This window comes from Microtus pennsylvanicus, chromosome 13 (genome assembly GCF_037038515.1).
Source record: "Microtus pennsylvanicus isolate mMicPen1 chromosome 13, mMicPen1.hap1, whole genome shotgun sequence".
Lineage (NCBI taxonomy): Eukaryota > Metazoa > Chordata > Mammalia > Rodentia > Cricetidae > Microtus > Microtus pennsylvanicus.
The window spans coordinates 12,596,244-12,840,688 of record NC_134591.1 but is presented as its reverse complement, the minus strand read 5'-3'; the positions used below and the strand labels follow the sequence as shown (position 1 = coordinate 12,840,688).

Genomic DNA, 244,445 nt, shown 5'->3' with positions numbered 1-244,445 from the left:
TTGTGAGTCACAGACTGTTCTGAAACTGGATCTGACCACCTGCTCTCAATAAACAAACTAAAAGGGCAAAATTAAAAATGGAAAACAGAGAAAATAGATTTATTTGATTTATTGGGAAGAGGGACAAAGAGATTCAGTGAATCCCCAAAGATCTCTAGAATCCTGAACTGAGATTAAAATTTAAATAGTGAGCCAAAGATATGCACATCTAAGCAGTCCCAGTCAAGACATGGCCCCACCCACCATTGTCTGAGCTTCACTCTTAACCAGTAAGGCAGGCTGGCAAGTGGCTAAAACTATAACATTTCTTTCCAAGAGGTAAGACACCCACCTCCCCTACCACTACCCACCCCTACTCCCGGTCTGGTGTCTTTTCCTGATCCTAGCACGAGATTCCCATTTCTTTAAGGTCCATTGTTTCAATAATTTGAAACTTAGATTGAGAGACAGTCTCCTTTCTGTCTGGCCTATTCCTCTCCCTTGAAACACTACTTCCCTTCCTAAGGTCACCAAAATAAATAAATAAATCTGCAAGAAATGTCCCTAACTGCTGCCTTAGGTGTCTCCAATGTGGCTAGGACCTGAAGAGACACAAGAAGCTATGCGTTTCTATTTCCCTTCCCTCCCGTACTGTCCAATCCCATCCACTGATATCCACCAGGTAATGGTAATAATGGTCCAAATTGCTCTATAATTGCCCCAGAAGTTCCCTGTCTTTTTTCATGGCCCCTCTGACAAAGTACCATCCTCATCCAAGGTTCCAAACATTTCCCTGAGTGCTTCCTCATGAACAATAGAGATAACCTTTTTAAAAGGGAGAAGAGGGAAAGATTTGTTTTTGGAAGGCTGTAAACCAGGAAATTGTTTTCTATTGTGAACATTTCTTCATGAACTGTATTCCAAATGCACGTGTGGAGAGTTGGCATCCTTAGCCAGTCTCTGCAAGCCTTGCATCCTCCTTATAAAATTACATTCTGAAGGTCAAAGTTTAAAAAACCAAACCCAAGCCGGGCGATGGTGGCGCACGCCTTTAATCCCAGCACTCGGGAGGCAGAGGCAGGCGGATCTCTGAATTAGAGACCAGCCTGGTCTACAGAGCTAGTTCCAGGACAGGCTCCAAAGCCACAGAGAAACCCTGTCTCGAAAAACCAAAAAAAAAAAAAAAAAAAAAAAACAAAAAACCAAACCCACATCAACATTTCATTAACATCTAGAATAGTGGTTCCCCATCTTCCTAATCTTTGACTCTTTAATCCAGTTCCTCATGTTATGGTGACCCCAACCATTAAGTTATTTTGTTGCTACTTTATAACTGTAATTTTGTTACTATTATGAATTTTAGTATCTGAATGCAGGATATTTTATATTCTGCCACTGTGGGGTCGCAACCCACAAATTGAAAACCATAGATCTAGAGCAATTTTCCTTATTTTCATGTGTTACACAATTTTCAACAATTTCAACATGTTGGGACAATGTAGTGTTGGTTGTTAGCAATCCCTAAGCCAGGTATTTTAGCTAAAGGGGAGATTTCTATAGAATTCTCAACTTTTCTTTAATATCTTCTGACATTACTAAGGCTTTTGTTTGATTCTATTTTGGCTTTGATTTATTGTTGTATTGAGCATTTTATGTAGTTCAGGTTAGTCTAAAACTCTAAATCGTGTAGGCTAATCTTGAACTCCTGATCCTCTTGCCTTTGCTTCCCAAATGCTGGGATTACAAGTGTGGCCCACCACAACTGGTTTGTTTTTTATTCAGTTGCTTCCAAATGCTAATATGCTGTGGAATGTCCAACATTGTTATGCTAGCATAGGCCTCTTTATTCTTTAGTTCATTAGCTATCTATTTAGTTAATATCTATTTAGTATATTTATTTTATACTAAAAAAATAAACAACTAGCTTCAGGGAAGACACTGTGGGACTGATTCCTGATTGACAGACTAACAGCTCACTTTCAATACTTCTTCAAGGAAACCACATGTGAATTGGGTCTAAGTTTGTTAATATAATTCCTTTGGTTTATTTGTGACAGAGCCTACTCTAGTTTAGGTGATCTTGAACTTGCTATGTAGCTAATAACATTCTTTTTTTTTTTTTTTTTTTGGTTTTGGTTTTTCGAGACAGGGTTTCTCTGTGGCTTTGGAGCCTGTCCTGGAACTAGCTCTGTAGACCAGGCTGGTCTAGAACTCACAGAGATCCGCCTGCCTCTGCCTCCCGAGTGCTGGGATTAAAGGCTTGCGCCACCATCGCCCGGCTGCTAATAACATTCTTGAAAGTCTGTGCCTACCTCTCAAATTCCTGGGGCTACAAGTATGTTCTGCCACTTCCAGCTCAATGTATAGAAATGCCTTGTTCCAAAATTTGCTACTAATAAGATTCCGCTCCCTACAAAGTGGCATGATGTTGACTGAGCACTGACAACTTTTTCTTACATCGACAAACTTGGAGATGAGGTTATGGTTGCAAGTCACTCGGGTACCCACTAGACAAGTGAACTTGACTCTGGAAACTGACATGGTATAAAAATATCTTCTGCTGTCCTTTGTTCTAGTTTCTTGTTATTTAATAACCACAAATAATTGTTTTGCTGGGATAGTCAATGTCTGGAGTGAATGTTTTGAGGTTCTTGGTCTCTTTTTCAAAGAGCTGAAACAAGGGCACAAAGAGACTGCAAAACCGAAAAGAAACTTTATCCAAAAGTAAAGCAATAGAATGGATCAAAGTAACTGTCAAGAGTGACAGTGGGGCACAAAAGTGAGAGAATGCTCCGGGGTCCCAGCTACTAACTGGGGCTTCTTTTTATGGGGTCCAAAGAAAGGAGGGGCTGGTTACTAAGAGGTATAACATAGGCAGGTCTCCATTTTGATTGACACATTTGAAGTATGTGTCACTCTACTCTCTATTGTTCATGTTTTTCACTCTTAGGACATTTTGTATTATTACACACTCATCTAAAATTAGTTCACGTCACATCAGCCTCTTTACCATCATATCCTACCCAGTTATAGCTAGGAATACATTTAAACAGAAACTATCTCAATTTGATGAAGGTTTCTTTTTTTAATATTTATTTATTTATTATGTATACAATAGTCTATCTGTATGTATGTCTGCAGGCCAGAAGAGGGCACCAGACCTCATTACAGGTGGTTGTGAGCCACCATGTGGTTGCTGGGAACTGAACTCAGAACCTTTGGAAGAGCAGGCAATGCTCTTAACCACTGAGCCATCTCTCCAGCCCTGATGAATGTTTCTTAACTTATTAAACTTATTACATTATTTGCAGTTGTGTATGTATGTGGCTGGATTGCATGTGGGAGTTTTAGGCTATTGCCTGCATTGTTAGGAGAGGGGTTTGAATACATAGTACGTGCAAGTCAGGATCTTAGGCTGAAAAGTACATTATAAAAAAGGAATGAAGACATATCTCAAACACTCCCTATGCATGTCTGCCTCAGTTGATCATGGTATGTTTGTAATCTTAGCATTTTGGAGACAGAGGCAGAGGGATTAGGAGTTCAAGGCATCTTTAGCTAAATAATGAATGAGTCTGAGATCATATCCTGAGTTCTATGAGACCCAGTATCAAATAAATGAAGTAATAAAATTAAAAATGCACATTCTTGATAATCCTTGCTTCTCATTAACTAAGTAAATTAAGATTCATTTTTCATTTATTGTCTGCCTCATGTCCTCAATTATTCAGACTGGTGGTGATAGAGTAAGGTAGACCTTGCCATAAAGTACCTCAGTGATGCCACTGCATTCCACCAGCACTGACAAAATCATTCCTATTGACCTAATTCCATTAGCTATATTTAACATAAAAGGATTATCTGGTGAGCAGCTGTATTGTTTTAAACTGCTGATCCCTTGTTATTCTCACTTTGGAAATTGCATTTTATTATTGTTTCTTTGTCTTTTAGACAGGGTCTCGAGACTGTCAAGCTGGCCTCGGATTCACTAAGTGGCCAAGAGCAATATTGGGTACAGGGGTATTGGTAGGAGATCCTACTCCTTTTAATCTTCCATAATCCATAGGCATTTTTTTTGAACTCTTCAACCATACGACATTGTTGCCATGAGGTCATCATGAATCTCTTAAATCCTGATATTCTCAGTGGATCTGGCTTTGTTCGTTGGCACAAGGGATTTACTCCAGCCAGCCATTGGGGTTAGTTTCCTTGTTCTGGACAGCTCCAGGACAACATTAACACCCTTTCCTTTCCATCAGCCACACCTTGCTGTTGAAAAGCTTCAAGTTGGGTGAACAGTCTCTACCCTCAGAAAGCTTTGCACCAAATAGTCTTGGGTGGATAATTGCCTATCCTACCAACTCTTAGCATAGGCATTAAATCCTTCCTGGAGTTTTGTATCTTCATAGTTTGCCTTCTATTGATTTTCTTCTCTAGGAACTCCAGTTTGACACAAATCTTACAGGCTTCTTGGTCAGTTTTTCCATTCTTTCATTTCATCTTGATTGATTTTGTATTTATATATTATATATTGGGTTTATAAATGACAGTTGGCCTCTATCATTCAGATTTGCCAGAGCTTCTTCTGAGTAATAATTATGTCCTACCATCAGGTTCAGTAAAGCTACAAAACCCCCGTGCAATTAATGAGGTCCCTGTTCAATCAATCTCTTTTCTTAACTCTCCTGCAAACTAAGCTCTATCAGACCAGAAGAAATGGACACCAAACACTGACTGATTCTCTCCATCCTTTATGGGCTCCTAGTCAGTGATACTCATGCAGATCTCAACTATTGATAACCAAGTGTCTCTGATGGATCCTAGAAGTCAGTTCATCAGAGATCTGATTTTACTTATATTTCTTCAGGTGATGTAACCACCTCACAGATGGACAAATAGTTATATTACACAGTTTCTGCCCTTCTGCAGCAGAAATTAATCCCATTTCCCCCATATTTTACAGATTCATGAGTCAGGCTGTGACAAAATGTTTTGTTGTTGTTTAAAGGTGTTTCTAAATTCAACCAGTTGAGAAACAGAGCAGTCACTAGCATGGCCTGTTGCATTGGCCCATTATTAAGATTTCATTTCTATCTGCTTGCTGGGTTACAGACATTTTCCTTTGTGGGTATTAAAGGTTGGATCTTGTGGGTATTTTCCGTCACTTTCATTTTTATTACCTTATTCTTCCAATTTCTCTGATCTCAGAAAGGCCTTCTTTCAGCAAATATCTGAGTTGTGTTCTCTGGTTTCTTTTTTAAAAAAATGATTAATAGTATGAATATTGGTGTTCTGCGTGAATGTATGTATGTATACTATATGTATGAGTATGCTGCCTTTGGAGGTCAGAAGTGCTGAATCCCCGGGGAACTGGAGTTGTGAATGTCTGTAAGCCAGCATGTGAGTGCTAGGAAAAGAACCTGTGCCTTCTGTAAGGGCAGTATGTGCTTTTAACTAATTAGTCATCTCTCTAGTTCCAGTGCGCTGTGATTTCTTTGCCATTAGGCTTTTCAACTAGAAGAAGCAGCAAGTCAACAGCTTTATCATTCTCCCTTTTTATACTTTCTGAATGTAGAAGTTTGCAATAACATGTCTCTTTTCCATTGTAATCCAATTTTTAGACAAGCAAGTTCTCGCTTTAAAGATAGTGTGAGAGGACTGGAGAGATGGCTCAGTGGTTAAGAGCATTGCCTGCTCTTCCATAGGTCCTGAGTTCAATTTCTGGCAATCACATGGTGGCTCAAAACCATCTGTAATGAAGTCTGGTGCCCTCTTCTGACCTGCAGACATACACACAGACAGAATATTGTATACATAACAAATAAATAAATATTGAAAAAGAAGGGGGTTAGGGTTAGTTTTTTTTTTTTAGATTTATTTATTAAGTATACAACATTCCTTGTGGTTGCTGGGAATTGAACTCAGAACCTCTGGAAGAGCAGCCAGTGCTCTTAACCGCTGAGCCATCTCTCCAGCCCCTGGCGGCTCTTGTTATTCTAAAAACAAATAGTCATGCACAGGTGTATACACATGCTCATTTCCTAGGTCTGTGATAGGTAGACCTATATGTGACTGTTCAGAGAAATGGATCCTCTAGCTGTTCTCTGGCTACACACGTGTAAGTTCACACACATATATATTCCGTAGCCATGCCATAGGTGTATAGGCTCAGGTTCACAAACATGAATTAGCTAGCTCTGTCACAGGGATGCCTATAGGTGCAAGTTTACAAATACATGGTTTCCTAGCTTTTACAGGAGTAAGCCTTTGTTTGTAGGTTCATACACATGTGCTTCCTACTTCTGTCACAGATACATCCGCATGTACAGAAACATAAATATTTATTTCTCACTTCCATAATAGGTAGGTAATACATGTTCCTCCTAGCTCCATCATTGGTAGGATTTTATATGCCACATTTACACACATAGGTATTTCCAAGCACTGTCATAGGTAAGTATTTATGTATAGATATGGATACAGACAATTTCTTAGCTCTGTCATAGGGAGGTCTATAGGTACATGTTTTCAAATACATGTTTTTTCCTAGTTCTTTCACAGGTAAGTCTATATGTTCAAGTTCATACACATGTATTTCCTACCTCTGTTATAAGTAGGCCTATATATGCAAGAACACAGACATGCATTTCTTAGCTTTGTAATAGAAAGGTGTACAATTGGGGGCTAAAGAGATGGCTCAGTGGTTAAGAGCATTGCCTGTTCTTCCAAAGGTACTGAGTTCAATTCCCAGCAACCACAAGCATCTGTAATGAGGTCTGGTGCCCTCTTCTGGCCTGCAGGCATACATGTAGACAGACTATTGTATACATAATAAATAAGTATTTTAAAAAAGAAAGGTGTACATTTGCATAGAAACAAACATGTATTTCTTATATGTCCATTGTAAGTAGACCTAAATGTGCAATGTCACAGTCATGTATGTCCTAACTTTATCATATGTAGGACTATGTGTGCACGTTCACACACATGTATTTTCTAGCTCTTTCATGTGTCTATATGTACATATTCATAGACATATACTTCCTGGATGTGCCATTGGCAGATGTGTGTGTGCAGGTACACACAAACAGCTTTTCCTAAAGCTTCCAGGTAAGTGTATACATGCAGGTCCACACATGTGTTTCCTAGTTCTATCATACATTAAGTGCATATGTACAGGTTTAGGCACACACATGTTCTTGATACCTCTCTCATAGGTAGGCCTATATGTGCAGGTACATATCCACATGTAATCCCTAGGTCTGTCATTGGAAGGCCTATATGTACACATTGACACACAAATCTATTCCTTAGATATTTAGTAGGTAAGCCTAACTGTTCAGGTTTGCACACATATATTTCCTAACCCAGTCTTACATAGGCTTATACGTGAAGGCTCACATACATTTTCTAGCTCTGGAATAGGTATATTTGAATGTTAACACAAATGTATTGCCTCGCACTGTGACATTTACACACATGTATTTCCTAGATTGTTTTTCTTGGTTTCTCAAGACAGAGTTTCTCTGTGTAGTCCTGGCTGTGCTGGAACTCACTCCATAGACCAGGCTGACCTCAAACTCACAGAGATCCCTCTACCTCTGTCTCCAGAGTGCTGGGGTTAAAGGTGTGCAACATCACTGCCTGGCTTTGTAGGTCTTTTAAAGGCAGGCATATATGTACAGCTTCACACACACATACATGTACTTGCTAGCTATGTTATAGGTTGGCCTATTTGTACAGATTCATGATCATGTATTTCCTAGCTCTTTCATAGGTATGTCTATATGTGAACATACATTTTCACACATATTCTAGCTCTGTATTCTCTAGCTCTGTCATACATATGTAGATAAGTGCAGGTCCAAAAACATTTATTTTATCATTCAGTAATAAGTGGTCCTCTATGTGAATGTTTACACATATGGATTTAATAGATTCTCATAGGTAGGCTTTTATGTGCAAGTTAACACACGCATGTATGCATTTCCTTGTTTAGTCAGAGTTAGATATGTGCTTTCAGGTTCACGTATATTGGTTTCTTAGTTTTGTCCTAATAAGCAAGTATGCATAGTTTCACATATATGGATTTCATAACTCCATGAAAGAAATGCCTATATGTGCAGATTGACACATATAGATTTCTTAGCTATAATAAGTATACCTTTTATAGGTACACCTGTAAGTGTGACTGCACACAAATGAATTTCATAGTTCTATCATAAATAGCTATAAATGCAGGGATGTACATACACATTACACATGCACACATATTGCAGCTCTGTTGTATTCCTTGTTTTCATAGAGAGGCATATATGTACAGGTTTACCACAAATGTTTTCTAGTTCTGTCTTAGGTAAGTCTGTATGTGCAGCTACGCATACATATATTTGCCAGCTCTGTTATAGGTACGTGTTTAAGTGCAGGTTCAAAACCCATTTCCTAGCTCTATTACAGATAAACGTGTTTGTGTGAGAGCACTTATGAAGGTTCACACATACATGTGTCTTTTAGTTCTGTCATAGGTACACTTATATGTGCATCTTCACATGCATGCATTTTTAACTCTCTTATAGGTAAGCCTATAAGTGTACATTTACACAAATGTGTTAACAGGCTATTTAATAATAGGTAGGCCTCTATGTACAGGTTCAAATACCTATATGTCCTAACTCTGGCATGTAGGCCTATATACACAAGGTCACATATGTGTTTTCTAGCTCTATCACAGGTAAGTTGATAATATGTGAGATCATACACATGTACTTCCAAGACATTTTATAAGTATATATGTGCCAGTTAACACACACAGTTTGTACATACATATGTGCAAACATAGATCCTAGCTCACTAATTGGTACTTTCATATGTGCTGATTGTACATATCCTATGTCTGTCATATTTAGACATATATGCAAAGGTTCCTGTATTTCTTTGCTCAATCATAGGTGGACTTATATACTCACATTCACATACTTTCATATCCAAACATTGATATAAGTAAGCTGATATGTATAAATATATACAATTTCACACACCTGAATTTCCTAGCTCAGTCATAAGGAATATGTATACAGAGAGAAAGACAGACAGCTAGACACTAGGCCTGGCATGAATTTTGAAACATCAAAGCCCACTCCCAGTGACACACCTCTTCCGACAAGGTCATGCCTTCTAATTTTCCCAAAAAGTTCCACCAACTGCAGACCAGGAATAATTTAAACATATGAGCCTATTGGGTCCATTCTCATTCAACTAACCACAGCATGGAAACAGCACACATGGTCTCACACATGTACATGCACTGATATTTGGCATTGCTCATGGCACCTGTGTAAATATACTAATACATGCTGTCATATGATCATGCTCAGAAACATAGCATGTGACCACATATGTACCCATATCAGCATATGACCATAATTGAAAGCTACACGTAGGTGAATACACATGCCCATGATATGAATGGCACTTGGAAATGGCATGCATGTGACCATACATTCATTCTCAGAAATGGTACATATGTACATACAAATGCATACAATGGCATAACTGAACTTGGAAATGCCCCACATGTGAACATAAATGCTCAAGTGGACATATGATGGTACTAAAACATTCTGCATACAAATATACCCACACTGAGTATAATGATGCTCAAAATTGTTCATGTATGAATACACATGCCCATGCCTACATGTTATTTTTGGGACATGGAAATGCCTGTGTATGCACTCATTGATATGTGATTGTGCTCAGAAACTCCATATTTGAACACTCAGGCTTATGATGACATGTGATAGTGCTTAAAATGTCATGTGTATGTTAAAAAAGAAATGTCACATGTATGAATATATGTGAACTTGTGACAGTGCTCAGAAATGACATGCTGACATGTGACTATGGTTGGAAACATCATGTGTGTGAACAAATGTGACCAAACATACAAGTAATGGCACTCATCAACATCACATGTATGAATACACATTCCCATAGTGAAATGAGTTGACAATTGGAAACATTCATTGTATAAGCACACATGCTCATGCCAAAATGGGATGGCACTCAGAAACATCATATCAATATGTGACAGTTCTCAGAAACTCCATGGGTATGAACATATGTGTTCAATCACATATGTGACAGTTCAATCACTTATCAGTATCACTTGTTGGAAGATTCTGCTTGGCAATGGCACATGTGTGAGGATGCTTCTTGTACATGCTGACATATGACTATGCTAGGAAAGGTCACCCATATAACCAAGTGTGTAAATACCAGCATATGCCAGTGTTTAGAAGCAGCACATGTGTAAACATTCCTGCACATGAAAACATGTGAATGTAAGCATTCAACAATGTCCCATGTGTAAACACATGTTCTCATACTTAGATATGTCATATGTGTGTACATTCATGCCCACAGCAATATGTAAGTTAGCAAGTGTCATACATGGGAACCTGTGTATAAACATGTGTTCAGAAACATCACACTGAAATATGATGATTTACAGAAATATATCATGTTTGACCAAATGCTCTCAGACAGACATGCATTAGTTCTCGCCAGTGTAATGCATTTAAATACATAAGCCAATGTTGACATGTAACAGTGCATAGAAATGTCCCATGTATGAACACACATGTCAACATACACATTGACATTCAGAAACTTCATTCTGACATTTGATGACTTTCAAGAATGTCACATGTGTGAAATTGCATGCTCACACCAACATGTGATGCCACTCAGATCACATATGTAACATATGTGCCAATGCTGATAAATGTGACAGTGATTAGAAACATCCATGTGCAAACATGTATCCCCATGCCAACATAATGGAGCTCAGAAAGGTTCTGCTTGAGAACATACATGCACATGCTAATACGATTTTGCTCAGAAATGGAATGTGTGTGAACACATATGCACATGTTAACATGTGATAGTGCTCTGAAGTGGTAAATATATGAACACATATGTCCACGCTGACATATGACAGCACTAAAAATGTCTATGTATGAATACATGTGTTCACAACAACCTGTGACCATGCTCATAAACATCAGACCTACATGTGATAATACAGAAAAATGTCACTTGTTTGAACACTTTTGCCTACAGTAATGTGTGCCAGCACACAGAACCATCGTGAATGTGAAAATGTGTGCTTATGCCAACATATGACGGTACTCAACAATGTCCCACATGTGTTCCCAAGCTGATGTGACAGTTGCCATGCCATGTTGTGGTCTGATTGCACAGCTGCTGTGTCATAGGGCCACCATTTGGTGACATGGGCATACCTGTTTGCATACCTGTTGTGTTCCAGTGCTGCCATGTGGGAGCCTGGCATACCTGTTTGCATGTTTTCCATGTCCAAATGCCACCATATTTCAGCCTGTTCACCATCTACTATGTTCCAGTACCAATAATTGGAGGGCTGGGCATAACTTTGCATGCCTGCTGAGTACCAGCTCTGGCATGCGGTAACATAGGCATGCCTGTTCACATGCCTGCTAGTTCCTAGTGTTGTCGTATGGTGATCTGAACATACCTGTTTGCATGCTAGCCCTGCTCCAGTGCCACCAAGTTGCAGTCTGGACATACCAGCTCTCATACTTTCAGTTTCATAGGGCCACCATGTGCTGGACTGGACCTGCCTGTAGCATAGATACCATGTACTAACGCCACCACACATCGGCCTGATTTTACCTGCTTGCAAACTTGCCCTGTCCGCGTGCTTCTACATGGCTGCCTGGACATTCTGTTTCTAAGACTCCTTTGTCACAAGCCTGCCATGTGACAGGCTGAGCTCACCTGCTGCAGTCATGTCACGAATCAACACCATGAGAAGGAAGCAACCTGCTGTGTATGTCTTAGTGCTACCACACAGCTGCCTGGGCATGGCTGTTTTCATCCCTGCTCTGGCCTAGCGCCACCAAGTGGTGGCCTGGGCATGCCTATTTGCAGCCTTGCTGAATCCAAGCATCACTATGTAGTGGCCTGATTCATGCCTGTTCGCACACCTGCAGTGTACAAGAATGATCACGTTGTAATTTGGCCATACCTCTTTGCTTAATTGCTATTATCTGGTGCCACCAAGTGGCAACTTGTGCACACCTGTTCATATTAATGCTCGGTCCCAGCACTGCCATGTGGCAGTGTCCCAGGGCCATGATATGGCAGCCTATGCTCACCTGTTTGCATGCATGCAATGTACCAATATTGACATATAGCAGCCAGGTGGCACCCATTTGCATACCATTCATCTCCAAGGGCCAGCATGTGAAGGCATGGGCATGCCTGTTTGCACACCTGCTCTATCCCAAAGCTGTCACTTGGGATTGCTTTGGGATACGTTCCTGTTTGCACACTTGCTGTTTATCAGAATCTCCAAATGGTAACCAGGACATTACTGTTTGCAGGCTCCCTGTGCACCAGGGACAAACATGGCAGCCTGAACATAACAGTTTGAAAATCTACAGTGTCCCAGCACCACTGTATGGCTACCTGTTTACATGCCTGCCATGTTCCAGAATTTACCATGCACCAATTTGACATGCCTGTTTCCATACTTGCCGTATCACAGTGCTACAATATGTTGACTTAGGCATGCCATCTTGCAAGTCTGCTGTATTCCAGGACCACCACTTGGTGGATTATAAATGTATATTCCCCTGCCTTCCCTATCTCAGTAAACCACAAAAGAACTGGGCACATTTGCTCACATGCATGCTTGCCATGTCCCAAGGTCACCATATGGCAGCTTGGGCATGACTGTTCATATGCCTCCATATTAAATCATTACCAGGCAGTGGCCAGGTCATGCTTGTTTGTACATGCCATGTCTCAGTGAAACCAAGTTGTAGCCTAGGCACGTTATTAGTTCACATGCATGTATGTCCCAATGCCACCAAGTGATAGCCTGGGAATGTCAATCTTCATGACTTCCATTTCCCAATGCCAACGTGTGGTTGCATAGGGACACCTGCTTTTATGCCCTCTGTATCCCACTACCACCTGGGGTAGCCCGGGCACACCTGTTTCCACTCATGCCATGTCCTAACTGCCAAGGTGCAGTGTGGCGCAACATACATGTTGTGTCCCAGTGACACTATGTGGAGGCCTGATCATGTTTGCTTTCATGTCTGTTAAGACCCAAGACGGCTAAGAGGCAGTCTTCGAATGCCTGTTCATGTACCTGCTATGCCTTAGTGTCACCCCATGGTAGCATGTGCATACCTGTTTGAATACCACTATCTTGCTGTGGCATGGGCACACCTGTTGGCATGCAAGCTGTGTCCCAGAACCACCATTATGTGGTAGCATTGGCTCATCTGTTTGCAGGGGAGCCATGCCCCAAGACAGCCACATGGCATTGTATGCACACCTGCTCACAACTGTGCCATGTACCAGGGCTGCCAAGAGAAGGCTTATGTGTTTGCATGCTTGCCATGTACCAGTGCTGACTCATGGTAGTGTGAACATGGCTATTTGTACATTTGCCCTGTCCCAGCCTAACCACGTGGAAGGGGTGGGCACACCTGTTTACATGTGCACTGTGCTTCAGTAACACCATTTAACAGCACAGAAACGACTTCACAATTGTGCCATGTACCAGGGTCACCAATTGGCGGCAAGGGCTTGACTGTTGATACACCTGCCATATGCCAGCACAGCCACAAGGAGGTGCAGTAATGCCTGTTCACATGCCTGCTCTGTCACAGTGTTATGATTTTGGTGTCCCAGTGCCACCATTTTGGTGGCATGGACATAACTGTTTGCATACCTGCCATGTACCACATGGAATGGGCTCACTTGTTTTCATGTAAGCCATGTCCCAACATTACCATGTGAAAATGCAGAAAAGTCTCTTTGTAACCATGTTATGCCAATTCACACACCTATCATATTCCAACACTGCCACATGGAGCTGCAACCATACCTGCTCACATACACAGAAATATATCATCACTTTGGTCTTAATCATTATTGTATTGCTGTGAAGAGGCACCATGACAAAGGCAACTCTTATAAAAGAAAGCATTTAGTTGGGGGCTTGCTAAAGTTTCATAAGGTTAGTTCATGTTTATCTGTAGGGATTCCTCTTTGTTTTTGAGATCAGTTGGCCATCAGTCCATGAGGTCAAAGGGCAGAAGCAATGACAAAATCCCTTTATGACCTGCGAACATGAAGGAGACAGCCATCCTGGAGATAGACTTCAGTAAATCAGCTCATCTTTATTCCAGAGTATAAGGAATATGTAGGATTGGGGAGCCTCGGTACAAACCCTAATTTGCATTAAGTGGCTGTGAAGCAGGGGAGGCTTCTAGCAGTGATCTATGCCAAGGGTCATGTTAAAGATAAATTAGGCATCTGGTTTAGAGCAACTTTCAGATAAGATCAATCTTCCAGGCTCAGGAACATTCTTCAGGTAAGGACAGGAAGTTTTGCTTCCATGTTACCCAGCTTTGGAAAAAGCTTCCAGGCTATGGCAGACATCTGTCCAGCCAGAAAGGCCTCTCAACAATCATCATAGCAGAAAGAATGTTGCCCGAAATGCAGGAATAGTACTAGAGAAGTAGCTGAGAGCTACATCCTGAAACACAGTCAGAGAGACATTGGGCTAGGCATGGACTTTTGAGACCTCAATGCTCATCCGTAGGAACAAAATTTTCTCCAAGGTCACACTTCCCAATTCTTCTAATTCTTCTACTCCCTGGTGACAAAGCGTTCAAATATTTCAGCCTAAGGGGGCAGTTTTCATTCAAACCACTACAGCTACCATGTGGTAACCTGGGTTCATTTCTTTGGATTCCTTCTATGTCTGAGAGCTACCACATGGCAGCTCTCTTTGCACCTTTGCTGTGTCCCAGAGCCTCAGCTTAGCAGTGGTGGCACACCTGTTTGCATGCCTGCCACGTACCAGTGCCACCACATGGAGACACGGGCAAAGCTGTTTGCAGCTGTACCAAGTCCAAGTACCACCAGGTGGCAGCATGGATTCAACTATTTGCACACCTGCCACTCCCCAGTGCTATTGCACGGTAGAGCTGGGCATGCCTATTTGCACACCTGCTGTGTCCCAGGGCTTTCCACTTAAGGACTGTGAACATTTGTTTACAAGTGTGCCATATTTGAAAGGCACAACATGATTATGCTGGCTCACCTGTTCACATACAATTTGTGCTCCCTCACTGCCACACAGTGGTGTGTACATGTCTGTTTGCATGTCTGCCTAGTCCTAACAGCACAATGTGGTGGTCTAAATATGTTTGTTGGCACACTTACCGTGTCCCAGCACTGTGTCTTGGTAGCGCTGGCACACATATTCACATGCCTGCTATGTCTTAACACTATCACAAGCTGTCACAGGAACATCTGTTTGGATGCCAGTCATGTACTAGCACTACTACATGGCATGTCTTCACCTGTTTCCATGTGAGCCATGTCTCAGCACCACCACATCACCATATGGAAAAATTCGTTTATAATCATGCCATGTCCCAAAGCCACTGAGTGGTGGCATGGACTCATTTGTTTTCATTGCTGCAGAGTCCCAGCACTGCCATGTAGCATTTCTGGGCATGCCTATCAGCAGTGGAACAATCCTATTGTACACTATAAATATGTATTATTCTCATTTGCTAATAAAACATTGATTGACTGATAGGTGGGCAGGAAGAGATTGAGCTAGAGAGTCAGACTAGGAGAATTCTGGGAACACAAAAGGCAGAGACAGAGAATCACTGGCAAATGCAGAGAAGCAAGATGGGAATGCCATACTGAGAAAAGGTGCCAAGCCATGTGGCTAAACATACGTAGAATCATGCATTAATTTAAGTATAAGAGTTAGATAGTAAGAAGCCTGAGCAATAGGTTGAACATTTATAATTAATATAAACCTCTGTGTGGTCATTTGGGAAGGGTCTGCCAGGTACATGGGAACAGGCAGTATGGACAGGGAATGTCCATTTACACCTGCTTGCTCATCTGTTATGTCTCAGAGCCACCAAGTGGTAGCCTGGGCACACCTTTTTGTACTTACGTTGTGTCCCAGAGCCACAACTTGGCGTGTAATCATGCCTGTGTGCATCCCAGCACAGATACTTGGCAGCACCGTCATGCCTATCTGCATACCTATCTTGCCTTCTGTGTGGCAGCACTGGGACATGGCACTGTCATGTAGTACTGTAACTGTACTGCTTGTAACTGTACTGTACCCAGTGCTGCCAAATCAAGGTCTGAGAATGCTTGTGCATGTTCTTGCCATGTCCCAGGGTCACTATGTAAGAGCATGGACTAGCTTGTTCACACGCTATCCCTTTCCTATGCTGCCATATGGCAACTTAGGTACATCTGTATGCATAGCTGATGTGCCCCAGCATCATGGCTAAGCAGTGTAAGAACATATGTTTGCATACCTACCACGTCCCAGGACTATCACATGGCACCCTGGGCTCAATTATTTGCACATCTGCTCTGCCAGTCCTGTGATGTAACGGTCTCCACGTGCCTGTTCCTGCCACATGGAGGCTCAGGCATACCTATTCACCCTACTGCAATGTTGGAGCAATAAGACCAGGAAGTGTAGGAGCACAGGTTTACACACCTTCCATGTCCCTGGGCCATCATGAGATGCCAAGAGCTCACATATTTGTACCTATGCTATGTGCTTAGTGCTGCCATGTAGCAGCATGGGCATGTTTGTGAACCAGCCATTGGCAGTCAGGGAATGTATGTTTCACAACTGTACCATGTCTCAGTGCTACCACATGAGTACACAGGCAGTCTCTTCATATATTTGCTGTATCTGAGAGCCACCACATGGTGCCAATAGGCACATCTTTTTGCACCCATGCCATTTCCCAGCAGAGCCATATGGCAGTGTAGGCATGCTTGTTTGCATGCCTTCCTTGCCACAGCACCATTACGTGGTAATCTGGACACACCTGTTTGCACGGCTGACCTGTCCAAGTGCTGTCTGGTGCTGACCTGGGCACTCCTGTTCACATACAAGCTGTGTCACAGAACTGCAATATGGTACCGTAGAGATGACTTTTTTACATGCCTGTCATGTTCTAGTGTCATCATGTAGTACTTTGGTCATGGATGCTTGCAAGTATGCTGAGTAGATGGAATTTCTGTACACTCGGTTCTGCAGTTGTTCAGTCCTAAATAAACACACAGAGGCTTATATTAATTATAAACTGTTTGGCCTGTTGCTCCAGCTTACTGCTAACTAGCTCTTACAACTATAATTAACCCATATTGCTTATCTATGTTTAGCCACATGGCTTGGTACCTTTTCTCAGTAAGGTATTCTCACATTGCTTCCTCCACATCTTTCTGGCTACTGCTTCTCTGCATTTCCTCTTCCCAGAATTCTCCTAGTTTTGTCATCCCATCTATACTTCCTGCCTGGCTACTGGCCATTCAGCATCTTATTAAACCAAAACAAGTGACAGAAATCTTTACGGTGTACAAGAGCATTATTCCATAGCAATGCTGTGTCTTAGAATCACTACGTGATATGCACATACTTTTACATGCCGGCAGAGTTTGTGCTGCTAGGTGGTGGCCTGAGCATGTCTATTAGCACACTTGCTGTGTCTCAGGCTGTCACATGGCAGTCTTGACTCACCTTTCTTATGCTATATCCCAGCACCACTTGTGATGGCATGGGCTTGCCGGGTCACTTATAAGACATGTCCCACAATTGTCATGTGACAATGGAGGCTTATCTGTTTATATGTTGTAAAAAGCCCAAAAATGTGAGCCTATTTCCATCCTGACAGACGGTCAGGATATGCAAGTGTCCTTCTGCTCCTTCTTTTATAATTGGAGGTTACCTGCAGAAGGGCTGTTTTCATGATGCTTGGTCTAGGGTGTCTTCACTGTGTAAACAACAGAATGCTAATGACTTGATGCCTGAAAGTGTTAAAGCAGTTAACTGTTTGAGTCGTCCTTTGTATCATGTTTAAGTAGTCTTTTTTGCCTTCCTCCTTTTGTATTGAGTAAAAAAACAAATGGAAAAATTAAACACCAATGATTACAGTATTCACTGAAATGCCCTCCCAGTACTATTCTATGGTTTTTGTTTTATTATTTTTCATGCATCCTTTATTTATATTTCAAAATCCCCACACCCCTACCTTGGCAAGAAATGTTTTTCTTGAGGCTGATCCCCAAAATTTGGCAGACCAACGTGGCATGGTCACCGACAATATTCCTGCCATGTTTTAGCAATATCACATGGGTATAACTGCAACTGTACCAAGTTACTCTTTGCAAATGGGTCACATCCCAGAACCAGCACTTGGTGCTGCACACAATCCTATTTGCAAGCTTGTTACGTCCCATTGTTGACTTGTGGTGACGTGGCTATGACTCTTCACATCTTAGTCAAGTTCCAGTGCTGCCATTGGTAATAAGGGCAAGCAAGCCTGTTTACACACTTGCTGTGTTCCAGTGCCACAACTGCTATCTTGGCATGCTTGTTCACACACCTGTCATGTCCCAGAATCAAACCAACACATGACAGTGAGGGTATGCCTGTTAGCAGCCATGCCGCGTGTTAGTGCTGCCACGTGGTGGCCTGAGTTCATGTTTGTCCACATGCCATGCTCCAGTGTTGCCACATGTGGCCTGGGCATGCCTATTTACATGACTGCCATGTCTCATAGTAGCCACAAGGCAGCCTAGATAAGCCTATTTGCATACCTGCTTTATGTTAGTACCAGGGAATGGGGGCAGTGCTTGCCTGCTTGGTTGCATTTGATGTCCCAGTACCAACGTGTGGCAGCCTGTGAATTCCTGTTCTCATGCTTGCTGTGTCCCAACACCACCCTGTGACAGCACAGGCTTGCCTTTTTATGTGTGAGCTATGTCCCAGCTTTGCTATGAGGCAGTGTGGACACATTTGTTCACAACTGTGACATGGGTCAGTGCTGCCAAGTTGAGGGACCAGCTTGCCTATTCACATGCTCACCATGTCCCAGTGTAGTCACAGGTGAAACAAGCTTATCTGTGTGCACAACTGCTGTGTCCCACCACACAGATGTTCAAGGTTTGGGCTGCCACCTCTAGTTATGTTGGTGTCTGAGGGCTGTTACACTGTGGGGACCAGGCCATGATGATCTGAGTGGCCAGTGCTGCTTCCTGGGGTCATGGTGACTTCAGGACCCAAGCTGCTAAGGGTCATGTCTGGGCTCATGGCCCTACACCTATAGGAAGAGATTATCATTGGAAATGCTACTAAGCTCTGTCCTGCCATCCGGCTCCCAAAGAGACTTACTATTAATTATAAATGCTCAGCCAATGGCTTAGGCTTGTTCTTAGATAACTCATAGGATCCCCCCAGAGCTAGAGTTGCAGACAGTTATGAATTGCCATGTAGTTGATGGAACTTGAACCTGGGAACCCTGGAAGAGTAGCCAGAAATCTTAACCTTTGAGCCATTTCTCCAGCCCCTATATTTACATATTTTTAAAAATTTGTTTTTATTGTTTTTGTTTATAGCAAACACACACACACACACACAGAGAGAGAGAGAAAGAGAGAGAGAGAGAGAGAGAGAGAGAGAGAGAGAGAGAGAGAGAGAGAGAGAGAGAGGAGAGTTGCCTTTAGAGGCTAGAGGGAAGTGCCAGTTCCTTGGAGTTACAGGAAACCTCATTTCCAAGTCAGCACTGTAATTCATACTCTGCTTAGCCTCTCTATTCCCAAAATTAAGGAAATTGCTCCAGTGCCAGTGGCTTCTTGCTGTTAGGAATGCCCATCAGAGTAATCTCAACATTTCGGAGCTTCATGTAGGAAGGTCATCTAAAACTCAGTGCAGGCCAGGGTGACTTAGACAGTGAGTTTGAGGATGTTCTGAAATCCAGTAAAAAGCTGCCTCAAAAACAAACAAAAACACGACAAAGAAGGGAATATCTTTATTAAAGTCAGGTAGATTATACTTATTAGTCTCCCTCTTATCCTTCTGTAGGTAACACTTATCCTTCTGTAGGTAGCTCAAAAGGAGCTAACAGCCCTCATTGTCAGTGGATCTCACATATCCTCTACCAGTGAAAGAGTTGTGGTGCAAATTTGAATAATGGTACCATCAGAAATGACACGTGGCTGATTACCAAGACCTGAGGCTGCCCCCAGGTCAGCCTTTGGAATTGACTTCTGATGGCTATCACTTTTCCATGAGGCTAATCAAGAGTCTTCTGTTACATTTCCATATCCCAGCCCTGACCACTGCAAATCCACATAGTGTTAGGTTGCCTTTTCTAAGTGAAGTATGCTTAGCTTAGATACAGTTGCTCAAAACATCCAGGTGGGGTGTGTGGAAGAAACTCTTGTAAATAGCCTTGTTGGTGCTGTTGTGTACAGTCTTTCTTATAAACTGGGTACTTTGATTTAAAAGAAGTAACTAAGCCTACCTCACTGACCAGCTCGTGGATTCACCTGTTTGTTTGTTTGTTTTTTTTTTTTTTATAAATTTCTATGAAATCATCAGCACTGGGTCTTACCCATCAGCTTTGAGTGATTTCCTAGCCAGGACAAAATGTAAAGGATCTTTTTGACAGGGGGAGTCACATTCTTTGTTCTAACTGAAGTAAAATACATTGTTACTAGTTTTTCCACATGGTAAAGCTTGCTTGTAATTTTACATTTAGAAACTATTGGGGGAATTTATCTTTTAGTAAACTAGGAAACAATGGGCAGTGCCAGGGGATCAGGGGCATTTGAAACAAGCCTGCAATTATTTATTTGCTTCTTATTTATTTTTTTGTCATTAAAAAATTGAGCAGCTGATAAAATTCAATTCCTACTTCTGGGTTCATTGATCACAGAATGGAGATGGTGAAGGAAGTGGAGACATGCTTTCAAGGAGGAGAAGGAGAAACCCATTTCTTAAGCACCTGCCATGATGTCTGTTTACACTTCACAGATATTCCAGTTATTTTTCTTTTTGAGTTGATGTGGAATTACCCTCTGTACCATTAATGAATAAAGAAACTGTTTTGAACCTATAGTAGGACAGAACTTAGGTAGTCAGGGAAAACTAAACTAAATGCTGAAAGAAAGAAGGGGGAGTTAGAAAAAAGCCACGTAGCCCCACTGGAGCCAGATGGAACTTTACCCGGTAAACCACTGCCACGTGGTGATACACAGATTAATGGAAATGGGTTAAACTAAGATGTAAGAGTTAGCCAATAAGTATCTAGAGCAAATGGGCCAAGCAGTGATTTACATAATATAGTTTCTGTGTGATTATTTTGGGTCTGAATTGCCAAGCAGCTGGGCACAACCAAGTAGCCTCCTCCATGTTGACATGGTCAATGTGGCCAACTAAAAGCCACTTAAAACCTGAGAGAGCTTTAAAAGAAATTCTAGACACAGAAATACAGAGTTTAACACAGATTCTTGCTGTTTGTTGGCAGCATGCTGCGGTTTTTTTAAGACAGGTTTTCCTGACTCAGCAGTATCAGAAAAAGAGTCACGCAGCTTTGAAATGCCAGCTCTCTCAGCTGTGCTGGAGCATGACTTCTGTCTCTTTCAGGAGGCCAAGCATTTAAATGGGGTTTTCATCTTTAATCTCTAGCTTATTTTCTTTCTTGGCTTTCCACCTTTCTGCTATGGATCTTATAAAGCAAGTTCAAGAATGAAAGGTATACTCATTTATTTCTCTTTTACTACAAGTATACATCTCAGGGCTTGTTGGATTGCTACCTATGAAGACTTTTCACACATGTGCCAGAGTCCATCATTTGGTTTGTCACGCCCATAGCAATTGTGACACTATTTGTACAGTGGGCATGTGCTTCCAGGCAAGTAATTATTGCAACTTGCAGAACTCACATCTGGGTGAGAATAATGAATACTTTCCTCCTCTAGTAGTGGGCATAGCAGTTTTCATCACTACGAGAGTTAGCCAGTAGGAATAAAGCTTCCAGGTCAGCACCAGCTTGATTGTTCCATGTACTGAGCATATAGTGTCTTGCCATCAAGTTCTGTAGGGTAAACAAAAGCATTGGAAATATCCTCTTATCAATTGTGTATCTATGGGCCTCATTTGTAAACAACTCTCAAGCAGAGGTTCTGACACTGCATTTTTATTTGTTGGCTTGTAGTTGAGGAATTACTTCTCCCTTTATAGGATAATTACCTTTAACTCTTTTTCATATATGCATATATATATGTATAAATTTTAGTAAGCTTCAAAAGTCATAAATTTCTATATAACTTTTAAAAAAGTTCTTTAATATTATTTATCAGTACCTTTATTAACATCTCTGTCCTTATCATCAATCCTGTACCTCATTTAGTTCTTCCTGTTCTGTTACCCCCATTTATTACTACACTATCACTACATTATATCTCCCTTCCTTTGAAAGCCCCTCCACCATGGTGTCTTATAGCTTCTAGCCTGATTTCTTTGTTATGTCACTCAAAATAAATGTTTCTAGCTCCATCCATTTACCTGTGAATTACATAATCTTGTTTTTCTTAATAGCTGAATAAAATGCAATTGTGTGACTATACTAAGTTTTATTAACCATTCATCAGTTGATGAATATTCTAGACTGTTTCCATCTCCTAACTACTGTGAATAAAGCAGCAAAGATTATGTTTAAGCAGTTATGTTTTTGTTTTGTTTTTTTTTACTAGAATATAGAATGCTTTGGGTATATATCCAATTGTGCTATTGATGAATCATGTGATAGATCTATTTCTAGTTTTCTTTTCTTTTTTTGATAAACATTATATGGATTTCTATAGTGAACACACCAGTTTGCACCACTAATCCCCAACAAGAGAGGGTAAATGATCACCTTGGCCCTCATATATGCCAATATTTGTCATCTTTTTTTTTTGTGTGTGTGTGTGACTTTAGACATTCTAGCTTGGGTAAGATAAAATTTCAAAGTACATTAGGTTGCATTTCCATGATGGTTAATCATGCTGAACACTAAAAATGTGTTTTAGCCTTTGTATTTCATCTCCTGTACTTTGTTAGTTCTGTGGTCAGTTCTTAAATTAGGTTGTTTGTTTTCTTGATGTTGAGATTTTTTTTTTCATATTCTAGATACTCACCCTGTGTCAAATGTACATTTGGTAAAGATTCCTTTCCCATTCTGTAGTCTACCTCTTCACTCATATAATGGTGCTCTTGGCTGTACAGAAGTTCTGTTTCGTGACATCCCACTGATTAATTGCTAGAGTCCAGTTAAGAAAGTCCTTTCCAGGACTCATGATTTCAAGTATCTTCTCTACTTTAACACTTCTATAATTCTGTTATATTCATGCTATTGGGTCTAATGCTGAGGTCCTCGTGAGTTAATTATTCTATATGTAGCTCCTGATATTGATTGGCATCATTTACTGAGTATGCTATTTTTGTCCAATTTGTATTGAGGATTGTTGTAGGAATGTGGACTTATATTTGGCTCCCAACAATTTTCAAACATGATTGAATGCATTCGAGTTTGTGTCAGTGTGATAACTGTACATGTGAGTTTGGCTGAAAGAATGTATAAATATGTGCAGGAGTACATACGTGAGACACTGTGTATGAGAGCTTGTGTCTGGATATTTGGGAGTGTTTGAGTGTATCTTTGAATGAGAAGTAGGGCTCCCATCAGAATTAAGAATAGTGTAGTGTCGGTTGGGTTTATAGTTAGCTGTATGCTTAGAAGAAGGTTTAGGTTTAACTTTAGAGTTATGGCTAGGGTTAGGAAAAGGGATATTTTTAGGGTTAGAGAAAACATTAGGATAATGCTGAGAGTCATTGTTAGGGCTAGGGTTAGGGTAAGGATAAGGATCAGATTTAGGTATCAGCTTTTTTAAAGGTTCGGGCTAGGCCTAGTGATATTGTTAGGCCTGGGTTAGGGTTAGGTTAAATGTTAAGGTTAGAGTTAGAGATAGTTATTGTGAGGATTGTGATTTGTGTTGCCAGGAAGTGTGTGTGTGTGGGGAGATTGATTGACTGTATATCAGTATGTATGATTCTTTGTTACTGGGTATGTCTTGGTGTGTGTGTATAGGATTAGTTTTAAGAATCAGTTTAGAGAATGGATCCAAAAGGATTAGGGTTTAGATTATTTCTATAATTCATCTTATGGTTAGTTTTAGAGTTAATATTAAATTTAAAATTATGTTTAGAGTTAGGATCAGGGTTGAAGTAGAGATTAAAGTTAGGGTTAATGCTATGAAATAGTTTTAATGTTTAGAGTTAGGAATAAGAATAGGGTTAGGTTACGGTTAGAGTCTAGTGTTAGTGCTAAGGATTGGATTAAGTTTAGGATTAGAATTAGGGCTATGATATTTGAATGATCAGGGATAAGTTAAGGTTAGTGTTCTTATAAACTTTAGCATTAGGGTTAGGTTTGGGGTTGAGGTTAGAGTTAGGGCTAGAATATTGCTGTAGTTAAGATGGGTTATGGATTGTGGTTATTATTTGCACTAGCATGAGGTTTAGACGTTGGGTTATAATTAGGCTCATTTTAAGATTAGTATTAAAGTTTTGGATAGAGAAAACGTAGGGTTATCATTAAAGTTAGGAATAAATGTTATGTTTATGATTTTAATATTGTTAGAGGTTGGTTTAGTGTTATGGATATGTTATGTTATAGTTAGGGCTAGTGCTAGGTCTAACTATAGTGCTTGAAGTAAGGGTTCATGTAACAGATAGGAGTACGGTTAATATTAATTTTTTTGCTAGTATTAGGATTATGGTTAGAGTTAGCAATACTGTTAGAATTATGATTAACAGTAGGGATAGGAATAAGTTTAGTCTTAGGAATAGTAATGGGCTTATGTTTAGGGTTAGTGTTAAGTTTAAGCCTAGGTTAGTATTAGAGTTAGATTTAGAGTTAGCATTAAGGATATATTCAAATTTAAATATAGGGTTATGCTTACTGTTGTTAATGGCTATGGTTAGGAAAGAGCTTACTATTTACTATTCTGTTGTAAAATTTAACATTTTCTTCTTTGCAATTTATAATTTTGGGTGAAAAACATGATACAAGTAATTGTAATGGATTTCTATTTGATTCTCATTTTGTTTTCTTTTTAGTGCTGAATCTAGGAAAGCCTTCCATCATTGAACAGACTATACCATGATCCTGTGATTGTTGATAAATGTGAGAGCTATGATTGTAAAGCAGAAATTCTACTCCATTTTAGTTTGTCATACATACAAAGTAACAACCCTGAAAAGCAGTTGAATGAGAGTATCTAGGGAATACAGAGTGCCTAGAAAGGTATTAGGTGATTTCTGTTACTTTGGCATGCTCTTTCAAAATATTCTGTTTAATTGTGTATTTTTAAAAATATGGATGAAGCATATGGTAATCACTTAACCAGGAAGCACTGTGAGTCCATGACCACCACTGTAAGCCACAGCCTGAATTTCTGCCTGTAGAACTGTAACCTCAAACCATATTATCAAATTTAGGTTGACTGAACAGATTGAGTTTATTCACACGGACAAAAATTACAGTAGACCAAAACAAGAACATTGAATTTTTAACTACTTCTGAACAATGCAGCTGTCACACTTCATGCAAACTAAAATTACTTTCTTAACATGTTCTCTATCTCGAAGAATATTCTCAGAAATTCAATTATCAGAATAATAGTTTTGTGATTTAGTATTATCAAGGTGATGGATACTAGCTGGAATTTGCAAGATACGTTTCAATATGTAGTGCCCATAGAAAATAGCTCTTTATTCTATTAAGAGTATTCTGTTGTAACCAGGAAAATGACCTTAGTGCTCTTTCTAAAGAGATATGTGCAGTAACTAAGGGTGTAGAGGAGGAAAATATGGTTCTAACCAACTCTCTATGAGTTACGAACTGATTTCTAGTTCCTTCTATAATTAGTGAAGGCTGTATAGACCCATATTGGTGACAAATAACCTCTGATGCCTGATGCTTAGTGAAGAGAAATGCTGTGTATACTTTCTTTTGTTTTTGTGGCATTGGAAGTTAAAAGTCCTAAGCACTACCCACTACTATGCTAATATTCCAGTTCCCAGTAAATAAAAGACACAATCGCCAAGATGGTTCAAATCAGTTTTACTAACGGATGGATCAATGCAGCTGCAGTCTGAGGTTAAGTGATGTTTCTTTCTTCCTCTTTGAAGTGATGACAGCTGAGCCCTTTTTGGCTGGCTCACAAATTTATCCACCCAGTCAGAGATAGAGGTTGGAATGTGGAGAACCGATATTGGATGGGTCCACCATGTGCAGGTCCTGCTGAGTCTGTTTATGGCATAGAGACTGGAAGTCCAAAAGCAGGTCCAAGACAGACAGGAAAAGAAAGAGAAGTAGGAGGATAAGTAAGCAGGGACATTCAGCACATTAACTTCCTCAAATAGAGAACGTCAGCCCAAAGATGCTCAAGTCCCATCAACCACACCATTCCTGAAGTCACCCCATAGGTAAAAGCATCTCACTAGTACTTGCTCTTTAGGGACCACTGTGAGGGAGTCTTCCTCTATTTGACCTTGCTGAAAATATGGGTAAAATAAAAAGTAAATGTGACCTTTGGTCAGAAACTCCATGTACTACTACACAGTATGCTATATTCTGGAGTCCTTCTTCTCAATAGACAGTTAATAAAGCTGCATCCAAGAAAATATTCCCCATCCACACAATTTCCCCACATATACTGCTAGATTTGAAACTCTAGACAGAGCACACACATTTTATTACAAATGTCCTACTTTTGTAGATTTCTTAGGGTTTATTCAAGGTTGAGAGCTGATTATCAAAAACAATTTCTTCTTCATTTTGGAACAGAAGAAGAATATTTCCCTGTCCTCATGAGGCCACATCACTGAGTGATGCTCAAGGTAATTTTAAAAAAGGAAAGGCATGCATTGTTTCTAAGCCCTGGGATAGGTATGAATCTCTAAATGTCAGTGGGTGTCAATACCTTCACCAACACGGAAAAGAGCACCAGAACTGCCAGAAACAGGACTGTAAGTTCCTAAGTCATGCAGACATTGAGCATTAAGCTCTGAGTTCTTTTCTGTCCTGGACTTTGGACTCTGTCCTAAGGGTAGCTCAGTAAGCAAACTCAGCATATTCAGGAAACAACCACAACAAGGTGTTGGTGCTGCCTCACATATACAGAATTACTTTTTCAGCTGTGTGAAGAGTGGTGTTGAACTCCTGGCAAAATTCATCTGAACATTTGTTACGGCAGTGGAGTACACACTGGAGTAGCAGCAGAAGTACAATAATAATAAATTTTTTTCAAGCTTATAACAGATAGAGGAGTTCCATTGGCAAGCATAACAGAGTCAAGCAAGTCTGATGCAACTTCTCTGGAACAGGAACTCTCTTTTCTAGACTGTGGTAAAAGTTCCTAACTTCTAGCACTTTGAAAACATCTTTCCTCCTTTTCCTGCTTATTTTCTATGTCTCTGTTTTTTTAATTTATTTTTATTTTTTAATATTTATTTATTATGTATACAATATTCTGTCTGCATGTATTCCTGCACGCCAGAAGAGGGCACCAGACCTCATTACAGATGGTTGTGAGCCACCATGTGGTTGCTGCTAATTGAACTCAGGACCTTTGGAAGAGCAGGCAATGCTCTTAACCGCTGAGCCATCTTTCCAGCCCTGCTTTTTTTTATTTTTAATACAATATATGTTGATCTTATTCTTTCTCTTCTTTGAGCTTCTCCCAAATCTTCCTTATCTCTCTACCCACCACCTATGTTCATTCATTCATTAATTCATTCATTCTCTCTCCCTCTTTTTCTCTCTCTCTTCCTCTCTCTTTCTCTCTCTCTCTCTCTCTCTCTCTCTCTCTCTCTCTGTCTCTCTCTCAAACACACACACACACAACACAACACAACACATACACACACACAAAACAAAAATAAAGGTCACAACAAGCAAGTAAACAAGACAAAGAAAAGAAAAACCAAAAATAAACCAAACAAACAAAAATCCAAAAAACAAAAACCATGAGTCCACTTTGTGTTGATCAACTACTACTTCTGAGCGTGTGTCCTTTCTTGCAGTATTGTTCATTTATCTAGTGACACTCGACTGTAGAAAACTGATTTTCCCTTTCCCAGCAAGTATCAGTGGCAAATAGCTTCTGGTTAGGGGTGGAACTTTGTGTCCACTTCTTAGTTTTAAGTTCTTGTTTGGTTTGAATCTGTTCAGGTCTTGTGCATGTCTGGCAGTCTCTGTGAGTCTAAGTGTGTATTGATCCTGTTACATTTTGAACATGCTATTTTCTTGGAGTCACATACCTTACAGTCTAAGCACCTGCTCCTCTGCATATATCCTTGAGCCATGAGGGCAGGACCTTAATAATGACATTCCATTTAACTAAATCTATGCTCCAATTACTCTCTGCACATTGTTCTGTTGTGGGTATCTGTGTAGCACAGATTCTAACTGGTCTTAATAATAGAAACTTGGAGACAGCTATCAGGGTATGAAAGCTGAAGGACCAGAGCAGAAGAGTGGCCAGCCACTAGAGTTCTTACCTCGACTAATGCTCATACCAAACGGGCAACCCTGTTCACAAACTACCTCCTCAGACTGACAGTCTCAAACTGCTGCCTCAAACTGATTGCTTCAGACAGCAGCCTCAGACTTTGCTGAGCTCCTGTCTCCTCTTGCCCAGACATATCTCTCTTGTCTCCACTCCCCTAGTCCTGGGATTAAAGGCATATGATACCAAGTGCTAGGATCTCCTTTGTATGAGCTGTTTCTTTTTGTGACTATATTAATTTTGTGCAGCCCAGGGTGGCCTTGAACTAACAGAGATCCATCTGCCTCTGTTTTCTGAGTCCAGGGAGTAAAGGTATGTGCCACCACTGCCTGGCCTCTAGTAGTTTTGCTCTGCACTTTTATCTTCAGGCAAGCATTATTTATTAAAATGCAGACAAAATAGGACTACATTTCCCCTTTTATATTTAAAATAAAAAGAAAGCAATAACTAATATAAGAAAAACAACATACTATATATATAGGCAAAACGTATATCAACAATATCTAGTCTGTGTGCATTTGACAAATTCAGAGAAAATACTCCATTAACTATTGTTTCTTGGTAAGTCCAAAGTCCTGTACCTAGTTTACTTTCTATCACAATTTGCCTACCACCCAAGACTATCCTTTCATGTCTCTCAGCCTTATACATCTTACACCTCTTTAATGAGTTTCTTTTCTGAGTATGGTAAATAAGGAAAACTATAACTATCTAGTCTCCAACTCCCTTGGAGACCCAAGAGGAAAATAATGTTAACTGAGTAAGCAGGAGCTGAGAGCAAACGACTTCCAAAAAATGCAAGAAAGGACAGAGACAGCTGGCTGACTGCGTGGATAGTCATCCAAGGTTGCTCTGCAATGTTGGTACATCCATCTTCACCCTAAAGGTCTAGAATATTCAACAGACTTCTCTGTGAAGCAAGATTTTTGAAAGGCTGCCATGCCTTGTCTTGACAAGTTTGGAAGTCACTCTTTTTTGGGTCCTGCTTCTCCAATTAGGACAGCATACTGTCAGCAGTCAAGGAAGGGGCATTTTTATTACCCAGTGGCTTACTTTTGCCACAAAGAAAGTAAATTCCATGTTAAGTTTCTTCAATGCCCGTCATCTTCTCCGAAGTAAATTGGTGTTGCCAAGGAACACATCTCATTAGCTCTGTGCTCTGTTCTTCTGGCAAGCTTTATTTGTTAAAACATAATTAAAATATCACTACATCTCTGAGTTAATTACTATGTATACTAGAAGAAATGTCTCTGATGAAGACTAATCAATGTATTGACCTAAGGGTATATTACTGTACCATTAGGAGTCATTTCAGTGCTATGTTCCTTTAGCAAAATACTACTAGTAGGTATTCTCTTAGGGCCTATGGCCTATCTAATTTCAGGATGTTGGCCACTGTCAGTGTCAAGTATGGGTTCTGTTTCCTGGAGTGGGCCTTAAACCCAATAAGAAAGTGGATGGTTTCTCCCATAGCATTTGTGCCACTGTCCCACCATTATACTTTGCAGGAAGACCACCGATGTAGGTTATGGGTTTGTAGCTGGCCAATATTGATAATTAACTTTCTCTTCTAGTTGTGCACAGAGTATCTTCTTGCACTATGAGTGCTAGTCAGTAACGGTGAAGCTTCTAGTTGGATACCAGCTCAATTTCTTCATGTTCAATGACATAAGTAAGTGGTTGTGGAAGGTAATAAATAGCTTTGGCAATAGCTTGTGATGTTTTGTGGGGGTGTCTATGGGATCCTGTTGTCCAATGACTCTAAAAGATATAACCACTTCCCAACACTGGGGCTTTAACTTTCTTGCATAATATGTTTAGTTATGGGTATATTCTCCCTAATTATATGGTGATCCCATTGAAATTAATTTCGTGTATGTATTTTTATAAGGAGGCTTCTATAGTGTAGGTTTCTATATGACTGTTCAAAAAGTCTCTTTAGTATTAGTTATTCCCCTTTTTCATATTCTCCCCTTTATCCTGACATCCCATTCTCCTTCCCATTTAGTCTTTGTTTTCCAGTTTCTCCTTAATCTCTTTATAACACTATATTCTATTTTTCTTTCCTTGGGAGATCTTCTCCCCAGCTGGTCTCTAACTAGTTACCTAGCCTCTGTGGTTATTTGGATCAAACATGAATATCTAAAGATTGAAAGCCAAAAGAGAGTAAAACAAAAACAAAAACAAAAAAGAATATACACAGCATATGTCTTTTTGGGTTCTGATTACCTCATGGATGATATTTTCTATTTCCATCTATTTACCTGAAAATTTCATAATTTCTTTTTGCTTACCGCTGAAAAATATTATGCTCTTTTATTATACTCTGCTTTCATTATCCATTCATCAGTTGATGGATATAGAGGTTGTCTCAATTTTCTGGCTATTATGAATAGACCAGTAGTATAAATTTGGATAAGTAAGTATCTCTGAAGTATGAGGTAGCATCCTTTAGGTATATGCCCAAGAGTAGTAAAGCTGGATCTTGTGGTAGATCAAATTTTCTTTTTTTGAAAGAACTTTCACACTGATGTTCATAGTAACTATCGGTTTCAACTCTTACCAGAAATGAACGTGTTCCCTTTCCCCACACTCCTGTCAGCACATGCTGTAAACTGTTTATTGATGTGGTCCATTCTGACTGGGGTATTAAGAAACCTCAAAGTAATCAATTTGCATTTTTCTGCTGGCTAAGAATGTTGAACATGTATTTAATTGCTTCTCAGCTATTTGTCATTCATCTTTTGAGAACTGTCTGTTTAACTTTATACCTCACTTTAATTAGGATATCTCCCTTACTTCCTTCCTTCATTTCTTCCTTCATTTCTTCCTTCATTTCTTCCTTCATTTCTTCCTTCATTTCTTCCTTCATTTCTTCCTTCCTTCCTTCCTTCCTTCCTTCCTTCCTTCCTTCCTTCCTTCCTTCCTTCCTTCCTTCCTTTCTTCCTTCCTTTCTAGGATGGGGTTTCTCTGTGTAGCCTTGGCTGTCCTGGAACTCACCGTATAGACCAAGAAGGCCTCAAACTCATAGAGATCCACTTGCTTCTGTCTCCTGAGTACTGACATTAAAGGGGTGTGCCACCATTGCCTGGCTCTGTTAATTTTCTTAATGTTCAAGTTTTTTAATATTATAGATATTAATCTTCTATCAGATGCATAATTGGTAAACATTTTTCAACACATATGCTGGCATTTTGCACACTCAATGGTATCCTTTGCTGCATAGAAGTTTGTTGTTGTTATTGTCACTGCTGATTTACTTCATGTGGTCCTATTTATTAACTGTTGGTCTAAGTTCCTATGTTATCATTGTTCTGCTCAGAAAGCTCTTTCTTGTGCCTGTGAGTTCAATCCTTTACTTTATCTTCTATCAGATTCAGGGAATCTGGTCTTTTATTTAGGTATTTTATCCACCAGGAGACGAGTTTTGTGTAAGAAGATAGACATGAACCTGTTTTAATTCTTCTACATGCAGCCATCCATGTTAACCAAAGTCATGTGTTGTAGATGCTGTCATTTTTCCAGTGTATATTTTTGGCTTCCTTGTCAAAAATCAGTTGTCCATTGTGTATGAAATTGTTCAATGTGTCTGTTTGCATGCCGATACTCTGTAATACAATTTGAAATCTGTGATGATAATAGCTCCAGGAGTTCTTTTATTTTTCTGGATTTTTTAAAGCTATCCTGAGCTTTATTTCTTTTTTTTGGGGGGGGGCTTCAATATGAAGTTGAAGACTGATCTTTTAGTTTCTGTGCCGATTTTGTTGGTTGTTTTATTTTTAGAAACTGTTTTCCTGATGTCTTTCTCAGTATGTCAGTTATTTGTATATAGAAACTCTACTGATTTATATGTTAATTTTGTATCCCACCACTCTCTGAAAGTGTTGATCAGCTATAGGGATTTTCTGGTGAAATCTTATATATATATATATATATATATATATATATATATATATATATATATATATACACATATTCAGCAAAAAAGTGTACTTTGACACCTTCCCTTCCTATTTGTATGCCCTTGATTTCCTTCAGTAGTTTCAGTGTTCTAGATAAAACTTCATGTACTATATTATAGGTATGGAGAGAGTGGACTTGTCTTCTTTCTGATTTTAGTGGAAATGCTTTGAGTTTCTCTCTGTGTAAGATGACATTGGCTGGAAAATTGCTGTAAATTACATTTACTATGCAGTGTATTTCCCTTGTATGCCCAATCTCCCAAGACTTCTATCATGAAGGGATTTTGGATTGTATCAAAGGGTTTATTTTGCATCTAGAGAGATTATTATGTGCTTTACTGTCATTCAGTCTATTTAAGTGATGGATTATACATTTATTGATTTACATATGTTGATTTACATACATGCATCTCTGAATGAATCCAACTTGATTATGGCTGTATAATCTTTTTTATGTGTTCTGTAATTTAGTTTGCAAGTATTTTATAGAGCAGTTTTGTATCTATGTTGCAGCAGTTTGAATAAAAATGTTCCCCATAGACTCATATATTTAAATGATTGATCCCTAATTGATGGAACTGTTTTGGGAAATTTTTTGTTCTATTATTTTAAAGAGATACGACAATCATGGCAACTGTTATAAATGACAGCATTTAGTTGGGAGCTTGCTTATAGTTTTAGAGGTTTGTCCATTATCATCATTGTGGGGAGCATGATTGCATGTAGGCAGACATGGTGCTGGAGAAGTAACTGAGGGTACCACATTCTGATCTGTAGGCAGAGAGAGAGAGAGAGAACAAGAACTGAGCTTGTTCATGGGTTTTGGAAACATCAAAGCCCACCCCCAATGACACATTCTTCTAACAAGGCCACAACTTCTAATTATTTTAATCTTTTCAAACAGTTGTACCCCATTATGACTAAATATTCAAATATATGAGTCATTTTTGTTAAAAAAAAACCATAGGAAATCTTTTAAGATTTAGTTTTGTTTTAGGAGGTATTTGGGGTTGACCTTTGAGGTTTCAAATTTAGTGTCAGGTCCACTTTCTCTCTCTGTCTCTCTCCTCCGTCTCCCTCCCCACGTGTGTCTGTATGTCCCAACTCATAGATAAAACATAAGCTCTCACCTACTGCTCTAGTACCATGCCTTCCTGTCTAATGACATACTCCCCACTATGATAATGGTCAAGAACCGACCCTTTGAAATAGTTATCAAGCCACCAATAAAATGCTTTCTTTTATGGGTTGCCTTGGTCATAGTGTCTCTTCATAGAAATAAAAAAGTAACTAAGACATACATTCATAAAAATATTATTCTATAATTTTCCTTTTCTGTTGGAAATTTGTATTTAAGTATCAGAGATTTGAATGGCTCAATAAAAAGAGCTAGGAAATATTCCTTCAGTTCTTATTTTGTGGAATTATTTGAAAACCACTGCCATTAGGTCTTTGAATGTCTAGTGTAGATTCTGTACTGACTGCATCTGATCTTGAGCTTTTCTAGTTGGGAGACTTTTAATCACCACTTCAATTTTCCTAGGGGATTCCTGTTTATTTAAATCACTCATTTCACGTTGATCTAACTTTTGTAGGTCAAATATACCACAAAATTTAAAATGTCTTTGACTTTTTGAATTTTACTGGTAAATGTTGCAATGTCTCATTTTCATCTCTAAATTTATTAATTTGGATCTTTTCTCTCTATCTTTTGATTGATTGGGTAAAGGGTTTAATCTTGCTGATTTCTTTTTTTCAATGAAGCACCTCTTTGTTTCATTGGTTTTTTGGTATTGTTTTTGTTTGCTTATTTGTTTCTATTTTTATTGGTTTTAGCCCTGAATTTGATTATTTCTTCCCATGTTCTCTTTTTGGGTTTTATTTCTTTTTATTCTTATAGAGATTTTAGGTATGTGTTTGAATTACTAATATGAAATCTATCTATCATTATACGTTAGGGACATAGTGCTAAAAGCTTGTCTCTTAAAATTGTCTTCTTTGTGTCCCATATGTTTGGATTAATATGGTTTCATTTCCACTTAATTCTATAACATTTTTGATTTCCTTTTAGATTTCTATTTAGACATATTTTTCATTCAGTAGTGAGTTGCTCACTTGTTATAAGTTTGTATACTTTCTACTTTTTTGTTGTTTTTGATAGCTAGCATTTATCCATTGTATCAGATAGGATGCAGGGTGTTATTTCATTTTCATATTTACTTAAATTTGATTTGTATCCTTACATGTGCTCAATTTTGGAGAAAGTTGTATGAGCTTCTGAGAAGCATGTATTTTATTCAGATTTTGAGTGGCATGTTCTATAGCTGTATGCTACACCCATTTGCTTTATAATGTTATTTAACTCTTACATTTCTCTATTTATTTAATTTTTTCTGGACAAACAGTTGGTCACAGTGGGGCATTGAAGTTACCCACTTTCACTGTGTGAGAGTTAATATGTGATTTTTTTATCTGCAGTAGTGCTTCTTTATAAAAATAGGTGCCTTTGTGTTTGATGCAGAAATGTTTAGAATTGCAATATCTTCTTGGTGAATTTTTTTCTTAAATTTAGTAACCTTCCCTATCTCTTTTTTTTAAATAAAAAATAAGCTCATGTTTATTTTGTATTCCGAACACCCCTATCTCTAACATTTGCACAGATACCACAGAAAATAATATTAATGTTCAACAATTGCAAGACTGGCTTAAAAGTACGATGGTTGGTCCATCCATGATTTCTCAGGCTTATTTCCACAGTATGGGAGGCCCATCTGCTTCCTTTGATTTCAAGGGAAGAAAGCACCACAGGACAGGTCTCCTAATATTGTCCTGTGTACAACCTGCAGCTGATCGTTGCTCCAGGGGTGGAGAGATAGACTAGGTTACTGAGGATATCTGGGTGGCAGGGAACCAGGGACTGGGAGGTTGGCTTCTCCCATCTTGGCACAGGCTCTTGTTTTTTTTTGGGGGGGGATAGAATTTATATTTTCTTTTTTCCCCTATTTATTTTAATTAGTTATAGTTTAAATTCTATTTTGTCAGATATTCCAAAAGCTTTACCTGTTTGTTTCCTAGTTCCATGTGCTTGGAATATCCTTTTTCCATCCTTTATACCTAAGGTGATGTCTGTCCTTGATGGTTAGGTGTGTTTCTTGCATGCAATAGAAAGATGAATACTGTCATCTAATCCACCTCTTAATCTGTATCTTTTAATTGGGTACTTGAGACCATACTGAGAGTTATTAATAAACAATTTTTATTAATTCTTATTATTTTGTTGTTATGGTATGGACTTTGCCCCTTTCTTTTAATGTTCTGGGATTATTTTTCACTTGTGCCATCTTGAATGCAGTCAGCTTTAAGACTGAAGCTTTTCTTCTTTCCTTCTTTAGAGCTGTGATGGTATACTGCTTAAATATGCTTTCACCAGGGAATGTTTTTCTTTGTCAGTTCAATTTTATAGTGTTTCTGGGGTTAGTAGTTTGGACTGTGGTGATCTGCTGTCTTTCGAAGTGTGCATAACATACATCTTGCCCTTCTGATGTTCAGGGTATTCACTAAAAAAAAAAAATCAGATGTTATTCTAATGAGACTTCCTTTATATGTTACATGGTCTTTTCCTCTTGCAGTGTTCAATACCCATTGATCTGTACATTTAATGTTTTGAAGAATATGTATAATAGGGAATTTACTTTCTATTCTTGTCTATTAGTTGTTGTCTATGCTTCTGTACTTCCATCACTTTCTTTAGATTGGAAAATTTTCTTTTATTATTCTGTTTAAAGTATTATTTATGACTTTTACTTGGGTTTTTTCTCCTTTCTCCATATCTATTATTTATAATTTTATTCTTTTCATAGTGTCATAGATTTTCTGGATGTTTTATACTTGGATTTTTAAAAGAATTAAAATTTTCACCAGGTGGTGGTGATGTGCATCTTTAATCCCTGTACTCAGGAGGCAGAGGCATTCTTATCTCTGTGAGTTTGGGGCCTCCTGGTCTACAGAGAGAGCTGTAGGACACCCAGATCTACCCAGAAAAATCCGGTCTAGAAAACAACCAAACCAAAATATCAACATTTTTTTTGACTGAACTGTTCAATTCTTCTATCCTTTTTTCAATTCCTAAAATGTTGTCTTCCAAGTTCTTTACTCTGTTGGTTAGGACTACGCCCCCCCCCCCCCTGAGTTTCCCCTCCAGCTTTATTTCAGTTTGTGCTTTCTTCAGTGATTTTTTTCATTCTTTCCCATTTCTGAAATAGTTCTAATTTTTTATTAAGCTATTTGTGTTCCATGGTTTTCTTTATGAAGAAGACCTATGTAAAATTGCTATTTTGAAGTCTCTGTCTTGCATTTTTAGTTAAATTTCTTTCTCCAGGACATATTACAAATAAGGTTTCTGGCTTCTGGAGGATGCATATTGTCTTGATTGTTCATATTTTTTTTTCCTGGAACTCAGGCATCTGGAGTTATGACATTTGAAGTTATTTTGGTGTCTTGTTTTTGTTGTGTGGATGTTCTTTTCTTTGGTTGCTGTTGTCCAATCTAGATCTTATCACATTGTGGTGGTATGATGTCCTTGATTCCTACCCTAGTGTGGTGGTTGTGGGGTTTTTGTTAGAGTCATACTGAGTTTCCATGGGGAATTCACAAAAGAATTCGTTGATTTGGACGGCATGGCTGAAGAGTGCAGCAGGAAGAACTAAGGCTAATTTGGACCTGGGTTTGCACCAAGTCCTAAAGGGACCGAAGTAGACTGGGTGGGGGGGGGGGGAGGGCTGAGGTAGGAAGGAAGTACAGAGAGATCTGAATGGAGAACAGAAAAGAGAAAAAGTGTAATAGGAAGGAGAAAAAGTGTGGTCTTTAATCTGTTTGAGTTTAAAGATTTTTTCAGACATCTATGGTGGTTCCGTGTCTCTGGTATAAACAAATTCTGTGTATCAGCAGGCAGTCACAAAGGAACGAAGACGGGTTAGAAGAAATGGCTGAAAAGGGCAGTGGAAAAGACTTAAGTGTTCTGTATAGCACAGTTCTGCACAAAACGACAGTCCCAAGCATACACCTCTATTTAATACCATTAATTTGACCAATTATTTCTTTTAAAATGGAGTGCAGTTTTTGTGCTTATTTTTCTAGTTGGGCCTTAGTAACTTCAGTAGAATATTAGAAACTTTCCTTCATCACCTAGCACACATCCTCCTATAGTTTCTATCCATTACTTTACATAAAATAAAACTGATTGAAAAAATATTTTACCCCAGAGTATTTTATTAGAGATTCCTGCCACCATATTAACAGACAAACAATCTGGATGTTGACATAAAATGCTAATTCCAGTATACAAAGATACAGCTCAATAACAGTAATATGCCCCCCATATCTTTTGTTACTTCAATGAAATTAACTCATGGTAAATTCTTCCCAGAACTATGTTCATAAATATTAGACAAACTACAAAATATACTGTAAATACTTAACATACATTATGCTTCAAGCTCAGAAATATATGATCCTTTTCCTACATCATTCTCATTATAGAGCTCATATTAGCACTAAAAACAACTGTGTATATATATTTACTTGCTCTCTCTCTCTCTCTCTTTCTGTGTATGTACACAAACCCACAAATGTACATAAGTACTTTCATGAAATAATCAAGTACTTAAGACTCTACGTGTCTTGATATCACAGTATCTGAGAAAGAAAAGAACAAAATTATTACTCAAATTCCTCACCTGGGGCAAAAGTAGCACAAGTCAGTATGTATGAAAGGCATGTGGATTATATCTATACAAACACATAAATACATATTTTTATAAATACACATATATCAATGATACAGAATATTCAAATTCTCATGTACTTGCTTTGAACTCTCAATCTCATTATTCTATATACTGACTATTTTTTGAAGAATGTCTTCTTCATTTATCTAAAAAAACTGATTAAATATTTCTACAATAAATGGATGTTTCTTAAAGGCTTTAATTCTGTACCAAATGAATGGCATTATGGGATTCCAGTGGTAGGCTTTATTATTATTGTTTTAATTTAGAAGTTCCTATTTTGTCTTTCCTTAAAAGAATTTCTACTCCACAATGAACTGTTCCTCAAGAAAGGGTGATGCAAGCTGTAAATGCTAAAACTTCCTGCAGCTTGCTCCTTATTAATCTGCATGCATGTATTACATTTTATATCTGTCTCATTTTCTTTTTATATTTTATAATATAAACATGCTATCTCCATATTTTAAAAATATTATTTAACTTAAATATTATTTTTAAAAGAAGAAGGTCAGATGAGTTATCTTGGCCAGCACTTCAAAGACAATATGAAGCACAATTAAACAGGTGAGTAATTTTTTTTATCAAGTGCACTGGAGTTTTCCCATTCTAGAGTGTATGATTTCAAAGTCATATAAAAGAAAAAGAAAAAAATTAAAATTCAGTCAAAATGCTGATCAGTAGCAAACTTTCAAAAAATGTCTTAATGTCCAAGTCATAGAAAATATATTTCTATACCTGTATAAACCATGGATGAATAGCAAGTATATATTATAATGTATTCGACTCAAAGTCCCAAGGCTGACTTTCAAGTTTACTTTCAAAATAATCATCTAATAAAGCACTCAGAGCTGCACTAAGTAAGCATGACTATAGTGTAGTATGTAGAGATTGTGTGTTCAATCCCTTTATAATCAAAGTAATGTGATATTTTTAACATAGGTAAAAATTATGTTGTAATCTCTATACTTCCTTGATTCTTACTCCTTATACAGTGTTGGTAAGTGACCAGCAATGGAAAGCACCAGATGTTTTCTATCTTGGGTCAACTGATATGAAGGTATTTATCATTTCTTTTGTCTGCTGTTCTCTTCCACTGTCTACTTTATCCAAACAGAACTGGTGTATCATCTGATGGTTCACTGATGGAGGAAGGTCATTGGTTAAGTAATAAAGAAACTGCTTGGCCTCATAGGTTAAAACATAGGTGGGAGGAGTAAACAGAACAAAATGCTGGGAGGAAGAGGAAGTGAGCTCAGAGACACCATGCTCCCCTCTCCCGGGCAGACATAATAGCTCTGCTCTCTGAGGCAGATGCATGAAGCTCAGACCCAGGATGGACGTAGGCTAGAATCTTTCCCGGTAAGACTGATGCTACACAGATTATTAGAGATGGGTTGAACGGGATATGAGAATTAGCCTGTAAGAGCAAGAGTTAATGGGCCAAGCAGTGCTTAAAAGAATACAGTGTCCGTGTAATTATTTCGAGGCATAAGCTAGCAGGCCGCCGGGGTGCTGGGGACGCAGCCCCACCGCTCCTAATACTACAGTTCACGTCATTGTTTCAATGGAAGCCTCAACTATAAGAGTTTAGAACGTAAAAAAATCCATAAAGGAGATCTCTCTCTCTGTCTCTCACTGTCTGTCTCTTACACACACACACACACACACACACACACACACACACACACACACACACACACCTTGAAATTTCATCCAGACAATGAAAGCATGAGGGATCCCAAAAATTCACCTTCAATTTTCTCCACTTTTATTAACTAAACATGATTTTGTGAACCCAGAAACCAAATGCGCAGCTCTTTACATTGAGTACCATATATCACCATCACTTCTATAAAAGAAACCATAAGCTTATCACCTCTGGCCTAGCCGTCTCACCAGAACTCTTCTTTGCTACTTTCTATTTGTCAAACTCCTGCCTGCTTTCACATAGATTAGTAAACAATAAAGAATTAACTAGTGGATCTTTTACAATTTCACTATTGCAAGTAGCATCAATTTCTTTTAAAAAGACTCTGCTTTCCCAGCTCAAACATATGGGCAAAATGCAAATGAAACTAGAAGATTATCTTGTCTAAAACTTTGAAAACTGGACCCCACAATGTCAACTCAGGGTTCTCCTTGCTCACATCTTCTAGTTCAATCATCTTTTTTGAATACTTACTATAGTTTTTTACTATCTTTTTACAAAGACATATGCAGGTAATAAATTATGGGATTAGTTAGCCAAAAAATATCTTTAAAAAAATCAGGTGCGAAAACACTAAAAAATTCCATGTGCATTAGTTTTACAATATGTATACTTAAATAACTCCAGAAAGCTTTTTTTGCTAAAAATTTACCAAAATAGTTAGAACACATAAAAATATTTTTTTAAAAAAACTGAAAAAACCCCAGCATCAACTTATTTGTATAGGCATCAGTAAGAGGACATTATTTTCACCAAAGGTTGTATTAAAAAGATTGTATTTTTACTAAAATTCTGATTGTGAACATTATAGCTCACAATAAACAGGAATACCTAACTCCAATGTACTATATATTATGGCATGATAAGGAGATTTTTCTTTTTTTTGCTTACTTCAAGGCTGCCTTTCTGAAGGATAACTAAAAGAGTTATATTTGATTTAAATTTACTTAAGTTTAATTTCAAGGTTTGAGCATTTAGTTAAGAGAAAAAGCTAACCAAAACCTGCTGAAAATGATACAACTAGTATTGAAGATAGCCCTTAGTCTCATCAGATATGAACCTATGAAAAACCGAGCATACAGAGAAAGATGTTGACCTTCTCAGCCACCCACTCTTTCAGGGGACAGTAATATTCATAGTGAAACTGCTCAAACTCTGGTGTCTGACGGATTTCGCATAAGAAGGAGAGATCAATACCTGACTCCAAAAGGAGGAGGAGCAGGGGAAATACAAACAGCAGCAGTCCCAGGCCCACCACAAGGAGCCTGGAGAAACTCTTGACCAGGGGGTTGACCCAGATATGGCCAGTCAGGATGGAATAGCTCCATGACAAAGCTTGGCGAGCTTCCTTCAGCTCCTCTTCTTCAGCCATCAAAAAGGCATTCTCATCTGCTTCCAGTTCCTCAAATGAATCTGTGTCTTCTCTTTCTAACTCGAGCCTAGACGGACAGTCAAAGAGCATGTTGATTTCATCGTCATCCACTGGGGTAGGGAGCAGGCTGGCGCTGGGATTGTACGCTAGTTCGGAGATGGTCAAGGAGTCTTCCACTTTATCGTCCTCTTCACTCAGAGGATCTGCACACCGAGCTCCCTTCACTGGTGAGCTGACAGTCAGTGGCTCAGAAATATCTTCTTTTGGCAATGGGGCACCTAGTAAAAAACATTATTTTATAAAGGTTAAATTTCAGATTTGCTAGGTTACAAACATCTGTAGGTAGAAACATGGAGAGTTCAAGGAATATGTTAGACTACTCAGTGGCATATTGATATTAGGCAAAATCATATTAGTAAATTCTTAGCTCAACATGATAACCTAAAATAAACAATGATAATTAACATTTTGAAGTAATACAACAGTTAAGTATATTATTTGGTCTGAAAACCTTAAACTGAGTCAAGTCTTTAAGAAAAATAAGAAAACAATGTAGGAGTATGTGAAAATTACAAATGACGTCTTCCAGAGTTTGATACTATAATATAATACAGGATTATATGAATTTACCTTACAGGAATATATAATAATTGAGTGATTATTTTGAAGTATTGATTTCTATTCTTTATTCCAAGCACACTTTTGATATGTCTGTTATTATTATTATACAAGGTGAATATGTAATTCACATGTCCAAAATATGAAAAGCCTGAATATCCAGAAAATTTAAAGCAAATCAATGTTAAAGATTTCAGTTTATTTTTATAGATATCATTGAGATTAGCAACACTCAAGCATTAAAGTGTTCTCAAATGTCCCAAAATCAGAAGGAAAAAAAAACTATGAAATCTGATATATTTTAGGTCCTTAAACAGTTGGCGTATAATAATCATCAATCTGTAATTGCAATCATGTGGTATCTACAAACCTACACTTTCTTTTTTATTCGGAAGAACAACTTTCCATATCATTTTTTTAGTTAAAATAATAAATACACAGAGCAAAGAAATAGCATTGAAAGCTGCAAGAGAAGATTGTTCTATATAAGGAGAGGCTCATCAGAATACCTGTGCGTTCTCAATAGAAACTAATATTTACAAGGTTGTGGAGGACTCTCTGTATTGAGTTATCCCATGGGCATATTTGTGGGTGGGATTGTCTTAATTAAGTTAACATATCTAGGAAGACCTAGCCCACTGTGGGTGGTACCATTCCCCAGGCAAGGGATCAGTGAACAGACATGAAGTTGAGCAAAAGTAAGCAAGTAGAGAGTTTGTATACATTTCATTTACTTCTCTTGACTGTGGATATGATGTAATTTTCTGCTTTAGGCTTGTGACTTCCCCACAATGATAGACTATAACCTGAAACTATAAGATGAGATAAACCCTGTCTCCCCTAAATTTTCCCTTTCAGGATGATGTATCATAGTAGAAATGACAATAGAAAAATCTACGACTGAGAAAAATTTTAAGCGGTTAATAAATATGCTCAAGATTTATATGTCTTTCACCTATATTTATTTTATTTTGTTGGCTTATTTATTTATTTAATTATTTATTTATTTAGGTTTTTCGAGACAGGGTTTCTCTGTAGCTTTGAAGCCAATCCTGGAACTAGCTCCTGTAGACCAGGCTGGTCTTGAACTCATAGAGATCTGCTTGCCTCTGCCTCCCAAGTGCTGGGATTAAAGGCGTGCGCCACCACTGCCCAGCTGGCATATTTCTAAAATACTGATTGCAGAAGAAAAATTTTCCTTCGCAACATGAATGCATGAATTTTTCTACTTTACCTGGTAAATTACTGACAAACGATAATATTGTAATTAAAATATTATTTTTTTCTTTGCTGATGACACAAGAAATTGCATTCAAAACCACCATCTGAAATTCTGCATTGTTACACTTCATTGGAAGAATAAAAATGGCCAGTATTTCAAGAAAGAAATGCAGCAGATCCTATGGATTATTTATGGATGTGGTATGCCTTAATCCTGAAATTGCAGGTTTTCTTTCTGGTTTTTATTTGAGAAAGAAATTTGTCACTGTTTGGGCTTTTTCATTATAAATTTATCTAGCCAGTTTCTATCTCTTGTTCTCATACATGCCAGAAGGGAGGTCTGCTTTCTCATCATCTCTCATCCCCTCAATGTATCTGTGCCAGTAAACTCTGTAAAGATGTGAACAAAACTGAGAGATGCCTGGACATGATGGGCAGAGCAGCTGAACTAACTCAGTCACTTTCTCTGTGCCTTCATGTAGCAGGGCCTGATGAGGATAATCTATGGTACCACATTTCCCGGAATTCATTCCACTCCTGCTATACAGGCACACTGCCGTCTTTCTCTTAAGCTCTATGTATAACACACTTCGTTAGAAACCTAGTCCCCCATTGGTCTGTTAATTTCATTTTGTGTAAATTTATAAGCCAAGTATTTAGAGACACGGGCCTGAGATGGCTTTGATAGTCACTGATTTTCAGGGACCCAAACCTTCCCTTCCATAAGCTACAGCCAACCAGACGTGAAAAAGCCCCAGTCACTCTCGAGGAGAGTGACCAGAAGTGAAAAAGCACCCAGTTTTCCCCACATCATTGATGTGTTAGGCCAGGAACTTTAGTTTCTGAATTCAGAGGGTGAGTTCAGAAGCCAATGCCCTATGTGCTCTCTGCTTTAAGTTCACCATTACCCCAGACACACATGTATGCATGCATGCACATACAATGCCCTCCACACTCATTTTCATACTTACATACAGTTCTGTTTCTCTTTACATTTTCTTTTTATTTAAACCTCATTCTTCTTTTTCCCTTTCCACCTTTTGTGAGTCTAGGATGAACACCCTTCCTGCACCACTAACAATGGATTTGTTCCTAAAAAGAGAAGCATCAAGAAACAGCTGACAAAGGGAGCTAGCACCTTGAGATGGCTGGACTATGTGACTCCACGGCAACCCAGCATTGCATCTGGAGCCATTTCATATATCCATCTGGAGCCAAACAATAAATTGATGTGGGCTGGACAACCCACCACCAGAAATGGGAAGGAGGCTTCTGAAGCTGTATTGAAACTACCTTACTATAGTGGAGAGCTGCAATGCACTAAGTGCTAGCCCGGCACTCTGGTTCCACAGGGTTCTAGTGTCTGCTCTTTGTTGAACACATTCAGGTTGGTTTTATTATTTGGCTGGGACACTATTATTTCCGCTCTCAGAACTGCTCCACAGTTTTGTTTACTTTTCTTTTGCCACAAGGTGCTCTCTTTCTTCTTTGCTTTTGTTTTTACTTTTCAGTTGCTGTGACATGGATAGGGTCAAGGAAAAGAGCATCTGGATACCATCTCTTTCTGAGTTCATTCAGATATTTTTCCACCTATGTTCTGTATTTTCTAGATTATGGGCACTTAAATACAAGTTTTGTGTAAACCAAAGTGTGTCTCTTTTAAATTAAGGGACTTTCCTTAAGTGAGGAATTAATTCTTAATACTATAATGTTTGCCTCTTACCTAGCCTGAAGAAAATAAAATGGACTAGCTGATTAAAATGTTCAAGACAGAGAGGTCCACAGGAAATGTCAGAAGAGAATATTAGAGGTGCAACAGAGAAGATTCCCCACACCTTATATAATCATTAGAGATTGGCTTCTTTCCTAGCCATTCAAAGTTCATTGTTTACTCAAGACATTTAATTTATGGTGGTTCCAGTATAAGAGTCAGAGTACTGGTGGTGAGAATGGTTAGATGTTGGTTAGAATGATGTGTTTGAGTCTGATGTGCCGCTTTTTCTCACAATGGTACTTGAAAGAAGTCTTATCAGTGACAGCAGCTGGTGTGCTTGGGCCTCTTCTCATGCTTAAGAGGCAAGGAGAGAAAAATAATGGAAACTCGCCAGATGGTGCTCCAGAAAAGAAGGCAGCTACAGAGATAAGAACTGCGTCCAATATATCTGCTCTTGTCTTACAGATAGGTAGCTGTTTATCTTTAACAAAGATTGCTGCAGACTGAATCCTTATGTACTGGTAGCTCTTCAATTCACATATCTTATAAAAGAAATGCCTGCTATTGTTTTGTACTTGAGCCTGGCCTAGATATAAATCAGACAATAGAGAAAAATGGCCTTCATATGGAAGTTTTACTTTTAATATCATTTTATAAGTATATATGTTTTGCAAGGCAAAAAAGTAAATGGTTTGAGATTCTTTATTTATTCTTTGCTTAACTTAAACATACACCTGGAGTCAAATGCGGACCCAGCACTTCAGTGTGTCCTCATACCAGGGGATTCCCAAGCTGTTAATGGCCTCTTATATGTTCAGTCACTCTTATGACAAGAAAAAGTTCATTTCCCTCCTTACCTTCATCCAAATAAACTAGTGGTTCTTAATCTTCCTAATGCTGTGACACTTTAATACAGTTTCTTATGCTGTGGTGATTCCCAACCATAAAATTATATTGTTGTTACTTCATAACTGTAATTTTACTACTATTATGATTGGTAATGTAAATATCTGATATTCAGGATATCTGATGTGACCCCCACAGTGGTTGTGACCCACAGGTTGAGAACTGCTGTAATAAATCCTTACTAGCTTTGAGTTGGCAATACTCCAGGATATCCTTCTATGCTCTGCTTTTTTTTGACCCAATTTAAGAATCTATAATAAATAAAACTTCCTTATGAATTTATCCTTTCATTGTCCCTCATTTTCACTGGGTGGCTTTGGTGACCAGTGATTTTCCAGGACCCTAGTCCTCCTTGCTTTCTTGAGGCTAGCCAACTTCTTCTTTTTTTTTTTAATAAATTTATTTATTTATTAAAGATTTCTGTCTCTTCCCCGCCACCACCTCCCATTTCCCTCCCCCTCCCCCAGTTAAGTCCCCCCCCCAGCCCGAAAAGCAATCAGGGTTCCCTGTCCTGTGGGAGGTCCAAGGAACCCCCACCTCCATCCAGGTCTAGTAAGTTGAGCATCCAAACTGCCTAGGCTCCCACAAAGCCAGTGCATGCAGTAGGATCAGAAACCCATTGCCATTGTTCTTGAGTTCTCATTAGTCCTCATTGTCCGCTATGTTCAGAGAGTCCGGTTTTATCCCAGGCTTTTCCAGACCCAGGCCAGCTGGCCTTGGTGAGTTCCCAGTAGAACATCCCCATTGTCTCAGTGAATGGGTGCACCCCTTGCGGTCCTGAGTTCCTTGCTCATGCTCTCTCTCCTTCTGCTCCTGATTTGGACCTTGAGATTTCAGTCCGGTGCTCCAATCAAAAACACCAATGATAGCCTTTGCTGGAGAGGTTGTGGAGAAAGGGGTACACTCATCCATTGCTGGTGGGAATGCAAACTTGTGCAACCACTTAGGAAAGCAGTGTTTCGGTTTCTCAGGAAATTCGGAATCAACCTACCCCTGGACCCAGCAATACCACTCTTGGGAATATACCCAAGAGAGGCCCTATCATACAACAAAAGTATATGCTCTACGATGTTCATAGCAGCATTGTTTGTGATAGCCAGAACCTGGAAACAACCTAGATGCCCTTCAATGGAAGAATGGATGAAGAGGCTAGCCAACTTCTATCTCTCTAAATTATACTCCACTTTTTCTCTATCATCTTTTCCCCACTTCCCCATCTTTTTCACATCCTTTCTTAAAAATACAATGCCACGCAGAAATCATACAGTCTGACTACAAGCCAATACTATGTACTATTCATCAACCACAGAGCAGTTCCCTTCTGAGATCCTTTATGAGGAACACACATTTGCTTAGACTATCCTATAAGGACCTTAACCTGTTCAAAATCTTCTTGAGTCAAAGTTTTAATTTTTTTAAACTCTGACATCATTTAAAAGTGGTTGAGTGTTGCTCATATCTTACTTTATTTTATAGACTATAAAAATCAATTTTGGAAAAGTGATATTCTTATCTATGGCACTAAGCATCTTGGTGAGGAACCAAGACAGACCAGTGCTTTTGTCGCAAGTAGAAAGAGAGCAACAATTTGAATCTCCATTGTATTTCCAATGAAAAGTACTGTACTTCATAAAATGAGCTAAATTTGGAACATTAGTCAATGGCAGGACTGAGGTATGCTCTTGTCACCACTGAAATGTTTACATGGAAGAACATTGCACTTCACAATGAGCTGTGCTGAGAATTAGTTAATACAGAATATACAGAATGCACAGTGTTAGATTCTTGTGATGCTAACATAATATATGGAAAATAAAATTCCCATGAATTTTGTTGGAAGTAAAGCATTTACCCTTCCTTACATGCAATATAAGAAATAACATAAAGTTTCAGTGATTTGTTTGTACTGATGTAAACTTCTGGCTAGCACATCAGAGAATCCTGGAATTCCAAAGACAAGAATGGCTCCAAGGAATAGCATACACAGGGAATAAAAAAGAGTCTTTGAAGATACTATACAATTTTGCCTGCAGATCTTGCTTGGGTTTTTGTTGTATCAACTGAGCTGCTCTAGGCATCTCTTTCCTGGAGGTGTTGCCAAACCAAACAGAAGCAATTCCTTCTAGTAATCAGTTGGTATGACAAGGGGCTTTGGAGTTTTGCTTAGTTCCTCCAATACTATATTTATAAGTAAAAGCAGAGGTTATCTCAGCTTTTCAGCAGTCCTACAGTTCAGCAGCAGCAGGCTGTTACTGGCTTAAATGGGAAAGTTGATGACGAACAAAGAATAATTAGCAATGCTACAATGATGCTTTTATGAATTATTTCTAATTTAGGATAGTAAACTATCTTCTGCATTATGCTAAATGTGTTTCTTATTCATTTTTTGAAATATGTTCTAATTTATGGTGATTAATCAAAGTCTATTTGTGATGATCACAACTACATTAATGCTCACAGGGAAGGAAGCTAATGCCACTGATTACATTCAGGAAGTTCACCATCAGGAAGATGATGTTTTTGTACTTTTTATTTTTTCTTTATTATGTTTTATAAGATGATGTATTTTTATATGAGATAGTAAAATAGCAAGCATAAAATCCTGTGGCAGGAAGGAATATAATTAAAATTGGTGTTGATGGGTCCACCATCCCTAGATGAAGAGTAATTATAAGGAAGAAGAGGGTGACTCTACAGGATTCATAAGATATTCCTACTATATATGGACCATAGAATAAGCTTGAAGCTGAGAAGTGGTGGTACATTCCTTTAATCCCAGGACTCAGAGGTAGAGATAGGTGGATATCTGTGTGTTTGAGGCCATCTTGATATATAGATATAGTTCCAGTACAACTAAGGCGACATAAAGAAGCCCTGTCTTAAAAAAAAAAACAAAAAAAGATTTGGACTAATGCTTTGGAATTAACTAATAATATATATGAAAAAGTGAAAGAACTGACTTACCACATAGAAATAGACGTGTAGGGAAAAAGACCCTCAACCTATGCAAGTGATAGAGGTAAAAGTGTTTGAATCATGGCCATTAAACTCCAGAAATGGAAGTAGAAGGAGTATGTTCACAGTAGACAGCCAAAGACAATGAACGGACAATGAGAAGAACCTATTAGGCTATAGTAGAACACTGTTTTATCAGAGACTTTACCAGCAGTAATGCTGCATAAGAAAATATCAAGTCTCATATAAGGTCAAAAGTATTGAATAATCCTTTCTTTTAGGTGTATGAGATGCTTCTATTACCATTCCCAAATCATATATAGATTAAAATCTTTTTTTTTTATGTTCACCACTCTGTTAACGTAACTTAAAATAGTTTAATAGCCTCTATGTACATGATGGAGATAATGTCCTGGCTAAAAGAACTTATGTTTATGATTCTTATCTTCCAACTTCTTTTAAGAAGTTATTTTTCTCTCATACAAAAATCCAGAATGTTCCTTACCCTCCCCCACTCCTCCCAATCTCCCCTGACCTCCCTTCTCCTCCAGATCCACTCCTCTTGTCCTCTACACCCCCTGAAAATGACAGTTGCATTCTGAGATGTGTTTTTGAGTAAAACTGTGCCTTTCTAGAAACGCAAAAAAATAGAAATACTCTGTCTCTCTCTAATACACACACACACAAACACACACACACACCCTTTCCATTTGGGGTTATGATGTGGGATTCCCCTCTGTATGCTGTAAATACCATTGGTGAATAAAAAAATTGCCTTGGCCTGTTGATAGGGCAGATTATAGCTAGGTAGGAAAAACTAAACTGAATGCTGGGAGAAAAAAGGTTGAGTCAGTGTCAAGCTATATAGTCCCACTGGAGACAGATACTGGAACATTACCCAGTAAATCACAGCCTTGTGGCGATACACAGATTAATGGAGATTGGTTAAATTAAGATATGAGTTGGCTTCTTGAGTTTTAGTTATTCTTCTCATCCATTTCTGGGGATGGATGGATATAGAGACAGAGACCCACACTGGAGCACTGGACTGAGCTCCCAAGGTCCCAATGAGGAGCAGAAGGAGGGAGAACATGAGCAAGGAAGTCAGGACCACGAGGGGTGCACCCACCCACTGAGACAGCGGAGCTGATCTATTGGGAGCTCACCAAGGCCAGCTGGACTGTGACTGAAAAAGCATGGGATAAAACCGGACTCTCTGAACATGGCGAACAATGAGGGCTGATGAGAAGCCAAGGACAATGGCACGGGATTTTGATCCTACTTCATGTTCTGGCTTTGTGGGAGCCTAGCCAGTTTGGATGTTCACCTTTCTAGACATGGACGGAGGGGGGAGGACCTTGGACTTTCCATAGGGCAGGGAACCCTGACTGCTCTTTGGACTGGAGAGGGAGGGGGAGAAGGGTGGGAGGAAGGGGAGGGAAATGGGAGGCTGGGAGGAAGCGGAAACTCTTTTTTTCTTTTTCTCAATAAAAAATTAAAAAAAAAGATATGAGTTGGCTAAAAATATACTTAAGCTATTGGCTAAAGAGTATTGCAAATAATGCGGTTTCTGTGTGATCATTTCGAGGCTGGGAACAAACAAGCAGCCTCATACAACAGGGGTACCTGTATCTTAAGCGAAAATTATTACTGCCAAAAGAAATAAAATTTTCCTATTAAAAAAAAAGAAAACATTAACTTTGTTTAAGGAATTAGACTGCCATGTTTTTACTGTTGTTAAAATGTTAAGATTAGCAAAGAAAGAGGTAGGCTAATGGCAGATCTTCACTTCTATAACAAACCATCTGTTGCAGATTCCCCTCTTTCTCTGCTCCCATCTCCAGCAGATCACATAGATCTAGTTCTACAACCTCCCTCCCCCAACTTATGCTCTTATCCCAGTCTGCATATCCAGCAGACATTTCCTGGGAACCCACACGTCACACAGGCCAGGGAAGCAGGTAGGCTAACTGCAGATATTCACTTCATAGCAAAACACCTGCTGCAGCCTCTCCTTTCTCTCTGTCCCCATCTCCAGCAGATAAGGCAGGTTTTTCCAAACTTCATTTCCTCTACTCATCCTCTTAGACCAAGACCAATAAAACAAATGACAGCTCATATTGGAGAGGCTATGGGGTAAATGGAACACTTATTCATTGCTGGTGTGACTGAAAACTTATATAGCCACTATGGAAATCTATTTGGCAGTTCATCACGAAGATGAGAATCAATCTCCTTCAAGATTCAGCTACACTACTCTTGATCATATACCCAAAGGATATTTCATCTTATCTCAGAAACAATTGCTTAGCCATGTTCATTGTTGCTCTATTCATAATGGCCAGAAATTAGAAATAACTTAGATGTCCCTCAACAGAAGAAATGAATGGAGAAAAATACATTGTACATTTACACAATGGGACATTAAACAACTGTTAAAAATGATAAAAGTTTTGGAGAGATTAGGGATACAAGGGTCATACCTAAATATAATAAAAGCTATATACAGCAAGCCGACAGCTAACATCAAATTAAATGGAGAGAAACTCAAAGCCATCCCACTAAACTCAGGAACACGACAAGGCTGTCCACTCTCGCCATACCTCTTCAATATAGTGCTTGAAGTTCTAGCAATAGCAATAAGACAACATAAGGGGATCAAGGGGATTCAAATTGGAAAGGAAGAAGTTAAACTTTCATTATTTGCAGATGATATGATAGTGTACATAAGCGACCCCCAAAACTCCACCAAAGAACTTTTACAGCTGATAAACAGCTTTAGTAATGTGGCAGGATACAAGATCAACTCCAAAAAATCAGTTGCCTTCCTTTACCCTAAGGATAAGGAAGCAGAGAGGGAAATCAGAGAAGCTTCACCTTTCACGATAGCCACAAACAGCATAAAATATCTTGGGGTAACTCTAACCAAGGAAGTGAAAGATCTATTTGACAAGAACTTTAAGGCATTGAAGAAAGAAACTGAGGAGTATACCAGAAAATGGAAGGACCTCCCTTGCTCTTGGATTGGGAGGATCAACATAGTAAAAATGGCAATTCTACCAAAGGCAATTTATAGATTCAATGCAATCCCCATCAAGGTCCCATCAAAATTCTTCACAGATCTTGAGAGGACAATAATCAACTTTATATGGAAAAACAAAAAACCCAGGATAGCCAAAACAATCCTATACAATAAAGGATTGTCTGGAGGCATTACCATCCCTGACTTCAAACTCTGTTACAGAGCTACAGTGATGAAAACAGTGTGGTACTGGCATAAAAATAGAGAAGTCGACCAATGGAATCGTATAGAAGACCCGAATTTTAACCCACAAACCTATGAACACCTCATTTTTGATAAAGGAGGCAAAAGTATACAATGGAAGAAAGAAAACATCTTCAACAAATGGTGCTGGCATAACTGGACGTCAACCTGTAGAAGAATGAAAATAGACCCATATCTATCACCATGCACAAAACTCAAGTCCAAAAGGATTAAAGACCTCACTATCAGTCAGAACACATTGAACCTGATAGAAGAGAAAGTGGGAAGTACCCTACATCAGATGGGCACAGGAGATCGCTTCCTATGTGTAACCCCAACAGCTCAGACATTAAGGGCAACATTGAATAAATGGGACCTACTAAAACTGAGAAGCTTCTGTAAAGCAAAGGACACTGTCACCAAGACAAAAAGGCAACCTACTGACTGGGAGAAGATCTTCACCAACCCCACAACAGACAAAGGTCTGATCTCCAAAATATATAGAGAACTCAGGAAACTAGACTTTAAAATGCTAATTAACCCAATTAAAAAATGGGGCACTGATCTGAACAGAGAATTCTCAGCAGAGGAAGTTCAAATGGCCAAAAGACACTTAAGGTCATGTTCAACCTCCTTAGCGATCAGGGAAATGCAAATCAAAACAACTTTGAGATATCATCTTACACCTGTCAGAATGGCTAAAATAAAAAACTCCAATGATAGCCTTTGCTGGAGAGGCTGTGGAGGACGGGGTACCCTCATCCATTGCTGGTGGGAATGCAATCTTGTGCAACCACTTTGGAAATCAGTGTTTCGGTTTATCAGGAAATTTGGGATCAACCTACCCCTGGACCCAGCAATACCACTCCTGGGAATATACCCAAGAGATGCCCTATCATATGACAAGAGCATTTGTCCAACTATGTTCATAGCAGTATTATTTGTAATAGCCAGAACCTGGAAACAACCTAGATGCCCTTCAATGGAAGAATGGATGAAGAAAGTGTGGAATATCTACACATTAGAGTACTATGCTGCGGTAAAAAACAATGACTTCTCGAATTTTGCATGCAAATGGATGGAAATAGAAAACACTATCCTGAGTGAGGTAACCCAGACCCAAAAAGATGAACATGGGATGTACTCACTCATAATTGGTTTCTAGCCATAAATAAGGGACACGGAGCCTACAATTGGTGATCCTATAGAAGCTAAGTAAGAAGGTGAACCAAAGGAAAAACATATAGTTATCCTCTTGGCTATGGGAAGTAGACAAAGTTGCCGGGGAGAAAATTGAGATCTTGGGGGTGGGGTGGGATGGGGGTAAGGGGAGATGGGGAGAGAAAAGGGAGAAGGGGAGGAAGGGGGGAACTTGGAGAAAAAGGAGGATTGGGATAAAGGAAGGTTGGATAGGGGAGCACGGAAACACAATTCTTAGTTAAGGGAGCCACCTTAGGGTTGGCAAGAGATTTGAACCTAGAATGGCTCCCAGGTGCCCAAGCCGAGGTCCCCAGTTAATTCCTTGGGCAGCTGGGGATAAGGAACCTGAAATGACCGTATCCTAGAGCAATACTGACGAATATCTTGCATATCATCATAGAACCTTCATCTGGTGATGGATGGAGATAGAGACAGAGACCCACACTGGAGCACTGGACTGAGCTCCCAAGGTCCCAATGAGGAGCAGAAGGAGGGAGAACAAGAGCAAAGAAGTCGGGACCACGAGGGGTGCACCCACCCACTGAGACAGCGGAGCTGATCTATTGGGAGCTCACCAAGGCCAGCTGGACTGTGACTGAAAAAGCCTGGGATAAAACCGGACTCTCTGAATATGGCGGACAATGAGAGCTGATGGGACATTGCTGAAGTCGCTAACACCCTGAGACTAGATAGGTCATGAAACTAGGGGAAAGCTACTACTTTTATTCTGCTAAAGGTACACAGTAATAAAATGACTCCTAATGACATACTGCTATACTCATAGATCAGTGCATTGATTAGCCCTTATCAGAGAATCTTCTTTTCAAAGTAGATGGTAATTGGTACAACTGGACAATGTATGAGAATGAAGGACTTCGGAGCATTCAGTCCTAAAAACTGGATGCTTTCATCAAATCCCTCACCATAAGGATTCAAAATGAGGTACTTTGGAGTATTCAGTCCTAAATGGGATGCCTTCCTCAACCCTCGCCTTAAGGCTTAGGTGCTCTGGCACAATGGTTTGTAGCCTGTCAATTGTATTTTAATAAAATGCTGATTGGTCAGTATCTAGGCAGATAGTATAGGTGGGACAAGCAGATAGGAAGTAGAGGCGGGAAATGAGAACAGGAGAATTCTGGAAAGAGGAAAGCTTTGTCTTCAGTCCTGACCTGGCCACAGAGCAAGCAAGATGTAACTGCTTTACCGGAAAAGGCACCAAGCCATGTGGCTGACATAGACAAGAATAATGGGCTAATATAAGTCATAAGAGTTAATAAGAAGCCTGAGCTAATGGGTCAATCAGTTTATAGTTAATGTAGACCTCTGTGTGATTTCTTTGGGACTTAACAACTGTAGGAGCTGGGCAGGACAGAAAACTCAGTCAACACTCGGGGTTCTATATGAAAGAAGAGGTATATTATTATGAGTCAGGGATTATGGGTGACTCTAAAGAAATAGTATTCTGCAGGCACAATAGGACTGATGTGCATATGGACCCATAGGATTATGATAGCATGCATAGGACCTAAGCAGGATCAAGCCAGATGGAGTCCCAGCACTGAGAAGGGGAAGTGGACACATGATCTCACCCCTAACCAAGAAGGTATTTACAAATGATACCCACTGACAAAGTAAAATCAATTTTCTTCAACTCCAGTGGAAGGTTTATTAGCCACTTCAGAGCAGGTTCCATTCCCAGGAGTAGTTGGTTATCACAAAACAAATCCCAAGGATCACCAGTACTTTCATCAGCTTGACTTCATGCTCCTGGTATATTTCTTTGAGTGAAATTAACTTTGTGTTATGGTCATGGGATCCCAAAGTTGACTGAAGAAGGATGATAAAGATAAGACTGACTTGTGGGGAAAAGACAAATTACACGTGGAATTGTGACTATACAGATGTGACTGTAGATGGAAAAAGAAACTTAAGATCCAGATGGGTTGAACAGTTTGCATGAAAAATTCAGTCACAAGTTGTTATTGCTTTGGGACATCCTTACACCATGTGGTGATTTGAATAGATATGGTCCCCCATAGACTTATGTGTTTGAATGAGTGGCCTATAGGGAGTGGCACTATTAGGAGAATTGGTCTGTTGGAGTAGGGGTGGCCTTGATGGAGGAAGTATGTCACTGTGGAGGTGGGCTGTGAGGTCTGATATATGTTCAGTTGTGCCCAGTTACACAGTTCCTTCCTGCCCGCAGATCAAGGCCTTTAATCCCAGCACTCGGGAGGCAGAGGCAGGCGCAGGCGGATTTCTGTGAGTTCGAGACCAGCCTGGTCTACAAGAGCTAGTTCCAGGACAGGCTCCAAAACCACAGAGAAACCCTGTCTCGAAAAACCAAAAAAAAAAAAAAAAAAAAAAAAAAAAGATGTATAACTCTCAGTTTTTTCTCTAGCATCATGTCTGCTTGGATATCACCATGTCCTGTCATGATGATAATGGACTAAACTTCTGACACTGTAAGCCAGACCCAATTAAATGTTCTCCTTTATAAAAGTTGCTGCAGTCATGGTGTCCCTTCATGCAATAGAAATCCTAACTAAGATATACCAGGAAATTAAAGAGACCCTATGAGTAGAGTTTTTAGTGTCAGAGTCTGGGACTTCGAAGCTCTTAACAAGCTAGGCTCAGCAATTTATCCTTAATAGGCCAATTAAACAAACAAAAAATAGCAAAACTCATGAAGGGAATTTATTCAGTGATACCACATTGGGAAGAGAAACAAGGAGATCCAGTTCGCAGCCCCACAGGTCCATCTTTATGTTCCTAACATGAATTTGGGGTTTATAGCAGATCACAAATTGAAGATTGAAGATGAGATTCCTGGAAACTTTCAACAGCATGTTGTCTATTCCTTTAATAGTCTGATAGCCAAAAGAAAGTGAAAATGCCCTTTCTATGGAAGGAATTACCAGCTTGAGGTTGATGTTAAAGTGACTGGGAAATGTGCTGTCTTTACAGTGCCTGATATCTAGAGTTTTTATGAAAAATCATATCTCAAATAAAAATGTTAAGGGGAAGCCAGACAGTGGTTGTGCTTGCTTTTAATCTCAGCACTCTTGAGGCAGATGCAGGCAGATCTCTATGAGTTCAAGGCTAGCCTGGTTCACAAAGAGAATTCTAGGACAGCCAGGGAAGAGAAATCCTGTGTTGAAAACAAAACAAACAACAAAACAAAACAAAACAAAAAATGTTAAGGGAATGCTAGTTTGATTTTAGGGTTTTAATAACTTTATTTGGCATGCATTAAGGAATTACTTTAGCATTTGTTGGGTGTGAGTTTGCCTCACTTTGTGTCTCAAAACAGCATGTGGTGAGATTCTTTCTTAAGTAAGTCTTTCTAAAGTGAGAGATATTATATAAAGAAGAGGAAAGAAGAATAAATCAGAAGTAAAAAAGAAAGGAGTATGAGAATGAAGCAGATGAAAAAGGGCAACAGTAACAATAACAGCAGTGGTGATGAACAAAAATTTATTATTACTTAATGATACAAGTCTTTTGAGTTGAAGTAGAAACTAAATATTTAGTTTTCATTAAAACTATCAGGCAACTAAGATGTAGCTTAGTTGGTAGACTACTTGCCTATCATGCATAATGCCCTTTTTTACATTGCTATCACTGCTTAGTACTATAGTGTCATGATCATGGTATTATGGTGCATGCCAGTCATTTCAGTGTTCGGAAACTAGAGGCAGGAAGGAGCCAGAGGCAGTAAGAAAGGACAGTCAAAGCCATTCTTGAGTATATATGAGATCTGAGGGCAACCTGGGATACATGGCAGTGTATCTCAAAATTAAACCAAGCCAAACTAAACTGGTAAAAAGTTAGCAAAAAACAGGAGTGGAAATAAAAAGGTCAAAAATGGAGAATCAGTACAGATGTACTTGTGGAGAATTGCTTATAATCATAGCTTTACTTTTGAGTAGTATATAAAACCATTCATTTCATTAGGACTCTCTGCATAATTATAACCCTTAGTCTCACATGGATGTAGTAGCCATCAGACATAGGTGGCTACTGAGTACTTACTAGAAATGTAGCTATGGTGATTGAGGGATTGAATTTTCATTTTAATGAATTATAACCAAATTTCAAATAGTCACTAAAATAATTTGCCTTACTTAACAGTGCGTGTATTGCAGCATTATGTCTTTCACAAGTAATTTTAGAAATACTGGTTTCGAGACAAGGTTTCTCTGTGTAGCCTTGACTGTTCTGCAGCTCACTCTGTGGAGCAGAATGGCCTCAAACTCACAGAGATCTACTCACTTCTGACTCCCAAGTGCTGGGATTAAAGGAGTGCACCACCACTGCCTGGCTTTGAAATATTTTGAATACACAAAATTTTATTATTTCTCAGAAAGGAGGCTTCTAAAATGAAGTGCCCGACTTACCCTCAGTCACAGGATCTTCCTCTTCCTGTTCAGTAGGGGAGGGAAGTAGGGGCTGCAGGGGCTCCATGTTAATGATGAGCTGTTTGTTCAAGGAGTGAGAACTGCGACTCTGAGTAATGTTGATTCTAAAAACAGATACAAGCCAAATAAATTAGTGTCTACTGCAAATGCTGGCCCTACTCTCTGGACACATAAAGAGATTAATGCTAATAGTAAAAACGTCCTAACATTTAAGACACGTGGTTCTTCTAGTCATTAGATTCCTGACAAATGTTAACAAATTCTATTCAGCTTGTGAAAGAAAATAAAGTTCCCAAGATGTCATAAGACAAAGATATGCTCGGTAACAACACAAGAAAATCTTAAATAGACACAGGAAACACAGCAGGGCTTCTCCTAGCCCTGAATTAGACATGTAGAAATGTAAATGACAGTAGCTCAGACCCACTGACCCACCACCACATAGCTTGCTCGGACAGAGGACACAGAGAATCTGCAACTGTGAGTTATCTTCATGTTGTCAGATTTCCAGTGCTTAAGATTTTCATTCATGTCCTCCTTAGCAGACAGCCATGAACCTTAGTTCTGGTTCTCCTTTGGAAAGACATGTGTACAACAAAGGCTACGACAAGTCACAAATGGCAAGGAAATGGTTGGTATCTCATTAAAACTATTGATAGGCAGCTAGAAGTCCACTTGTATTGCCTATTGTAGGGAGAACAGCTGGGGACCCCTCGTAGAGGGAAGTGGAAACCTGAAGTTATACATTAAGTACTTAATTTTCTCCAGTTTCCTGTCAAAACCAAACCAACCAGTCTTTTGAAAATGGTGTCAAATGTTTCCTCTTCGAAGCCTTCCTGGTTGGTTCCTCACAACAGGGCCTTGTGCTTTTATTCCCTCCTTTTTCTCATACTTCCCCCTCTCTGTCACAGTTCATCATGTCTGTTACTTCTGTTAATTTACAATTATTATTGCACTAATCAGCCCCATTCTGAAAAGACTTCTGGCCATTCTTAAGTGTTTTACAGTGTCTCAACTGATACCTTCTTATAAAGTTTTCTACTCTTAATCTGAATTAAACTGAGTACAATCTTAGCTTGACATAACCTGGAATTTCAGAAAAAAGGATCTTTTCAGGCTTGACATTTCTGTTAGGACTTTCATGGGAAGCCATGTAGTAGGATGCCTATCGTGAGTTGGAAACTTTTACAGCTGCCATTGACTGCACAGGGAGTTGTTTTCAGAGTCATTTCTTCTTTTATTTCGTTCTAGAAACTGATCCTAGAACTGATGACTATGTATTAGATGATCTGTTTCTTTTGATGATTGATAGCTCTCCCATTAAGGAAGTCACTGTTTAGAAGTAACATTTTTATTTTTTAAAAAATATGAGGCACATATTATGAAATACATTTTGCATCATCTATCCTCCTCCCAACATTCTTCATCTGGAGATGCTGGATATTTTGATATTATTTATAATTGCATTGTCCAACAACTGATTGGTTCTAGGACAGGCTGGGATAACTAGGGTTGACATCCCAAGTATAAGTCCATCTTGGTACTGGATGAAAGGTGGGGATAACTTGGCCCCTATATATAGGTTCATATTGCTTCATTGTGGTAGAGGTCTATGGCTGATGGTTATGTCTAGGGTTAGGGCAGATGACTCTTGCAGGCCATTACAAATTTCAGATTTTAAAAAATATGAAAGAGAAGGACACAGATTTTCCATTAAGTAAAAGACTCAGATAAACCAGAAAGCATTTCCCACAGCACAAAATTCTAGAGCTCCAAGCCATAGGATAGCTTGATGACTTGAGGAAAAGATTAAAGGAAGTTAATGAAATAATTGGATCTCTCCCATCCCCTTCTTATTTCTATGGTCTGAAATTATCATTTTGTCCTTTAAAATCCATTTGTTGAAAAAAATTCCATAAAAAAGAGGACAAAATTTCCATTGTAATGGTACTAAGAGTCAGGGCATTTGGATATAATCCCATCATGAGAGCCTTCATGAATTGTCTAGATTCCTTACAAAAGCACTCTGAAGGCCAGTGACTGTCTTAGTAGATACGGACATTTGCCATCATAACTGATGGACTGGTCAGTGGGGTGGCTCACTAGGTAAGGATATTTGCCACCATAACTGATGGACAGATATTTTTTAATTCCATGACCCCATAAAATAAGGAAATAACCACTCTTTTAAGCTGTCCTCTGTCACCTATATACATGCCATAATGAGTTCACATGTTGTTGTGTGCAAAATATCCAGTATGTTGTATTTTGCTATAGAAACTCAAATAGCCAGCGTCTCCTATTTCCTTTAGACTAGAAATCATGCCTATCTATCTATTTGGAATGGTTGTAAAGAGGGTAGCTGACATGGGGTTGACTGAGAGCAAAGGCTCACTGGCATGGTGGCTAAGGACAAATACTTAAAAGACAAAAATCTGAATGGCCACTTCATTTTACATACTGGTTTGTATACACTCTGCTCATCTTTTACATCTCTTAGTGTGCTTATAAGTAACATATAATAAGTATATTTGTATTTATGAGAGAAATTCATTAGTGCCCACCCACCAACAAAGGTCCTAGGCTAACTGACAAAGCCCAAGTGCCAGGCAAAGAAAATGTCCCTTCTAGTTGTTGGTCAGAGATGCATGTGTGGTGGTCCAAGATACTCTCAAAAAATATAGGTTAGAGCATTGCTCCTGGCTGTCTCCTAAACCTTGAAGGCAAGATCTCATTGCAGAAGACACAACATTTTTTAGACGCTTGATTTGGAGGAATTGAGTTATAATTGTCGTGGAAGTCTCCTCTCTGAGGACTAGCTGTCACAGTATCAGAAGGTGCTATAAAAACTGCCAAGGGGGCGGGGGAGATCAATTATCCTACTCTGCTTTAAAGCCTGTAAACCAGGAGAAGAAACTGGTGAAATAATCCTAATTGGGCAACAGTGGCACTTTTATGATTGAGCTAAACAGCATCTGTCTAATTGTATTAAAAGAGTAATTAATGGGACATCATGTGTGGTACTGTCAATCTAGCCATCTACCCATGGCTGAAAATGTGTTAAATCCTAGGAGAACCTACTATTGGATTTTCCTAAATCAGTATAACTTGCAGCAGTTTTCTAAATAATTTTGCCTACAGATAACTTAGTTTTCACCCCTCATCAAAGAAGCTTCATTTACTATCAGATATTTACTATCAGTCTATATAAAAATCCACAACTGGTCAAAATGCAGAGAATATGTGAGCATGATGTGCCCAGCCTCAATCAGGATATTTACAACAAACTTCTATACCTAAGGCTCAGAGCAGATTACAGAAGAGTGCATGGAAAGATTGTAAGAGTCAGAAGATGAGAATGCCTGCTGAAAGATAATTTCTTTCAGTAATAAATGGAAAGTTGGGTCCATAAATCTCAGCAATGTTGTATCTGGACAAGATCTGCATAAGCAAAATATCAGTTGACATGTCAATATGGATGAGGGAAATTTCACAAGGCCCCCACCTTTAGATGAATAGATACTGGCAATCTATGGCTGCTGAGTTAGATTCAATTTTCTCCAGGGATGATCCTCCAATATTCAATCCTAAGTAGTCTGCCTAAACACATATACATACAAGTAACACTAAATGAACTCAGTAGGTTTATATGCATGTGGTGCATATGTGTGTACCCGCATGTACATTTAATATACACGCAAAGCTATGCATGCATATATATGCTTGTATATATATGTATATAATGTGAATTACAGAGAGTCTGTTGCATGGAAAGAGTTGGAATGGAGAGAGGGAAGTGTCGAAATGATTTAATATACTCATTTATGAAATACTAAAAAAAACTAAATAAAAACAAAGGAGTTACATGGGCAAAACTAGAATTCTAAACTTTATCTAGTACTTTGTTTTATGTCACACTTTCTGTTGTTGTTGTTGTTGTTTTTTTTTGGATTTTTCGAGACAGGGTTTTTCCGTAGCTTTTTGGTTCCTGTCCTGGAACTCCCTTTGTAGACCAGGCTGGCCTCGAACTCACAGAGATCAACCTGCCTCTGCCTCCCGAGTGCTGGGATTAAAGGCATGCGCCATCACCACCCTATGTCACACTTTCTATGTTAGTGAGTGTACAGCATCCCAAAGGGATTTGTTTTACAACTAATGTTTTGAATTTGGGGTTCTATAAGAAGGCCCCATGGTGCCAACCATTTTTCTAAGAATTTTCCAGGGTTCAAATTGGCTTCTACTTTGTCCTTCCTCCTCATATCCTGTGGTGTTTTAGTTAGTTCTGTAATGCTATAAAAAGTGTGGAACATTTGTAATATACAAATAAGATGAATTTATTTAGAACACAGTCTAGAAACTAGAAAAATCCGAAAAGCATTGTGTAGTCATTGTCTTAGCTCCTGATGAAGGTCATATGATGGGCTACCTCACAGCAGACAAGGCAGAAAAACAAACTAGAATGTTCCAAAAGGCAAATGTGAGGAATTATTATCTTGAAGAAAATCAATAATTTGGTTCTCACAAGAGAACGTAATAGCATCAAGCAATGAAATCCATCCATGAGGGTAGTGTCTCCATGATACAAACACTTTTCACATAGCCCTAGTTTTAATTTTCTCACCTCCTCACAACTGTTCTGTTAGAATTAAGGTTCTAGTATAGGGACTTTTGTGGACACCCCAAATTTTATCATGGAGTTACTGATGCCTATGCCAAGTAAGAACATGTGCTATATTTGTACACTTATAGATCCCATTCATTAGCTGTAGAAATGACTCTCCTAGTTTACAAGCCATACCTGTTCAATAGCATCCAAATAAAACTGTTATTAAGAATTCTATTGCAGGAGGAAGGCTGGTTGTGGCAAATTAAAGTAGATTATAACATTGTAAGATAAAATTTGTGTAGACATTATTGATTTTTTTCCTCAGTGTGAGAAAAACATGTATCCAAAGATGAGAAAGGTAAAGTTACACAACTGGATTGTAAGCTGATGACAAGTAAGTGCCGGATTCAAATGGTGACGAAACAAAATGAGTACATTGACGTTCATGACAGTCATTCACTACTCTATGACCGGAGGAAGTAGTGCTGGTCTACTGTCTGAATGGATTTGAATATGAATGTATTTTCCAGAGTCTACCTCCACATTTTTACAAGGTTGTGTTTGGAACCAGAGGTATTCCAATGCTACACAAGTGCTCCGTTACTGATCTGGATGTTAAGATCTAGCTGCCTTGTTCTAAATGGATGAGAATAATGATATTATTGCTTTCCATGTGTTTGTCACTTTACATTTAAAAAGTTTTTTAAGCCCCCAACAAAATCTAAAACTAGGTCAAGGCAATGTAAAAATCGCACTTCATAGATGGGTAAACCAATAATCTAGGAAATTCAGTGACTTACCCAAGGCCACAGAGTTGGCAGGCAATGTAGCAAAGATTAAAATCTATTCATTTTTGTATCAGAACATTCTTGTATCTTGCTGGTTCTGGTGTTCTGTGTGTCCCCTGGTGGTGGATGCTATGCTCCGAGCTGCAGCCCTCCATCTGATGTGGCCTCTTGGCTAGGCTCAGGGATTCTTCCCCAGCAGCCAGCCCAGGACATCTTTCCCCAGGATCTTCCCATGCCATCAATAAAGGCCAGTGAACTAACGTCAGAGTGAGCTTCTCTTTCTGAAGGAAAGAATAAGCCTAAAATATTCTCAGTCTGGTTGGTCTCTCTCTCTTTATACATATATACTTTTCCAGAAGCAACAGCCTATGAGCCTATAATTTTTTTTTTTTTTAGGAATTGAATTTTGGGTGTGGGGAAGGATGTTAAATTAATAACTTATTATTGCCATTATAAACTAACATCTTTTCTGAAGAGTTCCCACAAAATATAACCTCATTACTACAGTTTTACTTTTGATAGCCACATTGAAATGCCAAAATAGTTTAAAAATAAAATAATGGTCCAAGAGAAACAGGCCTCCCATGCAAATGACTTTTAGGAAAGTAAAATTTACATGAAAGGGTTGCACATTATTACTGCTCTGACCACATGGTGCCTCTGGAGAGGTCAAGGGCTTTCTGAATAACATCTTGGATACATCTCATGTCTAAGAAAGTGGCTAAATCTCCTATCTATTACAAAGAAGAAACTAAGAGATCCTTAAGGTTATTTCCTATCCAAAGTTTCTGGAAAAGTAAACATGGTATATTCTATTATCCCCATCTTCCTTTCTCCTATGCTAAACTGTTACAGCTTAGAAGAGAGGAAGAGTACTCTAAATCCTCTTCTGATCTTTGAGCAGCCTGACACATATTTAGATGACGCATCAAGGTACCCTCAATCAGAGCTTCTATATTCTCTGACCCTGAAGGTTTGTCCTATTTTTTAAAGCTAGAGAAACAGCTTTTACAGATCTGCATTGAGAGCTCCCCTTAGGACTCCTCAAAAGCAGGAATAAGTCAAAAGCTGAATGCATCTGAATCAGGTCTTCTGAAGCCTTCAGTTGTGCTCAGCTTCTTGGGAAACAGGTAATGTCGAGATGCCCTTGAATGTTGGGGGAGGTCACAGGTACCTTCTGTCTGTAACTCCAGGAACAAGGTGGAGTACCACTGAACTCATCCAATATTATTGCAAATGGAGGAAATTCAGAAAATCTAGACATAAAGGAAAAACTTGCGTTCAAAGTTGAAGAAGGAAAGACAGGTGCCAATTGCCTTATGAGAAAGTCCCTAAATAATTTAGCTTATCAGAAGTGGAGGAGGTCTTATGGGGAAGCATGGGAGATAGGAAGGGATGTTTTGAAGATGGGACTTGAAAAGGAAGTGGAGATGAAGGTGAATAAGAACAATATATATATGTATATATACATATATAAATATATCTTATATGTATAAATGCTATAATGAAGCCCATCATATCACCTAACTTTAAAATTAAAATAGGCTATAATGATATTACCTTAAAAAGGGTGGTGTCATTGTAAGACTGTTCACTTTAAGGTATTCATGATGTTTGAAACTTAGGCTATACATTAGGCTTAAATTGTTGTCATATAAAGTCAGTTTGGAAAAGAAAACACAAACAATTAATCTCTTTTTTTTTTTTTTTTGGTTTTTCGAGACAGGGTTTCTCTGTGGCTTTGGAGCCTGTCCTGGAACTAGCTCTGTAGACCAGGCTGGTCTCGAACTCACAGAGATCCACCTACCTCTGCCTCCCGAGTGCTGGGATTAAAGGCGTGCGCCACCATCGCCCAGCAAACAATTAATCTCTAAGAACTAATTATAGATTGTCAATTTAAAGAAGATGTGCGGGATGTAGGTAGGACAATGAGAACTTCAAAGTTATTCTAGCTATTTAGTGAGCCTGAGGTTATCTTGGGGTACAGGATACCATGTCTCAGAAAAAAGTGTGTACTTTGATCCTAATAATGGTCATGCCTCTCATCCCATAGTTTGGTCTTTGGGAGTATAGAGGCCATATGAAAACTGTTTTTAAATTATCATATAGAAAAGCACACTGCTAAAGAGAAGGACTGGAATAAGGCCTTTCCATAAGGCCAAGCAAATCAAACCTTTGATCAGGTACAAAGGTATTCCAACGTACCTGAGGTGACTTATGTTTCTTTATAGTATGAAAACACGCACTCCTTAGTGAAGGCTTAGATTCTAATGAAACATGAAATGCATGATGTTGTGTGTAGGACTTTATGTAGCAGAGCATGTGTGAAAAAGCTTATGCTATGCAAATAAACCCAAAAGACCATATAATATTAAAAAACCTAATAATTTGTATAATGTTGCCTTTTGAACTGCTATTCTTTTTCCTTTCTCCATCCCACTTTTGCCTTTGGGAACTCTTTATCTTTTCCAACAAATTGTCATTGCTCTACTGTAACTGTATGGCTCTGGTTAATTTATTTCTCAGGGATAGAAGAAGCTAGAAACTCTCCAGATGTGTTCATTTTATTTTAAATTCATCAGATACCACAGGGATGGATTACTGTTCAGTGGTAGAGAAGAAGTCAGAGCAGTAAGCCTGACCATGTCTGATGAGGATATGGTAAGAGCTATTCTATGAGGGCAGTGTGGCATGGTGACGGAGCCATCCAATGGCATTTTCTTACTTAGTCATGAGGTATTCTAGACCCAATACCTATCTGCATATCAAGTTACCAAAGAGGGAACCAAGCTGTTGTCAAGCCACAACCCTGTCAAATCTGAGGAAGATTTTGAGGGAAGTAAATGTCTTGACTTCATGCTGCATGTCACTATATAAAGAGATAGAAGAGAGTAATCAGAAAAGTTAGGACAAAAATTATTTTTTGCGCTGTTGCAGAATGAATTAAGAGCCTCATGTATGTTAGTCTAGCTCTTAAGTGCCTTTGTCTGTCATGGAAACATCCTCCCCAAAGCCAGAAGGGAGCACCTCACTCACCTGTGCACCTCAGGAGGGTTTCTCTGGATTTTGGAGCTTGCCTCCACCACCTCTTTGGCAACTTTACCACTATGAAACACACAAATACAATGCATGTGAGTAGATACTCCAAGGAAATGGGGAAGAGTATGGACATGCTCTAGATTTGGCTCCAAGGGTCCACCTCTTCCCATATTCCATGAGGAAAATTTACGAGGAGGTTTAGGTTGTCTTGTCAGGAGCATAACTCAATGGATTGGGAAGCAGACTAACAGAGGGTCATAAACACAATATCTACAAACAAAACATTCTAATTTAAATGGGTGTTTCCCCCCACCCATCACTGCAATGGATCCATTGTTACCCACCTATATCGAAATCTACTTCCTTTAAAAAATATCTTGCTGCTCGACACAGTCTTGATCTGACTTGACTTGGCATACCTTTAAGGAAAAGCATAGCAGAGGTGGTAGTGACCTGAATCAAGAATTCTCAAAAGAGGAAAATATGACTAAAAACCATCTTATAAAATGATTCATCATCTTAAGAACTAGGGAAATGCAAATTACCATGCATAGTACCTATTTCTAGTCCCATTTATATCTGTGACTTTCATAACTTTTTTCTTTAGAGCTGTTATTTGTATGTACAACATTTTCATAATCTATTCTTCAGCTGATGAGCGACCTAGCTATTTCTAATTCTGATCAATGTGAATAAATTAGCAAAGATGATGGATGAGCAAGTATCTGTGTAGCAGAGTAGACTACTTTGGAATGATATAGTTAGATCATATGGTAGATGTTTCTAGCTTTTTGAGGAATTAATATATTGATTTCCACAGTGACTACACCAGTTTGTACTCCTAACAAGAATGAATATGCATTACCCTTACTTTTTATCCTCCCTAAAATTTGTTGTCCTCATTTTTGTGATCTTAGTAATTATGACTGAGGTAAGATGAAATGCCAAAGTAGTTTTGATTTTCATTTCCCTGAAAGTTAAGGACGGCGAGCCTTTTAAAAATATTTCTTAGCCAAACCTGTCATTTTTTGTAACCAGGTATGATTTCCCGTGGTAGGACTGGAACACTAACCCAGACATAAAATCTTCAACCTACAACCTGCCCTGTAATGTGGGATGTCCTTCTGTATATGTGTTGCTTTTATTGGATAATGAATAAAACTGCTTTGGTCTATGTTAGGGCAGAATAAAGCCAGGCAGGAAATTTGAAGAAATATATATATGTGGAGTCAGGCAGACATCATGTAGCTGTCAAAGGAGAAAGATGTGAGAACCTACTGGTAAGCCACAACCTCATGTGATACACAGATTAATAGAAACAGGCTAATTTAAGATATAAGAGCTAGGTAGGAATACGCTTAAGCCATTGGCAAAACAGCATTGTAAATAATATAGTTTCTGCGTGATTATTTGAGTATGGGCAGCTGGGAAATGAAAAGAGCAGTCTCTGTCTACAGTACTGCCTATGAGACGTGCTTGGGCACTGGTGGCTCAAGGTTGTGGAAGTGGTCAACCAGTGCCACTGAAGGGAGCCCATGACCCATTTTTCCTGACTGGCCTGTGATTGATTACTTGCTGATGCAGAGACCTAGAGTAAAAACAAACATGACTGACCAAAACTTAAAAGAATAAAATCAATGAAATGATTTCTGGTAGTATTCTGCTATACTGATAGATTGCTGCCTAGCCCAATCATTTATCAGAGAGGCTTCTTCCAGCAGCTGATGGGAACAGATGCAGAGACTCAGAACCAAACATTAGGCAGAGTTCAGGAACCACACAGAAGGGGAGGAGGAAGCATAGTGGGAGCCAGAGGGGTTGAGGACACCAGGAGAACATGGCCCACAGATCAACTATGCAGGGCTCATAGGGGCTCACAGAGACTGAAGCAGCAATCACAGAGCCTGCATTGATCTGTGCTAGGTCCTCTGCACATAGTTGTGGCTGTTTTGCGTGGGGTTTTTAGGGACTCCTAATAGCAAGAGTCTGCGTATTTCTGACTCTTTTGCCTGCTTTCATGATTTTTCTCCTACTGGATCTCCTAGATTGCCTTGATATGAGGAATTGTGCCTAGTTTTATCAGATTTTGTTATGCCGTGTTTGGTTGAAAACCCTTGGAAGCCTGCTCATCTCTGAAAGGAAAGGAAGGCACAGTGGATCTGGTGAAGAAGGAAGGTGGGAATTGACTGGGAGGAGAGGAGAGAGGGAGGCTATTTTCAGGATGTACTGTATGAAAGAATGCATTTTTAACAAAGCAGAAAAAATTCCTTCTTAGCCTTTGAATTTCTTTTTTGAGAGTTCTCTCTTTGGTTAAATAGCAGTTTTAATTGGGTGGTTCATTATATTTATTTATTTTTTAGTTCTTTGAATATCCTAGACGCTAATCCTTTATCAGATGTGTATATGATAAATAATTATGTCCTAAATTTACATTACATTTAAATAGAATAAATACAAAGAGTGGTGTTGAATAAAATGAGTATGTAGTCATTGGCAAGGCATAAACGGATCATGAGTCCTTTAAAAACCTATAATCAAGTGAACACAAGAGTCTTACTTGTAAAAGGCTTGGTTCTCTACCCCACATTTCCATAGATGCTTGCACGCAGCTGGTGTTGAAGTATGGAATGCCAAGACAGAATTTTTCTAATAAAAATAACAAAAAAGGGTATGTTAAACACAGTTTATATTTATGTTTTTCATTAAGGTGTTTATGTGCTTGTAGCCCACTACACATTTTTTTTTATATGTACATGGAGGTGGTTTAGGAATGTAGGTCTCTAGGCATTCTTGTGTGGAGGCAAAATGTTGGTGTTGGTGTATTCCTTTATCATTCTCAAACTCACTTTTTGAAACAGTTTCTTACTGAACCTGAAGTATACCATTTCAACTAGGGTGACAAGTCAGCAAGCTCTAGGGATAACTCTCCTTGGCTGGGGCTAGAAGTTTATGTGGGTTCTGGATATCAAACTAAAGTGATCATGATTGCACTACTAGTAAATACATTGAGCCTTCACTCCAGCAACCTCTCCAATATTACTATGTTCACTAGAGTTGAAACGGTATAGCTTTTTTTCTCATTCTTTAGACATCACTAATCTATTTAAATGCCAAACAAAGCTGATCCATAATTTTCACTAATGCTCCAGTTATCACACCTATCAATCCTTGATTAATCAAAAAAAATTCCTACAACACTAAATGAACATTCTAGTCATTAGCAAAAGTCAAGAAAATCAGCAAACTTCAGTATTTTGGGAATAGCCTTCCACCAAGTCCATTCCCTGGTGAGCCGACAAACTATATTTGATGACTGTTAAAAACTCATGGGGGAAAAACAAGTTGGGCATATATACTGTGGCCATAACACTTTATCTAGTGTTGACTGCTGTCTAGTTTTTATAAGAATTTATCTTTGCTGGGCGGTGGTTGTGCACGCTTTTAATCTCAGCACTTGGGAGGCAGAGGCAGGTAGATTTTTGTGGGTTTCAAGGCCAGTCTGGTCTACAGAACTAATTCCAGGACAGGCTCCAAAGCTACAGAGAAACCCTGCCTCGAAAAACAAAACAAAACAAAAAAGAATTTATCTTTTGCCCCATTTATTTGTGTCTTAGACAAAGACTTATGGAGAGAGTCCATGTTATATATTTAATAAAGTTTATCCCAATCTATCTTTTATATAGGTCTGTATAGTTAACATTGCTTATTCACTTTATTATTACCTGTGGATTACCATTAACTTGTCTAGCACTAAAATATTTTCAGCAAACAGCTTCTATTTTCACCACTCTTCAAAGTCACTCTCTTTTGGGACAACCATACTAAAAGCTATTTTGTTCTTAGATCTCTCTTATGCACACACACTTGAAAATGCACACACATCAAGTAATTATTAAAATCAGTGTCTGACCTCCTTTTGGGTGCCAATCACATAAAATGTCTTCCCTTCAAACTTGAATTTGCAAACATCTGGCCTAAGAAAAGAAAGACTCTGTGTGAGAAGGAAAAAAACAAAAACCAAAACAAAACTACAGCTGAACTAGGCACCTAGCTTTGCCATATAAATCTATCTGACTTACAAATGCCAAGGAAACAACAATAAATCAAAAATTTTTTATCATAAGTGATGGTATATTGAGAATGGAGGTCTCTGAGTAAATTATGTAGCAATTTTCTTCCCAAGAGTTGACTCACTGCATGATCAAAATTATTTCTCCTTCTTCCTTTTGTTTTTTTTTTACAAGTTAGGATACATTTTTTATTTAACAGGTTCTGAATTATTTGTAAACATTAGCAACTGAAACATGAATTCTTAAGTTCACTTTTCAAAGTAGAAAGAATGTTAGTAGAATAATATGAATTCAAAGTTTTTAATTTTTTCCACTCTTCTCCATCCATCTCTAGGAAGAACATATACCGCCTTGCAAATTTTCAAAAGCATCACCCCCATCCATATTGAAATTGTCCAAAAAATTATGGTCCAAAGACAAACCTTAATTTTATCTCAAAAGGCTATTTGTTGTAACCTGATTTGAATGTACATCTATGGTCATTTCCTTGATGAGTAAAATGAAGGGTGGATTTTTAATATCCCTTTTATTTAATTTCTAGGATAGTTATATTGTATGTGTATTTTTTCTATGAGAAAAGAAACAGTGCTTCATTCACCTGTTTCAGTTTAAGTATAGAATTTTTGAAATGGTAACAAAGCTGAATTTTAAAAAACACAACTATGATTTACATGAGAAGAAAATTTGATTTAGCAAAAGATGCATGGTTATAACAAATAAATATGTTTAAGAAGAAGCCAGGAAGAATGGGGTCCACATGAACACAGAACCAGTAACATAGGCAACCTGAAGAAATGAAAACAGAAACAAATACTCCAGAGACTATCCATCTCCATGTTTCCAATGACCTCTCCACAAAATGTCAAGTGGAAAAGACAGGAAATTAATCTGCATTAAGGTGTGGCAGCATCTAATCAAACCAAACCAGGTCTCAAGTAATTATGGAAACCTGTGTATAACATCCTCCAGGACTTTTACAGTCCTGGGATAGAATGAGGGCAGTCTTCAAGTTACCCATGCTTCCCAAACTAAGTTGGAATATCTATGGTATCTACCCTGGAATTGACTGAAGTAAACACTTTGGAGCTTCTTTGTCAGATGCTGAAAAATCTAGAGAAGAAAACCAGATAGCAACATCATCATAAAACAATTATAGTTATCAAATTACACTAGATTTCCAAAGCACTCTTACAAACATTGCATTTGTTTCTCCTCCAACTCCTTTGCCCTTTGTAAAACAGACATATATAACCAATACCCATCTTATGAATACATTGAGACTCAGGGAACTTACGGGTGAGTTCTGAGATTCCTAACCAGAACAGACAAGTGGGTACAAAGGAAGATTGAAGGCATGACTGATTAAAAGTCAATGACACAGTAGGAATAGATGCTATAGAACAGTTGGGGGTCTTAGACAGATGAACCTAGCACTTAAAAATAACTGAATGTTAATATTGGATTGATTGGCCATTCCAGGTCTTTTGTTATTCCAAATGAATTTGAGAATTTTTTTTCTCCTTATATGAAAAATGAGATGAGGCTGTTGATTGGGAATGCACTGAATTAGGAAATTGTTTTTGGCTGGTAGATCTTTTTCACAATGTTAATTCTATCAAGTTCTAAGCATGGGAGGTCTTTTCAAATTCCAGTATCTTTGTCATTCTCTTTCCTCACAGTTTCTTTAAAGTTTTCATTGTAGAGGTTTGTTACTTCCCTTGTATAGTTTATTCTAAATACTTTATTTTATTTGAGAAATTGGAAATAGTAGTGTGTCCACAATCTCTTTCTCAGCATGCTTGCTACTGGTCTATATAAACACTAGTGAATTTTTTAAAAGGCAATTATGCATTCTAACACTGTGCTGAAAATATTGATAGTTTCTACAAATTTTCGGGGGGGGGATGTGATATCTCTTAGATATAAAAATTATCTTCAGTTGGGAATAATTTGACTATTTGTATCATTCTAATTGCCCCCTCTTGCTTTACTGTTCTAGCTACTGCTTGAAGCATATTACTGATAAGTAGTGGGAATAGTGGGCAGTTATCTCTCATTTCTGATTTTAATGGAACTGCTTAGAGATTTTCTTAATTTAGGATGATATTGACTGTGGGTTTTCCTACATAGCTTTTATTATGTTGGAATATGCTCCCTACATTCCTACTTGTTCTAGGACTTTTATTATGAAACCATGTTGAGCCTTATCAAAGGCTTTTTCTTTCTCTGCATCTATTGATATGATCATGTGATTTTTGTATTTTTGTCCATTTATATGGTTTATTACATTTATTTCTTTTATATGTTAAATTTGTATCTCTCGGATAAGGCCAGCTTGATTATGGGATTTACTCTTTTTCATACATGCCTGCATGTAATTTGAAGGATTTTAGAATCTCTCTTTATCGGGGATATTGGCATACATGACACACACAAGTGAACATGTGTGTATCCCTGGTTTTGGTATTAGACTAATACTGGCTTTGAAGGAGGGGTTTGGAAGTACTCTATGTTTCAATGATTTGAATAATTTAAGAACTATTGCTTGTAGGTTTTCTTTGGAAACCTGTTAGGATTCTGCTTATCTTTACAGGTTATAAATAATTCTGTTATGAAGCTACATGGTAAATGGTTACTATCTGTTTCATTTTTATCTCTATTGATGTGAAAAATATTCTGATCAAAAAGAACTTAAGGGAAGAAGAGTTTATTGGAGGTTACAACTCCAGGACATATCTGTCCCTGAGAGAAGTTATGGCAGGAACTTAAGGCAGCAGCAAGCTCTAACCAAGGAACCTACTTCATCAGCCTATCGGTGCAGCAGGAACTATGGCTTTCTTACAGTTTAAGACTTCCTGCTTAGGGAATGGTGCTGCCCAAAGTTGGCTGGGTCCTCCTATATCAATTAATATTCAAAACAATTGTTCATAGAAATGTCCACAGGCCAATCTGATCTAGGATAATTCTCAGTATAGATTCTCTTTCAGATATTCTAGTTTGCTTGCTTTTCTGTCACTGTGATAAACACCATGGAAAAACAAACCAACTTCTGTGGGGTGGGGGATGAAATGACTCATTTCATTCTACATTTAAAGGTAATAGATAAGGGAAGTCAGTGTGGCAGGAACTTGGAGGGAGAAACTGAAGCAGTAACCACAGAGGAATGCTGCTTACTGGCTTGCTCCTCTGGCTTGCTCAGTTACATTTCTTATACACTTTAATCAGAGGTGGTACTAGTAAGAATAATTTGGGCCCTTCTTCTTTAAGTAATAATTAAGGAAATTCATTCAGTGACAAGCTCATAGGCCAATTTTATAGAAACAATTCCTCAATTGAGATTCCTTCTTCCCATGTATGTCTAGAAATTTGGGTCAAGTTGACAAAAACTAGCTAGCATAATATACTCCTTATTACCTTGACAACAAACTTATTATGGTTAAACCATAATGCTTCCCCCAAGATCTTATGTTCATATTATGATATAATATACAGTCATACCTTTACTAAAATAAAGCCCCATATCTTTCAAAATTTCCAATAATTTAAAAGTCAAAGTTTCCTTTAAAAATCCAGGAACTTTATTGTTGGCTTCTGTAAAACCAAAAATATGTCACCATTTTTTATTTCTTAAAAAAAAGCAGCACTAGGCACAGGAAAAATCATATGAAATTGAAAACAAGCTTTAGCTGTGAAAATAACTTAGTGTCCAATATCTGGGACTCATTCACTTTTGGGTTTCAAAGGGCCCATCACTCTAGCTGTACAATCAGTATTACATACAGAGGCTCAGCATCCTCCACTCTACACCTGCCACTGCCCCTAGTGATAATTCCAAGATTATAGTATCTACACCGGAGTCTATACCTCCACCGACAGCTACCTGCTTTCTGGCTTTACTTTAGGAACCCTGATTCTGTCACTCACTGCCGATCCTCAGCTTTTTCCAAGACCCCTTCAATCCTGGGGTTTCTAATATAACTGAGGCTGCACCATTATAAACGACAGCTCCTGGACCTTCTTCGTGGACTCTGAACCCGCCACACAGTGCTTAATTTCATCTGTGTATCATGGCACCTTTATGCCTTCAAAAGTATGATATGGGAGTCTCTTAGACACCAGTTTTGCCCCCTCTGGATTACAGCTTCTGTGTGCTGATCCAGAACAAATACTTCCTAGAAGATTTAACCTTGATGATGGTGGTCTTATTAATATCAGTTGACTTTTCAGTCTCAGGTAACCATTATTTATTGTCCCACTAAAACAAAGAAAGTTTCCTTTCCACAAAGTGTGAATAAAAAGCATCATATAAACAACCCTGGTATAATATTTTCTTTCTTTTGAATATTCACAAGCCAGGCCTCCATTGTTTATATTGCTTTCAGCATTATATTCCAATTTCCCACAGAATAGCTTAATACGCTTGAAACAGAGATTGAAAAAGTCAATCTCTGTTATGCACCAAAATTCCAAAATCCTGTAACAATCTTCTCCAAAACAAACACATTCAGGTGTGTTACTGCAAGACCCTACCTACTCCTGGTAGTATTTTTTTTTTAAATATAGTTTCCTTATATTGAGACAATAACTGAAGCAGAGATCCTGGAAGAACACAGCTTGCTTGTTCCAGTGGCTTGGTCTGCTACCTTTCTTAGACAGCACAGGCTGGCCCACCCAGTGATGCTGTAAAACACAGTGGGATAGGCCTTATTACATCCAAATAACCATCAAGAAAAGGGTTGACAGATATGCCTATGTGGTAATGACATTTTTATTGATGAATTTCTTCAGTTGAGAGTCACTCTTCTCAGGTCTATCTAGGACTTGTGTCAAGTTCACAAAAGCTAACAAGAAGACCAGATAATTTTAAGTTGTATCAAGTTGACAGTTACAGCTAAGCAATTCACTACCTGACAGTGCCAGAAAAAATAATGCTAAAGAAAAAGGAGGGGAAGATCAAGAAAAAGGAAAGCCATTTTTCCAAAGATGTACTCACCATTTTCTTAAATGGATTCTCTTATTTCCCTGGAATACCACAAACCCTGCTGCGGTGAATCCTAAAAATGCTGTAGCACCTCTTGAATCCTGAAGAAATAAAAGTGAAGAACTATTTAGATTGAGAAACAGAAATGATAAATGACACGCTTATTTTCCTTCCTCTTGGGTTAATTCAAACCAAGGTCAGTAACTAAAGACAGAAAAATAAGTTTTTAAGGTGGAATTTCCAAGAACATGACTTCCAAACTCTGGAAAAAATCTAGGGTTATGTATTATTTTTATTTCAGAAATAGACATCTTACTCTATCAGGAACCACATAAAAAATACAGATTTTCTCCTAAATAGTCTACTTTACAGTGTTGTGAATACTTTAGCTCTGTATCTTTTCTGTAATGCCAGAAAACTGTTCTTGGTTGTCCTTATATTTCTAGTACAATGAAATAAAAATTTTGAGCATTTTGACTAAACTGATTCAACCATATGCAGAATCTCTGGCAAATCAGTATAACAGTATCCATAAAAAGCCTATTCAACTCCCAGCCAAACTTGAAACTCTAAGCAACTTATGGATAACTTAAAGGCAAAAAAAAAAAAACCACACACACACACGCACACACACACACACACACACACAAAACAAACAAACAAAAACCCCCCAAAAACAAAAAACCAAACCAAAACAAAAACAAAAAAACCAGAAAAAATTCAGTCAGTTTCCAAACAAGAAAATGAACAGAGGGGAATACATTTCTGGAAAGAAAAAGACTATAAGTCACTGGATGAAACAAATATATTTACATAATCACTAGAGGCATCTGAGAAATACCATAAAACAATCATACAGGTAGAAAAAGAAGATGCATATTCCAATACAGACAAGTAGAACCATCCTGGAACATCTGTGTCACCTGGCAGCTTGGCCTCCATGCTCAGAGCCCAAGGAAATAGGGGCTGGGTAAGCCCTGGGCAAGCAGATCTTTATGTTTCCCAGGTGCTTACAATGAGCAGACTGAACTGAGTACAATAGATCCAATACTTAGCTAATAATCTGGCTTGGTTTGTGCAAACATAAATAATAAAGAATAACTCCAAAATTTATTTTTAATATCTGGATTGACAAGAACTCTTAGTCTAGAATTAATGTTACTATCTGATTGATACTTAGTTAAAACGCAGAGGAGAAAATATTGATTGCATGAAACATTTCTCGGGAATATAAACACAAAACCACTTTAGGAAATTGATATGAGGAAAATTGCCTGTCTTGGGAGATAGCTAAATTAGCAAAATGCTACCCATCCAAATATAAAGATCTGAGTTGATATCCCCAAACTCACATATAAAAATATCTGGATTTAGCAATGTGTGCTTGTAACCCTAATTGGTTATTAATGAGGAGAGATTATTTAAAATACCAGCCTAGCCAAAACCTAGCTAACTACTCAATGCTAGTATAGTCATGGTTACTGGAGGAGAATTTATAACCAGCATAATCCCTAAGAACAATCATTAAAAAATAACTGCCTTTATACCCACAAATGAGTGGATCCTTCATTTATCATCAAATAAACTTCTCTTTGAAATAGATGGAGCCCATAACAAAAAAACACAACCAATCAAAATGCAGAGTTGTAGCGCCCAGTCCCAGTGGGTACATCTACAAAGCATTCCCCTATCTGGGTCTGCATCAAAAGGCAAAGTATCCAGGGAACGCTGGTGGATGGGAGGAGAAGCCCCTATGTGCAGGTTACTGGAGTATTAACAGTAAGTCAGAAGAGTCAGGAATGGAAGACAGGAATTATAATAAAAAGTTTGCCTACCTGAGACCTAGCCTACCCTAGCCACTGAGGCCTATGGTACAGAATGATTCTGTGGGTACAGGGACATCAAAGAGGAAAGGAGATGGACTTGAAAGAAAGTCTGAAAATGATGGCCCCAAGATAGTGCTTTTGTTGGTAAAAACTTTCAAAGTAAAGTTGTTTGAATACTCTCACTTTCTGAAGGAAGTCATCCATTAGATGAATAAATGAATGCATATTAATTTTTAGGAAAATTTGACTACTCCAATACAATTAGCAAGCATTTCCAGGTCTCTGGCACAGAACCTAATCACATTCAAAACATGTGATGATAGCCTACTTGTTATATCTTCCACATAATTTTTGTGGTAAGGCCATATAAATCTAAGGGTATTTTGCCAGGCATGCATGCCAATAATTTGATTTGGAACAAAATAATGATTATATGGCGGCCTCTTTGAGGCCATTACCTTGCATGGGTGAGGATCCACCCCATAAGTTTCCAATGTATGAGCTTTCAGGAGTAAGTTGAATTCAGCAATCGCTGGGCTCTGACCTCTAAAATGACACACGCACACACATTTTAGAAATTAGAGAATTCAAGTAACATACAATCAATAAAAACTAGTCATCCTGTTAATCAATTGAATATTATTTTCTGTTTAATATAGAATAAAAATTCTTAAGTCAATAGAACCAGGTACATCCACCAGTATTTCTTACCGTGTAGAGCCCTTTGAGAAGGTCACATTTTGTAGTTAATTGTACAAAAAAATACTGCTGTATAATATCAGCACTCTAGTGAGTACGTAGTCATTTAATATTATCAAATTACCAGTAAGGATGTCCTCACAAATTACATTTAATACAAAAGAAAACTCTGGATCTCTTCTTTAAAAATTCCCCAGGGCCGGGCGGTGGTGGCGCACGCCTTTAATCCCAGCACTCGGGAGGCAGAGGCAGAGGCAGGCGGATCTCTGTGAGTTCGAGACCAGCCTGGTCTACAAGAGCTAGTTCCAGGACAGGCTCGAAAACCACAGAGAAACCCTGTCTCGAAAAACCAAAAAAAAAGCTTCCGGTCGCAGGCGCTTCTGGAGCCGCCGATTACCGTCCAGCCATGGCCAAGTCCAAGAACCACACCACACACAACCAGTCCCGGAAATGGCACAGAAACGGCATCAAGAAACCCCGGTCACAAAGATACGAATCTCTCAAGGGGGTTGACCCCAAGTTCCTGAGGAACATGCGCTTTGCCAAGAAGCACAACAAGAAAGGCCTGAAGAAGATGCAGGCAAATAATGAGCGCACGTGCGGAGGCCATCAAGGCCCTGGTGAAGCCCCAGGTGGTGAAGCCCAAGGTGCCAAAGGGCCCCACCCGCAAACTCACCCGTCTGGCTTTAATTGCTCACCCCAAGCTTGGGAAGCGGATTAGAAGCTACATGGCCAGTGGTCGTAGGCTCCAAAAAACAAAGCCCAAGGTTCAAGACAAGGCAGAGGCCTCAGCTGCAGCTCAGGCTCCCAAAGGTGCCCAGGCCCCTGTGAAGGCCCCATAAAAAAGGTCGCAGTCTGCCAGTGTGAAGACAGATGGACTGGTGTGAATACCTACACAGTATTTACAGATGTTCAGGACCTTATGCTGTTTTTACAAATAAACTTGAGGCAAGTTCTGTTAAAAAAAAAAAAAAAAAAGATTCCCCAGGATGAATGGTATTTCTTGTCCAGACCAGAAAGAGGGCAATCTTATTCCCCTAACAACAATCCTAAACAGAACCTTCTGGGTACAAAAAATTAATAAGTAATTCTACAAAAAGTCCTGGATTATCAGAGGAAATCTCAAATATTAGATTAGTTCAAGAACTGTACTCAATGTTGGTAAACAAGCTGCAGGGTAAAGGGGGTTAACAGACACCGTTTCATGAAGGACTGACTTGTACATGAGATAATAAAATATTTCAAAGATCCTACTTTGATTAATATGAACATCTCACATGTACAAAAATCTAAACCATTCCTGGTTAAGAAGGGTATGCTATGGAAAACCAGAATGTCATTTTATATTTTAATTACAAAATTATATTGTGCCATTAAATCTAACTACACTCAAACTCTACACATAGGATTGTCACTCAATCCCTTCAAAAGACTAAAGGGTTCATTAAATTAAAATGGTGCCCATAGGAATCATTTCCTCCTTTTCTCTTATTGCACTGAAGTTTTGCTTCAGTATATCTGCAGGGCATCTTCATCATAATCAGTGTTGTGTTGGCTCTTCAGTCCATCTTCTCTTCCCTTGATCTCTCTGTCTCGGTCTCTCTAGCACACACACTTCTACTTGCTTTAGGAGAAAACTAATGAAGCTGTGATATCCCAAAGGCTACTAAACATCAATCTATTCTCACAGCCTTCAATGCAAAATGTCAGCCTTAGTAATTTAGACAGGACTCATGGCGCACCCAGTTCAAAGCCAATGTGTCCCTTTACCTCCTAAAGTTTCAGAACTGCCTCTGCGTGGACTCATACTTTTGTCTTAGTCAAAAGGCTCTCACTCCACTACAGACTGGTTAGAACTCTTCTGCTGTATAGAGATGGCCACTTTCATGATGATGAAATGGTCAATGCACTTTTATTTCTTTAATTTTAAAATTATTTATTATACATATGTGACTGTTTTGCTTGCGTTTATGTCTGTGTAGCACATGCACACTTGGTGCTCTGGGAGAAAAGCAGGGTATTAGATACTATGGATCTGGAGTGACAGATAGTTGTGAGCTGCCGTGTGGGTGCTGAAAATTGAACCTGGGTTTTCTGGAAGAGCCACAAGTGCTCTTAACCATGACTGAGCCATCTCTCCAACTTCTATTAGTACATCTTAAAAGCCATATATTATGCTTTTGTAAAATCTAAGTTGTCTTTAAGGTCCATCTTTCTTTTTCTAGTCTATGTAACAAAGATTACAGTTCAGTTCACACTTTACATATTCATTTTCTATATGCTTGTCCTTAGAATGGTCAGTTGAGAGATGGAACCTTTTAGAGATGTGACCAAGTGCAAAAGTCAGTAAGAATGGTGCCTTCTAAAGGGGTATTTTAGTTCTGTTACATCCCAGTTAATATCTCATTGAGAGATAGGTATTACAGAGTGACACAGAACTGGGATATGATTCAGTGTATACAGTACTGTTGTAAGATTGAGGACGTGAGTTTGGATTCACAGGACCCATGTAAGAGACAGACATAATAGTGCGCATCTGTTGCAACACAGGAGGTAGAGACAGCAGAACCCCTGGAAAATCTCACAGGCCAGCTAGCACATTGTACATAGCAGGGAAAAACAAGACTCTGCCTACAATAAGAAGGAAGCCAAATAGAGACACCTGATGTTGTCTCTGCACCAGTTTGCAGCTCTGCAAGCATGCATCTATACTCACACAAAGTAATAAGGGAGGGAGGGGGGAGGAGAGAGAGTGAGTAATAGAGATGAAGCAAGCTTACTTAGCCCCTGAATGGTTTGCCTCTTGCTATGGTCTTTGCCCTCCCACATCTGAAACGTTGCAATACAGCCAGAGCTAAACAAATGATCATGCCATGCTCTGGAATCTATAATAATGGGAACTAAATGAATATATTTCTAAATATAGTACCCAGCCTCTAGTGTTTTGTGGTAACAAGAGAAAGGAAATAGACTAAAATGAAAGGTGACTAATTTTCCCTTATCTAAGAAGTATTTTTGTAACTAATACTTTCTATGGCAAATATTCTCTATAGGCATCCTTTCTATGCCTCATGGATATCTATTCTGAACACCAAACTTAATACCAGGTGACAGCAGAGTTCCAGATCTGACCAACTCCAGAAGACTTACAATTAAACTCACAGATCTCTGCTAAACAGAGGTTGCTATCCAGGGTATGAAAAGGCAAGTTGCAACATGGGAGAAATAGATCAGCAATGAGGACAACCAAATAGTATCTAGAATACTTTTAAAACTCCTAATAATTAAAAAACAGCATTTAAAAAATACAGGTAACCAAAAAATGGACAAAAGTCTTATACACATAACAAGTAGGCAGCATGAATAATCATCAAGGATGCAGAAATATGTTCAACCTCTTTACTAGCAAAATATAACTTAAAAGTATAAAAAACCCTTAACATATCTGGATATGATAAAGCTAAAAAGCCTAACAAAGCCTAGCAACAGAGAGAGTGCACAACAAAACCAGGCATCCTATTACGATGAGAAAGAGCAAGTTAGTATAATTAATATGGAAAGGAAAGCTCTGTCACTATCTACTAAAATTTAGTTTGTTTATGATAAATTACAGCAATTCTACTCATAGTAATACTTTCAACATAATCTTAATTATTATGCCAAGAAATATATATACGATAGTGATTTTTTAATCTAAAAAAGCAATGTGACTGTACACCTAACAACAGTAGTATGGATATAATAATAATAATAATACTGAACAACCATAAGAATAAATAAAAGCAATGATACATAGAAAATGGGTTAATATCACAAGTGTAAAGAACCAAAGAAACTAGACATGCTATTAAGTAATGAATGCCTAAGTTTAAAAGGGGAGAACAGTGAAGATAAAACTGACAGTATTAAAATACTATGTGCCATAGTATCAGGCCTTAAGTTTAAATCTAGTATATTTTCTGTTGAGTTTTATATAGTTATCCTGGTGACTTTTATATCAACTTGACACAAGCTAGGGTCATTAAAGAGGAGGGAGCTTCAATTAAGAAAATGTGTCCTGGGCTTTAGGTAAACCTGTTGGGTATTTTCTTTTTAAATTTGTGATTGTTATGGGAGGGTTCAGTCCACTCTAGGTGGGCTTGTGGTCCTGAGTTCTATAAGAAAACAGGCTGCACAAGCAACACAGTACAAACCAGGAAGTAGCACTCCTCCATGGCTTCTGTGTCAGCTCCTGTCTTTAGGTTCTGCTCTGTTTGAGTTCCTGTCCTGGCTTCATTTGACGATGAGGCATAAGTCAAATAACCCTTTGTTCCCCAGCTTACTCTTGATCATGGTGTTTCATTACAGCAATAGTAATCCTAACTAGGACAATAGTGAAGTATGTGGATCTAGTTTTATTTTTTTGCATGATGATAATTGCTTTTCCCAACACAGGTTGATAAGACAATGCATTTTTACTACCATGTGTTTTGGGCTCTTTGCTGAATATCATTGGCTGTAAGTGCATCAAATTATTTTGGGGCTTCCTGATTTGGTTCATTGTTTTTGTGGCTGTTTTATGAGGGTATCATGTTTTGTATATTCCTTAATCAGGGAGTGGCATGTTCTCAACTTTCATGTTGCCCAACTGTTCTGATTATTTAGGGTCTTTTGTTGTTTTCACATGAGGTTTAGGCTCAGTTTTTTCCATTTTCTTGCTTTTAGGTTTATCATTTCCTCAATTATTACCCCTGAAAATGACAGAAACTGGAAAACCTATGGAGGGGAAGTGTCAGTTAGGATGTTTAATACAGGAAAGCACAAGATTATCTTTAAAATATAAATCTTCATGTCAATATTGCTTGGTTGGGCTTGTCTGCATATTTCTGCTAAGTGAGCATCTGAATAAATTAGTTGACAAATTTATATACAAAGAAAGACTCAGTGCAGGTGTCAGAGATGGCAAGAGGATAGAGCTATAGAAGCTAAGGCAGAAATTAAATAAACTGAGCTCCTGAGACTCCTAAATTATTAAGGAACAAGTCATTTAATAATTTGTTTTCATAGTAAGTAATTACATTCTGTTCCTTTAGTCTCCCACTGGACATTAGTTTCTGGAACAACTTTGAATATGGCAACAGAAAATAAAAATCATCTGCAAGATGAAGCTTTTCTAAAGAGGCATTGAAAAAAATCAAAGATTAGCTGCATTTCTTTTTTAGGAGACAGCAATTCTAACATATAATTCTCTTAAGATTCAACTAAATTTGATGAGGTTGGATAATTATGTATTTAGCTGTACTTCCTGTCCTATATTTAAGTCCTATATACATGTCCTGACTACTTTAGCTAACAAAGAACAGTCTCTTTCATATTGGTCTTCTTTGAGTACACCTTCACAAACAGTAGAAAACCTACAGCTCCCAGGAATAAATGGTTATTAGTCACTACTAACTTAAAATGAGGTATCGACTATTGCTGGCTATATTTGAGCTGATTATAAAGTACAAGCAGAGAAGGGATGGGCTTGGCTCTGCCTGACCCATTTGGATACAGAAACTTCATAATTAAATTCAGGGAGAGAAAACCAATAACACATTCTCATTCTGAGCAGTGGGATTATCTATATTGAGTTAGACATCGCTATAACTTGGTCGGGACTTTAGTTATATTACATTGCTGCAATTTTAAAGTTTCCTCACATTTGGCTTCAAATATTTGAGCATTTCTTTTAATATTTGTCTTTTAATATATGCTGGATCTTAATTTAAGAGGCTCCAGAGAGTATATTATTTACAGCTTGGTTGTAGAATTTGACGTTAATAGGAAACCTCATGTGCCCTTCAGATCCATTACTGGCCCTCTGAGCACTGTAAAATCTTATTCTTCCCCATTTCCCTGACTCACCATGGGCAAGATGTGCCCTGCCCTGGCTGGTGTTTGTGGTATCTCACAGGGGAATCATTCAGTTGTCCTGCAGATTGGAGGTTTGGCTATTTGTTCGTATATTTGTGGCAAGCTTTTCTTCTACCATTACTCATTCTTAGAGGAGTATGAAAATAACAACAATAGCAATAGCAAACAACACCAGCTATCCCATTCTGCTTCATATGACAGGCTAGAATTTAATTAATTTATCTTTCTTAGATCTCAAACGAAATAAAATAATATGACTTTGATGTTTACTTCATTGTTTAGAGTTAGAGAGATCAATGTGGCATATCTTTAAGAACCTGAACAGGGAAGGAAAGCCTCCAGCCTGCCACTTCTAATATTTGACTGAGACAGAGATGGTATATATTGAAATTACCTGTCTGTATGCCCCGTTTTAGAAAAAATATGGCAAATATGGGCAGATAGTCTGGTAGAAGAAGATATGAAGGCAAACTGAGGCCATGCAGGACCAAGGCCTTGGGAAAGCATCATTGGAAAATGTTACAGCAGAAGTCCTGGTCTTCTGACTCTTAAAATCTTTATATCTCTTTTTGGGATCATTTTTGACAGAAAAGTTTGGGGTTATTTTATAGGTGTATAAATTGGGGCATGACACACTGTGGTCAATTTTGATTAATTGTGGTTTTCTATGATTATTTCCATTTTCTGCAAAGAGAAGCTTCTTCATGAAGGCTAAGAGCTACACTGATCTGTGGGTACAAGAATACGTATTTAGAATACAGTTAAAATTGTCTTGGTTTAGGAGAGTGGCAGTGAGATTCTGCTCTAGGTTCCATGTTCTCAGCCACTGGTAGTCTACAGTACCAGAAATGAATTCCATCTTATTGAACTCCATGGCTTCTTCTTTCCTACATGGATTTTTTTTAGTTTTGTGATTTCTCTTTTTATCACTTTTTGGCCTTAATTCACAAGCCAATGAATTCCTACTAATATAGTCCTTTCTTACACCTATGTCCCATCATAAGGTACTATCTGTTTACTTGCAGTTTTTGTGCTTCAGGTTGAGGTCTTACATGCATTTGAACATTATTTTTGTGTAGTATGATAGATAATAGATTTAATTTCATTTTTCTATGTGTGAACTACTTGTACTAGCACACTGTCTTCTCTCCAATGTGTATTTTTGTCATCTTTGTCAAATGTCAGATGGTTATAGTTACATTCATTCATGTTTGTGTCTTCTGCTTTGTTCCACTGATCTAAATATCTGTTTTGTTGTGTATTTACTATTACCATACTTGGTATGGTACTTTATAAATTACTATACTATGTGACATAGTTTGAAATATTACACATTTTAATCACTACAGTATTGCCCTTTCTCCTCAGGGTTGTTTGTCCTCTCCAGGGTCACTGATTGTTTCATATGAATTTTAGTACTCTTTTGCTATTTCTGTAAAGAATATCTTGTGCAATTTTGATTGGAATTGCATTTAATCTGTTAATTATTGGTAGAATGGTCATTTTCACAGTACCAACACATGAGCATGGACTGTCTGTAAAATTCTAATGCCTTCCCCAATAAATTTTTTTCAGAGATTCAAGTTTTAATTATAGAGGTTTTTTATCAACTTGGTGAGGTTTTTTTCTTAGATATTTTATTTTGTTTGAGCAATTGGGAATGTGAGTCTGTCTATGATCTCCTTCTCATTGTATTTGTTGTCAGTATATAGAGATGCTACAGATGACTGTTTCAGTTATTGTTGAAAACATCTCATTGTGTGTAAAAAAGATTTGTATTTCATCCTAATATGTGGTAAACTATAGAGGATCTTCTGTGAACTACTGAGTAGACGCTGCACTCTCTGGTATTTGAGAACAAGTTCTGTAGATACTGCTTAGGTCCATTTGATATATGGTTTCATTTAATTTCATGTTTCTTTTAATTTTTTTCTAGATCTCTTGTCTTTTGGAGAGAATGGGATACTAAAGCCACCCACTATTGTAGTTAATGGGTGCCTTTAATTTCAGTAGTATGTTTTTTCTTGTACATTAGGTTGTTACATATATGTTAGGGTTGCAATGTCCTCTTGATTAATTTGATTAATTGTTCCCTTAATTATAATGAAGCATTCCACTTTTTTTCTTTCTTCTTCAACTCTTACAGTTTTTCTGGCACAGGATTTTAGGTCACTGTATAAGTTATCTTTCTCCTGCTGTGGTAAAACATTTTGACTGAGGCAACTTAGAGAAGAAAGGCTTTATTTGGGCTGATGTTTCCAGAGGAATAAGGGTTCACCACTGTCACATTGGGGGACAGCAGACATAGCAACTGGAACCATGTCTGTCTTCCAAACAGGAAGCAGAGAGAGAAAGAGTAAAAAATGGAAACAACACTAATTTTCTAAATTCTCAAAGTCCAATCCCAGTTAGATACTTTCTCTAACAAGGCCACACCTCTTAAACATTCCCAAACAGTGCCAACAACTGGGACTCATGTCTTCAGATATATAAGCCTATGAGGACATTCCCATTTAAACAACCACAACTGGCATCTGTGGCCTTTTAGTCCTGACTCTTAGGGCTCATTGCCACTGTAATACCTGAATGACTACTTTCTTCCTAGAACTGCCAAACATTGGAGTAATGTGTGGGCATTAGTGTCAGGTAATCATGGATCATGTTATGACATCAATGTTAACTAATAAGAAACATTTTTTTATCCTTTTCAAGATCACCTTCTTTGTCCTTCACAGGCACACAAAGAGTGTCTGTCTCCTAAAATTTGGAAGGATGGGGCAGAACAGCTTTCAGAAGCCTATTTGCTTTATATTTTGGCAACTTGGAAATGCTCAGAAATGTTTGTCACTATAATGTTCACCAAGAATTTAAAGCCCTACAAAGTCTAGCCACAGAAGATCCACCATTTCTATCAATCCATGCAAGGAACACAGTTTACTCATTAATAACTCTTACCATTTGGTTCCTAACAAGAGTAATTGTCTATACTATGGTTGTATCAACTGGAATACTGTGAGTCATTGTTCTAAATAGTGCATTTATTTCCAAAATATAGAAAGAACAATGAATATTTTGTATTTATTTTCAACACATTTTTTTAACAGAAAGTTCTCTTAAGGTAATCCATAGAACTAAGAAAATGTACAGTTTTGAGGTAATATATTTGAGTCAAAATACACACCTTTTCTAACTTCTCACTTCTCATAGGCACTATCTTGGAAAAGTCTTACAATAATTGAGATACTAAGTCATACTTTGCAGGGCCCAGAAACATTTCTCTGCAACCCAAGACTGCCTACTCACACTTCAAATCATATGCCTTCACATGAGTCCAACTTTCTATATAGTGAGAATGCTTTTTTATCTCTACAGTTTCACACATATTACCTGAGTTCATTGTTATGAATTTCCATGATTTTTCTTTCCAACTTCTGTGACTGCTTGGGGAAAATCTCAAACTCACTGATATAATTCTCAGGATGCTCATCAGGATAATAATCACCAAACTCAGCTATAACCATCAAAAATTGGAGAAAAAGAGAGAAATCATAAACAATACAATAAGGATACATATACACTGTCATTTACCATCCAAAATAAGAATATAGACTGAGTTTATCCAATATAATGCATTTCTACTCATGGGGAGAACACCAGTCTCATTTTCTAGAGACATATTCATGTTCACATCTGACTATGTGAATGTGGGTACCTGTTAGGTCTTTTTACACCTCTTTTTCTTGTCCTAAAACAATTTAAAACATTGTTGTTTTTCATTAAAGCACTATTGATATATAGGGTGCTGAACAATTTTACTGTTTCGGATTTTCCAGATTTGTAGGCCCTTGAAGTCACTAAATGTTCATAGCAAAATTATTGTTATCATCAATAATAACACCCTCCAGAGCTAGTCAAAGAATATACATTTTCAATTATGTAAAAGAAATACATTTAAGAAATCTGTTGTGCTACATACTGAGTATACTTAGTAAAAATATATGCTATTTTTTTAAAATAGCTAGAATAGGCCTGGAGTGTTCACACAAAAATTACATACAAAGTAGAGATATTATATATACACATATACTTATATATACAAACATATATATTGAGTTTAGAAACAATAAAATGCAAACATGCAAAACACCATGATGTATGCTATCAATATATACAAGGTTTTGTGGTACATGTTTTTCAGCTCTTTGAGGAATCTCCATACTGATATAATGGCTGCAGCAGTTTGCACTCCCACTAGCAATAAATAAATGTCCCCCCCCCCAGCATTTTTCATCATTACTGTGTTTGAATCATAGCCATTCCATCCATGGTAAGATGATATCTCAAAGTACTTTTTATTTATATTTCCCCAACAGATAAGGATAAGAGCTCCCTCTGGTGACTCTAAAGTTCAATCAAAATTGAAAACAAGAATCAAAGCCTGAGAGAAAAAAAAAAAAAGAATCAAAGCCTGGTTCATCAGACACTGTTACCAGCTTTTTTCATTTCATCTTCTGCAAACTCTGTATTTTGTTCCATGCTACATTTTAGGATTGAGTTATTTTTCTTTATGTTTATTTTTTCAGTTCCTTAGGTAGTGTAGATACTGTTATTAGCATAGCTGTTAGACATTTTTTCCTATTCTGTATGTTACCTCTGCATTCAAATAATAATGTCCTTTGCTATAGAGAGAATATTTAGTTTGAAGAGTTTTCCTGTGTCTCTAAGTTCAAATATATACTGTGCTTTCTTCTCTCTCAGAATCAAGAGACCAGATCTCCCTCCCTCCCTCCCTCCCTCCCTCCCTCCCTCCCTCCCTCCCTCCCTCCCTCCCTTCCTCCCTCCCTCCATCTCTCCCTCCCTTCAATTATTTTTCGTTTTTTTTTTTATTTTTTGTTTTTTTTAAAAGATAGGTCTCTGTCTAACCTTGGGTATCCTGGAACTCCCTCGTAGAGTGGAATGGCCTTAAACTCAGAGAGATCCACTTGCCTCTGTCTCCTGAGTGTTGGGATTAGTGTGCACCACTACCACTCAGCTCATGATCTGGTCTTTTAAAAAATATTTCTCACAAAATGACAGGAAGAAAGAAAAAGAAAAAGCCTAGATCCTTCATAAGCTGTTGTTGAGACTCAAGAAAGCTACCTCCCAGGGAAATTTTTGTCTGTGCTATTTTTATTACTATGGCTCTGTAGTACAGTTTGAGGTCAGGGATGGTGATACCTCCAACAATTCTTTTATTGCGCAGGATATCAGTTATCCTGTCTCCATCCTTTTTTTAAGTATAGGAACTTAGTGCCATGAAGTTGCCTCTTAGTATTGCTGTCATTGTTTCATAAATTATGGTATGCTGCATTTTGTTTTTATTCACTTGTAAAATATTTCATTTCTGTCTTGACCTGTTTTTACATTGTTCATTTGCTGTAAATTTGTAAGTTTTTGTTGTTGATGATATCCATCCTTATTAATGGTGGTCAAATAGGATACAAGGTGTTATTCAAATTTTTTTGTATCTTTTTAGACTTGGTTTGTGTCCAAGTATGTGGTCAGTTTTGGAGAACATCCCATGAGCTTCCGATAAGAAGGATGTTCTTTTGTGTTTAGGTGAAATGTTCTATAAATATTTCTTAGGTCCATTTGCTTATAACATCAGTTAGGTCCAGCATATTTCTGTTTAGTTTTTGTCTAGATGATCTGTATATTGGTGAAAGTGAAATATTGAAGTTACCCACTACCACTTTATAAGGGTCAATTTAAGCTGTAGTAGTGTTTCTTTTATGAAACCTGGGTGCTCTTGTGTTTGTTGTATAGATGTTAAGAACTGCAATATTGTGATGGAGAATTTTTCTTTTGGTGAATATTCAATGCTTTTCTCTATCTCCTTGGTAGTTTTTGTTTGAAGTCTATTTCGTTGGATATTAAAAGAGCTACACTGGCTTGTCTTATGTCAATTTTCTTGGAGTATCTTTTTTCTATCCTTTTAACTTGAGGTAATGTCCATCTTTAATGTTAATGTGTGTTTCCTAGATACAGCAGAAGAATGGATCCTGTTTTCTAATCCTCTGTATTTGTTAGTGTATATCTTTTGATTGGATAATTGTGGCCATTGATGTAGAGAGTTATCAATGAGCAGCATTGGTTGGTTCTCATTATTTGTTTTTGTGGTGTCCCCCCCCCTCTTTTGTCCAGTTTATTTAGTGTTCTGTGTACTTCTTTTGCTTTTGTAGGCATCTCTTTCTTTAGGTTAGAATGTTTTCTTCTATGATTTTATTAATTTTTTCTGGGTCTTTGAGATGGGCTTCTCTTTCCTCAATTCCTATCATTCTTAGATTTCTATTATTTTTAGATTTGATGTTTTCATAGTATCTGAGAATTCCTGGATGTTTTATGCCACGAGCTTTTTAGATCTTTGATGAAATATTTAGATCTTTGACATTTTCTTTGACTGGTGTATCCATTTCTTTTACTATATTTTTAAATTCCTGAGCTTCTTTCTTTCATATCTTGTATTTTATTAGTGGAACTTGCCTCTGTAGTTCTTGTTTGAATTCCTAAATTTTTTCTTTACAGAATTCCCTCAGTTTAGATTTTCTTTATTGATTTTATCTCTATAATCAGGTCCTAAATAACTAATTTAATTATCTCTCATTGTTTACTTGTGTTTGGCTACATTTCTTTTAGAGGATTAGGAAGAATTTTCTCTTTAAGTTTATCTTTAACATATTCATAAAGGCAATTTTGAAGTCCCTTTCTTTTACTTCAGATATATTGCTTTTCTCAGGGCCTACTGTAGTAAGGTTGCTGGGCTCTACTGGTGAAACGTTGTTCTGATAGTCATTGACTATGTTTTTATACTGGCATCTGGACATTAGGATTTGGGATGATTATAATACCAGTTTCTGATGTCTAGTCTTATCTTTGCGAGGTGGGCATATTGTTCTTTGGTTTCTGTTGCTGTTGTTAGTTGGTAGAAAATTGTAGTAGCTATGTGTTACTTGGTAGGGAATGCTTTTCAGATTTTGCCAGATTTGGCTACTGGAGGTTTTGGTTAGAATGTGTTTGTTGGTATAGGAAGTTGACACTTAGGGATAGGAATGGGCTAGAAAGGGAGCCAAAGATGTCCACAGGAAGGAGAAAGGCAAGGTATGCCACCAGGATCTGTTTAGTTCCTTGAGAATGGGAGCAGAGAGGGAGAAGAGGCCACAGTATGTGGTGTGCTACTGATCTGGGGATGAGACTGGGTACTGGTTTTGTAGAAGATGTGGAAGTGGGGAAGATATGAGGATCACATACCTGCTTCTGTGATGACCTGCACCTTCTCTGGTTGGTATGGCTAGCAGGTTCCCATAGAATGCCTATGGGAATTGGTGACTGAGACAAAGGGTTGGGGTGGTGAGGAAGTCTGTAGGAAAAGATCTGTATCAAGTAACCACATCTTATGTTGAGGTCCTCAATCCATATGGAGTTTAGTTTTGTGCAGAGTGAAAGATATACATTTAGTTTTCTTCATCTACATGTAGCTATCAAGTTTCATAAGCACTATTTTTAAATAATGCATTATTTTCTTTATTATGTACCTTTTAACTCTATAAAAAAGAAATCAGCTGTCTAAAGGTATGTGAACATGTGTCTGGATTCTTAATTTTATTCCATTGATCAATGTGTCTGTTTTTATTCCATTAACATGGAGCCTGTATTACTGTAACCATGCAGTATAATTAAAAACCAGGAATGGTGGTAACCAAGTTTTTATTTTCAGTGTTGTTTTAGCTCACTTGAGAATTTTGGGTTTTCATGTGAAATTCAAAATTTAAAGAAAAAATAGTTTGTGAAAAATTGTGTTTACATTTTGATGGGAATGGTTGTTGGAATCTTGCTACAGATGGCAAACTATACATTGCTTTTGATAGGATGGTCATTTTCAAAATGCTAATCCTAGCAATCTATGAACATAAGCGACTTCATCTTCGCGTATCTTCTTCAATTTATTTGTGTCTCTATTAGAGAAACCTTTCACCTCTTTTGTTAGGTTTATTCAAAGGTATTTTATTTTTTTATTCATCCCATTGTGAATAGTATTGCTTTCCTTATATCATTCTTTGTCTGTTTTTTGTTTGTCTATAGGAAGGTTACTGATTTTTTTTGTCTCAATATTGCAATCTGCTACTTTGTAGAATGTATTTGTGAGCTGTAGAAACTTTCTGGTGGAATCCTTGTGATCTTTTCTACATAAAATCATATCATTTGTAAATAAGGATACTTTGATTCAATTTTTCCTATTTTTATACTCTTCGCTTGTATTTCTTCATTTGTTTTATTACTTTAGCTAGGACGTTAATAACATATTGAACAGAAATAGAACCAATAGATATCTTTGTTTGTTTCTGGTTTTAGTGGAAATGGTTTGGCTTTTTCTCCAGTTAGAATGACGTTTGCCCTCAGGTTGTTGTAAATTGCCTTCATATATTAAAATGCATCTCCTTTCTTATTTTCACCACGACTTTCATCATGAAGAGATATTGGTTTCTGTTAAAGGCTTTTTCTGCATCTAATGAGATGGCATTTAGTATATTTATTTGTTGGAATGTTTTAAAAATTATTTAGTATGTTGAACTATTCCTGCAACTCTTGGATGAAGCTAACTTGACCATGGTGGATAATCTTTCTGATATGTTCTTGAATTTAGTTTGGTAGAGTTTTATCAAGAATTTTGATGCTATGCTGATCAGAGATATTGGCCTATAATCTTCCCTTTTATTGAGTCTTTGCCTGGGTTAGGTATCAGGACAATACTGACTTTATAAAAAAGAATTTGAAAGTGTTCCTTCAAGTTTCTATTTTTCAGAAAATTTTTAGTATTATTGCTAGTTTTCTTTTGAATTTGTGCTATCCTACTCTTTAATATATATCCAATAGACTCTGTTACTACAGAGATGCTTACTCATTATGTATATTGCTCCCTTATTCACAATTTTCAGGAAATGGAAATAGCCTAGATCTCCATCAACTAATAAATGAATAAAGGAAATGTTTCACATACATAATAGAAGATTATTCAAGCTGCTAAGAAAATTAAATTTGCACATAAATGGATGGAATTGGGAACAGTTATTTTGAGTATGACAATCAAAACTCAGAAAGGAAAACATTGCATGTTTTCTCTTACATATGGAAGTTAGCCTTAAAATTTTAAATACATGTGCTTCATTTGTAATACCCATAGAAGTTAGGCAAATAATAAGAAGCCCATCTGGAGGAGGGTATTTTTCAAGATAGATAAAATAAAATTAATGTTACAAAGGGGCAAAGGGCAAAGATGAAACAGGAAAGATTAAATAGGGTTAGGGTGGGAAGGGAGGGTAGAGAGGTCTTGGGGAAGAAAAATTGACAGTAAAATCATTAGGATTTACCATATAATAAGTTAGATTACAACTAGGTACCATGTGCTATTAAATATACCTCCCAGTACTAGGAATGAGTTGCCTCTTTTTGAGTTATTGGCCAGCAAGGTTTCAAAGACCTCTCGCCAGACATTACAAGCTATTTCCAGTGCTATTGGCTACCCTCCAGAAGTGGACAGTAAGAACCCATTGCTGAAGATGTCATGTACTTGAGTTATAGAACATGAAGAAATCTAGTTGGTAATCTATTGGAAGTTTCATTTCTACTGACTATCTTTCTTTTTTAAATTGTTTTTATTGAGCTATACATTTTTCTCTGCTCCCCTCTTTTCCTCCTTTCTCCCCTTCTCCCCTGTTCCATGACCTCCATGTTCTTAATTTAATCTGAAGATCTTGTTTTTTTCTCCTTCCTATGTAAATTCGTGTATGTCTCTCTTAGGGTCTTCTTTGTTCTGTTTTCATAGTGCTGGAGTTTGTCACAAATGCTGCTGGAGGAGACAATCACTAATATCATCATGTTCTGAACTCTATAAGCCTATATATAATAACCTTCCTGGCAAGATATGCCAAATGATGCAATAGTAGTATAAATGTAATGATGTCTCTCTCTCTCTCTCTCTCTCTCTCTCTCTCTCTCTCTCTCTCTCTCTCTCTCTCTTAGGATTTAAGGGCCACTCCATAAAGGTAAATCTCTATTGTTGAAGACACTATGCACTTCAGAAACAGGGACCAAAGGCTTCTGATTTGGAACTGACTTGAAAGTTTCCTTTTTGAGGATTAGCTTTAATGCCACCATAAGGCATTGTAATTTTCCAAAGGAGCACTGCAATCATCAGACCTATCTAACTACGATACCTATTAACCACAAAAATGATGAACATAGTGAAATAACTCTAAGGGTGCAGCAGTGAGTTGTAAGCATACCTTGGTGATAACCAACAGCTTTCTAATTGGACTTAAGGCCTGCTCAATAAGAAAAAATGAATGCTTTGTGCTGGAAACTTACCAACTACGTAGGGACAGTGAAGCCATGGATTTTGGAGGAGAACCCACAATTGCTAATTTACGAAGTCAGCATAATCCCTAACTCCATTCTAAACATTTTTCCTTATACCCACAGGAAGTTTAGTCTTCATATCTCTCATCATGTAAACTTCTTTTGGCAACAGACAGAGCTGATTCAGAAAACCAAAACCAACCAAAATCATGAGTTGTAGAAGCTGGTGCTAATAGGTGTAGCTACAAAACAATCCCTTTACCCAAGGCTCAAGTAATATTCTAGAAGAGGTGGTGGTAAGATTATAAGAGCCAGAGGATTAGGGTTTTCCCCTAAGACTTTGTCTTCTCAGATTGTTAGAAGCTATTCTCATGAGTTCTCACCAGAATGACTGCCTAAACATTGCTAAATAAGAACACCAGCAATAGACGTGGACAGGGAAAGCTCAAGAGACCTAAACCCTACACAAAAGTATTACAGGCAACTAAGAAATGCTGAATATGGGATAAATACTTATTCTCTGGAAAAGCACACTATTTGTTCATCTAATATCAAATGCCTAGTCATGTACTATATCAAATGAAATATCAAATATAGTATAATATTAAATATCATTATACAAACTCAGCAGGTCATATATACATATACATACATATACTATACATAATATATATGTAAAAGTAATTACAGAAAAAAAAGAGTTCATGAATTTGAAAATGGTCAAGGTTGAGTATTTGGGAAAATTTGGACAAAGGAAAGGCAAGTTGGAAATGATATAATTATATTATAATCTCAAAAGCAGAAAAACAATTAAAAACTGAGAAACCTATCTTTAAAATCATACCTACTCAAAGGCAAAATGTTTTTTTAAACCAGCATTAAAACAAAAGATTAGAAGCATCTATACTCCAAGTCTAGTGAGTGCATTCAGTCTTCCCGACACACTAGTATTATGTTCATCCCTAAAAAGAACATCTACCTCTTATGGTCCGTAATGTACTGTTCATAGTTGTTATAAAATTTCCTGTGTAGATAGACTTATAACTACCCCATGTTATACAGGAAAACACTAAAGCTTAAAGAACTAAAGTAATTCAAGTTTGACAAAATAACTAGGAAAAGGGGAGGATTCATCAAACAGATTTGTGAATTTATTCTTGTGTGCCTATAAAAGCTGAAAAATTATAGAAAATACATGCACACATGAAATACGATTAAGGAGTGACCTACTTTTTAAAAATCCATTTCCTTGATATGGCTTCACCCCTTGATATGTCTATTAGGTATCATTTGATAAGTGGAATTAAAACATAAAATTCCGGCATCAATATAGAAAGTCTTACAAAATGATGGCCTGTTTCTTTGAGAAAAAAAAAAAAGAGACTCTATATTCTACTCTTTGGGGCTTGTAAGTCTTCAAATGTGAGCAAGGCACTGTGAACAGTGGCGCTCAGCCTTCTGCCAGGATTAATGACTTGGGAGGGAATGTGAATAGGTGAATCTACATTGACATAAGTAGATTAACCCACAGACAAAGACAGGATTGTAATAGGTAACAGGGAAGAGAGACACAGAATAAAGTTTCATTGCCCATTGCAGTGTTGGGAAGGAGTGTCCTGGGGGCTGGACTCACCTTGAACGATACAAGCACCAAGATAGGCAGCATCAGAAAAGGAGCATAACAGTCGACCATGAAAAATGTCTCTTTTAATTTGCAAATATAAAAGGTATCTGCAACAAAAAGGGAGAAATAATCACCTTAAGTTTTATCTGAAGCTTGAAAGTAGGAACTTTTGTGATCTGTCTACCTGAACCACACCTAGATCTCGGCAGTAGTTTAGACATGCCAATGCAAAAAAGAAGTGGAGATTTCAGAATTTAGAAACCCAATGTTTAAGTTAGCTTTCAAAGTTAAAGGGGCTCAGCCTTTCTAAGAAACTCCACAATAACCAAGAAACACATGGCCTAGCAGTCACCGACCACTACCACACAAGGAAAACCACAACTTAGATCATCCACATCCCAAGCGTCTTTTGCAATTTGATTTCTTTTAAAACTCTATGTGCATTTGTAATCAGAAGCTATGTTGAACTATCATATGCTTATTGCTCCTCAAGAAGAGACAATATCTTAGTAACTAAGCAATAAAAACCAAACAGCAACAAATTTGGTTAAGAGACCAAATTAAGATGATGGACACTTGGATTGGGCTCTTGTGTCACTGTATTTGGTCTCTGATCCTCTGCAGACTAACTCAGATACCTGTAGAGGCACAAATGTGGTTGGTAAACTGCACTGGGAAAACAGAAGGAAAAGTGGGCAACATTATGGAAGAATCAATTACCGTGAAACTCTCCTGGGTTGTCTTATAGGAAAGGTGAAAAGATGTATGTGTCGGGGTCAGCCATGATAAGCTAAGTCTGGGCAGGTTACCCAAAGGGAGTTCTTTAATTCCAACCATTATCACCTGGGACTCTGGCCATCGATGAATTTAAATGGAGTCTGGAGTCTCAACAGTTTACCCTGAGACAATGCCTGGCTGCAAGGGGAACCACAGGCTGAGATTGCCCGGCTTCCACCCAAGAGCAGACCATTCACAGGAAATGCCTGGCATTCCAAGAACTGTAGATAGAGACACCTGCCAATGCATCTCAACAGGACACCCCTAGACAAATGTCAGCCAATCAGGAGGGCCCTAAACCTGAGAGACCCTCTCACCCCCACCTTTACTACTACAAAAACTTTATCCTAATTGAACTCGGGGCTCTCCAGATATTCCAATACATTGGACATGCGGAGAGACTGAGTTTGCAAACTTGATTAAAACAAAGGCTCTTTGCTTTTACATATGGGACTTGGTCTCCTTTGTTGGCTTTTGTGGGGACCCCATGGATTTGGGCATAACATATGCACTTTGTAAGAAAACTCAGGAGATTGTATTATCAAGAGAAACTTTTACATTGATAAGTGCTATCGCAATACTTTAAAAAGAACATTAATAGTTAGAAAATAATACAGAGGCAACAGTTTGCAGATACTGGTTTCCAGGCCCTTGTCACTGTCCTTTGAATTCATCCATGCTGATCCAATTCTTTTCAGGTTCCATGCTCTTTCTTAACCAAATTGACTCGCCTGGGCTCTGTTTTGTTTTTTAACAAAAGTAACAGATTCCATTCGTGCCAGTTTAACATTTACCTATAAGGGAACCCCCTCATCGCCCCACATTTGCATATCCTTAGGAGAACCCTTAGAAACACCTTTTAATTAGTCAGTTACAACTTTGAGGTAGTTAATTTTGGACATCAGTTTTACTGAGTCATGGGATACTCAGATATGAAGTTACCCATGATTTTGGGGGATCTTTAAAAGTGTTTATGTGCATCATTTATAGCTGAGTTAGTGAAACAGCAAAACAGATGGCTACCCTATTTGGGGCTGACATCGTGCAAAGTGTTCCAGGACTGAATGGGGCAGAAATGCAGAGAGAGGGTAAATTTACTCTATCTTACAACATGAACTAGAGTATTCTGCCTTTCATACTCCTTATCCTGAGGCCTTCAGACCTGGATGGAATCCACTGGCCCTCTGTGGCCTCTTACCTGAAGACTGCAGAGCCTTCCAACCTGCCTAAAGATGCAAACTAATTCCTTATAATAAAGTTTATGCAAACACACATACATAGTCACTCATGTACACACGCGCATACACATATGCACACACATGCACACAAAACCCACTGTATGTTTCTGTGGGAAAACCCTGAGTAAATACTTCTACTCCTTAGTAATTTGCCATACTCAGCATTATGAGCCAAAGTATAACTTCACTTTAAAGATAAAGTCAAGGAATGGAAAACCATAGAGGGAGATTTGTATTCTAATCTCATAAGGGTTTTTCTTGGTCCTGGGCATGGGAGCTGTCAGTTCTGGCGGTACAAAATTGAAATCACAATGGACACAATGAAGGACTCATCATTGCCTTATTGGTGTTTTCGTCACATGGATCTTCTTCTTCTGACATACTTTATACTGGGCACTGTTCGAGCCATCAGGGTATTAGCGACACTTGAGAGATTCAAAAGACAACCTGTTCCCGTTTAATACATAATTTGTACTAAAAAGATAAAGCAACTAATAACTTTATTACAGATTGAATTAATAATCTAGACTAGTTTCCTGCACTGAAGCCTGCCAACTTTAATCAGCACATTCATTACCCAAAGATATTGTTAGAATGTTACTTAGATTCACTAGGTAGACAGGATATTCATAGCTACCTGGCGATTCTCTATCATGAGCCAGAATTTGAATAATAAGTTTCTCAATCTCCCATGAACATAAGAATCACTAGGGGACGAGGGCTCTTATTCTTAACCACAAGACAAATGCAAATTAAAGGTACTTTGAGATTTCCTTTTATCCTAGTCAGAATGGATACGATACATAAAAACTAATGATGACAGATGCTGGCTCTGAAGTGGGAAATGGGAAGCACTTAATCACTACTTATAGGAGTGCTAACTGGTACAGCCATTATGGAAATCAGTGTGGTGGTCCCTCAAAGAACAGTAAATGGATCCAACATATAACACAATATACCACTCTTGGGCATATATCCAAAGTTCTGTCCTAAGAGTACGCTGCACATTTTGGAGTTATGGGCAAGTGAGGTCACAAATACCCCCAAGCATTGCATGCTATTGGCAATGCTCTTGGTTCCCCTCCAGAACTTGATGATAAGAGCTAGCTACTGAAGACACCACATATTTGAATCTTAGAATATGGAAAAATCAAGATGGTGTGGACCTGGAAACTTTTCTACTGGTTGGCTTTCAAAACGCTGTTGAGGAGTTGTGCAGTCTACCAGAGATCAGAATAAACATTGATTATAGTCAATAGTGTACCATGCAAGACACAATGCCTGGGCTAGCAAGACATGCCCACTAGAGCAATAGTGGCTTGAACAACATGCAAACAAGTAACGCTTTTCTGATTGGATTTAAAGCCCGCTCCACAGGCTGAAACCTATTTGTCACAATTATGGGACTGAGAAACTCTGACTAGACAGTTTTAGGTCCTCGGAGAGAACCTACTACGCCCACTCTGCTAAACATATATTATACTAAAACAAATCTTGATGATTTATTATTACACCCATAGATTAAGGTATCTCTCAACCTTCAGCAGAGATGCTTCTGTTTGCACTAAATGATGATCAGAGCAATGACCCATAACTGGCCAAGATGCAAGGAGTAAGAGACTGAAGAATAGTCAAAACTAAATGGAATATGTATATTGTCTCCCCTCTTCCAAAGATGATAGAAAGAGTGTAAGAGCCAGATATTGTTGATGATTATAAAGAAATATTGTCTTTTGGACACAGAAGGGAAGTTGTACTTATGAACTCAAAGCTGTTGTGACAGGATACATAAGACTTGTTAAGTCCAAACCAGAGCAAACTGCAGCATGGGGAGGAGAATTGGGTACAAAGACAAGCAATCAGGCAAAGAGATATTGACAATTGTTGACTGCTGGGAAAGAGTTTTCTCTCTCTCTTTCTAAGAAGGTAGCTCCTGATTATTCACTGTGCTCCAGCAGAAGGGCACACATCTCAGAATATCTGAACAACAAAAATTGGTCTTGAGTAAGGAAAAAAACCCACAAACCAGGATGGGAAGGGAAGTGGTGTAGTTACGGGAGTAGCTGGAGAAGGGAGGTTGGAAATGATCAAACTCATTACAATATTTTCAAAAAACTAATTTAAAATAAGATTAAAGAAAAAATACCAATTCTACATTTTTATGAATAGTACCTTAAACCCAACTAAGTCAGCATCTGGACTTTTATTAAAATTTGAGAATTTATGTTCATTATTAATTATAACTAAAAAGTATTAAAAGTTCAAATTTTCACTAAAAAATGAATGGGTAAAAACTGTGATATATATACATATATATATACATTCACAATAAAATATTATTTAAGCATAAAAATAAAATACCAGTAGATACTAGAGTCATTAACTATAATTGTTTTAATTCTAATATGAATAAAACTTTTGTTAACAACTGACTCATTCTTTATATTAGATTATGACAAATGTCAATATTTCTTTACCAGTTGGTTGTCCAGTACCAAGTGGTCAGTCTTGAAAGCATATATGTAATTAACATTATATGGACTGGCCAGATTTTATTTATAAATGTATATGTACACACCTGTATGTATAAGAATACAATAACAATTACTAAAACATAGGCCATGAATCTGAAGGAGAGCATGGTGGAGAGGCATATGAAGGGATTAGAAGGAAGAAAGAGAAGGGAGAAATGTATTTACAGTATAATATCAAAAGCAAAATAAAACAAAAGAAGATAAGAGATTTAGAGAAATAAATGACAGAAATGAATCATTGTTTTTGTTTTTAATTGAAATTTAATTTTCCCCTTTCATTTAATTCCTTCAACTCCTCCCAGATACTCTTCTTCTAACCTCTCTCAGGGCCCTTCTGCTCTCACTATGATAGTATTTTTTCTTTGATTATTATTGTTACATACATATACATATTTGTATATGATGTTCAAATATACACATATATACATGTTTATAACATATACATAATACAATACACATAGTCTCTATATATGCACATGTATGTGTATATAATAATATATGCATGCGTGTTATTATACACATATAGTAACATATGTATGTATTTTTCTAATTATGCTGGTAGTATATTCAAGGAATTTTGAATATTAGTATATTTAAGACTTGGGATTTTGGTGAGGTCCTAGGTGTGTCATTTGTTATTTTGTGCAAATTCTTTGTAGTTTTATATTGTTGTTATTTGAGGTTTGGGGTAGTGTCTATGTATTATTTTAGTTTTGTGTTGTGTTGTATGTTATTTATTTATTTCTAACTCATTGTACTCTTCTGTCTGGGTATATACTTAGAACTGAGGAAAAATTAATCAAATAAATTATAAATAAATTTTAAAAATTTAGGCCAAATTAGGTTACAGGTACATACTTCATGATTTCACTAATATGAGGTATCTGAAATAGACAAATCTATAGGCATAGAAAATACTTTGTTTGTTGCCTGGGACAACAGAATGGAGGGACAGATCATAAAACTGAAAATGACATATATGCGTTGACAATGCTGAAGCATGCATGGGTAGTCTGTACATGACAGTTCTGTTGAACTTGTCCATATTGGTTTCATGGTCTAAATTGATGAGGATGACTGACCAGGTCAAATGTATGTTTTTGATTTTTTCTAATGGGAGTATTAAATATTCTAGAACTTAATAATGGTAGCAATTATCCAGTATTATGAATGTGATTGTAAAATTAATGTGTTTATTAATTTAACTCAATGAAAAGAAAAAATAAAAAAGGATTACAACGTAACATTACCTAAAATATCTGCTACATATTTTTTCTCTTTCATTTTTCACATACACACTCATATATTCACTTACATGCATACACATATATACACACATTTATATGCACACATACAAACACAGATTACTCATAGTTACATATATACCCATATATACACGTATATACCTATACATATGTGTACACATGCAAACAGAAATATACACACATATACACCACATACACTTGTATGCACACATCACACTTACACTTTCATTTTCTGCTCCTGTACTTCCAGCACAAAACTCATGAAATGGCTGTGGACAAATTAATTACATAGCACAGCTATCTGCTCCTTTCACTCCTAATGGGCAAGAATCACCATAGGCTACAGATGACAGAAAAGCAAAATCTGCCAAGCTCTTCCCACTCCACCTGCCAATAATCAGCACAACATAGATCTGGACCCATGCAGGCTATTGTTAGCTATAATTGCATATGACAATTTTGATGTCACCAAATTAGAGACTCAGCAAGAACTAAGTGCACAACAGCTTCTTCACATGTACATCTAGAGTCTGGGAATCTTGCTCAGAAACTTTTACATGGAAAAAAGTTTTCATGGAAACATATCTCCAAAATTAACTGAAAGTAAACCCAGCAGAGAGAGTTGAAAGTCTGGGAAGCAGACAGTTCAGAACTGGGCTGAGAAGAGTGCACAAGTGAAGGAAAGTCTAGCTGTAGTTCTCATTTATCAAGTGGAAAGCCAGACAGTTAACTGTCTATTCTGTCCAGAAACCTGTCTTCCAGCAAGGCTTAGATCCAAAAGACAGAGTAGGGCTACCCTCTGCATCTGCTCACATCTGCTTCTGTTAGCATCCCACTGTCAAATGTTCTCTGAGTGCCTCCCTCTTATAACCATTGTTTTCTTGTACAGATAATACTTTCCCAATGACAGTGATTCTCTAGAAAATATCCCAAGACCATCAAGAATAAGAGGAACACAATGCTGACCCCAGAGCCTGCTTCCTGGAGGAGTTCTGATGGAAATAATAGGAATGTCTAGCCTTTAAGATGGTAGAGACTCTGACTGGATACAGGTGGCAGAGTAAATATGCAGAAACAGAAAAATACCTTGTGAGCTCTTCTTTAATCTTCAGGGGTTCATGTGGGTAGAATTTCACTCTAAAGCACATGGTGTATGGTGGATGAGCTGAAACATCATAAAGAAAAGATGTGAGATAAGCGGCAGAAGATCACAGACTCAGTCACACACAGGAACATCAGCCATGCAGCCTCACAGACTAGCAGTCAAAGGAGGGGTGTTTAAACAGAATGACTAAGAAAATAACATGATGGTGACACGAAGAAAGTGCTTATAGCACATCCAGAGGAAATGCAGAATGCAAGCAATTGAGGAGGAAGCCCATCTTTCCTCATCCAACTCACCTTCATCCTTTCATCTCTCCAGGTTACAGGTCCACAGGAGTATTTTCTCCTGTGATACTTCCCACCCTCATGCAAAAGACAAACTGCCAGACAGCACCATCTGGCTTTTGGGTGCATGAAAGAATGTTTAGTGTATAAGGTGGAAAATTGCCATTGCATGTGTTCTTAAACCAAAAAGATAACTGATATTTTAAAGAAGTTAGCCACATAGACACATGTAGGTTTTTATTATAAGCTATATATAAGATTAAATGGAATTTTATTCTCTAATTTTTCTTTCAAGGTAAACAGAGCTTAAATCATCACCAGACAGTGAACAATATTTGAACTATTCTAGATGTAATTAAATTTGTTTCATAGAAAGAACCACAAGTTTTAAGTATGACTATACAATGAAGAAAATTCATATAGAAAATAATTATCACAACGATTTTATAATTGCTGGTGAGATAGCTTGGCAAGGGAAGAAGCGGACCTCTGAGCTTGAGGGCCTGAATTCAGTCCTTGAGACCTCCACAGTAATGTGGAGCACCAACTCCTGCAAGTTGTCCTTAGATATTCACATGCCATACACCAGATAAAAAATAATTATAGCTAAAAACAATCTAATAGGAAATACACTCATCATAAGGACAGCACTTTTATGTTAGCAAAGAAAATCTGAACACACACACTAATGAGTACACACTCATAAGCACACAGGAATCAGTATGCTCTTTTTATGCCAGAAATTTCTTGGGTTGTTGATACCAATGTGGTTCTGTGTTCATAGATTTAAGAAAGAAAGTTCTTGATGAGTTGATGCATACCTGCTGCATTTCATCTTTCAGGAAGCAGAGGCAGGAAAATCACCACGAGTCTGAAGCCAGACTAGTCTACACAAGAGGTCTAGGTGAATGAGTGCTATTTAGTGAGACCCTATATCATTAAAATCTAATTAAAGAAAAGAGGGTCTGAGTAGATGACTCAGCGAGAAGAGTACTTACTGTGTAAGCAAGAGGACCCAAGATAAAGTTCCTAGCACACACAAAAGTCAGCCTGGCTTAGCAAACCTGCAACTACTGTGCTGATGGGCAGATCTGGGTGGCTCCTGAGTTTATAGGCTAGTCAGTTTAGCCAGATGGTGTGTTTCAGGTTCAGCAAGCAAGCCTGACACCCACCCCTCCCCCAAAATGGTATAAAATATTGAAAGAAGACAAACAATGTTCTCCTCTGGCCTCCAAATGCATGTGAACGGTGAATGCATATACACACCCAAGTACATATACTGTACATGCCATATACACAAATAAACACAATGACAAGTAGTATATTTTCTCAAGTACTTGGAAAAAATGGACACTTTTCATATGACAATAATACAACTTAGAAAAATACACTGAGTCTCAAGTCATTCATCCTTTGTATCTAAAATGTAAAATATTTTATCTCTGAACATTATCTAGAATTTATTTGATTTTTTGAAAAAAATATTTAAATTTTGAAACTAATGGATTTTGATTATAAAACATTTGTACTTTTTATTATTTTTATTTTTCAGATAATAATTACTTAATTTCTCCCTTTCCTTTCTTCCATTGGAACATACATTTAACAGAAAACTATTTTTACATGCAAAGAACAATTGAACCAAAGATTGAAGAGGATAATTTTCTCTATTTTGTACATTTCTTCCCCCTTTATTGTATATTAAATCTTTCTAAGTGCAGTTTTAACATAAGTGATCATTATAGAGACAGATAAACACATAGATAGATGCCCAATACAAGGAAAGATAGGTAGGCCATTATCCATCAGTTTATTTCTGTTCCTCACCTTTCATTGTTCAATATCTCATCAAATGCAATCTCTCCTCTTACTATTAACAAATTTCTTTATATCTATCTGTAACTTTTGTGAGAAAAAATTATATATTCCCATATACTTATGTATGTGGAGGCATTTTTAATTATTCTCTCAAAAATAAATCAAACCGTGCATGTTTCTTTAATTTCTTTCCTATAGAGGTGCACCTGCCCTTTCCTCTAGTAGGGTAGATATAATCGTTATACAATTCACTTTCCATAAGTTGTAATAGATAATATTATATGCAAATCCAAATTTACTCACATATTTGCCTTTAATTATCATTTAGGTTATTTTCAAATTTTTATAATTAAAATATGGTGTTGTATGCATTATTTTATATAAGTCATGATACACTTCAAAACTGGAATGGTTGGGCCAATATGTACTGGAAAATGTTTTCAAAGATACAGAAAACTAATTTCCTCACTGGAGGCAAAGTACAAGAAAGGCGAAAACAAAAGGTGCCCTCCAAGTAGGGCTATACTCTGCTATGACCTGGGCTTATTGTTTCCTACAGTTGGTTGTAGCACATAGCTAAGCTCATCACACACAAGTCAAGAGTAAAGATCTTACAGAGAAAGATATAGCTTCACAGTAACCATCATTGAGTATTCCTGAGTGGAGGAACATCTCCACCCAGTCATCCTTACTCTAACCCAAAGTCTGACTTTGTCATGTAAGAATTCTACCTTATTAGAAAACAGTGCTTAGAGTACTACAGTTTTTGCTTTTTTAAAAGTTTTAAAATATTCATTTAACTTATGTGTATGACTATTTGGCCTTCACATATGTATGTGTATCTCCTCTGTGCTGGTGTTTGCAGAGGCCAGAAGAGTTACATTTTAAGGGCAATTGTTTGGTTTTCTTATATTGTCATATAACCCATCATATTTTACCAATATTGGACCAACATCATTGGTTCCATGCAGACAATAAAATAGAGTTGTTTCAACTCTCTTTACTACAGAAAAAAACAAGGTGAAAAAATAGCCATCTACATATTGTTGTTGTTGTTTTCAACAAGGAGATAGAGGGAAGTCATTTATACTTTCTAGTAGGCACTGCCTTAGGGTGGTCCTGATATCTACCCGTATCACCTGTATTACTGCTGAAAAGGAGCCTGTCTAAGTGCCAAGTAATATCTGGCACTTACTGTTTGGAACATGTTCAAGGACTTCAATTTCCCTCTAGATAAATGCTTCTTCTCCTAAATAGATAATAAGCTTCTCTGCCCAATCTGGTACCCACATCTTTTTATTCTTTCACTTCAAAATAATGAAATGAGATAAAGGGTAATTCTTACCTATGACAAAGCAGGCAGAATCAGAACAGAGAATCGGGGCCCAATCCTAACTGTGCCATCATGAAAAGCCATTGTGAATTGTTTTTAGGCCAGTTAACATTGTCCCTCCATAGTTTTACATCTCTGCTTTGGTACTTAGCTTCAGCAACCATCACAGGGCACACAGGATGGGTTATGGGCTACCATATCCCTTTTAAGACAGGACCCCAAGCTTTAAAGGGAACTTCCAGGAGTGTCCTTGAGCAAACACCTATCTTTTCTACTTCTTGTTTTGAAAGAGGGGTTTGGATGGATCTACCGAGTTTTTGGTGTATTTACAGGAGACATTAGCTAAGTATAAGATTTCTTCTTAGGAAACATGCTATTATCAGGAGGGACTTAAACAGAAATTATAAATGGGAGGGAAGAGAAGGGAAAGTGTAATTGAGCCATGTAATTTGTGTGTATGTGTTTGGGGGAGGGGTGTTGACACTCTCCTAGAGAAGCAGCAGCAAAGGGAAAAATATGCAAAACCCATTTTAAATGGCAGGATCATACAAATGCTCTGGGAAACACAGGAGTATCTACTGACTGACAGACCAGTTATCATCTGAGGGAATATCAGTGGTCCCCTTTGCATCAGCAGATCCCTAAGTCCCCCTCTTTTGGTAGTTATTCTTTTCAGAAATGATTTCCTTCTCTTCAGAAAGATTTTTTATGCATTTATTTGTTTCTTTAAAAATTCATACAATATATTTTGATCAGATTCTTGAAGCCATCCCACTGAATTCAGGAATGAGACAGGGCTATCCACTCTGCCCACTCCCTTTCAATATTGGGCACAAAGTGCTATCTGGGGCAATAAGGCAAGAAAGAGAATTTAAAGGGAAACAAACAGGGAAAGAGTAAGTCAAGTTATTTCTGTTTGCAGATGATATGAAATTTTATATAAGACATTTCAAAAATTCTGTCAGAAAACATGTAGAAATGATAAACAAGTTCAACAATGTGTCAAGATAAAGATTGAGCTCATACCAATCTGTGGTTTTACTACAAAGCAACAACAAACATACAGAGAAAGGAGTCATAGACACTTCCACTCTGAATAACATAAAGAATTATCTAGAAATAAACATAATCAAAGAGGTGAAAACCTTGAAGATCTAAAGAAAGACATAGAGAAAGACATGGAAAGTGGAAAACACATCCCATGCTCATGAATTGGTAGAATTAATATTGAGAAAATGACTATTTTACAAAAGCTATTGACAAATTTAATATAATCCCAATCAAAATTCCCTTCTGATTCTTTACAGCAATAATCATAATTACCCTCATAATTATCATCTCCTAAAATTTATATGAAATCACAAAAGTTCACAGAGCCAAAACAATCCTGAGCAAAAAAATCAATGCTACAATGGTTACTATTTCAAGCCTCAAGTAAGGAGCCAGAGCAATAAAAACAAGATTATACTGGCAGAAAAATAGACATGGATATCAATGGGACAAAACTGAAGCTTCTGTCACAAGAACACATCACTTCAGCCACTTAATATGAGACAAAGTTGACAAAAGCATCTCCTGGGGGAAATTTAAGCATCTTCAATAAATAGTGCTGGGAGAATCAGATGCCCACAGAGAGGAGAATGAAATTAGACCAGAATCTATCGCCTAGTACAAAAATGGATCAAAGACACAAGTGTGAGACCCGAAACTGTTAGAAGGAGACACAGGCAGCCCTTGCAGAATATGAGTGTAGGAAAAGACTTTCTAGGAGGCGACTTTATCACCAAGTCAGAGTGAGATTGACAGCTGGGGAACCTGCATGAAACTGAACTCAGCCCTCTAAATGTGAGTGACTATTGTGTGACTTGGGCAGTTTGGGGCCACTAGTCGTGGAACCAGGATTTATCCCTAGTACATGAACTGGATTTTTGGAGCCCATTCCCAATGGAAGGATGCCTTTCTCAGCCTAGAGACAGCAGGGAGGGCCTTGGTCCTGCCTCAAGTGACCTGATAGACATTGTTGACTCTCCATGGGAGGCCTCACCCTCTCTGAGGAGTGGATGGTAGTGGAGTGGGGAGAAGACAGGGGGAACAGGAGGACTCCAGGGAGAACTGGGATTGGTATGTAAAATAAGATTGTTTTAAAAATAAAATAAAAAATTAAAAGTAAAAAAAATAGTCACTAGCTGACAGGTGGAATTTCATAACATTAAAAAGATGCACAGCTAAAGAAACAACCAAATGAGTCAAATGAGTGAAGACAAGTTCCACAGAACTGGAATCTTCACCTTCTATACATTCCACTGAGAATTGACAAGTTCCACAGAACTGGAATCTTCACCTTCTATACATTCCACTGAGAATCGACAAGTTCCACAGAACTGGAATCTTCACCTTCTATACATTCCACTGAGAATTGACAAGTTCCACAGAACTGGAGTCTTCACCTTCTATACATTCCACTGAGAATTGACAAGTTCCACAGAACTGGAGTCTTCGCCTTCTATACATCCCACTGAGAATTGGACTGAGAATATATGAAGAACCCAAAAAGCAAAGAGTCAAACAAAACAAAACAACGTGTTCAAAAAATACATCTGATAATAAAATAGTTTTTATTTTTTAATTTTAAATTGTCATCTTTTTTTATTCATTCATTTGTTTGTTTGTTTAAAAAACTATCTTTTCTCATTTTACATACCAATCCCACTTCCCACTAGCTCCCCTCCTCCTATTCCCTCCACATCCTCCCCATCTCCCATCCACTTCTCAGAGAGAGTAAGGCTTCCTATAGGAAGTCAACAAAGACTAGAACATTGCTTTGAGGCAGGACCAAGGCCCTCCCCACTATATCAAAGTTGAGCAGGTAATCTCTCCAAAGAGAGTCAGGTTATCTCTCCAAAAAGCCAGTCCAGGCACTGGGGATAAATCTTGGTCTCACAGGTAGGGGTCCCACAGTCTGCTCTAGCCATGCAACAGTCACCCACATTCAGAGGGACTAGTTTGGTTCTATGCTGCTTCCCCCACTGCCAGGCCAGAGTCAGTGAGCTCCTATTTGCCCAGGTAAGCTGTTTCAGTGGTTTTCCCCATAACGGTCTTGACCCCTTTGCTCTCATTATTGTTCCTTCCTTTCTTTGACTGGACTTTGGGAGCTCAGTCCAGGGCTCCAGTTTGCATCTCTGCTTCTGCTTCCAACAGTTTCTGGATGAAGGTTCTATGATGACATTTAAGACAGTTACCAATTCTGATTGGGCAAGGTCAACTGAGGCTTCCTCTCCACAATTGCTTATTGTCTTTGCTGGGGTCATTCTTGTGGATTCCTGGGAATTTCTCTAATGCCAGGTTTCTTGCTAGTTCCATAATGGCTCCCTCAATCAACTTATCTCTTTCCTTGCTCTCCCTCTCTGTCCTTCCTCCATCTGGACCATGTAGAGGGTTTTTAAAAAGAAAAAAAAATAGCTAAAAGAAATCTTCAGAGGCTGGAGAAATGGCTCAGATGTTAAGAGCACTGACTGCTCTTCCAGAGGTCCTGAGTTCAATTCCCAGCAACCACATGGTGGCTCACAGCCATCTATAATGAGATCTGGTACCCTCTTCTGGCATGCAAGCATACATGGAAGGAATGTTGTATACATAACAAATAAATAAATCTTTAAAAAAATCTTCAAAAATGTTCACTATCCTTAGATACTAGAAAAACATTAATAATAAGAACTTTAATATTTCAACTTATCCCAATTAGAATGGCAAAGATCATCAAACCAACTGACAAGTGTTGACTGGGTGGTGGGAAAAAGGAAATCTTTATTCATTGTTTGAGGGATTGTAAACTACTCCATCTTCTCTGGGTATCAATATGAAGAATCTTCAAAAAACTAAAAATAAATCCATCACATATCCCAGACATATCTTTTATTAGCATAAGCCCAAAGGACTTGACATCCCATTGCACAGATACTCACTCTGCCATAATCACTCACTGCTACTCTATTCATATTAGTTAGAAATGAAAGGAACATAAATGTCCATCAATTGATGCATGGTAAAAAAAAGTGGTACATTTGTACATTGAACTACTATTCAGTTGCAAGGAAAAATGAAATAATGATTTTTACAGGTAATCAATAGCTCCAGAAAAGATTATATTGAGTGAGGTAATCCACACCCGGAAAGACAAATGTTACACGCTCTCTTTCATCTGAAGCTTCTAGCTCCAATCCTTCAGATTTAAGAATAACAACAGAAACCAGGATAGTAAAAGATGGATAATTGTTAGGGTGCGTGTGCGTGTGTGTGTGCGTGTATGTGTGTATGTGTTGTGGAGGCAATAGAGCGAGGAATAGCAAGGGAATACTGTCTTATCCCACTTTTGCTTTTCTGCTTTCATACATTGCATAGCACGGGTGCAAGTAAGCTGATGGGTGGTGTAGGAGGTCCTTCTGTGTTGCTTTCATCAGTTAACAAAGAAACTGCCTTGGCCTGTTGATAGGGCAGAACTTAGGTAGGCAGTGAAGATGGAACTGAATGCTAGGAGAAAGAAAGGTGGAGTCTTGAGACGCCATGGATCCACTGCAGGAAATAAACATGCTGGAACTTTGCTGGTAGACCATGACCTCGTGGTGATACACAGATTAATAGAAACGAGTTAAATTAAGATGTAAGAGTTAGCCAATAAGAAGTTAAAGCTAATGGGCCAAGCAGTGATTTAATTAATACAGTTTCTGTGTGGTTATTTCGGGGCTAAGCTAGCCAGGTGGCCAGGAAGAACAAGCAGGCCTCCTCCTACAATCATCTCCTTCTTACTACTGATGAGGAAAATAGGAAACAAATCAAGAAAGTTATTTTTGGTATTTTGGAGTTAGTATGACTTCCATTCTTTACCTTCTGGCTTTTCACAGTCTTCATTGAAAAGTTAGGTGTCTTGTTTTTATATCTGACATGGTGGTTTTTACTTGTAATTTTAATATCTTTTTTTTACTTAGAACTTTCATCATTTTTTTTTGTAGGAAGTTTCTTTGCTGGTCTAGTGTACTTGGTCTTTTGTTTCCTCTTGCATATTAATAGGCATCTTTCATTAGATTAGGAAACTTTAATATTTTTCTACAAATACTCTCTGTACCTTTGAATTGGATTTTTTTTCTCCTTTATGCCGATTATTTGTAGGTTTGGCCTTTTAATAGTGTCCGCTATTCCCTGGGTGTTTTGTGCCTGGGTTGTTTTAGATTTAATCTTTCCTTTGACTTTGACTTAGCTATCCATTTCTTCTACCTTGTCTTTAAGACCTAATATTTTCTCTTCCACTTCTTTCAGTCTATTATTGAGGCTTACTTCTAATCTTTGTTATTTTTCCTTTTGAGTTTTTCAATTACAGTTTTATTTCAGCTTGACTTTTCTTTACCAGTTTTATTTCTTTGTTAAATTCGGCTTTGATATCTTGAATTGTTTTTGCCATTTCATTCAACAGTGTTTTTACAGTCTTCATTAAGGCATTTATTCATATACATTTTAAGGTCCTCACAATTAGTCACAGTTGTTATTTTGAAATCCTTTTCTTGTATTTCAGCCTATTACAATAGGGGGTGCTCTTTCTAGAGGAGGCATATTGTCTTGTTTTTCCTGTTTGTGTTTTCTTGCTGGGACCAGAATCTACAGTTATGATGTTTGTAGTGGGTTTTGATATACAGATCTGGTCTTGCCTTTATCGGACAAATGGCTGTTTCTTTGGTTGAAATCTGACAGGTTGTTGATCAGAAGAATGATGTTTGGTTTTTAGTCATGGCAACACTGTGTTTTAGGGTTTAGTCTCCGTTAAGTGCAGATCATTGCAGTGGGTCGGCTAATTTTAGGTTTGCAGGCAGGGGAGGGCTGATTCTGAAATTTGCTTAAATAGAACTTGATGTCCAGCTCCACAAAAAGTAACAGAGGTAGAACTAGGGATATTCTCTCTGGCTTTGGCCCTGGATGCCAGTGAGTTTGAAGTGGATAGAGGTTGGGTGAGCGGAGAGGCTGAGGTAGTGTAAGTGACAGGTCTCAGAGTACTCTAGAGAGACCAGAATGGATCAGTGGAAGGAAGGTACTGATAGCTACCCGGGTTCTTGACAAGTGTGTGCCTGTGGGTCCCTGGAAGAGAACAGTGCAATACTGCCTTTTTGAAATATAAACATCACTTAACCATATTTTCTTAAAACTTAAAAATGAAGAAAATTTCCTGTAGTCACTTCAACGAGTAACAGAAAAATTAGAAGAATCATTTTCAGAATACACATATAGGAACATTATCATATAATTTTGACTTATAGTTAGACAAAAAATTCCTCCTACAATTACCTATAAACAAAGTTCACACTTAGGGCTCATAGCTCTGACATCTCATAGGAAATTCTTGTACCTAGAATAGGCCTGGTACTGCTCTTATCTGGAACTTGTTGAAGGAAGAGAAATAAAGTGTCATAGATTCACCAGGCCCTACAGAAACATTACAAAGGACTCAGAGTTACAACTTCTAATGTCTAAAAAGGTGACACTTGCTTTCTAAGGGAGCCCAGGTTAAGCATTGAGTACTCTCAACCTTTTCTGTACAACTGATGCTTTTTATCTTGGACAAATGACATTCGCCGCCTTGTATTTTTATGAGAAACTTTCAATGTGGCTGTTCCTGTTTGCTGTGTATCTGACGGGAACAGTGGCATAATGAGTTCATTCATGCTGGATGCATAAAGAAATGACACGATGGCAGATATTTGCATGTGTGCATGGTGCCATGAGCACAAACTCATCCAACAAAGAGGTATCCTAGAGTATGTAGGAATAAACCAGTTACAGCAGGCTCCAGAAGTGTTGGCTTTCTTTTAGTTAGAAATCATTATTATTGCTATTATTGGCATTCTCAATAGCAGTGATAAGGAATCATTGCCATTGAAATAATTGCTGCATTCTTTCTTCTTTGAAAGCAGAGATGATTTCTCTGTTTTGTTTGTATGGTAGTTGCTTGGTTTGGGCATATTATATCATGCTGAAGTTGTATTCTTCTAGTTACGGTTCTCTCTTAGACTTGTATCAAACATAGGCACAGTCATTGACATGTATGCCCTGATGTTCAGTCTTTGAACTCGCTTAGAAGAAACAGAGCTGTGAGGAGTTGCCTCCTAAATACTTAAGGCTAGAATTCTTCAACCACCTCTATCTGGTCATGGCCCTAAACGAGACCTTGGGGTCAAACTATGGTCTTCTCAAATTCTCACTTGAATAAATTGCTCTAGACAAACTTAAAACACTCAGTTTGTTGAACTTCCATGTCCTACTGCTTACCACAAAAGTTTATTTGCCCAGGAAATAAGGCATTTGCTTGAGGATGAAGCCAGAAGAAAATAGCGTCACAAACCACAATCCCAGAGAACTTAGACATCAATGAGGACACTAAGAGAGACTTACGTAGATCTAATCTACATGGGAAGTAGAAAAAAACAAGATCTCCTGAGTAAATTAGGAACATGGGGACCTTGGGGGTGGGTTGAAGGGGGGAGGAGATAAGGCAGGAAGGGGAGCAGAGAAAAGTGTAAAGCTCAATAAAAATCAATTAAAAAAGAAAATAGCATCAAATTTCCATTTTTAACATGAATATCAATTTAAAACAAAAGCCAGAGATAGCCATGAAAACAGCTCTCTGTACAGAACAGCACTACAACAGGAACTTCTTTTAACCAAGTTTACTTATGTATATGTGGGTACTATAGAAGCCAGAAGAGGGTGTTGAATTCCTTGGAATTTAAGTTATAATCAGTTGTTGTCAATCAGAAGTTGATGCTTAGAATCAAATCTGAGTCCTTTGGAAGAGCAGTAGGTTCTCTTAAATGCTTAGCCATTTCTCCAGCATTTACCACTTGATTGATTCATCAATTGATTGATTTTTAAAGCTTCTTAAGGATGACTGCTTCACTGAAGTTACTTGCATGACAGGTACTTGCATCCCAGTATTCTGAAGAAGGTCCAAGAGAGACAGGATGAAAGTAACACACTCAAACAGCAATCAGAATAATTTCCAACCATCCTAAGGCTACAATCAGTTTCCTAAAGGTAGCTGTATAGTATGATGGGTAATAGCATATGCTAACATTTTGGATAACCTGGATAGCCTGGAATAACCTGAAAATGTATGAGAGGGATGCCTCCTTCATTCTAAAGGTCCTTTGCAGAAAATTCATCTATAATTCCCATAAACACCTGATCTGATGCAGACTCGAGAGTTGGAATAAATTTGATTTTGAGAAACTTAAGAATACCAGTAACACCATCTGTATTACCATCTGTCCTCAGAAACAGCTGGAAGAAGTCTGGCCAACAGCTAAAAACAAATAAACCACATCATATCATTCTTCAGCTGGATTTATGCCATAAGGATCAGTTGGAAGTGATCTGGAGGGCTTTTCACATGGAATTTCATATTCATTTACCGTGATGGGGAGTATATAAGAAAAGGAGTAGAATTTAGCAGATCTTGAATAAGACCTGTTACCATCTAAACTCTGCTTTATTAACAGAAAGCAATGGGCAATAGGACTCAGATGAACTATCCTCTTCCGCTCCACATAGCTACATTCTAATTCCACATTCTCCCATCCACCAAAAGTGACCAGAGAAATGGACCCCAGTTTTATGTGGGCAAATAAGTAGAATGTAACACTCTCCAAAGGGAAACACTTGGACTTCCAGGAATAATTAGAGACCTGTCCCCATGTCAGTTCTGGGACTACAGCAATGGAAGGAGAAACCAGCAAGCTTCTTTGGAGATTTGTGGCAATTTAAAAATAATTTTCAAAATAGCAATTAGGAAAATGCAAATCAAAGCAACTTTGAATTTAATCTTACCTCTGTCAGAATTCCTAAGAACAAAACAACCAACAACAATTGCTGAATAGGACGTGAAGAAAAGAGAATCTCTTGACACTGTAGATTTACAAACTGGTCCAATCACTCTAGAATCTAATCAGCATGGAGAATTCTCAAAAACAAACAAATAAAAACCTACCATATAACCCAACTATACTGCACCTGGAGATATTTCTAAAGGATTTGATATCCTACACCACAGATATGCTTATTGTTTAATTAGGGACAACATGGGAATAATCTTAATGTCCTTTAACTGATGAACGGATAATGAAATTATGGCCCATAAACATTACAGAATACTATTAAACTGTAAAGAAAAATGAAATAATAAATTTTTCAGATAAACAGACAGACTTAGAAAATATACTGAATGAGTCAAAGATTCAGAAAGACAAACATCTCGTGTTCTCACTCTTTGGAGGCTCTTTGCTGGAAATTTTCAGATGTAACTATGTATTATGGAGCAATTACAGAAACCAGAAAAGTAAAAAGAAACACTGTGGAGGAAAGACTTGAGATACAATAAAGAGGGGAATAGAAGGGTATGAGTGATCTGATTTGGGAATGGGAAAAAACAGCTATCATCTATTTAAAGATGGGAAAATAGCATAGACATAGACGAAAGAAAGAGGAGGATATCTGAAGAATATTTGAAAAAGTCATAAGGAATCATAATATTAACTATGTACCTATTTTTATAAAATAAAAGTCTCTATATATGCATATATAAGCATATATTGCAGTTTTATGAAATTTTCCCACTTATGCAGCTTTCCAGATGCAAAGAACACCTAACAAAGATCCCAACAGCAAGCAAGACAAGTGCTCTTTGGAATTGTTGGTCAGTGCTGTCCAAGAGACTCTCTACATATTTCAGGCTATTGTTATTGCTTTTGGTTGCTCCCTTCTGATAGAGGTGGAAGGCAAGTTCATACTGCTGAAGATACCATGTATTTCAGAAACAGGGACCAGGACTTCTCAACTAAAACTGGCCTCAAAGCCTCTCCTCCCGGGACTAGTTTCATAATACTGAAGGCATTATAAAACCTTCTATAGGTGGAAACAATCAGTAGTGCAACCCAGTTTGATGCCTATGAACCATAACAATGATCAACGTGGCAAATAACTCTAAGGGTGCAGTATGGAAAGCATACTTGGTGGTAACCAAGACTCTCAAATTGGATTTATGACTTGCCTAGCAAGAGAGAAATCATGCCTGGTACTAGAAACCCCACCAACCACTCCGTGCTATTGAAGTCATAGAGCTTACAACTCAAGAGACCATAAAACTGCTAATTTACTAAACAGGCATAATCACTAAATACATTTGAAATATTTGCCCTTAAATCCACTGACAAGGATAGTCCTCCTCTATTATCAATAAAATGTTTCTTTGAAATAAATGGAGCCCATTACAGAAAACCATAATTGATCAAAAATGCTAATTTGTGGAGCCCAGTCCTGATGGCTATATCTATGAAACAATAGATGCACCTAAGGCTCAGGGAACATTGAACAAGAGCTAGTAAAAAGATTGTAAGTGATCAGGAAAAATTAGCAAGGAAAACTCTTTTGACAAAAAATAAAAAGCCATTTGCAGATGGATTCACAGCAGAATTCTACTGGTGTTTCACAGAAGATCGATAAACAATAGTTTTACATTATTTAAAGAAATAAAAAAAGAAGCAGAAAGAATGATGCTAATTTCTTTCTATGAAGACAATATGACTCTAGTATCAAAATCAGTAAAGATACAACAAAAAAAGAGAAGTACAGTCCAATATCCTTGATGAACACAGATGCAAAATTCCTCAAAACAACACTCACAAACTGAAAATGGAAATATATAAAAAATGATAATCCATCATGATCAAACTGGCTTCTTCTCTATGAGACAGACATGTTTACACATATAACAATCAAAAATTGTAATGAATTATAGACATTTATATAGAAATATAAAAATTATATAACAATCTCATTAAATGCAAAAATATCCTTTGACAATACCCAACATAAATTTGTGATAAAAATTCCATAGAATATAGTTCTATATGAAATATATTGCAATTAATGATGGCTACATGTAAAAAACAAACAGAATACATCATCCTAAATGGAGGAAACCCTCTTTCTCATTAAAAGTGGGAAAGAGAGAAAACAATATATTATCTCACTCCTTTTTATTATAGTGCACAAAACACTAACAGGAACAATAAAGGAAGAGAAAGAAATCAAATAAATAGGAAAAGAATAGTCAAACTATATCTTTTTTCATCTGATTTAATACACAAGAGATTCTCAATATTGAACTAGAAAACTTATAAAAAAGTCATCTACAATTTCAGCAAAGTATCAGGATACAATAACAAATAACTTTTCTATATACCAACAACAAACATCATAACAAGGAGATCATGGAAACAACTCCATTAACAATAACCCTGGAGAAACTAAAAATATCTAGGAATAAACCTAATCAAGGAGGTGAAAGCCTCTGCAATGAAAAGTTTAAACTCCGGAAGAGAGAGCTATATAGGAAGATGCTAGAAAAATTGGAAGATCTCCCATATGCACTGATTGGTAGAACTAATATGTGAGAAATGACCATTATACCCAGAGTGACTCATAGACTCAATGGAATGCCAATGAAAATGCCCATAACATTCTTCACAAGAATAAAAAAAAAAAGGAAGTATAAAATTAACGTGAAATCGCAAAGAACCTGACAGAGCAAACACAATTTTGCTTGGGGATGAAAACAATGTTGAAGGGATGACCATTTTGGATGTTATGTTATGTTACAGAGCCATTTGAATGAAAACAATAAGAATCACAAACAAACATGCAAACACACATAACTGAAGCCATATAACATTTGACAAATATGGCAAAAAACATACCCTGGAGAAATGAATCACGAACCATGTCTATAACCCCCACAATAGCTAACTCCAAATATGTCAAAGACCTCAGTGTGAAAGCTGAAACACTGAAACTATTAGAAAGAAAATGCTAGAAAAAAAGATTAAAGTGTAGGAATGGATGTTCAAAATAGAACTTTATTTGCTTAAGAAATAAGAACAATAGTTTAAAAGTGAGACCTCATAATACTAAAAAGCTTTTGTATAGCTAAGAAAGTAATCAATTTGGAAACAAGAAAGCCAGAGTATGAAAATTTTTTTGCTGTGTATATATCTGATATAGGATCATTATTCAGATTATATAAGCATTCAAAAAACAAAAAGTAACAAAAAGACCTATTAAAAATAGGCTATGGGTCTGAACAGAAAGCTCTCAAAACAAAACATAAAAATAGGCAAAAAAATATGTCAAAAATTACTAATCATTCTTAAGAATTAAGGAAATGAAAAGAAAAATATCTGAGATTTCATTTTACTCATTGACAGAACAACCAACAACAGATGCTGAGTATGTGGGGAAAGGGAACTCACATTTACTGTCAATGGGATTGCAAACTATTGTGGTCATTCTTGAAAACTGGGAAAAACTCTCAGAATCTATTGTATAATCCATCTATACCTTTCCTTAAAAAATTCCTTGACAAGTTCCTAAAAGACTTGACATCATACCCTCAGACACTTGCTCAGTTGTGCTCATTGCTGTTCTATACACAATAGCAAGGTAATGAAAAATAACCTCTATTTCTTTAAATTGATAAATTAATAAGGGCAATGTGGTACATATACACAACTGAACAGTATTCAGCTGAAAAAATTAAAGTTATGGAATTTTCGGGTAAATGGATGGAACTAGAAAATATATTATATAAGGCAAGACAGACCAAGAAATAGAAAATCCACCTTTTCTCTCTCATCTGTGATTTATACCTCCAAATCTTCAGATGTGTGTATAAAATGTGGAGCAACAGCAGAAACCAGGATAGTAAAAAGTAACCTTAGAGAGTAAGGTTACACAGGGAATAACAGGATAGAGACAATATTATGAGTCATGGTTGAAGACAGCAGGCACTTTGGATGCAGATCTGGGAGCACTTAAGTTGGATCTTACCAGAATATCTCCTCCTGGAAGACTAGCTTTCATAATACTGGAAGGTACAGTGTCAGTTATTATGGGAGAAAAGCAGTCAATATTCTTACCTACCTGAGATTCCTATGAACCACAGAGGAGCAAGAAAAGACAACTCGAAAATAGTATAGTAGCACTTCTATCTTAGTGGTAACCAGCAGCAGTTTAATTGGATGTAAAACCCACTTAATAGGAAAAGAGTCATGCTTGCTTTTGGAAAACTAGATGGAGTTAGTGAACTTATTGATCTTAGAAGGGAACACACCACTGCCACTTTTCTGAATCATTACATTTCCTAACTAAATTCTAAATATTTGTCTTTATAGGTACAGACAAGAGCAGCCCCTACCCCTAAACAAATAAGTTTTACTTTACAGCAGATAGATATTATTACAAAAAAACCCAAACAAAGCAATTAACCAAACAAATCAAGCAACAAACAAAAAACATCTGGTCAAAGAACAAAGGATAACAAATCTTGGAGTGGCCAGTTCCAGTGAATACATCTCCAGCACAACTCCTGCACTTATGACTCAGGGAATATCATGGAAGAGAGGTCAGAAGGACTGCAAGAGTTAGAAAAACAGCAACTCTGTTATAAAATTAATGTCTTAGAAAGTTATACCTGAGAAGGTACACCCATGATACCTCAGCGATATGAATCTGTAAATAAGACCTGAACAATGAACTAGTAGGCATGCTAATGTGGAAGGGGAAAAATCTCATGGGACATCATACCTACAAAGAAATAAAGGAAATGCTGAGAAAGGGAGCTTTAGCTTCCCCTTGTGATGAGCCACTAATTGCTTCTCTAAATCAAGTGTTCATTTTTGAAATTAAAACTTGGATGAATTAAATGACCCAATAAAAGAAAATGTCACAGCAAAACAAACAGACAATCATTCAATCAAACTCTAAAATGAAATTTAAAAAGTCCAAACATGCACAAAATAGGTATAGAATAAGGAGAAGAGACACAGGTCAATAACACAGCAAAAAGTTTCAACAAAATCAGAAGAAAACCTTCCCAATTTATGGAAGATCATAGATTCTTTCCCATTAATCACCCTCTAGTCACCCTACACACTCTGATTACATGGCTACTGCCTTCTAGGGATTGAGACCTCCACCCACATCTTTTCCTTGCTTTGAGACTCACCAAATCACAGACTCATTAACCCTATAACTGGCACATGTAACACAGAGACACATTCCTGGAATGAAATTAAAACACAAAACAACAAAACTTAAGGGACATATCGGAAAGAGTTCTGTGAGAGAAATTTATATATTAATGTAACAATGAGGGCTGGTTTGCTTGTTGGGGTTTTCTGTCCTGCTTGGTACTCCACAGCCGGCAAGCCCCCCCCATCACACAGAGGACTCCATAAGATTATAAAACTGATTGGCCCATCAGCTCAGGCAACATATTAGCTCTTGTAGCTCATATTAACCCATTGTTCTTATGTATGCTAGCCACATGGTTAGGTATCTTTCTCTGCAGGGAAACTCACATCTTACTTCTTCCAAGTCTGGGCAGGAGTGGGAGGAATCAACTTCCTCCTTCCCAGAATTCTCCTGGTCTCATTGCATCATTTCTACTTCCTGTCTGGTTTTCCCGCCTATACTTCCTGCCTGGCCAATCAGCATTTATTTAAAACATGATTGACAGAATACAGACAATTCTCCTGTACCAGATTAAATCTTCCATAAAACAACAACAACAAAAACAGAAAGAGAACAAATAAATGACTTAATAATATAACTCAATAATTTGGAAAGAAAGAACAAGCCAAGCCCAAATCCAGTAGATGGTGAGAAATACTAAAAAAAAAAAAAAAAAAAAAAAAAATTCAGAGTATAAGTTAATGAAAAGAAAATAGTGTAAAGAATCAACAAATTTCAGAGCTGGTTCTTTGAGATTAGGTAAACAAGAATGGCTGACCCTTGGCCCCAATAACCAAAAAATGAGATGACACAAGTTAACAGAACCAGAAGAGAACAGAGAAATATTACAACCAACAACAAGGAAATTTAGCATATAGAAAGAGAATGATTTAAAAATCTATGTTTCATTAAGCTGAAAAGTCTAAAAGAAATGGATAAATTTCTAAATTCTTTCCAAAAAGCAAACCAAGGTGGGATCAACAATCTAATAAACATCTAACAAAAAGAATATTAAAATATAATATATTTTAAGCCTTACAATTAAAAGAGACCCTAGACGCAGGTGGATTTAATAGCAGAATTGCTTCAGACATTCAAAGCCGTTTTACTACCAATACTTCTTACATTATTAATAAACAAAGAAAGGAATAAAGAAAAAATGGGAGGAAGGAAGGAAAGAAGGGGGAAAAGGAATGCTTCTAAACTCCTAATATGTGCATATACCTTTATTACCGAAGCCATGTCAAGATATGACAACAACAAAGAAAACTAATGGCCAATATTCCTGATGAATGGAGATTTAAAGAATCCTTAATAAAATACTTAGAATCTGAGTGTAAGTACATATCAAAAGCAAGTTTGCAAAGGTAGGTTGACATACTTTACAAATAAGTGTAGTAAATCAGATAAATGGACTTAAAGATAAACATCATAAAATCAACTCAATAGATGCAGAAAAAGGTCATGACAAAATTCAACATGCTATTATAGCAAAAGTCTTAGCAACAGTAGGGCTAGAGGGAACATATCTCAACATAGGAAAGCTTATAAATGTTAAACAACATCCTAAGTGGAGAAAATCTTAAAGCATTCCGTTAAAATAAAAAATCAGACAGTACCATCAGATATCACTTTTTCTTCTCAAAGTAGTACTGAAGTACAAGCTAGAGTAGTAAAACAAGAAAAGGAAATTAAAGGGTTAAAAATAGGAAAAATGACTCGTTACTATTAATTGCAGATAGGATGCTCTACTTAAGAGTCCACAAAAGCTGGGCAGTGGTGGTACATGCCTGTAACCCAAGCATTTGGGAGGCAGAGGCCGGTGGATCTCTGTGTGCACTAGTTTGTGCACTCCTACATGTATGCATGTGCACACACTCGTATAAGTACATATAAACACACAAAAGGTATAAAAACATTATTTACCCAGAATAATTATTATATATTGTATATTTATCACATAGTATTTCTCAAATAGGCATAGCCATCATGAATCAGTTAATTTATTTTCAATTATACTGTTAACAATAGTTACCTCTTTGACTAATCTTTGCTATGTAGGAAAGGGAGAAATAGAATAGTTAGGTCTTCATTTAAATAACTTTCTGATAAATCTGGGCGGTGGTGACACATATCTTTAATTCCAGCACTGGGAGGCAGAGGCAGGTGGATGTCTACAGAGCAAATTCCAGGACAGTCAGACCTGACTATGCAGAGAAACCCTATCTTGAATTGCCACCTCCCTCAACAAAAACTCCTTTCTGACCTGCCTGAAAAATTATAAATATTTCATTGTAATTAAAGAATAACAAGAAATAATAATCCCTTTGTATAAAGTTAATTAATCAGCACAGATGATCTGTAATTCACCATATGAAACAAACTCAGTCATAATAACCATGGACAGAAGTATCTTTAAAGGCTCATGGTAAAGATAGGCATATATAGATATATCAGTGGTTAACAGTGTGCTTTGAATACTCAAGGCTGTCGCACTCTTGAGTAGTGTTGAAAGGACAGATGATGGATAAATTATGATAGACAGGATAGACAGATAAGCAGGAAGAAAAAATGAGAGAGAGAAAGAGAAATGGAGCAAAACAAACAAACAAAAAACAAAAAAAAAACTCTTAATGTTCATTATCTGGAGTGAGTGACTGTCGAGAACAAAAGTGCAAAAGATATGACCACACATAAAAGTAACACTGCTTTGGGTTTCAGTTTTTCTGGGTAAACAATGGGTAAGCCATTGTACAAAGTTTTTGGTTTATTATTTTTGTTTTTCTCCCCTAGTTTGCAATAAAATTAGTTCCATGATACTCATATATATGTATGTATGTATGTATATATATATGTATGTATATATATATAATATACACACACACACATGCACACACATATATATGAACAGAGCAATTCTTCACCCCCAATACCACCACCACCATCATCATCACTATGATCATCAACCTCACTCAAGTACATATTTGTGTGATTGGTTTGTGTGCTAATGTATGTGTGGATGCAGTTGCCCATTCATGCACATTTGGAATCTACCAGTAGATGTGCTCCTCAAGTTCTCTCTACCATATCTTTTGAGGATGGGTTCTCACTGAACCTGGGGTGTACTATTTGAGTAATCCAGCTGATGAAGACATCATCAACAATACATCAGTTCTGAACCTGAGAAAAATAGATGTTTTAGTTTTGCGGTTCAGTCGTGTTCTTAACAAAACAAATGGGGGACTAGATGATTATTTATACATCTTGTCAATGCCTAAAAGCAGTGATTCACCTTGTCCAATTACAATTCGAACTATACTCTTTTTTTCCCTCATTTGTATTAGGTTGAAAGTGTCCAGTGGTCAAAGGTCAACTGTGAAACCATTTCTGTTGTCAGTATGTATTTTGAGATATTCAGATTCTCTTCTCTGTGCAGACAAAGCTCTTAAGCAGTAAGTTTCTCACAAATTTTAACTTTCTGTCTATTAAGTGTTGAAGTCCCTTTAAAGAGAAATTTATATTTCTGAAATATTGCCTGTGAAAAATGCTGTATACTATTTAAGAACTAAAGTCAAAGAACTATTCAATATAAATAAGATTACTGGAAAACAACTTAACTGCTTTAAAATGTCCAAACAGAAATATCAATTCTGAGAAACAAAGGGGGAAATAGGCATTACTTATCTTTTCTCATGTGTGTTAATTTATTTTTGGTATTATTATTTTGTACAGAGCCTCCATTCTACCTTGAAGGAGATATGTGTCTCAACTCTCATCCATCCTCTTCCCAACAATATGGTCTTTCTGGACTTCCCACACCTGCTGCTGTAAGCTATGATGTTCTGGTTAAGTTTCTATCAATTTATCAAAAGCCAGAGTCACTTGGGAAGAGGGACCTCAACTGAGAAAATGCTTTCAAAATATCTTGTTGCTTATAGGCAATTCTGTTGGTCTTTGTCTTGATTAATGATTGATGTGGAAAGTCCCAGCCCACTGTGGGACCTGGTCTTGGTCCTTGTCCTGGGTTGTATCCAGTATGCCTCCCCCCCCCACTCTCTCTCTCTCTCTCTCTCTCCCTCCCTCCCTCCCTCCCTCCCTCTCCTTTATAGCTTTTGCTTCAGTGTCTGCCTCCAAGTTCCTGGCTTGAGTTCTGACGCTGAATTCCCTCAACAATGGATTTGATGTGGAAGAGTAAGACAAATAAATTATTTCATCTTTAGATTGCTGTTTGGGATTTATTCCAGTCACTGTAAGCAAGATAGGGCAGAAATTGGTGTAAGGTTCATAGATAACACTGTGACATATCTGCCCATGTTGTTTTGGGGAAGACTATAGAAAGACTTTGGAAGTTTAGGCTAGAAAAGCCATTTGATGATTTGAGCTTAATGGGTTGTTTTGGAAGTACTTGAAAGATGATACTGTTGAGTAAAATGCAGGTGATGAAGCCCTGGTTTGTGAAGTTTCAGAAAGAAGTGTGAGAGTCCTTCAAATACTCTATCAGGGCTGTTCATGAGATACTCTGAATTAAGAATATGATGATTCTAGCAAGCTGGGGCTGAAGGATTGACTATGGTTAACAAGAGACCAGCGTTACTCAAGTGAAACCTTTGGCTTACTCATTCAATGAATGCTGGTTAGAGCTGAAATATGATTATCAAGAGAGTCATCATGAGGCCAAAGTCTAGGAAGTTTTTTTCTCACACAGAAATGGGGGTGCTGAGTGGGAGCTAAGATTGCATTTCAAGTTTGCAGAAAAAAAATGGTAATGTTTCAGAGTCCATTTTATATTACTAGTATTGGTAGTATGAAAGCTTGTAGTATTTTGATATTATGGGTCATGGAAAGAAGCTGAAGCTTAGTACTGCGCAACTATAAGCTAAACAAACCCTTTCTGCCTGAGTTACTTTTGGTTATGTGTTTAACACAGCGATAGAAAGCAAACTAGGACATCTTTTCAGGTCATCCTTCTTACATTGACCAGAGTTGGTCCTGAATGGTGCAAGTGTGTGTGTGTGTGTGTGTGTGTGTGTGTGTGTGTGTGTGTGTGTAGTGGGGAGTGAGAAGGGAATGGGGGACAGATGAAGAAGAAGAGTGGAAAGTTAAGAAGTTTATTTTCTAGCTGTTAGTCTACAACATGTATTTATTTTCTCCTCTCACTTAAAAAGATACCCAGAAAAAAACCTCATATTTTTGAAAGAAAATGATTGTTTTCTTTAATAGCAAGTGGTTTGACACACATATATCTGGTTTCTTCTGGCAAAATTATTCATCACATTCATTATCAAGCCCTGGGAAACTTGATAGGAAGGCATTCTAGTTTGCTTTCCATTTCTATGGTAAAACGCTGATCAAAACCAACTTGGCAAGAAAGGATTACTTCACCATACAATTCTGGACCACATTTCACCAGGGAGGGAGGTCACACCAGAAACTCAAAGAAGGAACCTAGAGGAAGAAACTAAGGCAGAAGCCCTGGAAGAATGCTTCTTATTGGCATGTTCTCCATGAATGGCCCTCCCCCACCAATCAAAATTAAGGAATTGCCCTGTAGACTTAACTACAGACCAACTTATTAGAGGCATTTTCAGTTTCTTCTCTGATGACCATAGCCCATGCCAAGTTGACAAAAAACAACAACAACAAAAAAGAATACAACTGACTTATCTTGACACATAAATATGTCACTATTAAACTATAACCTTAAATTTCTTGTTTTTCCAAAATTTTATGTTATTATCATAATACAAATCATAATATAATTTAAAAGTTCTATTATAAGGACAGGCTCCAAAACCACAGAGAAACCCTGTCTCGAAAAACCAAAAAAAAAAAAGTTCTATTATAGTCTTCTTTAAAATTCAAATACTTGTTGACATGAAGTTATGCCAGCATCATTTGCTGAAGATGCTTTCTTTTTTCCATAGTATAATTTTAGTTTCTTTGTCAAAAATCAGGTGTTCATAGGTGTGTGGATTAATAGTAGGGTTTTTGATTTGATTCCAAGTGTCTACCTGTCTATTTTTATGCCAGTACTAAGCTGTTTTCATTACTGTAGGTCTATAATAAAGCTTGATGTCAGGGATGGTGATACCTCCAGAAGTTCCTTCATTTTATAGGATTGTTTGGGCTATCTTGGGCCTTTTGTTTTTTTCATATGAAGTTGAGTATTATTTTTTTGAGGACTGTGAGAAATTGTGTTAGGACATTGATAGGGGTTGCATTGAATCTGTAGATTGCTTTTGGTAGGATTGCTATTTTTATTATGTTAATCATAACTTTCCAAGAATATGGGAGATCTTTCCATTTTCTGATATTGTCTTCAGTTTCTTTCTACCAAGACTTAAAATTCTTGTCATATAGGTCTTTCCCTTTTATGTTTACTGTTACTCGAAAATATTTTATATTATTTGTGGCTATTGTAAATGGTATGTTTCTCTGATTTCTTTCTCAGCCTGTTTATCATTTGTATATAGGAAAGTTACTGATTTTTTTGAGTTGATCTTGTATTCTGCCACATTACTGAAGGTGTTTATTAGCTATAAGAGTTCCCTCATAGAATTTTTGTGGTCACTTATGTGTACTATCATATTGTATGCACATAGAAAAAGTTTGTCTTCTTCCTTTCTAATTCATATCGTCTCGATATCCTTTTGTTGTCTTATTACTCTAACCAGAACTTCGAGTACTATGTTGAATAGATATGGAGAGAGTGGACAGCCTTGTCTTGTTCCTGAGTTTCGTGGAATAGCTTTGAGTTTCTTTCCAGTTAATCTGATGTTGGTTGTCAGATTGCTGTATATTGCTTTTATTATGTTTAGATAAGTTCCTGTATCCCTGATCTCTCCAAGACCTTTATCATGAAGGGGTATTGAATTCTGTTGAATACTTTTTCAGCATGTAATGAGATCATCATATTTTTCCCAGTTTATTTATATGGTGGACTACACTGGTAGATTTTTGTATGTTGAACCATCTATGCATCTCCGGGATAAAGCCAACTTGAGCATGGTATATGATCTTTTGATGTGTTCTGGAATTTGGATTGCCAGTATTTTCCTGCGTATTCTTGCATCAAATGTTCATGAGGGAGATTGCTTTGTTATTCTTTTTCTTAGTTGAGTGTTTGTGTGGTTTGGGTAGAAGACTGCAGATAAATCCATATCTATCCCCATGTACAAAACACAAGTCCAATTGGATCAAAGACCTCAATATAAATCTAGCCACACTGAACCTCACAGAAGTGAAAGTGGTAAACAGCCTTGAATGCATGGGCACAGGAGACCATTTCCTAAATATAGCATCAGTAGAACAGACACTGCGAGCAACAATAAGTAAATGGGACCTTCTGAAACTGAGAGGCTTTTGGAAGGCAAAGGACACACTCAGTGAGACAAAACAGCAGCCTACTAAATGGGAAAAGATTTTCACCACCTGGAACAGGACTGATATACAAAATATATAAGGAACTCAAGAAAGTAGACATCAAAATACCAAATAATCCAATTAAAAATGGGGTACAGATCTAAACAAAGAATTCTCAACAGAAGAATCTCAAATGGCCAAAAGATCTTAACATGCTCAACATCCTTAGTCTTCAGGGAAATGCAAATCCAATGGGTTCTGAGATCCAGAATTATCTCACAAGTTAGAATGGCTAAGATCAAAAACACCAATGATATCTCATGCTGGAGAGAATGCCAAATAAGGGGAATACTCCTTCATTGCTGGCAGTTTCTCAGATAATTGGGAATTGACCTACCCAAGACTCTTGGTCATATATTCAAAGGATGTTCAATCATACTATAAGAACATTTGTTCGATTATGTTCATAGCAGCATTATTTGTAATAACCCAAACTTGGAAACAACCTAGATGCCCCTCAACCAAAGAATAAATAAAGAAAATATGGTACATTTACATAATAGATACTAACTACTCAGAGGTAAAAAAAAAAGAGACAATGACATTTTGAAATTTGTATGCAAGTAGATGGGATTAGAAAAAAAAAATCCTCAGTGAGGTAATTCAGACCCAGAAAGATGAACATGGTATGTACTTACCCATAAGTGGATATTAGATAGATGTAAAGTAAAGAATGGCCAGCCTATAGTCCATGACCCAGGAGAAGTTAGGTACCAAGGAGAACCCTAAGAGAAACACATGGATTCCCCTGGGAAGAGGAAATAGACAAGATCTCCTGAGAAAATTGGGAGTATGGGAGTTGGGGGAGAAGGGAGGGCAGCAGGGACGAGAAAGGGAAATGAGAGGGAGAGGAAAACATGAGGGAATGGGATGGTCAAGATAAGGAAGGGAAGAGAGCAAGAGCAAGGAAAAAGGTATCTTGATTGAGGGAGCCATTATGGGGCTAGGAAGATGCCTGGCACCAGATAAATTCTTAGGAATCCAAAAGGATGACTCCAGCTAAGACCTTAAGCAATAGGGGAGAAGGGACCTGAACTGGCCTTCACCTACAATCAAATTGATGACTACTTTAAGTGTCATCATAGACCCTTCATCTGCAACTGACAGAAGCAGATGTAGACATTTACAGTGAAGCACTGGGGTGAGCTCCCAAAGTCCAGTCAAAGAGAGGGAGAAGAGATAATATAAGCAAAGGGGTCAAGACCATGATGGGGAATACCCACTGCAACAGCTTACCTGAGTTAATGAATTCTCACTTACTCAGGACTGACAGTGGGAGAGGCAGCAAAGGATCAAACTAGGCCCTCTGAATGTGGGTGACAGTTGTGTGCCTGGGACAGTCTATGGGGCCCACTGGCAGTGGGACCAGGATTTATCCCTACTACTTGAACAGTTTTTTTGGAGCCCATTCTCTTTGGAGGGATACCTTACTCAACCTAGATATAGATATATGGCCTTGATCCTGCCTCAAAGCAATCTGCTAGACTTTTTTGCCTCCCCATGGGAAGTTTTACCTTTTGTCTAAGGAGTGGATGGGGGCTGTGGTGAAGAAAAAGTGGAGGGAGAAGGGGGAGGGAAGGATGTGGGAATTGTGATTGGTATAAAAAATTTTAATTAAATAATGATAATAATAATAGATTCAAATACTTTAAAATTCTAGTCTCTAAACTATTCTTTATTTAAAATTCTAGTACCCCAATTGTGTTATCCTACAAAATTAAAAAAATGAATTATATACTTTGTGTTTAATCAGGAAGAACCAGAGCACAATTCCCATCAAATAAGAGCAAAACAATCATCTAGCAGTTTTACACAAGCTTTGGGGCTTTAAAAGGATTGAACAGCTCTGCTTGTCTGGCTCTGGCTTTCATGGCACACATACTTTGTCTCATAGGATCAGGCTGTCTCCACTCTCCCCTGTTGCTGCCTTTAGTGGCCATCCGGTAGTTTGGTATCATTAATATTCTGGGGTCTCCATAAGCTGTACCTTCGCTAATGTCCTCCTGGCTCCCTGTCAGAGATTCTGACCTGCCACATGCTTCCAAGCCTCTATTCCCTTCCATGACCAAATTAACTTGTGTTTCCATTGCAAATAAAGCTATACATTTACCAATGACCTCTTTTGTTCTCTCATAGTGTCTTGCCTAAGCCTTTCTCTATGATCTCTTTGTTCTTGAAGTCTCCGTGGCAACTATAGCTGTACCTTCACCAGTAGTCTCTCTGGCTACCAAGTCTCAGCTCTGCTCCATGATTTCCCTTCAGTCAGGCAGCTCCCAAGTCATCAAAACCAGTAAAACAAAGGAGACTTACACATTACCAAGCTCACTTGCCAGCATGAGATGCAACCATCTTGGGTCCATCTGAAACATAAGTCTGTGTGCTGATCCTCAGGAAATATTCCAGTTTTATCTCAATGTTTCTTGTCTCTTCTTAATCATAGCTAATTTCTCAGTCCCATCTAACTAGTTTCCAGTGTCCCAGTAAAGCAAAAATTTCACAACAGTAATCCTAATTTTTTAAACACTACTGATTTTTCAGTTCTACCTGAGCAGAACCACTCATTCTTCATCCAAAATATCACACAAATAGTATTATAGAGTCTTTGGAGGGACTCACAAACTTCTTTCAGAAACCTCAGAAGCCAGGCTTCCATCATTTTCTTTGCTCTCAGCATTATCTTCTAAGTTCCTATAGCAGTCTATTAAGTTCTCAGTGGCCCAAATTTCTAAACACTTCTGCAGTCACACCCAAAATAACATGGTAAAGTCTTTAAAGGAATATCTTCTCATCATTGTACTGGTTTTTGGTTTAGTTATGTTTCTATTACCATGAAATAACACCATGATTAAAAGCAACTTGGGGAGGACAGTTTATTTTAGCTTACAGTTTATAGTTCATCTTGAAGAGAAGTCAGGGCAGGAACTCAAGACAGGGACTGAAGTAGAAGCCATGGAGGTACCTATTTCTTTGTTTGGTCTTTATAGCTTGTTTGGTTTACTTTCTTATACAACTAAGGACCACCTGCCAAGGGTGGTGCCCTATGTGGTAGGCTGGGTTCTCTCTCATCAATCATTCATCAAGAAAATATCCCACAGATTTTCGCATAGCCCAATCTGATAATCAATATTTTCCCCAATTTCACTTCCCCTTTTCACGATAATCCTAGCTTGTATTAAGCAGATGAGGCAGAAGAGAAAGAGAGAGAGAGAGAGAGAGAGAGAGAGAGAGAGAGAGAGAGAGAGAGAGAGAGGAAAATAGCCAGCATAGGGTGGCTATTTCAAGAGAAAGCAATGGGATTTGGAGTATCTGTTAGATGTTCTTAGATATTCTTAATGAAATAATATGCAAAAGCACTTTGGACATATTCCGGAAGAGCTGATTCAGATAAAGAATCGTGTCACTGGAAAAATCAACTCCCTCCTTACAGTGTCTATAGTGAATAATGAGGAATTCTAGAGAGAACACCAGACTTTTAAAGTTATTACCAGATAAGAAAAGATTTTTACTTTATTTTGGGGGGGGTGAGGAGAAAAAAAATCAATCTATCCAGTAAATCTGTCACTTTAAATTCAGTTACCAAACAAATCCACTTCTCCTGTCTCCAGTTGAGACTATATACCACACCTTAAACTGTACTATCAACCCTTGTAGTGCAGAGGCTAATGGTTAATGAATATTTAACCATACAATTTCAAAGCTCCTGTTCCAACAAGAAATATGAGAGCAAACAGCGCAGAAAGAAGAAGAGGCACTGCAGACAACTGAACTGATGGCTGAGGGGGAAGCCAAGGTTAGAGAAAAAGCGGAGGAGATTCCCAGCTCTTAAACAGAAAGGAGCTGCCATCCACCCATGTATCTTTCAGTCTGTCCTCATCTCCAGAGACAATTCATTTTGCTAGGAAACAAAATTTATTTTTGAATAATTTGTCGCAGAAGTAAAACCATAGCTTGACACTTACATTTCATTTGCTTGAAGATGGACTTGTTAGGTTCTAGCCAGTGCTGGGGAGAAAACACAAACAAAACAGAGAGAGTTAGTGTGAATGAAAACTCCTGAAAAGAAACTGAAACTGGGTGGATAGATTGGAACGTTACCTGTCCAGAGGCTAAATGTCTCACATGGGGCTCGTTCTAGACTTCAAGAACAGTCATTCCTTGCCCACTACTGTAACAGATTTTTTGAGTAACAGATAAAATAGAAAGCTTTTAGAATCTAGTAACAAAATAGACAACTAGGTTTCACCAATCCAATAGCTAAGAATGGCATCAGATAGCATATTGGGCCTATAGAAAAGTTTCCCTTAACTTGCTATACCTGCTTCTCTAATGTACCCAGGAATGGACTTTTGAAGAGTTAATGAATTAAAAACCTCAGGCTAACTGAGACACTCTGGGCAGGAATGCTGACTTAACTGATATCATCTGTGGAAGTTTCTGTTGAGGAGATCAACGGCTAATTCCCCAACCCCACGCTGGTATCTTCAACTCTGAGACTGCAGGGGAATGGAGCTACAGAAGGAGTCTTTCATACCAAAAGTTCCCCTATCAGGATGAACTTAGTTTGACCCAGAAATGTTCGACTTCACTCCCCAAACCCTGGCCCCGAAAAGTCTATTTGCTAGGATACTACTGGAACTCCTAGGCCCTAAATGTTCTCAGAAAAACCAAAAACATGCCACAGTAAACACCTTCAAGTTTTATACTTTCAACTCCCTGAGATAAGCCTGCCCCAAAGGTACTTGCGGCCTGATTGCTATTCAGCAGAGTGGTTGTTAAGGACAGTTGGCTTCTTTCACGGCCTAGTTGTGCTCCCATTTCTTTTCCAGATGCCACAGTCCATTCCATTCTAACATTTTGTAAAACAGCGAGGAATTTCAGGGGGTTCCTTCTTCAGTTGACTGCGCCCCTCCCCCCGCTCCCCTGTCTCTCCCTTTTATTATACACATTGAGAAGTTCTCAGCACTCCAAACTTACTATGAGCTAAAATGCCCGTGGAATGACCTATTTAGCCCCTGCCCAGGTGAACAGTGCAAATCTCAATGATGCAACATTTCCCTCTTTCAGGGAGTTTATTGATTCAAGGGCTAACCTTGGTGTCTCCTTTTCTTTCTTTTCACTACTGATTTAATTTTGTAGCCCCTCTGATGTACAGAGTAGTTTTTTGTCATTCAACCATGACACAACCAACATTCACACATCTAAGTAAGGCTCAGACTCAGTCTAGGGGTGTTCTGTGCAGATACCATCATCTAAGCCTATGTGGTCTTTCAGCTTTGCCTTCCAGGTCACTAGAATTGTGAATTCCAGGGATTCTTCAAGCTTCCTGCCTTTGGTTTTGCTAAGAGGTGACTAGAATTGGGAACGCCCATTCCAATCCTTAGTTTCTCATTTACAGTCACTTATTACCAGAAAGACGCCTCAAATTTAACCTGCTCAAAGTTGAGTACAAGATCACCTTTCTTCTCACACGCTTTAGCTCGCCTGAAAACAAACCTCAAGGTGTTTGTATACCCGTCTACTGAGGTCTGTACTCACTGCAACATGGATAACATTTTTGACTTTCAGAGAGTCACACTGGCTCAAGCGACTTCACATTCCAGAATGACAGATATCTTTTTGTCTTCATTCTGGCCCTTTGCTCTATTTCTCAATTTCTGCACTTTTACCAGCTTAAACTTCTAAACATAATTCCCTCACCTTTCTCAGATGCTCATCTGGCTAACGAGCCCCTTCCTATCAAAGTAGAGCAGTCACTATTGTCAAATTGTCATGTTCTGATTAAACTGAGAAACTGGCTCTGGAATGTGGGATTTAGCCCTCCTACTTCAAACTCAAGTATGTGTTTTATTAGAGTGTCTTCCGAATGTCTATCCTGGGTCAGGCTCGCCCCCTGACTCTGTGACAGGGAAAAGGAGAACAAAACAGCCCAAGAAATAAACATTCACAGATCCTGATAGGGACATGTCACTGCCAGTGAAGAGCCACAGTGACTCTGCTGGGTGTTAATGTCATCAACTGCTTTATTATTGGCCCTCTCTGAGGTACTCTAATTGTTGCTCTTTCTACACGGCCCCTTTTGTCAACTCAAATAAGTTATGAGAGATCTATGCCCCAAAACCTCTAAAAGCATATCTGATATCTTCAGAAAAGGAAACTAATGGAGTATCCAACTCACCTACTAGTCTTGCCTATCTGGGTATTAGTTCAATACTTAGAATTCAGGACTGAAACAGCTGCCCTGAAACTGAAGCCTCCTCATTGTTAGTTAATCTCTCTGGTGCAGCAGCTCTTAGAAAACTTTAAAAAAGTTTCAGTTCAGTTAATATCTTTCAGGATCAATTCTATTCTTTGGCTGCTACAGTACTCCAAAAATTTAAGAGAATTAGATATGACTTGAAAAAAAATCTTTCTAGATACTTGGATCAACCAGGGACCCAACAGCTATGATATTCATAATTTCAGTATTTGATCCTACCTTCTCAGTTTCTTCACCAAGTTCTCCCAACAAAGATTATAGGCTTTCATCACCCAGAGAGTCAAAGAGTTCTTCAGGCCAGAACGATATCAAACTACTATCTAACACAGTGACCAAGTCTATGGATCACCTCAAAGGCTCCACCCCTGAACTCTTTCATTGCCCCAATGAAGCACTCACTCCCTACACAGAAAAACCTATCCAGAAATGAAGACCAGCCCACAAAATCCCCTACCTTTAACATTCTTAAGTCCAATTATATATTCCTTCAGGGTTGGGATATGGTGGGATAATCACAGTTTGACCCAGAAATATTCAACTCTGCTTCCCCAACAATGATCAGTAAAGTTCCATTTGCTCAGAGCCTACTGCAACTCTGCACCCCTAGATGGTCTCAGAAAAATTGCAGAGCGGAACTTTCCTGAAACTCCGGAAACTTTCTTACCCCATCTCCCTGACTTTCACCTGCCCCCCCCAAGCAAGCTATACTTCCAAACTGTAACCTTCAGCAAGGCTGATTAGGGGATTTGAACTTTTATGATTTTGGAGAACGTTAGGAATGTTAGGAACGTTCCAGGTCCAGAGGCTAATTAAAATTTACTGAAGGTCATCTTTAGCCTTCAAAATGCTCGTTTCATTTCCATTTATTTATTGGACCTAACATCCTGTGATTGATAGGTAAAAAAACCTTATGAAAGCTTTAGGTTAGCAAAACCCTACTGCCCACCAGTGAAGGGACAAAGAATGCTGTCAGGCAGCATCTAAGGGGTGCAGCAGCTCTTCTCTCTGTTTTGCTGTAAGCCAACCTCTCTGATGTTTCCATCAATGTATTGCAAAGTGTTTTGACTTGCGACTTTCTTTGTTCTGTTCTAAGTTCTTAATGAAATTGCTTTGTTGTTGGAATACACGATTTAAGTAAACCTGTATTTTTCAGTCATGGTCATTCATATTTGGTTCCAAAACAAGCTATCTCTTATCCCCTTTGTGGTGAGAGTTGTGTTTCTGTGTCAACAACATTATGAATTCAGGAGAGTCTATTTTATGTGCACCTGCCTGCTCCATACTAGAAAGGAAAAGAGCAGAGTTTCTGTATTTCACTCTAACTTCTTTTTTTGAAGTGCACCTTGTATTTGTTCATTCTCCATCTTGCATTCTTGTTGAAGCAATTTCTGTCATTCTCCTGAAGAATCTGGTGGAAAACTACCCAACTCTACTCTAGGAACCCAAGTTCAAGATGTCCCTGCTACCTATTTAGCTCTATTGAACCACCTGCTTGTGCAAACCTCCCCCTTCAGCTATTTGCTTGTCTTAGTTTCTTCTAAATTGCTTGATTGTTCAAAAACATCTCTATCTGCTAAGCAACATACCAGAATGTGAATTTTGCCTTTAAAAGCCCCTTTTTCTAAATACTTGGGTCTACATCTGGGTCGTGATTATCTGAACATGGTTGCAACTGGCTGGAATAAAGACTTTAACTAGCTATACACTCTGTCTGAGATTTTATTTCTGTAGGGCTCTACATTGCTTTGCTGTCTTCCTATAAAACTCAAGGTTCTGCATTATACTTATTGTTTAATGTAAATTCATGCTCATAAAATGAAATAAACATGATCAATCATTCATTGCTTACTGACTACGAGATGCCCTTCAAAATTTTCTTGCTGTGGGACAATGTTCTTGTACTCTGTAAAAATTTTTCACTTGTATTGGTTTAACAAAATGCTAATTTGCCAGTAGTCAGGCAGTAAGTATAGGCAGGGTGACTGGACCAGGAGGATTTCTGGAGAGGGCAGGCTCAGTCTGCAGTCACCAACCAAAAAGCAAGATGAAAATGTCTCACTGAGTAAGTTACCAAACCACGAGCTTAAACATAGGTAAGAATTTTGGGTTAATTTAAGTTATAGGAGCTAGTTAATAAAAGCCTGAGCTAATAGGCCAACCACTTTATAATTACTTTTTTTCCCCCCAAAAAAAGAACTCTGAATCTAAGTTCCAGTTCGTAGCGCTGGAATTCCAATCCCTACTCTGGCCCGGGCTGGTGCCTTGAAAGCCTAAATTGGATGGCTCTTTTGTAAATTCATGCCCCCAAATTAGGCACCAAATAAAGGATGATGAATAAAAACGCAGAGAAAGAAATTAGCATTCAGTATGCAGGTCAGAAAAGCAAAACAGCCAGCCACTGGCTCTTACCTCTACCTCAGTCTAAAATGGCGATCCTGCCTTCAGAATGAGACAGTGAGTGAGACCTGTTTCCTCCTGCTTTATAATCTTCTCTAGTTCTGAGATTAAGAGCATGAACAACCGAAACACTGACTTCCACAGTGGTTGCACAAGATTTGTTCAACTATGTTCATAGCAGTATTATTTGTAATAGCCAGAACCTGGAAACAACCTAGATGCCCTTCAATGGAAGAATGGATGAAGAAAGTATGGAATATATACACACTAGAGTACTATGCTGCGGTAAAAAACAATGACTTCTCGAATTTTGCATGCAAATGGATGGAAATAGAAAACACTATCCTGAGTGAGGTATCCCAGACCCAAAAAGAAGAACATGGGATGTACTCACTCATAATTGGTTTCTAGCCATAAATAGGGGTCACAGAATCTACAATTGGCGAACCTAAAGAAGCTAAGTAAGAAGGTGAACACAAGGAAAAACATATCGTTATCCTCTTGGATAAGGGAAGTAGACAAAATTGCCGGGGAGAAAAGTGGGATCTTGGGGGTGGGGTGGGAAGGGGGTAAGGGGAGATGGGGAAAGAAAAGGTAGAAGGGAAGGAGGGGGGACTTGGGGAAATAGGAGGATTGGGATAAAGGAAGGTTGGATAGGGGAGCACGGAACCACAATTCTTAGTTAAGGGACCCACTTTAGGGTGGGCAGGAGACTTGACCCTAGAGGGGCTCCCAGGTGCCCAAGCTGAGGTCCCCAGTTAGTTCCTTGGGCAGCTGAGGATAGGGAACCTGAAATGACCCCATCCTAGCGCAATACTGACGAATATCTTGCATATCATCTTAGAACTTTCATCTGGCGATGGATGGAGATAGAGACAGAGACCCACACTGGAGCACTGGACTGAGCTCCCAAGGTCCCAATGAGGAGCAGAAGGAGGGAGAACATGAGCAAAGAAGTCGGGACCACGAGGGGTGCACCCACCCACTGAGACAGTGGAGCTGATCTACTGGGAGCTCACCAAGGCCAGCTGGACTATTACCAAAAAAAGCATGGGATAAAACTGAACTCTCTGATCATGACGAACAATGAGGGCTGATGAGACGCCAAGGACAATGGCACGCAGTTTTGATCCTACGCAATCTGCTGGCTTGGTGGGAGCCTAGCCAGTTTGGATGTTCACCTTCCTAGATATGGACGGAGGGGGGAGGACCTAGGACTTACCACAGGGCAGGGAACCCTGACTGCTCTTTGGACTGGAGAGGGAGGGGGAGAGGAGTGGGGGGAAGGGGAGAGGGGTGGGAGGAGGGGGAGAAGAGTGGGAGGAGGGGGAGAAGAGTGGGAGGAGGGGGAGGGAAAGGGGAGGCTGGGAGGAGGTGGAAATTTGTTTTTTTTTTTCTTCATTCTTCTTTTATCAATAAAAAAAAAAAAGAAAAAAAAAAGAGCATGAACAACTACCACCTGGTTTCTTTGGCAACTACTGTGGTTACTAGGATTAAAGGTGTGTGTGTGATTGTGGCCTTGTCTGTAAGGCTGGCCAGTCTTTCTGATCCTCAGACAAACTTTTTTTTTTTATTATCAAAATACAAATGAAATGGCACTACAGTTTCTTCTTAAACAGGGCAGTTTACAAAACCTTAATGGAATTCCAGAGAGAGGGTCTTTAGCATCCCAGCTATGCAGCCTCCCACTGATCAGTTTGAATGACAATGCAATATTTTCTTTGATGAATATTGTTTATTTTCTCAGAAACTGAAAAACTGAGAGGCCAAATCAATAGTTTCTAATCTAATATGTCCAATCTGTAAAATCTTCACAAGCAGTAAGAAGACTTTTAACTGCTTCATTAGGGAAAAATTCACCAAGAAACATGCATAGGCGAGCTTTTCCCAAAGAGCAAGTTCTTTTAGCCAAAATTATGTCAGGTTGTTTTTGAAAACCATACCAATATTTAATAAAAAAAATCAAAGAAGATAACTAATATATTCACTTAGCATATACAGAACATTGTGCAACAATATTCTCTGCAATTCAAATTCCACAAATATAAAGTGGAAATTGACCTAGCATAAATTAGGGGTATTTCAAGGGCGTAGAGTTATTATAAAGATAATAAATATGGGTCTCACAGATGCACTGTTGAAATTATAAAGATTTCTTGCTGTTGCCATTGTTTTTATTTAGTTTGCAAAATTTTGTAGATGGGCTTCATCATTCAGTGGGTTTCATAAAGGTGAATAATAAACAGATCCACTGTGATTAAATCACTTTCAGAGAAATAGGGGGAAAAAAGGGTAAGAGCAATCAGAGCCCTGCACATATCATTGTTTCATGAAGAGATTCACTGGTCATTTTGCTAGCTTCATATGTAAATAACATTTTCAGGTTGTCCATGCTTTAGCATCCTTTGAAATCCTTACCCTTCCTTTGCTGAATTTGAACCCATTTCTTTAAAGTCACTCACTCTGATTCAGTTGCATGTGTTCTCAAGATGATGTTAGTACTGGATGAAGGCTCAAAGAGAATGAAAGTCATTTGGGATTGGCTATGACTGCCAAGCAGAGGGGTAGAAAATATTTAAGGAATGCCTTTAAGGTGCTTACCATCTGTGCCCTAAATAAATTATTTATTCTAGATGAGCTAGTTTCTTCATTGTTCCAACACACCTCACAGTTTCTTATCAGTTCCCGTTTTCTGTCCTTTCGGGGTCTGTGTATCTCATCTACTTACAATGTGACTGATAGTTATTTTTTGAGGGCAACAATTCTTTTCCAAGGGGATAATCACAAGGCAAAGAGACTTAGCTAAAATAACCTAGTAATAATCGTGTTTCAAAGGATTATAGGAAACCATGTTTTCAAAGAGGGCTAAGTTTAATCTGTTAATAGTAGTTAAAACAACGGCCAAACAATTTCTATATTTTGTAATTCATGGAGGTAAGCAAAGAAATGCATAGCATTTTTATTGCAATTTTGTATGAAATAGTAAAGGGTTACAAGTCACACCAAAGGTCACCATTAGGAATTTAGGTTAATAAACTGTACTTTGCCAATGTTCTGGATGATTAAAAATGAGTGTTTTATATGAGATAAAGTTTTATGTGTAGCATATACAAAATTTTTAGATGCAATGCAAAATGAAAAAGTCCATTGCAACCCAGGAGAATATAGCCATAGCAAACATCTGTCAACAGCACAGCCACCTTTTCAGAAGTCCACAGTTCTAACATTACTTTGTGCTTTGCTGCTTTCGATGGTATTTTCTTTTACAAATTCAGTTTGCATGTTGTGATAAAAGGCATATAATATCCAAAAGTTGTCACGGAACACACAAAGAGCTTGATGCTTGGTAGGATCCTAAGAGTACCTAAAAAGTGCAAACCTGCCATTATGGAGTCATTGTGCTTAATTTAGTATTAAATGAAAATAATATTTTTCTTAAAACTTATTTGCAAAATGTTTTGTAAAATGTTCCAAGGTGCAATTGTGTTATCAGTACACAAATGGTTATTAAAGTATTTAGATTTGACTCTTACTTATTACATGGAAACTGTTCTTCAGCCTACAGAATAACAACTAAGATAGTAAGTGAATTATACATTGAGAAAACATTGGAAAAATTTGAATAATGTATCATAGCTAATATGATTTGTTTTGAATTTAAAAGTATAAAACAATATAAAATATATTTAAAAATGTAAATCTAGGCCTCTAAAACTATTCTTTAAAGTTCAGAAGCAATATAATAAAGTGATACCAGTGGGAGAATACATAGTATTGGTGAGAGGCACTAATTTAGTAGTGTTGGCTAAATAAATTTAGAACTTCGATAATTTTTGTGTGGCATTTTATCTGAGATGTTTCAACTTTAGTGTTTTCCCATGTATTAGTACATTCCATGAATAATTAAAAATAAAAATAAAAAACCAGAAAACTAAGTTCTAGTTAGAGAATGAAAATAAATTTTATGTAATTTTTACTTTACATGAAGATTTTCCACAAAAGAGGAAGACGGGAAGCTCAGCTCAGCACTCAGGGTCTCCTTCTTTCTCCTTGACTGGCACAAGGGCAGCTTTCCGTAAGTTCGTTTGTTATTGATCTCTTTACCCTCCCTGTCTCACTTTTCATTCTCCTGTACATAAGGATATTATTTATTCATTCGCCTGGCAGCTTTCAGCCTTTTGTTTCTCCATTTTCTTCTTTTATTTCCTGTCTTTGGTTGCTCTTCCCATTAGAGTTAAGAAGTCGACTCTGAAGCATGTCAGCAACTTCTATTTTTACTAGAGACCTAGAGGTATAAAAGTATTATGTGATGTACTTGGATATTAGATATAAGGCTTAGATACTTTTCCTATTTTGTTTAAGTTCATTTGTTGTCTAGAACTATGGCATTTTAGTTTTAAAAATAAATAATTCTATTTTATTACTAAAACCTGGTATTCCTTAAGGCGTGACTTCATGGATAATGTATTATTGCTGAACACTTAGTCTCTTCAATTATCTTGCAGAATAACTCTCAAAATATACAGGCACTAATTTCCCATTACTAGGTCCATAAGATAAACTGAAAGAACAAGGAAAAACAGAGGTTGTATTGATTAGTGTTACTTGTATGTACCTGGAGGGCATCAGAATCAGATGAGACAAGAGATAAGTTGTCCTTGCTAGTTTTTTTTTTTTTTCGGTCCTATTGACACTAGGTATTGTGATGAAGAAGAGAAATGTCAAGTGATAAAATGCTTTCATTAGATTGACCAGTAGGCAAGTTCGGCATTTTTTCATAAACGATTGATGTAGGAGGGCCCAACTATTGTGGACATTGCCAGTTCTGTGCAGGCGGTCCTGAGAAGTATAAGCCAGCTCGTTGAACTTTAGACTGCAAGCCAGTAAGCAGTGCTCCTCCATTGCTCCTACTTCAATTTCTGTTTCCAGGTTACTGCCTTGAGTTCCTGCTCCAAAGTTCATTCATGCTGTACTACACTTATAAGTTAAAATAAATTCTTTCCATTCCAAGTGACTTTTGATCATCATTCTGATCACAGTAATAGAAACAACCAAGATAATAGTCTTTGTCTTTTTGAGAATGTTGCTTCTTAAGTTATTGGAATCTTCTGTAGGGTAGCTTCCACAATTCGTCTTAACTTCCACAAACCAGGGTTGTTTTTAAACAATACATTACCTCTGATTTTTCAGTTTCCCTATGAGATGGAAGAAAGGATCTTTGCCCAATATTTTGATATTGCTCTGCTTCCTTCTTTTTTATGTCCTAATCCTATGCCTCCCACAACTCGTTTCATGGAAACACTGCCTAAAAGCACTTCTGGAAAATTTTAACTCAAGGCCTGATTTAGAGAAGCATATGTAATACCTCTCCTTTCATGTGCCTAGTATCCTCCATTTGGAGACTAAATCCTTCTTCCTTCAGTTGAAACCCTGGCCACACACAAACTCCCAATACATAAGGGCTTTTAGTATTAACAAAATCTAGCATGACAATATCATAAGCATTTTTTTAAAAAAAGAACACATTAATTTTGATTTAGGAAAGCTTAAAGAAGAAAGAGTAAATGTAGAAAGAAGCTAAATAAGAAGCTGAAATACAGTTTCAACTTTTCTCATCTGCAATGACAGTAGGAAAGGATTCATGGTTGGGGATGGGAGATGGGTACAGATTCCTTTTGATCCTGTAGTCTACACTCTGTGAACCTGTAGGATAAGCATATTACCAAGTCTTTCTTATATTTCTGTCACTGTAACTTTCTAGTACCTATTGTACACCGCAAAGGTTATGTTCATAGCAGTGTTGTCATAGTCAGAACCTGGAAATAACCTAAATGCCTCTCGACCTAGGAATGGGTAAGGATAATGTGGGTACATTTACTCAATGGAGTATTATACAGTGGGAAAAAATAATGACATCTTCAAATTTCTGGGCAAATGGATGGACCTAGAAAACATCATATTGAATGAGGTAACCCAGACACAGGAAGACAAATAAAATATGTACTCACTCATAAGTGGCTTTTAGAGATAAAGCAAAGAATACCAGCCTACAATTCATAATCCCAGAGAATTTACACAATAAAGAGACCCTAAGAGAATCTAATCTATATGGTAAGCAGAAAAAGACAATCTAATCTACATGGTAAGCAGAAAAAAGACAAGATCTCCTGAGTAAATTGGGAGCATGGGGATCATGGGAGAGGGTAGAAGGGGAGGGGAGAGGTAGGGGGTAGTGAAGGAAAATATATTGCTCAATAAAAACAATTAAAAATCATTTCTTTACTTATTTCATATCCTAATGCGGACTAATAGGTTGGGAAGATATTATGGGAAGGGGCAACTAATTTATTAACAGTCTGATTTTTAATTTTGTAGTTGCTAAGACAAAAAAATTTTAAAAATGTCCCTAAAATAATAATGTAATACTTATTTACCATCAAATGTTTGGTTTCTGTTGACATGGATTTAGATTATGATAACAAAATAAGTTACACTCCTATTGTCTTTATCACACATCTTAGTGGCTTAAATTATAAAAATACATAACCTAGAGAAAGATATTCAACAATACATGATTCTTTAAAAAACAATGAATGCACCTTTTGAAGCAGACACCTTTCCACTTAATAGTAACAAGATCCATATATCAAAACAGTTCCAACCATGGCTCTGAAGAATGCGTGGTTCTCATATCCATCAGGGAAAAGCCCAAAGTAACCAAGTTCTGGTATTATAGGGATAAATTATGATGCCCTTAATGGATTCTTTGGTTTTTGCTTGAAAGGAAAAAATGTTATCTGAGTGAATATGATCTTGACAGAGTTCTGGATAGTAAAGTAATAGAGCTTCCCGTCATTTATCTACCAGTAAAAGGTACTGCAGTCTTTTCAGGAAAACATATGGCACAAGAACAAAGGACAAATTACATAGCAAAGATACTGACAATTTACTGTCCATTTGTTTGGAAGTCCTCCACAGAAGAAAAACTTAACTGCTTTGATGTAATGGTTTTTACTTCTGTAGCCACAATTGATTTTGTATTCTAGAATCTTGGCTAGCTTAAAAAGGAGCAGCAGTTGTACAAAATAAAAGAGATGGTGGGTAAGCTAAAAAAGCATAAACTTCCATTCAAATATTCATCAACTCCATATTCTACCTTTTTGCTGATTCCTACAATGCTTTCAAGACTCTATACATCCCTTCGTCTTTACAATGCACCCTAGTAGGTGAGATGGAGTAGGTAATTAATTTAGGCTTTCTGGTCAATATGGCCTCTGTCATACTACTAACTCTTTTTCAACTATAAAACGAGCCTTAGATAATACACTAATAAGTAGTCTTAATTGTATTGAATTAAAATTTAACTTATGAAAACATTATTTCTTTTTTTAATTTTATTGATTTTTATTGAGCTCTACATTTTTCTCTACTCTTTTCCCTGCCTCTCCCCTCCCATTCAATCCTCTCCCAAGGTCCCTATGCTCTCAATTTACTCAGGAGATCTTGTCTTTTTCTACTTCCCATGTAGATTATCTATGTATGTCTCTCTTAGGGTCCTCATTGTTGTCTAGGTTCTCTGGGATTTTGATTTGTAGGCTGGTTTTCTTTGCTTTATATTTTAAAACCACTTATGAGTGAGTACATGTAATAATTGTCTTTCTGCATCTGGGTTACTTCACTCGATATGATGTTTTCTAGCTCCATCCATTTGCCTGCAAAATTCAAGATGTTGCTTTTTTTTCTGCTGTGTAGTACTCCATTGTGTAAATGTACCACATTTTCCTTATCCATTCTTCATAAAAACATACTTTGATGCCAGCTCCTATTCTATAGTTAATAACTCCTTATATACACTAAAAAAATTAAATGGTCAGAATATGATATAATACCTTACAAAAATAATTATCTGTGATTATTGCAAACTATATACGGATAATAACAAGGTATCAAAAGAGAAATTATGAAAAAAAAAGAGAAATTATGGGGAGTGAAGATACAATTTAGTTATTAAGAGCCCTGGCTGTTCTCACATTAGACCCAGGTTCATTTCCCAGTTTTCACATGGCATGGTGGTTCATAACTGCTTATAACTACAGTTTTAGGGAATCTGAAGCCTTCTTTAGCACTAAAGGGGCATCAGGTTGTAAGTGGTACATATATGTACATACAGGAACATATACATACACATAAAATAAATAAGGGAACTTGTGGGATTCATCGAATCTTATGATTTGTCAATGCAGATTTGTCACTAGTTTTCATATCTTATTAATTCAATAACATTGTTAATGAACTGTTCTAAGGTCAGATATCCCCATGGGTCTATTTATACTCTTTAAAATGTGGCATATAAAATCAATTAAAAAGGATAGATAATATGCATGGTTCATTAAAAAAAAACATAGGTACAATTTGTCCTGAGATGAAGAAACCGAGGGATACAATGATGAGGACTCTGCTCAAGGCTGTTCAAGAGGTAAATGACATGGACAGTCTTCCTATTGTTATATTAAAATTTTAGCCATGGTCCTTGAAACTTTCAAGTCTTCTCTGTGCTAAGTCTAGAGCTAACCGTGTTTGCCTCATCTTTCCTGTCTGCTCTATTTGGTCTTCCTCATTTCTCTTTCTAGAACATACTGTAAAACATGAGTGTCCCTTAGCTTTCTGATTCTCCTCCATAGCTCAACAATCAAATCCCAGGGTTTGAAGAAATAAAATATTTTATTGGCTACAAACAATTATATCTGAGGCCAAAAGCTCTTTATTTAGCTTCTGACTCAAATTTACAAACATTTACAGTCTCACTGTTTTAACTATGCTAACAGACTTTCCAAACTTGATACATTCACACTGGTACTGCTCAGTTTCTCTGCCTCTCATTCGGTGATTAGTTCTATATGTACGTGACACTCCAGCCAGTCATGTCATGGCTGCAGATGTTCTGAAACTAAATTCAGAGAGAAAGGGTCCCCTACACCTTTTACCCCTTCCTTCAACCAAGGTACCAAAGCCCATGAAGATGAAGAAAGAAAGTTTTTTAGATTATTTCTGACCAGTCATCTGCTGAACACCTGCTCAAACGCCAAGCTTGTATATATCCTATGAGAGATAAAACTCATACAGGATGTTCTAAGTCAATAAACTATAGGGAAGCTTGTTACACAGCAAGTTAACTCACGCAGTAATCAGCTCCATGTCATGCTTCATTCATGTAAAGCAATTACAATTCAATTTTGAAAATGAACTTCTGATTTAAGCTCGAAAGCCCTCTTCAAATCGTTGTTGTCTGACTACACTGTTTGTATTTAAGCTGTAGGTCATAGCAATGGTAACCTCGTCCCAGGTTGACTTCAAATCTGACTCAAAAGCTATTTCTAAGCTTTGAAGTCTTTGGTTTAGAGTGGGATCTCATGGTCATGGCTGCTGTAAACCTCCAACTGCCTCTTCTTTATCCAATATATTGAGTAAACTTTATTTCTCTAATTGATTCCTCTCCAGGTTCTTCTTCAACAAAGTCAGAGAAAGACTGGATACTTTTTTTGTCCTGACTCCAATTGGGTTAAAATTACATTTCTCACCCAATCCCTTATTCCTATAATTGTGTTCTGTTTCAAACAGAACAACGAGTTTGTATATTTGCCCCCTTTCCTGTTAAATCAACAACATCAGTGTATGCTGAGTAAGTTCCAGTTCTTCCTATGCCCTCTCAGTAGGGCTTCAGATGTAGATAGACTGACTACTGTGTACAATAACTATAGTTAAACTCCAAGTTCTTCTGTCTGCTGAAGTATTCTTATGATATCCTCGAATGCGGCAATTTTAACTCTCTGAAACACACCTGGACTTCTGAATCAAATATCCAGTTTCAAAGAGGTGATGACAGAGCTCTCTGCTGTGTGACTGCAGTGACTAAGACCTTTCCTTAGAAGAAAAAGTCATCTGCACATATCCCACACGGTACCCAGGAAGTTGTAATTTTTAAAAATACTTCCTTTTATTTTTAAGTTATGTGTATGTGCATATGTCTCTGTGTGAAAGTTCATGTGACTTCGGTATCTGCAGAGACAAGAGGGCATTAGGATAACCTCAAACTGGAGATATGGGCAAATGTGATCTGGCCAATGTGGGTTCAGAAAGTCAAACTCAGGTCTTCTGTAAGAGCAACAAGCATTGCAAACCACAGAGTGATTTCTCCAGCTTCTGAAATTTTGACATTTGACCCTTGCTGATCTTTAAAAACAAAAGAAAATTTATTAAGCAGGCCAATCCATAAGTAGGGACTTCTGCTTGCAGTAAATCCTGTTGTTTTCAGGGCTGTCCTGAATCTTTGGTTCCTTTCCTGTTCTCAGTTATGAGCATATGAGAAGCAATTATCCTGAGGAGGCCAGCAGGAAGCAGCCTTTCAATAGCAGGAGCAGGTGGTGGGACATAATACCATCTGGCTTCCTGCCACCAGCCCAGTAGTTTATTTCATTCTGTGTCCTCCTGAAGGTACTTGGAGAAAAAGTAAACTGTTCTGATACAGACAAGACTTTTTCCATCATTAAAAAGGCAGCAATAGGCTCATCATCTGACTTCCCATGTAAAAAGCTCAGGACTGTATTTACCTGCATTAAGAGGAGGTACTAATACTTAGGACCCCAGAATATAAACCAATCACCTATAGCCTAAGTGTGGCATAATTCTTCTTTGGGTGGGTTAGTGGCTGGAGTATGCTTAGATCTAATACATAATGTTTGACTTCCTTGCTTAGATTTAGAGAAAATGATGAGGAGCTACTGTAGTCAGACTTCCCTTGGGTCACCAGCTCACAAATAATAACACAGAAACTATTATTAATTATGAAACTTAGCCTTAGCTTAGGCTTTTTCTCAACTAATTCTTATAACTTAAATTAATATTCTGCCACATGGTTCAGTTACCTCTCCTCTGTACTATATGTTAAATTGCTTCAGTATTTCTCTGGAGTGTTTCTTTTGTGTCTAGATTCAACCCAAGTTCCTCTCTTTCCCCAGAAGTTCTGCCTATTCTTTCCGGCCCAGCTATCGGTCATTCAACTCTTTATTAAACCAGTCACAGTGACACATCTTTACACTGTGTCAACAAATATCCTGCAACAGGGTAGAGAAATATGGCAGTAAATCTAGTACAAAGTGTTGTAATCTGCTGGCCATGGCCTGACCTGTCACCTGGGTACTCAGTCCTTTGAGAGACAAGCCCCACCACTCCCAATCTATCCCCCCTCCCCTGACACTTCCCCTGCTAAGGCAAGGGGATCTCTCACCTCCTTTCCAGTCTCTCTTTTCTCTTTCTCTATTCCCCTCCCTTTCTCTCCCCTCCCACTGCATACTCACTAAATAAACTCTAAATCTAAGCTCTCTCCACATGGTGTATCTGTCTGTCTTCCACTTGCCAGGGACCCGCGTGGTTTTGAGTCACCCTCCACTGCCCCTTATGGGACTGGCCTCAGGTCACCTGCATCATGAATGATAACACGATGTACATTTAAATTCATAATTATAGAAATTAGTGTTATAAAATTCAGCTACTTGTATAAAAATGTATTCCAAATGGAACTTACGCTCATTAACTGAGAAAAATGGTAGAACAAATATGGTAGATTTAAAATAATAATATTCCACAATAATTTACCATCAATGAGGCTGAGAGGAGGTACAGGTAACCCACTAACTACACAGTGTGGGTAATTACACTTGGCTGCCCTAGTTCACCTGGTTTTCTTAATTAATTAGATTTTTATAAATAAATCATCAAGGACTCTTAGTAGTGTCCCCCCCTTCCTTAAAAGAAGTTACAAACATTTGTCCTACAGGCACTAAACATGTCTTAAGTACTCACCTGGACCTAGTCAAAGCCTAATAATTACAAAAGCAATAGCACCAATTCATAGTGAGAACAACATGTAACGCATAGTCAATGTGCGCCATATACCACATGCCAAGCATGACATACCCTATTCTAATTCTCTTAAAAGTGATGAAGCAAATAGTTTATTTATTAGCTCCATTGGGAAAGCACACAGAAGTTAAATAACCCGGTGTGTCCAGCAGTTTACTAACCAAAGGAAGTAAAGTTTCTAAAGCAGATCTTTTTGAGTTCACGAGATATGCAGTTTTAAGAGGTTGGACTGTAACTCAGTGGTAGAATACTTGCCTACCATGTAAAAGGCTCCAAGTCTGATCCATAGCAATGGAAACACCAAACCAAATAAAAATTATTCAAGCATGGTGCCACAAAACCACATGCCTATAATTTTAGAAGCTACAAGTTTGAAGCCAGAGGATGTAGAAGAGTTTTAGGCCAGCCTAAAGTAAATGTGAGATCTTGGCTCAAATTAAAATAAGAATCTTTCCAGTATTGTACAACAATAACACTGCAACTGATGTATCTATACAAGGTCATAGCAGCTAATAAATATTGAGAAAAACAGGTATGGCTGTTGTGGTGGCTTGAATAAAAATGGCTCACTTAGGTCCATAGAGAGCGGCACTATTAGGATGTGTGGCCTTGTTGGAGTAGCTGTGGCCTTCTGGAGGAAGTTTGTCACAATCCCTTCCTGCTTCCTATGGATCAAGGTGTAGAACTTCAGTTACTTCTCCAGCACCATGTCTGCCTGCATGTCACTATGCTTTCTGCCATGACAGTAATGGAGCAAACCTCTGAACTGTAAGCCAGTCCTAGCTAAATGTTTTCCTTTATAAAACTGGCCATAGTCATAGTGTCTCTTCATAGCAAAGACAAAAATCAAAAACCAAAAACCCAAAAATCCTAACTAAGACAGTTGTAGCATGGTTGTAGTGATATTTTCATCTGCGAGTCTTCTTTTCCAGGCAGTTTCTATCTCCAGGCTGTCTCCGATGTGTTGAGAAGTAGTTTCTACAGTATTCCCTATCCAGTAGTTAATTCACTGATATAATACAGTAGCAGGTGACTATAAACAGGTTTTTATAAAGTACTAATTTATGTAAGAATTAAAGGAAACCTCATGATAATGTATACATTAATATTTTAGTTATTACTTATGTGTGGAAAACTGTAGAGAAGGAGAAGTAACCAATATCGATAAGACTAATGATTAGTATTTTGTTGGTAGTGGGAGAATTGGAAAAAGCATAAAATAAGGAGAATAAGGAGCAAAAGTGGGGAGAGATGTAGAGAAATTTTTTAATGATAGAATAAAAAGAGGGAATCAATAAATGTACTCAGATGTCATAATATCTGTAAGATCAGCCTTTGCCATTGGCTGTATGACAGTAAGAGGAATGCATATGGGAAAAGAGAAAACAAAAAATGGATAAAAAAGAAAAAACTGAACGGTAGAGTACAATGTCATCTTGTTGCATCGATCTGTTTTATTAAAAAAATAAGAAACAACTGATAGGGAGAGGATAGCTGACTGGAGAGATAAGAAAATAAAAACATCCTCAAATGGCCAAAAGATACTTAAGGACATGTTCCACTTCTTTAGCTATCAGGGAAATGTTTCCATCTCTCCATAAGGAAACCGTTTCCCTACTAAGTCCATCCCTCCCCTCTGCCAGTAAGTTGTTATGTCTGTGTGTGTGTGTGTGCGGGGGAGGGGAGTGGTGGAGCTCTCCATAACTAGATTATATGCAACTACTCTGAGGAGGTTTGCAGAGGAGAGGAGCATTTCTGTTTTTTTGTGAGAGACCAGCTTCCTGAAATGCCTTTCCTTTCCCTCGTCCTTCCAGTTAGGTAGTCTTCCAGTCACACCAGCCATTTTATTTCCCATGCCAATAATTCATGAGAACAAAGGTACCGTAAAGGTTCTGGAAAGGATGCCACAGTGCCTGGCATACTTGGCCTTTCCCTAACCCCACAGTTTGAAGATCAAGATTGGCTCTTACCCTCTGCTTCTCTGGGTCCACATAGCGAATTCCGAAGTAGTCCTTCTCCAGCAAGCTGTAGTAGTTGCAGATGTGCTCAATAAGAAACTGCCCTTTGGTCTCCCTCTGCAAAAGAAGTGCATTTAAATTACAGCCAGAGCCCACAAGCACATTCGCATTCCATTCCCAGCAGCCCTTACTTACCCAACTAGTTCTGTGCTTAGAACAATGGATTTGGTTACTTTAGACACTGCCATAAGGGTTTCCAATATTTTTTAATTACAACCTCAGCACAGAACAGATTTTACTTAGGTGGGCAGATCAGCAATTTTCTGGTTGTGACCAAGTGAGTGACAAGAAGCAGTTGATAGCAGGAAAGCCTTAATTTTATTCGTGCTTGAATGGGATAAAGTCCATTAGAGCAGGAAAGGCATCACAATGAATGTATGACTGCTTGTGCATATCCAGGCAGATCGAGAAATAGAAGGGTGAAAGAAAGTACAGCTTTCCAAAAACCAAAACCAACAAAAACACAACCATCTCAAACTCCAACCACAGAAGATCACTTTCTCCAGTGAAGCCCCAAATCCTAAAAGGTTCAAAGACTCTTCAAATAGCGCCTTCATCTGGGAAAAAAAATGCTAAAACACATTATCCTGCAGGGAACATTTAACATTCGAACCATAAAGATGAGCCAACACACACACACACACACACACACACACACACACACACACACACACACACACACTTTAAATCACAAGAAAACTCAAAGGTGGAATCAATGGGACACATAACAATATCTACCACTGGTACAAAGAGCTCATGTGTGTTCTGCTGTTCCATTCTATTACAGGTCATTTAATTTACAATATTCATAACTGAGAAAACATTTCACAATCAATACCGTGTGGGAATCCACAATTTACAATTAATGGTGCCCCTGAGTCCTTGCTCTAAATGGTTTTTGTTATTCACTCATTCAGTTTTCTGAGAAAACTGAGCCACAAAGTAATCCAATGACTTGTCTAATATTATACAACTTGTATGAATCAAGGTAGGATCTCAGTCAAGGAAAGCGGATGTGGAATGTGGATTTCTGTACAACTGCAGTGTCATTCTGGAATATTCTGAGAACACTGAGAGACTTGAAGTGCTATGAAATGTATTAGCATATTCTGACTCCCCCAGCAACGTTGTGAAATTCAGTTTCTTCAGTTTGAGAACCATGATAAATCAAAAGAGAAGAGCATACTTTAATAACATTGCTGACAAGGGATTGGAGAGATGGCTTAGTGATAAAGATTGTTACTCTTGCAAAGAACCTAGAATTGGTTCCTAGCACCTACATAGTAGCTCACTAATATCTGTAACTCCAGTTCCAGGCAATCCATTGCCCTCTTCTTGTGTCCTTTGGCAGACAGACAAAACATATCATCATACATATACAATAAGTAAATCTTCTTTAGTTGTTGATAGATATATGAACTACTTCAGGGGTGCATTGTGACCTATATATAGAAATTTTGAAATTTGAGAGATTAAGGGTCATTGTTCCCAGATTAAAAAAAAAACTGTTTTAGGCAGAATATAGTGACACATCCTGTCTTAGTTACTGCCCTATTGCTATGCAGGGACACGATGACCAAGGCAACTCACAGGAGAAAGCTTGTTTACAGAGGGTGAGTACATGACCACCATGGGAGAGAGCAAGGCAGCAAGCAAGCATGGGAATAGTAACTAAGAGTTTACATCTAATCCACAAGTGAGAGAGAGAGAGAGAGAGAGAGAGAGAGAGGGAGGGAGGGAGGGAGGGAGGGAGGGAGAGAGAGAGAGAGAGAGATTTGGCATGGCATCATGGTGGATTTTTGAAACCTCAAAACCCACCCCCAGTGACACACCTCCTCCAAAAAGGCCACACCTCCTAATCCTTCCCCAACTAATTCTACCAACTAGGAACCAAACATTCAAATATATTAGTCTGTGAATTTCTTCTCACTCAAGCCTCCACACGTCTTTAGTCAGAGCACTCTGTATTCTGAAGCAAGATGATCCTTGTTAGTTCAAGGCCATCCTGGCCTACATATTGAGTTCCAGGTCAACCAGGCTGACACACTGAGATGTCAAAGGGGGAAATGGTACAGAGTTTTCACATCAGTCTCCAGGATCTAGCTGGGTGAATCCTTCTGTTTCTCTTGTCCAAACACCCTATCTACCCCATCCCCCAGAGTCAGTCCATCTTTTACATCCAATGCCCAGCTTTTTTTTTTTTTTAAAAAAAAACATCCCTGCCTGTGAAACAACCAACTTTGAGGGAGGCTTTGGCAAGGAGCTATCCTCTGAACCTGATTCATAGGCTCCTTCCACACCGCTTCCAATCTCTCCACTCAACCTCATCCTGCTCATCCTTCTGAGGACTTAGCTCAGTGAATCCTTCTGATTCTGTCTTCCTAACCCACTCCTAAATTCCCCATAGATAGCTAATGTCATACATACTGTGCTCCAGACTAGCAAGACCACCCTTGATTAGACTGCAAGCAAACTTTCGGCTTCTACCAGGATCTACTCCAGCTGCTCCTGACCACACCAATGTCAACTCCCTTCTACCACCACAACCACCTTGCCATACAGCCAGACGCTGCTCTAGGATCTAGTCAGGTGAGTAATTGTGTTTTTTCCCACCACACAGTTTCCTCCAAACCCCATATCTATCCCTACACTCCAAGTTTGAGCTGGAATACCCATTCTACATACTAGCCCAATTATCTGCGTCCTTCTTACTTCATCCAAGCAATTAAACCCAACCTAATGTCTTCCCTCAGGCTCCGACCTGCTTTCTCCATGTCAGACATAGACCTAATAAAGAAGTCCACAGGGACAGATACTATTGGAAAAACACAAATAACACTACCCCCTCCCCATGAACAAAAATCCAACAACCTAACAAACGAAAAGCCTCCAGTCCTCCATAATTTCTTTCTTTCTTTCTTTCTTTCTTTCTTTCTTTCTTTCTTTCTTTCTTTCTTTCTTTCTTTCTTTTTCTTTCTTTCTTTTTTCTTTGTATAGCTCTGGCTGTCCTATAACTTGCTCTGTAGGCAAGGCTGGCCTTGAAATCAGAGATCTGTCTGCCTCTGTCTCCCAAGTGCTGGGATTAAAGGTGTGTGCCATCACTGCCCATCTTTTCTGTAGGGATTTTTGCCAGTAAGAATTATTTACATGAGCCACAAAACACATAACTTAAAAGAACAATCATAAACTTCGACAAAGATTTATTGGAGTTTAAAGAAGACAAAAAGAAACAGCTCATTGAAATAAAGGAAAAAGAATATAAAGAGAACCCGTATCTGGATGATGTACAAGAGAAAGCAAACATAAGGGTGATGGAAATGAAAGGTCCGGTCTGGGGTGGTATTCATGACTCCAGTTGCCAGTGAGGGCTCTGTGGATGCCCGGAACTAGCCAGTTACTTGGGACCATGTTGATGCCCCAGGGCCATGCTACCGGCAGGGCATGCTGGTCTGATGGACCTGTGCTGCCACTGGGCCGCCGTGGTGTTGTCCTTGCCTGAGCTGCTGCCGAGGGCCACGTCTGGTTCTAACCTTCCTGCTGTAGCTGAGGTCTGTGGAGGATGTCCACAGCCTGTGGTAGCATGGAGGTCTTTGGAATCATGCTGTACTCAAATGACTCCACCTTTCACTGCCCCTGGGATGGTTGATCCTGCTCCTTGGTTGATGTGGGAGTGTCATATATCAATCTGTTGATTTCATTGGCTAAGCAATAAAGAAACTGCTAGGCCCATTGGATAGGCCCACCCTTAGGTGGGTGGAGTAAACAGAACAGAACGCTGGGAGGAAGAGGAAGTGAGGGCAGACTCGACAGCTCTCCTCTTGGGAGCAGACGCCTCAGAGGGAGAGGCCATGCTCCGCTCTCCCAGGCAGACGCACACGATGAAGCAAGCCGCCAGTTCAGACATGCTGAATCTTTCCCGGTAAGACCAGAGCTACACAGATTATTAGAGATGGGTTGATCGGGATATCAGAATTAGCCAGTAAGGGCTAGAGCAGAATGGCCAAGCAGTGATTAAATGAATACAGTGTCCGTGTAATTATTTCGGGGCATAAGCTAGCCGGGCAGGCGGCTGGGGTGTTGGGGACACAGCCCCGCCGCGCCCCTATTACTACACTAGGTGGTTACTGCAGTAGGTGAGCTGGCCCAAACTCTCCAGGCATGGGAATGGGAGAGCTGACCCGATCCTCCTAGTCTGCCTTGTGGTGGCAGTGGGTGAGGAAAAAATGTCCTCCTCCCCTCCTCTATTATCACCTGCCTCAGTCGAGAGAACTGGCTCCTAGGGACACAAGTGTGGGAGAGTCAGCTGCTGCACTTGAGAAAGTAGCCTCTGCTTTGGGTCTGGCAAACACACTAGAGCTAACCTTGTTATCAGGGATGTAGGTGAGCCAGCAATGAAGATATAAAAGCAACAGAGAAGACCAGTCCTCCCCGTTGTCTGCTCTCTGTTGGCATTGGTGAGAGAAAGTTGCCTTGCCCTCCCTACTCCACCCCTGGCTACCTGTGGCGTGCAAGAGACCTGGCCTCAGGGCCACGAGAGTGAGGGTACTAGTCCTGCTTTAAAACGGCTGCAGCACACAGAAGGGTCCTATGCTATACCTGGACAGCACATTAGGGCTGACCCTGGAGCTGGGGTACAGGTTAAGTCAGCCCTGAGGGGCGAGAGCAGGAGAGCTAACCCTGCCTCAATCCCCCACCCCCTGTCTGCCCCCAACATCAATAGGGAAAGAGGACCTTTCATCTTGTCTGGGAAAAACTGGCCCTAGAGATTGAGTAAGGGGGACCTGGGTCTGAAAGCCCCAGAGCAGAACTGGATCTGCTTCTTGCTGTAGGCTACATTGTGTGAGTTAGCTAAGGCAGTGATGGAGAGCTCATTCAGGTAGTGATGATGAGGGAAACCTAGGGAGCTGACCAATGCAGATACCACCCAGGCCCAGAACCAGGGCTATGAGTTTGTCCATCCCAACAGCTACCGAATCTATGAACTGTGAGCATGTGAAGGGGAGGAACCTACAGATCTAAAACAGCAGGATCTCCATGACAAACGACAACAACAGGATATCCAAAAAGAGCCCCAGTGAGTTTCCATTATCCATAGCCAGAGCAATGACCCTTCACAATAAACACAGGTTAAGTTAAATAAAGGGTAAACTGTGTGTCTCAACAGGCCATACTACAGCTTCCACTACAAGATTCTTCTTCTTCCTCTCCTTCTCCTTCTTCTTTTTCTTGGTTTGGTTTTGCTTTGGTTTTAAATTTAGTTTTGTTTTGGGGGGGATGCGAGGGACAGGGAGTAAGGTGGGGTAGGAATGGATGATCCACAAAGAATCAATAAAAGAAAATAATATATAAGACTTAGTAATAGTGATGCTGTATTCAAAGCAAATAATACTTTTTACCAATAAGGAAAATTTACCGTGAATTTCTTGTTTAATTGAAAATACTAAATGAAATATGTATATTAAAATTTTTAAAAATATTCTAAAAGAATTTATAACCAACAAAAAAACTTAAGAAAATGCAGAAAGAAATAATTTAGGTTGAAGAGAGGAATGAGTATTGCCAAGAAACTGTAAAGAAATATAAATCCATAATGACCAAAACACAAATTATCATGGAGAATATAAACAATACAATAACCACAATTAACACACATATTTTAACAGCATTAAATATCAACAGTTTCAGTTCTCCAATAAATAGTTATAAATTGGCTAAATGGATCAACAAATTTCTTCTCTGTATTGCCTTTATGAAAAACATCTTAGCTTTAAAAATAAGTATTCTCTTATAGGTATAAGAATCTGGTTCTAATCAACAGGAACCAGAAATCAAGAAGCAATCACTGTCCTAATAATTGAGAAAATAGACTTCAAACTAAAATTAATCAGAATATATAAAGAAAGCCATGTTATTCTAACAAAGAAAACACCCAATGAAGGTGACATTACTTTCCCAAACCCTAGTGCACCCAGTTTTATAAAACATGCACTACTGAATTTAAAGACACAGATTAACATTAACTATTAATAGTGGGTGATTTCACTACTCAACTTTCTCCAAAAGACAGGTCATCTAGACGAAGTTAATCTTAGACACCTTAGAATTAAATGATACCTTACACCAAATGGACTTAAAATAAAGCTTCTGAACCTTCCATTCAAATACATGGAAGCTACTCTAAAATAGACTACACAATGGGTCATGAAATAAATCTTTACAAATTAAAAGAGATCCAAATAACTTCACATACTAACTGATTATAAGTTAATACAGCTTAAAGTTGACAGCAAACAAGTATTTAGTAAACACACAGCTTCGTGAGAGGAAATACCTCAGCGCTAAATGATGAAGGCTTCAAAGACAAAATCAAGAATGAAATAAAATTTTTCTTGGAACTAAATGAAAATGAAGATACAACACAACAAAATCACCCAGAACACAGTAAAAACAGTCCTAAGAAGGATGTTTTTTTCCTATTTATTTATTTATTTATTTAGATTTCTGCCTCCTCCCCGCCACCGCCTCCCATTTCCCTCCCCCTCCCCCGATCAAGTCACCCTCCCTCATCTGCTCGAAGAGCAATCAGGGTTCCCTGACTTGTGGGAAGCCCAAGGACTGCCCACCTCTATCCAGGTCTCAAGGTGAGCATCCAAACTGCCTAGGCTCCCACAAAGCCAGTACGTGCAGTAGGATCAAAAACGCACGGCGATTGTTCTTGAGTTCCCATTCTTCCTCATTGTCCGCTAAGTTCAGCTAGTCCAAATTTATCCCATGCTTTTTCAGACCCAGGCCAGCTGGCCTTGGTGAGTTCCCGATAGAACATCCCCATTGTCTCAGTGTGGTGGTGCACCCCTCGCGGTCCTGAGTTCCTTGCTCGTGCTTCGTCTCCTTCTGCTCCTGATTTGGACCTTGAGATTTCTGTCCGGTGCTCCAATGTGGGACTCTGTCTCTGTCTCCTTTCATCGCCTGATGAAGGTTAATATTCAGGAGGATGCCTATGTGTTTGTCTTTGGATTCACCTTCTTATTTAGCTTCTCTAGGAACATGAATTATAAGCTCAATGTCCTTTATTTATGGCTAGAAACCAAATATGAGTGAGTACATCCCATGTTCCTCTTTTTGGGTCTGGCTTACCTCACTCAGGATAGTGTTTTCTATTTCCATCCATTTGTATGCAAAATTCAAGAAGTCCTTGTTTTTTACTGCTGAGTAATACTCTAATATGTATATATTCCATACTTTCTTCATCCATTCTTCCATTGAAGGGCATCTAGGTTGTTTCCAGGTTCTGGCTATTACAAACAATGCTGCCATGAACATAGTTGAGCATATACTTTTGTTGTATGATAGGGCCTCTCTTGGGTATATTCCCAAGAGTGGTATTGCTGGATCCAGGGGTAGGTTGATCCCGAATTTCCTGAGAAACCGAAACACTGCTTTCCAGAGTGGTTGCACAAGTTTGCATTCCCACCAGCAATGGGTGAATATACCCCTTTCTCCACAACCTCTCAGAATGGCTAAAATAAAAAACACCAATGATAACCTTTGCTGGAGAGAAGGATGTTTTTATCCCTGAGTGTCTATATTACAAGACAAATCAGAAAGAGCACAAATAAGTAATTTAATTATGTATTTCAAGATTTTGGAAAGGCAAAAGCAAAAAATTTGAATCAAATTGACTACTTAAATAATAAAAATTGAGTAGAAATTAATGAAATAGGGACAGAGAAAAGGAAGAAATAATGAATATAAGAGCTATTTCTCTGAGATGAACATATCCTTGGATGAACTAGCAAAAAGAAAGACAATTAACAGGATCAGAACCGAAGAGGCTAACATACAACAGACAAAAAAGAAGTTCAGAATATTATAATGGAATACTTTATAGACCTGTACTCTATTAAGCTATAAAATAATAAAAACATGAATTTCCTAATTCAGTCAAACCACCATACTTAAACCAAAAACTTTATAATTATAACTACTGAGGATAGTAAAACAGCAATTCAAAATCCTTCCAGTTAAAAGACAAGGCTAGGGCCACGTAGTTTCACAGAAGAATCCTACCTGACTTTCTTTCTTTCTTTTTTTTTTATTGAGAAAATGAGAAAGAAAAAAAAAACAAGTTTCCACCTTCTTCCAGCCTCCCATTTCCCTCCCCCTCCTCCCACCCTTCTCCCCCTCCTCCTACCCTTCTCCCCCTCCCCCCACTCCTTTCCCCCTCCCTCTCCAGTCCAGAAGAGCTGTCAGGGTTCCCTGCCCTGTGGTAAGTCATAGGTCCTCCCCCCTTCGTCCATATCTAGGAAGGTGAACATCCAACCTTCATCTGGTGATGGATGGAGATAGAGACAGAGACCCACACTGGAGCACTGGACTGAGCTCCCAAGGTCCCAATGAGGAGCAGAAGGAGGGAGATCATGAGCAAAGAAGTCGGGACCACGAGGGGTGCACCCACCCACTGAGACAGTGGAGCTGATCTACTGGGAGCTCACCAAGGCCAGCTGGACTGTGACTGAAAAAGCATGGGATAAAACTGGACTCTCTGAACATGGCGAACAATGAGAGCTGATGTGACGCCAAGGACAAGGGCAAGGGGTTTTGATCCTACGTAATGTGCTGGCTTTGTGGGAGCCTACCTGACTTTCAAAGAAGATCTACAGCCAATCCTATGGGGAAGGAAAGAAAGAAAGAAGGGGAGGGGGGCATTCCCCCAAATTTTTGAAGCCAGTATCACTTTAATACAAAAATCAGATAAAGATACAACTCATATGAAACTATAGACCAATATCTCCGATGAACACAGATTATTCAATAAGTGTTTCCAAACCATATTTTATTCATGTCTATAAAGACATGAATAAAAAATGATTTACTGTAACCAGTTGGCTTTATTCCTGAAATTCAGGAATGGGTTGTCATAAATATATCAATAAACTACATAAATGGATCTAAAGAATGCAGGGGAAACTCTTTGAGAGAATACAATATGCTTTTATGGCAAAAATCCTTGAGAAAGGACTAGAGTTAACATTCCTCAATGCAATAAATCCAATATATATAAAATCAATAGCCAAAATCAACATAAATGGAGGGAAACAAAGCAATCACACTGAAATCAGGAAGTCATTTAATGATATTTTGAATGGTATAAGCTTGATCCAGAAATATAAATATTGCAGGTTCTTTTCACCTGAGATTTTGATCTCCAAATCTTCACATGGGAATACATATGCTGGGGTAACTACAGTAACCAGGAAAGTAAAAATAGACCACTGTTAGGAGAGAAGATAGAGGAGCAATAAAAGGGAGTAGAAGCTTACAAGTGGCCTAATGGGGGAAATGGGGGAAAACTTGGTGCAAGGGCTCTAACTATGAAAAAGGTGATAGATATATACAGAAAAGGGTGAGAGGAGGGTTGCAAAAACACTAAGAATTTCTGAAACATTCATAATAAGCTATAATATCAATTACTACCTAAAATACATATAATACACATAAATTAGTTTTACATGTACTTAAATAGTTTAAATAAAGTTTTTCTCTCTGAGCTTTCAATGCTCTCCCAAGAACAATAGACCATCTAACAAACACCCTATCACTAGGCTTCAGAAGTCCTTATCAATATAGACTACTGCTATAGTCACCAGAATTGGAAGTTAAGTTCCTACTGCTGAAGACATCATATACTTCTGAAGACACGGATAGTGGACCTGATCTGAATGTCTCTTCCCTGAGGACTACATTTCATGGTACCAAAAGGTGCAAAGATTTCAAATAAGGGAAGTTAATAACCTATCCTACCTCATAGCAAAGAGCAGTATGGCACAATAACCCTGAGAGAGCTGTAGTGGCATGCATACATTGGCAATAACCAACAGCCCTCTGATTGGACTCAGGACTACCTCAACAAGAAGAACTATGCCTGGTACTAGAATTCTCACAAATACCAAGGGCTAGTGAAGCCATTGATTTTGAAGAACATACAATTGCCACTATACTAAACTGCCGTCTGCCATAACTTCTAACTACATTCTAAATAGTTGTCCTTATACCCATAGGAAAATATAGTGTACACTCCTCATCATGGAAACTTTTTTTTGCTGTAGAAAGATACTATTACATAAAACTACAACTAATCTAAATTCAGAGTTACAGAGCCCATTCTGAACTGACTCATCTATAACACAACTCCTGTACACAAGTGTCAGAGATCACTGTGAAAGATGTGATAGAAATACAGTAAGAGCCAAAGGAACAGAGTGTTTGTGTTTTAGGATCTACACCTATGAAGTCTCACCAACATTACAGCATAAATATGTCCTGAATGAAGATATCACCAATAGATAATAACATGAATGTCTTAAAGACCAGGAGGCCTCAAGTCTACAGAAAAACGTCAGGCAACTAAGGAATTCTGAAAACAGGAGAAGTAGTCTTCTCTAGAGAAAAGCACATCAATTTTATTCAATACCAAATGGTCAGTTCTAAAAACAAATACATACAAAGGCAATTTTATAAATTGAGTGATAGTTGCATTTATGTATTTAGGAATACAGATAGACAGACAGAGACATAAATATGTAGATAGATACAAGGAAGATGATGATAGATGGATAGATCATATATATATATATATATATATATATATATATATATATATATATATATATATAATAGGTAGGTCAATGATAGATGATAGATGGACAATAGATAGATAGATAGATAGGTAGATAGATAGATAGATAGATAGATAGATAGATAGATAGATAGATAGATAGATAACAATAGCTAAGGAAAAGGTGGCCATGAATTCAAAGGGCTGTACAGGAAGACTTGGAGGGAGAAAGGGCAAAAGGAATATTATGCAATTGTATTATAAACTCAAAAACTTAAAAAAATTGTCTCGAAGAAGGAGACTATTTTGTTTTATGCTCTACATAATGAATAATGGCATTTAACAAAGCAATATTACTAGCTGCTGAGCAAGTTGTGATTAGTAAGCCAACCCTTGGCCTGAGTTTACTAAAAATATCATTGGGTATGTAAGATTGTGTTGTGGTCTGAAGCCTCTATTGTTTTCCTGAAACCAAGTTTCAGTTACTTCTATGAGCTGCGAGGCTTTATTTCTTCCTACAAAGTTGAAGATAAATTATCAATATAAATTTCTTCATAAAATTTAATAATTGTTTTCTAAATTTGCTCATGGATATGACAACTTGTGCCTCAGGATAGCAGAATTCAATGTCCAAATATTCTAATTTTTTTTGAGTTTAAAGAAGTTGAACTTGATCTACTAACTGAACATAATAGAGGCTTATAATTCAAGATTGATTGTAAGCTCTCTGTAAGTGACTCTAAAATAAGCAGCAACATCTTATCACACGTGAGATGAATTTTAAAAAGCTATGTGGGTCAAGGATTCTTCATAAGAAATCAAAAAGTCCTGCTTTTGCATAACGTACTTGGATGCCTTTTTTCTCCTAAGGGAAGAATCTGGTTTGTTGATATCTCCAATTTCTAAATTTCTGTTTATAGGTCATGTTCTATCCCTAAAGTGTTTTATGAATTTTTCAGCAACTTAAAAAAAAACCCTTAGACTATTTTTAGTGAATGACCAGATTACCAGTATATAGCCCTCAGCAACACCTCCTTAAGATTATTCAAGATCCTTGAGATAAAATAAGTACTGAAAACACTGCAATGACTAGAATGTGTAAATATGAAGAGTGTAGGGATAATTAATTTCTATAAAAGCAGATTAGGAAAACTGGAATGGACTCCCCTAAAGGATTTGACATTAGTATATATTGTACTAAACTAATATAAATATAAGTAAGTATTCACTGTTAAAATACTTTAGGCATTTTTTTCTGGAGGTTTTTCCATAGACTATGTTATAATATGAACTGTTTGTTAGAGTCTTTAATTAGATTAGTGCAGAAATTAATTTTCAATGTGTTTTCTATTGGGATTGCTTCAGAACAGATGGGCAAAACAAACATAGAACCCATTCCAGAGAGCGTTTAGTCTGATCAAAAGTGGCACTATATACGGTTCCATGTGGGGACTTCTTTAATTTAGAGGTCTCAAAATGTGAGTGGATAGGTGCTTTCTCCACATTCTTTACCTTTTTGGTGAGATAACTGTCTATGTGTAAAGATTCTTAACCTTCTGCACAGACCACACCTTGTCTGAGGGTCTTCTCCTGTGAATTGGAACCAAGCACCCTGCCTTTGTGTATGGCCGGATACTTGGCATAATTTGGTGTATCTTAAAAGACAAATTAAGTGAACCACCATTTCAGCTGTCTTTGTACAAAATGACAATGTGTTTGAGCAGAGAAAGCAGAGAGTTTTTGTTAATGAAAAGGCTCATTCTGTTGCCCTTGCATCAGACTGCGTAACTGGATTCCTTTTAGTGGTGCAAGGGTGGGGAACAGCAGGTCAGTGGACATCCGTGTAGGTACAACTGCTCTGTGGCCTACAGTGTGGGATGGGGCATCTTACCTGTCTTAGAACTGCTGCCAGTGAATTTGCTCTCTTTTCTAGCAGATTCTAACATGACAACAATACACCAGCTGGATTCCTTTGGAAATCATTTTGATATGAGATATACCTTTAGTGTCTCTGAATTTCTATTACCTAGTCTTATAGGTAAGTAATTTTCTATTTCATAGGAGTTTTAAAGATGATTGTTAGGCATGGTGGGCACACCTGTAATTCCAGTGGTTGAGAGGCAGAGGCTTAGACATGAGAACTCCAAGATCTATGCCAGCCTAAACTACATAGTGAAACATAAGAACTACATCGCTTCTGGCTTAGACAACATTATATACAAAGACTGATTCGACAAGTGAATAATCACAATGATAATAGTAACAAACAAATTTAAAGACTGACAACAAGGAGATGTCCAGGAAATGAAAACGACAATCAAGTGTGGTGGCAAATGCCTGTAATCCTAGGACTCAGGAGGCTGAATCATGTAGATTATATATTCAAGGCCAGCCTGGGCTACACAATGAGATTCTGTATTGAAACAAAAGAAATAAATAACTGTTTTATAATTATTTTACTTATGATGCCATGGTCCTTGTCTGAAGGCTGTCACATGGACTAGAGTAAGCAGGATTTTCCTATTAAACGCAGATTGAAAATAGAACTTGTTATTCTCTCATGAGAAGGGTTTTACTTATTTATGCCTCAACGAACCTATTTTTTGTAAACACAACTAGGTTACTTTAAAAAATTTTTTTACCATCTTACCACTTCAAAGAACAGAACAAACCACCGCATTCAAACCTTATTTCTACTACATCCCAGCCGAGCGACCTTCAGCAAGTCATGAAATCTTAAGGCTGAGTTTTACCTCAGTAAATGGGTAGCAATTATAATAATTTCCAGGTCTACACTTCGCAGGTTATTTTAAGGCTCATTCACATATTTGTTAAACACCTGTCATGTACTGGCTAGCAATTAGAGAAAAAGTAAAGAAGTTGAAAGGGATTTGAAATTGTGAACCATCTTAGAAATGGCAAAGTACAGTGATAAGTCATTATTACTAACATTAAGGATAAACTTAAATATAAATTATTATTTCCAGTGTCATGGATCATTTTTGATTAAAAGATGTTGTTTAGAGTAGTAGTTGCTTCCTAGAATCGGTCCTTATGAGGGAGGGGATGTAACAAAGAAGCAGTTCAATTCTTTCCACAACAGTCAGTTGCCAATAACATATTTAATTACCTGGATCAGTGGTAAAGCCAAAACAATAATATAGTTGAGATTTTAAAAATGCAAAGAAATAAGTGGCCTATATCAGCAGTAATTTTTTTCCCATGAAAAATAATAAAAACCTTAATCTTCAATTCCTAAAGCTCTAATCCAGGAGATTTTTCACTCTTAATATTGGTTAAGTCTAAAAAGGGACATCACTCAAACAGTATGATTCTAAACCAAAGCTGAGTTTGGAATAGTACCTTCTGGAATGAAGGTAAAAACATAATTATAGCAAATATTGTTTATTAATGAAATACTTAGAGTATACTATGAACTGGTTATGCCTTTAACGTCCTAACAAACTACTGATTTAGTGAATATTCTTCCCATGGTAGCTATTAGAATTTGGACAGGTATAGGAAGGGACACTTGGTTACAAAACAAACTATAATATCTATCAAAGGTTGGACTTGTGTTTTCAAAAAATACTAAGTACATTATATATAGTGAAGTCATTGGATGACGGTCCAGTAGCCTAATACTCCCATGTCTTTCTTAATATCACGCCAAACTGTGCAATTATGTGCATGAATATAGATATACAAACCCACATCAAAGTTTGAAGGAACTAGGACCTAACCCTATCTCCAGAGACCAAATTGGATTGATCTAAAGATAATCCATTTTATCCTGTTTGGCTGGTTCTACATACAACATAGCATAAGAAGCAATTTATTAGGGGTTTTAGAATAATTTCTGTTTATTTTTCTGAAAGAATTTCAAGAAATAAGCAAGGTAATAAGCAAGGGCATACAAACAATAACTGTAAAGACAGTTTGAAATCAAGTTGGCTGGAACCTAACATCCAGAGAAATGAAGACTTTGTTTTCAAATTGTTAAATTAATATATTGAATGTAAAGAGATATCCATGATGTCTACTTATGCACAAATTTGCTTTCCTGTTTGCTGTACTCGAATTTTTCACTTAGGGCAAACAATGACTCAGGCCAAGTACAAATTATTAGTAGCCAATAATATGGGTATAACACACAGGTCAAGGTGACCACTGGACCATCTGAATTTTTCAACTGTTCTACTGTTCTATTTTGTCAACAAAGCACCTTGACAGTTTGGAGTTGGAAACACTCTTATAACCCAGCTGCTGGACGCTGTTGGAAAGACTGGAGTTCAGCTCCTTCCCTGCAGATTGAATGTTATAATATGCTTCATTCACACAGATATTTTTGTCTTTCATGTCCCTAATTTCTTTTGTCCTAAGAAGTATTCACATTTATAATTCTAGACTGTAGGAATGATTTTTTCTGAGATATACTGTTTGAATCTTACCTGTGTAATCCAAACTCTCACCTACCCTACAATGAATAAAAATCATGACTATGTACTCATTCTGTTTTCATTCTATGTATTCAACTTGTTCAGAATTAATTGATCATTAAGGATAGCTATGAAATTAGTCTTACTAGGATTTGTATTTCTGATGTAATTAACTCTTATAAGTTAAGCTAGACTCTTGGGTTTGAGTTTATACCCATGCTTTCTATTTTTCCTTTGTGGCACATTCATGCTCCTGACTCAGAAAAAACTTATGTATTAAGATGGCTAGATGCAAGACCATTCACCAAAAGCAATGAGGTGTTAAAAGCAATACCTCACAAAAAGTATTGAGAACAAAATATGGGTTGAGAACAAAATATGGGTATAGATGAATGACATGTGATTGTGGCTTTGTGCGCTTTTCTAGGCCAACATGGTCAGAAAAGCAATTTCTTTCTTTGTGAGGCTCTTGGAAATATAAAATAAAAAGGTCATAATTGCTTTTTCTTACTGTATTTGCTGTATTATCTTCAATAAACAAAGACGGAGCTTCTGTTCAAGAGATTAGAACATTTCAGAACAACATGTAAGCTGGTCACAGTGGCTCGTCAAGTGCCAGTGAACTCAGAGGATAGGCACCATGGCATAGGCAGTCTGCTATGGGAGCAGGCCTGTAGTAGTTGTGTATTCTTAATACACCAATAGCAGAGTTGTGACAGGAAGAAAAAGGCTTTGTTCCCAGAAAGTAGTGGATGAAGAAAAGGGGTGCTGGGTAATTTTGTGGAGTACTTTGAGTGATGAAAGTAACTGAAGAAAGAATGGAAAATAAAGCAAAACTAACTTTAAACGCCAAACAAAACTAAACAACAGCAACAACACAACCTGAATAGCAAAAAATAAAATAAAAAAAAAACACTCAGCAAGTTAGGCAATAAATTTAGTCACATTCAGAATTTCCCTGCCTTCTTTGGTGGCTTGGGTTCTTTCAGACACTGTCTAACATAAACTGACCTTCACATGAAGGAATCTTTGTCATTGTCTTTAAGAAGAGCAGCATTTAACTTAGGGTAGCAGGGTAGCAGCAATGGAGGTGCAGGGAGGGTTGCCGTCAGAACTGTGTCTTGGCTTGTAAGAGATGATGTCATCTTCCTTTCTGAGTCCTGGAATGCCTGTCAGTGCTTGTTATCTATACAGACTTCCCTTCCACCTAAGAAACCTGGGAAGAACCTGGTGCTGCCCCTTCTTACTTGTAGGGAGCATGCATGTGTGTATAAATAATTCTTACATAGGTATACTTCAATATGTGGTCTCGGTTTTGGTTTTGGTGATCTTTGACTGGTTTCTTTTTCACACTCTACCTTTGAAATGGGAGCAAGGATTGGGAGAAGTGGTCATTTCTGCAAGATATAGAGCAGGAGGCAGGGAAAGAGTGGGCTGATGGCAGAGGAGTAGTGAACTATTTTGTGTGTTCTAGAAAGCCTAAAGAGCAATCAGTTAACAACGCTATGGGTTTGCTTTCTTATGCATAGCCCAGACTGCTCTGCATTAGTCTTAACGTTACCTTTTTAGCATGTTTACATGGTGAAGTATGTATGGAGAAAGAATGTGACAGAACTTCTGGAAAAGAAAATAAATTGCCAGTATTCACTGAAACATAATTTGGTATTGGACTTTATCTGTATGGAGTAACAACATTTTCATTCAAACCAAAAAAATATGAACCCCAAAAACAGATCTTTTCCATTCCAACAAATATGCCAAGCTAAAAATCTCTGCTGGCTCTGGTCCTGCCTTTATCCAAAGACTCTATGTGGAGAAAGGATGATGTACATTTTAAAAAATATTTATATTTTTATATATATCCCCAACCCCCAATCTCCATATTCCTCCATGAACCTGTAAAGAGGCTAGCATTTGGATTTTAGACACCAAGTCTAAAAGAGCAAGAAAAACTTACAGATATCACAGTTCTGGTCGGGGATGGGCCTTTGACAGCATCAGCCCCTGCTTATTGTTGTGTGTCTGGGGCACTTGGAAGTAATTTTCCAGGTCAGTGTTTGGCAGAGGCAGGAAGTGATGGAACTTTAAGATCAGAGGTATTCTCACTTTACTTAATCTCTTGTGTCTCCTAATTCTTAGATGAAAACTAAGTAATGCTTCTAAGTAATAAGATAACTTGAAATCTTGTTTTCAAGTCCTAAGAATGTCACTAGAGGCCATGTTGATCTCTGTGATTGGTCCAGGAGCCACCTTGATGCCCATGGTCCTTCCACACTGCGCCAGAGGCCATGCTGATATTCATGGTCCATGTTGCTGCTGGAAGCCGTGTTGAAGTCCGTGATGTATGCTGCTGCCGTTAGTATGACAAGGCAGCTTTTATTTTGGCAATGGTGTTGATGACTACAGACTCATAACTGAGGATGAGAGACACTGAAGACTTCTGTGACAACCCCTCTCCCAAAAAGAAACAGTTCAGACAGGAAGCTATTGAAAAGAGTCCTTAAAACTGTTTTAAAGATACTGAACTGTAACTCTTCACAGTTGATACTTCTTTTGGGGGCCTCCCTTTTCTTTAAGGGGCTGGCCACTGGAAGTTTGGCCAGGTTCCATGGAACATATGGGCAACACAAATTGTAGTGGATTGTTTTATTATTTTTTTATTATTATTTTTCATGAAGTGGGTGAGGGCAGGCCATGAGGGCTGGAGGTGGACCTGAAAGTCATGAGAGAATGCGGAGTGATTGTAACTGGGATGTATTGCAAAAAAATCTCAACTAATTAATATAAATATCATGTTGGGCAAAAAAAGAATCTTGAGATTTATTTTTACAGTGGTTTGAAAGAATATTGTGTGCATGTTACCTCCACAGAGCAAACTATGCCCTTCATGATAAAAAAGAAATATATCATGCTGATAACTCAATGATTACTGCTTTGTATTGAAACTCAAAAGTATGAATGAACTCACAGATATCTAGGAACAGACTGTCATCTCTCACTGGTATCACTCTCAACTTTATCTTTGTCACTTACAAGTCTTTATTCTCTGTGTCTATATGTGTATATATTGTATGTGTGTAAATACGATATGAAACAAATGTGAAACACATTTTTGCAAGATAATTCTTTATATCTATATTTTGTACATGTTGAATATCTACCTACGAATTTCTTTTTAAGAGTGAGCCCCAGTGATCACTGAAGGGCTCTCTAACAGATCTAAGCATTGCAAACACAGTGCAGTCAATTCTTGCTGTTTCCCCTCCTAAACCATTAGATTACATCCTGAAAGCTACCACCAAGGTTTATTCCTTTATTTGGTCATGTTCTTATGCCTGGCTAAACCCCAAAGTCTAGCTACCAAAACACCAAGTCTAGCTTTCCAGATTCATTATCTGGATACCCTGGCTAACATGTTCAACCAGGACTTATCAATTGATCCTAGCACATGCTTCCTCTTTCCTTCTTCAATAAATCACACCTGCAGAGACCCCACCACCATGTCTTCTAGGGTAAACAAATCTGCTTTGTGTTGAGAATTTGATGCCTAGTGTTTCTTTGCCAACTTTGAGGCCCCTTCAAACATCCTCATGAAAGAGAATTTTTAATTTACAATCAAAATACTCTGGGGCATATACCAACTGAAGATTTATTAGCTCAGACCTATAAGAACACAGAAATTTCACAGACTCAGAGAAACTTAAAAAAAGAAAGAAACACATAAATATGCCACATACTGCAAACACTCAGCCATCATGAATTTCAAGATAACATTGATAATGAACATTGAACTGAGACAGCTATATTTCTAAAACAGAAGCTTCACATATTTAATTTTTTGATGAATGGCTTTTTTGAAACCATCTGTTTCAAAAAAGGGATGCACAAAGCCAACCACTGAACTAAATCCTTCCTGCATTTGATTCATTGACACAAACTCAGTTAATATCATGCAAAAGAACCCAAAATGCTTTCTGTGATCATGCAGTCTGGACAGGATTCACTCTGGAGCCTTGCTGAAACACAGACCAGCATGATCTTCAAGAATAAAAAGCTGGCAGAATGGATATGATATTTTCCTTTTTCCAGGAACCTCCCATCTGTCGCAGAGTAAAAAAGGCAGAGGAGGCTTAATGAACATAAAAGGTTTGCAGTAGCTGATAACAGTGACTAAATTGCTACCAGGCATTCTGTATATTTTTAGTTTCCTACAAACAAAACAACTCTGGCTTCGGATCCTGTGTTGTCAGAAGAGATACGAGTATAATCAAGATGTTTTTCCTTGTCTATGACTAAGCTCTTGAAATGAGGAGGAGGAATAATTGGGGAGCCCAGCCTTCTAGGCTTTAAATACTTGTAACAAAGCATTCTCGTGGCAGGCAAACTGGACTCCTCTGTGTGTGTAAGAATGTGTGCATATGGGTACTTTTGTATATGAAGGAAACCATGTTAGTGCATGCCTAACAGGGAAGAAAGTTCAGGAGAGACAGATGACAAAAGTCTTGACATGAAATTATGTCAAATTTTAGAAAACTAAATTTCAGACTCTTTCAGCTTAGGTCTAGGGAACTTCATAGAATCCTAGTTACCAAATCCTAGTTACAAAAGTTTCTATTAGACTCTAAATTAATTTTTTCCTATATGGAAACATCATCTTATCCTCTTAAAGTTCAGATTTTTCCTTCCTTCCTTCCTTCCTTCCTTCCTTCCTTCCTTCCTTCCTTCCTTCCTTTCTTCTTTTGGTTCACTGCTAAATAGCAGAGATGAGTGAAGCAGGTGGCACATGCACTCTTTGATACAAACTACAAAGCAGTATACAAACAGGGAGTGCAGAACAGGACAAATAAATTCAAAACAGCCACTATGAATATAGCCAAGGACCCCAAGGAAGATATTAATAAATGCCTCAGCACAAAATGAAAATACAGTTGAATAAAATAAAGAGAAAACTTCAAGACATTAAAGTAGAATTTCACAAAGAAACAGAGTCACTAGAGAAAACCTAAATGGAAATAAACCCAAAATGAACAACTCAGAATGCCAAACTAAAAGGTCAGAGATAAGCCTCAAGAACAAATTAAAAGACAAGAAAAATAGAATTTCTGGTTTTTAAAACTAGTTAGAAAAAAATGAAAAGAAAAATATGATACCTATACTAGACAGAGGACATCCAGGAGATGTGAGACACTATGAAAAGACCAAACAGACAAATAATTGGCATAGTGAAAGGAAAAGAAACACAAAACAAAGGAAAAGAACCTACTTTAAAAATCATAGAGAAAAACTCCTAAATCTAAAAACACTGGTGCCCTTCAAGGTACAAGAAGCATAGGAAATGCCAAATAGACAGGATGTAAAAGAGGCTACTATGAAGCATAGTAATCAAATAAAAAAATAGACGTCCTTTTTGACAAACTTGGTATTCAAAGCTTTCAACTTAACAACAGCTTCCTTAGTCGATTCCACCACTACATTGTTTGTTTGTGCTTTGTCACATTGTTGATATATTTTTTTGCTGTTACCAACAATCCAGGGATCACATCTGGGGTCTACACCAAGATGTCACTACTAGGAAAACCATGGCTCTTGTCCTTCCTAAGGACAATGGTTGGAATTATTTCTGGGGTTGTGATAGAGAATATGGATGTGGGGAATGAAAGGCATTAGTGTTAATCAATTGAAGGAAGAAGCCAGTTGACAGAAAGATTGAAAACCCAGGTCATCCATGGCTATGAGTTTAAAATAAAGAAATAAATTTAAGGAGAGAGACAGAGAGCGGCGGGAGGGAAGAATATAAAATATAGCATGTGTGATGTGGGAGTCTCCTCTGTATGCTGTAAATACCATTGGTTAAAAAACAAACTGCTTTGGGCCTATAACAGAGCTATAGGGGAACAGAGCTAGGCAGAAAAAACTAAATGGAATGCTGGGAGAAAGGAGGCAGAGTCAGAGAGAAGCCATGGGGCCTCTGTTGGAGACAGACATGCTGAAACTTTGCTGGTAGGCCACAACCTCGTGGTGATGCACAGATTAATGGAGATGGGTTAAATTAAGATGTAAGAGTTATCCAGAAATATGCTTAAGCTATTGGCCAAACAGTATTGCAGATAATATGGTTTCTGTGTGATTATTTTTGGATCTAAGCTGCAGGGTGGCCAGAATCAAGTGGTCTCCTCCTAATAACACATGTGTGAAAAACACCCCAGGAATTATAGACCATATATATATGACCTATAAAATACCTGGGCTATCTTTACTGGACTGAGAGTTTAGAGCCTCCTACATGCCCCAGCTCACCAGCCCACTTCCACTTTTTGAAGTGCTTGTTTTTTTACTTGATAATGTCAGTTTCCATCACTATCTATATTACTCTACTTTCTATTACTATGACAAAATATTGACTGAAACAACTTTGGGAGGAAAGGGTTTATTTGGCTTACATATATGGAGTCACAATGTACCGACAGGACTGAACATAAGAACTCAAGGTAGCAATCCAGATGCAGGAATTAAAGCAGAAGTCATAGAGGAACACTCTTTACTGACGTTCTCATCATGGGTTGTTCAGCCTGCTTTTTTATATAACCCAGGACCAACTGCCCAAGGGTGGCACTGCCCAAAGTAAGCTGGGCCCACTCAAATCAATCATTACTAAAGAAAATTACCAACAGGTTTGCCTACTGAGAAAAGTGATAAAGGCATTTTCTAGATTGAAGATACTTTTCCATGATCCCACCTGTGTCAAGGAGACATAATAGCTTGTCAGTTCACTATCCATGTGTTCTTAGTCAAAGTCTTTATTCTTAGATGCTAGACTTTAAAAACCAGATCTTCTGAGCTCAGATTCATGAGATGTTTGCAGAATAAAGGTATCAGTTAATGTTGTTATGAACTGATTTTGAACTTACTAAATATAAGCATATGTTTACATATATTGAAACAGATCATTCTCTATACACATGCATGGTATATATAGTTATGTACATAAATGAATGTGGTAGCTTATATGAGAATGCCCCCACATAGGTTCATCTATGTGTGTGCTTGATCCCCAGTTTATGAACTGTTTGAAAGGGATTAGGAGGTGTTTCCTTGCTGGAGTAAATGTGCCTTGCTAAATGTGTGATGTTGGCAGTGGGCTTTGAGTATTCTCAAACTGGCACAACCAGCCTCAGTCTTGATCTCTCTCTGACTGTTGCCCACAGAACAGGATGCAAACTTCTCAGCTACTGCTGTAGTACCATTCCTGTCTGTTTCCCACCATGATGATGGACTAACCCTTTGGAATGGTAAGCCAGCTTTATATGCTTCCTTCTATAAACATTGCCTTGGTCATGATGTGTCTTCATAGCAATAGAACAGTAACTAAGACAATGTATGTATGTGTGTGTGTGTGTGTGTGTGTGTGTATCATATATAGTATACTATATAGTAATATATAATACAGAGTATATACTGATAGGAATTTATCTGTAATTTAACTTCTTTAAAAAGATGACTGAAGAAAATGTGCAATAATCATTAATAGGCATTTTTAAAAAGAAAATCAAAAGGTTAATAAATATGAAAAGATGTTCAACTGACCAGTAATCAAGACAATAACTAAAGAGCAAAATATCATTTGCTACCTATAATACTGGCAGCCATTTAACTTTAAAATTCACCATTTCAAAGTAATAATGGGATTCAGATAAACTGGAAACTCATGTTCTGCTTATAGGAAGGCAAATGAATGTAAACTTTGAGAATACTGTCTGGCACAACCTAGAAGAGTTGAAGCAGTGTTTAACGAGTATATCCATGCCCTATAGGCAATCAAAGAAAGGATAGCACAAAGAATATATAACTTTTATCACATATATAATAAAAGCATATAATAGTGCATTTTATAATAAAATAAAACCGAAATAATTCAAGCATTCATAAAGAGAATGAAAATCATTCTTCTATGCACATGTACTTTTATACACATGCTCAGTGACCTTAGGCATATTAGACATATATTATACCCAAGTTGGCCCAATGCCTTTTATAAATAAAACATTTAGTCCTCAGTTCATTTAATGAGTAATTAAAAAATATTTCTATCATTTTACTAAATAGGGGTCATGGTATTTTCCTATTTAGTTCATTTATAATTCCATGTACATATAATGAATTCTGATTACTTTTGCCTCTCACCCTTTTTAACATCTTTCACTCCTATCACATCCTACCACTCTCTTTTCCAGATTTATGTTTTGTTACCCACTGAGTTTAGTCAAGGCTGGATAAACTTTTCAACTCCTCCTAGGTCTAGCCCCATTGTCCTGCCCACCCAACCTTATGTCTTCTTTTTTTTGTGCTTGGTCTATTTGTATTTATTTATAATTGATAAGAATTAACAAGCATGAGTCATGAAAAATATTGCATTAAAAAGAAAACACACAGGACTGGTGGTATGGCTCAGCAGACAAAGGTAGATGCTGCCAAGAATGATGACCTAAATTAAATTCCTGAGACCCATTTGGTTGATAGAACTGTTCCTTCCAAGTTGTCCTCTTGCATTCACATGTGTGCCATGGTATAGATACATACAATAAGCAAACACATAAGTAAATAATGTAATATTTTTAAAAAGAAAACATACAAGTAATACTTCTAAGTCATGTTTAGTTCCTCCTCTAGAAACTGGTTAGATTACGTACTGTGAACAATGAGCTGAAATTGGAGATTTGGCCTAATCTGCTACTCTGTAAGCTACTTCTGCATCTTCCCAGACAGTGAGTTACCCCCGCACCAATGAATCTCTTTGGGAAGAACACTAAAGAGCTGCCAGATGGAATCGGTCCTCCAGGCTAACCCAGTGACCCAGGAAGAATGTGATTATGTGTCTTTTATGTCATTCTCTGCCCACAGTCTGCCTGCCCATACTCCTCCGGAGTCCTCTCACATTCTATGATTTTCTATGTGAACTACAGTGAAACCCACTGCCATACCATGGAAAGTACTGCCCACGACTCTAAGTCCTCTGGAATTTTCAAAGGTCAGGAAGAGAAATATTCAAAACAAAGGTCAGAGAACACCCACTCAAAGCCTAATGAAATAATTGCTTGCAAGTTCAATATAATAAGAATAGAAAGTTTAATATGAGAGAAATTATTTTTACTTGTAAAATGTTTAGTTTTTGAATATCACAGAAAGATAAAACAAACAGTGAATGCTACACAAAAAAAGCACATTAATAAAGGCTTTGGTAGGAGTAACCCTTAGGCATGTCATCAAAGTCCGTGTCCTCAGCAATAATGATGGCTATGCGAGGTTAGAAGAGAAAGACAGAGATGTCCAAACAGCTATTCAACTGTGTTTTGGTGAGACAAATAGTATACAACCTTGAACATTTCCACTCTTTTCCAAACCTAAACATAACCCCTTATGAAAATACCTTAAATACTACAGTTTTTGGACAATTATTAAAAAAAGAGGAGGGGTTCTTAGCAGCTCTGAGAGCCACCAAAGTTCTACTATGTTTGCTAATTATAAAGAAATATAATTGTGTCTATTCCTTGAGAAGCCTATGTCCATGCTTGGCTTATTCATTTCCAGAATGTCTTTCTATTCCTAACATCTAAGTTTAAAACCATGTCTCAAGAAATCTCAAACTATGCTTGATAGAGGCTTCTCTCTCTCTCTTTTTTTCCCCTGGAAGATACAAATCATGATTTTGCCTGAATAGAAGATTCTGAGGGAAAATGGAACTCTTAAGACTTCTGTCAGCAAGATATGGAGCTCTGCTTCTGTCCCATCTCTGAAGACAATATAAAATAAGATAATGATAATCAATGGTTCTCTCACAATGTCTTAGCCTTAAAACCCAGGGATTATTATGCTTTTTAGTGGAGAACAAGGAGTAGGTGTGGGAGAAGGTAAGCTATAAAGTATGGCCAGCAGTCTACAGCTTCTCCTTTGAACAGATCAATATTTTTCAACTGAGGTGCTAACACTTGAATTTCTTAGCTAATATGGCTTATTCAGAACTTTTTAATTCTGCAGCTGGCCAAGGAAATAATAGAGAATCAGTAATGCACAAAGGGACTTCCATGTTATTTCACTATAATCTTCTAAATGAAAATCCACCCTGGAAATCTTCAGGTCCAATCTGATTGGGAATGCCAAAAACTGAGGAACTCAAATAGTCTTTGTACAAAACAAGTCTGTGCCTCTTTAAAGTCAGTTATAAAGCCACTGCAAACCAAACAGTCTATGAGAAAGGCCAACAGACCTAGGACAAAAGCTTCCTACTGACAATAACTTTACTATAGAGTCATAGAGGCAACAGGGTCCTTCCTAAAACCATAAACCCGTGAACACCATTGTTAGCAAGACTATCCTTTAAACATCTATGCTGTAGGTGGACTTCTTTTCATCTAGATACCTTAATAAGAAGTCAAAATGACTTCATTGAAAGCATCTGTTGTCGCTTATTTTACTATATTTTTATTGGGTACATAAATTAAGAATAATGTAAAAATAATATAATATTTATTTAAGTGATTCTCAATCTTTTAAGATGTCCTGGACGGCTTTCAAAGAAAGTTTCCTTGCTTCATCCTTCAGTAAATCTTAAATGTAAATTCATGAATCTGCTTTTGAGCATTCCTTTGCCCCATTGATTTTAATGAAATTTCTAGACCATAATATACAGGAAGTGAATAAGTTGTTTGTGTGGGTGTGTGTTTCTTGTGTATTTTTTTATTATGGTTTTGTTTGTTATTCCCATATTTGTTTTCCAAATAGAGAATAAAAGGTCATGGAATTTGATTGGTGGGGATCATTTGGAAAGACTTAGGGTAGGGAAATATTACGAATACATTGTATAAATTTTTTTCAATAAAAATAAATATCAAACAAAAAATCAGAAGACTGCTATAATGTTGCCTACAAGGATAGTTTCTATAAATTATCATATTATGTATTATCAAGAAAAATTATCAAAACTTTAAAAATTAGGCGTCAGATGACTGAATGTCATCCCAACATCAGATAAATCATCCTCCAACACAGCCACACAAGGGCTGCCTCACTCTTTAAAAATGTAAATTTGGTTAGATTTCATGTTTACTACGCTTCAAGATAAAAACAATGAAATTAGATGCTTACTTATAGAAGATTCATAAGCTAAAAATAATTTCTCTTTCAAAGTTTACTATTTTAACACCTTATTGCTGAGCTCTGTCAAAGCTATGCCTTGATACGTCTTGTGTTAGCATCATTCTCTTTCATTTAAAGTATATGCTTACTATATTTCTAAGACCTGGCTTTGCCATCTTTCTAGTTCTCTCATTAGTAGGCTAAACAAATCTTTGGTGGATTCAAATTACATATATGAGGAGAAGCTGTTTCGTACTGGCTAAATGAGGAGATCCTGTGGCTATGGCCAGTGGCGATGAACTTATAACAACTATATGAACAAAGTGGAGACTTAACTCATACTGTTTTCATTTACTGAAAATTTTACAGTGAGATTTTCTTTGCCATTTGACCTAGACATCTCTCTGCCCTGTAAGTGAATTCCAATTCTAGGCTATCATCGAGTACTGAATTAAAAAATTATTACTTTGAACCAAGGTTCCACTTAGCTCATATAGTTTTCCTAAGCCCAACACCACTGATGTTTACCTGCATATTGGTTTTTCTTATGGAGTCTACCACCCTTTGACTAAACTGCAACCCAAGCATGCAACCCAGATGCACAGAACGGAGACTTCTAGACAAGCAGAAAAGTTGAAAGAAAGAACAGATAGGTCATACTCTCATCTTATTAGGTTCCATAGCACATTGCTATTGGTTGCTACAAGAAATTAGGTTTATATCAGGCTTTTTCCATTTAAATGAGTGTGTATGTCACTGAACAAAGTTAGATAAGAAAAGCAAAGTGTATCTTCAAGAACACAAAAGGCAGTGTGAGAGAAAAACAGATAAGGAGGGCATGCAAGGGCACAGGAGAATACTTCATTTTTCAGCATCAGCCTCTACTCTCAGCTTCACCTCCCACACACTGTCTGTTCTGATACTATAAGCAAACTCATGGAGAGGCTGGAAGTGCCAGGAAAAGTCTAAAAATTCTATCTAAATTACTAGTAACCATACTAAGAAGAGACCCGAGTCAAGAAAACAACCTGACAGAATTTTCCAAAAAAAAGAAAAGCAAATGTATTTTCCAAAGTAAGCTAAAGTATGGCATAGATAAGCATACCTAGAATTACTCCAAATGGGTGAAACCTAAAAATTCTATTTTTAAATTGTGAAAATAAACCCTGTCTGCAAAAAAACATGCTTGTCACTGACAGATAATATCCTAAAGGGACCTTAAAAGTGAGTGTTCAGTAAGGAACATAAGTCATTTCCCTCTGCTTGTTTTGGGATTTTCAAAAAGACGATTTTCTGAACAAATGTGAGAATCCATTTTATGTACACAGCACAGCCCATAAATAGGTCAACCAAACAACCACACTGGGAACAAAAGAAAGACACAGTCCTCTTGTTCTTTGTTTTCTCTGTCTCCCACACTTGGGAGCACCATAAAAGCTTATTCCAAAGACTCAGCTCTACGGCAGCCCTGTTTTCCTCTTACACAGTGTGTAAACTCCATAAATCTCTCTCTAAGAAAGAAATACGTGAAAGGAAGCAGGAAGGTTTTTGAAGACCTGAGTTTGAAGATGCACGTAGACTTCCTTAAGAAAAGTGTCAGACAGTATTACTAATCAAGATGTGCCAGTTTTAAGATACAAAAGTTGCGTATGGGTGTGGTGGCAGATGCCTGTATTCTCAGTATTTGTTATGCATAGGCAGATGAATCTCTGCAAATTCAAGGGTAGTTTAGTCTATGTAATGAGTTTCAGGAAAGTCAAGACTATATAGTAACAACTCAAACTTGAACTCTCCATAGGTGTGTGTGTGTGTGTGTGTGTGTGTGTGTGTGTGTGTGTGTGTGATGTTTAATGATATTTATAGGGCACAGCAATTGATGATAGCTTGGACAAAATAAAAACTGAGTTGTTTCAGGAAGTATAATAGAAGAAAGTGAACACATTTGGTGCATCATAGAGAACAGATACAGTTTCAATCCTATCTGTTCCTGAGTAATTAACTTAGTTCTGTAAGTCTCCTTTTAATATGACTATAGGAACTTGTGCTTTGTGTGGAGTTTATAAATGATTTATCAAAGCACTGAATACTGAGTCTCATCCCTGGAGGTGTGGTGATCTTTAGGGATAGGTCCATATATTCTACTTTTCCATTTCTTCAAAACATAAGACTGAACCTCTTGTCTTAAGTAGATGTTGTCTGTAGGATTTATTTAAGTCAATGAGCCACTGAAGGATTCATGACATTAACTTCTAATAACTACAGTATAATTTGATATGAAGCTTTAGATTATACTTGATCATTGTCTCTTAGTTAGGGCTTTTAATTGTTGTGAAGAGACACCATGACCACACAACTCTTATAAAGGAAACATTTATTGGGGTGGCTCTCTTACAGTTTCAGAGGTTCAGTTCATTATCATCATTGCAGAGAGCTTTACAGTGTGTAGGCAGATGTGGTGCTAGAGATGACAGTCCTTATATCTTGACTCAAAGCAAGAGGAAGTCTACTGACTGTCACATTAAGGGAAACTTGAGAAATAGTGACTTCAGAGCATGTCCCTAGAGTGACACACTTCCTTTAAAAAGGCCACACCTCCTAATAGTGCCACTCTGTTTGAGAGCCATTTTCTTTCGAACCACCATGATTGTATGACATGGTGGTCTAAATAGCCCTGTTGCTGACATGGAACCCTGAGTATTCACAGAAAAAAATGCTGTACAAAGACACTGATACTTAGGGGAAGGGATATTATAGCAGTCTGGTATACCCTTTATTGCCGAAAAGATAAATCCAATGAATTTTGGACAATGCTGATTCTGGGTATTTGTGACTATTATATTCAAGACCAACGTAGTTCACAGGGAAAGGACCATGGTATATTAGTTACATGGCATTAAAGAGAGAACAGAAAAATAATCCTAGATCTGAATCTGTATTATGCCTCTAAGGATTTAAATGTTCACACTAAGCCTCCTGGGATAAACACAAAATAATCTATCGATTAAAAGCTTAAGAGTTCTGAACCTCAGTCAGAAATAGCCATAATCAAAGAATCAAGGTCAACAGCTCTGGAAAAAGATTAACATTTAAGTATATTGAGGCTTTAAAATTCATCAATTCATGAGAAAACATCTTTCCTATTCTAGATCATAAAGCCACATTACTAAATTGTAACAAGCAACCCTCAGCATGAAATATATTGCTTTTTTTTCTGACCAAACCAAACACATACATTAACCTTTACTTTTCTAATCGCAGTTGTTCTAGATGTAGATGCCTCTACAGGATGCATGATTTTTTCTCATTTTCCATCCAGAAAAATCAGAATGCTTCACTTTCCTGGATATTGTACCACATTCTCAAAATGCCAGCATCAATCCCAAAATGTGAATGTCCACTTCTTAATAGACATCTAGCCCAGAAAAAAAAAAGGTACTGGAGTGAAGAGAATAAAAAATTGTCACAGTCACACACCTAATCAAGTACATACAACATGAGCTCCACATTCCTGTGCAACGGAGCTGAAATCCTATTCTTACCATTCAACAGCTGAGGGATCATAGGTTCATCACTTGATTCGAAATGGAATTTCCTCATATTAAGATTACTAACGAGATTCTGGTCAAGCTGAGTATATACAAATGACATGGAAGAAAGAAGTTCTTGCTCTTTGCCTGCTTGTCCTCCATATCACTGGCAACTTCACTCCTTCCCTGGCATTAGAGACTACTTCTTGAGGATTATGGCTTATACTGAAGACAACCTGAGATATCCATTCTTGCAGACGAAATAACTATTAGATTCTTGGTCTCTCTGTTGGGAATCAGTCATTGTTGGAATACTTTCAACAGCTGCTGGTAAAGTACTCTTATAAATCATAGATAGATAGATAGATAGATAGATAGATAGATAGATAGATAGATAGATAGATGGATGATAGGATTGATAGATATGATAGATGAGAGAGGGAAGGACAGAGAGGAGAGATTCATTCTGTCAGTTCCCTTTCTGTAGAGAAACCTGACTAATATGCTGGGCTATATGGTGAGATGAGATCCTGTGTCTCAGTTTCCCTTCTATTGTTGTAATAAATGCCAGAAACAAAATTAACTCCAGAACGAAAGGGTTCATTTCACTTTACATTTCCATGAGTCTATCACCAAGGGAAGTAAGGGTATGAACTCAACATAAGAACTTAGAGGTAGGAACCGAGGCAGAAGCAGTGGAGGAGTAATGCTTACTAGCATATTTTCCATGGCCTGTATTTAGTAAAGTCCAGGACACCTGTTCAGGGGTAGCACTCCTCCCAATGGATTGGGACCTCTTACAGAAATCATTAATCAAGAAAATGACCCTACAGAGTTGCCTATAGACAAAACTGATAGAGGCATTTTCTCAGTTAAGTTCCCTATCTTGTGTCAAGTTGTTAATAAAAAAAAAACCTATAGAGCATACCTTGCCACAAACAAACATAAATTAGTTATCTAACTTGCTGCACACATATCCACAATAAAAAATCACCTGAAAACTAGGTAAGTCCCTTGTCTATCTAGCAGCACTTCTAGGTGCCTTAGTATGGAGTCTACTAGAAGTTTACTAAGCTTCAAATGTTCTGATTTGTTTATATTCATGAGGAAAAATACAACCTTACATAGCAAATGACACCGCCCTACCCTAACACAATTTAGCTTCCAAACCATACTTATTGCAGATCTTGCCTCCATCTAGTCAGTAAGGTTAGAAATAAATGAAGAGCAAGGCAGCTACTCCTACTCCAGTGAAGCTATTGATGGGTAGTCTACAGTAGGGATCTGACTACAGGGCTTACAATGAGCCTGAAAGGGAACCAAACTTGGAGGGAGAGCCAAGGGAGATAAATACTAACCACAAGCAAGCCTCAGTCTTAGAACTCGTTATCCTCCTGCCTCTGCCTCCTTCAGCACATCCTACCTGTGTGCGCCACCACAACCGGCAAGCCTCAGTCTTAGAGAGACCTACTGTGAGAACAGCAAGGGAACATATAGTTACAACTGGCAAGAACCCAGGTATCTGGACGTCAAGAAGCTGTAGGGTGGATAAGAACGAACAGCTGACTCCAGTGAAGGCAAGTGTCCATACTTATAGTGCAGGAGGACAGAAGATGGACAGTAACTACAAAATCCAGTGGCACTGAGGCTTAATGTCTTATGGACGAAGGGACAAAAGTCAATGTGCCATTTTCCAATGCCACCACATTGTGGGTGAGTAACCACAAGCAAAGTATTTGTCCTCTCTATGATCAAAAATGAAGGATGTGAGGACTACTTCTCAAGATTTCTGTGAATATCTAGGAATATTTACAAAAAGGTCAATACATCATTTTGCACTTAGTAGGTAGAGAAGCATATCTTTTTCTTTTTAAACTGCATCAGAAATTGCAATTTTCCTGTATTCAAGCTAAATAAAATTGCAGGTGTAGACTTGTGCCCCCACCTTTACTTTTGGTTTGAATTAGTAAACATGGATTCTTAGGTTTGCAAAGTAATCTAATTTCAATATTACTTCCCCTGTAGTCATTATACCTTCTACATGATCCTAAATCCACTTCTCTAAGAGAATTGTTACACAACTGAAAGCAACATCTGATAAGAAGCCTGTTAACCTCTATTGCATCCCTAAACTTTTTCCTTTTAATCCATGCTTTTTCTATATAACATATTCCCTACCTGGCCATGCATATTGAGGCTATGACTCCTACTCTTAAGGCAAGATTCAATGCATTCTGAAGACAGATGAAGAGAGTGAGGTACAAAAGTACACACAACCCTATCCTTACTTAACACAGACATCTATGGCAACCAGCCATCTTACTGTGACAGTGGATACACCCCTTTGACCATGAATCAAATCCTAGGTACTTGATTGGCACCAGGAAGACTTGGCAAGGTGCTGTATCAGCAAAGAGCCCTGGCTACTTCCTGCAAGATAAGAGAATGAGACTATTAACCAGCTATATGATACCTTTTAGAAGGGCATCTGGTCTGTTGGCTAGGTTTCAGAAATTTATTATATTGATAAAAAGGTTATAATTCCACTAGATCCTAATTCTGTCACATGGGAAGCTCAAAAGCATCACCGAGAGCTTCCCTAAAGCCAACCTAATGACAGAGCTGTATTTAAAACATTGACCTTTGATTACTTGTTGGGAATCATCAACTCATATCATCCTATGAAGGTCCTTTACACCATTTGCTAAACTATGCTACAGTTGGTATTACTATTTTGTACTCAATTTTGTGAACTGGAAATAAAAAACTAAACGATATACTTGACATCAGAAGTTTTTTAAGAAAACTGAGGAACCTATAGCTGGCCTGGCAGGCAAGAAAAACAGTAATAGTACACAAATACTAGATATATAACATATTCTACAAATGACCAATGAATGGTCCTCTGTCATTTAGAATATGGAATCTTCATTTGGATCTGTTTTGTTCACTCTAGAGAGTGGAGTTGAGGCACTTTGCAACATGCATAAAATGCAATAATACATTTTAGATGGAATAAACCCATAATATTTAGTCTTTATCTTGAAATCTAAAAAGTTGATGGTAAAAAAGTTAGTTTTGAAAATTTGGTGTTATTTTCATAATGACCCATTAAGAAATCCTGTGGTGGCACAACTGACAATTTTCTTTAAGATTTATTTTTATTCCTGTGTATATATGTGCCTTTATGAGAATGTATAGCACATGTGTGTCTGCCTCATGCTGCCTCTGTGACCAGAGGAACACATCAGATCACTTGGAGCTGAAATTACAGGCAGTTGGGAGCCATTGATTTGGTTCCAAGGCAAATGCTCGGAACCAAACCTAAGAACTCTGCAAGAGAAGGTAGAACTAGAAGCCCCTGAGTGATCTCTCAAACCATCAGAGCTAACAATTTTTAAAAGCTAAGCTTAAATTGGTATATAAATTTATTAAGTAATGTGGGGAAGAACAGACTCATGGAGTTAGAGATTGAGAGAGCTGGGAACTAACTAAACACCACCTCACTCAGTCTTCATAGCTCAAGAGAGAGTCCATGCTTTCTCTCTCTTCTTTTAAGAGACCACATGTGCAGACAAGAAGCCATGCCTTAAGACTGGTATCCCAAAGCTGTTGGTAGGATGAATTCCCATAACTCTTTCCTTTTAAGTCTTAATAAAGAAATTCTAATCTGAACATAAATCTACTTACAATACGAATAATTATCAAGTATTTTCCAGGAGAAAGAAAGGATAATAGCATAAACAAAATGGAACTATAGTCAACAAGAGCAACATCAAGCAAGAAACACATACTAAATGTTCAGGATATAGGTAATTGGCAAATAACAGAGATTATTCTGATAGCTGTCTTACCCTGAAGAACCTAAACATTGCACATGATATACCTTAGCTATAAGATATGAGATGATGGTAACCCTGTCAAAGACCTGAGAAGAAAATAACATTATCTGAGTAAACAGGGATTGCAAGCAAGCAACTTACAAAAGATGCAAAAATGATAGAAACAGTTGGCTACTTGAACAGTCACCTAAAGTCTCTCTGCAACATTGGAACAAGCAACTTTGGCTATAGGCCTAGAATATCTGACAGATCATTTTTAGAGGCAGGAATATTTGAAAAACTGTCCTACCCTGTCTTGGCAAGGTTCAGCAATCACTTATCCTTGTATCCTGCTTGTCCAGATTGGACAGTGTGTTTCTTCCAGCAGTTGGGGCAAGGGTAGTTCTTTGCCCAAAAGGTTAGTTTTGTTAAGAAGAAAAAAAGCTCCATATTGAGTGCCTTTGGTGACCATCATTCTCTTGTGAGTAGATCAGTGCTGTTAGGAGTAGTCATGTCTCATGTCAACAGAATTCCAAATTATTAAAAGATTTAAATGACATATTCTATAGGTTTTTGAACTGTTTAAAGATTATCTCTGTACATCTGGAGAACTTAATTAACATATCCATACTATAAGTATGGCTAACATGGGTGGTTATTAACCTCTAATTCTAGATAATCTATATAGCTTAAAGATTAAGGGTTCACATTATAAAAATAATCTTCAAACATGTGTACAGCATAAGAGCAATGATCTCAAAATTGTAACAATATATAAAAATATATTAATCTGAGATATAAATGTATAGTGCAACATGACAAAAATATCCTTAGTTTGTATCAAAATACAAAATATCTTAAGCAGAAGTAGAATCACTCTACCCATTTCCAGGAACACAGACAGACGGATGTTCACACATGAATCACCATCTTACAAAAACTACAAGCTCACAGCCTCCTTAATAGATACATTGGGAAAGCATTAAACTAAGAAGACTGAAGTTTTCATCACCAATATGTATATTTGTTTTTAGCGATTCTATTCCAAGGTTACAGCCCATAGGCAGTTAAGGGCAAAATGCATATTATAAAACTCTTCTTCCTATTCAGAGATAGTAAATTCCCATGTTAAGGTCCCTGAAACAAAGGTCCTCAACTTCCTAGGAATGGAAGACTCTGAATGGAAGCAGAAGACAAAGCTAGACTATTAATGGCCATCAGAACTAGATACTGATTAGCTGTAGTGGGGGCATCTGCCTATCCATCTAGGCAAGAGAAACAGAACTGTTAAGACCGTCTCTCAAGATCTCCTGAGTAAATTGGGAACATGGGGACCTTGGGAGAGTGTTGAAGGGGACGGGGCAGGGAGGGGAGCAGAGAAAAATGTAGAGCTCAATAAAAATCAATTAAAAAAAGACTCCATCTCTCTGGACAATTGCCATTATGAAAATAAAGTACTTGGATGACATTATTGATGAGAAAATATTATATAGAGAATATGAAATGTAAACAGTTTCAAATTGGAAGACGGTGTGTAATTTACATGCTGGTAAAATACAAGGAAAAAAATGGCTTTAAAAAGTACCCAGATGACAGGCTGGGGGTCGGGGCTGTGGGCCAGGACATGTTGGGGCAGAGCATGGCACGAAAGGAGAATGGCTGGTTTTCTGCTGATGGAATTCATCTTGGGAAGAGCAGACCTGAGCCCGTGACCTCCATTGGAGCAGGCCTGAGACAGCAACCTCTGTGGGACCAGGCAAAAGCCAGTAACTTCTGCTGGAGCAGATAAAAGGGAGCTACCTCTGAGGGATCAGGCCTGAACCAGTGATCTCTTAAGGTTCAGGCCAGACCTCCATGGAACCAGGCCCAAACCAGTGACCACTGTGGGACCGGCTCAAACCAGAGACCTCCACAGAAACAGGTCTGAGCGAGCAACTTCTGTAGGACTGGGGCTAGGCAAGAAACCTGTGAGGGAGCAGGCCCAAGTCAACCAAATCCATGAGATCAGGCCTGAGGCAGCGACCTCTGTGGGTGGCGGCTGGCCCAAACAAGCTACCTTCATGGAAGCAGTCCTAAGTGACTTCAGGGATTGCAGAGCACCTTCTGGGAGCGCAGAGAGACCACCAGGAATGCTGAGTGATCTCTGGCTTGACTGAAACAGTAGCCCTGACATGACCATAAGGAACAATTGTCTGAGCCTTGGATCAACTGGCAGCTGGAAGAGTGATCATCAGAGACACAACCTCAACTACACCAATCAGAGGGTAGAGATAAGTAGACAAGGTAAGAACATACTGAACACCTCAAAAAGCAGTATGACACCAACAAAAATCAGAGTCTCTAAAACAGCGAACTTGAACACCCTAATTCAGATGAAGTAGAAGAAAATAACCTAAAAGTAACTTTAGGAGGATATTTGAGGCCCTTTAAGGTAAAATAACAAATTATCTCGAAGAAATGGAGGAAAAGACAAAAAAATTGGAAGAAATCAACAAATTCCTTAAAGAAAACTAAGAAAATGCGAATAGGTGAAAGAAATGAAACAAAAAACAGTCATCAAAAGTCTCCCAATCAAAAAAAAAAAAAAAAGCCCAGGATCAGATGTTTTCAGCTCAGAATTCTACAAGATTTTCAAAGAAAAATTAATATTAATACTCCTCAAATTCCACACAATAGAAGCAGAAAGAACATTGTCAAACTCTTTTTATGAGGCTATAATTACCCTGCTACCCAAACCACACAAAGACATTACCATGAAAGAGACTTTCAGACCAATCTCCCTCATGAGTATGGATGAAAAAATACTCAATAAAATACTGGCAAATCAAATCCAAGAACTCATCATAGAAATCATCAACCATGACCAAATAGGTTCATCCCAGAGATGCAGGGAGGGTTCAACATACAAAAATCTGTCACTACAATCAAATATATAAAGAAATTGAAAAAAAAAAACACATGATCATCTCATTAGATGCTGAAAAAGCCATCAACAAAATACAACATCCCCTCATGATAAATGTCTTGGAGAGAGCATGATACAAGGAACACACCTAAACATAATAAAGGCAACATACAGCAAGCCAATAGCCAACATCAAACTAAATGGAGAGAGACTCCCACTGAAATCAGGAACAAGACAGGGTTGTCCATTCTGCCATATTTATTCAATATAGTGCTTGAGAGTCTAGGTATAGCAATAAGACAACAAAAGGAGATCAAGGGGATACTAATCGAAAAAGAAAAAGTCAAACTCTCACTATTTGCTGATGATGTGATAGTTTAGATAAGTCATCCCAAAAATTCTACCAAGGAACTTCTATAGTTCATAAACACCTTCAGTAATATAGCAGGATACAAGATTAACTTGAGAAAAATCAGTCTCCTTCCTTTAAACAGATGATAAATAGCCTGAGAAAGAAATCAGAGAAACAACTCCCTTCAAAACAGCCACAAATTGCCAGTGAGTATCAGTTGAAGATAGGTAGGGTTGGAAGCCCATGTTCACTTCCTCCTCTCAGTGATGGAACTCCATCTGGTATGAACCAGCGAGGCTTTGTTTATGTGTCATAGTCTGAGTTTCTATGTTCATAAGACCTGTTGTGTCTTAATGATTCTTTTCACTGTAATTATCTGTCAACTCTGGCTGTTAACAATCTTTCCACATTGTCTTTTTCATAGATTCCTGATCCTTGAAGAGTAAGCTTTGATGAAGACATACCATTTAGGATGAATGCTAAGTCTCTCTCTGCAAATCATTCAGTTCTGAGTTCCTGTGTTATTTCCTATCTATTACAAGACAGTTCTCTGAAGAAGGTTGAGTAAGACATTGATCTTTCGGAATACCAGTATCCCAGTAAAAGTCATTTTATTGCTATGTTCCTTTAGTAGAATAGTAGTAGCAGTATTTTCCCTAGATCCATGAGCTATCTAGTCTATGTTCTTCGACACTTTAGTTTTGCTAGGCATGGGTTCCAACTCATGGAATGGACTTTCAATTCAATAAAAAAGTAGTTTATTCCTATTAATTTGTGCCACTATTGTACCAGTATATCTTTCAAGAATATTACTAATGTATGTCACAGAGTTTATAACTAGGAGATATTAATGATTAATTTTTCTCCTCCGTAGTGTGCAGCATGTCTTCTAGGATCATGAACACAAGTCAATAGGGCTGAAGCTTCTAGTTAGACACCATCTTTACTGGTCCATGTTTGATGGTGTATGTAAATGTTGTCTTCAGCAAGAGTCTTATCATCAGAGAGTAACTGTCTTAGTCAGGCTTACTATTCGTATTATTGAGACACCATGGCCACACCACAGTTCATCATCAAAGGAAGTCAGGACAGGATTTCAAACAGGGCATGACCTAGAAGTAGGAACTGATGCAGAGGCCATAAAGAGTGCTGCTTATGCTGAGTGATCTCTGACTTGAGTGAAACTGTAGCCCTAACATGACCATCAGGAAGAACCTGATGTTTTCTTCTAGAATTCAGGACCATCAGCCTAGGCATAGTACCACCCACAATAATCTGGGCACTCCCCCATCAATCAGTAACTAAGAAAACACCCTATACTATTACCCACAGTATGCTCTTTTGGAGGCATTTTCTCAATTGTGGTGTCCTCTTCTTCAATGACTGTAGCTTGTTTTAAGTTGATATAAAGTTAGCCAGCAAAGCAACTTGACAAAAAGCCTTGGAAATAGTCTGTGAGGATGCAGGTTATCATGGATCACCTCTGCTTAATATTATCACAGAATATATTTTAGTAAACAAACAAATGGTAAGCTAGAATGAAGGATTAATAAGGAGGGGTATGAGAGAGAAGAGAAAAGGAGGGAATGTGAGGACAACTAACACTAAAGGTAATAATAATAAGTAATAAGTAAACTTATTACTGTAGAAGCTTCCAAAATATATACATACATATAAATACATACACACACACACACAGTATGATTAACAAAAGCTCAGGGATAGATATTGGGGTTCAACCTGAAGATCTGAAAAGCAAAGCAGCCAGCTCTTAACTCAACCTCAGTCTGAAATGGTAACCCTACCTCCAGGAATCTCAGAACGAGACTGTCTGAGAGCTGTCTCCTCCCATTTTATAATTCTCTCTAGGGCTGGGATTAAAGGCATGCATCGTTGGGATTGAAGGCATGTACCATCTGGTTTCTATGGCAACTAGTGTGGCTACTTGAATTATAGGTGTGTGTTACCACTGCTTGGTAAGTGAGGCTGACCAGTCGGGCTGCTGTATTCCCTTATCTTCAGGAAAGCTTCATTTATTAAATTACAAATAAAACGTCACTACACACACACACACACACATACACACACACACACACACACACACACACACACGAAAGAAATCTTAATGATTTACTAAACACCAAATATTCAAAGAGGCAATACCTCAACTAGAAATCTTATATCACAAATTAAAATCCCCAGTGTCCAGAATATTTCACATCCTGTTGAGTCATTAGCCAAATGTGCCCAATGGTAACTGCATTATATTGAAGATAGTACTTATATCATCAAATACGGAGAAATCAAACTGGTGCCCAACTAGCAGCTTCACCTCTACTTAGTAGTGTGCGTAGTACTGAAAAGCACTCTGCATGAGGAAGGTTATAGCTATATGGAGAAATCCATTCTATAGGCCTTCGATGTTATCTGGCATCATACTTCGTACTTTGCTTGGTGAAAAATAGGGTTTTCATCATGTTAATACACTTCAGTTTTCTTTTAAAATCCCTTTATCCGGATTTTTCTGTGACACACAGGTAGGCAAGTAGACCTGTGTTGTTCCAGCCTCTCCATCAGTTACCTTTTGTAGAAGCAACTTCGTTTTGGGAATTCCTATTCCCAGTTCCCCTGTTAACCATTATAATGGTTATGTAATGTCATACATAGCTAGGAAAGTCAGTCCCAGGAACTGATACCAACGAAGCTGAGTAGCAGGCAAGAGAGCAAAGCAGTTCAGTCATTAAGAAAGAAACATCTGTGTCATATCAACTACTAGCCAGTATGCTATGGATCTGACTTAATTATAAATTTTATCCTCTGTACCTCATATAACAGTTACATGTGAAATAGAATAGATTTGTTATACTTAAAATAATCATGAACACTGTTTGGCCTAATGGAGTGAAAATACAGATGAAGGAAATATATTTTTCAAAAATCAAAGTTTTCATATTTTTAAAAGTTAGATTGACTAAACATTTCCCCATGTATTTACAGCTATTTGTACTTCACGAACTTTCATATTTAAATTTCGAGCAATTAAACGAATCTATTATCTTTTATTTTTAAGGTTTTTTTTCTTTTTGTTCAAGTTGATCTTATATCTTTAACCTCATGTAGAATGGCTAGCTTATATTAAAAAAGATTGATCTCTAATATCTAAATTATCATAGCTCTTATTATGGATACTGTCTTTTCTAATCTATTCTTTTCTATTGAAAATATACCAGATTTAGTTTGAAAAAGTAAATGGAAAGACACATTTAAGGGCAAATTATTATAATAGTATTCTCAAACATTTTTAACAAAATTGTTTTTGTATATTAAATATTAATTCCAGATATAAACAAGAGATTGGGCCTGTTAGAAATCACAATTCAGTTGATCTAAATTTTACTTTTTATTGAAATGGTTAGAAATGGTAAAAGGACCCTGGAAGGAAGCACTGAGGTTTTCCATTTCCTTGTCATTACTAAAATATAGACATTCTTTAAATTTAAATCCTAGCTAATGATTCTATAGGACACTTAGTAATATACCAAAGAAACATCAATACATAAGGTATAAATCACCATGAGTGTTATTATTAATGATTGATGTCTTTTATATAATTTAGAGAAGAATTATTAACTAACATATTTGGGTATCTGTAGAGAGAAGTAATAAGGTTAAAGTACAATTTAGAAGCTAGATTATTTTATTCAAATTATACTGAATAAGAAAATATATTTATAAAGATGAGGAAATATTTTAATCTTTTAAACATGATTTAATTTTTAATAATAGTGTTTTTTCATTATGATTATGATTGGCCATTATTAATGGAAGGGGACTAGTATCTTTATTTATAATTTTACTAAAACATATTTTAAAATCATTTTAAACAGGGCTATTTTTAATCGTCAAAAATATAAACAACTCTAATGTGTATTTATTAATGAACATATAAGCTCTGGTACACACAAAGGAATATGATTTGGCTATAGAAAGAAATGAAGCATTGACAGATTCTATATATGAGTGAAACTTGAAAACATTTTGCAGACTGGAAGCAGACGACAACAAAACCATGTAATATGATTCCATATGAAATGTACAAAAAAGGAAAAATGTAGTGGCATAATATAAATTTCTGTTTGCCAAGGAGAAGGGCAAGGACTGGTAGCAGGGATCAAAGTTATGGTTTCCTTCTAGTGATGAAAAAGTCTAGACTTTAGTCATGGATGAACAGTTCTATCTGTCCTCAAAAACATGCAACTGGGTCAGGAAGGATGAATGAGCTGTGAGGGTGTTTGTCAGCTAAGGTCAACTCTCAGGTCCAACATGATAGAAGGAGAAAGCTGACTCTCATGCATTGTCCTCTGACCTCCATATGTATGCCATGACATAAGTACACACACACACACACACACACACACACACACACACACCACAATACATAAATGTAATTAAAAATTGAAAACTGTGGAATTGTACACTTTAAATATTGGCTTGTAAATTATTTGTGTTTTATTCCAATAAACTTTTAAAAGATATGGAGAAATTTCATCACCAACACTTTAAGATATACTCTGAGGGCAGGACATGACTCGTATTAAGTGCTTAGTATGAACAATATGGGTTCAGTTTTTACTACCACAGAGAAAGAGAAAGGGAGAGGGAGATAATAAGCAAAAAGAGTTTAGCTTCAAGGTTGTTCCTTTCTCCTACTTCTATTAATAGAAAAAAAAAAGAAAGCTCAATAGTGATAGAACCTCTGGGCTTGAATTTCATTCATTTAGGATTCAGTGCAAGCAATCACTCTGCCTCAGCATCTGAATAATTCATAGCTGCTAAAACATCCACCCAGGTCATGAACAAACCCGCTCCTCACTGCACACTGATGGGGCTGTGTGTTTCTACCTAAGCTCTTCAGGAAGAACAGCCAACTCTATCCCCAACCACAGATATCTAACAAAACCCTGCTTTCCCTGCAGAGAGCTACTGTGTGCCTGGCAATTCTAGGACTAATACTGTAATTTTTGTTTGTTTGTTTGCTTTTTCGAGACAGAGTTTCTTTATGTAGCCCCAGCTACTCTGGAACTAGCTTTATAAATCAGCCTGGCCTCGAACTCAGAGAGCTGCTTGCTTTTGCCTACTAAGTGGTAGGGTTAAAGGCATGCACCATCACTTCCTGGCACCTTCACTTCCTGGCTCATACTTTAATTGTTTTAAACCTCAAGATCTCAGATAGATCCAAGTTCAAACCCAGTCTACCACTAACTATCCTTATGATTTGGGGCAGAAGACCCAACAATTTTAAGGCGCTTTGTAAAATAAGAATATTAATTACTATTTCCAAAGGCTGATTTTGAGGTTTAAATTAGATGGAAGATGTTGAGTGTAGGGTTTGATATGTGTAGGTTGTTTATTATTTTGGTAGTTACAATTTGGCAAGTGATTCATTTATTCTTTCATTTAGCCAGTATTTGCATTGAATCCTTTGGTGTTATATAACAGCCCTTTATGAGCTGCCAATTGTAGGTTAGAGATAACAAACATATCCACAAAAAAGCAACACAAAGAGGTGCTATGAATATGTGGCAAAAAGAAAACACACAGTGTGTGTAATGAACACACAGTAAGAACAAGGTTTTACTTCAGGAACTGGAATGGTTAAGGGTACTTGCCACTCCTGGGTTCAGATTCCAGCACCCACAAGTCAGCTCATACCCATTTGTAACATCAGTTCCATGGCTCCAATACCATTTTTTGGCATCTGTGGGTACCAGGCATATACGTGGTGCAAATATATACATTCCGACAAAAAAACTAGCACACATAAATAAATAAATATATATGTTTTTAAATGCTATTACTTTAATAAATGTTTGATGGTTGATCAGCTCATTGATTACAAACCTGGCCACAGGGTCTACTATACTTGTGGGTATATATGGCACACTTGTACTTATCCCCAGGACTTTCCTTTCTATTATTCTCCTTCTGGAGGCTAGGTTTATTTTCTTTTTCCTATCTCTTCTATATTTCAGGATCTAATTTATTGTACCTTGCAAAGGTCCTTATATACCAGATAGTCTGATATTTGACTATTCTTCACATTTCACAGAAAATGTGGAATTTTATATAGGGCATTATGGCAGGAGAGGTGGTCCTTTCTGCATACATATAAAAGCTTTAAGAAAGTGAGATGAGAAGAGAAGGAGAAGGACAAAGGACTCCTCATCTATTTCAATCATACTGCAAAAGAAGGAAATAAAAAGAAATAATTGAAAAAGTAGCAGACATTATCCATCAAAACAGGACTTGACTCTTATCTACCAGCACAAAAATAAATCTATAAGAAAAACATGTATACATGTGTGGGGACCAAAATTCTGAAGGTATTGAATATCTGATAGAAGAAAACCAGCACATTTGATATTTGTATGTGCAAGTGTTAAACTGCCAAGTCCTAAAATACATTCCTGTGGGAAATGGGATACCTAAGGATTGCAGCTAGGATCATATGCAAAAAGAAATTTTACACTGGGTAATCTTTTGTGTTTATTTGATTTTTTTTCTATGTGCTTTCATTACTAAGGACAAAAGATATTATCTCCAAAATCAATAAGAGAAGGGAAACTAATTTGAGAGGTGCTGTTTATTCATCAGTATTTACTAGAGTGAATTTCCATTCACTTAATCATTGTAGGTCATTTTCATTCAGATACGGAAAGAAAATATAGCATATTATCAATGCTTGCATGAACAATAACTTTTTTTTTTTTGGTTTTTCGAGACAGGGTTTCTCTGTGGTTTTGGAGCCTATCCTGGAACTAGCTCTTGTAGACCAGGCTGGTCAAGAACTCACAGAGATCCCCCTGCCTCTGCCTCCCAAGTGCTGGGATTAAAGGCGTGCGCCACCAAACAATAACTTTTTAAAAAGAAGAAAGAAGAATGAAAATGGGAGCAAGGTCCTAGCATTCTTTGTCATTTAGCCTGGTAAGTGGGTCTGTCCCTTTCCTAGACTTCACAAAAGATACAGATGCTAACTGAAAAGTCTAAAATCCTACCTAATACGCTGAATACTCTGAGAATAAAGGTGCATATATTCATTTCAATTTTTCTATGGTTTTAAAACGTGATCCATGCTTAGCAACATTCAAATAACATATAAGCATATAAATAAAGATTTCCTGCTCTACCTCTAAAGCAGACCATTACTTCCTGTCCACTTCCACTGTTAATCACTACTCCAGGACTGACCAGATGGTACTTAAACTTAAGGCAACTTTAGATGAATATCCTTGAAACTTTGGTTGCAACTCATACCAATCAAGTGCTCAGTTGCCATATGAGCTAGTACCTACCAGCCAGCACAGAAACAGAACACATTTTTAGCAAGAAAGTCTGTTGAAAACTGTACAATTGGTGCTTAGTCTGAGACCTCCAAGACAGTAGGCCTGCCAGAGAGGCCCAAGGAAGCAACCTCAGGAGAAAGAGCCTCAAGGAAGCAATCTCCATGGGAGCAGGAACAAAGGACCCCGGGTATTGCAGAGCAAACCCTGGAAGTACCAAGTGACCTCAGGAACATGGAGTGACCAATGGGGTGACTGGAACTGTGGCCCTGACTGTACCACGAGGAGCAACCATTTGAGCCCTGGATCCACTAACACTGGAAGATTGATCACAGACAACCCTAACTACACCAATCAGAGGAAAAGATGGATAGACAAGATATGCAACAGAACACTAGTAAAAACTAATGGCCCTAAATCAGCAAGACTTGAACAACCAAATATAGATGAATCAGAAAAAAAATGACCTAAAAATAACTTTAGAAGAATATTTTAGGCCCTTAAAGAGGAAATAAAAAATTACCTCAAAGAAATGGAGGAAAAAACAGACAAAAAAATGGAAGGCATCAACAAATTCATTAAAGAAAACCTAGACAAAGAAATCAAACATATGAAAGAAATTATTCAAGTCTTGAAAACATAAATAGAGACAATAAAGAAGACACAAGCTGAGAGAATTATAGAAACAGAAATCATGAGAAACCAATCAGGAATCACAAATGCAAACACAAACAACAGAATACAAGAGGTGAAAGAGAGAATCTCAAGCACTGAAGATACAAAAGAGGAAATAGACTAATTGATGAAAGAAAACATTAAATATAACAAAAGTTTAACACAGAATATCCAGGAAATATGGGACACAATGAAAAGAACAAACCTAAGAATAATAGGGATGGAAGAAGGAGAAGAAGTCTAACTCAAAAGCACAGAAAATATATTTAACAAAACAAGAGAGGAAAACTTTCCCAACCTAAAGAAAGATATGCCTATGAAGATACAAGAAGCTTACAGAACATCTAGTAGAATAGATCAAAAAGAAAGTCCCCTTGCCATCTAATAATCAAAACACTAAACATACAGAATAAAGACTATTAAGAGATGCAAAGGGAAAAGGCCAAGTAGCATATAAAGACAGATCTATGAGAATTACACCTGACTTCTCAATGGAGACAGTGAAAGTCAGAAGGTTCTGATCAAATGTTATGCAGACATTAAGAAACTACATGCCAGTCCAGACCACCATACCCAGCAAAACTTTCAATCACCAAAGAAGTACAAAACAAGATATTCCATGACAGAACCAGATTTAACCAATTCCTAACCATAAATCCAGTCCTATACAGAGTACTAGAAGAAAAACTCTAACCCAAGGAAGTTGGCTACATCCAAAAAAAAAAAAAAAAAAAACAACAACAACAAAAAAACAAAAAACCCCCACAGACAATAGATGATCTCACAGCAACAAATCCCAAAGGGAAAAACACAGAAAATAACATCACCAAAAACAAAAGCTAAAATAACAGGAGATAGAAATAACAGGAGATAGTAATCCGTGGTCATTAATATCCCTTAATATAAATGGATTAAACTCAATAAGCATAGGCTAACAGATTGGATGCAAAACAGAATCCATCCTTCTTCTGCATTAAAAAAAGACACATCTCAACATCAAAGACAGATACAGCCTCAGAATAAAGGGTTGTAAAAAAAATTCCAATCAACGTTCATAAGAAACAAACTGGTGCAGCAATCCTAATGTCTAACAAAACAGACTTCAAACTAAAATCAATCAAAAGAGAGAAAGAAGGACATTTTATATTAGTCACAGGAAAAATCTATCAAAAGGAAATCTCAATAAAGATCATCTATGCCCCCAATACAAGGTCTTCCTCATTTGTAAAAGAAACACTTCTAGAGCTTAAATCACACATTAAACCCCACACACTAATAGTGAAAGGCTTCAGCACTCCACTCTCAACCACTGGACAGGTATGTCAGACCAAAAATTAACAGAGGAATAAGGGAAACAGATGTTATTACTCAAATGGACTTGACATTTGTAGAATATACCATCCAAACATAATAGAATATACCTTCTTCTTAGCACTTCATGGAACCTTCTCAAAAACTGACCACATACTAGGTAACAAAACAAACCTCAACAGATTAAAAAAAATAGAATAGCCCTGTGTATCTTATTGGATCACCATGGCTTAAAATTAGAATTCAACAGCAACATTAATTCCAGAAAGCCAACAAACACATGGAAATTAAACAATACTCACCTGAAGCACCAATGGGTCAAGGAAGAAATAAAGAAAGAAATTAAAGACTTCCTAAAATTCAATGAAAATGACCACACAAGATACCCAAATTTATGGGACACAATGAAAGCAGTGTTAAGAGGAAATTGCATAGCACTAAATACCTACATAAAGAATCTGGAAAAATCCTATGCTAGTGAGTTAACAACACACCTGGAAACTCTAGAACAAAAAGAAGCAAAATCACCCAGGAGGACTAGATGGCAGGAAGTAATCAAATTGAGAACTGAAATCAACAAAAATAGAAACAAAGAAAACAATACAAAGAATCAACAATATAGAGACTAGGTTCTTGGAGAAAATAAACAAAATAGACAAACCTTTATCCAGCTTAACCAAAGGCAGAGAGAGAATATCCAAATACACAAAATCAGAAATGAAAAGGGGGACATAATAATAGACACGGAGGAAATCCAGAGAAACATTACATCATATTACAAAAACCTGTACTCCACAAAATTGGAAAACTTAAAGAAAATGGACAACTTACCAAAATTAAATCAAGACCAGATAAGCAAGTTAAATAGACCTATAACTGTTAAAGAAATAGAAACAGTCATCAAAAGTCTCCCAACCAAAAAAAAAAAAAAAAAGGCCTATGATGAGATGGTTTCAGCTCAAAATTCTACAAGATTTTTAAAACAGAACTAATACCAATGCTGCTCAAAGTATTCCACACAATAGAAACAGAAGGAACATTGCCAAACTCTTTTTATGAGGCTACAATTACCATGATATCCAAACCACAAAAAGACATTACTAAGAAAGAGAATTACAGACCAGTCTCCCTCATGAGCATTGATGCAAAGATACTCAATAAAATACTGGCAAATTGAATTTAAGAACACATGAGAAAAATCATCCACCATGATCAAGTTGGCTTCATCTCAGAGATGCAGGGATGGTTCAATATATAAAAAATTTGTCAATGTACCCAGCAAATAAACAAACTAAAAAATATAAACCACATGATCATCTCATTAGATGCTGAAAAAGCCTTCAAGAAAATACCACATCCCTTCATGATAAATGTCTTGAAGAGAGCAGGGATACAATGAACATACCTAAACATAATAAACACAATATACAGCAAGCCAACAGCAAAGATCAAACTAAATGAAAAGAGACTCAAAGCAATCTCACTGAAATCAGGAACAAGACAAGGTTGCCTACTCTCTTCATATCTATTGAATATAGTTCTTGAGGTCCTAGCTACAGGAATAATATAACAAAAAGAAATCAAGGGGATACAAATAGGAACAGAAGAAGGCAAACTCTCACTATTTGCTGATGATATGATAGTTTCTATAAGCGACCCCAAAAATTCTACCAAGGAACTTCTACAATTTATCCTGCACAAGTTAGAAGTCTAAGTGGATCAAAGACTTCAACATAAAATCAGATACACTGAATCTGATAGAAGCGAAATTAGGGAATAGCATTGAATGCATTGGCATAGGAGCCAACTTCCTGAACAAAACACCAATAACACAGGCCATAAGATCAACAGTTAATAAATGGAACCTCAGGTAACTAAAAAGCTTCTAAGGCAAAGCACACTACCAACAGGACAAAACAGCAGCCTACTGATTGGGAAAAGATCTTTACTAACCTCACATCTGGAAGATGATTGATTTCTAAAATACAAAAAGAACTCAAGAAACTAGACATCAGCAAACTAAATAATCCTATTAAAAGATGTGGGGACAGACCTAAACAGAGAATATTCAACAGAGGAATTTCAAACAGCTGAGAAGTACTTAAAGAAATGTTCGACATTCTTAGCCACCAGCAAAAATGCACATCAAAACAAATGTGAGATTGTATCTTGTACCTGTCAGAATGGCTACAATCAAAAACAGAAGTGATAACACATGCTAGAGAGGATATGGAAGAAGGGGAATACTCCTTTATTGCTGATGGGAGCACAAACTTATACAGTCACTTTGGAAATCAATATGACAGTTTTTCAGAAAATTTCACCCAGCTAGCTATACCACCCTTGTCCATACACCCAAAGGGTGCTCTATCCTACCACAAGAACACTTGCTCAACTATGTTCATAGCAGCTTTATTCTTAAAACAAGATACTGAAAACAAACTAGGTGTTCCTTAACTGAGGAATGGATAAAGAAAATGTGGTGCATTTAGAAAATGCAATGTTTAAAAACAAAACAAAACAACAACAAAAAAACAATGTGATGAAATTTGAAGGCAAATGGGTATAACTAGGAAAAAAAATCACCCTGAGTGATGTTTCACTCATAAGTGGATATTAGCTCTAAAGAATAGCCAAGCTACAATCTACAGACCCAGAAAAGCTAAGTAACAGCAAGAGTTCAAGTGGTGGTGTTGGCATATGAATTTCCCTGGGAGGGGGAAATAGAACAGGCATTGAGGGTGGATGGAAGGGGTGGGGGGGATGTTTGGGGAGTGGGCATAGGAACAGAAGGTTTCAGGTTGGGGGATGATGGAAGAAGAGAATGCTGGGAGCAACAATAATTAGAACTTGTCAGCATCTTAGGGATGAGCTAAAAATCTAGTCCAATGGAAATGCCTAGGAATCTATGAGGGCAACCCTAGCTAAGACTTCTATCAGTGCAGGATAAACTGGCCATTTCATATAACCAGGCAAGACTTCCAGTAGAAAGACTGGGACACCACTCTAGCCATAAAACCTTTGACCTACAATTTTTCTTGTCTACAAGATGTGCTGTAGGAAATTTGGTGCAGAAATCATGGGAGTAGTCAACAAATGACTATCCCAGCTAGAGAACCATGCTATGAGAAGGAGCCCATTCCATCACATCCTGCAGAGCCAGGACCTAGAGACTTGAGAGCTCAAATACTACTGACCACAAAAAAAGAAAGAAAAAGAAGAAAAAGTATCAATTAATGATTCCTAATGATATATATTGCTATAGTTATAGATTGGTGCCTAGCTCAGTTGTCATCCAAGACTTCATCGAGCAACTGACAGAAACTGATGCAAACCCTACTGCCAAGCATTAGGTGGAACTCAGGGAATTCTGAGGAAGAGGGTGAAGAAGGATTGTACAAACCATTGTGGTCAAGAACACCACAATAAAACCCACAGAATCAACTAACCTGAGCTCATAGGGGCCCACAGAGACTCAACTGACAAGCATGGAGCCTTCATAGGACTGACCTAGGCCCTCTGCATATATGTTACAGTTGTATAGCTTGGTCTTCTTGTGGGACTCCTAACAGTGGGGGCTGGGGCTGTCTTGTCGGGGTCCAGCCTAGACAGGTTCCTACATTCCAGGGTAGGGGTGTGTGTGGATTAGAGATGTTAGGCAGAACAAACAGAGACTTAAAAGAAATAGATAGAGACACAGATTAGAGTTGGAAGAACAACCCAGTGAATGAATCTTTCCACATTTATTTTTCATAGGTTTTATATATCCCAATCCAAACAGGAGGGAGAAGACAAAAAAAAAAAAAACTATTTGGTAAAAGGCAAGGAACAAACAAAGTGATCATCTCATCTTCTAAAACATCAAGTAACTACATCCCAGGTGAAAACATCCTGTTAGTAGCCACACACTGGCTCCAATCTCCTGATAATAACCCTGAAGAAGCAAGAATGGCCTGAACTCTCTGACCTTTAGTCAAGGTGGAATAAATCTACATCTGTGTGCTCAAACACTTTTTCTGAATGTGTTGTTTGTTTTTGTGGCCTTTTTCCTCATATTGGGTAGGTACCTAGTCTAACTAAAACTTAATATACCATGCTTGATCAACATCCATGGGAAGCCTGCCTTTTTCTGGAAAGAAACAGAGGGGGAGTGGATGGGTGTCAGCCAGGGGGAGGTAGCAGTGGCAGCGGTGAGGGAAAATCACAGGAGAGGGGGGAGGGGAAAATGTGGTCTGAATGTAAAAAAAAAAATAAAAATAATGAGAGCAAACAAACATGAAGAATGACTTGCTTCATTGATAGGTTCACTCATGGTAGATGCAGAGCTTAAAAACTTTTTGTTGTTGTTTTTGACACAGGGTTTCTCTGTTTAGCCCTAGCTGTCAGGGAACTCGCTCTGTAGACCAGACTGGCCTCAAACTCAGAGATCCGCCTGCCTCTGCCTCCCAAGTACTGAGATTAAAGGCATGTGCTACCAACACCTGGCTTGAATTTAGTATCTTAATAAAGAATTTACAAACTCTAGTGTCCCTGGAATTTTCCTTTACAAAAAGCTTTAAGACATTGAAAGCCTGAAGCAGAACATTTAAAAACTCTTACCTATAGCTACAGAAATATGAGCTATTCCACTGTTGTGTAGTACTTTCCTCAGAGGTAAAACATTTCATATTGGAGGGAAGTACATTAAGACATAGGATGTTCGAATGAAGATGTAATGCTAGACCTTAAAGTGAAGCCTGTAGTAATTCTTGCTTCTATAAATAACCCCAATAAAACTCAGGGGTTCCCCAAGTAGGACTTTGGTATCTATCACTGATCTGATCCGGTAAGCAGACAGTTATTCACAAGTCCCCATGAATAGTGTTACCCAACAACTACGCAGAAGAAACCCTTCTTCAATTCTCTTTGGCCCCAGCAAACCATTTCTTGATAAGTAGTCTTTTTTCCCCCCTAGTAAAATGGCCAATAATGCTTTCAGGATTCTTATTATATACTATACTATCTACTTCAGCAGAGAATAGCCAACATCCTGCTATATTTTATAAACTGCCGTACAAGTCTTTCAGTTCCCCATAAATGACAAGTCTTTATTTTTGGCCTTTTCCTAGAATGTCCTTCAAACTACACTCCTTAACACTGCCCATTTTTTTTAAGACAATGGCTACTTTTTTTATTTTTTTTAAAATGTATATCACACATCCTTCTCTCCAAGAGTCCACTTGTTCTTTCAGGCTGCATTAGAGCACTGTTCCAATAAAATCACTGCTCGTGGAAAGAAGGCAGAGTGGAAATCTGGCAGAAAGTGATACTTGTGATTTATCTTGAAGTCACATTTTATAATACAAGGAGAGAGCATACAGAGGTTTAAAACCTTAGCTGAGGACTTACAAAGTCTAATATTCCCTGGGAAAAAATATTTGTTTTGGAAAAGATAGGTGGATGGATGGAGGTTTTTTTTAAGTATTGAATTCTCCCTTAATAGTGGAATACCTTAAAGGTACAAACCTAAGTCCTGTCTCCTTTCTCCATTTATTTCTAGTAACACCAAGAAAATGTTTCTATCTCAAAGTTCTTTAATATAGTGAAAGAAAAAAACCTAGTATTTTCTCATCAATGAGCATATTCAAGAAAAGTCTGGTGAGAATATTTTTTAAAAAACAGAATAAATTGGATAATAGAATTAAAAGACACACTTTCTCTAATGAAGGTACAATTTGGAGAGAAACCGGAGCCATCCTCCTCTTTGGGGCATATGTTTAAATCTGCTTTGTTCTTATTAACAGTTAAATCTGCTGTTCTCAGGTGGCCACATTGCAGCTGGACCTGCAACCTCAACTTCTGTAGCTGCCCTTGAATTACAGGAAACTTTCCCTCTCTTTATCCTTTTTAATCAGCACTGGGAAAGATGGTGCCATCTACACCTGGTGGAAAAACTCTTTCCAAACATGGAAACAAAAAGTACCACTCAAGGTGTCCCTCAACCATGCGGCAGGACATCCATCTGGAGAAACACATCTCCCTTGAGGTTTGAAACTCAAAAGGTGAAGCTACTGCAGGAAAGGTTCCAGGTGAGATGAAAGAACATAACATTTTGTCTTTTATTTTTTTTCCTCCCGACTCTAGTGATTTTATTACTCTTTTCCCTATGCCTCAAGAAAAAAAAAAGTCAAGCTATATTGGAGCTCGTGCTCAGTCCCAAAACATGATATTCTCTTAATTTTCTAGAGGGCACCAAATACCAGGGTCTGACATTATCAGAACTGAACTAACTTGCAGAATCTTCCTTAAAACTACACTGTATAGCATTTTAGAGGATAGACAAGAATTATATTGGCATTATCTTTATGTTTGTCTCCTTGTAATTATATGAGGATTAATTTGAAATTTTAAACTCTAAGCAATACCTCTATCATGCCACTACACATAGGAGACTATGTAGCTATATAAGATGCCAATATACAGATATGTGAGCTTATGTGTAAATGTGTACCGATACTGAAGAAAGCAGAAGGTAACGGTTCTGTGATTTCCATTTGCTTTCTCTTAACACTGGAGTGATGTTATGTTGTTGGTTTTTTTATTTTACTTTTTCCTTTTGAAATTATAATAAATTAAATAATTTTCCTCTTTTCATACCCTTCCATATAACCTTCTTTGCTCTCTGTTAATTTCATGGCTTCTTCTTTTCTCTGATTATTGTTACATGCATATATGTATATGCATACATATTTCTAAGTACAACCTGTTTCTATAATGTTACTTCTACATGTTTTGGGGGCTGAACATTTAGTATTAGATAACCAATTGTTATATTCTTTCCTTAGGAAGACTATTTCTCCCTCTCTGAGCATCCGTTAGTTACTTGGAGTTCTTTGTGTAGGACTGAGGCCTGCGTGATTATCAACTGTCCATTTTGGCATGTCTAATGGTATCATTCTTGTTCAGTTCATATTATAGGTAGTCATGTCAGTAAGTCTATATGTCCCTACCTTTCTGACATTAGTTGGAGAGAGAGAGAAAGTTTACAACAAACTCCCTGATCCGGCTCTTACAATCTCTCCAGCCCCTCTTCCACAATGATCCCCAAGTCTTGGGTACAGGAGTTGTTTTGTAGATGTATCCCACGGGACTAGGCTCCACAACCCTACATTTTGATTAGTTATGGTTTTCTGTAGTGGTCTCTAATTGTTGCAAAGAGAATTTTCCTTGATGAGGGTTGAGGGCTACACTTATTTGGGAGTATATAAACAAACATTTAGATTGTAGTTAGGATTTATACTGGTTTAGTAAAGTGGTAGTTGTAGGTACTTCTCTAAGACCCATGGCTTCACTAGCCCTGTCTTTCTCTTAAACTTAAACAAACAAACAAACAAAAAACCAGTTTTCAGTGGACAGACATCAGTTTAAACAAACGATTAGGGAAACTTCAAAAGCAAAATAACTGTATGATTTAGTACAGAGAAAGCAAACCTAAACAAAATATAAGAATTTAGGAATACCACATTGCCTGTGTAAAGTTCAGTTTCAGATAACAAGAATTTACACAACTTTCAGACCAATAGTCAACAATGTGCACATAAAATATTAAAATCTATCTTTGCATAGATGTACCAAAGCAGAATTATTTTTAATAAATAGCCTACTTATATAAATAGGGCTAGTTAATGTTAAGAGGTTAATTTTTATGATATTCATTCAATAAAATATATTGGACTTTCTGCTTGTGTGTGAAGATCTTACTCAGTCAACACTGAGATTCTAGATTAACTCTAAAAATCAAGGCCTAGGTCTTAATGCAGCAATTTGTACTTCTAGAATAAGAGTTAACTAATCTAGCTGTGGTGGTTTGAAAGAAAATGTCCACAAAGGGAATGGCATTAGTGGAAGTGTAGTTTTTTTGACATAGGTATGGCCTTGTTGAAGGAAGTCTGTCACTTTGGGGTTGAGTTTTGAGGTCTCCTATGCTCAAGCTTCACACAGTGAGAGACCACTTTCTGTTGCCTGTCAACAAGATGTAAGGACTCTTAACTACTTCTCCAACACTCTTTTTCCTATGGTCATCATGTCATACAATGATGATAATGGGCCAAACCTATGAAAATGTAAGATATCCCCAACTAACTGTTTTTCTTTTATAAGAGTCATCATGGTTATGATGTTTCTTCATAGCAATAAAAACCAAAACTAAGACACTAGGCACTAGCCTTGATCTGTTATGGCTGATTATCTTCCTTGCTTTTGAATAGTCATACTCTAAATGGTAGCATGAGACATGATATAGAATGTGCTGATCCACACACATATGTGAGTAGTCCTCAAAAGGGCTTTTGTCTATATTTTGGTCACTAATTCTAATCATTTTGGACTCTGAGTCAGCTTTCATTCTTACATCCAATTTATTATTTATGCCTAGGCTATTGCATCAAGAAAAAATATAAAAAGGTAAATAGAAGTCAACTGGCAATCTTCTATGCTTCTATTCAAATGAGATTCTGAAGCAGATCATTAAAACGACCCTTAGATTTGGATTTCTAACCTGCCTGTAGATACTGCCCGCTAATCCTTTAATTATTTATCAGTTTCATTTATAACTGGACATTCTTAGTAATCTCCAGACTTGTACAGATGCCTCGTCTTGGTTTTAAACCTGAATACAACAGTCTTTATGTCATGTATATGTGCCATTTTGTTCTTAAAAAAAATTTTGTCCATCTTTCCCAAACTGATCAACGGTCTCTTAAACAATTTTATTTTATTTTTTTTTATTTATTAAAGATTTCTGCCTCCTCCCCGCCACCGCCTCCCATTTCCCTCCCCCTTCCTCGTCAGCCCGAAGAGCAATCAGGGTTCCCTGCCCTGTGGGAAGTCCAAGAACCACCCACCTCCATCCAGGTCTAGTAAGGTGAGCATCCAAACTGCCTAGGCTCCCACAAAGCCAGTACGTGCAGTAGGACCAAAAACCCATTGCCATTGTTCTTGAGTTCTCAGTAGTCCTCATTGTTCGCTATGTTCAGCAAGTCCGGTTTTATCCCATGCTTTTTCAGACCCAGGCCAGCTGGCCTTGGTGAGTTCCCGATAGAACATCCCCATTGTCTCAGTGTGTGGGTGTACCCCTCGCAGTCCTGAGTTCCTTCTCGTGCTCCCTCTCCTTATGCTCCTGATTTGGACCTTGAGATTTCTGTCCAGTGCTCCAATGTGGGTCTCTGTCTCTGTCTCCTTTCATCGCCTGATGAAGGTTAATATTCAGGAGTATGCCTATATGTTTTTCCTTGGGTTCACCTTCTTATTTAGCTTCTCTAGGATCACGAATTATAGGCTCAATGTCCTTTATTTATGGCTAGAAACCAAATATGAGCGAGTAATCCCATCAACGGTCTCTTAAACAATTAAAAAAAATATTTTTAGTCGTAGCTCTGTGCTTGACATACGAAAGATATTTAACAAATATTAATTGCATAAAATTGAAATGAGTTTTTTAAAAAAAACTTTAATTCATCTTTGAAAATGCAATTATCTGAACTACCTAAACTATGCAAAAATTCATTATATTATGAATAAGCTACACTTTCTTTTTTTCTGAAATGCTCCTCCCCCTTTGTCCTATGTTTGTAAGGAAAATCACCAATTTAAAGAGCCACAAAACTCATATTACAACAAAAGCACACCGTGTCGTGCCCACCAGAATCAATACTGCTTTTGAGAATGTGTAGAACGTAATTGCATGTAAGTATAGTTTTCTTAAAGAAAATTCCAGTGTTTGTTGGGAGTGGGAATATTTCTCAGTGGCATTTGGATTGTGGCATCCAATCAGCTCTGGAATACCAGCTTCCAGCAATGTTCAGAATTGAGGAGAAGAATAAGCACAACCAAGAAATTCTAGATAGAAATAAATGAAGCTATAATTTAGTGAAGTAGAAAGCACAACTGAGAACACAAAGCATCATAAAATGCAACTTATATACACTTTCTATAATAACTCTAAATATTAATGGTCTGAATTCTCCAATCAAAAGAAACAAGTTAGATGAATGTATTAAGGAATGAAAATCCACGTATCTGTTTTCTACAGGAATCAGTTTAAAAGCTATGTAACATCTTAAAGTTAAAGGCTAGAAAAATGCATTCCACGCAAATGGGTTAAGAAAGCAAGCATTAAGAGCTACTGAGTACCAGCCTCAGCACTCTCTAGGTTCAGAACAGGACTTCTACAACAAGCAAGAACTGGCTTGGGAATGAGATCTGAGAGGTAGAACTGACTGACTGACGCTGGCACCCTTTACATGCATGTTTTTTATTGCTTGAGGGAAGATGAGAGAAGGGAGAAGAATAGGGTCATCAAGCATAAAGGCAAGGCATCAGGCATAAGGGTTAAAAAAAAGAGGTGATCTCCACAAAGCTTTCAGTTTATGTAGGCATACAGACAAGTAAACAATCCCATTGTCAGGAACAGTAGTATCAAGCATGCATTTTCACAGAGTCACAAGAAACTGGTTGATCTGGCAAGGAGGCCCCTTATGTCTCAGAGGGGGCATTGCTGTGAAATTTGCCTGTGGCTGGGAACACAGTCTTGGTAGCTATACTAACCTGTAGGCATGATTTGCTTTAGTATCTAGCTGGTTGAGTTAAAAGGAATCTCTTGTGGTTATTTTGCTTTTGACTCCAGCAGGGTGCCCAGGTGAGACCTTTTCCTCTCTGAAGCTAGTTTTAGTGACTCAGGCATTTTCCCCCTATAAACAGTTAATTTCCTGGCATATGATCTTATGCGTTGAAACCAACGGTAAACACAGAATATTAGTAGCCTGTTAAATCAGAGATTACATGTGATCAGAAGATTACACCTTCCTGAGTCTGCTCTTAAATATTACCCACACCTGCTCTCTGTCAGGCTAAGAGTGGCTTCATATGGGTAAGTTCTCAGTTCCAAGTCATTGCCTTAGAGGCCCAGGGCCTCACACAATTCAGGCTGTCTTGTGGAAGACAGGGCCATGCCAGACACCTTATTTGACTGCCTGACCTGACCAGTACAAGGACCTGGCTTGTCCCAGGGGACAAGGACCTGCTTTGTCTCTATGGGGTTCTATTATCAGGAGAAGTCCTGTTAAGGAATTTCTCATACCCCTCTGACTTTTTTGACTCAAAGTCTACCACAATGCTCTAGTCCCGAGTCCTAGCATGGACTTAAAAAAGGAACACTTAACATTTTGAGGCCTGATCTCCAAACACCCTTGGGTTGTCTTCTACAAAATCTTTTTAAATTGGGGCTGACACTTTACGTCCTTTAACGTCTAAAATTTTTTTGCTGGCGTAAAACAAACAAGCCCTCCATAGGCCCATGGATTCTGAATGCTGTACTCCCATTCCCACTACTCCTTCCCAATCCCCTTACCACTTCTCTAGCTGTTTGCTGTTTGTCTACTCCAAAATGTTTAAGTTTTTCAACTAACACAGGTTCCTAAAAAAAAGTTTTGTTCGTCTGTCTGTTAATATATATGTGTAAATAACGTAGCCACAGTATGCTTGTTTTATGTAAGTGTGTGTATGTGTGCTTGTTCTACAATCTGTAAAATTTATAGCTCCAGATTACTACAACAGGTCTGCAAAAATACAAACACATGGATAGCCATCATTTTTGGTTGAGCTCAAAGTAAAAACCTCAGCGCCATCTTTAGTAAGACAATCTACATGCTCTGGACCTACCAAGGGGACATTTTGCCTCCAATATACTTTGGCTTACTAAAATATTCCCTCTAGTATTCTTGCCTCTACTAGCATTGATAAGCTGTACCTGACTGGGTAAACTATATGTCTAAACTTAACTTATATGTCTAATTTGGATATACCTGACAGGTAATCGTACCCGGATTCTCAAGTGCCTTTACAGATCTGAGAGTATGGCATCTTACAAAAGAGCTTCTTGTGGCAGAGAGACATGCCAGCATTCTCTAGCTCCTCCAAGAAGATGAATGGTTACAGAAGACCTGCCTGGAGATACTTCCTGGTGGCTTGCTTTTGGATATGGCAAAGCCACCCACACACCAAAAAGCTGTCTTCCACCTCATCAGCTTCCTAGACACTACACTGGGGGATTGTCATCTCATCCTGCCAAGACAGGTAAACTGAACTCTACCCTGACAGAAAAATTTTCAGGCCTCCAGGACTCAACAGCTAAAGGCAAATACTACTTCTAAGACTGGTGTTTGCCAAAAACTACAGAGAGACTTGGGATTGCCTATGTCGCTAAAAATGCTGTTTCACTTCCGTTCATTTATTTATCTATTTCAGATCTGTCTAATGGCATTTGAAGACTTAGAGTACTAGTACCTCATTACTTCATTTGTTAAGTTTCCTCTTAAAAATACAAATAGGTGTGCCTCTTTCACAGGCTTCATAGTCCTACATTAACAGGTTTCAGATGTATCTTCAGAGGTTCAGAGTTTCCAAATTCCTTTAATTTTCTTCAAAAATGTCCATGCCTTTTAACATAAAGCCATAGCCTTCTGCTATGACACCAATATGTAAATCTGTTCCAGCTGTCTTAGAGATACCTACAGGTTTCTGGAAAAAGTTCTGCTGCTGTATCAGAAATCTGGTCTGGTAAAAACTAACAGTCTCCAGAGCCTATTTTGATCCCACCCATTTTCAAGGCTATTTTACAGGTCACTTCTGCTGTCTGGACCAAGGCCAGCTTACAGAAGGCCTTCCAGATAATGCCACTACCTACACTAGCTTCCAGAACTTTGCCATTGGTACCACCCCTCCAGGCTCAAATGGGCACCTACCCAGCAACTAAAATCTGTTTTAATGGGCATGTCTGTTCTCGTGTCTCATTCATTCACCCTTGCCTCTTCTGTGCAAGCAGGGCACTTCTCTGTCCCATTCTTTTTGGGAGTTAATCACCCTTCCCATGGCTAGCTCCATTCCTAAGGCCAATAATAACAATCTATTTTTTCTCCTAGCCACCTTCCTTCTCATCTCCCTCAAGGAACAGATGCCTGAGGTTTCCAGGATGGCAGTTAACCAGATGCCTCTCCAATCATACCTCCTGTTGAGTGTGAGCCAACCAATTCCCAACTCTCCCCTCTCCCACATTGCCCCATGTCTGCAGGAAGTTGCCAGACTTGAGCCAGCACTCTTATATCCCAAGAGTCTTGCATGTTTGGGTTAAGGCTTCACCCCAGGCTCTAGCATCCATATGTCCAAAGAGTCTGGAATGTTCGGGTGGAAATTCCATCCCAAGCCCCTAATGCGCAAAACAATCCCACACCAGTTTGGATTTAAAGGAGTATTTATTTTAGGGGAAAAACGTACAGAACACTGACAGCCAGGAAAGGAGTCTAGTCCCTGGAGCAAGAGCCGGAAACAAGAGAGGGAGCAGAGGGCGGCTGGACTTTTTAAAAGAGAAATAATAGACCACGCCCAGTGGGCTGGTATTTCAGCAGTTGTTGGCTGCAGGAGTGGAAGGTACTCCGCAGCACGCCCCCTCCTCTGGGAGTTGCCTCAATCTAGACTCCATCCTCAAGAAAGCCCAGCAAATGATGACCCCACCTCAGAGATGCTCAAGACCTCTCCCCAGGGTATTTAAACAGCAACCCAGAGAACAACCACGTGGTTTTCGGTCTTCCTTCCCTGTCTCTTCACTGGGGAGCTGGAATGCCCCACAGGAAAGCTCATATCCATTAAACCTGGGCTCTTGCTAATTTGGTCTAATTTGGTCTGATTTGGATTATTGCATTTGTGGAGAGGTTTATCGGGGTGCAAAAACTTTTCAATGAGTCCAGGAAAAAAAAATGACCCAATTAAAAAAATGGCCTAGAGTTCTAAACAGAGAGTTCTCAATACAGGAAATAAGAATGACTAAGACATGACCCCCAAATATATCAAGCTTAGCAGTTAGAGAGATACAAATGAAAGCAATTTTGAGGTTTCATCTTACCCCCCTCAGTCAGAATGGTTAAGATCAACCAATCAACTGGCAATAGCTTCTGGTGAGTATGAGGAAAAGGGAATCCTCATTCATTCACTGTTGGTGGGAATGCAAATTGGTGCAGGTACTCTGATTATCAGAATGGAGAATCCTTAACAAACAAAACAAAACACTAAAAATAAATTTACCACATGATTCAGTCATATCACTTGTCATATGTCCATAGGACTTGATATCCTACACCATAAATACTTATTCAGTCATGATCACTGACGCCCTATTCAAGAAAGCTAGGAAATGAAAACAATCTCTTTGTCCTTAAATGAATAATGAAAATAAGGGAACACACACACACACACACACACACACACACACACACACACACACACTATGGAATACTATCCATCTGTAAGGAAAAAAGTGAAGTCATGAAATTTGAAGATAAATGGATGGACCTAGAAAAGATTATATTAATGAAGTAACCCAGACCCAGAAAGAAAGATTGTCACTATTTATCTCTCATTTGACATTCCCAGCTCCAAATCTTCAGAAGTAAGTATGCAACATGGAGTAATTACAGAAACCAGGAAAGCATTATGGCATCACAGAGCAGGAAGGGTTGAAAGAGGAATAACAATAAAATGAAGCTCAAAACAGAAAAATGGGGAGGGGGCTCCAACTGGGAAGGGGAGGGGAGGTCATTACAAAAGCAAATGAAATGAGAGGTGACAAAAACCACCAAGTTATTTGATAAGGCCTTATTATTTTATAGTTGCCTAAAATTATACATAAACACACACACACACACACACACACACACACACACACAGTGGTTCACAATGTCTCCACAAGAACTACAGACAAACAGTACCCTCGGGATTTAGGTAGGTATGAGAAACCTCCATTTGAATGATTGGTTAGGTTAGGCCGAGTGAGTCCCACAACAGTATACAAAACTGCCGTTACCACTGTTGCCTTTCAGAAGTGGAAGGTAAGTCCCCATTGTACACTTTGGATGCAGGACTCAGATTATTTTTATTCGAGCTGAATCTGATCTAAAATCCTTGTTGTGCTTTAGTTGCCTTCGTACCAGGAAATACTATGGAAGCTTCCAAGAAAAGTGTTTTAATACAGCTTTTAAAGCCGTAGTAAAACCTCCAACTTGGAGACAAAACGGTTTAATTTGCTTCCACTTCCAGGTAAGGGTCCATCACTTAGGAAAATAGGGCAGGAACTCAAGCAAGCCCAAAAGCTAGGGGCAGAAACTGAAGCAAAGGCCAGGAATAGCAGTACTTAGTGCTTTGCTCCTCAGAGCTTGCTGAGCTTGCTGCGTTACAGAACCTAGGAGATGACCTAGGAGATGGGTGGCACCACCTCTCTGACTTTAATCGTCAATCAAAATGCTCAATATGATTTTCCACAGGACAATTAAGATGGGAATTTTCTCAGCTGAGGTTCCCTCTTCCTAAAAGACTCAAGCCTGTTAGGGCCTGGATCTACCCTCGTTCATGGGGTTCATCTTGAGGACAGTTTCTGGTCAGTCAGCTAAAACAGTTTCTTTCTGTGCTCCCTCTGCCCTGCCTGGTGATTAGCTGTAAGGCAATTTTGACTCCATCTTTGGTGTGGTAATTTCCCACCTGCCTCGGCGGAAATCCTTGTGCAGCAGCGAGGTATATAAGGATTTCCCCAAAGTTGAATAAACGGCATTCGGCTGATCTCCTTTTGAATGACCCAGGTCTCTTTGTGTGTTCTTTCAATCTCCAGGCCCTTGCCCAACTCGTGTATGGTACAGTGGTGCGTGAACTGTACCGAGGGGGTAACAGAGAATTGGGTGTTACACAAGCCTATTTCAAGTTTTTCAAGCTTGACACAGCCAACCAGCATAGGAGGAAAACTACTAGTGGTCTCCCCTTGAGCTGTGACTCGCAAGAGTAGATATCTATAAAGGTGCAACAATGTGAATGTAAATTTCACTAGACAGGAGAGAAATAATGAATGGTACTAGAAATCTAACCAACTTCCCAGATCTGCTGAGGTCCTGAGTCTTAGGAGAGAACCTGCTACTACCATTTTTGGTAGATCAACATAACTCCTAACTACATTCAAAGCTTATCCTTCTACACACAGACGAATATGTCGATCATCCTTCACTAAGAGGCTTCTCTTTACAGAAAATGGAGACCATCACATAAAATCATGATTGGATACAACCCAAAGATCAAGGACAATGGGCAATCCAGCACCGGAGGATACATCTACTTCAAGGGTCCTGCATCTGTGGCTCATAAGACACTGTGTGAGAGTGGCAGAAAGATTGTAAAATGCTGAATACCAGGATGTCTGCTGTGAACCAGTTTCTCGTAGAAACGGCACAAACAAGACCCGAACAATAGTAATATCAATAAGCATACTAACTGAGAAAGAGTCCCACCCCTATGCAAAGAACTTCAGGCAATTAATGAATGCTGAGGAGTGGGAGAATTACCCTTTCCCATGGGTAAGTCCCCTTATTGGTTATCCAATACAAAATGGTCTGCACTGAAACCATATATAGACAAACAGTAAAAACACACTCAGCGGGTTGTATTTATATAATTGTGTATATATAACAACAATAATAAAAGAGGCTATCGATTTGAGAGTGTGGTTGGGGGCACGTGGGAAAAGTTGGAGAGTGGAGTCTTGGAAGGAGCTGAGGGGAGGAGAGAGAAGGTGGAAAGTGATGTAATTATATTTTAATTGACGTGTCTTTTTAGACAATTCAGGTACAATCTAGAGGCGAACGTCTGCCTCTAGGAGGTGCTAAACCATTCACTTCTCACAGGCATAGATCTTAGAAACTTACAATGTATTAGACTAGAAGAGGGGATCCTAGAAATAATCAATTCGATTTTAAACTATGATGCCAGCAATGCTTTGCAGATGCAAGCTTTGCAGAATGTGCATGCCACATGAGGTCATGGAGAAGTGCACACCTACCTACTGGCACATCAGCTAAGGGAAGCACAAGTGTGTGTGTGAGTGCACCAAAACACACACACACAAACACACACACACACACCACCACCACCACCACCACCACCAGCAGCAGCAGCAGCAGCAGCAGCAGCAGCAGCAGCAGCAGCAGCCGCAGCAGCTTACAAAATATTTGCAAGGCCAAAGACACTTATCTCCCAAGAAAGAGAGCAATAAAAAACAGTCAAGCAATGTGCCTTCTCCTCCAACTTGACCACAGGGAATAGTTACCAAATTCCAAGCTATTTTACCCAAGATTCAGCTTCCTGCAGGACCTCATGAATCTTTTTCTTCCTTTGAAGCACAGACTTCACCTTCTTTGGAGATAGCTCCAAATGAATTATAACGTGCATTCCATCTCTCGAATCTGGAGCCCAAGGTTTCGAGGAAACTTGGGAAGTCCATTGCCCCACTAGAGAAGTAGAGACTATTGGCAGAAAAAAGGACGGTACAAAAAGCAGGTTCCCAAACAGCCTGGGCGCGGGAAACAAAAAGGGGAACCCTGGCCGGTGGAGTCCTTTTCCACGTGGTGGGGGAGAAAGAAGTGGTGGTGGTCGTGGGGTAGCGCGCAAGTGGACCCTTGGCTCTTATGGCTTCTATGTCCTAGTGGGATAGGCTCCAAAGGGACCAACACAGTGTTAAGCAAGAGACATCTGGCTACCGACTCAGCCTAGGAGCAACGCGAAGTAAGCACAGTGTACATGTCAGGGTAGGGGGCTGAGGAAAGGAAAACGCAAGGCAGACGTTTATAGAGGGCCAAAGCCCCTATCTTGAGGACTGAAGCAAATCCCGCATTCTAGCTGGGCTTCTCTGCGGAGGTGGGTTTTCTACCAGCACATGTCTACTCTCAGAGACCCCTTACTCACTCCTGTACCCTAATAATACCGTTCGCCCTGCATCCTCCCCCGGTGCCACCGCACCTGGATATGGCAGGAGACCTCCGAGTCGTCCAGCAGCCGAATGGTGCATTTCATCTCTTGGTTGAGTGATTTGATGCTGGAGCTCCGAAAATGAATCATTTTCATAGTCCCTCTGTCTCTTGGCGCACAGTGACAAGAAGCGAACATACACAGCAGCACGCGGGAGCAAGCCGTAGGAGGCGCGGGGCCCGCGCGGCCCTAGTCCACGCGAACATTCACACGGTCTCAATACAGTCCAGGCTCTGGGTGCAGCTCCGCCCAGAGACGGTGGCAGCCCAGGGCGCCAGCAGCCACCAGCTCCAGGAGCGTCGGTCCCTCCCTCTCCTCCTCAGATGATCCAATCCCCGCCTCCTTCCGTAGCTAGCTCAGAGGGCACCTCCCTTGGCTGGAGACTGCGAGCGGCTGGAATCCACAATCTTCCTAGGGATCGAGTGTGGAGAAGGCTGAGGACAGGGTGGATCTTGACTCCCAGCATCTCTGGAGGGGGCTTTTTGCACCGCTGCTGCTGCGTCAGGCTAGGCCCTGCTGCCTTCCTCTAACTGGCCACCCCTCCCTCCTCCCATTGTGGTTTCTATAGATGGTCCCTGGACTGCTGCTTCCCTGGACCTCAACGGTGCCCTGCACTGTGAAATCCCAGGTCCCAGCGGGCAGCAAAGAATGGAGAGCAATCCATACACCTCCCTTAAGCGCGCTATTGAGCTGGCAGGAAGTCTCAAACAATGGCAGGAGGCACAGGCAGTGCTCATGCCCAGGGCCATAGTAACTCTCAGATATTCCTGGAGGATTTTTAAGTCACTGGTTCAGCTAATTAGCTGAGATCAATTCCCCTCTTCGTTCCTCAGGAAGAAATTGTTTTTCTTAAGCAGCGTGATCTTTGATTACAGTATCCCTTAGACACCAACTAAGAGCCCTATTCTGCCCCGCCCCTCTTAGTGAGGCTCCTCCACCTCCAACTGCATAGGAATCTAGTGACAAAGAAGTTTCCCATCCTATTTTAGTCTCCTCTCTGGGTGCTGGAAACCCTGGAATTCCCTGCTGCACTCCAGGAATTCAGTGCTATCCTAAGGTGCTTTGCCCCTGTGTGAAATGCTCTAGGTTCAAGGGGTGGCAGAGAGACTGCAGCTGTTTGGGTGGGTGGAGCTTCGAGGTGGAGGGTGGGATGTTAGGAAACTGGGCTTGAATGAGAGCTGCTTTGTTCAGCTCTTTATTTTTCTTTGAGGAAAGATCAGTTGCTAGTGGGAGAACTTGTTGCTAGCTGTCAATTTTTTCACGGTTTTTCACACATGCAGAGTCTCTTCATCGAAAAGGATATCCTGCATACAGGGAAGGAGGCTTAGAAGGGATTGGCTGTGGCTTCAATTGCGTTTGGAGTTCTCCCTCTTTCTACACCCTACTTCCTCTCCTCTTCCAGCAGTAATAGTCCCCCTACAGTCAGGCCTCTGCTTCTCAGTCCTCCAAACTGCAACAGCTATCAATCTAAGAGAGCATAGTGCTCCTTGTCTGAAACCTCAGCACTAGAGATGATGCAGGAGGATGGAGACTTTGAGGTCAGCCTGGATTGCCTAATGAGAATGTCTCACATAGAAAAGAAAACAGGAAGAGAGCGTGCACTTAATATAACATTACGTCTTAGTCACTGTTCTATTGCTGTGAAGAAACATTATTAGAAAGACAACTCTTATAAATGGAAGCATGTAATTGGGAGCTTGCTTGTACTTTCAGAGGGCTAGTCTGTTATCATCATTGTGGGAACATGGAGGGAGCATTCGCATTGTGAATGACACTGGAGCAGTAATTGAGAACTTCATCCTGATCCATAAACACAGAATACATTTAATGTAACATTAGGTTTTAGTCACATTCTATTTTTGTGAAGAGACACCATGACCAAGGCAGGTCTTAAAAAAGGAAGCATTTAATTAGGGACTTGCCTCCAGTTTCAGAGGGTTAGCCCATTATCATCATGGCAGGAGCATGAAAGCATCATTGGCAGCATGCACGACTCTCTCACAGCAACTGAGAGGTATATCCCAATATATAAGTAACAGGAAGAGAGAGAGATGCTGCGTCTGACCTTAAATTTGACATCCCATAGCCCATTCCAAGTTACACATTTCCTTTAACAAGGCTACACCTTCTTATCCTTCTGTTTCTTCTCAAATACGCCACTCCCTGGTGACTGAGCATTCAAATATATGATCCTAGAGAGGCTATTCTTAATCAAACTCACCACACATGATGAGAGCTAAATTATGGTTTTGAGATATGTAGATAATTTTGTGTGGGTTTTCATAGGATAGAAATTGATAGGTCAGAATCGAGGTCATAGGATGATGTGAATTGCAGCTGTCAGTGCAATGAGATAGGAATACAAGACATATTTCTACCTCTAGTCAAGTGAAGATGGTGTTTAATTCATTTTTCTAGTTCTGTGATAAAACACCATGAGATTCAGTGTAATCTCTTTATTGCAAGCCACTGAAAAAAATCAAAGAGCAAGTCACATACTTCCAACATACAATTACGCAGCATATTCATTACTAATCCAAAGGAAAAGAAAGGGACCATAGTGAGGAAATACTAGATAAAGGGAGAACTGAAGAACAGAAGGGCTAACACCAAATCCTATAGTCCCACCTTTTGTGCAATGGGTTTAAAGGGCTCTGTGGTTCTGGTATTGCTGACTACAACACACTTCTCTGAAATCTCTTGAAGTAGAGCTTGCCAATCTGCACAGCTCTCAGCACTACTGTCTCCCAGGTTTCTACTAGGATGTCTTATTAAGCTCTTCCTTCAGCATCCAACTGCTTTTTCTAGTCCAAAGTTGCAAAGTCTTCCACCTTTTTCAGAAACCAATATGGTCAGGTTCTCCACAGCAATAACCTACTTCTTGGTACCAACTTTTGTCTTAGATACTTTTCAATTGTGGGGTTAAGTCACCATGAACAAAGCAGCTTTGTTATCTCCCTGTCTGTTGTGCCTATCCACCATCATGGCCCTTCTTACTCTTCTGGTTTCTGCAGTTATTCCAGGTAGTATACTGGCATATGAAGAAACCACAAATGAGAAAGAACATATTATGTTTGTCTTTCTTGATCTGGGTTACCTTACTCAATATCTTCCTTTCTATTTCCCTCCATTTACCAGCAAATTTCATTTTTTTACATCTGAATATTATCCCAGAATATGTATGAGTATTTCCGCTGTCCATTTATTAGTTAAAGGACATTTAAATTATTTCCATCTCCTAGCAATTATGAATAAAATAGCAACAAACTTTGCTGAGCAAGTATCTGTGGAGTAGAATGTTGAAGTCTTTGGACATATGCAAAGGAGTGGTATAGCTGGGTCATATGGTAGATTAGCTTTTAGCCTGCTAAAGGTTCTCCACCCTGTTTTCCAAAGTGACTGTACAAGTTTACAATCCCATGAGTAGTGAATGAGACTTACCTTTTTTTTAACATCCTGTGATTTTTTTAAAAAAATCTCAAAGTAGTTTTCATTTTTATTTAACCTAATCTCTAACAATAACAAAATTTAGGATACTTCTCAGCTGCTTTCATTTCTTTTGAGAAATATGTTTGCTTTGAGACCTTTTTGTTTTTGTTCTAATCACATTTTTGAAGACTAACTTGTGGGGGTTATTTGCTTGTTTGTTTTAATTCTCTGTTTCTTTAATTACTTATGTGTTGTGTGATATTTTCTTGGTGTTCTGACAAATAAAGCTTGCCTGGAAATCAGAGGGTAAAGTTAGTCACTCGTTAACCAAAGTCCTTGGACAGTGGTGGCTCACAATTTAATCCCAGCACTTGGGAAGTGAAGACCGGAAGTGACAAGGTGGAGTGGAGACAGGATCTCAGCCTCTTGGCCAGAGAATTCAGAGATAAGAGGCCTCTGGAGCCTGCTGCTCTGCTTCTCTGATCTTTCAGCATTTACCCCAATATCTGACTTCTGGGTGTTTTTGATAACACTGATAAGGATGATGCTTCAGCTGGTTTCCAAATTTGGGGAACAAATTCACAGAATGCCACTTTGTAGCTATAAGCACATTTTGGAGCTGCACACGAGGGCTCCTTCTAGAGTCACTTCCCCACTGACTAGGTTTTCTAGATTTTGTTTCAGCCTCTCAGCTGCAAACTCTGTCAGAGTTAGTCCCTCACCACCAGCCAGCTCTGCCTTTAGGCAGCTCCCACACATGCTTTTTCCCCACAATCCCCTGTGTACATTTTTCAGACAGTGGGCTCCCTCTCCTGGTAGGTTGTGGGCTTTCCCTGGACCGCCTCCTCAGGATGCTGCCACACAAAGTAGCAACACGTTTCTATTGTTCTAAGCGGCTGAAGTCAGCCTCTCATTTAACCATCATTGTCATCCAATTTGGTGAGACATTTGGGAATTCTTTTTCAATTTTATTTAAAAAATAAAAAATGTCTTTTTTTCATTTTACATATCAATCTTAGTTCCCAATCCCTCCTCTCCTCCCATTCCCTTCAACTTTTTCAGCACCCTACCCCCATCCACTCCTCAGAGACGGTAAGACACATTGTTTTGAGGAAGAGCCAAAGCCCTCTCTACTATATCTAGGCTGAGCAAGATATCCCTTCAAAGATATTGGGTTCCAGAAGGCCAGTACAAGCAGTAGGGACAAATTTTGGCTCTACGGACAGTGGCCTCACAGTCTAAGCCAGTCATACAATTGTCACCCGCATTCTGAGGGCCTAGTTTGATCCTATGCTGATTCCTTCCTTGTCTGGCCAGAGTTGGTGGTTCCCATTAGCTCAGATAAGCTATTTCAGTGGGTATCTCCATCTTGGCAAATACCCAAATGATGCTCAATCATATTACAAGGGTTCAACTGTGTTCATAGCAGATTATTTGTTATGATCATAGCCTGGAAACAACCTAGATGCTCCTCAACCAAAGAGTGGATAAAGAAAATGTGGCACATTTACACAATGGTAAAAGATCAATGACATCTTGAAATTTGCATGTAAATGACTGGAACTAGGAAAAACAAAACATCCTGAGTGAGTTAACCCAGACCCAGAAAGATGAGCATGGTATGGACTCACTCATAAGTGGATACTAGCTGTAAAGCAAAGGATAAAGAGCCTATAGTCCATGATCAGAGAAGCTATATAACAAGGAGAATGCTAAGAGAAACATATATAGATCCCCCTGGGAAGAGGAAATATCCAAGATCTCCTGAGAAAATTGGGAGCATGGAAATCAAAGAAGAAGAGAGGGTGGAAGGGGAGGAGGAGAGGAAAAGGGGCAGAGGGAGGAGAACTTGAGGGAATGGGATAGTAAAGAGGAGTGAAGGACAGATACACAGAGCAAGGGAAGAGATAAGTTAATTGAGGGAGCCATTACGGGGCTAGCAAAAATCCTGGCACTAGAGAAATTTCCAGGAATCCACAAGGACAACCCCAACTAAGACCCTAAGCAATAGTGGAGTGGGCGCCAGAACTGACCTTGCCCTGTAGTCAGATTGATGACTATCTTTTTTTTTTTAAATGTCACCATAGAACCTTCATCCAGAAACTGATGGAAACAGAGGCAGAGACCCACAGCAGAACACTTGGCTGAGTTCCCAAAGTCCAATCGAAGAGTAAAAGGAGTAAGAATATGAGCAAATTAGGAATTCTTAATGGGGGAATTAAAAATAAGAGAGCTTTCCCCCCACATTAAAAAATGAGAAATGCTATTACAAGGGCCAGAGTTAGGTCTCTGTATGGTTACACATGGATGGCTAAAAATGGGACAATTAAATGAAGGAATAATCACCTTAACTGGGATTGACATAATGCTAATTATCATTTTAATAATTCTCATTTTATCCCTAATATGTTGGTTTATATGAGTGCCAAGATACAAGCCTTAGAAAAACTTATTAAAATGTATCATAGATATATTCAGATCCAGATAGAAGGATTTAAAGGAGAACCAACTTCAGTATTACTATAAGGTTAGAGGATATAATATCAAATGTAAAAAAAAAATACTGCTTTAGAAGATTAAGCAAAAAATTCAGGAGAAACAGCTTTAGAAGATAAAAAAATTTCAGGAGAAAAAAACAATAGAGGCCTCCTTATTAGAAGATGTGATAGTTCATCAAACAGTATGATCATATGATCTAAACGCACTTATAAAACTAGCAAATGCTTTTAATTTGATCAGATATAAGTTACAAAAAGGGGACAACCCAAAAGTTAGGGTAGGGGTAGAGTTCTCTTTTTTGCCTTTTCAAGAGAATGAAGAAATCCAGCTAAGGAATCTGAAGACAACTGGACAAATGAGACATCTGAAGAAAAAGGACAAATCATCCAGAGAAAAGTCCCCCCAAAAAGAGTAGATTCATCTATTGGTATATGACATCTCCAAAAGGATAAAATTTTATAAATCTTCACAAATCTTTGTTTCTACCGTTCTCTACAGATAGATAATACAAATGGTCTTTTTGTAGTACCAGTTTGACTAAAAATTAAAACTGGCTTTGGAATTGGAATATGGTTCTCTCCTTGTCTAAATTCAAGCATGCTTGTTAAAACCCAAAGTCTCTGATTTATGTCAGAAGAGTTACCTGATATAGGACAGAAGAAAAACTAAAACTTTAGGGAAAATTATATTTTCACTAAACTCATGATAAATTAGTTTAATTTTTACTCTTTAACACTTTTCTTAAGGCATAAATATTATCTCAGAATTTATAAGATTATATGTATATATGTAAATATAATATATATTAAACCTTTTGTTCTGATATTAATGATCATATAAAGTAGTAACTAATTCTAGAAGAAATGATCCATCTAGTTTCCTGTACATGATTCCAGGTTTGAATCTCTATCAGGTAACTAGAAATTAAGTTTTATACTCTCAACTTACATAACAAATTATGGTTCTTTAACTTCTTCAAGATCTACAGCATATGACATTTAAAATGTTTAAGTTCTGCAGTGAAGCATGACCATGCCTAACAGTGACCTTTGAAGTTGCCAGAAGAAGGATGGGAGTGCTCAGTGATGATTCCACTGGGAGTGGATACCACTAAGCTGACAAACACCACCCAAAGATTGGTTTTTGATGGCAAATTGTTCAGGACAATTTCAAGTTGGCTAGCTGAGATGGTTCAGCCTCACAGACTATTCCAGCCAGGACTTGAAATCACAGTTTCACATTACACAGATACTGGACAACAAATGATACAGCTAGCTCTCCTAGAACTTGATAATTACCTTTTTTAAAAAAAAATCAAGTTCCCCTACAGATGCCGTCATCCCCAGAAAGCAGGAAGTAATTTTAGGAACATGACACACACATTCACAAGAGGTAGGGTAGGTGGTTTTGGTTATTCAATGGGTTACAGATATTTGTCATGGTTTAGGGGCGTTAGTTACAAGTTCTTATTGGTAAAGGTCAGGAAAAAAAAGCTGAACAAAGCAGATTAGATTCTGGGATCTTGTTTTGAAAAGAAAAAGGGGATATAGATATAATAGGATAGAAGGGTAGATTATTTAATGTGCTTTTAAACCAAAAAGCAACTCATAATCTTAAATATTTTATATGGTAAGAATTTTTGTACATGGGTACAAATTTGAGATTATTTTTGTTATACTTCATATATGTTTCTAATCTTAAGATATTTTTGTATATTGATACAAACTAAAGATTATTTTGTTAGAACATATTGCACATACAATTTTACTCATTTAAGATATTGTATCTGTACAACTCATTTAGCAATGTAATGCAAACGTCTAGTCCTTGAAATTTATTTTTACAAACTATTTATGATAAAAAAGAAATGCAGGTTTGCTGTGGGAGCACCTTCTGCTCCTTCAGCCTTTAAGATATGATGCTGTGGGAGTTCCTTCCACTCCTTCAGCTAATAGCCTTTTAGATACCGGCACACTTGGGTGTGGTCTCTTATAGGATAAATGCAGCCTTAAAGCATGTGCTTGCTCTCTTGCTTCTGACTCTCTCTTTCAGCTGCTAGAGTCTGTTCTTGTTTCCCATTCGTACAGAGGATTGTGATTTGGACAGTGATCTATTAGTCTCCCCTAAATAAATAACCCTTTATTATATGTAATTCTGAACTAGTGTGAAATTATTTTGTATCTTCCACCATCACAGGTTAATAGTTAGTCAGTTATTAAATTTATAGTCATGTTAAGTAAGTTTTCAAGGTCAAAACAGAGATAGATTTTAGGTAGATAAGTGGTCTTCAACACTTTAGAGATCTACAGAATATGGAATTTAATATGTTTAAGTAACATAAGGTTCCTCTTTTTAAATGACATTTAGACATATCTGCTCCTGGTAGCAGCAATATACTGCAGAGAAGTTTATGGACATCAAAGAAACTCTATATGGAGTTTACTTCATTTGTGGCAAAAGTTAGCCACTGGGCAGGAAACTGCCTTTGCCTTGACTGCTTATAGTAAGCAGGACACAAAAGAAAGAAATTGCTGAACTTTAATGAAACAAGTCAAGGCACCCCTTCAAACATCCTACTTCACAGAAAAGTCTTTCAGATATCCTATGCCTGCAGGCTGAAGATGGGTGCCCCAAAGTTACAGAGGAACCTGAATGACTGTCCATACAGCAGCAGTTGTTTCTGTCATTGCTCACATTTTTTTGAAAATCACTTGGTTGCACTTCCTGCTTACTTAGACAATAATATTTCTTTCTTGGGTTCCTGAAATGGGAGCCAATAAATGAATACTAAATATTCATGGTTATAGTTTTTCTTGTTAACACATACAAGAAAAAAAGAAATTCACAAAAGAGCTGTGAAGTGCAAAATGTTGGGAGATATAAAGAGATAGTTTTGGGTTGGTAATACAAGTTAGAGTGGAAAGTGAATTAGGTACAACTTGGACTCACCATGATAGGAAAGATAATGGAGTATTTTATATGAATTTGTCAAATGTTAATGGAATAGGCATTATTAATGTAATTATTGCCTGTAAAAAAATTGCATGTAGTTATCATACTTATTATATAGAGTTTTTCTATATTAGTTATAACCTAGTTTTTTTTATTTAGACGAAAAGGGGGAAATGTATGATACTTTGTTTGTGTTCTGAAAAATAAAGCTTGCCTGAAGATCTGAGGGCAGAACTAGCCACTAGTTAAGCATAGAAACTAGGTAGTGGTGGCTCACACTTTTAGTCCCAGTAGTTGGCAGGTGGAGACAGGAAGTGACAAGGTGGAGTGGAGACAGGATCTCAGCCTTTTAGCTAGAGAATTCAGAGAGGTAAGAAACCTCTGGTGGCTGCTGCTCTGCTTCCCTGATCTTTCAGCTTTTGCCCCATTATTTGACTCCTGATTTTTTATTGATTAACATTAATTAGATTCGTGCTTCATTTATTTACTAGGAGTATTACTTATATGTCAGATGCACAGCTGGCAAAGATTCTATTCAAGTCTGTAGTCTTCCACTTCACTACATTGAATATTTCTTTAGTTGAGCAGAAGGTTTTGGATTTATGATTCTACACTTCCCTATTGTTTGCTTTATCTAGGAAAATGAATTTCTATTTAATAAATCCTTTCCTCTACTTATATTTTGTAGCTTACTGATTATATTGTCTTCTATCTATTTTTCCTTTTCAGATTTCAAATTGAGGTCTTTGATCCACTTGGAGCTAATTTTTGTACAGGGGTTTAAACACTTATATAATATAATTTATTTTTCATGTGACCATCAAGTTTTTCCAGTACTACTTGTTGAAATTTTTTTCCTTAAAAGGCCTTTTCTACATCTTTTGAGATAAATATGATTTCTCCTTAAGTCAATTTATGTAGTTAATTATGTTTACTGAGTTGTATATTTTAAACCAGCCCTGCATTTCAAGAATAAGGGCAACTTTATAATGGTGAGAAATATTTTGATGTGTGTTGTCTTCAAGTTGCAAATGTTCTGCTAAATGTTTGTGATTTTATGTTAATTGGGAATATTGGCCTGATACATTCTTTTTGTGTGTGTGTGTGTTTTTTTAATTAATTAATTAAGGATTTCTGCCTCCTCCCCGCAACCGCCTCCCATTTCCCTCCCCCTCCCCCCTGATCAAGTCACCCTCCCTCATCTGCTGGAAGAGCAATCAGGGTTCCCTGACCTGTGGGAAGCCCAAGAACCACCCACCTCTATCCAGGTCTAGTAAGGTGAGCATCCAAACTGCCTAGGCTCCCCCAAAGCCAGTACATGCAGTAGGATCAAAAACCCACTGCGATTGTTCTTGAGTTCCCATTCTTCCTCATTGTCCGCTATGTTCAGCTAGTCCGGATTTATCCCATGCTTTTTCAGACCCAGGCCAGCTGGCCTTGGTGAGTTCCCGATAGAACATCCCCATTGTCTCAGTGTGTGGGTGCACCCCTCGCAGTCCTGAGTTCCTTGCTTGTGCTTCGTCTCCTTCTGCTCCTGATTTGGACCCTGAGATTTCTGTCCGGTGCTCCAATGTGGGTCTCTGAATATTAACCTTCATCAGGCGATGAAAGGAGACAGAGACAGAGGCCTGATACATTCTTATTTTATTGTTTTGTCTTTATGTGGTCTGGTTAATTGTGTGATACTGGATTCATGGAAAGTGTTTTAAAAATGCTCTTTTTGTTTCTGTAGTTCTGTGGTGAATTGTCTGAATTAGACATCCACCCATTTCATTTTGGTTTTCCTACTAAATGGAGAAGGGGTTTTTGAAGTATTCTCTTACAATAATCTGAATTTCCTGGGTGTTTTGTTCATATTCTTAGAGAAGCCAGTCTTAGATTCATTGGTTCTTTATTTTGTTTTCTTTGTTTTTATTTCATTAACTTTATTTCTACTTTTATTACCTCTTGCCATCTACTGTGCTTTGGTTTTAATGTCCTTTTTCCAAATTTTTAAGTTACATCGTTAAGATATTTAATGATACTCTTCCTTATTTTTTTTAAATGTAGGCACTTTTAGTTATAAATTTCCTCCATAAAATTAATTTTAATGTGGCCCCACAGTTTTGTTGTGTTGTATTTTTGTTTTCATTTCAGGAAAATTGTAATTTTTAAATTTCTTCATCATATAATAATGTGTTGTTTAATAACCATGAGTATTTTCATTTATCTGACAAATTACATAATAAATTGTAACCCATCTGGCACTGGAGATTTTACTTTGCTCCAGAAGACATATAGTTTGAGCATTTTTCCCTATTATATGATAACTTCATTTAAATTATTTTATATATGTAAGTATTTGGGAAAGCTTCTACAATAGTAGGTTTCCATGTTTTTTTTTCAAGAGGTACTCAGAGTTATTTGTAGTTCTGCACATTAATTCTTTACCTGATATCTTATATCCCCTAATCCATTTAATCTTCTTCATTTAGTTTTTCCTTCATCTCTTCATTACAAAATGTTCTCTTTGCCTTCCAGTGGGACTCCTCTCATGTCCCCTATTTCTTTACAATTACCTAAATTATGTGATTATTTTGATTTTAGCATACATATTGAGAGCTTAAAAACCAACATTGACATATAAGAGAAAATATACAATATTTGCCTTGCCTGGATTACCTCACTCAGGGAGTGAGTTTTGAGTTCTATCCATTAATCTCTGATTTTCATTTTTCTTATCAGCTGAATTTTATTCCATTATATAAACATACCACATTTATATTATCCATTCATCAGTTGATGGAAATCTAGGTGTTTCTAATTTCTAGCTATGATAAATAGAGCAACAATTAACACCAGTGAGTAATTATCTCTGTAGTAGGATACAAGGTCCTTCAGCTCTTTTCAGTATATACTCAAAGTGATATAAATACATACCTAGGTAGATTGATTCCTAGCTTCCTCCAAACTGATTTCTATAGTTGCTGGGTGTAAACTTATATGATCTCTAGCAATATATAACTGTTTTTATTTCCTCACACCCTTTTCAGGATGTTATTATTAGCTTCATTGATGTTGGTCATTTTGAATGGTTAAGAAGAAATCACAAGTAGTTTTAGTTTGTATTTTCCTTATGGATAAAGATGTCAAGCACTTGTTTAAACATTTCTCAACATTTTTGTTTCATCTTTTAAGAACTTTTCTTAATTCTCTACCCAGCATTTGTTGTTGCTGTTTTTGAGAAAGATTCTCATTGGCCCAGAACTCACTATGCAGACCTGGTTCTCTTCAGTCTAATAGAGATCTGCCTGCCACTCTTTCTCATGTGCTGAGATTAAAGGCCTTTACTCCTGTTCCATATACCATTTTTGTCATTGGATTATTTTCTTAATGTTCAGCTTTTTGTTATTTTTGTTTTACTGGTTTTTACTATAGACTCTCATGTAACCCTCTAATTTGAAGGTTTGGCTTTTTCATGGTGCCTATAATTCCTCTTTCTTTTTTTCTCATATTAATTATTTCATATTATTTGCTTATTTTGTCTAGATCCTCTCATTTATCGTTCAGTCACAATATTCTATCTTCTACCTGAGTCATTCTGCTTGTAAGGATTTCCCTTGAGATTTCTAGATGAGTTATTGGGTTTTTCTATTCCATTTTCTTTTCTTCTTGAGTTCTTACCATTGTTTCTATATCTTTATTAAATTCTCTTTCCAGATACTTGATTGTTTAATTCTTTCCATCACCTTATGTTTGTATTTTCTTGTGTATAACTTAGGCATTCATTCATTTTATGAGTTGTTTCTTTGTGTATTCTTGAATTCCTTCATTATTTTCTACTTACTATTTTAAATTCCGTGTTCTGGAGTTCATCTAGATAACTCATTGGTGAGCACCTTCAAAGGATTTTATAGATTTGTGGGAAAGGGTAGATGCTCCCTTGTTCTTTTACATTATTTGTGTTTTGTGGACAACAGTTGTTAATTTTATGTCTAATATGGATAGAGAAAGTTCAGGTAGAACACAGGATATGTGAACAGTGTTGGCCCTATGGTTGGATATGGCTTAGGTGGAATAAAGCCAGGGGGATATGAGGGGTGATGAGTTGGTGTTAGGGATGTGCAACTTTGTTTAAGAGTTTCAGAGTAATCTGGGGTTCAGGCAGATTCATTGAATAGACCATGGTGAACAATTTGTAACATCTGATTTGGAAGACAGGCTTAGTGCTGTTGGGGAGTGGCGTGTAGGCTATTGGCAAGCAGGGAGTGTCCTGGCAGACTTAGAGGTTTGGATGGTGCAGGAAGTTGTATCCACACTAGGCTAAGACACTGGATGGGGGACTTGGAATAGATCTGAAGGCTTCAGAAGTGTTATGGGATATTTGATCTCACTATGGTGCTCTGAGACTGTTAAAAAATTAGCCTTGAATCAGGGTTGGAGCTAGCTACTAGCTGACTGGAATTAGCCACAGAGAAGCCAAGAGTCTGGATAGAGAAGACAAAAAAAGAAAAAAAACAGAAAAGACAGGACTAGATGATGTGCGAGTGTCATATATCATTCTGTTGATTTCATTGGTTAAGCAATAAAGAAACTGCTTGGCCCTGATAGGTTAAAACATAGGTGGGAGGAGTAAACAGAACAGAATGCTGGGAGGAAGAGGAAGTGAGCTCAGACCCGACAGCTCTGCTCTCTGGAGCAGACGCCATGCTCCCCACTCCCGGGCAGACACAAGCAATGAAGCTCCGACCCAGGATGGACGTAGGCTAGAATCTTCCCGGTAAGCGCACCTTGGGGTGCTACACACATGATTAAAAATGGGCTAGTCCAGGTGCAAGAGTTAGCCGAGAAGAGGCTAGATATAATGGGCCAAGTAGTGTTTAAAAGAATATAGTTTGCGTGTTGTTATTTCAGAGCATAAGTTAGCCAGGCGGCCGGGGTGCTGGGGACGCAGCCCCACCGCTCCAATTACAACAACTAGAGTTTGAACCTTTTTTTGGTTTGGTCCTGTTGCGTCTCCAGCCAAAAAGCAAGGTCAGCTGACTGGTTCTCAGCTTCTTCAATCTAGCAGGTTTTTAGTCCGATATCTGTCTTTGGAGTCTTTGTTGAAAACAAAACAATACAAACTTACTCTAAAGCTGCATATCTTTGCTGTGGTAGAGCAAGAGCCACTAGAACAGAAGGCCCTCCAGGCTGCGACTTGATTTGTTGTCAGCATGCTGACTGGGGGCCCATGGGACCACAGATGATAATTAAAATATCAATATATTCTTGTGCAGTTATTAAGCTGACAGAAAAATGTCATATATATGTTCGCGGATAAGAAGATCAGGTGGACTCATGAGGCTAGTCTTTACAGAAGGATGTGTAGGTTCTGGATGGCTGAGGAACATGTTAAAGCAAGTGCTTTTAGTTGTAAAGTGAGTTCCTTGGTCAAAAGAAATGCTCTAAGTGCTCTATGGAATATCATGACCACATATAAGCTAAATCCATAAATAACGATATTTGGCAGAAGCACTATATGTAGGAAAGGCAAATCTACAGCCAGAATACATATATGTATATACGTGTACACACACATACACACTCCATTAACAACATAACATTGCCCTTTCTGTGACAGAAGAGGTCAAATGTAGTCAGTTGGCTGCCTGGGGAAATAATACCACATAAAGATTTCTTTGTTGGTCTTGGCAGCTCAGAGATATAGCATCAGAAAAATCGTCGTAGAAGTGGCTGCTGTATATCTCATGAATAAACTCATTCTTTGCCAACATGGCCACTTTGTTTTTGGAACCATTATGCAGTGGGAGAGGTGGAGTGTCTACAGAATGGGTCATATATTTACCTGGTCACTGAATTCTGTCATTGTTGCAGTCACCTTTGGATGAGTATTTACATGGAGCACAAGTATCTTGAAGAGGTCTGTTTATCATATAGTGGGAAGAAATAACATAATCAAAATAGATCAGAAAAGCAGTAATTTGGTGGACATGCAATTCATTTACAAGAAACAGGGTATTGACAGTAAAAGTGAAAATTCTGATTGATTAGATGGAGTCATGAGCAATTTTCAGTTTGAAGTTAATAATTATTTATAAGCTACTGGGCCATTTCAGATAATCACATTGTAACCATTTTCTATTGATTGCTGAACATGGCGGTATAGGCCTAGAGCAATGACATATCTGCAGCCATGTTCAGAAGATGAAAAGAGCAAGTACTCCTTTAGTGAGATGTGTACTTATCAACATGGAAGCCCTTTCTGCAGTGCTATTGCTTAGAAATCTTCAATGCTGCCTATTTTCAGAGTTTTACTCAGAAAATAAAACATGCTATTTGTCCTATTTTTGTATCTTTTTTTTTGGATATTGTCCAAACTCGTAAGCAGACTTTCTTCACAGTTTCAGAATTCTCACTTTCTCTGAAGAACCCACACCCCAGATGACATTTCTTACTTATACTCACTACTAAGTCTGACTTCTGAGTTAAAGCCTAGAAATCAGGGCTTTCTCTCTCTTCTTCAGTAGCCCCTCATAAAGTTGGTGAGACCTCTTGCTGCCTTTGTGAAAAAAAGTTCCAAGAAAAAGTTATCCCCATGCTAAAGTTTCTGTAAAACTGAATAGTTATTTAGAACATTATAAGAGATTTGGAATATTCTCGGGCTCCATTTAGCCCCCTTCATTGTCATTCTTTGCTCACATCTGTATCTGAAGTAACAGCTTGTGACTGTCATGTTATACTAACTTTGGGGTTATACTAATTTAGTTCAATATTTGTTTCCACCAAGACCAAAGATAAGAATGTCGCCAGATACCATTTGAATCCCTTATCAGAGCATTGGCTACTTTTCTATAATTAGCCATATGTTACTTCTAACACTGCATTTGGAAAATGCCTTGATTATTGACTGTCCTTTGTTCCTTTCTTATAATGGCTTCATGAAACTGTTACCATGTTGGACTATGTTATTTGAATGAATCTGAATTTTTGTTCTGGACTATCACTACTCATATTTGGCTCAAGAATGAATAATTTCACATTGCTTTTAAGATGACAGTGAGCTGTTTTGTATTAGTATTTCTAGTAGCCAAATGTAAAACTATAATGACAATCAAATTACACAAGAAAAGTTACCTAGATTATCATTAAATATTAGACATTTATACCCAAGCCTCTGTTCAGTTGTTTTCCTTTGGTAGAAGTTAATAAACTTCTTCTGGAGCTCAGTTGATCTGGCTCAAGTCCATTGGTTTACTCTAAACTTGTAATTTAGATAGCTTCTTCCTTAATTTCCAGAAATTATCTGGAATTGAATATTTTATGATTTATATTTTAAGTTTCAGGATATTTGAGTTTATAGGTAGTTTTTTCTTTTCAAAATATTACATCTGTTTTTACTTGTGTTCAAAACATTCATTTATTTTCTATTATTTAAAATTTTTTCATCTTCTATTCTACATCTGCATTTACTAGAACTTTCCCACTTAGTGCAATGTTGCCTCTTTAAGTTTATGAATTCTATAAGTGATTGATGAATTATTTATTGCTGAAATAAAGGGTGTTTTTTCTACTCTAACAGTTTTGAAATATAAGGTCAAACTCCTGAAGATATGTATTTGTCTCCTATGGAAGTTGAAGAAACTATATAGCATTCTTAGACTGGATGAAACCCTTGTTATCACAGCCCAAAAGACATACAGAAAGGTCTTATCACAGATTAAAAAAAACATAATAAAAGTCAATCATACTGTGTCCTAATCTCATGTTCCTGTAAATATACAGGGAATTCCTAGACACAAAAGGATGAACCAACTTTCCCATATGACCAAGGGAACAATTCTGATAAGCAAAACATGGTTATGACTGTAACTACAGGACTTCTAGGTAGCATAGAGAAGCTTACAGTTAATGTGGAAGAAGAGCACTTCAGAGAAAGAGAGCTTGCTCTTGAAGTATCAGATCCTGAGTTTGAATCTTCAGTGTTTAAGTAAAAATCTGGAAATGACTGTTATCCTAGTATTGAATTGCAGAGACAGAAAGATCCTGAACACTTTCTGGCCAAACATCCTATTCCAAACAGCAAGTTCCTGGCTTACTGAGAGATCATGTCTCAAAACAATAATATGGAGAGAGATAAGACACTCAAAATAATGCTTTGTCCTCTACATGTGTGGACACAAGGATATACAATCAGAACACTGTCATGAATGAACTATACATGCCACCCTCTACCTCCTGTGTCACTCTCTTTCATACACAAAATGCACATAAATCATGACATTTACAGGCAAATTAATGGAACTAGAAAAGAGTTATGATGGAGGTGGTCTTGTATCTATCTATTCCTTTCATTGGTTAATTAATAAAGAAACTTCTTGGCCTTTGATAGGACAGAAAATTAAGTAGGCGGAGTAGACAGAACAGAATGCTGGGAGAGAGAAGCAGTTTCAGGCAGTCACCAAAGCTCTCCTCTCCAAGATGGACACAGGTTAAGATCTTTCCTGGTAAGCAACCTCATGGTGCTACACAGATTACTAAATATGGCTTAATCAAGATGTGAGAATTAGCCAGTAAGAGGCTACAGATAATGGGCCAGTCAGTTTAAAAGAATACAGTTTCCGTGTAATTATTTTGGGTAAAGCTAGCCATGCAGGAGCAGGGTGGCGGGAAGCGGCCTGCTGTTCCCTCCACACAACAGAGTTATTCTGAGTGAAGTAACACAGACCCAGAAAGATGGCCTTGGTATGTACTTACTTATAAGTGAATATTAGCTCTTAAGTAAAACAAAATCATGCGACAGTCCATAGACCTTGAGGGGCTTAACAAATATGACTCAATTGAGGGACAAATGGGTCTTCCTGGGAAGGGTAAGTAGAATAGTTTTTGTGGATGGACTGGAAGATGGGGATTGGAACAGGAGGGATCGGGCAGGGGTTGGGTGGGGGGTGGATGGAGAGAGTACTGGCAGAGACAACTGGAATTGGGGACATTTGGTAGGTGTTAAAACCTAGTGCAGAAGATGTTGACAGACTAATGCCAGTGGCAAATTGGAGATCTGTGGAATCTGCTTCCATCACAAGTCTCACATGCCAGGGTTTTGTGGGCCAGGTTCCCATAACATTCTGGATTTTGTTGCCAATGCTACATCAGGACTTGGTTCATTCACTCAGCACAGTACTACTTGGCTTGGCTACTTCAGCCAAAACTGTAGTTGGCCAAGGTGCAGTTCAAGTCACACTTGTGAGAGCATAGGTAGTGTGACAGTGTTCACATTGATCTGGCCATTCCATGGGCATGATTAAGTATTTTGATGCTTTCATCTGGGTGTTAAAGGATGCCTTTGAAAAAATTTAAAAACAAAGTATCAAAAGAGACTCTTCTAGAATAAAACTAATGAAATTAAGGAATTGGGACCATGAAGAAATCTCAGAAATGTAGTGGCACCAGCACTGACATCGTGGAAGAGACACTGGCACACGAATTCAACACATGCATGTATGCCTGGCAAGACTACCCACTGAGGTTGCCTGAATCCTTGTTGACTGAACCCCAAATCTGGTGTGTCCAAAGGACTGTACATGGAGTCAAAGGAATTTAATTATCAGCCTCAAGATTTAATGTTGGCATTTTAATTTGTTTGGTATAGATTATTTTACTCTTGTTATTTATTTATCCCTTTGGCATGAGAATGACTATTTTTTGCCTCTTCCATCACTGTGCTTTAGGAGCACACAAGTTGTTCTAACTAACAAGCAATCTAGAAAGCGGTTTACCTTTGAATGAGTTATGATGTTCATCTAAACCTCATTTAGATGATATTTAGATGAGATTCTTAACTTACATTCTGAATTCATGTGGGAATAAACGAAGACTTTTAGAGCCAATGGGAAGAATTAATGTATTTGATAACAACAAAAATTTTGTAGGTCCAAGAAAGAATATTTTGATGTATTCAAAACCCAAGATGATAGTTTTCATGTTATTTGGCTATAAGGGCTCTACACTTATGGTTTGTATTAGTGCCTTTTTAAAATGATGTATAGTGTCTGGGTAAGGTGAAAGAGTACCTAGTGTATTAGTGGACGATTGTAATTAATGAAACTGTGGCTATCTTAGTTATGATTTCCATTGCTGTGAAGAGATACCATGACAATAGCAACTCTTACAAAGTTTAAGTGGGGTGGCTCACTAACATTTCAGAGGTTTACTCCATTATCACTGTTATTCTTTTGGTCCCTGCCCTAGCCACACCCACTCCTTTTTAACCTCTGCCCTCCGCCTGCCATCTCGCTCTTCCTGCTTTTCTCTCCCTGCGTACACACGGGGCTTTGCCTCTCTCCTCCCCTCTCTCTCTCTCCCTCCTTGTCTCTCTCCTTCTCTCTCTCTCTCTCTCTCTCTCTCTCTCTCTCTCTCTCTCTCCCTCCCTCCGTCCCTCCCTCCCTCCCTCCCCCTTTTTAATAAACATTTATGGCTATTTTCTGTGTTTATATGTCTGACCCGCTGCCACTGCCAGCGCGGCTAGTGCCCTCCTGCTGCTGGGAAACTGTAGCCGCTTTTTCTCATAGCGGGCTCCGCCAGCCCGCCCAGGGATATTTTTTAAGGATAACAATCACCATCATAGTATCATAGTGGGAAACAAAATAGCATGCAGACAGACTTGTCTTACTTCTTAAACTCAGAGGCAACAGGAAGTAATCTGTCTCACTGGCTGTGGCTTGGCCATATATGAGACCACAAAGCTTGCCTCTACAGGGATATAACTCCTCCAACAAGACCACACTTACTCCATCAGAGCCACACCTCCTAATACTATCACTTCCTTTAGGAGCCATTTTCTTTCAAAGCACCGCAGAGACCAAAGCAGCTCTACTGCCTAGCTGCGATTTCACTACTGACTTGCCGACTTTAACACATAAAAGAACTCCTTAAGAGAAGTCTGTTAGAGAACTTTTATTAAAGTCTCCACTTCAGCATTACAATTGTGATGATGGGCAGTTGCTTTGCTAAAATTGGAATAAATCGGCTTTTCAGAGTAATGTGAAATAATCTATGAGAGGAAGTTACAGATCATCATACTTATTGACCAATTAAGAGTATAATGCTTCCTTTATTAGTCAGTGACTAAGTGAAGTTTTAGTGCCTCAAAAAAACTTCATGCAAAGCAAGACATTGTAGGGCTTTAAAAATAAAATGGCTACAATTATTATCATACCAGGTACAGGCTGAGAGATTACTATTATTATTAATTTATGTATATATATATTTTTTTAATGAAAGACCCTGGCATCTACTGCTGTAAAGCCTGCTAGTGTGGTCCAGCAACATGTCACACGTACAGACAAAACTCCTGCACAGAAGACCAAGAAGCAGAACATCAAGCTGTGGCAGTGAAATCTGAAGCTGCAAGAAGCATCAGACGCAAGTCTCTTACAACCTCAAAATGAAGATATGCCTGAAGAAGAGGTAAGAGCTGGAAAAGTTGAAAAGTCATATGGGCTCAGCAGAAGCACAAAGTGGAGGCATGCCTGAACAGTTAGTGGGCAAATCAAAAATTTAAAAAAAATGTCAAAACCTACTATTTTAACCAATGGAGAAACAGCAACAACAATCTTTCCTGATTCAGAACCAAAATAGAAAAAGAAGAAAAAGGCAAATGATGTAGGGCCTGACAGTATGAATATGTTTCACTATCATTGCTTAATAAAGAAATTTATTTGGCCAATATTCAGGTACAATAGAGTCAGGTGGAAAATCCAAGCAGAGATAGAGGAAGAGAAAGGAGGCAGAGTCAGGGAGATGCCATGTACCTGCTGAAGGAGTAACATATCAGAACATGATTGGCAAGCTATGGCCATGTGGTGATACACAGATTATCAGAAATGGGTTAATTTAGTTGTAAGAACTAGCTAATTATTAAGACTGAGCTAATGGGCCAAACAGTTTGTAATTCATATAAGTTTCTGTGTGATTATTCTTGACTGGGAAGCCAGAAAACAGAAGTGCAGTCTGTGTTTACAAACAGTGCCAATATGGGACATGTATATCCACACAGGCCTGAGAAAGCTTTAAAAAAGGGGGGGGGGGAATCCTAGCCTCAGAAAAACAGTCAAAACTGGCCCCTTGGTAGACACATTTTTTTTTTTCAGATAAGCTTTGTTGGCTGGCAGTGAGCAGATGCATGCCTCCGTTAAGAACCAGCTTTCTGTTTGATGCTGGTGGCATTCACAGCTCTTTCGGAAGGCTCTTTTATGGAGCACTTAAATGGGCTTTGTGGGTAGCATGCTACAAGTTGTTTGCTGGTGGCAGGGACCTGTTACTTCCCAGAGGGGGTAAGCATGATTCTACCATGTAAGGAAGCCAATCAGGGCAGAGCGAGCAACCAAAACCACGATGCTGGCCAAGCCATGCCTGCTTAATATTTTAAAAACTCTCCTGGTCAGAAAATAATTACAGATACGCAATAAAGACAAATTCCAACAAAAACAAACCTTTAAAGGGGTCACATGTCTTTCAACAATGTACTTAGGCCTAAGAAATAAGGAAAATAGGTATAGGCAGTTACAGAAAGAAATAGTTTAAAAAAAATTTAAAGTCTTTAAAGAGACAGTAAAAGTAATATTTTTAAAAGCCACATGAGTATACATGATTATGTATACCATTGTGGTTTTTTAAATATTTTGATTGTTAATTAGTTAACAACAGAGAGACATTTATTTGTGAGGACTGCTGAGCTAAGCCAACATAAAAGCATGTTGACTTCAAACTTTGGGTCTAAGGATATGTTGCTTTAGGAAAGAGGTTCTGTTTTTGTCTCCACAGAAGATGAGAAGCTGTGGATTCCTTCCCAGTTAATATGGTTTGATTGAACAAGACTCCCTGAAATAGCTTCAAGACAAATGGCTGAGACTATGCAAAATGCAGGTCAAAGACGACTATAGCCAAAATAGACCTACAGAATTTCATATTTATATGTTTTAAGAACTTAAACTTTTCTTGACAATGAGATATGTCTGCTCCTGGCAGCATCAATTTACTTCAGAGAAGATGATGGACATTGAAGAAAGTCCACATGGAGCTTACTTTCTTTGTGGCAACAGTTAGCAATGGCTAAGAAAGTGCTCTTGTCTCAACTACTTGATAGTATGCTTTATAAATTAGTCTTGTCTGGCCTTATCAATGAAAACATTCTGAAGGCTAAAGAAGAAATGGGCCTCAAGTGCATGACTGATACAACATAAAACTCTTAGACAATTTCTGGAAGGCAGGAATCTTCTGGCAGCCACGAAAACAGGCAGTGGCAAAAGCCTTGTTTTCCTCATCTCTGTGATTGAGTTTATTGTGAAGTTGAAGTTCAAGACCTGGAGTGGAACAGGAGTCCTGATTCTCTCTTTTACCAGAGAACTGTCCATGCAGTTCTAAGGAACTGATGACACACCATGTTCACATGTATGGAAAGATCATGGGTGGTAGTAACAGGTCTGCTGAAGGGCAGAAGCTCATCAATGGCATCAACATCATCATGGCCACACCACAACAGTTCCTAGACCACATGCAGAATACTCCAGGGTTTATGTATAAAAGCTGCCAGTGTCTGGTTATTGATGAGGCCTATCGTATCTTAGATATTGGGTTTGAAGAGTAATTAAGTAAATTATTAAAGTTTTGCCATCATGCAGGCAAATTATGTTCTCTTCTGGCACACAAACCCCAAAAGTTGAAGGCTTGGCAATAATAATAATTTTTCTGAAAAAATGACCATTATATATGTTGGTATTGATCACAATAAATAGGTTGCCACTGAGAATGGGCTTTAGCCCATTGTGTGTCCCTATGAGAAGAGGTTTCTTCTGCTCTTCACATTCCTTAAGAAGAACCAGAAGAAGGAAGTTTTCTTTCCTTGTGTACATCTGTGAAGTACCACTATGAGCTATGAAACTACATTGACCTGACTGTCTTAGCTATCCTTGGAAGGCAACAGTAAAATAAGTGAACAACCATATTCTTCCACATCTACAACTTAGATATCAGGGATATTTCTGTGCACAAATCTGGCAGCCAAAGAGCTGGCATCCCCGAGGAAGACTGGATTGTTCAGCATGATCCTTCCAATGACCACAGGAACACTTTCATCATGTGGGTAGAACTGCTAGAGGCCTGAAGTTGGAAGAAGGATGGCCCTGCTCATCCTGCGCCATGAAGAGTCAAGTTTTCTTCATTAATTGAAGCAATCCAAGGTCCCAATGAATCAGTTTGACTTTTCTTGGTCAGAAGTTTCTGATATTCAGTCTCAACTGGAAAAGATATCGAAAAGAACTACTTTCTCTTTAAGTCTGCATAGGAAGCATATAAATCTTATGTACAAGTATATGACTCCCACTCTTTCAAGCACATCTTTAATGTGAACAACTTAAATTTGCCTCAGGTGACTCTGTCCTTTTGTTTTAAGGTTCTTCTTTTCATTGATATGAATGTAAGCAGCCAAAGACAAACTTTGAAAGGGAGGAGGTGGTGGTGAATTTGGCTACCACAAAACAAAGAAGGTGGAGAAATCCAAGATCTTCAAATGCAACAGGAAGAAGACAGCAGTGCTGTATGGAGATCTACTTGTTTGTTCCTGGCTGCTCAGGCCCAAAATAATCACATGGAAAATGTATAATTTCAATACTCTTTGGCCAATAGCTTAAGTGTATTACAGGCTAATTCATATCTTAAATTAACCCATGTCCATTATTCTGTGTATTGCCACATGGCTATGGCTTAACAGGTAAAGTTCTGTCACTGGCATATGTCTCCAGTGGGGCTACATGGCTTTTTACTGACTCTGATTTCTTTCTCCCAGCATTCAGTTTAGTTTTCCCTGCCTAGTTAAGTTCTGCCTTGCTATAGTTGCAAAACAGTTTCTTTATTCATTAACCAATAAAAGCAGTACATACACAGTAGGACCTTGCACATCATTTCCCCTTTTCTGTTTAAATAAAACAGAAGGTTTTAACTTTAACATAGTAAAATTACATATAAGAAAACAGTTATCAAGCAAGAATGACAGTTACAATATTTATATCTACTTTATCTTGTTTCATAACTAAGGAAAATTATAATGATAACTGTATATTATTCAACTGCATCAAAGACTCCAGAAGAATATATTACCTAAGTAAAGAGGAAGTGCATTGTAAACAACTTCCAACACTCTAGAATTAACAGAGATATCTTGTTGCCTGGACAGTCAACAAAAGTTCTTTTGTAATGTTGAGGCATCCAATATTCAGCCTACAGGCACAGAGTATTCAGCAGACTCTTCCATGAAGCAGGAAATTTTAGACAGTTCCACCTATATTGGTAGTTTGTCAGTCACTTTCTTCTGTGTCCTTCAGAATGTCACACAAACTAATGTAGAAAGTCCTTCAATGACTGGTTTTCCAGGTAGTTCTCAATTGCATCAAGTTGACAATTAAAATCAAACATCATTCTGTCACTAGGTAAAGTCTCTCACAGAAATTCTACAAGAAATGGAACTGTCACCAGTACAATGTGTTTCTCATGAGCATTCATTAAGAGTTCCCATTGAGAGGAATTCTTATTGTCTTGCTGGTCAACTTTTTGTATAATTCAGGTTCTTCTTTCCATATAAATAATGCTTCTTTTCTGTATCTTGGTTCAATATACAACTTTCATAATGCCCTGATACTGTATACCTTGTATATACCATGCACTTTATTATATTGTCCTTGAATAATAATATTATCTCCCAGAGGCTTCATTGGATGAACAAACACACAATACTATTGTGATGGCTAGTTTCAGCTTGATACATGTTAGATTCACAAGAAAGGGCAAAACCTCAACTGAGTAAATTTCTCTTCCATATTGGCATATGAAACATTTTCTTGATTGGTGATTGATTGAAAAGGCACAATTCACTTTGTGCAGTGCTACCCTTGGGCCTTTGGTCCTTGGTGCTGTAAGAAAAAAAGACCAAGCAAACAATGAGGACTAAAACAAGAGAAAAGCAACATTCCCTTTTAGTTCTCTCTGCCAGTGTTACAGTCAGTAGAGAAACAATTCCATGTGTGGTAAGACGGAAATCCTGTTCAGAATGACTTAGCCATGTTAGTTCAACCTTCTACAGTATAAATCTGGGCAACTTCTTTTTATACATATTTAAGTGGAGTACAGATTTATAAAGAAGTTTCCTGGTAACAATCATTTTAATTCCATGAGTACAGTAAAGTTTCAGGTATGACTTCATTAAATTAATTTTCAATGTTCATGTTAGCTTTATTGTGAAGATGAGTTCTATGTGTTAAGGGCTAAGGATCTGGTGTGGTCTCAGTCATATAGACAGCATAGTGGTCACAAAGCTATAAAATACATGTTCCTAAAGATGGGTTCTATAGACTGAGAAGCAATGTTGAATATAAAAATCTACGGTGCAAAAATTTAAGATAAATGTAATAGTCTGGGGATTCAGGTGTGACCCAACCCTACAGATAATGTTGGGAACAGGCAAAAAAAAAAAAAATCTATCTAAAGTACTTTTGACCTCAGGACTCCATATAACCTAAGTTCCGAAGCCTCTTTTAAGCAATAATAGTTCCACAAAACGTCATGCTTATTCCTAACAACAAAACCTCCTAACAACAAAAAGAACAAATGAATCTATTGATTTCCTGTTTCTAACAACAAAAAGAACAAATGGAACCGATGTGTTGAAAATTCTGTGCTGGCTGACAATGATTGAACATACAAGGAAAGTGTTAGGAAAAAAATCCTAACACAAGCCGCTCTGCCGGCGCAAAGAAATCAAATTAAGTCAGATTAAACTGAATTAAAACGCCCATGTTTTATTAAGTATAGTGCTCTCGGGTGGCTGGGAGCATGGCAGGGGTGACAGAACAGGGCGCACATGCAAACCCGGGATCATGTGTTCCTCCTCTAGGTGCCCACTTAAATACCCTGTGGGAGTGGTCCTGACTGGCATGCTGGGATTTTGAGTTCAGACCAATGCAACTCCCAGGCCAAGGGAGTGGGATGGATGCCAGGGGCGAAGATTATGCTCCCGACTTAACATAAAGCTCCTACTCTTTGACTTATGATTAGTGAAAAATAAAGCTGTGAATTTGTGGTGATATTTTGTCTGTGATCTAACATGTAAAGCTTGCCTGAAAATCAGAGTGCAGAGCTATCCACACTAGTTAGCCATAGAGGTCACATAGTGTTAGCACACACCTTTAATTCCAGAGGCAGACAGATCTCTGTGAGTTCAAGGCCACCCTGGGTCAAAGGAGATTGAATCAGGCTAAAAAAGAAACAAAGCTCACACCTTTGACCCCTGCACGTGGGATCACACGCTTTTAATCCCAGCATGAGAAAGGTGGAAACAGGAGAGCTGTGGCTGGGTAGAGAGAGGGCTGTAAGCTGAGAGAAGACAGGACGTCAGCACATTCACTCAGGATTCATGAAGACAGGATCTTGCCCTTTTGGTCTGAAGAATTGATAGGGGTAAAAGGTCTCTCTAGAGGCTAGCTCCCTTACTTCTCTGATCTTTCAGCATTTACTCTGATATCTGATTCTGGATTATTATTTAAAAAGACCAATTAGGATCTTGTTACATATGGCACTAAAACGTTTGGCAAGAATTTCCACATAAACCCTGAAAAGGCTTTAAGAGGAATTCTAAACACACAAAAACATAGTCAAACTTGGCTGTTGAGGGATAATGCTCTTGTACACAGTAAAGATTTGTCACTAATATTGGTTTAATAAAACACTGATTGACCAGTAGCCAGGTAAAATGTACATGTGGGGAAAGTAGACTAGGAGAATTCTGAGGAGAAGAAAGGCAGAGAGTCAGTCACCATCCAGACACAGAGGAACCAAGACGAGAATGCCTCACTGTGAAAAGGTACCAAGCCACACGACCAAACATGGACTGAAGGAGCAGGACAAACTCCATTTTAAACTGTCTTTTACACAAGATTGACCCTGATTCAGCAAAATGCAAAATAAAATTTCTCAGAAAAGCTACAAGCTGTTGCTGTCCCAGTCAAAAGGACCCCATCTGGGTGGCCAGCCAATGACTAATCTTGGTAAACAGCAATTGCTTGCTAAAGATGTCCTTGTGGGTATCTGCTAACTGCTATTTAGACATGCTTGTAGATTCAGCCAATAAATTCAAAGGTCGTTTACCCTTACCCAATTCTTATCCATTCCTGTAACACCACGGCCTGTACTACCCTGCTTGAAGTTTTGCCTTTAAAAACTCCCAGCCTTAGAGGTTCAGGGTCACTCTCCTCCACCCACTGTATCAAAGTGCTAGATAAAGGTCCAAACTCGAGTTTGTATTCAGTGAACCCCTCTGTGTGCTTGCATCAGAAATCAGTTCTGTGGTGGTCTTGTTTTGGAGTCTCATGAGGTGGGCATAAGACTAGAATTATGGGCTAATTTAAGTTGTAAAAGTTAGTTAATAATAATCCTGAGCTAATAGGCCAAACAGTTGATAATTAATACATGCCTCTCTGTGTTTCTTTGGGAATGAACAACTGTGGTACCAGGCAAGAGAGAAATGTCTACACTTGGCTTCTTGATAACTGTTTTTTTTTGAATAGGCTTTGTTTGCTAGCAGCAAACAGATGCACGAATCCTTTAAGAGATGGCTTTCTGACTCAGTGCTAGCAGCAAAAACCACATGGTTCTTTTAAGAGATCGTGCTACCAAACAACTGAATGGGGTTTATGAGCAACGGTTGGCATGCTGCTTGATGGCAGCATGGACACAGAAACTCCCTAGAGTTGGGGAGGTCAACATGCCTCTCACCAATGACTCAGACATGATTCTGGGATCTTAGAAAATCAGGCAGGGCAGAGCCAGTTATGATGGCAGAGGTGGAGCCATGACTCTTAGCAGTTTAAAGACTCATGTGGTCAGAAAAAGACAGAGATATGCAGTAAAAGCAGATTCAGATATTTTTAAAAAAATTATAAATACTTGACAGTGTTTTTACAAACATATATAGACTTTGGAGAGATGGTATAGATAGTCAATAAAAAGAAATATAAAGTTTTAAAATAATAAAATAAGCTTGAAAAAAGAGTAAGGCAATAGAAAAATAACTTAAAAATGGAACATACACAGAGAGTCTGGATACTATATGTTATTGTGCTGTCTTTGAATTATTTGACTGCTGAGGAAAAAGCAAGAGCTGCTAAGAGATATTTGATTACAAATGTTGTTGGATCAATCTAACCTATATATTTTGAAAATGCCTTTATTTCAGAATTTAAATAAAATGTTATGTTTCTTTGGAGAAGAGGTTATGCTTTTATTTTCACAGGAAATAAGACTCTGGATTCATTCTGGGTTAGGAAAAATTGGTTTGATCAAGAAGGCCCCCTGAAAATTTCTGAAAGGAGCAGATGGCTCAGATGATCCAATGTTTCAGAGCACCTCTGTTGCAGTTTCCTCTGAGTTCTACGTCCAGAACAGCTTCAAAGCTTCTGGCTCAGATGATTCAGGCTCACAGAATTCTCTAGTCAGGACTTGACCATAATCTTGAATTTTGTCAAAGTCCCTCAAAGATTACCAGTATCCCCAGTCAGCAGGAAGCAGTCTAGAGAACCATGCCCACAATCCGTAATGAAGGGTCATGCATATTTATTATCATTTAAAGGAAATTGAGTGCAAGTTATTATTAGTATTGATCAAGAAAAAAACTGAACAAAGAAGATTAGACTCAGGGATCTCATTGTAAAAAGAAAAAAGGGAGGACATAGAAATATGGCAATGCAAAATTGATAGAAAAAGATAAAAAATGAGTGAGGTACAGCACTTTGAATTCACCAAGATAGGAAGATAATGGAGTATTTTCTTTGAATTTATCAAACAATAATAGACTACCCATTGTAAATATAATTATTGCATGTACATATTTGCATATAATTATTATACTTACTGTATATAGTTTTTCTTATATTAGTTATGGCTTTCTTTTTTATTTTAGACAAAAATTGAAAATGTGGAGATATTTTGCTTGTGATCTAAAAAAAATAAAGGTTGCTTGAAGATCAGACTTCAGAGTTAGGCACACTAGCTTGTCATAGAGGCCAGGCAGTGGTGGCACACACCTTTAACCCCAGCACTCGGGAGACAGAGACAGACAGGTCTCTGTGACTTGACTTGGCACAGATGTTTGTGTTTTTTTATGCTTATAAATCCCACTTCAACCAAGCTCAGGTCTGCAAGGCCCCTGAGTCCTTGTGCCACACCCGTGATTGATCAATGACCCTGCTGTGTGTTGATTTATTGAAGACTTTGCAATTTCATGATCTCATAGGTTTTGTCTCTCTCGCTCCACATGGTGCATAATGGACATGGTATAACAACAACACAGATTACTAGGCTATTAAGAACATCCACTCCCAGCCTTCTGGTATACATATTCTTTTTGTTGAAGACACAAGCTTAACATTTCTGTTAATATGCTTAACATCTCTGGTTTCTCTAGTGTTTATCTGTGAACAAGAAGACCTTGTACCCTGAACACTCCTCCATAAACTTTGCATTAGTTCCTGGCTCCAGGTTCCTTCTTTGTGTTCCTTCCCTAATTTTCCTCAATGATAGACTGTGCTGCAGAACTGTAAGGCAAAACTAACTGTTTACAACCTGGAATGCTTTTGATCATTTCATCTTATCTCAACGATAGAAATCCTAAAAAAGATAGCTGCTATGCTCTTGACTCCAATTAGACATCTTTCTTTGTTTTTTGTGTAATATTTCAAGGAAGAAACTACTTCCTGCTTCAGTGTATGGTGGATTTGCTTTTCTTTCATTAATTCTGTTAAAACCCACCTCACTATTCCAACTATCATTGCTTGAATAAGAGCAATCAAACTGGATTGCATAAATTAATGAAAGGTGAGGGATTTTTCTTAATTCTTCTTAACAAATGGAAAATGATCTGAAGAAACAAGACATAGATGAAACTTTTCTGAAACTATACCTTGTTTGTGTTGCTGTTGTGTGGTCCAGATTCTTAACCCCTGCATTCCCTCAGGAAACTAGTCATATTTGTTATTCTACTGCAGCCTACCCACATGTTGAGGAAGAGAAGAGCAAATGGTATATAAACATGACAACAACATCCAACAATGCTTCATTTTGCTTTCAATATTATTAAAAAATTTTAAATTGCTTTACTCATTTTTTTTGCCAGAGTACAATGAGAAATATTCTTACTAATAATTTACAGAGAAATGAAGTGCAGCTGAGATATATGATATGTGTTCACTGACAAAACTGTGGAACATATTCATCATGATGGGTAAATGTTCAGGTTATACTGTGAAGTGAACAATCAGACTTTAAAATGGTGTGTCTAGCATATTTTGTGAACTTGTATGCATGTGTTGTGGAGCATATATGTGGTATAATGTGTGCACATGTATGTATTTGTGTGTAGCAACCTAAGTTTGACATCAAGCATCTATTTCCAATCATTCTCTCCTGTATTTATTTTTTATTTATTATGTATTAGTTTATTTATTTATAAATTCACATGTTAATATTTCTTTATATT

The 244,445-nt window shown here is 38.0% G+C and overlaps 1 protein-coding gene and 1 pseudogene across 2 annotated transcripts; one reads left to right on the top strand and one right to left on the bottom strand.

Annotated features, from left to right (window-relative positions):
• Positions 1-26,037: 26,037 nt before the first annotated feature.
• Positions 26,038-214,433, bottom strand: Frmd3 (FERM domain containing 3). Of its 2 annotated transcripts, XM_075945786.1 has the most exons (15): positions 214,001-214,433; positions 149,979-150,083; positions 131,396-131,438; positions 102,455-102,533; positions 95,564-95,661; positions 86,926-87,049; positions 77,403-77,490; positions 75,131-75,219; positions 69,978-70,041; positions 68,625-68,713; positions 66,412-66,486; positions 66,065-66,133; positions 57,614-57,738; positions 41,160-41,612; positions 26,038-26,261 (listed from the first exon to the last, which is right to left on the bottom strand). In XM_075945786.1, the coding sequence occupies exons 1-15, from the start codon at positions 214,145-214,147 to the stop codon at positions 26,248-26,250; spliced, it is 1,662 nt and encodes a 553-aa protein (XP_075801901.1). In that variant the 5' UTR covers positions 214,148-214,433; the 3' UTR covers positions 26,038-26,247. The 2 variants fall into 2 exon arrangements, with proteins under 2 accessions (XP_075801901.1, XP_075801899.1); XM_075945784.1 differs by lacking the exon at positions 26,038-26,261 and having other exon boundaries at positions 40,003-41,612; positions 214,001-214,301.
• Positions 214,434-235,974: 21,541 nt separating this feature from the next.
• On the top strand, positions 235,975-237,555 carry LOC142834263 (ATP-dependent RNA helicase DDX18 pseudogene; annotated as a pseudogene).
• The last annotated feature ends 6,890 nt before the right edge of the window (positions 237,556-244,445 follow it).

Bases quoted from the DNA above. Each gene is read 5' to 3' on its own strand.
- Frmd3 (XM_075945784.1), bottom strand. From the start codon at position 214,147: ATGTTCGCTTCTTGTCACTGTGCGCCAAGAGACAGAGGGACTATGAAA. The intron at 150,084-214,000 runs GTGCGGTGGCAC...CTTCTTTTGCAG, and splicing joins AGGTCTCCTGCCATATCCAG to AGGGAGACCAAAGGGCAGTT. The intron at 70,042-75,130 runs GTGAGTACATCT...TTCTTTTCTTAG, and splicing joins AGAATCCATTTAAGAAAATG to GCCAGATGTTTGCAAATTCA.